We start from the raw sequence: 288,358 nt of genomic DNA on the forward strand, positions 1-288,358 counted from the left end.
TTATTTCTGACTGATTTAAATTGGCAAATTGAAATATGAATATTCAGGGGAACTTAGTTGTACTAGGCAGGAACCTATTCCTGGAGCATTAACTGTTTTTACTAATGGTTCATCTCAGGGTAAAACTACTTATCATGCAATGAATTCAGACCAAGTCATCCAGACCAGTCACACTTCTATACAAAAAAATTGAATTAGAAGCTATCAAGACTGCATTGAAGGATTTATGCTGCTGGCCTGGTAAATAGAATTGCTTTATTAAGACAGGCCACAGCTGAAACCGGTTTGGCTCAGTGGATAGAGCGTCGGCCTGCAGACTGAAGGGTCCCGGGTTCGATTCCAGTCAAGGGCATGTACATTGGTTGCAGGCACATCCCCAGTCGATGTTTCTCTCTCATCAATGTTTCTAGCTCTCTATCCCTCTCCCTTCCTCTCTGTAAAAAATCAATAAAAATATATTTAAAAACAAACAAACAAAACAAAAAAAACAGGCCACAGAATCTCACCAGCTTTTACATCAGCCTGCCAAAATATTGTACAGCAGGCAAAACAAATTATCAAGAAATGTCCCCTTGCATTTTACATCTGGCTCAAGTGTCTCTAAAATCCCAACTTAAAAAACAAAAAAGGGGGAATAGTGGAGAAATCTCCTGTAAGTAAATTACATCAAGTCTTAATTACTTTAAATTTTTTTCACTTGTAATGCTGATAGCAAGACACCCATGGAATTACACTTGTGTTAGAAAAAGCCAAAGGAAAATGGTTTGGTTAAATGAAAAGATCCCGAGTCTGGTTTATGGAAGGGTCCCTTTATTAACCTTTGGTCGAGGATATGCTTATATATTTTTAGAAAACTCCTCCAAGCCCATGTGTCAAACAGGGTGCAACATGAATCCAAGAGAGGACCTTGCACTCTGAGCCTCACCCTGTACCTGTGGCTGCAGATGATTGACTACTCCAACCACAGATAGCAGTAGCCCCAAGCAACACGCTGACGAGACAGAGGAGAAACAATCCAGAGATGGGGGATGGTAAAGATGCCTTGACATGCTAGCAGTCAGGCTGTGCATTGGTGCAGGTTGCCCTGGACAAAGCCAAAGAAGGTTGAACCTGCATTGCCATTACCCACCATTTGTCCACCATCCAGAACTAAAATATCATTGCTGTCATGTCATAAGGGGACAGTGATTGGGAAGGGGACCCATAAAGAACTGATCGCCCAGAAAGAAGCCTACTATGGACTAATTCCTTAAATACCTGACAACAATTTTTAAAAAGGACATGAAAGAACTCAATCCTTTTCATTGAATCTCCATAGATTTGCTTTTTAGCATAGCCACTATTGTCTGTCTCATTCTTGTTCTTACTAGTTAGTATATGTTTAATTCTAGTCTGCAGATGTGGAATGAAAAGTCTTAAAAGGACCTGAGCCCTGCAAGCAGCATACACCTTTCTTTTTTAAAAAAAATATATTTTATTGATTTTTTACAGAGAGGAAGGGAGAGGGATAGAGAGCTAGAAACATCGATGAGAGAGAAACATCGACTAGCTGCCTCCTGCACACCCCCTACCAGGGATGTGCCCGCAACCAATGTACATGCCCCTGACCGGAATCGAACCTGGGACCCTTGAGTCCGCAGGCTGACGCTCTATCCACTGAGCCAAACCGGTTTCAGCACCTTTCAAGATTTATTAAGAAAACCAAAAGGGGGAATTGCTGGAGGCAAAGACCAACAGTAGTTAGCATAATTATTTGAGAAGTCTGCTGGAAAGCTAATGGACTTTGATATTCAGAAGGGCTGAAAATCAGCATAATATTGCCCTGCTATTGGCCAAATGGCTGAAGGCAATCCCCTAACCAAATAATCCTTTTATTGTTTACCAAACTTTACCATTGATATGCCTGTTTGCATTCCTAAAGGGAAAATGTGTATTCAAGTAAATAAAAGCTGATGGGTCCAGGGTTTCAGAGAGCCTCTGCCTGGCTCCCCCATGCCTTCTAAATTTATATTTCTTGTCTAGTGTATTCATTTGTGCATCAGCCCCTTCTCCAGATCCTGAACCCTAGCTGCAAATGGATGTGGCATTCACAAAGTAAGAAGAATTTGTGGTTGAAATACCTTAACTATAGTACTTGCTGACACAAGACTAAAACCTTTTTAGCCATTAGAAAAATTACTCTGGCTACAGTTTCATATATGCTAGGGATTACTGAAATAGATTTTTTTTGGAAAACTGACAATAACTTTAACCATTATAATGAACCACAATGACATCAAAATATTCCCATAAAATAATTGATACAAAATGCTTTTAAAAGTTTCAGCACTGGGATTTGTAGCTGAAGCATGAATGTTATGTGAAGAACCTTTGTCAGACATTACTTGTGTGTTTTTTTAATGAAAAAGTTTTAATGTTGACTTAGATTAATGCTAATAATTTGCACTAAGCTTTCAATTTTTATAAATGCATTTCCAATGCCAAGTATTTTCTTCAAACTATTCTTCAAATATTCGCGATGCTTAAAACTTGGTTTCTGCAGTATTTGAAAGACAATTGATGTGCATGAAATTGGTAAGGTTCAATTTCAATCATTTGCTAGAATTCTATTTAATTTTAGAAGATCTATGATAAAATAACTTGAAACTGAATAGTAAACTGGATAGGGAACTTCTAGGAATAATGGTTTGATTAAGTTTGCACATTAAATTTCAGACAATTATAATGTAAGCTTCATAAAGGTAAGGACTTTGTCAGTATAGGTGTACTACTTTATATTCAACTAGAGGCCCAGCACACAAAATTCGTGCGCGGGTACAGTCCCTAAGCCTTGCCTGTGATCAGGGCCATTTTCCCCGGCTGCCCACAGCTGGACCGCCCCCCACTGCCACCCACCCCTGTTTCCCCATTCGCCATCAGGCTATCAGAGCCTGCTGGCTGGGGGAAGGGACCAAGAAGTTGACCATTCCCACCTGCTCGCCGGCCCCATCCCTGCCGCGGGTTGCCCTCTGTGTGGGGGATGACTGGCGGGTTGGGGGCCTTGGCCTGGCGCACTCCGTGTCCCCTGCCACCCACCCCTGGTTCCCTGTTCACCATTGGGTGATCGGAGCCTGCCGGCCAGGGGGAAGGAACCAAGAGGTGGTCAGTGCACCTCATAGTGACTGGTCGAGCGGTCGTTCTGGTCATTCTGCCGTTAGGGTCAATTTGCATATTACCCTTTTATTATATAAGATGCTTAGCATTTAGTAAATGCTCAAAAAATAGTTGGAAACAGAGATCAGTATTAATCCCAACTAGATCAGTATTAATATTGGTAATTTTAATGGCATTAATGGAATTTTAAGAAAATGATTGTTCATAGTTGTAGAGTCTATGTTAACAGAATGAATCTGTACTTAGGATCCACATAAATACATTGATTGATAATGAATACAACTTAGTCTGCTGCCCAGCTGACTAGTTTCCTCAAGCAGTGCTCAGAGCATACATTCCTTCATGGAACATACATTTATTGAGTACCTACTATGTGACAAGCATTGATCTAGTGCTGGAAATAGGAATAAAACAAAAATCCCTGTGCTCTTGAAGTTTACATTCCAGTGGGAAAAGAAAAATTATAAATAATACACAATTTGCATTATTATGTTACAATTTATACTTTATGAGAGATGAACACCAGTGCCATGGAGAAAAAAATTAAGCAAGAAAGGGGGAATGAAGAGACATTTCAATTTAAAATAGAGTGATTAGAGAATACCTCACTAAGAAGGATATTTGAGCAAAAGTCTGAAGAAAGTGAGGAAGCAAGTCATACAGACATCTGAAAGAAAAACATTTCAGGCAAAGAGAACAGCAAGTGTAAGGGTCCTGTGTACAGAGTGCCTGGCATATTTAAGGACTGTTGTGGGTGGGGTGTTGGGAACGGATTGGTTCAAAGAAGAGGAGAAATTGGAGGATGGTGTGGAATGCAGCAAGAGGTAATGGAAAACATATTTTGTTGGATTTTTAGGCATTGCATATACTTTGGTTTATATTCTGAATGAGGTGGGAACGCATTAGAGGATTTTGAAGAGGAGTGACATATCTGACTTATTTTTGTAAAAGATCAACCTGAGGTTAATGTTAAGATTAAACAGAAAGTAATTGAAGGGAGAAATTACAAATTCAGAATTAACAATTGAGAATGTCAGTACCCCAGACAGAAAGTTAGCAAGAATATAAAACACTTGCCTTCACCCGTGTTGCTCAGCAGTTAGAGCATTGGCCCTCGCACCAAAGGGTCACGGGTTCAATTCCCAATCAAGGGCATGTAACCGGGTTGCAGGTTCATCTCTGGCCCTGGTCAGAGTGCATGCAGAAGGCATCCAATCAATATGTCTCTCTCACACCATTGTTTTTTCCTTTCTCTCTCCCCCCCCCCCCCACAACCCTTCCCTCCCTTCTACTCTTTTTAAAAATCAATGGGAAGTCACTGCAGATTGCCCAGGACCAAACCAGAGAGGGTTGGACCTGCATTACCACCATTTGTCCACCATCCAGAACTGAAATATCATTGCTGTTATGTACACATAAACAACTGTTGGACATAGAAATCGGGACTCAAAAGAACTGTTGGCCCAGAAAGAAACTCACTATAGACTGATTCATTTGCCTCTCTGCATAACCATTATTGCTTGTCTCATTTTCAGTTCCTATAAGTGTATTCCTAGTATCACATGAGCTCACTCATCTAGGGGAAAAGATGAACAACATAGACTGAAGAACAAGAACAGCATTGATCAGACTGTCAGACCTCAGAGGGAAGGTAGGGGAGGCTGGGGACAAGGGAGATAGATCAACCAAAGGACTTGTGTGCTTGCATATGAGCCTAACCAGTGATCACGGACAACAGGGGGATGGGGGCATGCGTGTGTGGGGGGTTTGGGATGGGAATGGGTGGGGGGGGTTGATGACAAATATGTGATACCTTAATCAATAAAGTAATAAAAAAATCAATGGGAAAATATCGTTGGGTGAAGATTAACAACAAACAAAAAAGAATAAAGAATATAGAACACTTGAACAATACTATCAACCAACTAGACCTAATTGACATCTATGGAACATTCAAACAACAATAGCAGAATAGGTATCTTCTCATTTGCATATGGAACAGTCTCCAGGATATACCATATTACCAAGCCACAAAACAAGTCTCAGAAAATATAAAATAATTGAATTTATACAAAGTATGTTCTCAGAACATGATGGAAACATTTTTGGAAATCACAAACATGGAAATTAAATGACACGTAAGTTATCAATGGATCATAGAAGAAATCTTAATATAAATTAGAAAATACTTTGAGATGATTAAAGATGAAATATACTAATATTTGTGGGATGCAGTGAAATCAGTGCTTACAGGGAAATTTATAGCTGTAATTTATTTTTTATTGAGGTATAATTGACATATTATATTAGTTTCAAGTGTACAACATAATGATTTGATATTTACTATATTGCAGAATGATCACCACGATAAGTCACATTAACAACCATCACCATACATACTAAAAAATTGTTTTTCTTGTGATGAAAACTTTTTAAGATATACTCCTTAGCAACTTTCAAATATAATTAACTATAGTCACCATGCTGTACATAATTGGAAGTTGGTACATTTTTCCCTCTTTACCCATTTTGCCCATCCCTACCCCCTGTAAATGTCATATTAGAAAAAACCTCAAGTAATTTAACTTTACACCGTTGAAATGTAGAAAAAGAAGTGCAAACAAAACCCAAAGTAAGCAGAATGAAGGAAAGAATAAAGAAAAGAGAGGAAACAAATGAAATAGAAAGCAGAAAAACAACAGAGGAAATAAATGAAACCAAATGTTGGTTTTTTGAAAAGATCAACATAATTAGCAAACTTAGTTACACTGACCAAGAAATAAAAATGAAAACCCAATTATTAAAATTAGGAATGAAAGAGGGGGTATCACTACTGACTACAAAAGTTACAAGGATTATAAAGGAATGCCAACAAATTAGATCTTACATTAAATGGACAAATTGCTAAGAAGATACAGACTACTGAAATTGACTCACGAAGAAATAGAGTGGATCCAGGATGGTGACAGAGTAGATGGAAGTTACACTCACCTCCTCCAAGGACCAAACTGGAATCACAACTAAAATATAGAGCAATCAGCCTGACTAATTGAAAACTACTGAACAGAAGTCTTATAACCAAGGATTTACAATAGAAGCCACATAAAGACTGTCAGGAAGGATGGAGAAGCTAAAAGGGCTGGCCCCACAACCACATGCTGCTGCTGTGAATCCAGAGGAGTGTGAGCTCTCAACACAGTGCTGTTAAGAGCACCAGAGCAAGGAAGAGGAGCCCACGTAACAGCTGGCTGTGAAAACCAGCAGGGATTTTGTCCACCTGGGAGAGATAGGGGTCTGCTAGAAACTCAGGTGCCCTCTTAAAGGGCCAGTGCACAAAACTTTGTTTGCAGTCACTCACATGGGTTCTGGCAGAGGGAGGGTGGCTTGGAGCTGACTAAAATCATGCAAGGAGATACTGAGTTGTGTGGCTCTAGGGAGAGAGCTGAGTTCCTCTTCCACACTGCCCACAGGATGCCATCTCTTTTAGGTCAAGCACTCCACTCCATATGGTATCAATATGGAATGTAATAGCCTCAACATCTGACTCCCTTTCGCTCTGCCCTGAGGAGCTCACACTCTGCATAATAGTCAAATGCCTGGGCCCATGGTGCAGATGTTCAGACAGACTCAGCGGGTGTCAGAAACTGAGTTGTGTGGCTCTGGGCAGAGGCCATTTTGTCCCCTTCCTGTGAGCCTGACTGGTGATCCCTCGAGCACCCTCAGGAAATCCACTAGCCCCACTCTCCAAACTCTCCAGTAGCCCTATCCTGCCAAGCTTGGGCTCTTGAGGAGATCCAGGCAAGGCTCAAGGGCAAGGACCATTATTCCCTCACATGTCTGAACAATGCAAAGCTCTACCTTCACACAGCCAAATCTTGGTCTATTTGGGCCTGATAAACATTGCTGGCTTCACCCTGATGACTCCCTGAGACCCTGCCCCCACCACAAAGGTCTGTGGGCTTATGGGGAGTGGCAGCTGGCCTTGGTATACCCTGGGACTTTTCCTGAGTGGTCTCAGACCCAGCATTGGCACAAAGTTTGAGTCTGCAGCAATCTGGTGAACACTGCTTGCTCCTACCTGGTGACTCATTGAAGTCCTACCTCATGCAACTTGAGTATCACCAGAGGGTCTTTCTTTTCTTTTTTAAAAAAATACATTTTTATTGATTTCAGAGAAAAAAGGAGAGGGAGAGAGAGAGAGAAATATCAATGATGAAAGAGAATCATTGATCAGCTGCCTCCTGTACACCCCCTTCTGGGGATCGAGCTGGCAACCCAGGCATGTGTCCTTGACCAGAATAGAACCCAGAACCTTTCAGACAGTAGGCCAATGCTCCACTGAGCCAAACAAGCCAGGGCAAAGATCTTTCAGTGACTGAATCTAACAGCCAGCCAACAGGTGGAGACAGGAAGATGAAGATCTCAGTGTGCCTTGGTCCTTTTGTTAACCTGCTCCCCAGGCTAAGTGCTGGTGGAAGCCAGCCTTGGTGCACAGCTTGGTCCTTCCCATGCACACTCAGGCCCAGCAGAGGCAACCACAAACTATGGATCGCTTTGTAGTTCCAAACAGGTTGCCCAGAGCCAGTCACAGGCACTGTCTGACATTGACCTGCACTGATGACCCTCTCAAGAGGCCCCAGAATGAACACACATCAGACAACATCAGAACAGGATCCAATTGGCTCCACAAGCAGTTCATCTAAAGGGAGAGCTTGGCAAGCACCAGATTCTGCTGACGCAAATTGTGCTTTGTGTGGTCACCAATCACACAGCAGTCTGTACACTGGTTGAGGTCTATCCTCACAGTCAGCCAACCTGAAGATTGATTCCCACACACAGTCAACCGAACAGCAATCAAAACTCAACTAGAACAGGAGGGTTTATATAAGCCACACAAGGGACAGTCCAGGAGCATCCAGCTCAGGTGATCAGAGAGCATACCACTGGGTCTCACAGGACACCTACTACATAAGGACACCCTACCAAGACTGAGAGACATAGCAGATCTACTTAACCTTTTGCACTCGGATGTCGAGTGTGACTCGACACGGTTAGCATCGGTAGCAGCTCTTTTTATACTCTTTGAATGTATCAATAATTTGAAATATAAAAAAATCCAAATAAATAAGTTTGTATGAAAAGAAACTCGTTTTTTATTCTACTGCCGCACTTTGTAAAATCTGGGGTATTTAAAAAATTAAATCCCGAGTAGAATAAAGGAATCGAGAAAAAAGCAAGTGAGTGCAAAGGGTTAATACATAGAAACAAACACCGAATTGCACCAAAAATGGGGAGACAAAGAAACATGTCCTAAATGGAAGAACAGGAGAAATCTCCAAAAAAGGAACTAAATGAAGTGAAGGCAAGCAATCTACCAGATATAGAGTTCAAACCAATGGTTAAATGATGATCAATGAACTCAGTGAGAACATCAACAGAATGAAAAAGGGCATAGAAACCATAATAAAAAAGAACCAGTCAAAAATGAAGAATATAGTATCTGAAATGAAAAATACACTAGAAGAATCAATAGTAGGTTACATGAAGCAAAAGACTGAATTAGTAATTTGGGAGACAAGGTAGCAGAAAACACCCAATCAAAGCAGTAAAAAGAAAAAAAAATTAAATAAAAATAGTTTAAGGGACCTCTGAGACAACATGAAGTGTAATAATGTCCACATCATAGGGGTTCCAGAAGGAGAAGAGAGAGAGCAAGGGATCAAGAACTTATTTGAATAAATAATGACTGAAAATATCCCTAACCTGGTGAAGGAAAAAGACATACAAGTTCAGGAAGCACAGAGAGTCCCAAATAAGATGAACCTAAAGAGGCCCACACCAAGATACATCATAATTAAAGTGGCAAAGGTTAAAGACAAAGAGAGAATCTTAGAAGCAGCAAGAGAAAGACAGAACTCTACAAAGGAGCTCCCATAAGACTGTCAGAAGATTTCTCAACAGAAACTTTGCAGACCAGAATAGATTGGCAAGAAATATTCAAAATGATGAAAAGCAAGGAATTTTCTATCAAAACTACTATACGCAGAAAGGCTATCACTTAAAATTGAAGGAGAAATAAAGAGCTTCCCAGACAAGAAAAAACTAAAGGAGTTAATTTCCACAAGACCAGTATTAAAAAAAATATGAAAGGGCCCTAGCTGGTTTGGCTCAGTGGATAGAGTGTCCGCCTGCAGACTGATGGGTTCGATTCCAGTCAAGGGCACATGCCCAGGTTGCAGGCTTGATCCCCAGTGGGGGTGTGTAGGAGGCAGCCAATCGATGATTCTTTTTCATCATTAATGTCTCTCTCTCTCTCTCTCTCTCTCTCTCTCTCTCTCTCCTCCTTTCCTCTCTGAAATCAATAAAAAATATATATTTTTTAAATGTGAAAGGGACTTCTTTACAAAAAATAAGAAAGAGCCCTAGCCAGTTTTGCTCAGTGGATAGAGCATATCAGCCTGTGGACCAAAAAAGGGTCCAGAGTTCAATTCCAGTCAAGGGCACGTAACTTGGTTGCAGGCTCCTCCCCTGCCAGGCCCTGGTTGGGGTGCATTCAGGAGGCAACCAATCAATGTGTCTCTCTAACATTGATATTTCTCTTTGTCTTTCCCCCTCTCTTCCACGGTCTCTAAAAATCAATGAAAAAATATCTTCAGGTGAAGAGTTAAATAAAGAAAAAAGAAGAAGAAACAAGAGAAACATAGCTATTAAGAGTAAAATGTCAATAAATACACACCATAATGGCATGAAACCATAAATCAATTAAAAGTAAAAATCTGAAAACACATAAACATGTTTATTACTAAACAATAAATAGGTTAACAATGAGATCAAGAAAAAAATTAAAGTTGAGGGAGGCTTCCTGTCAAGATAGCAGTGTAGGTAAATGCAGTACTTGCATCCTCCCACATCAAAATTACAACTAAACTACAGAACAACCATCATTCAGAATTGCCTCAAATCTACCTAAACAGAAGTCCTACAACTAAGGATACATAGAAGAAGCCCATTTGAGACTAGTTAAAGGTATGGAGACTCAAAATAGGCTGGTCCCACACCATGTGTGGTAGATAAAAATCAGGAGGGATATCTTAGCTGTGGAGGTCCCCCGCTGAGGAGGAAGGACTCTTAACTCCACACCAGGAACCCAGGCCAGGGTTCTAGTGCCAGGAAGAGAAGTCCCGACAACTTTTGGCTATAAAAACCAGCAGGGATTGTGGTTAAGTGAGACGGAGAGCTGCCAGTGTCCCAGGTGTTCCTCTTAAAGAGTCCATGCATGGACTTACTCAGAACCATTCCCTCTGAGACCCATCATAAGGGCAGCAGCTTGAAGGGCACTAGGGACATACAAAGAGGAATTGAATTGTCTGACATCTAGGCAAGGGCTGGAGGGGTTTTCTCCCATACAGAAGTGCTGGCAGAGGTCATTGTTTCTTTGCAGGGCCCTTTCTCAACAGAGCAAGTGGGTAGGAGCATTGTCTGAGTCTCCATAAAACTGGCTATCACTGTTTTCCCTGCCTTGGTGATTCCCTGAGACCCTGCCCCACCCAATTTGTGGACCCACGCAAGCTTTTTCCATAGGCTTTTCCATAGGAATGGTCTATCTTGGCTTATGCCTCAGACTTTCCTAAAATCTCTCAATAACATCAAAGAGAATTGTTAGAAATAAAGCAAGCCCCCCAAGTCAGGGCTCCTGGTAGAACACAAAACATACTTGGGAGCCAGGCAGCAAGGCAAACATCTTTACTTCTACGTAGAAGGGTGCACACACATAGTCTGGAAGCATGTGCACACCGAGCAGGCAGTCTGCTCAGGATTTATAATCTCTGATGCACGTGACCTGTCCTTTGCTCTTGATGGGAGCTCAGACGCACAGTCTTTCACGATTGGCTAATTCAAAGGGAGCGGTTGGCCTTTGCTGTTTCAAGATGGCGGCCCCCAGGGGGAGCTGCAAGCCATGCAGCCAACATGGCAGCTGCCAAGTCACGCAGTCCAAAATGATGGCTGTCTAAACTGTTCTTTGACAGAAAAGATGATTTGTTTATTCTCACAAGAATAACATACGTTAGAATAAGTGTAGCAAAAGCATAAGACTTCTACACTTAAACTACAAAATATTGCTGAAATTAAAGAAGGCATAAATAAATGGAAGAACATTATATGTGCATAGATCAAAAGACTTAGTATTGTTAGATAGCAAAAACAAAACAAAAAAACACACAACCCATCCCCCCAAAGTCAATGGTCTGCATATTCAATGCAAAACCTATTAAAATCTCTGTTTGTTTTTTGTTTTTTGTTTTTTGTTTTTTTGGCAGATATTAACAAGCTAAATTCTTATGGATAGCCAAGGACCCAGAGTAGTCACAACAATTTTGAAAAAGGAGAATAAAATTTGAGGACCTACACTTCCTGATTTTAAAACTTAATATAAAATTACAGTAATCAGGACATTGTGATACTGGCATAAAGATAGAATATAGATCAAAGGAGAATTAAGAAGCCCACCACCAAGTCCTGGCTGGTGTAGCTCATTTGATTGAGCATTGCTCTATGCACCAAGAGGTTGCTGGTTTAATTCCCACCTGGGTTGCAGGCTCAATCCTCAGTAAAGGGCGTGCAGGAGGCAGCTGATTGGTGTTTCTCGCTCACATGGATGTTTCTCTCTCTCTTACATTCTCTCTTTCTCTCTCTCCCCCACCCCTTCTCCCTTCTTATCTCTCTAAAATCAATTTAAAACATGTTCTTAAAAAAAAGAAAGAAAGAAGCAGCCCACCAATAAACTTTTATATTTGTGGTCAATTGATTTTTGGCAAATGTACCAAGAAAATTCAATGGAGAAGAAATTTTCAAAACTGGTTCTGGGACAGTTGGACATGTATATATGGAAAAGAGAGAGAGAGAGAATTCAGACCCAAACCTCACACCATACCTAAAAAAATTAATTCAAAATGGATCACTGACTTAAATGTAAGAGCTAAAACTGTAAATTTTAGGACAAAACAAGGTCTTCATAATCTTTGGCTAGGCAATGATTGCTTAGAAATAATACAGAAAGCACAGTAGTAAAAGCAAGTATAATAAATTAGACTTTTTGAAATTAAAACTTTTGCTTTCCAAAACACTTTCCAGAAAGAGAAAAAAAACCCCTGCAGAATAGGAGAAATATTTGTAAATGTTGTATTCAATAAGGGACTTACAGTATATCTAGAATATAAAGAACTCAGCTACTCAAACAGACCCAATTTATTTCAAGGGCAATTTTTTTTTTCTTTATTGAAGTACTAGAGGCCTGATGCATGAAGATTTGTGCAAGAATGGGCCTTCCTTCCCCTGGCTGCCAGCACTGCCTTCGCTCTGGCCGGAGCCACCTTTCCGCCTTCCCACACTGCCCAGAGGCCTGGAGCGGCTGGGGCGGTGCAGAACAGTGACGTCGTCGCCATGGCAATGATGCAAGCATCCCACCCCCGGCCACTCGGCACCTATGTATGCAAATTAACCTTCCATCTTTGTTGGGTTAATTTGCATACTCACTCCTGATTGGCTGGTGGGATTAGCTGTGGGATAATTTGTGTATGCAAATTAACCTTCCATCTTTGTTGGGTTAATTTGCATACTCACTCCTGATTGGCTGGTGGGATTAGCTGTGGGATAATTTGTGTATGCAAATTAACCTTCCATCTTTGTTGGGTTAATTTGCATACTCACTCCTGATTGGTTGTTGGGTTAATTTGCATACTCACTCCTGATTGGCTGGTGGGGGTCGCAAAGGTACGGTCAATTTTCATCTTACTCTTTTATTAGTGTAGATAACTTACACTGCACATGTTTAAAGTGTACAATTAACACATTTCAGCATATCTGAATTCATCACCAAAATAAAGATAGTGAGCACATTTATTAGCCTAAAAGTTCCCTTGTACCTCTTTGTAGTACCTTCATCCTGTGCCCAAGCAACCACAAATCTGCTATCACTATAAACTAGTTTGCAATTCTTAGAATGTATGATCCCTAGAATAATACATTATGAATTCTTTTTTCTTTTTTTTTAAATCTGGCTTCTTTTGGGATAATCCTTTTGAAATTCACCCGTGTTGTTGCATATATTGTATCACTAGTCTGTTCCTTTTGATTGCTAAATAGTATTTCATTGTATAGCTACGTCAGAGTTTGTTTATCCATTTCTCTGTTGGTTGACATTTGAGTTACACCCAGTTTCTGGCTGCTAGAAATAAATCTGCTTATGAACCTCTGTGTACAAATCTTTGTATAGATACATGCTTTCATATCTCTTGGGTAGACATCTAAGAATGGAAAGACTAGATCACATGGTGGGCTATATATTTAACTATTTAAAAAACTGAGAATTGTTTTCCAAAGTGGCTGTATCATTTTGAATTTCAACAAACAGTGGATGAAGATTCCAGTTGCTCCAGATTCTTGTCAGCATGTGGTAGGGTCAGTATTTAATTTGTCATTATAATAGACTAGAGACCCAGTGCATGGATTCATGCACCGGTTTGGGTCATTCAACTTGGACTGCACCCTCTCGCAATCCAGGACCTTTTGGGGGATGTCGGACTGCCAGTTTGGCCCAGCATTCCTGCGGGGATTGGGCCAAAACCAGCAGTCCAACATCCCCCAAGGTATGTGGCAGTGCATGAAGCAGCAGGTGGCTGGGGAGGAGCCCGAGCTGGGCTCGGTGCTTGGTGCTCGGCGCTCAGCACTCGGTGCTCCTAACTGCTCAGCACTTGCTCCTAACTGCTCGGTGCTCATTTCTAACCACTCGCCCCTAACTGCCAGCCCCTAACCACTCACTGCTCGCTCCTCACCACTACCCGCTCGTTACTTAGCTAATTTATGCACGGGAGGCGGGTGTCCCTCAGCCGGGCCTGCACCCTTTCTAATCTGGGATCCCTCAGGGGATGTCCGACTGCTGGTAGTCGGACATCCCTCTTACAATCCGGGACTACTGGCTCCTAACCACTCCCCTGCCACCCTGATTGTCCCCAACTGCCCTCCCCTGCAGGCCCAATCACCCCCAACTGCCCTCCCCTGCCGGCCCAATTGCCCACAACTGCCCTCCCCTGTGCCATGACCCGCCACCTCCTCCAGGACCCGCCTCCTCCGCATGAGGTGACAAAGACGCTGGGACTGGCCTCCTATGCACCACACAGAGCCGCGGGACCCCCAGGCCTCACCGTGAGGAGCGGCCACCAGGTCCCGCCTCTGTGTGTGTGCACATGGCCATCTAGTGGCGGCCATATTGTGGCAGCCATCTTGTGACAATGTTGCACGCGAGGGCGCGAGGACCACCTAGGCTTTTATTAGTATAGATATGTAGTACCTCATCTTTTCATGTGCTTATTTGTCATATTGTATCTTCTTCAGTAAAATGTCTATTCAAAAGGCAAATGGTTTGAATACATATTTCTAAAAAGTGATATATGATTAGCATATGAAAAGATGTTTAATATTAGTAGTAACTAAGGAAATGCAAATCAAGACCACAATGGGATATTGCTTTGCATGCACTCTAGTGCTTATAATAAAAAAGACAGATATTGCCCGGCTGGCATGGCTTAGTGGTTGAGTGTTGACCTATGAACCAGGAGATCATGGTTCAATTCCCAGTCAGGGCACATGCCTGGGTTGCGGGCTCAATCCCTAGAATTCATCACCAAAATAAAAGCATCCAAAATAAAAGCAGCTGATCAATTGTTCTTTCTCATCATGGATGTTTCTACCTCTCTCTCCCGCTCCCTTCTCTGAAATCAATAAAAATAAATAAAAAAATATATATTAACAAGGGTTGGCAAGGATATGGAGGTAATGGAACCCTCAATACACTGCTGATGAGAATGTAAAATAGTGCAACCAGTTTGGAAAATAGTTTGGCAGTTTCTCAGAAAGTTCAATCTATATATATAGAAGCCTAAGCAACTGGCCGACTGGCCGGTAGCTATGACGTGCACTGACCACCAGGGAGCAGATGCTCAATGCAGGAGCAGAAACCACAGGCATGAAAACATGGAACAGACTGATGAATCTAAGAGGGAAAGGGGGAGAGGGGAGGGCAGGAAGAAATTAGCCAAATATCTTATATGCATACTAGAGGCCGGGTGCATGGATTCGTGCACCGGTGGGGTCACTTGGCCTGGCCTGCGGGGATCAGGCCGAAACCAGCTCTCCGACATCCCCCAAAGGGTCCCGGATTGCGAGAGGCCTCTAGTATAAAATATTCATATGATCTAGCAATTCTACACCTATGTATCTGCCAAGGAGAAATAAAATCATATGTTTATATAAAGATTTTTATGTTGAATATTCAGAATAGCAATATTCACAGTAGCAAAAAAAATAGAAACCATTCAAATGTCCATCAATTGTTGAATGGATAAACAAAATGTATCCTATATAATAAAGAGGTAATATGCAAATTGACCATCACTCCAGCACACAAGATGGCCACCCCCATGTGGTCAAAGATGTTCGCCCCCATGTGGACACAAGATGGCCACTACAAGATGGCCAGCAGGGGAGGGCAGTTGTGGGCAATTAAGCCAGCAGGGGAGGGCAGTTGGGGGAGATCAGGCCTGCAGGGGAGGGCAGTTAGGGGTGACCAGGCTGGCCAGGGAGGGAAGTTAGGGGTGACCTGGACAGCAGGGGAGGACAGTTAGGGGCAATCAGGATGGCAGGGGAGTGTTTAGGGAGTGATCAGGCTGGCAGGCAGAAGCGGTTAGGGGCAATCAGGCAGGCAGGCAGGCAGGCAGGCAAGTGGTTGGGAGCCAGCAGTCCTGGATCGTGAGAGGGATCCCAGATTGGAGAGGGTGCAGGCTGGGCTGAGGGACACAACTCCTCTCTCCCCCCACCCCCCCCCCGCACAAATTTCGTGCACTGAGCCTCTAGTATCTATATAATAGGATACTATTTGACAGGGGAAAAGAATGAAATATTGATACATGCTACAACATGAATGAACTTCCAAAACATTATGCTCAGGTAAAGAAGCTAGACACAAAAAACACATATTGTATGAATCTATTTAAATGAATTATCCAGAATAGGCAAACCTATAGAGAGATAGGAAGTAGATCTGTGGTTGCTTAAAACTGAAAGGAAAGAAGAATTGAGCACAAGGTTTATGTTGAGGATGATGGAAAGGGTAAAAAATTAGATGGTACTAATGGCTGCACAACTCTGTGAATATAGTAAAAACCACTAAAATGGGTTAATTTTGTAGAATGTAAATCATACCTCAAAAAAGCTATTTAAAACAAATACTGGCTCTTGCCCAGGAAAATCTTTGCCCTGAGTGACTGTGAGATAATACTGAGTTAGAATAGGCCCCTGAGACCATGGAGGCTGACCGAATGTTATGATAGTAGGATAATGGAGATCAGCATTGCCTTCCCCCCCTTAAATAATTTAATTCATTATCATGAAAAGATTAGAAAAGGGATTATAGAATTTTTAGCAGTACCTATCTTATCCACATTCATTTTTTTCTTTTTGGTTTGTTTTCTTTTTTATTTTCTTCTTATCCACATTTCAAAAGGGAAAAAATTCCTGTTAGAATTTTAAGTGGATGGTGTTTTATTTTAGTGATCAAAGAATTGTGTCTTTAGCCTATTTCAAAAAATTAAGGAATTTCACTTACCATCGTGTTTTCAGGGTTTATGTTGCAAAGCAGTAGGAATTTCAATTCTTTTTATGCCTAAAATTCCATTCCATTTTGCTTGTCCATTCATCAGTTGATGGACATTTGGGTTATTTCTATCTTTTGGCTAATGTGAATAATGCTGCAGTGAACACTGTCATACAAGTATCGTTAAAGTTCCTGTTTTCAGTTCTTTTGGGAATTCCATTTAGTAGGGGAATTGCTAGGGCATTTGTTAAACCTTTGTTTAAGTTTTTGAGGAACCACCAAATTGTTTTCCACAGGAGTTGCATCATTTTACATTCTCACCAGCAATCTACAAGTGTTCCAATTTTCTATATCTTTGCCAACAACTTTTTTTCCATTTTGGTTTGCATTTCCCCAAAAACTAATGATGTTGAAGATCTTTTCATGTGTCTACTGGCCATTGGTATATCTTATTTGGAGAAATATCTAATCAAGTCCTTTGCTTATTTTAAATTTGGTTTGTCTTTTGTTACATGGTAAAGATTTTTTATGTACTCTGGATACCAGATCCTCATCACATAAATGATTTACAAATATTTTCTAACATTCTATTGGATTGTCTTTTCACTTTCTTTATAGTGCCCTTAGATGTACAAAAGTATTAATTTGGATAAAGTCCAATTTATCTGTTTTTTCTTTTGTTGCCTATCTCTTTGGTTTCATATGTAAGAAACCATTGCCAAATCCAAAGTCATGAGGATTTATCTCTATGTTTTCTAATAGTTTTATAGTTTTAGCTACATTTAGAACTTTGATATATTTAGGGATAATTTTTGTATATAGTGTGAGGTTAAGGATCCAAATTCATTCCTTTGCATATGAATATCCAATTTTCCCAGCACCATTTATTGAAAAGATGATTCTCTTCTTATTAAATGATCTTAGCATCCCTTTAAGCATTCAGTTGACTATAGATATATGGGTTTATTTTTGTACCATCAATTCTTTTCCAGCGATCTATATGTTTATCCTTACACCAGTATCACACTGTTTTTGATCACTGTGACTTTGTAGTAAGTTGAAATAGGAAGATGGGAGTTCTCCTACTTTGGCCTTGTTTTTTCAAGATTTCTTTCGTTAGAGTCCCTTGAAATTATACATAAATTATAGGACTGGGGGAAATGCAGTTGGAATTTGATAAGGATTGCACTGACTCTGTTTATCACTTGGGAGATTATTGCCATTAGCAGTATTAAGTCTTCCAATCTATGAACGTAAGACATCTTTCTATTTATTTAGGTCTTCTTTTACTTCTTCCACCAATGTTTTGTAATTTTGTGGTGTACAAGTCTTGAACTTCCGTGGTTAAATTTAATCCTAAGTATCTTACTCTTTTTGATGGTTTTATAAATGGAATTATTTCCTTACTTTTTTGATCGTTCATTATTAATGTATAGAAATACATCTAATTTTTTGTATGTTGACATTGTATCTTGTAACCTTTCTGAAGTCATTTATTAGCTCTAAACTTTTCATGTGGATTCTTTAGTAGATACAATATAAAAGATTATATTGTCTACGAGCAGTTCTACTTTCTCTTTTCCTATTTGGATGCCTTTTTTTTTTTTCTTTCCTTATTGCTCTGGCTAGGACCTCCAGAACAATGTTGAGAAGAAAGTAGTGAAAGTGAGCATTATTGTCTTGCTTCTGATCATATGGGGAAAGCTTTCAGACTTTCACCATTAGGTATGTTAGCTATGAGATTTCAAACATGCCGTTTAACACAATGAGGAAGTTGTCTTCTAGTCTTAGTTTTAAGTACTTTTATCATGAAAGGGTGTTGAATTGTGTTAAATGATTTTTCTTTGTCAACCGAGATAATCATTTGGGTTTTTTCCTCTTTTCATTATATTAATGTGCTGTATTTTATTGATTGATCTTCGAATGATGAGCTACTTTTGCAATTCTGGAGAAAATCCAAGGTTCCATTTGGATTTTGTTTGCTAGTATTTTAGGAGGATTTTTGTGTCTACTAGGTATATTCATAAAAGGTATTGGGCTGTAGTTTCATTTCCTTGTGATGTCTTTGTCTGGATTTGGTATTAAGGTAATTCTGGCCTCATAAAAGGTTTTAGAAAGTGTTTCCTTAAACACTATTCTTTTTTGGGGGGGACGGGGGAGGGGGGAGACTTTTAGAAACAATGGTGTCAAGTTTTCTTTAAATATTTCATAAAATTCACCAGTGAAACCTTCTGTTCCTGGCCTTTTCTTGGCAATTTTGGAACACTGTTTGAATCTCTTCACTTGTTACAGATTTATTAAAATTTTCTATTTCTCTTTGAATCAGTTTTGGTACTTTGGGTATTTCAAGGAATTTGTGCACTTCATGTAGGTTCTCTACTTTGTTGGATTTTAATTGTTCATAATATTGTTTTAGAAACTGCTTTTCATTTCTGTAATGTCAGTAGTAATGCTCCACTTTAATTTCTAAGTTTAGTAATTTGAACCTACTATCTTTCTTTCAGTCTTCTAGCTAAAGGTTTATCAATTTTGTTGATTTTTTAAAGAACCAATGTTTGGTTTCCTTGATTTTTTAAAAATTGTTTTTCTGTTCTCAATTTTATTTATCTCCACTCTAGTCATTATTTCCTTCCTTCTTTTAACTTTGGATTTAGTTTGCTCTCATTTCTCTAGTTTATTAAGGTGTATGGTTATTGATTTGAGATTTTTTTTTCTTAATGTAGTCATTTACAACTATAAGTTTTCCTCTGTGCACTGGTCAGCTGCATCCCATAGATTTTGGTATGTTGTGTTTTCATTTTCACTCAATTCAAATGTTTTCTAATTTATCTTGTGATGTCTTCATTGACCCAATTGTTGTTTAAGAATGTGTTGTTTAGCCCTGGCCCGTTGGCTCAGTTGGAGCGTCTTCTTGTGCACTAAAGGTTTGCAGGTTCAATTCTCCATCAGGGTGCATGCCTCAGTTTCAGGTTTGATCCCCAGTCAGGGCACATGGGAGAGTCAACTGATCAGTGTTTCTCTTTCACATAGATGTTTCTCTCTCTCTCTCCCTCCCTTCCTCTCTTCTTCCCTCTCTCCTTCCCTCCACTCCTCCCTTCCTTCTCTAAAATCAATACACATATTCTCGGGTAAAGATTTTTTTAAAAAGAATGTGTTGTTTAGTTTTCATATATTTTTAATTCTCCAGATTTTCTTCTGTTAATTTATTTCTAGTTTCATTCCATTATGACCAGATAAAAAGATACTTTGTTCGATTTCAGTCTTTTTTCAATTGATTAAGATTTGTTTTGTGGTTTAATATATAATTTATTCTGGAGAATGTTCCATGTGCATTTAAGAAGAATGTGAATTCTGTAGTTGTAATCCCTAGGATAATCACTATGTAAATGTCAGTTAGTTCTAGTGGTTAATAGTGTTGTTCAAGTCCTCTATATCTTTGGCAATCTTTTTTCTAGTTTGTCTATTCATCATTGAAAATGGGGATTGAAATCTCCAACTATAATTGCAGCATTGTCTATTTTTCCATTTAATTTTGTCTATTTTTGCTTCATGTATCTTGGAGTTCTTTTATTAGAATTTTTTAATTAGGTACTTCATATGTTTTTGTAATTATTTTATTAGGTTTTATATTTAGAGCTTCTTATATATTTTGAAGTTTTTTTATTTGTTGCTCCTTTATTAGATATAATTATTATAGCTTCCTCATGGTTTGATCTTTTTATCAATAATGTATATACTAGTAGTGTCTTTCTTTGTCTCTTGTAACAATATTTTTCTTAAAGTCTATTTTATCTAATATTAGTATAGCTACCCAGATTTCTTTTGTTTAATATTTACAATAGAATCATTTTCCATCTTTTCACTTTCAACCTATTTGTGTATTTGGCTCTAAAATGAATCTTTTCTAGACAGTATATAGTTGGACCATGTTTTTAAATCTATTATGTAATCTCTATCTCCTCTTTGGAGAGTTTAATGCATTTTCATTTAATGTAATTATTGTTAAGGAAGGATTTACTCTGGCCATTTTTCTATTTCCTTTGTACATGTCTTATATCCCTTTTGTTCCTCAATGCCTCATTCATGGCTTCTTTTGTGTTTAACTTTTTCCCATTGTGCTGTTTTCTCTTCTTATTTCTTTTACCTTACATGTTTTAGTTATTTTCTTAGTGATTATCCTGGGGATTACAATTAATATTGTTATTGGTAACAGTCTAGTTTGAATTTATACCAAGTTAGTCTAAATAGTATACAAACCTTTCCTTCTATATAACTCCATATATGTTTATTATATCCTCCCTTTTATGTTGTTGTCACAAATTAACATATTTCAGAGTCCAGAGTGCTAACCATTACACCATGGAACCAACTGAAACTTTGTAGCCTTGAGTGGAGGCCTGGGCCCGCCAGGGTGTGTGGAAAGCTTGGCTTCCTCCATTGCCAGGGAAACCCAAGCCTCCTGCTCTCTCTGTGGCCGCAGCCATCTTGGTTGGGTTAATTTGCATACTCCCTCCTGATTGGCTGGTGGGCATAGCTTGTGGGTGTAGCAGAGGTATGGTCAAATTGCATATTACTCTTTTATTAGATAGGATGGAAAACTTTAAAAAAAAATGACACCCAATCCTCAGCTCAGTGAAACCTTCAGATGACTTCAGCCCTGGTCTGCACCTTGACTACTGTATCATAAGAGACTCTGAACCAGAATTATCCAATTAAGCCAACAGTGTACCTCACATGTTTCCTATAAGACACATCAGTCCCTCGAGGTTGAGAACTATGTGTTCTTTATTTTTGTAACTCCGGTGCTGTGCACAGGGCCTGGTTGTATCAGTCAAGTTCCTGGCAGGAACCAGAGGGCACCCTCAAACTAGGTACTTAAGGACAGTTTAACAAAGGGACTATTACAAAGGCGTAGGCAGGGTTTAGTGAAAGCAACATGGAATGCTGCATTATTCTAGAGTTAACAACAGGGCTTGGTGAATGGGCAAAGGGAGGGAATGGTTACCAAAACTCAGACAGAGGGCTGTATGGAGCTCATAATGGAGGGACACAATCAATCCATAGGGACTCAGCAAGAAGAGAATCAGGGGAATAATTACCGGAACTTCACTTTTCTCCCACCCTTTGATCTTCTACTGATGTCTCCTATTGGCCAAATAGAACAAGAACCTTGAGGTCAGGAGAGCCTACTGCTGCAGGCCATACAGGTCAGCACCCTCCCACTTCCCCCCTCCCCATCCCCCGCCCCCAGGTCTGCAGAGAGCTGGCTGGGGCAAATGGAAGAGATCTGGTACAGGTGCTCTCTGCATCCACTCTTATCTTTTCCCAGCACAGGGTATCTCATAAGTTCTACTAACTGTTGTATCATTGCACAGTGATTTTAATTCAGTCATAGTCCAACCTGAAGTCTAAATGTTAGCCATTGGTAGTGGCCTTCATATAAAATATTGGGAGAGGGTTAGGAGTAAGTGGGAGAGAGGAAAACAATTAAACTAATCAACATAAAACGTAACTGCTACCAAACCTGTTTCTGTAGTAAGCCACAAAGCCCAAACGGATAAACACAGCTTTCTTCTTCCACCACCCATTCCACATTTGTCTTACCTTCTGCCGGGCTGAGTGGGGCTTTGCTGCTTGGTAGGGCAGAACAATTCTTCATTCATATAGGCTCTGAGACCTTGAGAAACCTATCTTCTTGGGTTGCCATCATTTTGCATTGAGTACTAGCACAAGAGGTACATCAGTGAGATGCAAATGGCTGAGGGTCAGACTGTTTTTAACTTCCACGTAAATGGAACTGTGTGTTCCCTGACAGAAACATTCCTCCTAGGTCTCTAAGCCCCAGCTCAAATAGAAAGCAAGATTTCTTTCAGTGGTATTTGGTGTCATAGTGAGAGGGGCCACTGCTACGTCTATCCCTTGGTTCCCAGACTGATGTAATCTGATTATGAGGGAGATGCTGGCTGCTGGTTTGAGCAATTTACCTTGCTGGGTATTATACCTCCCAGCTATAACGCTATCTGTATCTTCCACATGCCATTCCACAATTCTGTTCAGACATCTCTTTCTAGGGAATGAAGTGTGTGATAAAATCAGTGAATTCTGTAGTCAAGAACCCACTGTTACAATACCATCTCTGAGAAGTATGGCTCCTTTTGGGGAAGTTGTTGAGTTATAACAGCATAGTGACAGGTACAAAATTCTCTAAGTCTGTGAACGTTGGTGCTGGCAGAAGTTCTGGGGATAGGGAACACAAATACACACTTGGAGCAAATACCAATCTGAGACTAATTCTGGCCCCTCCCTGATGAAAAGGACCCACTGTCATCTATCTGCATCCACGTCTCTGGTTGGTCCCCTTGGGGAATGGTGCCATTTCAGGTTCTCATTGTTGATCAACTGCCAGCAGATTGGACATTCAGCTCTGGAAGGAGCCAGATCAACCTTGGTGAGAGAAAAATATGTTATTGAGCCTGTGCATAGTTTCCACCCCTACCTCATGCAAACTGTGTACATAGGCCTTTGGAGGCGCGGGAAAGAGACAGGCAGATTTGCACAGGATGGATTATCTTGGCCAGGAGATTATTGTTATGAGCTGAATTGTGTCCCCCAAAATTCATATGTTGAAATCCTCTACCCCAATGTTTCTGTATTTGGAGATAAGAAGCCATGTAGTAGGGGCCCTAATCCAATAGGTTGTCCTTATTAGAAAAGGAAGATTATGTGGCACTAATATCTTAATAAAGCTGGGAAAATTTTTTAAATAAATAAATAAAAATGAGGAATTATGGGAAAAGACAAAAGAGGAAGAGACATCAGAGAGCTCTCCACATGCATGCACATAGAAAGGGCCACGTGAGGACACAGAGAGAAGGTGGCCTTCTACAGGTCAGGAAGAGAGGTCTAACCAGAAACAAACCCTGAGGCCAACTTGATCTTGAACTTTCAGTCTTCACAACTGTGAGAAAATAAATGTCTATTGTTTAAGCCACCCAGTCTGTGGAATTTTATTATGAGCTGACTAATATGATTATTGAGAGCCTCTTTCACAGTGGATGCCTTGGTGGACATTTACATCAGATATCAATATCTTCACATTCTAAATTCTATCCACATACCTCTCTCCCAGCCCTCCTTGTCACCAAACATACACTTTATTTTTTCCAAGTCTCTGAACAACCTGGTGAACCTGTTAACCACTGCCCATGAATTAGGTGGTCATGCCTCAGACCATCTTCTTTTGATACAAAGTAAACCAGCTGTCATACCTAAAGCTTTACCCACTGACAGGCTTGTCTTTCACTCCTTTCCTACAGGCCATCCCTGAGTGGGTCTCTAGTTGAGCAGCTCATCACTTCCATCTGGTTCAATCATATCATGTAAATCTATTAATAAATCTAGCCCCCACTATTTCCTCCATAAGTGGCTCTAAGGAACTCCCTCTTAGGTCATTGGTGTGTGTTGAGAAAAGGTTATGAAGCAGTAGGAAGAGGTACCATGGGAGCCTATATCATCTGACCCTAAAGTTTGTCCGTAGTTTCCAGGTCTGCAGAGCTTGGTCTCAGACATATCATTTACACTTTCCAATGAGTGCTGCTGAGCGTGCCCACATCATGATGGGCAATTTAACTCACATAGTCATTTGCAATTCAAGGTCAGATGTTCAGTCTCTCAAATAGTCCATGAGCTGTTTTTCAAGTAAAAAAGTTATCAAGAGTTGACTTTACTTGGGCCTCATTGGGTCTTGCCAGGGCGTTCTATGGCATCTGTTTGCCACAGATTCTTCCACTCTATTGGGTCTGCTGGTTAGACTGCCTGTAACGCAGCCTGGATTTGTTTCTGACCTTCTTCATAGCCTGTGCCCATTCACAACTGGTAGTCTTGTAAGTCACCCAGTAATTAGATCTGAACAGTACATCCAAATATGGTTCAAGTTACCTCTAAAATCCAAAGAAACTCACGAAATGTTGCCTTTCCTATATGGTATGTGGGGCAAGGTGTAACAACTGTGTCTCACTTGTGCAAAGAGATATTCCAACATGCCCAGGACTACTGGACCCCAGAACCCTTGCTGACATAGCAGCCCCTGAACATCCAAGGGCCTGTAGAAAGCACCTGGGAAGGCACATGGGCATTTATTTAATTATTGTCAGCTGAATCCAGTGGCTGGCATTGGCAGAGCCACATCCTGGAAACACGCCTTGCCAGAGGCAGGAGTGTTGTCAGCTTAACCTTCAGCCCAGGCGCCAGGGGGTGGGTTTCATTATCTAAATCCAGCAAAGCAGGAATGAATACGACTTGGGCCCATCCAAGAATGCACATAATCTCCTTTGTCTTGACTTTTAGTAAAACTTCCTGGTTTTTGCTGTATAAAATACACTGAGTGGCCAGATCATTATGATCTCTGAATGCATAATGATCTGGCCACTCAGTGTACTTCTCTTGAGTACCTCATTATTTGATATCAAAGATACTATAAATCGTGCACCTGATCAGTTTTCCCCTTTGCACTGGCTGATAGAAAGCTCAGGGCAAATAGGTGGTTGATCTCCAGCAAAAGTCTAGAATACTTTTGGTACCCATTTGAGATACAAATACTCTGAGTGGCCAGATTATTATGCGTTCAGAGATCATAATAATCTGGCCACTCAGTATAAACACGCTGTATTGGCTCTGGGTTCCTATCTCTCCATCAGAGGACAGTGGTCCCACCCACCCCCAGCTTTTTCCTTCCATCTCTGTGTCTGTCTCTTTCATTTTCTCAATCCCCAGCAGCCCCTATTCAGGAACCGGACCGCTCTCTAGCTAAGCTGGATGCAGAAAAGAGAGAAATATTTACAAGGGGTTATCTCCCAATTCCTTGGCATGCATATGTGTGACCGATGTGCTTAAGGTGCCTGCCACCTGTGTTCCCTGGATTCAGTTAGAATAATGCCATCAATGTAATGGTCCAGAGTAATATTCTGTGGACTATCAAGACAAGCAAGGTCCCTGCAGATAGTATGATAGTGGGATTCGATTTAGCCCTGAGGCAGGACAGTTAAAATATAATACTGACCTTCACACATGAAGGCAAACTACTTTTAGTTATTTTTGCTGATGGAGGAGAGGGTAGTGAAAGCATTTTCTAGGTCATTAGCTGCATTCTAGGTGGCAGAAAGTGTTGCCTTTGGAGCAGCCAGCTCCCAGCAATACTGCTGAGAGAAAGCCAGGGTAATAAATATGCCAACCGCACTCCCACACTCTAGTCCCCTCCAGTTAGCCAAACCCAGCTGAAAGCCAACCCTAAATTCAGCCTTTGGGACACAAAGCAGAGTGAAGAACATGAAAACTAGGCCTGAAGATGCAAATGGAAACTATCCACCATGCATGACACAGTGCTTGTCTGACAAACGAATGAATAAATGACTCCTGCTCCCATGTTAAGGGAAACTTCCTTTCTCAGGCACAAAATTTAATTAGGAGCCATGTCACTGGGCAGGAAGCTCTCTGGGCCAAGTTGATTCAAGCTTTTCTGCCACTACATGACGCACTTCCTGACTATTCAATGTAAAATGGAGACAGTGATCGTGTTTGCTAGTGATACCAGTAACAGTAGTGCGTGCAGGATTTGAGATTTTGAAAATTCTAGTGTCCTCTGCTGATTCATCATGGCTCAAGAGTCTCATTAATGTGGAGTTTTATCACAACCAAATTCTTCCCCTTTTCAGCTCAGGCTGGGGCACATTCTTTCTTTTGGAAACTATCAGGAGGTACAGGGTGTTAAAAAGATATTGGCACCAATGGACAAAGCTTGAGGACATGCTAAGCAAAATAAATTGGTCATGATAAGACATACTGCATTATTCTAATGATATGATGTCCCTAGAGTAGTCAATCTCATAGAGACAGAGAGTAGAATGGTGGTTGTCATGTGTTGGGGGTGAGGAAATGGGGAATTGCTGTTTAATAGGTATAGAATTTGCTTTTACAAAATGAAAAGAGTTCTGGAGATGGATGGCAGTTGTAGTTGCACAAGAATATGCATGTACTTAACACCACTGAAGTGTAACGCTTAAAAATGGTTAAGATGATAAATTTTATTATGTGTATTTTACCACACATACTAAAAATAGATATTGGCACCTAATGTAGAAAAGTATGTGGTCTTTAGCGATGCCTCAACTTATTAAAATCCCAGCATTAGCACCTACTGGCTGTGCAGCCTTGGGCAAGTTACTTAACCACTTGGATCCTCAATTTCCTTACTTCTAAAATGGCAATGGCTATCTCACTGGATTACTGAGAAATTAGGGAGAAAATATACATAAACTCTTCCAGCAGAAGCTCTTTATAGATGCTGATTCTCTTCCTCCTTTGAAATAAAAACACAGGACAGAGAATGTCTTAAGTGGGCAGGGCGGGCAGCTTTCAGGGGCAGCTTGTTGGGGCCCTTCCTGTCCTGTGAGGCATAAGCATAAGGACGTTTTCAATCCTTTATGCCGCTAGCCACGTTTACCTGCATGGATTACACATTTCACACGCCGTCCCTTCAGGCTGGAAGGCTTTTCCCTCCCTTCTTTCTAGCGTGGCCACACACTTCCTCTTGCCCTGACATAATCTCTGTTCACTCTTCAGATTTCCGTTTAGACACTTCTTTCCTTTTGCAGCCTTTTCTTACCTATAAATCTCCTTAGAGAGTCCCTCCTGAACACTCATCGTGCTAATGGCAGAATTGTCTGTTAAACTTCAAGTGCTTGTTTACTGGTTTATTTTTGCTTGTTTACTATTGAAGGACATAAACTCCATGGAGAGGGGACTGTGTCTGTCTTCTTCCCACTTGTAAGCCCAGAGAAAGTAGATGGGATCATGAAAATTAATAGAAAGTAGATGGGATCGTGAAAGGACAAAATGGTAGCCACAGGCACCGTGGACAGAGTAGCTGTTTTTCCTGTCAAAGCTCTGGAGAAATTCCAAGACTTTGAGTCAGCACGTTTGGAGAGAAGGAGAGATGAATGGAAGGACCATCTACAGAATGAGCCTGTCACTCAGGCCCTCCCGATGATCCATTACATATTTGGAGCAGCACCATAGGCCCAGTGGCAGCCCTGTGAATCCCTCCTCCAACAAAGTCAAAGCTATGTCTGGGGAGATGCCTCCATGAAGGTATGGGGGCTGCGGATTGAGGTGGAGCAGCACTGAGAGACTCAGGTCTCCCACCAGAAGCCATAGGCAAAGAACTCTATTTTCAGAGGAGATTTATTTATTTTGGCAATTCTGAGACTTCTGCCTGTGGGAGGACACATTCATTTACACAGAGATTTCTCACCTTCTGATGGGGGTGGAGGGTGAGAGTGGGGTGAGGGAGAGGCCTCTGGGTAAATAGGCCTATCCATTTACAAAGGAAGCTCAGGTAATTTTATAAAAATCAATATATCCCATCATTAATAAGCCACATCAATTAAACTCATAAGACATTTAAAAGAAACTAATGCTGAGAAGGACCAATTTGAACTAATAGAACAACTCCTGAACTCTGGGTTCAATGGAAGAAGGGCTAGAATAAAATATGAGAAAAAAGAGGGAGAGTCATCGGTGAGCACAGGCAAAACAGAGAGAAAACAAAGACCACACTACTTTAATATGGAAAACAGTATTCTTCTTATACAAGTCCACCCATCTCAGCACCAATGCAAAACCCAGAACTCCAGAGCAGTTGCTTTCTATTTGCAGAGAAAAAAAAAAAAGACTGGAAGGAAATACAACAAAATGTTAATAGTTATTTTTGTCTGAGTGATGGATTATGGGTGAATCTAATGTCCTTCTTTATGCCTTTGCATGTTTTCAAATTTGTATAATGGTATAGAAGTATTTTAAAGGATTTCTGACTAAAAAATCAGCACTTTAATTCCATATGCCAAGTTCAGAAGCATACAATAATGGAACAAAATAATAAAAAGATGGAAAAGACTTCAAGATATAGCTTCTGAATGTCTAGGCCAATTCCCAATTGCTTTAGAAATGAACTTTCCCCCCATGTGTCCTCAAGGCCCTGCAATCACTTACACTGAGTTGAGAATGTCTCAAATATGTGTTTTCTTAAACAGTTGGTTCAGGTTTGCTAAGCAGTTGGTTTAAGTTTGCTAAAGATAAATGAAAAACTTAATTATTAAATATTTATTAAGAATTATGTTTCAGGAACTGTTCTAGGCTCTGGGCAAAACAGGTGAACATTATATTGATACATTCTGATGAAGTTTACATTTAAGTGGAGGAAACAGACATAAGTGAATTTCTGAACAAATCCAAAGGGGTCAGGGTAAATGGAAAAGGAGTCAGAATGTCCTGGGGGATGATTTTTAAAAAAATAATTGTTCTTAACAGATTGATTGATTGATTCATTCATTCATTCACTGTGTTCTCATTAGATGTTGAAGGTATTACCAAGATGAATTAACTATCTCCACATGGCTTATGTTCACATTCCTTATGTATATACTAGAGGTCCGATGCACGAAGATTCGTGCAAGAATAGGCCTTCCTTCCCCTGGCTGCCGGCACCCGGGACCTGGGCCTTTGCTCTGGCCACCGCCTTCTGCCTTTGCTCCGGCCCGGAGCCGCCTTCCACATTCACGCGCTGCCCAGAGGCCCGGAGCGGCCTGGGCAGGGCAGAATGCCTGCGTCGTTGCCATGGTGATGACACAAGCATCCTGGCCCAGCCACTGCCATCTTTGTCATGTCAATTTGCATATTCCCTCCTTATTGGCTGTGGACGCTGCCATCTTTGTTGTGAAGTAACAGTCAATTTGCATATTCCATCTTTATTAGATAGGATACTCTAAGAGGAGTGCAAATGAAGCAAAACAGTAGTTTTAAGGAGTGAGATAATATTTCTGTCTATAGAGATCAGGGCTGACTACATAGAGGAGATGACATTTGGACTTTACCTCGAAGTCCATAGGATTTCAACAGGTAGAGAGGGGAAGATGCCATTGTCTCCCTGAGGGCAGGAATTATGTTTACTTGTTCACTACTGATTCCCAGCTATTAGCTAGGCTAAAATGAAGGTATCTATGCAGCTGTATTCTTTTTCTGGAGACTCTAGAAAGATTCATTTCCTTTTTTTTTCAGCTTTGAGAAGCCACCCACATTCCTCCGTCATGGCCCTTCCTCCATCTTCAAAGGGTAGTATCTCTCTGATACAGCTTTCATCATTACATTTTGCTTCTTCCCTTCTGACAGTGCTTGTTGGCCAGGGTGGCCCTCATCCCTCAGATAGCCTCATGCCTCAGCAGGAGCTGACCCTCAGCCCCTGCTCCAGGAGAGAGCCTGTTTCATCAAGGTAAATCCCACACCTGTATCCTCACCAGTGATTTGTTCAGAAATGCACTTATGTCTGTTTCCTCCACTTAAATGTGAACTCATCAGAATGTATCAACATGATGTTCACCTATTTTGCTGAGAGCCTAGAACATCATGTTGATACATTCTGATGAGTTCACATTTAAGTGGAGGAAACATTCTGAACAGTTCCTGACACATAATTCTTTTTTAAAAAAATATATTTTTATTGATTTCAGAGAGGAAGGGAGAGAGAGAGAGAAATAGAAACATCAATGATGAGAGAGAATCATTGATTGGCTGTCTCCTGCATGTCCTCTACCGAGGATCGAGCCTGCCACCCAGGCATGTGCCCTTGACTGGAATTGAACCCAGGACCTTTCAGTCCACAGGCGGACATTCTATCCACTGAGCCAAACCACCTAGGGTGTGACACATAATTCAAGAACTTTGCCTCGGCTCAGCCATCTTACATTATTGTACATCAGCAGTCCACTGTAGGTGGAATCAACCTCCAGTAAAAGTGCTGAAAATTCTTGCTTGTGAAGGGGGCGAGCAGCTATTAAATTAACTATTTTTGTAACAACTGACATTAACTCGGTGAATCCTGCCTTGGCACATAAAGCCTCCTGATGGATAATACAATGAAAAGGCACAATCGGATGTCCAATAGCTTCTGTAAACAATTGGACAAATCCGACTTTTTCCCCCACCATATTTGGTGCCCCATCTGTCGTCACTGACACAACTTTAGAGATATCAATGCTTAGGTCACGAAATGTTTGTATAACAACCTTACATATTTCGCTTCCTGATTTACTTGTTGACACTGATACTAATTTTATCAACTCTTCTCTCATTGTGAGACCATCAGAATATCGACCAATAATGGCCAACTGAGCATGTGATGTGACATCAGTTGTTTCATCAAGAGAGATCGAAAAATATTTACACTTCCTTATGTCTCTCTTTAATTGATGTTGTATGGTTGTGTTCAGTCTCATTATTTGGTCTTTTATGATATTTCTACTAAGTGGTAACTCAGATATTCTCTTAATAATTGCATCTTTATTCTGAATATCGTGAAATAGAACTGGTGCACATCTTAGGATAGTTTCTTTAATAAATTCTCCCTCACTGAGTGCTTTTCCATGCTGAGCTATAGAGTGAGCAATGCTCAAACTTGCAGATGTTAAATTTGTAGAGCCTTTCATAAATTTAAGGATGGAATTAGATTGGCTCTTTTAAAGGTGTAGCTGCCTGGAAATGTATTCCTTCCTTTCATCCTCACTTTTTCCCAAGAGCTGGGAATGATTCGTTTCAAAATGTCTATTTATATTCCATGTTCTGCTTACTACCGTTTCAGTACATAGAACGCAAAATGATCTGCCATTTTTCTCTATAAAGCCATACGTCTCGGTCCATGTCTCTTGAAAGGGTTGGCCACTGCTACTACCACTTCCTTTACTTAACCTTAGTTTTTTTTATCTTTTGGGTTCTCCATCAGGGGGGCAGTGACAGAAGATAGAATTATAGATAGCTTGTTAAGCCTGCAGGCAATTAGGGGTTAGCTAGCCTAACCACAAAATGGTGCATATAACTGTCTTTTAGGAAAGGGCAGGGTTAATAAGCAGAAATAGGGGTTAATAAGGATGCACAACAGTAATAGTGGTGAAATGGAATCTGCACTATGGAGCAAGATGGTGTTCCTTATGTGAATTAAAATGGCTGCTGCTATTTCTAATGGCAGGAAACGGCACCCATAGCACGCCACAAACCCTCGCCTCTCCCAGCCTCCCCCTCACTTATTTCAGTAATGATGGATTAGAAATCCATGACACCCTAGAACAGTAGATAATGGTTGCTGTGGTTAACTGTTATTTGGTTACTGGTAATGGCAGGGCCCCCAGAGATGTGTCCCCCGCTGTGTTCTGCTGCTCCCTGCTCTGCGGCGGAAGTGAGGGCAAAGATCCCGGCTTAACCGGAAGTCCCAGAACTAGACGCTCTGTGCCGGACTTCTGTTGTTTTGGCCTACAGACCTCCGGCACAGAGTGTCTAATAGGGGAGGATGAAACATTTGCGACTAGAGTCTTGGAGCTCCAAGACTCTAGTCACAAATGTTTCATCCTCAGGAGCAGCAAATGTTTCATCCTCGGTATGCGGCGCCTCAGCTGCCGCATGTCATCAGAAATGGCTATGTGTGTCAGTGCTGACAAGCGTGTCATAGGTTCGCCATACTGGACTAGAAAATAGCTCTAGCAGCCAGGTGGAGAAAGGACTAGAGGGGCATAGACCACAGGAGAGAGACCAGACAGGAGGCTGGTACAGTGGCTCATTAGGGGCAGATGGGCCCCTAATCTTAAGCAGTATACAAGGGTGGGTTCAGAAGGAAATACATACAACAGGCCCCTCTGATGTGGAATTGACTGGGTTGCAGGGAGGGGCAGGAGATCTGGGGAAAGAGAAATGCATGATGCTAATGTTTCCAGAAAATGGATGATGGTGGCTTCTGCTCTCCTTTCCCACAGGGTGGTGACAAGCAGAGAATGTCCTCAGCTGCTTGGCAGACTCTGAGAGTTAACAGGGAGCATATAGAGGAAGCTGACTCTTGCAGGGGTCAAGTGCGAAGCTGAGTTACTAAATCCAAAGGGGTCAGAGTAGGTGGAAAAGGGGTTGAAAAGTCTTGCGGGACCCAAGGATCCCTATGAAAGAAAAGCAATGAAGCAGATGGAAAAAGCAGGTACCCAAGACCCAGTTGAGCCACAGGCATGCCCCATGCATTTGTATCCTCTGTACCTGCTAGTTGTGATTCAGAATGCAGCAGGTATCCCTGGGCAGAGCCATGAAAGTAAGACATGTGTCCTAAGAGTGAAGTAGACTGGATGGCAGAAGAGGTGTGTCTGTAGGCAAATCAATGTAATAAGCAGTTGGTGCTGTGGGTGCCCAGAGGGGAAAGGAACCCTGTATCAATGAACAAACTGGTGCTGAGAATTAAGGTCAACAGTAATTAATATAAATGCGAGAAATCTGGTCAGAAGGCTGAATTGGGCTCTTTGATATTCACAGGGTGAATATTTGCATTTTATTACCTACTGCTGACTCAATGGCCTAAAGCAAACTCCCCCAACCTGATAATCTTACTGTTTACTAAACATTACCATTGATATGTCTGTTTGCATTCCTAAAAGGCAATTGTGTATTCTAATAAATAAAAGCAGATGGGAATGGAGACTTAGTGGAACTCAGCTACCACAGCTAAGCTTTCTCTGGCTTCCCCATAATTTCCAAATTTATATTTCTTGTCTTGTGTATTGATTTGTGCATCAGTCCTTTCTCCAAGCCTTTGAACCCAAGGCCACGCTGGCTGTGGCTTCACATTTGGCACCTTGAACAGGGACTTGGAGGAAAAGAATTCGCCAGAGCGGAAAAAGAAATCACCAGAACTGGTGGTGGAAGATTGAACTGCGTGCAAAACTCTTGTCAGCTGTGGAAGCCTGTGGATCCATAAGTGCTTGAGTAATTTCTTTTGTTTCATCCAGATCATAATGGGGCAGAATTTGTTGAAAGGGGAGAGACTTTCTTGTAGACTTTTGGCTTGCTTGCTAAAGGATAAGGGAGTTTCAGTGTCAGAAGATCTTCTTTTACAGTTTCTACAGATTATTATAGAATACTAGAGGCCCATTGCATAAAGATTCGCGCAATAGGCCTTCCTTCCCCTGGCTGCTGGCCCCGGTTTTCCTCCAGCACCCAGGACCCAGGCCTTCACTCTGGCCGCTGCCTTTCCTCTTCGCTCTGGGAGCCAGCCGGAGTGCCGCTCCTGTAGCTCCCTCCACCCCCAGCCCTTCCCCTCATAGCAGGCATTCCATCCTGCCTGGCCTCTCCGTGCCCCTGCATATGTGCTGCCCAGAGGCCCAGAGTGGATGGGGGGGCGGGGCCACCTACATCTTTGTTGGGTTAATTTGCATATTTGCTCCCGATTGGCTGGTGGGCGTCACGAAGTGATGGTCAATTTGCATGTTTCTCTTTTATTAGTGTAGATAATCCATAGTTTTCTGATGAGGGTACATTGGATATTGAATGTTGGGAATGGATAGGTCAGAACTTGAAAGAAGCTAAGCAGCAGGGAAAATTTTGCCTCCAAATTGTTTCTCCTTGTGGGAAACGGTATTACATTTGCTAGAGCCTTTCAGAGAAGAAAGACCTCCTCCCTTTGCACCCTCTGCTCCTAAAGAGGAGCAGAAAGATAAATTGGAGGAGTGGCCTTCATGTCCTGATTCTGAAACATTTAAATCGCCACTAATAGAATCGCCTATGCAAAGAGCCATCCGAAAAGGATTAAAGGACAGGACAGTGGAGGACGACAGACTTGCTTTTCCTGTTAGACTGGTAGCTAATCCACAATTCCCAAATCAAATAATAAGACAGCATGAAAGATTTGACTTTAAAATGATAAAGGCCTTGTGTGATAGTGTAATACAGAATGGCGCAAATGCTCCATTTACTGGATAAATTATAACTAACATTTCTGATGCATTCCTAGCTCCTTATGATTGGCATTCTCTGGCCCATGCAACTCTGGATGGAGGAGATTATTTGCTATGGAAGGGAGAATTTTTAGAGAAATGTCAAGCACAAGCTTCTTCGAATCTCAGACAGAATATTCAAAAAACTTTTGAGATGCTTGCAGGACAGGGACAATTTAGTGACGTCCAAAATCAGCTCCTCTACGTCCAACAGGCGTATGAGCAAATTAGACTTTGTGGAAGAAAATCCTGGTGGACTTTACAAGCAAAAGAGAAACCTGAAGGAGCCTTTAGTAAGTGCATGCAGGGGCCCACCAAATCATTCTCTGATTCTGTAGCTCATCTCACTGGAGCAGTGAGACGGCAGATTCAACATGAGACGGCAGGAGACATTTTGACTCAGCAATTAGCTTATGAAAATGCCAATGCTGATTGTAAGAAATGTCTAATGCCTCTAAGAAAAAATAGTACCATTATGGAAATTATTTGAGCATGTCAGAATGTGGGGTCAGGAATTTTTCAGGCAAGTTTATTAGCTGCCTCAATTACAACAAGAAACAAATCATGTTTCAACTGTGGACAGCAAGGACATTTTAAAAAGGATTGTAAGCAACCAAAAAGGACACAAGGTGATGCTCAGGGAGAAGGCGTGAGCATTCCGCCTCCCAAATCAGGTAATGCAGGTCTATGTCCCAGATGTCAGAAGGGGAATCATTGGGCCAGTCAGTGTAGATCTAAATTTCATAGAAGTGGCCAGCCATTAAATCAAGACATAGGAAATGGCCAGCCGCAGGTTAACGACCGGAGGGCCTTCCCCCCGTCCCCTCCCCCCCCCACACACCGTTATGTTTCACCCTTCCAGGACTACAGTAGATTCCCTCCTTCAAGTCACTCCAGAAAGAAATGCTGGATTTGATCTCAATAGCACAATAACAATCACCCTGATCCCTGATATGGCTAGACAAGTTGTTCCTACAGGGATTTGGGGACCTGTGCCACCAGGAATGTCAGGTTTAGTCCTAGGAAAGAGTGAAAATACTCTGAAAGGACTAACTGTTTTTCCTGGAGTCATAGATTCAGACTATAAGGGAGAAATCAAAGTAACTTTAGAATGCAAACATATTATGCAAATTATTCCAGGACAAAGAATTGCTCAGCTCTCTTTTTTTAAAATATATTTTATTGATTTTTTTACAGAGAGGAAGGGAGAGGGATAGAGAATTAGAAACATCAATGAGAGAGAAACATCGATGAGCTGCCTCCTGCACACCCCCTACTGAGGATGTGCCCGCAACCAAGGTACATGCCCTTGACCGGAATCAAACCTGGGACCCTTCAGTCCGCAGGCTGACACTCTATCCACTGTCAGCTCTTCTTTTGCCTTATATTCAGCAAGGTGAAGTTATAAATAGGAAGAGAGGGACACAAGGATTTGGAAGCTCAGATATATATTGGATACAGGAAATTAGCAAGACCCGTCCTATGATTAATCTAAGAATAGAGGGAAACTGTTTAAAGGTTTAATAGACACTGGAGCAGATGTTAGTATTATCAGTCAAGAATTCTAGCCTTCAAGTTGGTCCATGGTAGAAGCTATAGGCTCTATCATGGGTGTTGGAATTCCTGATAACACGCGACGCAGCACTGCAGTGTTAAAGTGGTAAGATAAGGAAGGACAAACAGGATGGTTTCAGCCCTATATAGTGTCTGGAATTGCAGTCAACTTATGGGGCCGAGATGTTTTAGAAGGTTTACAAGCTTATCTTATTACCGGCAAGGGACAACAGTTAGTAACTCAGATGGGATATCAAGCTGGTCAAGGTTTAGGAAAAGATAATCAGGAGATTAAAGAACCCATTCAGGCCAAAGAAAACACAGGAAAACAAGGTTTAGAATATCAGCCTTTTTAGGAGTGGTCACTGCTCAATCTCCTCACCCCCATGCTGAGCATATGCAATGGAAAGATGATAGACCTATATGGGTGGATCAGTGTCCATTAACCAAGGAGAAATTAAGTCATATCCATGAATTAATACAAGAACAAGTAGAGGCTAGTCATATAGAACCTTCCAATAGTCCTTGGAATACTCCTATATTTACAATCCCTAAGAAGGCAATAGGAAAATGGTGATTGCTCCATGATCTTAGAGCCTTTAACGCTACTATGCATACCATGGGAGCTTTACAGCCTGGACTCCCAGCGCCTTCACAAATCCCTCTAGATTGGTCTCTTATAGTAGTAGATCTTAAGGACTGTTTCTTCACCATTCCCTTGGCACCACAAGATAAACAAAGATTTGCCTTTTCAGTGCCATCTATTAATAATACTAGAGGCCCATTGCATGAAGAGATTCGTGCAATAGGCCTTCCTTCCCTTGGCTTCCAGCACCGGTTTTCCTCCGGCACCCAGGACCCAGGCCTTCCCTCCAGCTGGAGTCTGCCATCTTCGTCTTTGCTGCAGACTCCGGAGTCTGCAGTCTTCGTCTTCACTGCGCCGGAGTGCTGCTCCTGTAGATCCCTTCGCCCCCCCCACCCTCCCTCTCATAGCAGGCTTCCTGCCCTGCCTGGCCACTCCGTGCCTGGAGCAGCTGGGCGGCCGCCACCTTTGTCCTTCTAATTTGCATATTCCCTCCTGATTAGATGGTGGGTATAGCGGAGTGATGGTCAATTTGTGTGTTTCTCTTTTATTAGTGTAGATAGAGCCTATGAAAAGATATCAATGGAAAGTTTTGCCTCAAGGAATAGCCAATAGCCCTACTTTATGTCAAATATATGTAGCTCAAGCTATTCAGCCTTTAAGGAACAAATATTCCCAGTGTTATATTATCCATTACATGGATGACTTACTCCTAGCGAGTCCACGAGAAGAACAGACTTTAGCAATGTTTTCTCAATTATAAAAAGAACTTCCTAAATGGGGCTTAAAAACTGCTCCAGAAAAAGTACAGAAAGAAATATCTTTTAAATATCTAGGTACCATAATTGAAAATCAATATGTTAGGCCTCAAAAAGTAGAAATATGAAAAGATTGCCTTAAAATCTTAAATGACTTTCAAAAATTATTAGGGGACATTAATTGGTTAAGACCTTACCTAAAAATCTCTACAGGAGAAATGACAAATTTATTTAATATACTTAGAGGTGACTCTAATCTTTCCTCACCCCAAGTATTGACAGATGAAGCTAGAAAGGAGTTACAAAGAATTGAGCAGGCAATCTCCTTAGCCCAAGTGGCACAAGTACTGCCTGAATTGCCTTTATTGGGACAGATTAATTCTACTGAAAATAGTCCCACTGGAGTCATCTTACAAAATAAAAACTCTCTTGCTATTATTGAATGGGTCCACCTAGGACAGTGATGGGCAACCTTTTGAGCTTGGTGTGTCAAACTTTGCCAAAAAACTGAGCATAACTCGGGTAGTGTGTCACTTTGAGGAAAAAACATTATTTCGCAAATGTTTCATCCTCGGCATGCAGCCGCCTCAGTGGCCGCGTGTCATCAGAAATGGCTACGTGTCAGTGCTGACACGCGTGTCAGTGCTGACACGCATGTCATAGGTTCGCCATCACTGACCTAGGACATCAATCCTCTAAAACTGCAGTTACATATATAGAACTTATGACTCAGTTGATATTTCAATGTAGAAAGCACTGCAGACAGCCTAGAGGAGAAGAACCCCAATGTATTTACCTTCCCCTCACTGGGAAGCAATTAGAAATGTTATTTCAGACTGATTTAAATTGGCAAATTGGACTGAGTGGATATTCAGGGGAAGTTAGTTGTCACCTACTAAATGACAAATTATTACAATTTCTATATCATACTCCTATTATTATACCAAAAAATACTAGGCAGGAACCTATTCCTAGAGCATTAACTGTTTTTACTGATGGATCATCAAATGGCAAAGCTGCTTATCATACAATGAATTTAGACCAAGTCACCCAAACTAGTCATACTTCTGTACAAAGAATTGAGTTGGAAGCTAGTAAGGCTTCATTATAGGATTTTCAAGAGCCTCTTAATATTATCTCTGACTCTTCTTACGTTGCAGGTTTATTAAATAGAATTGAAACTGCTCATTTGAAATGGCTCAGTGACCAAAGTTTATTTTTACTATTTAAACAAGTTCAGCAGATTTACAACAGAGACAATATCCTTTTTTATATCACTCACATCAGGGCCCACAGTTTATTACCTGGCCCATTGGCAAAAGGAAATGCACATGCTGATCAATTATTCTGAACAGGCCTCAGAATCTCATCAGCTTTTTCATCAGCCTGCAAACATGTTATCTAGACAATTCTCAATCTCTTGACAGCAGGCAAAACAGATTATCAGAGAATGTCCCACTTGCATGTTACATCTACCTCAAGGGCCTAACACAGGAGTCAACCCTAGAGGTTTGTTAAGGGAACATATCTGGCAAATGGATGTGACACACATCCTGTTCCTTTGGACACCTTGGGACATTGCGTGTCTCTGTAGACATCTTTTCACAAGTCCTATGGGCTACTGCATCTACAGGGGAAATGGCAAAACAGGTTATTAATCATTGCCTAGCTGCTTTTGTTGTCATGGGAATTCCAAAAATTATTAAAACTGATAATGGGCCTGCTTACACAAGCTGTCATTTCCAGCAATTTTGTAAAAAGTGGAAAATTTAGCACATTACAGGAATACCATATAATTCCCAAGGACAGGCCATTATTGAGCACCAACATCAGCGGCTAAAATCCCAACTTGAAAAACTAAAAGGGGGGATTATGGTGGAGAAATCACCTGTGGGTAGGCTGCACCAAGCCTTAATTACTTTAAATTTTTTCACTTGTAATGCTGATGGCAAGACACCCACGGAGTTACACTGGTGTCAGACTAAAACAAAGGAAAATGGTTTAGTTAAATGGAAAAATCCTGAGTCTGGTTTATGGAAGGGACCCGATCCATTGCTAACATTTGGTTGAGGGCATGCTTGTGTAATTCAAGAAAATTTCTCCAAACCTGTGTGGATTCCTGCAAGAAATATTAAACTGCAACATGGATCCACAGTAGCAGCCCCAGGAAACACACTGAAGATAAGGAGTGGAAGAAGAACACGGCGGATGATGAACAGCCCAGAGATGACTTGGGGAGTGATAAAGAAGACAGTCCAGAAAGCTGAACGAATTTGTGAAGAGACCAAAACCCCAAGAACGCCTGAAAACGTCTTTCTTGCCATGCTGGCAGTTACCAGCTGTGTGGTAATTTCACCAAGGGCTAATGGGGATGTCCTCCCTGGGTAAAATCCCTTATGTGGACTTATTCCCCGGCAAGTATAGTAAATATATGGGCAAAGTATAATTACATGGGTGTCCCCACCTGACTTCCCTTTTTCATATGACTCAAGAATCAAACTACTGCTTCTTTGTGTGTAGAATTAAAGCTGGCTAGCATCACACCAAAGGAGGGGGAAGCAAAAACCTAAATACATTTACTATCAATGCTTGCTTCTGGGAGAGGCAAAGAGAATTTAACATTACTAAGACCTCCCCCCACTAAGCCATTATGTAAAAAGTCTTATGAATGGCACCCACCAGCAGCAAACTTAAGAAGAGTTTTTTCTTTTGTGGATTGAAACCCCTACGGGTCTGTGCATAGTAATAATCAATGGAAATCAGCTGCTGCACTTGCATCAGTAAAATGATATAGTTTAAAATGATAACTTCAATGAAAAATCACCTCCTTGGTGCTTAAAGTAAAAATAACACCACCCTTGATATTTTGAAATTACAGCAGCATATTGTATAATTATCCCAAGCAAACTTACAAACTAATTCCTTAAATGCCTGGCAGTAATTTAAAGAAAGAATTTACTCCTTTTCACTGGATCTCATTACTTTTGCCTTTTAGCATAACCACTATTGCCTGCCTCATTCTTGTTCTTATTTGTTTAATTTTAGTCTGCAGATGCGGAATAAAAATCTTAAAAGAATCAGAGCTCTGCAAGAGGCATATCAACATCTACTAAGAAATTAAAGAGGGGGAAATGCTGAGAAACAAGATCAACAGTAATTAATATAAATTGGAGAAATCCGGCCAGAAGGCTGAATTGGGCTCTTTGATATTCACAGGGTGAATATTTGCATTTTATTACCTACTGCTGACTCAATGGCTTAAAGCAAACTTCCCCCAACCTGATAATCGTACTGTTTACTAAACATTACCATTGGTATGTCTGTTTGCATTCCTAAAAGGCAATTGTGTATTCTAGTAAATCAAAGCAGATGGGAATGAAGACTCAGCTACCACAGCTAAGCTTTCCCTGGCTTTCCCCATAATTTCCAAATTTATAATTCTTGTCTTGTGTATTAATTTGCACGTCAGTCCTTTCTCCAAGCCTTTGAACCCGAGGCCACACTGGCCGTGGCTTCAAACTGGCGTTCTGTTTTGTCTATGATTCCTTGGTAAGTTTTTTTTATTGTGGTAAATATACATAACAATATTTGCCATTTTAACCATTATTAAGTATACAGTTCAATGGCATTAAATACATTCACCTTATTTACTACCATCATCAACATTTATACCCAAAAGTTTATCATCATCCTCAACAGAAACTCTGCCTCCATTAAACATTAACTCTCCCTTTCCCTTCTCCCAGCCCCTAGCAACCACCATCCTGTTTTGTCTCTGTGAATTTCACTGTTCTAAGTACCTCATATAAGTGAAAACATACATTATTTGTCCCTTTGTCACTGATTGACTTCAGTTAGCATAATGTTTTCAAGGTTCAACCATGCTGTGGTATGTATCAGAATTTCTTTCCTTTTTCAGGCTGAATAATATTCCCTTATTTGCATTTACTATATTAAAAATGTTTTTATTTATTTCAGAGAGAGTAATAGAGAGGTAGAGAGAGATAAAAATATCAAATTATGAGAGAGAATCATGGATTGGTTGCCTCTTACACACCCCCTACTGGGGATTGAACCCATAACCCGGGTTGTTTCCACATTGCTATTGTGCATTCATTACTTTTTGAATCATGGGAGCACACACTATTCTGACTGAATTATCTTGTTGAGGAGGGGAGAGGAAAGATTCTAAGTGAACAACCATGCTTTCCTCTTATATTATTCATCTTGGGATCCCCTGAGGTTCTGTGTACTTATGCACAGTATCTCATTTAATTCTTCCAACAACAGTAAGGGTGTTTCTCTTTATATAATGAAGAAACTGAAACTTAGAGGGTTAAGAGCTGTTCAGGATCACCAACTGGACATCCTTGTAAGAAAAGAGGGGAGATTCAATCAAGTCTTTTGACACCCTAATCCTTGAGACCCTATAGTATTTCACAGGCCAACCACTACTGTAGAGCTTTATAAAACTTGACTTTTCCTTATTCATCATTTTTGTTGTCTATTTCCTAATTCCCATGCAATAATTAACAACAGAATCTTTAAACTAAACAAATTCCTTGCTGCTTACAGGCAGAAAAGAGAGGAAGCGGTAGTTCTGAGAACATTGCGTGCCAGGTTGTTAGAAGAAGCAGCCATGGGCTTAAGCTGTGGAAAGATGGGTGTGCATTTCCCTGTTACCTGGAAGCTCTTTTAAAGGAAATTCTGGAATAATCTATCATTTGTATATCCTCAAGGTTTGTGCCAGGAAGCAGATAGACAGTACCTGCTCCTGTGTGTAATTGCTGTTTTTTAAAAAAAGTAAATTTCAGTTTATACCATGCCTGGTAGAATTGACCAGAGGGAATTGGGAAAGGCTAAAGCAAAAAACAAACAAACAAAAACTCCCCCAAACAAAAACACAAACTCTACCCAAAAACCCAGAAAAAAAAAGATGTGAAAATGCCCACGAAGATGAGGGTGCTTCCTATGAGGGGGAAGAGCCAGCTACAGGACTGCTCTGTGAATAGGCATTGGCATCTGATCATGTGATCATATGATCAAGTGATGGACTGTGAACATTGCTTGTTTTTCCATTTGGGCCTTGAGGGTGGAATGCTAAGGAGAATATAGAGGAATTTCTGGGTTCACTTCCCTTCCCATCTCTCACCCCACGACTTTTGACAGAGCAAGAAAACAACCCATAGATAGCTCTCTTGAAGCAGGCAAATAAAAGCTTGCCCTTTAATTCATGTGTAAAGAGACTGTGGCTTTCTTTACTAGGAGAGTCTGAGCCAATGAAGGCAGAAGATAAGAGCTGTAAGAGAGTCTTAGTATTACCGGAAGGGGGACCTGGCCTGTGGTGGGTCCGCCTAGGGCCAGCCTGTAGTGTGTGGGTTCTTGACTTGGTGTAGGAAAAATTACACAGCATGAGTCCAGGGGACTATGAGGGAACATTTATTAAAGCTGGGGACATAAAACAAGAAAGGGCTTAGCATAGAAGGAGCAACAGGAGAGCCGAGGCTGGGCTGCCCTAGCTCTCTGTGAAGTCAGAGTAAAGGGGCTTTGGGATCAGGGTCAGGGTTTAGCCTAGGATGAGCTGCTGCTGCCCATTGCCCCCCTGGTTGCAAGCCTGCTGGGGTCCTTTAGGGTTTAGGAGAGGCATGCCCATGGGGGAAGAGGTGGGAGAAGAAGAGGGGAAAGGGAATGGGGGGGAGGGGGAGCTGCTCCCCAGAGGGAGAGCATGCGCTGGGTACTTTGTCTTGAGACTTCATCTCTTCCTCGCAGGGGAATCTTAGGGGAGGTTTCAGGGGGACGGTTTTGGTCGAATATTCATCCGTTTTCTAGGTGTGCTCCTCCAAGGCCTTGGTATCCACTGATGGGTCAGCGTCATTGCAGCTGGTCCTGGTGTAGCCAACCTGGTTTTGCTGCTTTTCTGGGTCTGGAGCTAGAATACAACTGAGGCCCAGATGTTATTTCTAGGGGGGGGGGGGGGGGTGACCTTCTGCATCTGCTGTAAATTGCTCTGCAGTTCGTTTAGCTATCTGTCTCAGTTTCCCTAGTCCACTTGTCTTGGCTCACTAGGGAAGGAAGTGTCAGAGTTCAAGTTCATATTCTACTCAGATTTAAACTAGGCTCACACTGAGAAGTCACTTATAAAAAGAAAAAACTTGAGAATGTGCTTTGTAGTTAAAAGCTATTGTCACATAAATGTCTTTTATTTAAGCTTTAAAATGTTCAATTTACTTTTTGAAATAGTTAAACATTTAATTCAATTTAATTTTTTAAATAGTTAAATATTTACATGGTTCAAAACTCAAAAAGCATTAAAAAGTATACAGTAAAAATTCTCTCTTTCCTCTTGTCTCCAATTTCCTCATTCCTACATCCTCAATCACGGGAAATTACCACTAACAGACTCTTGTACTAGTATATCTGACAGGAATTGATGTGAAACATATTTTGGAATTTTTGCTTTTGTTTAACACTGCTATGCTTAACTATTTTAATAGAGTGTTTTTTAAAAAGAAGAAGTGGAAGCCATGCCTGTTTCCCTTAACTGACGTTTGAACGGTTCAGGAAAGCCCCAGGTGGTGCACTGCCTCGCACTGGGTGCCCCAGGTCAAGTGGCAAGAAGGCCTGCTGGGTCTTTGCTAATAGGCACACTTGACAGTAAAATCACAAGTGAGAGCCAAACTCTTACAATACAAACTCTGAACCTATGCTTAAACTCTTGAAAGCATATAGAAAAACCACCCTGAAACATTTGAGAAGTAGGTAATAGGTAGAGGGCAGAGTGAAGAAAAGAGCTGTCTGTACAGAAAAAACAAAACAAACAAACACAAAACAGAAACCCTAAAAACACAATGAAGAAAATCAGAGTTCTGATTGGGGAAGTTAGACATGGGTACTGGAGACCCTTTGGAGTCCAGATGAATTTTCCTGAGAGCTGAGCAAATGCTGAAGTGAAAACGGGCAACTCCAACCTGAAGAGGGTCTGAGAAGCTACAGAGTACCTGTCACTATTTCAGGAATCTTCAAATTTATTGTGTTGAATAGTCAAGATGAAACACCTCTATGTATCAGAATTCTTTTTTTAATTTTTATTGTCTAAAGTTTTACATGTCTCTTTTTTTCTCAATTGACCCCCGCCCCCCGCCCTCCCCCCGTACCCCCCCCCCCCCCACCCCGTCCCCTGCCCCAGCCATTCCCACCCGGGCAAGCCCCCACCACCCCAGTGTCTGTGTCCATTGGTTATGCTAGTATGCATGCATACAAGTCCTTTGGTTGCTCTCTACCCGCCGCCCCCCCCACCCCCCACCATTTGTCTCTGGATCTATTCTTGTTCATCAAATTATGTTTATCATTATATCCCACATATGAGTGAGATCATGTGATATTTATCTTTCTCCGGCAGGCTTATTTTGCTTAGCATAATGCTCTCCAGTTCCATCCATGCTGTCGCGAATGGTACGAGTTCTTTCTTTTTTGCAGCAGCGTAGTATTCCATTGTGTAGATGTACCACAGTTTTTTAATCCACTCATCTGCTGATGGGCACTTTAGGCTGTTTCCAAATCTTAGCTATGGTAAATTGTGCTGCTATGAACATAGGGGTGCATATATCCTTTCTGATGGGTGTTTCTGGTTTCTTGAGATATAGTCCTAGAAGTGGGATTACTGAGTCAAATGGGAGTTCCATTTTTAACTTTTTGAGGAAACTCCATACTGTTCTCCACAGTGGCTGCACCAGTCTGCATTCCCACCAGCAGTGCAAGAGGGTTCCTTTTTCTCCATATCCTCGCCAGCACTCGTCATTTGTTGATTTGTTGATGATAGCGTATCAGAATTCTTTTAGTTTTTTATTTGCTCTAGAGTTGGACATACTTACAGTGTAAATGTTTATTGGTTGAGTTCATTCAGTAACAAGTATTTACTGAGCACTGACGATTCTCTCCCAGGCATTGGGGATAGAGCTCTACAAATAGACAAGGTTCTAGTTCTCATAGAGCTTCTGCTGAAAGGAGTGGATCCGGAGTCAGGGCAGGCCTCCTTGTGAAGCGGTAACAGTGTTCCAGGGAGAAGGGACGGCCAGTGCAAATGTTCAAAGGAGGCATGGAACTTGTTGGAAGCAAGTGTAATAGGAACATGGTGATTGAAGCAGGAAGAGTATGAGATGAAGCTAGAAACACAGGAAAGAGGAGGAGGGGGAGGAGACAACAACAACAGATATATCTGTTCTTAAAGATATAATTATGTTACTCTTTCAGATTTTCCCACTTTTCCCTGTGTATCAGGATTTATTTACTATGTGGTATCATTTTAAAAATATATATATATTTCTTTATTGAGTTCAGAGAGGAAGAGAGGGAGATAGAAACATCAATGATGCGAATCATTGATCGGCTGCCTCCTGCACGCCCCCCACTGGGGATCGAGCCCACAACATGGACATGTGCCCTTGGCCGGAATCGAACCTGGGACCCTTCAGTCTGCAGGCTGACGCTCTATCCAATGAGCCAAACTAGACAGGGCACTACGTGGTATCATTTTGATGCCTAAAGAAGAAACAATCCCTGGCTGGGTAGCTCAGTTGGTTACAGCATTGTCCCAATACCCCAAGGTTGTGGGCTCTATCCCTGGTCAGGGCATGTACAAGAATCAACCAATGAATGCATAAATAAGTGTAACAACAAATCAGTGTTTCTCTCTCTCTCTGTCTCTCTCCCTTCCTCCTTCACTAAAATAAATTTTTTTTTTAAAAAAAGAAGAAACAATTTCTCTCTTTTCTTAGCCCTTATAAAAGCATAAATCACACAACTGGCACCTATCTAATTTAAAATTGTTTGAATATACGTTTCTCTCTCAATCAGATGGCAGACTTTTTGAAGGCAGGACTCTTGTTCCTTAAGTGTCTGCCCATAACCTTCATAAGCAGGAGGTACTCAACAGATAGGTTGACTAAAAAAAATGTGATTCAGATATACATGGCCGAATGCTTGTGTGACCAGAATGGATCATGTGTGTACATGAGGTTGTCAGTGTGGGCTACACTTTATCCTCTATCTCTGTCTTCCTCCTTTCACAGAAGAAAGAGGTAGCTAATGAAAGCACTGGAGGAGGTGTCCCCTTCTCAAGTGAAGTTCAGCAAATTATGACTGGAATGATTATGTCATCTTCCCCAGCATCTGAGTCGCCTCTTCTGGCAAGGCCCTGCTTAAAGAGAAGCCAAGGACACAAAGAAAACATTCTGGTTTACTTCTCTGCTCACCACAAGTCAAGGTTTATCTCTCCAGTTATAGACCTGTTAGTTTTATGTCTCCTTGAAATTCTCTGCCATGTGTAGTCTCAACAAATTTCAGGATTAGGAGTCCAAACTGATACTATGAAGAACCAAGAAGGAGGTTTAAGGCAGGCTGATTCTACCGCTTACTGACGGATATGACAGCAGAGGTCCCAGAGCCCATAACCTTTGCTGGTGTCACTATATGGGTTGGATTGTCCACTTACCATCCTATTCATCTCCACAAACTCCCCGCAAAACTCCTCGTGAGGTAGCCTTTACACATCTCATGCTCTTCCAGGGTCCCTGTAGGCAACTTTCCCTCTACCTAGGAGACCACTGCCTTCCACGGCCCGCCGACTGCTCATCCTCTCCTGGATTTGAAGCTGTCCTCAGCTTACCCCTCCTCAGGCAGAGCTAGTCCCTCTCTCCCCCAGCCCCAGCTGACAGCAGTTGGTTCGTTTTCTTAGCTCATTTTCCATACAAACCATCTCTCTACCCCAATAGACCGTGTGTTTGCTGAGGGGAAAGATTTCTCTTCGTCATCTGTAGACGATCAATAATAATGGTTTTAATGAATGAACTCACATTTCAGTTTTAAATAGAGTATACTGGGGCTGTGCCTTTGGCTCTCTTCTTTTAAACCTAGATTTCAATAAAGACAAGTTTTAGGTATATTAATTGTATGCCATCCTGCCCAGCAAAGCAGTCGTGTGTCCACTGTGCAGATGACTGGACTTTGCTCATTTGCATTAGGAGTAAGCCTTGAAAAATGAGTGGCTGACTTGTGATTCGAACCAACAAAAGAACATCACTGTTTTGAGTAACATCTACCTTTGAGCAGCTGGATGATTCATTAAACTGTCAATGGGCAGGGTAGAGGAGGAGCGAGATCATGGGTTTCCAGTCAGTGTCTGGGTGTGTACCTGGCTCTGCCCTGCCTGGACAGCGCCATGCTGACGGTGATAAAATGAGCAGCAAGTGACTGAGCTCCAAAGGCATTGGAAGGGTTCCATTAGAAAATGCATCTGAGAACTAGGCATCTGGCACATAGCAGAGGCTCATTAAATCTGAGGAAGTAAACTGGCATCCTGAGGGCTGTATTTGCCCACCCTGACTTTTTAAAATGTTGACTTTGAATAGCCGTTGTGAGCTCTCCAGCTTGGATTGAGGGCCAGGCTATTCTAAATATCCTCCATGTTCTGTCCTCGGAAGTAGACATAACCATTGCCCTTATTTTCCAGAGGACGAGAGTAAGATAAAGAAATATGTCTTTGATTATATTCTGTAGCTAAAGCCTTCATGTGAATCCCAAAGGAGTTAGTGCCTCTCAGGTTCATCCTACTAGAATCCGAATGAGGCACTTTCACATGAGCTGGCGAAGCAGCGGAGTGGATACAAGCGTGGCTTCTGGAGCCAGGTTCAGATTCTAGCTCCACTGATTACTAGTAGTGCAACCTTGTGCAGGGAAGACAACTTTTCCCTTCTTCCCTTCTAGATTTTTTGGCTGGTTTAATAATTGACATGACAGATAAACAGGAGAAAAACAATTTTAATTTGGTAGGTACAAGAGTTCATAGAAATATGAGACTCAAAGAATTGACCAAAGCAGGCAGCTTTATACATTTTAGACAAAGAAACAACATATTTGTTAAGAACTGACAAAAGCTTTTGGGCTTGGGATAGCTAATGAGTGGAGAAGTATCAGTTTTTTTTATACAGCTTTCTCAGCCCTGAATTCCCTATCTCTAGTGATAAGGATGTTTCTCTACCCTCCTGGTACAGGGAGGGTACCTTTCACATGGATGATTTATCTCCTGTTTTCAGGGGGACGAAGGAAGCTCAGAGTGTCCTTCTTACACTGGCTTTTTCTCAAGTAACTTTAATTAAAAATAATCAATATGCCAAAATAGTATGTTTGGGGATAGCATGTTCTGCACCCTCTCACTTGGGAAAGTTATCTGTGTGTCTCAGTTTTCTAGAAAATGGGAATAATAATAGCACCACTTTCATGGCTTTGTGAGGATTTGATAAAATGCTTGGTGTAGCTCTAGCCAGTTTGGCTCAGTGGATAGAGAGTTGGCCTGAAGACTGAAGGGTCCCGGGTTTGATTCAGGTCAGGGGCACACACGCAGTAGAAGGGTGTGCAGGAGGCAGCCAATCAATGGTTCTCTCTCATCATTGATGTTTTATCTCTCTCTCCCTCTTCCTTCCTCTCTGAAATCAATAAAAATATATTTAAAAAATGTTTTGTGTACAGATAAGTCCTTAATAAATACTACCTGTCATTATGGATGTCTTATATCCCCTGTATTCCCCTCCCCCCCCTTCCCCACCCTGTCACAGGCAGCATGTCACTCATTTATGTTAGCTGGTACAAACCTGAATGCCTTCAGGGAGAAGAGAAGTGGCAGAAATACACTGAGTGGCCAGATTATTATGATCTCTGAACGCATAATAATCTGGCCACTCAGTGTATATCCTATATAATAAAAGGCTAATATGCAAATATACCCTCGACCAGGAGTTTGACCAGCAGGCAGGCCGGCCAACTGTCCATGTCCCCTCCCCCGGCCAGACTGGCCGGACCCCACCCATGCACGAATTCATGCACCGGGCCTCTAATATATATATATATACACACACATTAGAGGCCTAGTGCACGGATTCGTGCACCGGTGGGGTCCCTCAGCCTGGCCTGTGCCCTCTCGCAATCAGGAACCCCTCGGGGGGATGTTGCACTGCCAGTTTCAGCCTGATCCCCGCAGGCCAGGCCGAGGGACCCCACCTGTGCACGAATCCCTGCACCGGGCCTCTAATATGCATATAAGATCTTTGGTTAATCTCTTCCACCCTCCCCCCTTCCCCCTTCCCTTTGAGATTCATCAGTCTGTTCCATGTTTCCATGCCTGTGTGTTGAGCGTCTGCCCCCTGGTGGTCAGTGCAGTCAGTGCAGGTCATAGCTACTGGTCAAACGGTCACTTAGGCTTTTATAAATATAGATATATACCGAGTGGCCAGATTATTATGCGTTCAGAGATCATAATAATCTGGCTACTCAGTGTATATGAGTGACATCTGGTTTGAGGGAGACAAGAAATATGGGTGGCTTGCAAGGAACTGGACAGTATATGATGTGTAAAAGTATTCAAATGAGACAAATTTAAAAAATGTGCTGACCAACGGATTAAGGATGGCTCTAGTTCATTTATTGTACTTGCTTGGTTTTTGAGGTTATCTGGTCTGTTTTGTAGCTTATACTCTCATGAAGGCCCCAAAGAAGTCAGAGGTACCGTATTTTCCGGCGTATAAGACGACTGGGCGTATAAGGTTTTCCTGGGTTAAAAAGTCGTTTTATATGCCGGAAGGTACGGTACTCAAACTCATCTTTCTCTAGGCACAATCAAGCACTTTGTAAAACTGATACAGATAAAAACTGTTCTAAGCTCAGATGCTTCCCTGCGTCCCCCCCCCCCCCCCCCCACATGAGCTCTAGGTGCAAAAGTGTGGCATTTTAGCCAAATATTCTGTTCAACTACATTATATATAGTTACAAAAACACCGGAGGGCAGCACATAGCACATAGAAGAATCTCTCTTTTTGTTGTGCTTCTCTGATTAACCTTAAGCTGGGGAGACAAGGCATGGTGAGATTGTGCAATTAGGTTCTATGATATCACCTGCAAATTTAGATGGCTATAACATCAAATACAACTCCAGATAATTCTATCAGAAATTCATTTTTAAAAGGCCTTGTTCTTCCATAAACTTATCTATAGAGCTGGTGGCCTCTGTTCCTGTGACTTTTAGGAGTCATGGACAAGGCAACATGGTGGTGAGCACTTAGATGGAGGTGGGGCTTAAATGCTGGTACATCAGACCTGTGTGCTGGAAGAGAACAGCAAGTGGGGAGGACAGGATGACGACAGACATTTGTCCAAATGGGCGAGATAGGGTCCAGGAGCACTGTGACAGTGATAGGAGGCCCAGGCAGGCCCTGGAGGTCTAAGTGGAATGGAACACAGCAAATAGAATTCAGGTGGGTGACACTAGGCAGGATAAAGGAGGCAAACACCCATATTCCTGAATCTGAATGGGTGGTGACAAACAGGGTCCTAACCACTGGCTTGCATATCAGGCAAAGAGGGAGGGCCCCAACTAACATGGAGGCAGGTGCCTGGAGAACCAAGCCAGCTACAGTGGGACACGGCTATATCCTATTTGCATTTTTTTTCCTCCAAACAAGCTTATAATGAAAATCATTATAGAAACAGAATTCATGTACCAGAAATCTTTATTTTTCACCTAATTTTTTCTTTGAATGCTTTGTTTTGTGTTTTGAATACTTTGAACCTATGATGTGAAACATATCTGAGTTTAGAAGTTTGTCTTAATTCAGTTCCTCAGCCCCACTGAAATGGGGGAACCCAGCAAAGCACCCCATTAGTACGTTTCACCAATCAAAAATTATCACAAGCTTTCTAATATAAGAATTTATAAAGTTATGTTACACACTTGAACTACTTTCTCAAACAGAAAGAAATAAAGCTGAGTTGCTTGACACGAACAGGGTAAAATGAATTTTATAAACGTAGAAAAGAGGAACTATACCTCTAGCTAATAATGCTTAAATGTTTCTCACGGGACACTTCTCATTGGAGAGACGTCTGGTCTTGGTAACATCATCATCATTATTGGGCTAAGATGTTCTCCATTTTGCAATTCAACTTTCAGGATTTTATAGCCAATAGGCAGGCATAAGGCAGCTTCGCCCCTCTTTCCCGACCCCTTACCATTACTTACCTTTCTTCTTAATTCAAAGAGTTAAACATAGTTTCTTTTTTGCCTCTTTCATTTTTATGCATTTGGCCTTTTGCTAAGTTAGGGAGCTTTGACTCAGGCGATTTCAAAGAAACAAACCACCTTACATTTTGTTTAGTGCTTGGAACGTTGGATTACCTGGGTTATTTTGAATGTACAGAGGCAGCTTTACTGCCATCCACTCAGAATTATCCAGATCACTGCCCCATTTTCTGTTTCAGCAGTGAGAAGTAGCTGTCCTTTCGCTCTCGGTGGAGGTTGCGGGTCAGTCCCTCCCGGGATTTGCACATTCCTTTTTCCCGTACCCCGCCCCGCCCCCAGCAACCCGCACCTCCCGAGCATCCCTAGATCACTAGAGCTCACGCAGACCGGAGCAGGCTCTAGGACCGCGAGGGACGCCAGCAGGAAGCGGCGTCGGGCCGAGCGCCGGGCAGGGCCGGCTCGGGAGTACCCCCCGCCCCGGCGCGCTCCGGGAGGGAGGGGCGTGCGCGGGGGAGTGGGCGGGGCTGCGCGCGCGGAGGTCCCGGCGCGCGGCGGGTGGGCGGGGCGCGCCGCCGGGCCGCGCAGCCGCGAAGCGGGCGGGGCTTTAGGGCCTCGGCGGAGCCCGCTCCCCAGCGCGCTGGGCGGGGTGTGTGCCGGGCAGCTTCGCGGGCAGGCGCGGGCCCCGAGGCAGCGGCTGCGCGCCCTGCGCCGGGGAGGAGCCGGGGGCGGGCGGGCGGCCAGCAGGAGGGGACTGGGGCCCGAGGTGGGAAGTGCCGGAGCGCCGGCGGCGACGACGGCAGCGTAGGCAGAGCAGGCTCGGTGCGTGGGTCCGCGGCGGCTCGGGGTCCGCCCGCGGGCTGCGGTGCGAGAGGGCGGCCCGGCTCCCCTTCTCTCCCGCCCGCCGCCGCCGCTGTGATTGGGTGGAAGATGGCGCTGGGCGGATGGAAATCCTAATGACAGTCTCCAAATTCGCCTCCATCTGTACCATGGTAGGTGCGGGGGGGGGCGGCCCGGGACCTCTGGGGCAGGCTGGCGGCGGGACCCGTCCCCGCCCTCCGGCCGTCCGCGGGGCCCGGGTGGGGGTGGTGGGCAGCGGGGGCAGTTGGACGGCGCGGGCGGGGAGCGCGGGGATGAGCGGCCCCGTGGATGGGGCGGCGCGAGGGTGACGGGGGAGGGGGGCGCCCGTGCAGGTTGTAGCGGGGGGCGGGCCCCGGTCTTCGGCGCCCTGGGGCTCCGCTGCTGAAGCCTTCCCGAGGCGCGGGGGCCGAGCGGCGGGCGCACCCGGGCAGGAGCGCGGCCCCGGCGGGGGTCGGAGGTAGGAGGTCTCCGGCGCGCGCGCTCCGTTGCCGTCCGGCCGTGCGGGGCCGGGAGGTGGCCCTGGGCGGCGGCGGGGGTCCGCGGGCGGGAGGGCGGGGTCTCACGCCTGCCCCGGAGAGGACGGAAGTCCAGTGCGGATTCCCTCCCGGCGCCCCGGCGAGGCCGAGTCCCCCGAGCCGGTGCTTGGGGAAGGGGGTGTGTGTGAAGATGGAAACTTTAAATAAGCGCTGTGGAAATTTTCTCCATTTCTACTCTTTCGGAGAGGGACGAGCTTTCCCTTACCCGGCCTTGTGTCCAGGTGGCGGTCTTGTCTTTGGGAATCGACGTTAATGCTGCAAACAGCTTAAGCTTCCCTGTCATTTGTTTACTCGAATCTACTAGGCACATCTGAGTGTGGCTTGAAGTATTTCTGTGCAGGGACTGACTGCAGAATTATGGTCTGTGTCCTCTTGGGGTTTCTAAATAGACTTTAAGGGCAAAGTGCTAATGCCTGTTGAAGAGTCCCAAGTGAAGCAAAACGTGGGTGCATGTAAATCTGGGTGATTTTGTGCTTAGCCGGGAGGACCACAATTTCCCACCCGATGGGGCAAATTCGTGTCAAGCTCTTTGTGAGCTTACATCTGAGAATTATAATTATGGGCCATCACAGAAAAAAAAGTTATTCTTTCCATCGTGAGCCTGGTAATTATGTTTTAAAAGAATTTTGAAATCTTATGTTTTGTCTTACTAGCCTTTTTATTTTTATGCACCCGACTGCGTATAGGAGATCCCCAAGCAATCTTCGATTTAAGGGTGGTATATTTTCCATACCTTTTTTAAAGGAGTGGTGAATCAGATCCGCAAGATGCTTTAGAAGCAGAGTCTATACTGCATGCTGATGAACAGTATTAAAAAATGGCTGAAATCAGGTGGGATTAAAACCTACAGCAGTGATTTTCAACCTTTTCATCTCATTGCACACATAAACTAATTACTAAAATTCTGTGGCACATCAAAAATTTATCTTTTGTTGATCTGACAAAAAAAATAGATATACTCTTGATTCATTTACACTGATGGCTATTGTGGTGGCTGTTATCATTTTTTTATTTGACAGTCTAAGGGAAAAGAGGTCAATGCCCTGACTAATAATTAGATATTGTGTGTTTTTAAAATTCTTGTGGCACACCGGTTGAAAATCATTGATCTACAGGATATCAGGAATCATATTGAGGAATGAATCATTGGTGAATTCATTTCCTCAAATAGATGTTTGTTTGTTTTTCTCACAATTTGTATTTTAGGAGGTATTGATATTAAAGGAACTATATTAACATGATTTTTGAGGGTCATTTAGATTATTTTTAGATATTCCGGTTATTCTATTTCAGAAGGAATACGATAATTAAGTCTTTGAGAGTGATAATCTTGCCAGATTGCTGAGCTACACAGATTGTTGGGTCATAGTTCATTGTCAAAGTCTCGTTCTTTGGGAGTGATGTGTTACTCTTTACCAACCATTCATTTACTCAGGTATATTAGGTATACATTTGGCACCCACTAAGGCCGTGGTCGGCAAACTGCGGCTCGCGAGCCACATGCGGCTCTTTGGCCCCTTGAGTGTGGCTCTTCCACAAAATACCACGGCCTGGGCGAGTCTATTTTGAAGAAGTGGCTTTAGAAGTTTAAGTTTAAGAAATTTGGCTCTCAAAAGAAATTTCAGTCGTTGTACTGTTGATATTTGGCTCTGTTGACTAATGAGTTTGCCGACCACTGCACTAAGGGCTAGATACTGCTGAATGTTAGGTAAAGAGCAGTGATCAAGACAGCCTCTGCTTTCATGGTGTTTACAGTGTAGTTGAGGGAGACACACAGTATTCAAATGAACATATTAGTAAATGCAAAATATACTGTAATCAGATTAGGAAAATGAGGCACAGAGAGATTTGCCAAGTCAAACATGAGTAAGTGGGATTCTGATCTCAGGAACATAGACTCCGAAGCTCTTCCTAGGGCTTCTACTCTGGGGCATTAATTGCATGTGATGTGTGCGTATTGTTGGCAAATACAAAAACACCAGTGCCTGGCCAAATGAGATTGTTTCAAAAGTAATGTTAACATTGTGTCTATATTTATATTTTGATGTGCTTCCAAAGTAATGCTAAATATCTCAAAGTAATTTGCAATTTTATCCTTTAAAGAAAACTGTAACTTACCTTCTGAGAATTACAAAATTAACAAGCAAGGAAAATGAAGATATTTACCTCTGTGCTTTTATAAATGCTATTTTTCTAGGTTTTGAACACTCCACCTCCCCCCTTGTCTAGTGAATTCATACCTGTCTGTCAAGCAGATAGCCTTACTTGAGTAATCATACCCCTGTCCATCCCCATCCTTCATCCCCCCCTCATGTAACTTAACTGCATTTTTGTTATCTCAATAGCACTTATCATATGTAATGTGTTGTACATTTTCCTCTTATCTGCTTTTTAGATTGTGAAGGTTTAAGGGGAGGGACTGTCATTTATTTCTGCCCTTTGATGGAGCACTTCTGCATATAATAAAACAGTTTCCAGAGTCCTTTATATGAGCGAAGTGAGTTTGGTTAAACATGGATGAGATTGGAGGTGTGTGTGGAGTGGTGGAGAAAAGAGGGGCTGGACCTAAAGGGAATGATAGTTCTCAGAGAATCAGCAGCTGTGGAAACATTTATGATGAATTAAAATTTTATTCTATAAATAATAAAGTTCACAATTTTTTCATTTGTCAACATAAGGTTGCAAATTGGCAGTACCTTAATTGGGTTTAATAACTGTGTTAAAAGCAAATCTTTCAGATATGTCTTTTTTAGATCACTATTGTTCTGCTTACATGTGAAAATTAGTTTGCTTTACTTAAGTTAGCCTGAGTCAAATGAGTGGTTATGTTTAGATTGCCCTGAATAAATTTGCAAAGATATCTCTAGAAATGCCTCTTGTTATTTATTTGTCCGTGAAAAATACATTTTCAGTATTACATGATGTTTATTTGGCCTCTGAAGTAATTTGAGACTTTCAGGGCCTGGCACAGAGTAGCTACCCAATTTTTAATATTGTACTTAATAATGATGAAATAATGGGAAAAGTGGCCAAAACCATAGAGAGGCCTGTGTTTTGAAATTGAGGTGGAAGGTTTTTTTTGTTTTGTTTTGTTTTGTTTTAAATATATATTTTAGTGATTTTTTTACAGAGAGGAAGGGAGAGGGATAGAGAGCTAGAAACATCGATGAGAGAGAAACATCGATCAGCTGCCTCCTGCACACCTCCTACTGGGGATGTGCCCGCAACCAAGGTACATGCCCTTGACCAGAATCGAACCCGGGACCCTTGAGTCCGCAGGCCGACGCTCTATCCACTGAGCCAAACTGGTCAGGGCTGAGGTGGAAGTTTTAGAGCTGTTTTTGGTGGCCTAGGACTAGAGAGTATAGTATGGATCCTGGCTGTTAATAGAGGCAGGGCTCCTTAAATGTTCACTAGCTCCCACTGTGGTAATTATCATCCCTTCCTATGCGGTGGTTGTAGGAGTCCTGGTTGGGAAGGGATTGTTGGGGAGGGGCTGGATAAAGGAGAAGCTGCTGCAGGGGAAGATAGGTAGATCAGGAGGTGGCACTGGCCTGGCTGCTTGCCCGCATCCACGGGGTGAGATAGGTCTGTAGAATGTGATGTCAGTGAGGCCAAGGCCACAAGTAAGCTGATTAATATATAGGATTATTCAAGTGGATCTGACAGGTTTACCTTGAGCAAGCCTGTATATAGTGCAACACCCTGCCCATGTTAACTTTGAACTATTCTTGGAAGAAAAGTCCCAGGTGAAGCTGGCTATTTGTCTTTTCTTCAGTCTCACTGGCATCATTCAGTAAGAGTAAAATGTGTTGTGTGGTCAGAGCACTCCAGAAAGAAAGGAGGGGAAGAAAAACCTCCAGGCTCTTGCTTTGTTGAGGGGGTGGTTTGATAGTCTCCTTTTCATGAAGTCAGAATATTATCCTATACTAGAGGCCCAGTGCACGAAATTCGTGCACAGGGTGGGGGGTGTCCCTCAGCCCAGCCTGCACCCTCTCCAATCTGGGACCCCTCAAAGGATGTCTGACTGCCCATTGAGGCCCAATCCCATGGGGACCGGGCCTCAACAGGCAGTCGGACATCCTTCTCATAATCCAAGACTGCTGGCTCCCAACTGCTCGCATGCCTCTGCCTGATTGCCCCTAACCGCTTCTGCCTGCCAGCCTGATCACCCCCTAACCACTCCCCTGCCATCCTGAGTGATGCTTAACTGCTCCCCTGCCGGCCCGATTGCCCCTAACTGCCCTCCCCTGCAGGCCATCTTGTGTCCACATGGGGGCAGCCATCTTGTGTGTTGAAATGATGGTTAATTTGCATATTATCTCTTTATTATATAGGGTAATAACCCTATATAATAAAAAGGTAATATGCAAATAGACCGAACGGCGGAACAACTGAACAACTGGTCACTATGACGTGCACTGACCACCAGGGGACGTGTGCGGAACATGATGGGCGTTGGCCGCAGTGGGATGGTGGAGCAGGTGAGCAGGGGTGCCAGACCAAGGTGGGGCGCCAGTCGCTGTCATCGGGGCGAGCCTCTGGTGGTTACTGAAAATGCTTTGCTCCCGTGTGCCGTGGTCCCGCCTGGTGCTCACACCCGCTGCTGGCGCTGGAGCCGCCTCTCGCACCCACTGCTAGCACCAGCCCCTCTCACACCTACAGCCGGTGCCGGAGCCACTGCTCGCAATTGCTGCCGTGAAAGGCGCCAGTCTTGATTGCTTGGCACCATCAGCGGGTGCAAGTGGTGGCTGCCGGCCCTGATGGCCCCTGAGGGCTTCTCTACCTCCCCCTGCTCCTGAGGGGTGATTGGGGCAGCAGCCGCCTCTCGAAGTTTAGTTTTATGTATTTTTAAAAACTTTTATTAAAAAATTTAAAAAAATTAATTTTAATGTTGACATTATTGCAGACTCTTCCCAACCTCTGCTTTCCCCACCTCCACCTATCCCCAATTCTCCCTCTCTTGGCTCTCACCACATTATTGTTCCTGTCCATGTGATATGAATATATGTTTTGTAGCTAATCCCTTCAATTTCTTTATCCAATTAAATACCATATTCAGTTATGTGCAATGTGCATATATGCTCTGGTCTTCTTTTATGTCATATGGCTTTGTGTACCTGCTTGCTGGTGGTTTTCTCTTTCCACCTCTGGCTAATCTATCTATATAAAAGCCTAAACGACCGAATGACTGAACGACCGGTTGCTATGATGCAGACTGACCACCAGGGGGCAGACGCTCAATGCAGGAGCTGCCCCCCGGTGGTCAATGCGCACCCACAGCCAACCTCCCATGGCCCCTCCCCCTGGCTGGACAACCTCCCGCGGCCCTGATCGCCAGCCAGGCCAAAGGACCCCACCTGTGCATGAATTCATGCACCAGGCCTCTAGTCTTTTTATAATAGATCTTAAAGTAGGTTAATTATCTAATTTATCATGAACCATGTGGCCAGTTTCACCCAGACTTTATCACAACATATGTTGTTGTCTTATTTAATTTTAGGCTTTTGACCAAGCCCCAGAGATTGAGTCCACTTCCTTTTTAATCTCGAGTTCTTTTTTCCTTTAAAGTCATATCTATTCTTGCTCTCCTTAGAAACTTACTGTTTCAGGAGATTATTGAAGCATTTGTTTACTTAAGAATTAATCCCTCTCCAGAAACCGTTATTTTTCACATTTAAATAATTTAATTTTTTTCTGATTTCCTTTTTAGTAGTTCAATTTCAGAAACTTTATATAGTATTTTATGTATCCTACAGTATGGTATATTAAAAAGAGCAGTTGAACCAGAAGGTAAATTCTACTCCAGATTTTGACATTTAAATCTATATGGGAAAGTCTTTTAAAACTTTGAGTTGATTTTTCTCATTTTGAAAACAAAGGGATTGGACTAGACACTCTTTAATAAATATTTCTTATATGTTTGTTTCCTTCTAGTTTTAAAACTCAGTACTCTATGATCTTTTGAGAGTTTAGAAATGATTATTGATATCTTCATCATCATTTTGGGAGTTCTAATCATGTTTTAAATAATGTGCGGAGCATGGAATTAGACATAGTTAAATATGAATTATGACTAGTTTTCCAGTTTTCTTTTTAATGTTATTGAATTTATGGAATGTTACAATCCAAAGTAAATATATTTTTCGTCCTTTAAAAGCATTTAGTGGAGGTTAGTGATATCACCATTTTATTCATTATCAGGCTAATTCACATAGCTATTACTCATTTTCGACATTTTTTTCTTTTCCAGTGGCATTAGAAATATTTTAAAAAAGAAAAAAGAAAGAAAAACAAAAATGAAATAAGATCAGAATGGGTTCCTTTTTTTTCCAACCCACATTTCCCTAGCTTTGAGTGAGATCTTGAACAAGTTACTTCTCTGTGCCACAGTTTCTTGTCTTTAAATTGGGGTAAAATAATACCTTAGTTCAAAAGGTTGTAGAATGGTCTTGGGCCATGGTAATCACTGTGTGGTGGTTATTATTGTTATTATTATTACTATGATTATTCTAAATGGATTTGCTCCCCTCATGTGGTTAGAGGACTCATTGGCAGTACTAATTAATGTTAACTCAATAAATGCTAGTAACCAAAACTGAAATTTGTTTTATGAAATGCAGTTATTTTAGCACATTTTCATCATAAGAAACATTAGTTTATTAGTAGTATATGCCTCTGAGAAAACACAAATTTACTTTGAAGTTAAGTGGGTTAGATTATGATATAAAATAAGAATATAGATTGTCTTACCTCTGTGTTGAATAGTTTGCAGGAAGAGATTTTATTCCATCAGGGAGTAAAACTGATCTAATTTGTGACATTCTTAAACATGTTTTACAAGTTTAGATAAGTTGGGAATACTACTTTTAAAGTAAAACCTTACCATATTTGTTATACTAAAAAACTCACAACTTTTTGTCGTTAGATTGAGGTATATGTGTGTTAAAAGTCGGCTTCAGGCCTTATTTCCTTTCAGAATTTCCTGTGTTTACTGGGGCCATATTATTGCACTTAATTCCCTTTTGCCTCTGTCCTTTACTTTTGTTGGACTACAGTGCAGGTACCCAACTTACCTTTAGACATCTTGTCTAAAATCTGTTCTCCCTATCTTGTGAGCTGGAAGGGCATTATTTAAGTTTCTGTAAAGTACTTTAAGGTGTTGGAAGAAAAGGGTAAATGCTAGATATTATGAAGAGTTATGGGCTGCTGAATTAAAAACTGAGACCTAGGATTGTTGAAAATACCTGTTTATAAGATTTGATCATTTAAAATCTTATGCACAAAATTTGTATTATAAGGAGATGAAAGAGACAGTTTATATACATAATTTATTTTGGAAGAAAAACTATTAAGTCTTAGACTGTTTTCATAGAAGTACCCAATGAAGAATTGTATGTTAGTGTAAGGTACAGAATCCTTCCTATATAATAAAAGCCTAATATGCTGAGTGTCCGGTTGACTGGTTGGCTTTTCAACCAATCAAAGCATAATATGCTAATGATATGCTAAGGCTGCTCAACTGCTTGCTATGATGCACACTGACCACCAGGGGGCAGACACTCCAACTGGTAGGTTAGCTTGCTGCTGGGGTCCGGCTGATGGGGACTGAGTGAGATGGGCCAGACACGCCCTGGAGCCATCTCACGGCCCCTCCCCAGTTGGCCAACCTCCCTGGCCCCGATTGTGCACCAGTGGGGTCCCTCGCCCTTTCTGGAACCCCTCGGGGATGTGGGAGAGCCGGTTTCGGCCTGATCCTGCAGGCCAGGCCCAGAGACCCCACTGGTGCATGAATTCGTGCATCAGGCCTCTAGTATTTAATAGAGAACATGATTGAGTGAGGTTCTGTAGTTTCTCATAATCCTGTATGTTCACTGGTTGTGTTTTTCTGTTGCTTCTTTGTAAGAAAGACCATTAGCTTTTTCTAAAAATTGTGTTGTGACTACAGAGTGATATATAAACTTGCTTAGCGTCTCTGTTTGTAGTAACCCACATGTCTAAAGTTGCAAACTGATAAAATTTTATTCCCAGCTTAAAATAAGTGATATTTATTTCAGTGATAACTGACAGAAATTCTTACTGAAATGCTTTATATGTCCAGGACCCATCTATATACATTTCCTATTTGTGAATAGTGTTTAAGTAATAGGATTTTTTAGTGGTGTCTGAGTTTTGTTTCCTTTAGTTTTATTTTTGAGCCCTACTGAGCCTTCTGTCTGATAGTGAATAACTGTTTTTCATGGGATGAGGGACAGGATTGTTTTTTAATGCTAATAGTGACGTGTTTTTTTTTTTTTTTTTTTTTTTAAGAATACCTTTTCTTCAGTAAGTACTTACTGGAAGAAAATGGAGCCCTACATTATATTAGGGTATATGTGCGTTCTGAGAATACAGGGATGGCTATGATAAGCTCTGGTTTTATGGAGCTCCCTATTTTGCGTGTCCTGCATGGAGTATAGTTGTGCTGAGAATGTAATGTAATCCTCTCGGCCTCTGAGCAGCCAGGAGCTATCTAGGTTGACCAGAGACTCTTGACCAGTCACATCCAGGTCAGAAGTGTCTTATCTGTATAGTCTTGTGGGCTCTACAGATATTTTCTATGTGTTCCATGATGAGAAAAAGGTTGGAAGGAGGATAGACATATAATACGAATGAATATAATGAAGTGATTTTCTTCCTGTTAGTGTAATAAGTGTATGTGGAAGAGAAAGTGGTTATTTTTTTCTGGGAGAGTTAAGATTTCCAGGGAAAAAATCTTCATAGACTTTAACTTTGTGAAATGAAGTCGTCTATTGTATGGACAGGAGGAGATGGAATTTCAGATGTGAGCAAAGGTATAGAGTCATGGAATAATGTGTTATTTTTAGATTCTAGCTGGATTGGCATGGAAGGGGTTTTGGGAGAAACAGGCTGGAGAGGAGGAATGGGCCAAATGAAGAAGTTCCAAGCAAGTTTACTAACTATTGACTCTCATTAAAATATCAATAAAACATGTATTTAGCTGTAGGAAAGGTAAGTCCAGAGGAAAGTTGTGGGCATAAAGAAATAATGGAATTGCTAAAAATATGTTGGTAACTTTCATTACATTGATTGTTAAAAAGTTACTTGTATCAAAAAAAATAAATAAAAAAGCTAAAATGATGACCATAACAAGATGGGTAAAGTAGGAGGACTATTCAGTGGGTAGTTTAAACCTGTTAAAGGTCTTGTCTCCCAAAAGCCCTAATATTAGAAAGTTTAAAGTTATATATGTTTGTTAAAAATAAAGGATAAATACATACTACACCAGGCATGTCAAACTCAAAGGCTAACACAGCCCGAATAAACAAGGTTTAAGTTTATGTGGGCCACAAAAAAACAAAGGCTTCAATTTTCATAGAAACGTAGGTTTATTTTGATAGAGACATGCTGAATACAAAGGGCTGAAATAAATGAGTAATCATTAACATAAAATAATAGAACATTTTAATAAAAATTAATATTTTTTGAGCATTAACTTAACCAGACACTGAATAACTGCACAAATTAATAACTGTAGCGCAAATAAACCTATTTTTCTTGTTCTCTGAAAGCAAGATATTTCCTGTTGTGCACACCAAACAAGTCAGTCCAAGACTAATGACGGTGGCAATCAGCTGCTAAAATATTTGCTGTTAGTATTAGTGGAGAGAAATGGTGTGTCTCTGTGTAAGGTGTGTAAGGCACGTAAGGGAAATTAATGCAACACAATTATAGTAATCAGTCATTAGCGAATGTTGTAGTTTGTTATTAATAATTATGTATAACAGGACATTTTAAAATTAAGTTACAAAATTTTTATTAAAACTTCTTTACATGCCGTTATATTGGCTGGGCCGCAAAAATGTTCATTGTGGGCTGCGAGTTTGACATGCTTATACTACACGATAAATGGATGTTTTTTGCTTCCAAACCAGCAGAAACTTAAACTTATCATTCAAACTTTGAGGGCAGGAAAATAGGAAAAACAAGTGAAAAAGGAAAGGTTAAAAATAGAAAACCAAAATAAATTGGAAGGAATAAGCTCTATTTCATTAATTATAGAAAGTCAAAATGGATCAAATTTATCTGTACTATATTAATGGAACTATCAGATAAGAATAAAAAGCAAAATATTCCTTAACAAGAAACCTGCCTAAAACAAAAGGGCAATGTATACAACAACACAATACAGTCATCTCACTTAAGAAAATGAAAAATACTGTACATATATAGATTGCTTTTTGAGATATTTCAAAAGCACTTAGTCCCTTTTTTTTGTTAGTCTCATAATCTTTTTCTCATGTCTGTCATCTCCATGATCCATTTAGAGCTAGGAGAGCTCAGGTAATATTAGCTCCACTTTCACAGATTGGGAAAAAAGTTCCATTAACTATAGATTCCTAACACATTAGATTAAAAAGAAGTAATCCTAAATTTAGCTTCATTAATGACCAGAGCATCTTAAGACCAGGATCACTAAAATATTTATTTTCAAACCTTTAAATGACTACACAAGTCACAAAGGTAACTTGTGAGTCCTGTTATAACTTCCACAGTTCATAGTATCTTAATGTACATTCTATTCTTTCCTAATGAATACCAGGAGTTCTACCAATAATCCTACCTAATAAAAGGGTAATATGCAAATTAACCATGACTCCATCACAAAGATGGCAGCACCGATAGCCACAAGATGGCGGCGCCGGAGTCCCCCAGTTTTGGGGGGGGGGGTGGCCGCTGAGAGCGGGCAGCATGAGTGGCCTGGCAGAATGCTTGCTTTGTTGCTGCGGCGACGAGGCAAGCGTTTTACCCCAGCCGCGGATGGCCTTTGGGCTGCGTGCGCAGAGCGGCCAGACCCTGCAGAGAGCAGAGAACCTCGGGGAGGGGGCCTAAGCTGTCACGGCTCTCGGATTGGAGAGGGCTCCCAGATTGGAGAGGGTGCAGGTCAGGCTGAGGGACCCATCCCCCGTGCACGAATTTCGTGCACCGGGCCTCTAGTCTCTCTCTCTCTCTCTCTCTCTCTCTCTATATATATATATATATATATATATATATATATGTGTATGTATATATATGTATATATATATATATATGTATATATATATATATATATATATATGTATATATATATATATATATATATATATATTTATATATATATATAGATATATATAAGGCTAATATGCAAAGTGTCTCCTGGGGAGTTCGATAGCTTGCTATGATGTGTGCTGACCACCAGGGGGTGGCGAAGGAAGGCCCTGGCAGGCAGCCGGAAGGCCCCGATCAGCCCTGGTCGCCGGCCAGGCCTAGGGACCCTGTCTGTGCACAAATTTCGTGCACTGGGTCTCTGGTAATCATATAAGAATGGTTTTAATTTATATGTGCAGTACAAAAGACTTTCACATGTATCCTCTCATTTCATCTAATGTGGAAATTATTATTCCACTTCATAATAGAAATCAGGTACCTGGTCTAGCCAAGTACAAATAATTAGTAAATGAAGTGGGACTCAAAGCCACACAAACACACAGAAAGCTTAGAAGTTAGGAACAAAACAAAATCTCCAATTTTTTGTGTGTGTGTAAAACGGAAGAAAAAACAAAAAAAGCTGCAACACATTGGCTTATAGATGTTTTCAGGAATTTGGGAGTAAAGAAATGCAGACCTCATCTCTAGTAGATGTGCAGTTGCCTTTGCTCAGGTCACTGCTCCTTCCCAGCATTTCGTGGTTTTTGAGTGGTTTTTGCTTCCTTTTGTACTTAAAGCCTTTTTTCTGTTTGTTGCACTTTTCTACCCCAGACATTAGTTGCTTTAATTACTAACCATCTTTTTTCACTCCTGGAACTGAGTTGTAGTTATTATGCCGTTTTAGTGCTAAGAGCCTGGTTTTATTGTGATGTTTTTTGCTATTCTGTGTAATGATGACTTGGGTCATCTTAGCAGACTTTGTACAGTTGAATGTGACTTCTAAAATTTCAGCTTTCTCAAGGAACTTATATAGAGATCTGACATTTATTGAGTGCCTGCTTTATGCATTTGCGAGATACTTCACAAATTGATATCTCAAAAATTAAGTTGTAGAAGGGTTTGGACTTGGGTAAATTTATAGATGATAAATGTAGAGTGGATTATTAAAGAGAGTTCAGATATTTGAGGACATTTTTGGTTGACATCAAAGTTAATAAGACCTTCTGTAAATGTTGCTTGGTACTGAAACAAAGAGAATGCTGAATGAATAAGTGTGGCTCAGTGGAGAAATGAAATTCAATGATGAAACATTTGTAAAATCTCCAGAATTATATGTCTGGCAGACATGATATGGTTGGTAAATGTTATATTCTTTTCCTTCTGTCATTTTGCAAACAATCTATGTTTCCTACTGCCTCTGAAATACAATGACATGGTTGCTATTAGAAGTGGAGTGGTAGATATGCTTTCATAATTCAGCAATTAATGCATTGCTTTGAATTATCAAATTGAGGAGTTGAAATAGCAGTGTTATTTACAATAGCTAAGATTGGAAACAGCCCAAGTGCCCATCAGAAGTTTGGATGGATAAAAAATCTGTGGTACATTTACACCATGGAATACTATGCAGCTGTAAAAGAGAAGGCTTTCTTACCCTTTGAGACAGCATGGAGGGACCTGGAGAGCATTATGTCAAGTGAAATAAGCCAGTCAGAGAAAGACAAGTAGCACATGATCTCATTTATACATGGAATCTAATGAATAAAATAATCTTACAAACAAAATAAATCCAGAGACATGGAAGCATGCAACAGACTGAGGATTCCCAGAGGGAAGGCGGGGGTGGGGCGGAGGGAAGAGATCAACCAAAGAACTTATATGCATATATGCATAACCCCTGGACACAGACAATAGTAGGGTGAAGGCCTGGGAAGGGACAGGAGTGGGGAGGGAGAGGATCAATGGGGGGGAAAAGGGGGCATCTTTAATACATTCAACAATAAAGATAAATTTTAAAAAGTAAATAAAATACTATTTTCCTATAAAAATGAATTAAATCACTCAGGTTTAACTGCATGTATTGTTAAAAAATAATATGACATCTGATTACCTTTTGGAAACAGTTTCTTTGAATTCTACATTTTATTTTAATATTTTATTGATTTTTTTACAGAGAGGAAGAGAGAGGGATAGAGAGCCAGAAACATCGATGAGAGAGAAACATCGATCAGCTGCCTCCTGCACACCCCCTACTGGGGATGTGCCGGCAACCAAGGTACATGCCCTTGACCGGAATCGAACCTGGGACCCTTGAGTCCGCAGGCCGCCGCTCTATCCACTGAGCCAAACCGGTTTCGGCTGAATTCTACATTTTAAAAAAGTTAAAAAGATGAACCACTTATTTTTTAAAAAGTACGAAATTATGGGAAGTAAGAAAAATCCTCCAACTACAAAGACTTAAAGCAGGCGTCCTCAAACTACGGCCCGCGGGCCACATGCGGGTGTTTTTGCCGTTTTGTTTTTTTACTTCAAAATAAGATATGTGCAGTGTGCATAGGAATTTGTTCATAGTTTTTTTTAAACTATAGTCCGGCTCTCCAACGGTCTGAGGGACAGTGAACTGGCCCCCTGTTTAAAAAGTTTGAGGACCCCTGACTTAAAGAATGAATTGCTTGTTAAGAGTTTGTATGTATGTGTTTGTGTGGTTAGACATTTCCTGTGTACAATGCACACTTGATATTATGGGTTTGCTATCCCCCCTACCCCCAAATAAAATCTGCAGATTTATTGGCAACTTACTCTTTCACTTAATGTGTCATGGACATTTTCCTTTGTCCTTATGCTGCTTCATTCTAGGTCAGACTGGGCTCATTTTAATTCTCCATTATCCTTAGTATCTATCATATTAGGAAGGTTTGGTTATGTAATACTGTTTGTACATTTTCATTTTCTTAAACATCAATTGTATTAATTTCCCAGGGCTGCCAAAACAAAGTAGCAAAAACTGTGTAGTTGAAAATGACAGAAGTTTATTGTCTCACAGTTCTGGAGTCCAGAAGTCCAAAATGAAGGAGTTTGCAGAGTTGGTTCCTTTGGAGGGCCTCTAAGGAGAGTCTGTTCTCTGCCTTTCTCCTAGCTTCTGGAGGTTTGCTAGCAATCTTAGGCATTTAGATGTATCACTCTATCTTCTGTCTCTGTGTTGTGTCTCTTTCGATTTACATTGTTTTCTGTCTGTGCATGTCTGTCTCTTATGTCCAAATTTCCTCCTTTTTAAGGACCCCTCTCCTTCCCCCAATCAATACATGGCTTTTATTGCATCTTTTAAATATTGCAAATGAATCTAAGGAATCATTCAACATCTCATTGTTTCTATAGCTGGACAACATATCTTATTCATGAGCCTACTGAACAGTTCCTTTTTCAGAAACATAGGAACTATCCCCAAATTTACTGATATCCTTGTTTCAGCTGTTGTGGCTTGCTGAATCAAAGCAGCTGACTTTGATACAAGTTCAGTGTCATTTCCTTTAAAAATCCACTCAACTTTCTGGGGCTTGATATAATGAACAAGCAACACCTGAGCCCTGCGGATGTATTTTTCGCCCCATTTCTGATTTCAACAAGCAAACAATGGCTTTGATGGGGAAGTGAGCATGCACGGATCTCATCTTATAATGAAAGCTCCATGTAACACCCTTGATTGTGTTCTGAACATGACTGCAGATAGTGCAAATGGTGGCCACTTCTTTTCTGTTTACCACCATTTGTTAACCAGAGCCTCTTTCTTTCCAAGGAGACTGAGTTCTACTTTGATGTGGTTGAAGTCTCTCCCCCTCCCCCCCCGACAGGGTCTCTCTAGGGCCCTTCCCAATAACTGTATGTCCCTTCAGAGTGATATTGATATTGCCTGGAATGTCCACAGTCTGATTGCTGAGAATGGTCTTCATTCTTGCAATAGATGTGGCAAAGAGAGCTGAAGACCCTTTATATAGGACCCAGCATGACCTTTCAACTTGATTATCTTTGTAAAGACTTTCCAAATAATTGAGGTTCTGGGGGTTAGGACTTCAAATATCTTTACAAGTCATCCCATCACACAATGGAGCAGTCCGGTCCGTTTCTACAATCAGTATCAATTAATGTTCAGTAAATAGGGATCTGTACCAGACACTAGAGATGCAAAGGTTTTTCAGTTTTTGTCCTTAAAGGCAGTCAGTTTGGAAAGACCAGGCTTGTACATAACAAGGTGAACGGTGAGTGATGCAGACTTGATAGCTAAGTGTTAATGATGCTTAAATGGAAGACAGGATGACACTTGGAGTGAAGTCTGGGCTCATTGGAGAAGAGGGCTTTTGTGAGTGGTGGGATTTGAAAAGTAATTTATGGAAGATGAAGAAGAGAAAGGGTTTTGGAGAGGAGGTGAGAATGTGAATGAAACAACTAGCAAATATATGAGTTATTAAAATTGCTTATGTAGTTTAATGTTTCAGTAATTTTTGTCCTCAAACTTGTTATATTGATTGGATTTGGATTTGTTTAGGAAAAAAATCTATGAAGGTTGTCTGGTAGTTTAAAAAAGAAGGCATGTATATGTTGTTCATAATCATGTTATGATGTAGCTTGTAGAACTCATTTTTGCTAAAATGAGTTAATCAAAAGAAGTACTCCAGATCCAGTGGGTGAAGGAAAGTGGGAGCAGTCGTAAAAAGTACACTCACTTCTTTACTCCCCATAGTAGTGACAGGAAAAAAAAAAGTCTGTAAAATTTTAGGTCCATTTCAACTATGGCATGCCTAATGTTTTTTTAGCTTATATATAAAACATCACATAAAAAAGGATCAGAGGAAGAGATTTCATAGAAAATTTATTGAAAAAAGTCAACAAAACAGTCACTGTGGGTCAGTAGTAAAAAATAACTTATGCAGTATATATTTTTGTGACAATACCTGCTATAAAGAAACATCAATATCATTTGCACTTCAGGCCATTTTATTATTTTTTTTCTGAATAGCAACTGTAAAATATATGAAATGGGCCAATAGGCAATAGTATTTTGTTTCACAGATTAGGAAACGGTCAAATGGACAAATAGATTATTTCAGACCTTGGTTATGTAGCCAGTGATTTGAAATTAGCATTCTGCCAGAGATCTCTCATATGCCACTTACCACTTGTGCTACGGGACTATATACCGCTACTAGTGAAAGTGTTGAGTGTTCCCTTCCCCTCATACAGTCACCCTCAGTTTCTTAATACCCTCAGTCTGTTGAAAATGTCCAGTTGTCTCAAATGGTTTTATATGGTTGGGTTCATACATTGCTTTTGGTTGTTACATTTCTTAAGTATGAGTCTCCCACCCCTTTTTTAAAATTACAATTTATCTTGTTGAAGTCAGGTTGCTATTCAGCTTTTCCCATTTTCTGCATTTTGCTGATTGCATCCCTTAGTGTTGTTTAGCATATATCTTGTGTATTTTCCATAAGATGGTAGATGTAGAGGCTTGATCCAGATTCCTTGTTTTGCTTTGTTTTATTGGGGTGGAATGGGTGAGTAGGTGGGTGGTGGTGAAAAAAAATATCCTAGGTCTGTGGTCGGCAAACTGCGGCTCGCGAGCCACATGCGGCTCTTTGGCCCCTTGAGTGTGGCTCTTCCACAAAATACCACGGCCTGGGCGAGTCTATTTGAAGAAGTGGCGTTAGAAGAAGTTTAAGTTTAAAAAATTTGTCTCTCAAAAGAAATGTCAGTCGTTGTACTGTTGATACTTGGCTCTGTTGACTAATGAGTTTGCCGACCACTGTGGACCTAGGTGATGTGATTTCCTATTACATCACATTAGGAGGCACCCGTGTCCTCTCTTTTTGTGAGGGGAAGGCTGCTTGGTGGGGTGAAGTGTTATCAGCATAAGTCTTCTATTACGCAGTTCCTCTGCAGCTTTTCACCTAATGATTTTTAGCAACTGTTGATATTCATTGCCTAGATCCAGCATTTCATTAGCGGTTCAGAATAGAGTTTTAACTGCTTTTGTGTTTCTTACTTTAAAGAAATACTCTCAAATAGTGGTCGCCAACCTTTCAGACCTCATGGACCACCATTGGTCCGCGGACAACTGGTTGGTGACCGCTGCTCTAAAAAACATTTAGACAGAATGTAGATCTATTTATATCATATTTAAAGCTATATAGATGTAATATACAGAATATTTTCATAATTGTACTCCCAGAGTAATAATTTTTGTTAGGCTAAGCTTTACATAAAGTTTAACTTTTTCATACCTAAACATAATTTTGTGATATTACAAGTGAGTAAATACCTGGGGTTCTAATGGAAATTCTTACATCTGAATTCTCATTAATAAGACTTGAGTCCAGGCTGTTTTGGCTCAGCAGTTAGAGCGTTGGCCTGCAGACCAAAGGGTCGAGGGTTCAATTCCTGGCCAAGGGCACGTACCTCAGTTGCAGGTTCGTCCCAACTACTGCTGGGGCACGTGTGGGAGGTGGCCAATTGATGTGTCTCTCTCACCTGGATGTTTCTCTCCTTCTCTGCCTCCCTACCCCTTTCTCTAAAGAATCATTAGAGAAAAATACCCTTAGGTGAGGATTAAAAAAAAAAAAAAAAAAAGACTTGACTGATATTACACTAATGCTTGACAAAGTAGGCTTTCTTTTATTCCCATTGTGAACTCAAATACTTACTACTCTTGTTATTAAACCAACTTCAAATTCTTAAGCATATGATTCAGAAAACTAGAACTGACCAGATATAGTCACTTTAAATGTTAAATTTTAGGGCTGCTAGAGTGCACTTATTTCTATTTGTAATGTTTAAAATGAACCAAAAAATTGGTGTGTGTATTAGTTTCCAAACACATTCTCAGGTTCCGAGGATTATGACGTGGGAGTTTTGGGTGTGTGAGTCTCTTAGTTTTCTGCCACAGTGTTGTTACTGGCCCAAAGTTTGTGTGCCCAATGCTTTGAAAGGCCAAAACTAAAAAATGTCAGAGTTTGGAGTAAGGAAAGGTTTATTGATCTAGAAGGCAGCAACCAACAAAATGGAAGATCCAGCAGTACCTCAAGTCTATTTTCCTAAATACAGAGTTCTGGCTTCTTTTATGTCAAGGGAAGGAGAAATAGGAGGGGCAAGAGGTGATTGAGGAGCACAGACATCTGGTCACCAGTAAAGGCGGGGGGGGGGGGGGGGGGCGGGGGTGTCTCAGGAATACCTTGAAACCTCTTTGTTTCTAGCCTGTTGACCCAAGTTGATTGGAGTCTGGTCACAGAGGCTCTTGCAAATCTTTGATAAACAATCATTTTGTATAATTTCCCCCATCTCCTCGGGAGAGGCACCTTCTGGCAAGGGGGTGTTTTTGTAAAAACTCCAGTCATAAGCAGAATTCCTGTAATGATAGCATGTCTTTATACAAGGACACAGCATGTTTGAACAAGATGGAGTCAGAGAGACCAAGCATTTCACTCTGTTACAGTGTGTATACATTTTTAACTTTAAAAAAGCAGCGTGCATTCTGATAAATGTTTAAATTGGTCCCTGATAGCCCCAGCCTGTGTCTCAGTTGATTGGAGCGTCATCCCATACATCAAAAAGGTTGTGGGTTTGATTTCCCGTCAGGGCACATACCAAGGTTTCGTGTTCAGTCCCCAATCGGGGTGCATACAGGAGGCAATCGATTGATGTTTCTCACATTGATTTTTTTTTCTCTCTCTGCCCCTCCCTTCATTCTTTCCTCCCTTTCTTTCTCTCTGAAATCAATAAACATACCCTTCGGTGAGGATTAAAAAGATTGGTTCCTGATATGCTTGTAATGAATTTTGGGTTTTGGTGGAGTATTGGAAAGAAGTTTGAGTGGATTTGTAAACATATATGTCTGTTGTACTAAGTGGATGTTAAGAGGTGGTTATTATCTGTTGTACGTGTAGGAGTAGCAAAATGTGATTTTTATTTTATTTTTATTTTTTACTTCAAGAACTATTAGCACACCACCAATCGCAGCAGGAGAAACATAAAGATGCAACGGGACATTAAGGAAAAATTGGCTACCAATACTTTTACAACTTTGGATAAGTTAGTAAATACAGGCTTTGTAGCATGAGAGGACATGAAAACGAAGAAAACCTGTACTATGTGGCCTTGGTCAACAGAGAATATGTAGAGTGTATTTTAGGAATTTAAGACTAGATCAAAACCTTTTATATCTATAATCAACGATGGTTGGGTTTCATTAAAAGATCATCTTTGAGGTTTAGAGAAAAGACTTTATGATGGACTGTGTGCTTCCTCAGAAAGAAAGGATGGGAAAGGGTTACGTGGGATATTTCTTATGCAAAGTGGAAAGATAGGTAGATTCTTATAGGATGTGAGATTTTTCATGTTTAAAGATAATTATTAGAGAAATTCTAACTTTAGGATTGCCAGCTCTCAAATGATTTTTGATTTGCAGTTATTAAACAACTTTCACCATTAGATTTGATATCTCAATAAATTTAAGAGAAGTAGGTTGAAACAACCTGGACATTTAGGAATTTTATTTTTCACATTTTGCTTATGAGTTTAGAGGAAAATCAAGAGAATAGGGAAGATTAAGAAGAGACATGTTAGCCCTAACCGGTTTGGCTCAGTAGATAGAGCATCGGCCTGCGGACTCAAGGGTCCCAGGTTCGATTCCCGTCAAGGGCATGTACCTTGGTTGCGGGCACATCCCCAGTGGGGGGCGTGCAGGAGGCAGCTGATCAGTGTTTCTCTCTCATCGATGTTTCTGACTCTCTATCCCTCTCTCTTCCTCTCTGTAAAAAAAAAAAAAAAAAAAATCAATAAAATATATTTAAAAAAAAAGAAAAAAGAAGAAGAGACATGTTAAAGAGAAGAACCAGTAAATCTATGCAGTACGGTGCCAGGTGAATGGAGCACAAGAGCAGTTTCTTTCTTTTTTAAAAATACGTTTTTATGGATTTTAGAGAAAGAGGGAGAGGGGCTCGAGAGAGAAGCATCCATTGACTGCTTCCTGCCCCTGTGCCCCAACCAGTGAGTGCCTGGGACCATCCTCAACCGAGCCATACCGGCCAGAGCACAAGAGCACTTTCTTAAAGAAGATTCGGTCTTACAGGGGAGATGAGACTTAAATTCACGGCATTCAAATATCAGAAAAGTGGTTATATGAGCTTTGCAAGGATTGTCTCTAGAAAGGGAAAGGTTGTCTGTTGAATCCTCAAACATAGAATTGTAACTCTAATGTACCGATGAACAGATTGTAGTACAACTTTTTGCTCTTACACAGGTGAGGTATTCACTGTTGCCATTTTCATTTTTGCAGTAGTTTATTGTTACTAGATTTTACAGAACTTATTTTATTTGAAACTACACTATAGTTAGATGCTATCACTTTATACACTGAGTGGCCAGATTATTATGATCTCTGAACGCATAATAACCTGGCCACTCAGTGTGTGTGTGTGTGTGTGTGTGTGTGTGTGTGTGTGTGTGTGTGTGTATTAGAGGCCTGGTGCATGAATTCATGCATGAGTGGGGTCTGGCCAGCCTGGCCAGGGGGAGAGGACATGGGCGGTTGGCCGGCCTGCCTGCTGGTCGAACTCCTGGTTGAGGGGACAATTTGCATATTAGCCTTTTATTATATAGGATATACACTGAGTGGCCTCTAGTACATTTATATTGAAGACTATAAAAGTGAACTTGAGGTTTGAATACTATAAGCTTTCCCTCCCTTTTTGTGGCATTTTTATTCATATTACACCTGCTAATGTTAGAAAACAAGTAATACATTGTTGTAATTAGTAATTTACCATCTCTATTTCCTAAGCCCAATACAGCTTTGTTCTCACTCGTCTCTTTTGTGTTGTTATCGATAAATATATTATATATATATTACATTTATATATATTATAGGCTGAGCAATACCTTATATACACACATATAATATTATACAGTTTCTTTTTAAATTGGTTAAGAGAGGAAAGAAGGAGAAAAAGTATTGATAGTGTTCTTTTTAGGGAAATAATTATCATTACAGTTTCTCTTTTTATTGTTCAGATGGACTTGAATTACTGTCCATCACCTGCTTTCAGCCTGAATAACCTCCTTTAGTATTTCTTAGCAAAAAATTGTCAGGTGTTTTATTTTATTTTATTTATTTCACATTTAGTTTGAAAGCTCTGATGGATTTAGTATTCTTGGTTGACAGTTATTTTTCTGTGAGCACTTTGAATATGTTACCCCACTTCCTTTAACTGCATTGTTTCTGCTGAGAAGTCAGTTGTCTTATTGGTGGTCCCTTATTAAGTGACTTACCTTTTCTTTCTTGTTGCTTTCAAGGTTTTCTATTTATTTTTGATGTTCAGCATTTTTATTATCATGTGTCTGTGTTCTCATCACATATATTAAATTCTAGCTTATGTTAAACCTATACTTTTTAGTTGGAAGTATTGTTTTTATTTTGACATTTGAGTTATAGTATAATATATCAACTTTATAAGTTAGAATGATTACATTAATTTAGATTTGTTATGTCTTAACTGAGAATATATTACTATAGTTAAATATTACAAACATTCTCATAGAAGACATTCATAAGAAAATTGGAAGCAAAATAGAGTACAATTCCTTTCATGAATTGTATATTGTGCCTGCAGATTAGTAGTTGTGCTGTACAGTTCACCTTTGAACAACACTGGTTTGAACTGTGCCGCTTCACTCATGTGCACATTTTTTTCAATAACTACCTAGGCAGCCGCCCTCTCTATTTCTAGGTTTCACATCTGTGATTCTACCAACTGTGGATTAAAACCAGTATTTTAAGTCCATGGTTGGGAATCTGAGGATGTGGAGGCTGACTGTATGCACTGCACTGTGCCATCTGTATATACGTATATAGAAGCCTAAGTGACCAGCCTACCAGTCAACCAACTGACCGACCGACTGGTATCTATGACGCGTACTGACCACCAGGGGCAATGCCGGAGCTTCCCCCGGTGGTCAGTGCGCTCCCACAAGGGGAGCATCGCTCAGCCAGAGGCCAGGCTCAATGCTCACGGTGAGTGTGCCTAAGCTGTCAGTTGGACATCCCCCGAGGGCTCCCAGACTGCTAGAGGGTGCAGGCCGGGTTGAGGGGAACCGCCCCCCCCCCCGCCCCCCAGTGCACGAATCTCGTGCACCAGGCCTCTAGTTTTATATAAGGAACTTGACTATCCATGGATTTGGGTATCCAAGGTGGGTCCTGGAACCAATTTCCTGTGGACACAGAAGGACAACTGTAGTAACGTTTTTGGGGAGTCAAAAGTTGTATGTGGGTTTATTCTACAAACAAAATTATTCACTGCTAGCTCTTTTAAAAGGTAGTCAATATGAGGCTGTTCAGTTGCATGGAGTTCATAGGATGGTGTATTAGTTTCCTAAGGCTTATGAAACAAGTATTACAAACTAGGTGGCTTAGAATAAGGGAAATTTATTGTTATACAGTTCTGGAGGCCAGAAGTACAAATTCAAAGTGTTGGCAGGGCTATGCCCTCTGAACGTACTAAAGAGAGATCTATTCTAGGCTTTCTCTCCCAGCTTCTGATAGTCTTAGGGGTTCCTTGGCTTGGAGATGACCGTTTTTCCCTGTATCTTTTCACATTGTCTCCCCTTTGTGTCTGTGTCTAAATTATCCCTTTTTATAAGGACACCACTCATTAGATTAGGGCTCACCTTAATATCCACATTTTAACTTGATAATTTCTGTGAAGACCCTATCTATAATAATCTATAATAATAAAAGGGTAATATGATAATTAGACCGGACATCTTCTGGACGTCCTTCCTGAAGAAGCTGAGGCTGGAGGGAAGCTGGTACCAGCAGTCGGGGGAAGGAAGGCCTACTCTTGCATGAACTTTCATGCATCAGGCCTCTAGTTTCTAAATAAGGTCACATTCTGAGCTATGAGAATTAAGACTTCAATATATCCTTTTTTTAGAAATACTGCTTTAAGGTTTGTTGATAGGAGTAAATAAGATAGTGCATATCAGGTATCCAGTTCAGTAAATGTTAGTTCCCTTCTTCAATTCTTTAGGTGTCTGCTGGGAACCCTGTATTTATTTTCATGGCTGACTGAACTCATAATCACAATGTATGAATTCCTTATATCAGCAGAGTGAATTTCAGTAACATAGTACCTCTCTTGATTTGCCTACACATTCTCTTCTTACTACAGGTGAAAATCCCCAGTCAAAATTTAGGACAGTTTCAGAGTGAGTGGAAAGGGGAGGGGGAAAAGGCTGGGAAAGGTCTGGCCAGCACAGTGGTAGTGTCACTTGAAGACAAGTATAGTCAGGGACTGGAAACCTCTGACAAAGGCACTTCTCCTCTCTAGGGACTAAGAGCCTTTGTAGTCTTGAATTATACTTATCTCTTCTTTGATTTAGCCTCCTGCACACCCCCTACTGGGGATCAAGCCCGCAACCCACCCTGGGCATGTGCCCTTGATCAGAATTGAACCTGGGACCCTTCAGTCCACAGACTGACGCTCTACTCACTGAACCAAACCGGCTAGGGTACAAATTAAAATCTTTTAAAATGACTTTATTATATTTAGATAATACTTTATTTACACATGAAGAAAGAATAGCATTAATCAACTTTTTAATCTTTTAAGGATTCAAATAGCTAATTTTGTTATTTATCAAATTAGGATAATATCTAAAAGGGTTGTTTTGAAATTAAAATAGATTATGTATGTAAAGTACCTGGTATAGTATTTGTCCCATGATAGGTACTTAATAAATGGTACCTATTATTGTTATTGTGCCTATTTGGCCTATAAAGACATAATAAGCATTAAAATTATTTGATTAATAGTAATAGTCCTTGTTGATGTAGATCTAAGATTTCATATTCATGCACAGGTGGGGTCCCTCCTTTCTGGGTCCGGGTGTGGGTGAACTGGATTCAGGGCTGTCAGGGCCCCAGCAGCAAGCTAACCAACAGCCGATTCCGTGAGGAATCGGGCTCCCTCTTCCCTCCTGTCTGGGCCCGGGGTGCAAATGAAACAGATTCAGGGCTGTCAGGGCTTCAGCAGCAAGGTCTGGGTCAGTGTGCGTCATAGCTACTGGCTGGTCGTCCGGTGTTCGGTCATAACGGTCACTTAGGCTTTTATATATACAGACTAGAGGCTTGGTGCACGAAATTCATGCACGGGTAGGTTCCCTAGGCCTGGCCGGCGATCAGAGCTGATCTGTGGGGCGACCAGTGGGGTGAACGGGCCCCCCGCTCACACCTGCCTTGGCCGGCCTGGCATCGCCCACTCACCAGCTCTGTCCCCCACCTCCACTGCCGGTCACCTCCCTCTGCGGGGCGACCAGCGGGGTGATTGGGGGGGCCCCGCTCGCACCCACCTTGGCTGGCCTTGGGCCTGCGGTTTGGGGGCAACTCCTGCATTGAGTGTCTGTCCCCCTGGTGGTCAGTGCACTTCATAGCGACCGGTCATTCTGCTGTTCGGTCAATTTGCATATTAGGCTTTTATTATGTAGGATACTGATTTGCTTAACATATGAGTGAAAACCTCAATGAATTTTCAGACTAAATACACCTATGCAACCAGCTCCAATATTAAGAAACAATATTATCAGCACTTCTGAAGCCACTATTATGTTCCCTCCAAGTCATTCCCACTATCTTTTATTTTAAAGGACAGTGCATGAATTTTTCTACTTTTTCTCTATTATGCCCCACACAAAACATAAAAGAAATCAATTTTTGAGATTAGAATTGTATTAGGTGAGAAACTTTAAATAGGTTTTTGTAAAAAGCTTTTTATATTGCATATTGTGATTTTTAATGTATGTACACTAGTAATATATTTGCAAGTGGAAAATAATTTGTATTACCTTATTACAGGGTATTCAGCAAGTAGTCTATGAACAACAAAGGCAGAACCTCAATTTCCTTTTCTGTAGGAGTAAGCTGACTTTGTATCCCATATCCTTAGCATAGTACTTAGTACATAGAAGAAAATGCTTTTAAAATACAAGGTGGGGCAAAAGTAGGTTTACGGTTGTGAGTACTCAAAACAGTTTATTCTTGTATTATTATTTATTGTGTTATTTTCCATATGAACAACTGTAGACCTACTTTTTCCCCACCCTGTAAATACTAGTACATGAATCAGTATAGGCAAGTACTCCTATATATGACTTCACCTACATTTTTTTTTAATCCTCACCCGAGGATATGATTTTATTGATTTTAGAGAGAGAGAAACATCAATTGGCTGTCTCCTGTATGCGCCCCCACTAGAGATCAAACCTGCAGCCTAGGTATGTGCCCTGACTGGAAATTGAACCCACAATTGTATGGAAGGATGAACCAACCAATTGAGCCAGGGCATCTTCACCTACATTTATTTTTATCCTACCTATGTAAAATAATTAAGGTGGGATTTGCATATATGAAATTGCTATAAGAGAGAGCTCTCTATTTCTAAATAAATTTCAGGTGTTACCCGTTTATATGAGTGATTATTTTTGAAATAATTTTATACAAGTATATAGCATAAACTGTAGGAAACTTCTCATAGTTGTAGGAATGTAACATTATAGGAACTAAAAACACTCCATTCAGATGTAGGGTAAGGCAAACTCTATTAAGTGTGTTTGCACTGTAAGTATTGTGTTTTGATCTGTATGCTGAACATGTTTGCCATAGAAATCATCAATCTGGGAAAAGTTTAGCAAAATGTTAACTGTAATATTAGAGATATGAATACAGTTGGAGCAAATGAAAAGAATAAGATAATCTTGTCTGGAAAGATAATGATTAATATGTAGAAGATGAATATAGGGCTGAATGATCATTTATTTGTCTAAACTGGGGCACTTTGGGAGTGAAAATGTGTGCTGTTACTTATGTCATAACAACTGGCACACACTCTCTAGGAACACTGGGTCATTTGATCTCCTGTTACATGGATTCTCTGCCCATTCTACAGTTCTAGAGTTCATATTTCTTTAAACTCAAAAGAAGTAATAACAGCACAACTAAAGGGGCAAACACTACACAGAACATGGTAAATGTGGAGCTTTTGAATGGAAAATGTAAGGGACAGTTGTATTAATTTCTGTGCCATGGAACAAATTGTCACAAATTTAGCAACTTAGGCCAACACACATTTATTACATATCTAGAGGCCTGGTGCACGAAATTCGTGCACGGGAGGGTCCCTAGGCCTGGCCGGCGATCAGGGCTGATGGGGGCCTTCCTTCTGGCTGCTGGCTGGGGCCTCCCTTTCCCCGCTGCCAGCTGCCGGCAGGGGCCTTCCTTTGTTCCGCGCCACATCCTGGTGGTCGGCGTACATCATAGCGAGCACTCGAGCTCCCGGTCTCCTGGTTGAAGTCCTGAGGGGACAATTTGCATTTTAGTCTTTTATGATATAGGATAGCTTCTGTGCGTAAGCTGTGCCCACTGCAAGGCTGCAACCCATGTGTTGACCAGAGCTCAGTTCTCATCTGGAGTCTTGACTGGCCATGGATCTGTTTCTAAACTCACTAAAGGTGTTTTGTGTTTTAATTTGTTGTAAGATGGAGTGAGGGTTGGAAGCCACCCTCAGCTCCAAGGAACTAGTCATGTGGCCCTCTCTGTAAGCCCTCACAGCATGGCAGCTAGCTTCTATGAGTAAGTGAGTCAGAGAACAATATGGAGTCTTCTATAATGTAACATAATCACAGAAGTGACGTCCCTTCTTCTTTGTTATAATGTGATTGTTAGAAGCACAGGTCCTGCCCATATTCCAGGGGAACACTTGAATTTCTGTCCACCACAGTGATGCATTCACAGTAGCTTGTCCGGGAAAAGTCCCAGTCTGACTGAGGTTTAACTCTCGCCTTGTGTGGTGTCTTACTTGTTATTACTTTATTTGCAGGGATGTCTCTTTTGGAACTAATGCAGTTACTATCCGGATCATTTATTTTGCGGTTAATCATATATTGTATTTAGTGTTAACCAAGCCTAATCTTTTTTATTATAGAAAAACTTAAACATGTATTAAAATGGAAAAAATAGTATTATGCACTAGCTGCAGCAAAAAACCATCTGTGGACTAACTTGTGTCTTTTTTTGTACCTACCTACTTGAAACATTCCTGGATTATTTTGAGGAAAATCCATGTATTATTTTATTATTTAAATGTTGTGTGATTTGACTTTTTATGTGTTTGGTCTAAGTCCCCCTCTTTTATATTGTATCTTCCCTGAGGATAGGACCTTATATTGTGCATATTTGTCCTAGTAGTGCCTGGTGGGTAGTCATATTTGTGGGTAGTCAGTATGTATGTATACACTTAGAAATCAGAAAGTCTGTGCTCTTTAATTAGTTTGAATTGACTCTGCAAACTAATCTAGGATAAGTTATTTATCTACTTGATTCTGTCTTTTGAAGAAAAATTTTACCTTATTAAACTACTCAAAGGGTTTGTATTAAGGTCTGTTTTGTTCTAGTTATTCATAAGACTTGGACTTAAGGGCCTTGAATTTTTTGGTGCTTCTCAAGCAAGTCATAGTTTTTTTAAATGAAGGCAGTAGAACTTGGAAAACAGTTTGCTTTATTATAGTCACTTAACACTCTCACCCTAAGCAGTAGGGCAGAAAATTAGAGTTCTGCATAAAATATCTTCTTAGAGCAGGAATCATTTCGGATTACTGCAGCAGTGGGAAACTTGACCACTCTTCCTTGTTGCTTTTTCACAATTGACCTGTGTTGGAGAAACAGTCCTTAACAGCAGTAACTCAGGCCTCCAATGGGAAGAGTGGGTGGTAAGAGGGTCTGTTGCTGTCTGAATTCTAAGACAAAATGAGATGGCATATTCTTACCCAGCTTGGGAAGTGAAGAAAAACATGTTTTCCTTTGTCATCTCCTGACCTCTTTTCATACTTGCTTCTGGAAGTAAATGTTTGTATAGTATACTAGAGGCCCAGTGCACGAAATTTGTGCACGAGGGGTGGGGGAGCCTCAGCCAGCCTGCACCCTCCCCAATCCAGGACTGCTGGCTCCTAACCGCTCGCCTGTCTGCATGCCTGATTGCCCCTAACTGCTTCTGCCTGCCAGCCTGATCACCCTCTAACCGCCCCCTGCCGCCTGATTGACACTTAACTGCTCCCCTGCCATCCCGATCACCCCCAACTGCCCTCCCCTGCCGGCCTGATTGCCCCCAACTGCCCTCCCCGGCCGGCCTGATTGCCCCCAACTGCCCTCCCCAGCAGGCCTGGTCGCCCCCAGCTGCCCTCCCCTGCAGGCCTGGTCACCCCCACCTGCCTTCCCCTGCCGTCCTGATCGCACCCAATTGCCCTCCCCTGCAGGCCTGGTTGCCCCCAACTTGCCCTCCCCTGCTGGCCTTGTCTCACCCCCAACTCCCCTCCCCTGCCGACCTAGTCCCCCGCAACTGCCTTCCCCTGCCAGCCTGGTCCTCCCCAACTGCCCTCCCCTGCAGGCCCGGTTGCACCCAACTGCCCTCCCTGCAGGCCTAGTCGCCCCCAACTGCCCTCCTCTGCTGGCCATTTTGTGGCGGCCATCTTGTGGTGATGTTGCGTGCGGGCATCACACCACCTAGGCTTTTATTATATAGGATGGTTATATGCCTATATATAAAATAGCAGATGTCTAATAATATATATGTCATAAACCTTAATATTTAAGAATTGGAATTACAAATTCTTAGGGATTCATATGCTATGGTAAAGGGTTACTTGCTTTTGATATACATAGAGATTTGAGATTAAAAATTATGTTTTCATTACTTTTATGATAATACTAGAGGCCTGGTGCACAGAATTTGTGCACCAGTGGGGTCCCTCGGCCTGGCCTGTGGGATCGGGCCAAAACCGGCTCTCCGACATCCCCCGAGGGGTCCTGGATTGCGAGAGGGCACAGGCCAGGCCGAGGGACCCCCCCTCCCTGGTGTCGATCAGGACTGGGGAGAGACATGGGAGGTTGGCCAGCTGGGGAGGGACTGTGGGAGGGTTCCAGGGCGTGTCCGGCCTGTCTCGCTCAGTCCCAATTGGCTGGACCCCAGAAGCAAGCTAACCAACCAGTCTACTGTCTGCCTCCTGGTGGTCAGTGCACGTAATAGCGAGCGGTTGAGTTGCCTTTGCATATCATTATCATATTATGCTTTGATTGGTTGAACGACTGACCGGTTGACTGGGCACTTAGCATATTAGGCTTTTATTATATAGGATTTTGTTCATATGATTTTTTAATATAATTATGAATATCTTTCACATCAGTGTTTTGTTCATCTCTAGTTATTTTTTTGTGAAATCTAGTATAATTTGCCAGCATATCATCTTTTTTATTTAAGTATGTCCCTACACAGCACTTTTCACATGCATTTTTTTTCTAAAATCCTCACCCAAGGACATGTTTTTTATTGATTTGAGAGAGAGAAACAGACTGATGTGAGAAACATTGATTACTTCCTATTCGTGCCCCAACCAGGGATCGAACCTGCAACCTTAAGTATGTGCCCTGATTGCTGGAGGCAAAGACCAACAGGTAGTTAACATATAAATGCGAGAAGTCTGTCAGAAGGCTGATGGACTTTGATATTCAGCAAGGGCTGAGAATCAGCATTATATTACCCTGCTGCTGGCTGAATGGCGGAAGGCAATCCCCTAACCTGATAATCCTTTATTGTTTATCTAACCTTACCATTGATGTCTGTTTGGTGTGCTAAAGGGCAAATGTATATTCTAGTAAATAAAAAGCTATAGGTCCAGAGATTCAGGGAGCCATTCCACTAGAGAAGGGCCTCCACCTGGTTCCCCCAATGCCTTCCAAATTTATATTTCACATCTAGGATATCCATTTGCTCGTGGCCCCTTCTCCAGATTCTGAATCCTTGCTGTCAAAGGTTGTGGCGCCTGACTGGGAATCAAACCCAACTTTTGGTGTATGGGACAATACTCCAACCCAGCCAGGGCCCATGTGCATTTTTGATGGCATCAGTGTATGCTGTGGCTTGGGAGAGCAGTTCTGTTTATATATTGACAGTTTGTTTTTTTGTTTGCTTGTTTGATGATATTCCCACATAATATATCACCAATTGCTCATCTGTTCTCTCCTTTATAAAAGTGATTTTAAAGGTTTTTATGATCACATACATCATGTACAATAATGAGATCATTTTTCTAGGCATAATTAATCAATGTGTTCAAGTTCTTCTGTAAAGACAACTAGAACTATCATTTATTGAGGTTGTTTCAGGTCCATGATACTTCTTTGGATAGCCCTTTGTTCAAAATGAGGTAATTGTGAGTATTTTTTTGTAACCTGAGGTAGAAAGTAACCTGGATAGAAAGTAGCTCCCTCTTTTTGGAGAGATTTGGATGAAAGTTCACCCTGTTTGTGCATGTAGATATACATGTTCCCACCTTGAACTCTTTATTTCCCCCCTCTCTGACTAAATAAAGGGGGCCTATTCTCCCTCTTTTTCTCGGTCATTTTTCAAAGTATAACAGGTTGAGCCTAGATGTCAAGCCAAATGTGATACATTTTAGGAATTGAATTGCTTTTGATCAAAATACTTCCTGGATGTTGCATCTCTCCAAGTTCTATCCTATGGGTCTTTTGTAACCCTGTGAAGAGAGCTTCTTCAGCTCTTTTCGTTTTTAGTGTTGTGACACTAATTTTAATGTATGACTAGTATAATTATTTTAGTTAAAAAGTATTTTATTGATTTTTTTTTACAGAGAGGAAGGGAGAGGGATATAGTTAGAAACATCGATGAGAGAGAAACATCCATCAGCTGCCTCCTACACACCCCCTACTGGGGATGTACCTGCAACCATGGTACATGCCCTTACCTGGAATGGAACTTGGGACCCTTTAGTCTGCAGGCCGACGCTCTATACACTGAGCCAAACCGGTTAGGGCGTACAATTATTTTTTATAAATTAGAATAAAATTTGAAAAATTCTTGAAATATATAATTGATCTATAAATTTTTTTGGATATTTCTACATGTAATTAAGAGAATATTGCTGAAGATTATTACTTATAACAGTGATCTGAATGAAGGTGGCTTTGGTTTGGGCTGAGTTTCTGATGAGATTGATTTAGCATCAGAGATATTCCTTCCATTATCATAGATATTTATTAGCAAAACTTTTTTATAGAGACAGGAAAGGGAGGAGGGAGTGGGGGTGAAGGTGGGGGGAAACATCAATTGGTTGTCTCCCGCACACACCCTAACCGGGACGAGGAGCAAACCCGCAACCCAGGTATGTACCCGTGACTGGGGATTGAACCCAAGACCCTTTCATTGGCAGCCTGTCGCTCTGGTAACCATAGAGCCAGGCTGGCAGGGTTATTAACAAAACTTCTTATATGATTTAGACAGTACGTATACTCTGGGGAGAGTAGAATCCCTTGAATGTACTAGTTAAAATAAAAACTGTTACTTTGTAAGAAATATGTTACAAAGGAAGCTCAGCACATGCACATCCATTTCTAGAATTTCTATATAAGTAACAGAAAGATGTGTCTGTGTGAAAGTGGTGAGTATTGTGTTCAGTTTATCCTATATAATAAAAGCAAAATATGCAGGGGGCTTGGGACGAGAGCATCACAAACATGGAGAGTTTGTACCGAGTCCCATTCTTAGTGCTGGAATGCCCCAACCTGAAGCTGAAAAAGCTGCCATGGGTGCACATGCCCTCGACCATGACGGTGTACGCTCTGGTGGTGTCTTCCTTCCTCATCACCGGAGGAATAATTTGTGATGTTATCGTTGTACCTCCCAAGTGTTGGCTCCGTGACTGATGAACACGGGCATCAAAGACCAGTAGCTTTCTTGGCATACAGAGTAAATGGACAATATATTATGGAAGGACTTGCATCCAGCTTCCTGTTTACAATGGGAGGTTTAGTTTTCATAATCCTACACCTATCCAATGCTTCCAAACATTCCAAAACTCAATAGATTTCTTCTTCTATTCATTGGATTCATCTGTGTCCTATTGAGTTTTTCCATGGCTAGAGTATTCATGAGAATAAAACTGCCAGGCTATCTGATGGGTTAGCATGCCTTTTGAGAAGAAATCTGTGGATACTGGATTTGTTCCTGTTAATGAGGTTTTAAAGGCGGTACCAAACCTCTGCTGTGAAATATGGAAAAGAATGAAAAGTAGCAGAAAAGAAGCATCTAGTAGGAAACATGGAAACATATTAAAGCTTGAACTAGAACATCTTCTTGGTATCAAAGAGACAAGCTTATACAGTGTTTTTTCCTGCTTACCTACACTGACATGCCAATGTTAAGTGGCATTTTCTTCTCAATTTCTAATTTAACCTTTTGCACTCGGATGTCGAGTGTGACTCGACACGGTTAGCATCGGTAGCAGCTCGTTTTATACTCTTTGAATGTATCAATAATTTGAAATATAAAAAAATTCAAATAAATAAGTTTGTATGAAAAGAAACTCCAGTTTTTTATTCTACTGCCAGGCTTTGTAAAATCTGGGGTATTTAAAAATTAAATCCCGAGTAGAATAAAGGAATCGAGAAAAAAGCAAGCAAGTGCAAAGGGTTAAAGAAAATATATTCCATTTCTATACCTATAATATTGAATAGAGTCATTATTTTTTACAACCATCTTAGCATTATTTTGGAGATGACATTTCTGACTTTCAGAAAGGAATGTAAAATCAGGAAGCTAGATCCCATAAGCTGGGAACACTTGTCAGCTGACCAGTTTCACCTGTGGTGCTTTGCCTTTAAACAGAGTGTGTGATAGCACATGATTTCAGATGTATGTAAGACTGTTTCCTGAACAATAAGGTATATGAAAGCAGAAATAAAGAATTTTTCTAATAAAAAAAAAAAGCAAAATATGCAAATCGACCAAACGGCGGAACAACTGGTTGCTATGACGCACATTGACCACCAGGGGGCAGATGTTCAATGCAGGAGCTGCCCCCTGGTGGTCAGTGCACTTCCACAAGGGGAGCACTGCTCAGCCAGAAGCTGGGCTCATGGCTGGCGAGCACAGTGGCGGTGGCAGGAGCCTCTCCCGCCTTGGTTGGAGGCAGGCAGTAAGGAGCGAGGGGTCCCTGACTGCGAGAGCTCCACACTGTGAGAGGATGTCTGACTGCCAGCTTAGGCCCGATCCTTGGGGTCCTGCGAGAGGGCGCAGGTTGGGCTGAGGGACCTCCCCCCACTCCCCCAGTGCACAAATCTCGTGCACCGGGCCTCTAGTTAAACTATAATAGAACTAGAGGATAAATGGTGCTACCAATGGACCAGATAGTTTTGAGGAATTCTTAAAGGATTGAAAAGTAGTAGGTAGGATTAAAGACACAGCAGCAAGTAGGAAAAGTTACAGCAGTCACCATGGTAACTAGAGAAGTTTGGAATAGTTGGCTCAGTCGAGCCTTCTCTCTTTTCCTGTTCCATCAGAATAGCAGACCTGCCTGCTTTTATCTTTAGGATAAAGCCATACACATGGTCTTTGCAGAAAGTGGGTGAGCTTTTAGGCATTAGGGCTTAAGAGTGGAGAGAGGAGAAAGACTCGTGGTACTTTGGTTATCACAGACTTTGGGACAGGATGCAGTTTCCCCTGAGAGTACTTGCTCCCTTTCTTGACTTGCCTGCCTGTTTCTCACACAGGTCCTTTCTCTGGAACTTGGAACCTGTGTTTTCAGGACAAACACAGGGTACACCCATTGGAATGGTCTTTAATTCACAAATCTGAACAACTAACTGGGGATTTTCAGTCCTGTGAGAAACAGCAGGAATTTGAATGAGACCAGAAACTTGCAAGTTTCTCTTTTGGGTGGTAGTAGTATAATGACCAAGGCCCACATTTCTCTTCCTTCACCCTTTTCTTTCTTTTCCCTTATACTGGAGAGTTTTTTAAAAAAAACCACTGGAGTGATTAAAATTTTTTTTTTTACTATTTATCTGTAAACTTTTTAGCATACATAACTATAATTTTCTTACTTCTGAAGTTATCAACATCTCTGTCCTCCCCTCTCTACTACATGTCAAGCTTTTTCGTATACACTCACTACCATTTGAATAACCTCTTTCCACTTACGTTTTTTTGAATAAAGCATGGCAGATTTAGTTATAATTATAGAAGCAAAAGTAAGTGTTATAATTCTTGGATATATAAAGAATTAATTGGGAGGTGGGGGAAACGAGATGTAGAAGGAAAGGAAAATGTGCTGATTTCCTTTTGTTTCATAGCAGAACATTTTAAAAATACTACATGAAATTGGTAAATCTAGCTGGAGATGTAAATATAGAATGACTAGAAGCCCTAAAATGGTATTATACCCAACAGCATGTAATAGAAATTAGGAAGTAGCCTGGGAAAGGAGAGTTGGGAGGTACCTTGTTGTGTGCCAGTTTTTCATCCTGCATAGCCCAGATTTAAAAGCTGTCAACTGAAGCATATATTATTTAAAGTTGTGATAATAATCCTATATAATAAAAGCCTAATATGCTAACCAGTCGGCCCTTCAACCAATCAAAGTGTAATATGCTAATGATATGTTAAGGCCACTCAATCGCTCGCTATGGCGTGCACTGACCAACAGGGGACAGACAGTCGACTGGTTGACCAGTTGCTATGGCGTGCACTGACCACCAGGGGGCAGACAGTCAACCGGTTGACCAGTTGCTATGACGTACACTGACCACCAGGGGGCAGACGCTCCAACTGGTAGGTTAGCTTGCTACTGTGGTCTGGCTAATCAGGACTGAGCGAGGCGGGCCAGACACGCCCTGGTGCCCTCCTGCAGTCCCTCCCCAGCTAGCCAGCCTCCTGCGTCGCTCCCCGGCCCTGATCGTGTGCTGGTGGGGGTCCCTCGGCCTGGCCTGTGCCCTCTTGCAATCCAGGACTCCTCGGGGGATGTCGGAGAGCTGGTTTCGGCCCAGTCCCACAGGAGGAGCACTGCTTAGCCAGAAACTGGGCTCACGTCTGGCAAGTACATTGGCGGTGGCTAGAGGCTCTCCCACCTCCGCGGCAGCACTAAGGATGTCTAACTGCTGGCTTAGACCTGCTCCCCCTGGTCCTAAGCTGTCAGACGGACATCCCTCGAGGGCTCCCAGACTGCAAGAGGGCACAGGTCAGGCTGAGGGAACCCCTGAGTTCATGAATTTCGTGCACTGGGCCTCTAGTAATCACTATAAAGCTAAATTGTTAACAGTGATTGTCTCTGGGGAAAGGTATCTGTTTTTATTTTATACCCTCTCTATAGTTTGCATTTTTAGATTGTGAGCATGTGGTACTTATTAAAAAAAGTTATATACAGAGACATACAAAAGGGATCCGATGCTTGTTTTAGTATTTACAACTATCCATAGGGAGGTAACCTCAGATTTTTAATAGATTAGAGATTGGTATATGTTCCTTCTTTGTACACAGTAACTTTTAGTACAAAAGCCAGGGCTTGTCTGGTTGTTTTATCCATTATCAAAAGTGGGTATTGCAGTATCTAACTTTTGTAGAACTGTCCCTTTCTCCCTTCAATTTTGTCAGTTTTTGATTTGTATATTTTGAGGTTTTGTTTGTTAGTGCATGTATATACTAGGGGCCCAGTGCATGAATTCATGCACCTTGAAAGGAACTGTGGCCCACGAGGCTGCAGTAGGGACAGGGGCCGGTCTCGGCCCATCCTCTGCGTCCCCACCTGGCCCCTCGCACCGCAGCCCCTGATCCCCTGTCTGCCGGCAGCGCTGCTCCTGCCTTCAGCACTCCCACGTGCGCTGACGATGCCGGCCCCTGATGGCGTGGAGCGATTGGGGCTGGTGCCATCAGCAGGTGTGAGTGGCGGCTACTGCCCTATCGCCCCTCAGGAGCAGGGAGAGGTGGAGAAGCCCTCATGGGTGATCAGGGCCTGCAGCCGCCGCTCACACCCACTTATGGCGCCGAGTGATCGGGACCAGCGCTGGGCACCAGCAGTGGGTGTGAGCGGCAGCTCCGGTGCCAGTTGCAGGTGTGAGTGGGGCCGGCACTGGCAGAGGGTGCGAGTGGCAGCTCTGGTGCTGGCAGCAGGTGTGAGCACTGGGCAGGATCGCGGTGTGCGGGAGCAAAGAATTTTCAGTAACCACCAGAGGCTTGCCCCGATGACAGTGACCAGCACCCCACCTTGGTCTGGCTCCCTCGCTCACTTGTTCCAGCATCCTGCTGCGCCAACGCTCACCATGTTTCACACACGCCCCCTGGTGGTCAGCGCATGTCATAGCGACCGGTTGGTTGTTCTGCCGTTTGATCTATTTGCATATTAGCCTTTTATTACATAGGATTATGTTGTTCTTTGTCTCATATCATCTCCCCCCATGCTTTATTGAGATATTGTTGACATATAACATATGTAAGTTTAAGGTATGTATACAATGTGGTTATTTGATACATGTATATATTACAAATAGATTACCACCATAAGGTTATTTAACACCTCCATTCCCTCACATAAATTACTGTGTGTGTGTGTGTGTGTGTGTGTGTGTGTGTTGATAACATTTCAGATCTATTCTCTTAACTTTTTAAGTATGTAATATAATATTATTATAATTTTTTTACTTAAAATACCTTATCTGATAATAATATAACTCTCTCTTAGTCACTGTTGGTATTTACTTGATTTTTTGTAATGTACCATTTTGATTCCCTTTCTTCCTTTTCCATATATTTTTTAGTTTTCTTGGGGATTACAATTATCTTAAATTGATGACAACCTATTTTTAATAATACCAATAGTACACAAACACTCTGGTTCTATACACATCGGTCTCTCAACATATATTAATTGTGCACCCATTAACACAGTTTTATAATTGTTGTTTAATGTGTATTCCTTTTATGTCATATGAAAAAAGGGGGGGTTAAAATCAAAAGTACAGTTATAAGATCAATGAGTACTGGAGATGTGATGAACAACATGATGACGATAGCTAACACTGCTGTATGATATGTAAGAAAGTTGTTAGAGTAAATCCTAAGAGTTCTCACCACAAGGAAATTTTTTTTCTTTTTATTGTATCTGTATGAGAAGATGGATGGATGTTAATGAACCTACTGTGGTAATCAATTCACAATATATGTAAGTCAAACCATCATGCTGTGTACCTTAAACTTATACAGTGATGTATGTCAATTATTTCTCAATAAAACTAGAATAACTCTCAAAAGTGCAATAATACTGACATTTACATTTATCCGTGTTTTTTATTTTTTACATGACTTTGAGTTATTGCCTAGTGTCTTTTCATTTTAGCTGGAAGGGCTCCCTTCAGTATTCTTGTCGGACAGGCCTACTGTAATGAATACCCTTAGATTTATTTTGGAATATCTTAATTTCTCTTTTACTCCTGAAGAGTAGTTTTGCCATTTTTAGAAATTCGTTGACAGTTTTTCTCTCCTAGCACTTAAAATGTTATCCTCTGCTTTCTGGCATCTGTGGTTTCTGATGAAAACTCTGCTCTTAATCTTGCTGCAGATCCCTTGTCTGTGATGAGTTTCTTTTTTCAAGATTTCGATTCTTTGTCTTCTACAATTTCTCTGTAATGTGTGGATCTTATTGAAGTTTTTCTGTTTCAAATTTGTTGAACTTCTTGAATGTATAAATTCAGGTCTTTCATAAAATTTGGGAAGTTTTGGGCCATTATTTCTTCAGGTTTTTTTATTGTTGCTTGCTTCTTTCTTTCCCTCTGTCTGGGATTCTCATGCATATGTTGGTATATTTGGTGGTATGCCATAGGTCCCTCAGTATCTGTTCATTTTTCTGTATTATTTTTTCATTTTGCTCTTTAGACAATAATTTCAACTGCCTTATTTTCGAGTTCACTGATTTTTTTCTCCTGCCTGCCTAAATCTGCCATTGAACTCCTTTATTGAATTTCTTATTTCAGCTATTGTACTTTAAAAAGAAAGCAAATAAAAAATCTGGAATTATTATAATTACAATCTCTTTATTGACGTTCCCTATTTATTCATACAGCAGTCTCCTGATTGTCTTTAGTTCTTTTGTTTCCTTTTGTTCTTTGAGTAAGACAGTTGATTAAAAAACTTTGACAAGTAATTTCAATGTCTGAAATTCCAGAGGAAGAGGAATGGTGGCTGGGTTGCACACTCCTCTCTCTCTTACCCAGCTTCAGCAGCCTCTCCCTTCACCAGCCACTCCCCTGCTTGTTGTAAGTGTTCTGAGGTAGTTGATTCTGATGGACTTTTTAGCTTAATGGTTTTGGTGGAGGGACTGGCCCCTGGAGCTTCCTACTCTGCCATTGCTGTGATGTCATTCTACCCTTGGTTATGTTTGTACATAACCGCTCACGGTGCTAACTGTAGCCCTTTTCTTTCTATATTTGACAAAACCATTTAAGTTTGATGATAATTTTACCAGAGGCTAGAGTACAGTTAGCCTCTGGAATCTGGAGTATGAGTTCTGTTGTTGTAGTAGTAAGAGAGTAATTAAGTCAGTCAATAATACACACGTTTTTTTATTTCACTTTAATAATACCTGTATCTGTATAGTGATTTTCTTTACAGGAATGAAGTGTGAGACATTGGGACAGATTATCCATTGGTGTTGGAGACAGTGCCTCCTATTCTGTTTGTATCCTCTCATCGAGGCTGGCTTTGCTGTGTGCTGTCCTCTGATGCTCAGACGGTGTTTGCGCTCTCTGAGCCATGCTGTGATGGTGCAGTGTCAGTGTTCAGTCTGCGTCAATCTAAGAATCCTCTATCTGTGGAGCACATTTTAACTCTGAAGGTAGAATTAAAACCAGAGGAGGTCACTACAGAGGGCCTAGACCAAGTCTCTTAGAATGACTGCAAGATTCTTAGACTTTCTCAGTGACTTTGGAATTTCAGTCTCTTGAGGGGTTCATTTGCTGGTAAGAAGGGACAAATTATTTAATGCTTATTGTGCCAGGCATGGTTGTAAACATCTGTGTGGTTTTCAGAAACAAGCCATGATAAAGGTGTTTGTCCTCACAGATTAGGAAACTGGAGCACAAAGGGGTGAAATACTGGTATCTTGTCCTACTACCACACTTTGATTGTGATTCGATATTGCTGCTATGTTAGAATGTAGCATTTGAGGTATGCATTAGATAAATCTGGCATCTCGCTGATGAGGAAAGCAAGGCAGAGAGTGATTTGTGGAAGATGACCCTGTGCTTTAGCAGGTTGTATTAGAACCAGGCCAGTCGTGCAGGCCTCCTGATCTGAGCCTGCAGCTAGAATGTTCGAGTGCCTACTCATGTTCTTCAGGCTCTCGTTTTGCCAACATGAAAAGCTGTAACGAAAACACCTCTGAAGAAAAATTCAAGGCTTGTCTCTCTTAGTTCCATCTGTTTGTGAAGCCTTTCCCAAACCCTCTAGCTCCCAGTGCTATTCCTGTCACGACACCCTATAGTACATGCTGTGTTGTAGTTTGGTGCTTATTCTCTGCTCTATAACTTTAAATTTATTTTAAATAATTTTCTACCTCTTTGCCATTATGAAAAGCTAATTTTTATTCACCGTATACTTCCCAATTAGATTATGATTTTGCAATTTTTTGAAGCGTTTTTAAAAAATCTTTTACAGCACTGTATATCACAACTTGATTGATTTCAACTCAGTGAGAAATAGACTTATTTCTTTACAGTTAGACATAATTATACAGACTTAAATATTGGAACGAAAGTATCATGAACCATTGTGTACTCTTAGTAGAGAGATGTACTGTTATTTATTCTGTTTTACTGAAAAAGAAAATGGTAGTTGGGTGCTACAGTTTGAAAATCACATTCTACAACTTCTCACACAGGGCTAAATATTCAGATACTTAATGAAATTCACCTTTTCTTGAAGGACTACTGTTTTGAGACTTTTTATGATGTCTGAAACTTAGGATATGGAAATGGTTTATTTCATAAAAATTTCTGTTGTCTTTGATACAGTTTCAGGGACACAGTGTCTTCCAGATCTGGTGTGGGCTTTCAGCCTTGAGTTTCTTTCTTTTCTTGTGTAAGATATAGAAAGTTGTTTCTTATGTCTCCTGTGCCCTGGATTCATTCACTTCCTCTTCGTTGTGTCCACATTCTCACATTGGCTCTTTCTGTGCCTCCAGAACTTTTTTTGGTGTACGAAGGCCACTTGCTTCTCTTATCTTTGGGAGCCTTTCCTGCCTGTTTTGGTAGTTTTCTCCTTTAGGTGTTGACCTGATATGATCCTTTCAGTGTTAATCTTGGAATGATATCTATTGGATTCTAAGATAGGATTTGAAACACAAAAGTGGGAAAAATATATTTTCTCATTTGTGTCTTAAATAAAAAGAAGGTTGTCAGGGAACTGTTAGTTTGCCATTATTCATATAAAAAAGAGTATTCTTGATAAATATGTTTTCTAGATAGATGTTCATCCTTTTATATTTTAATCACTTTTATTTCTTGATAAGATATATTAAGTTCTCTAGTTTCTTCAATAGTATATATTGAACTGTGAATTAGCTTTCCACAATGGTATGTATTCATATATACCATTTTTTCCTGCCATATTCTAGCTTTAGATTATGTACATTTCTTAACTTACTTCTTGAAAACATTCCTGGTTATCAGTTAACATCTTCCTTATAATGGCAGAATGAAAGGCAGTCAGATAAGCGTTTTCCATGGTTGACTATGTAAAAATTATGTAATGGGAAGCAGCCATCTCCCAGCTTAATTTTTTTTCTTTACAGGTGGTATCTTAAAAATAATAGATCAAAGGTGTCCTTCTAGTTTCAGCTTATTCTTTTACTTGCATGATTAATTTTTGGGGCATTAAAAAGAAGCATTTCTTAGCTTTGTAAGAATTTATTCTGTTTTCCTGAAATAGAAAATGGTAGTTGGGTGCTACAGTTTGAAAATCACATTCTACAACTTCTCACACAGGGCTAGATATTCAGATACTTCATGAAATTTACCTTTTCTACCAGGTAGATTTAAGGAGTTACTTATTGAACAGCCTGCAAATTTTTATTATCAGATGACTAGTTCTGAGGATTTGGTACTGTGTCCTAATTTTTATTCAGAATTTTGTTAAGTGTTTGACCTTTAATAGACAATCCAATATTTTATCCTTCATATTTAATGAGATTGGAAGAGCTGGTAGAGTCACATGTTGCTAGAAATGTGGGCATGAGAGGTACGATAGATAGTAATATCTTACATATGAGGTAACCGAGGTCCTGTCTCCAGTTACACAAAGAAGTGGTATGGCCAGGTCGAGATTCCAGTCTGTAACTTTGCTAATTCAGGGCTATCTTTAGTATACCATGGTCTCTCTACAGCCATAAATCAACATTTCCTAGTGGCCAAAGATGCAACTTCCATTTATAAAAATAGTAAGTCCTAGGGTTGTACTCTATAGCATGCCACCTGTAGTGAATCATACTATATTGTATGGTTGAAAGTTGCTAAGAGAGTAGGTCTTAAAAGTAATCACCTCAAAGAAAAAGTATTTGTAACTGTGTGGTAATGTTGATTAGATTTATTATGGTGATTATTTTGCAATATACATTAATCAAATCATTATGTTCTATACCTCAATCTAATTATAATATTATATGTGAATTATATCTCAATAAAATTAAAAGTCCACAATATTACCTACTTTTTTTTTTTTTTTTTTGCAGAGAGGAAGAGAGAGGGATAGAGAGAGGGATAGAGAGTTAGAAACATGGATGAGAGAGAAACATCCATCAGCTGCCTCTTGCACCCCCCCCACTGGGGATGTGCCCGCAACCAAGGTACATGCCCTTGACCGGGAATCGAACCCGGGACCCTTCAGTCCGCAGGCTGACGCTCTATCCACTGAGCCACACCGGTCAGGGCTATTACCTACTTTTAATAAAACGTTAGCTTTAGTTGCTAACATTATACTGACAGGAATATTGGCTAAAAATATTACTCAGTATTAACCTTGTTTCTTAAGCACAAACATTTTGTTTATTTTTTCCCCTTGATTTTATTTATTTAATTTTATTATTTTTAAAGTATGTTTTTGTTGATTTCAGAGAGGGAAAGATAGAAACATCAATGATGAGAGATAATCATTGATTATTTGCCTCCTGCACATCCCCTACTGGGGATTGAGCCCACAACCCGGGCGTGTGTCCTGACCAGGTATTCAAATGTGACCTCCTCATTCATAACTTGACCAGCTATACCAGCCGGCCTATTTATTTATTTTATTAAGACCTTTTTTTTAGAGCAGTTTTAGGGTTATAGCAAAGTTGAGGGGGAAGATACAGAGATAATTTCATACATCCCCTGCCTGCACACATGCACAGTTTCCCCCATTATCAACATCCCTCACCAGAGTGGTGGTGCCTTTCTTACAGTTGATGAACTTATATTGACACATTGTAATCACCAAAAATCCATAGTTTACATTATGTTCACTCTTGGTTTGGTGCATTCTATGGGTTTGGACAAATGTATAAAAACACGCACCCATCATTATTATATCATACGGAGAATTTTCACTGACCTGAAAGGCCTCTGTACTCTGTACATTTATACCCCCCCCTCCCTGACCCCTGGCAACCAGTGATTTTTTTTTCACTGTCTCCCTAGTTACCAGTAAGTTTTTACTTTCAGTTATTGTAATTTTTATATTTAGAAGTTTTATTTGTTCTTTAAGAAAATTTGCTTAAACTTAGGGCAGGCGTGGGGAACGTCCAGCCTGCGGGCCGTATACGCCCCTGAAATCATTTGGTCTGGCCCTGCCAAGGCATTAGGAGTGAGTTAATTAAACTTTTGACCAAATACAGCAGGCTGATTTTTAAGTTAATAATTTTGTATGGCCTGCAAATGATGTTATAAATATTTAGTTGGCCCGTGCAGAAGAAAGGTTCCCCATCCCCGCTTTAGGGTCTCATTCTTGTAATTGAGCCTGTGTTATTTTTTGGTACATATTAAGCATTTGTTTTTTATTGTGTCTGAATTAGTTCTGATATTTAATGTCTTTGAGTTTAGTTTGGCTGTCTTCTTGCTGGCTTTTCTTTCTTTTTTTTAATATATATATTTTTATTAAGGTATTATATGTGTACATATCTTACCATTGCCCCCCCACCCCATTCCCATACATGCCCTTACCCCCCAATGTTTTGCATCCGTTGGTTATTCTTATATGCGCTGGCTTTTCTTTTTTAAAAAAATATATATTTTATTGATTTTTTTTACAGAGAGGAAGGGAGAGGGATAGAGAGATAGAAACATCGATGAGAGAAAAACATCGATCAGCTGCGCTGGCTTTTCTTTATGGTACTTTGTTTTCCTGTTTTTATGTATGTATGTATGTGTTTTTAAAAAATATACATTTTTATTGATTTAAGAGAGAGGAAGGGAGAGAGATAGAGAGATAGAAATATCAATAAGAGAGAAACATAGATTGGCTACCTCCTGCATACCCCGTACGGGGGATGGAGCCCGCAACCTGGGCATGTGCCCTGACCGAGAATCGAACTGTGGCCTCCTGGTTCATGGGCCTATGCTCAACCACTGAGCGACACCGGCCAGGCTGTATGTGTGTGTTTTTTGAGTATGAACATAAATCTCTTTGAATTTTATTTATGGGAACTCATTTTTAAAAATATCCTCATCCAAAGATATGTTTTTATTGATTTTAGAGAGAGAAGAAAGGTGGGGGGGGGGGGGGAGAGAAACATCAATTGTTGCCTCCCATACGAACCCCAACTGGGATTGTACCCACAACCTTTTGGTGTACAGGATGATGCTCCAATCAACAAGCAACCTAGCCAGGGCTGTGGGAACTCTGGGGGGTAGATTAAATTTGTCTTCCAGAGTGAATTTATAATTCTGCTAGTTGTGGGGTAGAAGACACTGTCAACTCAGGATCTTTTTGAATTGCATTTTGTGCTTATGGTTTTTTTCTTTTTTTATTATTGTGATGAAAAACATATACAATTTTCCATCTTTTTTTATCAATTATAGTTCACATTCAGTATTATTCTGTATTAGTTTCGGGTGTACAACATAGTGGTTAGGTAATCATATACCCTACAAGAGTGGTCTCCCTGATATTTCAAATACCCCTCTCCCCAGCCCATACATAGCTATTACAATATTATTTTCCCCCCATTAACCTCTCCCCGGCCACTCCCATCCCCCAGCACATGCCCTCACCCCCCCCCCCCCTAGTGTCTGTGTCCATTGGTAATGCTTATATGCACGCATACAAGTCCTTTGGTTGATCTCTTACCCACCCCTAGTCCTTTGGTTGATCGCCCACCTTCCCTCTGAGGTTTGACAGTCAATTTGATGCTTCTCTGCCTCTGGATCTATTTTTGTTCATCAGTTTATGTTGTTCACTATATTCCACATATGAGTGAGATCATGTGGTATTTATCTTCCTCCAACTGGCTTATTTCACTTAGCATAATGCTCTCCAGGTCTATCCATGCTGTTGCAAATGGTAAGAGTTCCTTTTTTTACAGCAGTGTAGTATTCCATGGTGTAGATGTACTACCTTTTTTTAATTCATTCGTCTGCTGATAGGCAACTTAGGCTGTGTCCAAATTTCGCTATTGTAAATTGTGCTGCTGTGAACATAGGGGTGCATATATCCTTTCTGATTGGTGTTTCTGTTTTCCATTTTTAATTTTTTGAGGAAATGCCATGCTGTTTTCCACAGTGGAAATGCACCAGTCTGCATTCCCACCAGCAGTGCATGAGGTGTCCTTTTACTCCACATCCTCACCAACACTTGTCCTTTGTTGATTTGTTGATGATTGTCATGTCGTTTTGATTTGCATCTCTCAGATGATTAGTGACTTTGAGCATGTTTTCATATGTCGCTTGGCCTTCTGTATGTCCTCTTTCGAAAGATGTCTATTTAGGTCCTTTGTCAATTTTTTTTATAGGATTGATGATCTTCCTTTTGTTAAGTTGTATGAGTTTCCTGTAAATTTTGAAGATTAAACCTTTATTGGAGATAATATTGGCATATATGTTATCCCATGCAGTGGATTTTCTTGTTGTTTTGTTTCTTTTGCTGTGCAGAAGCTTTTTATTTTGATGTAGTCCCATTTGTTTAATTTCCATTGCCCTAGAAGCTGTATCGGTAAAGCTATTGCTATGACATATGTCTGATATTTTGCTGCCTGTGGTTCTAAGATTTTTATGGTTTCCCGTCTTACATGTAAGTCCTTTATCCATTTTGAGTTTATTCTTGTGTATGGTGTAAGTTGGTGATCTAGTTTCATTTTTTTGGCATGTATCTGTCCAATTTTCTCCATTTATGTAAGAGACAGTCTTGACTCCATTGTATGCTCTTTTCTCCTTTGTCAAATATTAATTGAGTATACTGGCTTGGGTCAATTTCTGGGTCCTCTGTTTGTTTCATTGGTCTATATATTTGTTCTTGTGCTAGTACCAGACAGTTTTGAGGACAGTGGCTTTGTAATATAGCTTGATATCTGGTATTGAGATCCCGCCTACTTTGTTCTTCTTTCTAAGGATTGCTGCGGCTATTCGGGGTCTTTATTATTCCAGATGCATTTTTGGAAAGTTTGTTCTAGGTCTTTGAAGTATGCCATTGGTATTTTAATGGGGATTGCATTGAATCTATAGAATGCTTTGGGTAGTATGGACATTTTAATGATGTTGATTCTACCAATCCATGAACACGGTATATTCTTCCATTTGTTTTATGTCTTTCTTCCTTATCTCTTTTTTTCAATGTCCAATAGTTTTCTGAATACAGGTCTTTTACCGTCTTAGTTAAGTTTATTCTTAGCTATCTTAATTTTTTTGTTGCAATGGTAAATGGGATTGCTTTTTTAATTTCCCTTTCTGTAAGTTCATTACTGATGTATTAAAAAAGCCATAGGTTTTGGGGTGTTGATTTTGTATCTTGCTACATTGCCGAATTCATTTATTAAGTCTAATAGTTTTATGATGGAGTCTTTAGTTTTCTATGTACAATATCATGTCATCTGCAAATAAGGAAAGTTTTACTTCTTTTACAATTTGGATGCTTTTTATTTCTTCTTCTTGTCTAATTGCGATGGCTGCCACTTCCAGTACTATGTCGAACAGGAGTGGTGAGAGTGGACAGCCTTGTCTTGTTCCTGTTCTTAGGGGAAATGTTTTTAGTTTTTGCCCATTGAGTATGATGTTGGCTGTAGGTTTGTCATATAAGCCTTTTATTATGTTGAGGAATGATCCCTTTATTCCCACTTTTCGGAGGGTTTTTATCATGAAAGGATGTTGGATTTTGTCATATGCTTTTTCTTCATCAGTTGATATAACTGATTTTTATATCTCAGTTTGTTTATGTGATGTATCATGTTTATTGATTTGTGGATATTGTACCATCCTTGCATCCTGGAATAAATCCCACTTGGTCATAGTGTATGATCTTTCTAATGTAATGCTGGATCCGATTTGCTAGGATTTTGTTGAGGATTTTAGCATCTATGTTCATCAGAGATATTGGCCTGTAATTCTCTTTCTTTGTAGTGTCTTTATCTGGTTTTGGGATTTGGATAATGCTGGCTTCATAGAAAGAGCTTGGAAGTGTTCTTTCCTCTTGAATTTTTTGGAATAGTCTGAGAAGGATAGGTTTTAGTTTTTCTTTGAATGTTTGGTAAAACTCCCCTGTGAAGCCATCTGGCCCAGGGCTTTTGTTTGCTGGAAGTTTTTGATGACTGCTTCAATTTCCTCCATAGTTACTGGTTTATTCAGATTTTTAAAGTCTTCCTGTTTGAGTTTTGGAAGGTTGTATTTTTCTAGGAATATGTCCATTTCTTATAGGTTGACCAGTTTCTTGGAATAGAGTTGTTCACTGTATTTTTTTTTTTTTAACAACCCTTTGTATTTCTGTGGGGTAGGTTGTTATTTTGCCTCTTTCATTTCTGAATTTGTTTACTTGGGTCCTCTCTCTTTGCTTCTTGATGATCCTGGCTAGAGGTCCATCAATCTTGTTTATTCTTTCAAAGAAGCAGCTCTTGGCTTCATTGATCTTGTGCTTTTTCTTTTTTTTTTTTGTCTTTGTGTCATTTCTGCTGTGAACTTTATTATTTCTTCCTTCTGCTCAATTTAGGCTTTTCTTGCTGCTCTTTTTCAAATTATTTAAGCTGTAGAGTTAGATAATATATTACAAGTTTTTCTTATTTTTTGAGGTAGGCCTGTAATGCTATGAACTTCCCTCTCAGGACTGCTTTCACTATGTCCCATAGATTTTGGATTGTTGTATCTTCATTGTCATTTATTTCCAGTATGTTTTTAGTTTCTTCTTTCATCTTTTTAGTAACCCAATCATTGTTTAATAGCATGCTATTTAGCCTCCAAGTGTTCGAATTTTTTAAATTGTTTTTATTATTGTTGATTTCTAATATTATGCCATTGTGATCTGAATAGATGCTTGATATGATTTTAATCTTCTTAAATTTGGAGAGATTTTGCCTGTGTCCCAATATGTGGTCTTTCTTTGAAAATGTCCCATGTGCACTTAAGAAGAATATATATTCTGTAGCTTGGGGGTGAAATGTTCTGAAGATGTCAATTAAGTCCATCTGATCTAGTGAGTCATTTAGGATTTCTGTTTCTTTGCTGATTTTTTGTCTAGAGGATTTATCTAGTGATGTCAATGAGGTATTAAAGTTCCCTACTATGATTGTATTGCTGTCAATCTCTCTCTTTATATCTTCCAGAAGTTTTTATATGTATTTGGGTGCTCCTGTGTTGGGAGCATATATGTTTACCACAGTTATATCCTCTTGTTGTATCGATCCCTTTAGTACTATGAAGTGCCCTTTTTATCTCTTGTTATGGCCTTCACTTTGAGGTCTATTTTGTCAGATATAAGTATTGTTACCCCAGCTTTTTTATCATTTACATTTTCCTGAAAAGTATTTTTCCACCCCTTCGCTTTCAGTCCGTGTGAGTCCCTTGTTCTGAGGTGGGTCTCTTGTAGACAGCATATGTGTGGGTCATTCTTATCCATTCAGCCACTCGATGTCTTTTGATTGAAGCATTTAATCCATTTACATTTAAGGTTATTATTGATAGGTACTTGTTTGTAGCCATCTTTATTCTTTGTGCCTGTGTTCCTTCTTGCCTTTCTGTTTCTTCTTTTTACAGCAGTCCCTTTAGCATTTCTTACATTGCTGGTTTGGTAGTGATAAACTCGCTTCGCCTTTTTTTGTCTGTGTAACTCCTGATTTCCCTTTCAATTTTGAATGATAACCAAGCTGGATAGAGTATTCTTGGATTCAGCCCCTTGTTTTGCAACGCTTTGTATACATCATTCTATTCCTTTCTGGCCTGATGTGTTTCTGTTGAAAAATAACTTGATAGTTTAATGGGACTTCCTTTTTAGGTAACTTTCTGTCTCTCTCTTGCATCCCTTAGGATTCTTTCTTTGTTGTTAATGTTTGCTGTTGTAATTAGGACATGTCTTGGTGTGAGTCTTGGGTTCATATTATTTGGGACTCTGTGTGCTTGTGTGACTTTTTTCTTCCCCAAATCAGGGAGGATTTCAGTCAGTATTTCTTCAAATAGGTTTTCTAATCCTTGCTTCTCTTCTTGTCATTCTGGCACCCCTATTATACGTATGTTACTTCATTTCTTGTTGTCCCAAAGCTTCCTTAGGCTCTCCTCCTGCTTTCTAATTTTTTTCTCCAATTGTTGTTCAGATTGGGCATTTCTCTACCCTACCTTCTAACTCACTAATTCGGTCCTCTGCTTCTTCTAGTCTATTGTTGAAGACTTCCATCATGTTTTTTATTTTAGCTCTGTCATTCTTGATTTCTTCTTGATTTTTACGTAAGTTGTTGATTTTCTCGTCCATCCGGTTTATGAATTGTATGACCATTACTCTGAATTCTTTTTCTGACATATTGCATGCCTCTGTTTCATTTCATTCCTTTTCTGGCGATTCCTCTGTTTCTTTTCTTTGTGGGTTGTTTCTTTGTCTCCCCATTCTTTTTTTTTAAAAATATATTTTATTGATTTTTTTACAGAGAGGAAGGGAGAGGGATAGAGAGCTAGAAACATTAATGGGAGAGAAACATGGATCAGCCGCCTCCTGCACACCCCCCACTGGGGATGTGCCTGCAACCAAGGTACATGCCCTTGACTGGAATTGAACCCGGGACCCCTCAGTCCGCAGGCCGACGCTCCATCCACTGAGCCAAACCGGTTTTGGCTGTCTCCCCATTCTTGCTATCACCAGTCCGAGGCTCGCTGGCAAGACGCACAGGGTCTAGGACAATACTGCGGGCTTGCCGGGCGGGGAAGCGCAGTTGGCTCACCTGCAGGATGTGCAGGGCCGGGCAATGCCGCAGGCTTGGTAGGTAGGGGGTGCAGTTTGAGACTCATGGGCAGGATGTGCTGTGCCCGAGAATGACATGGTGGGCTGGCGGGAGGCGGGGAGCACTCCAGGACCCACAAGAGCCCCCGTCTGGGGAGGCTGGAGTCCTGGTGGCCTGGTGTCTGTGGTTCTGCAGCTGAGGTAGCAGATCTTTGGCAGAGTGCCTGTAGGGGCCTGGGTGGCATCTGAGGCCAGTCTCGGTGGTAGTGAGGTTGGCTCCTAATCACAGCAGCTCTCCCCTTCAAGGTGGCATGGTTTCTGTCCTTAAGTTTTTGGTTTTTTTTCTTTAAAGAACTATATAGCTTGTGGGAATTTAATTCACAAACTTTCATGAGGACCAACTTGTGGTTTTGAGTGTTTGGAAGATACTTATTGCCCCACCTCCTCTAGTGCCAAGGACAAGTTTCCTTGCTATCTCCTTTAAGAATTATTTCTTGTTCTCTTTTACATTGAAGACGTAGCCCTTTTGGGATTACAGTGTCATGCTGTATCTTCTGTTGTCATCCCTATCTTGGATGGGCCCTAAGTTTTAGCACTAGTTTTCCTGTTTTCATTTCATTCAGTTGTCAGAAGAGAGACTAAAGGTCACTGGGTTTGGAAAATAACCTCAATATGAAATCTGTCTTTTAAAAATATATATATTTTATTGATTTCTTACAGAGAGGAAGGGAGAGGGGTAGAGAGCTAGAAACATCGATGAGAGAGAAACATCGACCAGCTGCCTCCTGCACACCCCCTACCGGGGATGTGCCCGCAACCAATGTACATGCCCTTGACCGGAATCGAACCTGGGCCCCCTCAGTCCGCAGACCGACGCTCTATCCACTGAGCCAAACCGGTTTCGGCTGAAATCTGTCTTTGACGTTTGCTTATATCCCAGGGGTCCCCCATAACTATGTGTTTTGCTTTCTGTCGATTGTTATTTTTTTTTTACCAGCTCAGTAAATTATTATTTTTTAATTTAAAAATTTATTCACCTTTCGGCTGTTTTAATCAGGAGGGCCAGGAATATCCAATTGCTTCCTCATGATGAATATGCAGTAATAGATACTGAGTCTAAAATTACCTTTTATGTAACTTAGAGTAATGGAGACAGTACAGTCAGAAATGTCTTCTTCCTTCTATGCATGTCATGTACTCAGAAAAGACAAGTGAATCCCAATGCCTATAAAAGCCTTAGAGCAGAAATTTTTAACTAAACATATCTCCATTTTTTTTTTTTCAAATAAAGAATTGCTTGGAAAAAACATTGTTAATTTTAGTAGGATCATATTTCTCAAGTATAGGAATGGAAATACTGACTTGTTCTAGAATCAGTTTAAATCTTGGGGTGCTTGGTTGTCCATTATTTGACATGATAGAGTTTATACCTTCAACAAAATCTTCAAAGGATGTCTGTGTTTGAGAGCTTCAAAGATGATGAAAATTGCACAGCAAGTTTTTGTTTTTGTGGTTGGTTTTCACCAGTTACATCTAACTCTAGTTTTGAAAACACTTTTAAATTAAAAAAGCACTCATTACAAACTGGATTGCTTAGTATACTCTTTGCCTTTGTAGTTAGCATTTGGCTAGAGATTAGGAAGTACTCTGATCATTTCTGCAGAGAAAATCCTGAATCCATCCATACGAATGTGGTCCTGCATTCACAGAATCTACAATAAGCATCATTACCATAGTAAAGTATAGCCTATTACAATGTGCCTTAATTTAAAATTGTCATAAAGTAAATTCCATTCTCTCTTTGTACTTTCCATTTCAATCTGCTACCCTTACTACATCTGTAACCATAATCCTTCACTACTGAATTGGGGAGTTTTGTGCTAATTTTATAATGTTCTTAGAATAAAAGTGATTGGAAATGATGGAATGTTGATTTAGAGGAGACTTTAAAAATTACTTTATCTTTTAATTTTTAAACATATTTAGCTGTGAAAACCTTATTTTGTTTAAAGGTTTACTTGAAAACCGAACAGAAACTTGGAGCTGGGGATTTTGAAAATTACTGAGGAAACTGATGCTTTTTCTTTTTGCAAATGAAATTCTTAAATGCAGAAAGGTTAAATGATGGTGGTCTTTGGCTGTTTCCATTTTCTCACATTTAGCTTCCTCTTCCCAGACTTCTTTGGATTATGGTTCTGCTCTTTGTTAGGCTTTTGGGGAGTACATTGTTGGAACCTCCAGGAGCTGCTTTTTGGACTTGGAGGAGAAGATCTACTTTTTATTTTTAACTAGAGGCCCGGTGCACAAAAATTTGTGCACGGGGGATGGGGGGTCCCCTCAGCCCGGCCTGCCCCCCCTCACAGTCCGGGAGCCCTCACAGGATGTCCTACTGACGGCTTAGGCCCACTCCCCGGCCAAAGCTGCAGTCTGGCCTCCCTCTGCAGGTGGCAACCAGCCAATCAGGTATATAGATACTTTCTGGAGGCAGCACAGACTCCTTCCTTATTTCTTTCCTCTGTAGTTGGAGAACAGGAGACTAAAAGGTGGAGACAGAACTGTGGCCGGGCCTGGGGCTTTTGTAGGCAGCGGAAAGAGGGAGAGGGCTGGGGAAAGTCTAGACACATTTCCTTCAATTGTCCTCCCTTCCTCCGGACCCCTCCCTCCATTTTTTCCTTCTCATGGTGGACGTTCGGGCCTCGAATCGACCAGAGCCCAGTGACAGTGGGGTTCAGCCCCCTCACTTCTCAGCTGAATGTTCAGCTGCCTCACATTCCAAGCGGGGCTGTTTTCAAGTGACTAAAGCGCAGGGAATCCACAGCTCCCGGCCTCTCCCCTCGGTTTCCTCTTTGGGTCGGTTGCAAAGTTCACCGAGACACCGAAGCAGCTCTGCCCTGGTAGTTCTGCACTGGCCCCCACCCAGGCCCCACTGGGCACACTTCCTCGAGTCTCCGGGCTCACAGTCTGCTCTCGGGGAGGTCACCCAGAGCCCATTCCCCCAGACAGGTGGGGGAGGAGGGTTGGCTTGGAGAGCTGGAGGAAGATGGCAGAGTAACAGTTGGTATGAACCGGCGCCTGCTCAGCCAGACTTCCTAAGCTCCCCACCGGGCCCAGGCCGGGCCCCTTCCCTGTGCTGGGAGGACCCCAGCTGAGGTCTGCTCCCTGCACCCAGCGCCCTCCTCCCCATTCCACCGCCAGGGGCGGGAGCAGCTTGCCCGCAATGCTCTGGTCCCTGCCAGCCAGGCAGCAGCCAGGTGTGGCCTAGGGCGCCGGCAGCCGTGAGCCTCCTCCCTTTGTCTGAAGCGTGGGGCAGGCAGGGTCCGCTGCTGGCCGCGGAGTAGGTGTGGGGCCGGGGCGGGAAGGGCGCTCGGCAGTCTGTGCATGCCCACTCCAGCTCCAGGCCACCGGGCTCCCGCTGAGCAGTAGCGGCGGTGCAGCAGCCTGCAGCGAGGCCCTGTGCCCCTTGCAGCCACCCCTGGGCGCCGTGCATGGAGACGCCGCCTGCTGCTGAGCCACCGCCAGGCCCGCGACCGGCGGGGGCTGGGGTGGCCTCAGGCTCCTGCTGGCCCTGCCAAAGCTGGACTCAGGCTTGGATGGCTGCCCCCATTTCTGCCCACCAGTAGGGAGCAGCCTCTGCCTCCAAGGCAGCGTGGAGGCCTGTGCACACCTGCGCTGGGGGCAGAAGTCCCCGCCCCCGTCCCCGCCCACCAGCTCCTGCCAGGTCATGACTCGGACAAGTTAGCATATTACTTCTTTATATGTATAGACCAGTGATGGGCAACCTTTTGAGCTTGGTGTGTCAAACTTAGCCAAAAAACTGAGCATAACTCGGGTAGTGTGTCATTTTGAGGAAAAAACGTTATTTCGCAAATGTTTCATCCTCAGGAGCAGCAAATGTTTCATCCTCGGCATGCGCCGCCTCAGCGGCTGCGTGTCATCAGAAATGGCTACGCGTGTCAGTGCTGACACGCATGTCATAGGTTTGCCATCACTGGTATAGATGATAGCTGAGCTTTCTCTTTTGTTCCCTTCTGTTATTTCTTAGCTTTTTTTTTTTTAAATATATTTTATTGATTTTTTACAGAGAGGAAGAGAGAGGGATAGAGAGTTAGGAACATCGATCAGCTGCCTCTTGCACACCCCCTACTGGGGATGTGCCCGCAACCAAGGTACATGCCCTTGACCGGAATCGAACCCGGGACCCTTGAGTCTGCAGGCCGACGCTCTATCCACTGAGCCAAACCGGTTTCGGCATTTCTTAGCTTTTTGAAAAAAGAATTTAATAAGCATTTTATTGAGAACCCGCCATGTGCTGGACATAGGATGAACGAGAAACATCCCAGTTCCCATGGAACTCAAGGTCCTGGCCATGCAGGTCAGGACAGAGGGCTCAGGTGTCAACTAGTTTCCTTTCCTTTTCTTGGCTCCAGGTCAGGAAGGAGAAGGGTGGGGACAACTTGGTTCCTTTCTGCAGTCTTCCTTACCTCCTTTTTCTGTTCCTAACCTCCAGTTTCCTCTTCTACTTAGCTGCTCATGAAAGACTATAGCCAAAAATCTGGGGGTTGAATAAAAAGTAGACTAGTATCCAGCATAAAGGGCAGGGCCCCTGAGGATGAATGAGGCCATACATAATACTTGTTGAAACATTTGAGAGTTTGTCCTCTGTGGTCAGGAGCATAATAACTGAACTCGGTAGGTAGTGTCATATAGTTATTTCTTGGTTGCATGGAACAGATGATAATTATTAATATTACTAACTCATGAGAATAGCTTTTTCCCCCCTTGGGATTAGGAGAAGGTGACAAGAGAACCAACATTTATGGGGCATTTACTTATGTACTAGGCACTGCCAGATGCCTTTTCAAACATTTAAATTTTGTTTATTTGTAACTGTTAGTGGTGATTGATGGACCTCGATTCTTGAGTCTGGCAAAGAATTCAGAGCCAAGAACTCCAGCATAAGAGGAAATTTATTTAGCATGCAAAATGAAAGTACACTCAAAGAAAAGATTCGATCGGGCTGCTCAGAGAGCTTCCTTGGCCTTTTAGAGAGAAAGTCACAGAGGAAGAAGAAGTGAGCTAACTGGGCTGCTTGGACTCAGGAAACAAGTAACAGAGGCAGCAGAAGGGCCTTTAGAACTTAGAAGAAAGCAAAGATGCATACCTGCACCTGAAAAAGGAAGGTGTAGAGAGGTGCTGGGCTCTTTGCCTTATGGGTTTTTATCTGTTTTCTAAAGGTAGGAATTTAGGGGAAATCTCAGGGAAAGATTTCAATAGACTATTCATCACTGTTCTAAGTGTGTCCTTTAATATACTGATTCATCAGAATGAGCTAGAACAAGCATGCCAAACTCACAGTCCACACGAATATTTTTGTGGCCCAGCCAATATAACAGTATGTAAGAAACGTCTTAATAAAAATTTCATCACTTAATTTTTACAATATTCTGTTATACGTAACTAGCGTTCCCGTTGCAGGAAAAATCCTGCAATAGGGTTTCCTGCTGCACTCTACCCCGCCCTGCCTGCTCTCCTCCCTTCTCCCCCGCCCCGCCTTCTCCGCCAGCCCGCCCGCTCTCCTTCCTTCGCCCCCGGCCCCGCCTCCGCTCCTCCCTTCTCCCCCACCCCGCCTTCTCCGCCAGCCTGCCTGCTTTTCTCCCTTCTCCCCCGCCCCGCCTTCTCCGCCAGCCCACCTGGTTTTCTCCCTTCTCCTCCGGCCCCGCCTCCGCTCCTCCCTTCTCCCCCCGGCTTGCTTGCTTCTCCGCAGCTTTGCTCCCTTCTGCAGCTCTTGGCTTCTTTCTACGCTGTCTTGATATACAGATTAGCCGCCACCTTTGTTGGGGTAATTTGCATACTCGTCCTGATTGGTTGGTGGGCGTGGCTTGGTTGGTGGGCGTGGCTTGGTGTAGCGAAGGTGCGGTCAATTTGCATATTTGTCTATTATTAAGTAGGATTATTAATAAGGAACTACAATGTTCACTAATGACTTATTACTATAATCGTGTTGCATTCATTCCCCTTACGTGCCTTACGGGAGCAGGCACACCATTTCTCTCCACTAATGCTAGCAGCGAATATTTTAGCAGCTGATTGCCATGTTATTGGTCTTGGACTGCCTTGTTTGGTGTGCTCAAACAAGGAAATATTTCACTTTCGGAGAACAAGAAAAATAGGTTTATTTCTGTTACGCTTATTAATTTGTGCAGTTATTCAGTATCTGGTAAGTTAATGTTCAAGAAAAAATATTAGTTTTTATTAAAATGTTCTATAATTTTGTTAACAATTACTCATTTATTTCAGCCCTTTGTATTCAGCATGTCTCTATCAAAATAAACCTACGTTTCTATGAAAATTGAAGATTTGTTGTTTTGCAGCCCACATAAACTTAAACCTTGTTTATTTGACCCATGTAAGCCTTTGAGTTTGATATGCTTGAGCTAGAAGGTCAGAGTCATAGTCTCTACTGATTGGTCAGCGCTAGGATAGAGGGTCATTGGTCATTGCATCTGGTCCTGATGTCAGCCAGGACCTCGCTTCCTCTGGTTTTGCTGCTTTTCTGGGCCTGGAGCTGAAGCACAACTGAGGCCTAGATGTTATCTCTAGTTTGACCAAAGCTCTGTTTCATCTCTGTGGTCAACAGACCCATGGCTTTGTTCCTGAGATTATTTGATGCTGATCAGTACCTCATTGTCCTAAGGACTTAATGCTTAAGGAATGGTCGTGCAAGGGAGAAGGAGGCAGGTTAGGGTTAGGGTATTTTGGATAATAGCATCTTTTATGAGGGAGGGAGGGGGGGAGAGAGAGAGAGAGAGAGGGAGAGAGAGAGAGAGAGAGAGAGAGAGAGAGAGAGAGGGACTTTATACTCATTTGAGGGGAAACATTTTCAGTTTGAATTCTTACAGTAGGTGGTAAACGTCTGGGCTTACTGATAGTTTTGAAGTTTTGTGACAAGATGTGAGCTGGCAGGGATGGAGAGTAGGGCTTGCAACATTCCCATGAGGACTGCTTTGATCAGTGGGCCTTGAAGTTGCTATAGAAATTGAATTTGATATTGTTATAAAACAGTTATTGGTAGCCTAATTTAGAAATGAATTGTGTTTGTAAACTAATGGTTGTGTCAGGATTCTATATAATAAAAGAGTAATATGCAAATTAACCGTCACTCTGCGACAAAATGGCGGCCACAAGATGGTGGCACCCAGTCCCCTCAGCCCCACCCCTGGAGTGTTTGGGCCTGTCGGCTCAGCCAGGGGTCCTGGAGACCAAGCAGAGAGGTGGAATCCACCCACTCTGGTAGCGGTTCAAGCCTCGCCACTCAGCCGCTGCTGCTGGAGTGTTTGGGCCAGAGGTCCCGTGGGATCCGCCCACTCCGGTAGCGGATCTTGCCTCGCTGCTCTGCCTCCTCTGGAGTGTCTGGGGCTGAGCAGGGAGGCTGGATTGTTTGGGCCTATGGCCCTGCCAGGGGTCACAGGGACCAAGGGGAGAGGCAGGATCTGCCCACTCCAGCGGTGGATCCAGCCTCACCGCTCCCCAGCCTCTGGAAGTGTCTGGGCCTGTCAGCCCCTCCATGAGGGTGGATACTGTGTCCAGGGGGCACACGCAAGTGGGTGGAGAGTTGACTCTGAGAGTTGACTCTGGGTCTTTTGGTGCAGGGGGACTTGTTGCTGTGTCCCAGTTTGTGCTGGCCCAGACTGTGACAGCAGGGAGAAGGAAGTCCCACCCCCACCGAATCAGCCAGAATCAGCCATTGGTCAGACAGCTCTCAGTGGCCTGACAGCCATCTGACAGCAGGGAGGAGGAAGTCCCACCCCTAGAGGATCAGCGATTGGTCAGACAACTCTCTGCCACCTGACAACCAGGACTCTCATTCACCTGACAGGGAGGCGGGACTATGTCTAAACATCTACTATTGATACAAGGTAGCTCTGCAGCCAAAAGAAGCCGGCGTTATCTACAGAAAATGTCTGAAGACCAACGTGCATCTGATCTTGAAGGCAGGTAGGCGAGCAGTTGGGAGCCAGCAGTCCTGGATTGTGAGAGGGATGTCCGACTGCCCGTTTAGGCCCGATCCCGTGTCCGGGCCTAAATGGGCAGTTGGACATCCCTCGAGGGGTCCCAGATTGGAGAGGGTGCAGGCTGAGCTGAGGGACAACCCCCCCCCACCCCACCCCGTGCATGAATTTCGTGCACCGGGTCTCTAGTTTTATATAAAAATAAAACACAGTGCTGGATGGCTGCAAGTTATCAGAGGAAATACCTTGTTTTGGTAGAACTTGACCACCAACTCATGAGTTCCCTTTAATGTATGTACTAATTTTTAGGCTTGCCCCATCCAGAAGTTGAGGATGTGTTGTCTAACAAAGGTCTGGGCTTCCCAGGTTCAGGAATGTACCTCTGTCAGGAGACTGCAGGGGTGGGCTTCTGCACACTAAAAGCGGTGTTAATCACACGCCAGTGTCCTTGAGGAGGCAAAATGTGTGTGCTGTTATATATATGACTAGTCGAAATTGCATGAGACCTAGACACGCGGGAAATCGTGCAAGACTCGGGACCCCAGACCCCGCCACGCCACAGGACTTTCTCAAGTCCTGCTGCACTGTGAGACCCAGAGTCAAGTCCCGCTGTGCTGCGGGACCCAGAGTCAAGTCCCCACCCACCGCATGGGCCTCGCTGCTCACGCAGCCTCCTGGTGACTGGTCTTTGGTTGTTATGGCGTTAGGGCCACTGGGTTTTTATAATATAGATAGAGTTTTGTGCTAATCAGTTTTTTAACATTGTTTTTGAGAAGTAACCATGTTTTTGTATGTAAATCCAGTTTATTTATTCTGACTACTATATAATAGGTGTACCGGTTAATGCAGATTTTTTTCAATAGATGGCGTTACACATATATTGATATATATGCGATTTGATATTATGCTCTTTTGTTGTATTGCCAACAAGCTTTAAAACTTCATATGTCAAATTTGCTGAAGGTGTTAACATCATAGATATTTTTACACTTAAAAATGTCGAATTTCATGCCAAAAACATTTGCGGGAAGTTATAATTCATTACTTTATTTTGAAGAAAAGTGCTGCTGAATACTTCGGGAAGTTTAATGGTGAACATGCTCCATCTCAAGATACTTGTGAACGCTGGTTTAAGTGCTTTAAAAATGATGATTTCGATGTGAAAGACAAAGAACGTCCAGGTCAATCGAAAAATTTTAAGACCAACAATTACAAGCATTATTTGATGAAGATGCCTGTGAAACTCACAAACAACTTGCAGAAAGATTCAACGTTGCTCAGCAAACAATTTCCGATCGTTTACAAGCAATGGGAAAGATTGTAAAGGAAGGAAAATGGGTGCCACATCAATTGAACAAAAGACAAATGGAAAACCGAAAAGTCATCAGTAAAATGTTGCTTCAGTGGCACGAAAGAAAGTCTTTTTTTGCATCGAATTGTGACTGGCGATGAAAAGTGGATTTATTTTGAGAATCCCAAATGCACAAAATCATGCTTTGATCAAGGTCAACCATCAACATCTACTGCAAGGCCAAATCACTTCGGAAAGAAGACAATGCTCTGTGTTTGGTGGGATCAGGAAGGTGTGTATTATGACCTTCTAAAACCAGGTGAAACTATTAATACTGATCCCTACTGACAACAAATAATCAATTTGAACCACGCTTTGATTGTGAACGACCAGAATGGGCCAGAAGACATGGCAAAGTAATTTTGCTTCATGACGACGCACCATCACACACTTCAAAACCAGTTAAAGACACGTTAAAAGATCTTGCCTGGGAAGTATTAACCCACCCGCTGTATTCACCAGACCTTGCTCCTTCAGATTACCACTTGTTCGGATCAGTGGCACACGCACTTTCTGAGCAGCACTTCAAAACGTACGAAGAAGTGGAAAATTGGGTCTCTGAATGGTTTGCCTCAAAACAAGAAAAGTTCTATTGGGACGGTATCCACAAATTACCTGAAAGATGGGGAAATGTGTAGCTAGTGATGGACATTACTTTGAATAAAAGCACTTTTGATGTTTCTCTTGAAATTATCGTGTTTTTATTACAGAATCTGTCATTATTAACTGATACACCTAGTAATATGCTATTATATTTTTATAAATCTGTTCATTTAAAAATATATATTCTTATTGATTTTTTTTTAAGAGAGAGAGGAAGGGAGACAGAGAAACATCAATTGGCTGCCCCCTGTACTCCCCCCTATTGGGGTTGAGCCTGCAACCTGGGCATGCTCTCTGTCTGGGAATCGAACCGGCGACCTCCTGGTTCCTGGGTCAACTCAACTGCTGAGCCACACTGGCTGGGCTATGCTATAATATTTTATAGACCCTGTAGATTGCTGTCAGCTATGCAATCATCAATGATACTTCAGTAAACATTCTTTTCCCCTTTAGTTCTATGTGAGAATTTCTTAGTTATATACACCTCTGAAGAATTGTTAGGCCACTGAATATATGCATTTTAATTTCATAAAATTTCAGCTCTGTGAGATGGCTGCTATCAGATTACAAACTCCCTTTAGAATGCACGATACAGCAAGGGCTTTAATTCATTACTTAGATAAAAGGAACAAGTTAGGAATATAATTCCTTGATCTAGGCTTTGGTTATATGACAAAATTTCTTCAAACTAGTTTTTAGTAATAATATTAAAAGCCTTTATTATTCATTATCCTTTTTTTTCCCCCAGTAATATTAGGTAGTTATAAGGAGCATAGTTATTTAAAGGATGTCTTCATAATGCCTACATTAATTGTGATTTTTTATTTTTGTTTTTCGTTTTGTAGGGCGCCAATGCCTCGGCATTAGAGAAAGAGATTGGTCCAGAACAGTTTCCAGTCAATGAGCACTATTTTGGATTAGTCAATGTAAGTATTCATTGATGTTTAGCCTTCAGAATTATGTTTGGAAGTAGTTTTTAAAAATGATGAATGCATTTCATAATTTATTAAAGAAAACATGTTCATTTATATCAGTAGACTTAATGCCAAGAAACTTGATTTGGAATTTACCTTTAATGTAAGGGAACAAAGTTATCTGATGACTTAAGTGTCTTAGAGATAGAATAGTTTCTACTTATAAGCCTGATGTTTCCTATTTTGTGTCAAAATTTTCTCATAACCAAAATTTCATATGGTTTAGACCAAATGATCTCTTGATTCTTTCAGATCTATTTAAATGTCTACATATAAGTGGTCCAAATAGTTTAGTCAGTTCCTCCATGTGTTGAGATAGGGTCTTTGTCATTTTACCTCTGACATTGTTCTACTAGTATAAATATAAAAGTACAAAGTATAGGGGAAAAATACACCCTCAATCCTTGTGGAGGTAATTCTAGTAATTATATATTATTGAAATTTTGCAAGAACCTGCTTTAGAATTTTTAACTCTTCTGCAACATCAGAAAACACCACAAATCTGTATTATATAATTGCTGTGGTAATCAATATACTATTATACTATACTGTTAGGTGGATCCATGTTGAGTATTTAAAAATATGCTACATATGATGTTATAGGTAATTAAGTTAAATTGAACAAAATTGGTGTGTCGCTAAATACTAGTATGTAATTATGATGTATGAGATAGATTTCTTGTGTGATTTGGGAAAAGCAGTTGGAGTGACATGTATACCCTCCCCTGCTCTGGGAATCACGTCTACAAGTGTAAAGCTTGTCACAAAGAATAGGCAGTCTCCACCCTCTAGCCCCTCTGCAGCGAAGACTGCTTATTACTCCTCAGACTATTTTTTTTCTGGAATTTATCCTTAGATTATTAAAGTGCTTATACTTCTACTTTTAAAATTATGCTATTTAAAAAAAAACTAATCTATTGACTTCCTGTTAGGACAGATAAGAAATTTAGTTCTTCTACTACCATCCCCTGCTATTCTCCCAACATGGAATTAATCATTGCTTTATTTTTCTATTTCCTTAATTTCCATTTACTCTTCCAGTTAATCTTCATCAGAATTTTTAAAAAAAAAGGTTTTCTCAATATCAATTTTCACTGAACATGTCCATTAGGCAAATTCTCCCTTCCCTGGAGCCTTCTGTCCTTTTGTGCAGCCATTGCCTGCCCTTCCTTTTCCACCACTTGGACATTCCCTTCACGTTTTGTCTTTTCTAGATCCTGTTTTCTTTTCCAGTTTTCTCCCTGGCTTTGTGGAACACATTTTACAGTAGCTTCTTTAGGAAGTGTACATGGGAGATAAACTTTGAGATCTTGTGTATGTAAATTTTTAAAAAATATATATTTTTATTGATTTCAGAGAGGAAGGGCGAGGGAAAGAGAGAAAATTCAATGATGAGAAAGAATCATTAATCGGCTGCCTCCTTCATGCTCTACACTGGGATCGAGCCTGCAACCCGGGCATGTACCCTGACAGGGAATCGAACCTTGACCTCCTGTTTCATAGGTCAGCATTCAACCACTGAGCCATGCCAGCTGGGCTAAAAACATTTTTGTTATTTTAACAGCTACATGTAGATTTAGGTTATAACCTTCCTGAGGAATTTTTAAAGGCCTTATTCTATTATTTTCTGACTTCTGTTGAGAGGGCTGATGCCATTCTGGTTCTTGATCTCTTCTGTATGTGGCTATCTCCCCATTTAAAAAATTGGGTCTGTGGCATTTAGGATGCTCTGTATCTACCGTTCACAATGTTCTGAGTTTTCATGTGTCTTGATCTCCTCCCTCCCATTATTTCATTGGGCATTTATGTGCCTGTTCAGACTGATGATTTCTTTTCCTTAGTTCTGGAACATTTCTGATACTATTATTTGAATAATTTCTTTTCAATTAATATAATTTCTCTGTTCTGTCTTTTTTTATAATACTGTTAGATGCATATTGAAACACTTAGACTGATTCTCTATATTTCCTTCCCTACCCCCCCCCATTTTTTTTAAATTTCTTTATTGATTAAGGTGTCACATATTTGTCCTCATCCCCCCATTCCCATCCCACACCCCTCCCCACGGATGCCCCCACCCCCCTGTTGTCCTTAACCATTGGTTAGGCTCGTATGCATGCACACAAGTCCTTTGGTTGATCTCTCCCCCCTACCCCCACCTTCCCCTACCCTCCCTCTGAGGCCCGACAGTCCGATTGATGCCTCCTTGTTTCTGAGTCTGTTCTTGTTCATCAGTCTATGTTGTTCATCATTTCCCCTAGATGAGTGAGATCATGTGTTACTAGAAATACACTTATAAGAACCGAATGTGAGACGAGCAATAATAGTTATGCTGACAGGCAAATGAATCAGTCTGTAGTGAGTTTCTTTCTGGACCAACAGTTCTTTTGAGACCCAATTTCAATGTCCACCAGTTCCTTATGTGTACATGTCGGCACTGACTTTTCAGCTCTGGATGGTGGACAAATGGTGGTAATGCAGGTCCGACTCCCTCTGGTTTGGTCTCGCCCGGACCCAGGGGCATGGCTTCACCTGGACTCAGGGGCACGTGGCCTCACCCGGACCCAGGGGCGCACGGCCTCGCCCGGACTCGGGACCCAGCCTAACCTGGACCCAGGGGCGTGCGGCCTCACCCGGATCCAGGGGTGCGCGGCTTCACCCGGACCTGGAATTCAGCCTCACCCTGACCCGGGTCCCAGCCTCACCCGGACCTGGGACCCAGTGGGGCTTCGTCTTCTTGATCCCAATTCCTGTCGGTCAATTCCCTCTCAGCAATTCCTTCGGCCATTTTCTCAAAGCTCCAGGGCGGCTGCCGCGGAATTCGTTGGGCGGCGGGCTCAGCGAAGCTCCGGTGTGACCGGTGCGTGGTGGCGGGCTGTTCCGGGGTCACTGCGTCGGCACTCAGGTCTGCAGCGGTGGCCGGTCGCTGGGCGTGCGCACCTGGCCGCTTCCGGGGCGCTGAGATTCTCGAAGGACTCGGGGGTCAGCAAGCGCGGGGTCTCCCACCCCATGTCTCCCAGGGGCTCGTCTGTCCGTGCTCGGCAGCGAGTGGAGCCGTCCCCTCGGCCGGAGACCGCCGGGGGAACTGCGCCGAGCACGTTCCAGGCCGCCATTGTGTCGCCAGAGCCGTAGTTCTTAAAGTGTGGTCTTTGGCTCACCAGCATCAGCATCATCCCGCATACCCCTTTCTTTTATTCTAGTTGTAGAGCATCTGCTCAGCCAGCCCTCCGGTGGTTCTGGATGGTGTCTGCTCTGTTTTCCCGTCGTAGTTTCAAAATTGTTGTGGTAGGCAACGATCAGGCGTCTGCCCTATGCCTCCATCTTGGTCCTCCTTTGTGTAGTTAAGTCTTGATTGTTGTTGGTGTCACTGGGAGGAATTGTCCTCCAGGCCAATTGGCTGTGAGGACCCTCTTTGTCTATAAAGGAAGAGTTGCTGTGCAGGAGACATGTTTATGGGCCAGGACTTGTTGCAGCAAGGCTTTGGCGCTCACTGAATCTGCCTCTTGAATGTATCCCTTATGCGAGTGGTTGAAATCTGGCGTCGTCTCACACCGACCACTAGATGCCCTCGTTTCTGGGTCTCCAATGGGGTGCAGGTCAGCTACTGTCTGAGGCCACTTAGCAGGAGTTACAGCAAAAACTGCAGTTTTCTCCTCCTGCTTGAGTGGTTTTGGAGCAGTCTGACTGGAACTACAGTTTATTTGGTTAAGCTGCCACAGGGCAGGCCATTTATATGCAAAAGCTGCTGTTTGGAGCCTGGGCGGGTTTGTAGAATGTGCGGGGCAGGTCTCAGGGTGGGGCGGGGTCTCAGGGCGTCACTAGGCTAGGGCGTGGCAAACCGCAATGGCTGCAAGTCTGCTTTTTCTGCCCTTCTGCGCTTCCAAGTCCCTGCGTCCCGCGCTCCAGCGCAGTAAACACTGATTGCTGGGCGCACCTCTGCAAGAAAGTCACTCTCGCCTTCTGACACGATGGCCGAGAGTCCAGCTTCTCCCCACAGGTGTCTGGGTCCCCCGTGCCTCCCCAGAAACTGGATTTCAGAGTGATTGGGAGCTTGTCTCCCTTCGGGTTGGAAAAAAAGCTGCGCGTCCCTTCCCCCGCCATCAGCCCGATTCACGTGCCTCCGCACCTCAGCCCCTCCGCGTTTGCTCTTTCCTCTTCCCTCTTAGTTGTAAATCTGCCATTCAGCCAGCTCTTCTGTGGTTCTGGGTGGCAGATGCTCTGTCCTCTAGTTGTATTTTTGAAGTTGCTGTGAGCAGTGCAGTTCATTTGTTTAACTTTGCCGCCATCTTGGTTCTCTCCCCCTACCCCCCATTTTTGATCATGTGCCTTTTTAATTCTGCATTTTAGACGATTTCTTTGACTTTTTTTTCTCAACTCATTACACTTTTTATTTCTTAGAATGTTACTTTTGTTTTTGTTTTTATCTTATTTCACAAAGGCAGTATTTTCTGTTATTTTTCTCAGGTTAGTATTTATAGTTTTTATTGTTGCTGAAGTTTTCTTATACTTACTGGATTGTTTCTGAGTTGTCTAGTGATCAAAAGCCTCATTTCAATTCTGGGGATGGCAGAACCCCAATTTCTTTGGTGACTCACCTTTATTTGGTTCAGACTCCAATATTAATATGTGTATTGAATTGTAGTAAAGTTGTGCCCATTGATAGTCTCCCAAAAGACCCATTTTTTGAAGAACAATCATCTCTATAATAAAGAGCCAGGGTGTAACGACCAATCGTGACCAAAGGCTGACCATCCTGAAGTCAGCGCTGGGTTGCCATGGCGACCCAGCACTAACTACTGCAGCTGCAGGCCCGGTGACCCAGCAGTGATGCTGAGGGGGCTTTGAATCAGGTCCGGAAAGAGACCTGAAGAGAGAAGCTGGGGCAGATCTGTAGCATCTGTGGCAGCTTTTGACCAGCACTTGCCTCTCTCTTTCCCTCTGAGCCTGGCCAGCAGCCCTGCCTCCATTTCTCTTCAAGCCTCCACCAGGGCTGCTGATCAGCCCTGCCTTTCTGAACAGGCCCTGTTGATAGGCCCAGAGACACTGACTGGCATAGAAACTGACCAATCAGAACCAAATCTGGGTCAACTGTAAGGAGCCAATAGCTGCCTAAGAGGTGGAGCTTTTGACACTGACTGGCATAGAAACTGACCAATTAGAACCAAATTGGCCAGCAGAGGAGGGCAGTTGGGGGCGAGATCAGGCTGGCAGGGGAGGGCAGTTGGGGGCAATCAGGCTGGCAAGGGGAGGGTAGTTAGGGAGGAGATCAGGCTGGCAGGGGAGGGCAGTTGGGGGCAACCAGGCCGGCAAGGGGAGGGCAGTTGGGGGCGAGATCAGACCAGCAGGGGAGGGCCGTTGGGGACAAAATCAGGTTGGCAGGGGAGGGCCGTTGGGGGCAAGATCAGGCTGGCAGGGGAGGGTCTTTGGGGGTGAGATCAGGCCGGCAGGGGAGGGCAGTTGGGGGCAACCAGGCTGGCAAGGGAGGGCAGTTAGGGGTGATTAGGCAGGCAGAGGCAGTTAGGGGCAATCAGGCAGGCAGGCAGGTGAGCGGTTAGGAGCCAGAGGTCCCAGATTGCAAGAGGGATGTCCGACTGCCGGTTTAGGCCCGATCGGCAGTCGGACATCCCCCAAGGGGTCCCCTATTGGAGAGGGTGCAGGCTGGGCTGAGGGAACCGCCCCCTCCGTGCACGAATTTTGTGACCGGGCCACTAGTCATAATAACAAAAGGCCAAGAGGTGTCACGACCAAACGACCAGTTGCCATGAGGTGGCATTGACCACTTCTCGGTCCCTCCCTTCCCCGCCTCCCGGCCCACGAGCGGGAGTGGGGACTGGTGAGCAGGCTGAACTCCTGACCTCTTTGTCCCTCCACTTAGTCCACAGGCTCCTATGGATCAGTGATGGCGAACGGGGGAATCGGGTTGGGTGGCGGGAGGACCAGGTGGCTGTCAGGCGGTTGGGATCATCAGCTCATCCCTGGCTGCTCGGGGGCTCAGGCCTGCGGGAAAGCGGGCACCGGCAACTTCACCTCCATGTGCGTGCGCCGGGCCAGCCACTGATGGAATGCGCTGCCAGCTCGGGGCTGCTCACGCCGGGTCGGGTAGGTTGTGGGCACGCCCCACAGCCTCCATCAGCACCTCAAGCCCCAGCAGCAGCAGCAGTGGTGGCGGCAGCGGCATCCACATGAGTGGCCCCAAGCAGGCAGCGTGTTCCATCAGCAGCCGGCCCAGCGCACGGGCATGGAGGTGAAGTCTCCAGCACCTGCTTTCCCACAGGCCTGAGCCCCTGAGCAGCCGGGGGTGAGCTGGTGATCCCAGAGGCCTGACAGCCTGGCAGTGGAGGTGGCGTTCGGCCTGGGGACTGGCGAACAGGCAGAAGATAGCCCTGATCACAGGAGGCTAGGCCTAGGGACCCTACCTGCACGATTTAATTGTGCGCTGGGCCTCTAGTAGTAGTATATATTGAAAGTTGTTTTGCCTTTAACCTTTGCCAGTATAAATACAGGCTGGGCCCAGCCAGTGTGGCTCAGTGGTTGAGCGTTGTTGGTTCGATTCCTGGTCAGGGGACAGTCAATTGATGTTGACATTTCTCTCTCATTGATCTTTCTCCCTTTCTTTCTAAAATCAATAATAATAAAAATACAAAAAAAAAAAAAAACCACAACAGTTAAATATTGGCTGGGGCAAAAGTAAGTTTATAGTTGTTTGTATGGAAAAAAATACAATAAATAATAATACAGAATACACTCTGTGTTTTGTATACTGATAACTGTAAACCTACTTTTACCCCATCATGTATTTCAACTTTGTGTCTATTTTTAAAAAATTATTTTAAGTGGATTTCAGAGAGGGAGAGAAAGAAACATCAATGACAAGAGAGAATCATTGATCAGTTGCCTTTGCCTCCTGCACACCTCCTACTGAAGATTGAGCCCACAACCTGGGCATGTACCCTCACCAGGAATCGAACTGTGATCTCCTGGTTCATAGGTCGATGCTCAACCACTGAGCTACAATGGCCAGGCAACTTTTTATCTACTATTACCACCAACTTTGTGTCTAACTTTTTTTACAGATAGCCTCAAAACAAGTAACACAACATCCTAGATAAAATGAGTATTAAAATTCTATAATGTTTTTTCTGTTTTTTTTTAAAATTGTTTGTTTTGTGTGTGGGGTTTTTTGTTGTTGTTAATCCTCACCTGAGGATATTTTTTCCATTGCTTTTCAGAGAGAGTGAAAGAGAGGGAGGTAGAGAAAGAGAGAGCTAGAGAGAGAGAGAAACATTGATATGAGAGAGACACATCAACTGCTTGCCTCCAGCACAAGCCCTGTTTGGGATTATGAACAAACCGCAACCCAGGTACATGCCCTGACCAGGAATCGAATCATGACCCTTCAGTGCGTGGACTGATGATCTATCCACTGACCCACACTGGCCAAGGCTCTGCTGTTGTTTTTAATTTAATTCGATAACAGTATCAAAATTTCACTGTCGACCGTGTACAAAATGGGTTTCTAAGAAGGTACCACTTTTTTATTTTTTTTACATGGTACAGCCACTTTATTTTTATTTATTTACTTTAAATCCTCACCTGAAGATATTTTTCCATTGAATTTTAGAAAGAGTGGCAGAGACAGAGAAAGACAGAGAGAAATATCAATGCGAGAGAAACTTGGTTGCCTCCTGCACGCATCCCGACCAGGGCCCAAGCTGGGGAGGAGCCTGCAACCAAGGTACGTACCCTTGACCGGAATCGAACCTGGGACCCTTCAGTCTGCAGGCCAACGCTCTCTCCACTGAGCCAAACCGGCTAGGGCAGAAGGTTCCATTTTTATTACTCCCTGTGGATCAATCTGAATGCAAAAGATAGTGTTTGTGTTTTTCCCTAAGCTGAGTAATTGAAATTCAATGAAATCAAGAGAAGAAGAATGGCCTGGCCGGTGTTGCTCAGTGGTTGAGCATCAACCTATGAACTAGGGGGTCAGGGCACATGCCTAGGTTGCGGGCTCGATCCCCAGTAAGGGGCGTTCAGGAGGCAGCCAATGGATGATTCTCATCATTGATGTTTCTGTCTCGTTCTCCCTCTTCCTTTCTCTCTGAAATCAATAAAAATATATTTTAAAAATGAGAGAGAAACAGAAGGGAGTGAAGTTAGTAAGAGACCATCAGAGGAAGCTTTGTCTTTATCCCCTCCACAGATTCATTTAATGAGTAGAAGTATAGTTTCTGATCTTTATTCCTAGTTATGATAAAGAATTGAGATACCACAGGTAGCCAGCGCTCTGGCTATGAAAGATTGATGAACACCTTGAATTATACTCAGAAATAAATTGGTGGTAAGAGTAGATGCATCAGAACCGGTATAATGATTAACTTTTCTGTGATTTGTACTTCAGGCTACTTGGCAATTGTGTTTTCTACTTTTAACCTTTTTCTGTAAGCCCTTAAATTACTACTTCTGTTTCTTTCTTGCTCCCCTCTCCGTTTTTTATTTGTAGAGTTATACTATAGGAGTTTCTTAAAAATTAAGGTTAGAATTTTGGGTCAGGGGAGGGTGTCTTAGTTAATTCACAGATTGACATTTCAGTTTTTTTTAAATTTCCTGTCCCTGGAAACTTTCTTTTGCTGAAAAATATCTTACTTGCATGCCAGCTATTTATACAGTAAGCTAATTCTTTGAAAATAAGTTGTTTTATTCTGATAAACCAGATTGCCTTCTTCCCTGTTTCTTGTAGCTGATGAGTACTTAGAGTTGATAGTAGAGTGCATTTGCTACTTTTTGTACAGTTGATACATTTTTAATAGCCTATTTGCATTATTTTATTGTATAGTTCTATATTAATTTTCTAATACAATAATCCCTAAACATAAGAGGTTGAGCTCAATAAATCTATTTGTGAGGCTACCATGGGATGTGTTTCCCTCTCATATCTTTGTTATAAAATTACTAGAGGCCTGGTGCACGACATTTGTGCACTGGAGGTGGGGTCCCTCAGCCCGGTCTATGCCTTCTCGCAGTCCAGGACCCCTTGGGGGTCCTTAGTGCTGCCGCAGAGGCGGGAGAGGCTCCTGCCACTGCCACTGTGCTTGCCAGCCGTGAGCCTGGCTTCTGGTTGAGTGGCGCTCCCCCTGTGGGAGCTCACTGACCACCAGGGGGCAGCTCCTATGTTGAGCGTCTGCCCCCTGATGGTCAGTGCGTGTCATAGCAACTGGTCGTTCCACCGTTCGGTAGATTTGCATATTAACCTTTTATTATATAGAATAATTGTGTTCCTAGACTATCTTATAAAAGGCTAATTAGCCTGAATTGCTAGTAGTCATTAGTTGGAATTCTGGATCCAGAGAACAGGGGCCATTATGGATGAGAGAGAGAAATAAATGAAACTTTCTATTTGTGGGTTATGAAGTTGATAAGGCAAATGTCTCTTAGTTCTGTTTTCTTTTGCATCAATTTGATGGCCATTGGCTAATTGAGTTTTACATTATCCGAAATCACCGAGAACATCCACATCAGACCTGACAACTCTGGTCCAGATTCTCTGGCTAGATTGGATCAAGTGCCCCACACTGTCAAGTGATTGATAGACAGCCCTACAGAATTTTCCTAGAGAAGTCAGTTCGTAAAAGGAAGCTTGGGGCAGTAGAGAAGTGTGTGGTGTAGGTGACAGATGACCACTAGCATGTGGAAGGATTAGGTCCACTTGGCTGCAGTGAGGGCTTGGGTCAGGCAATGTGAAGTATAGTGGTACAGACAGGGCCACCTAAACAGAAACTGTGGTCCCAGGGAAGAGGGCCTTTCCTAGAGGGGGATGTTCACAGGACAGACACCAACACCAACCTCCAGCATGGGGCATAGTGGAGCATTTAAACATTTGTAAATGGTTGACATAATGTTAAAACCAGTAGTCTCTAAAAGTAATGTAAGATGATCTTAGGGAAATGGGAAGAAAATATTAGAATTTCTAAGCTTTATTTTTATTTAAAAATGAAACCTAGATTAAGCTTTACTAATTGTTAATAAATGGATGGTACTGGCATCCATGCCCTATCCCCATGTGAAATGGTGTGCTATTACCTCAAGTCCAGTAGTGCCAAAGAGATGATAGTATCACACTCTCTTATTCATGTACATGTACTAGAGGCTTGGTGCATGAAATTCGTGCACGGGGTGGGAGGTGTCCCTCAGCCCAGCCTGCACCCTCTCCAATCTGGGACCCCTTGAGGGATGTCCAACTGCCCTCTCACAATCCAGGACTGCTGGCTCCCAACTGCTCGCCTGCCTGCCTGCCTGCCTGATTGCCCCTAACTGCTTCTGCCTGCCAGCCTGATCATCCCCTAACCATTCCCCTGCCAGCCTGATTGCTCCTAACTGCCCTCCCCTGCTGGCCTGGTCCCCCGCAACTGCCCTCTCCTGCAGGCCTTGTCTCCCCCAACTGCCCTCCCCTGCAGGCCTTGTCCCTCCCAACAGCCTTCCCCTGCAGGCCTGGTCACCCTAACTGCCCTTCCCTGCCGGCCTGGTCGCCCCTAACTGTCTTCCCCTGCCGACCTGGTCATCCCTAACTGTCTTCCCCTGCCGGCCCGGTCGCCCCCAACTGCCCTCCCTTTCAGGCCTGGTCCCTTCCAACTGCCTCCCCTGAAGGCCTGGTCACCCCTAACTGCCCTCCCCTGCAGGCCTGGTTGCCCCCAACTGCCCTCCCCTGCTGGCCTGATCACTCACAACTGCCCTCCCCTGCAGGCCTGATTGCCCCTAACTGCCCTCCCCTGCTGGCCTGGTCCCCCGCAACTGCCCTCTCCTGCAGGCCTTTTCTCCCCCAACTGCCCTCCCCTGCAGGCCTGCTCCCTCCCAACAGCTCTCTCCTGCAGGCCTTGTCCCTCCCAACAGCCTTCCCCTGCAGGCCTGGTAACCCTAACTGCCCTTCCCTGCCGGCCTGGTCGCCCCTAACTGTCTTCCCCTGCCGACCTGGTCATCCCTAACTGTCTTCCCCTGCCGGCCCGGTTGCCCCTAACTGCCCTCCCCTATAGGCCTGGTCGCCCCCAACTGCCCTCCCCTGCAGGCCTGGTCGCTCCCAACTGCCTTCCCCTGCCGACCTGGTCGCCCCCAACTGCCCTCCCTTTCAGGCCTGGTCACCCCTAACTGCCCTCCCCTGCAGGCCTGGTTGCCCCCAACTGCCCTCCCCTGCTGGCCTGATCACCCACAACTGCCCTCCCCTGCAGGCCATCTTGTGGTGGCCATCTTGTGTCCACATGGGGGCATCCATCTTTGACCACATGGGGGCGGCCATCTTGTGTGTTGGAGTGATGGTCAATTTGCATATTCCCTCTTTATTAGATAGGATGCCATTGCAATGTATTATAACTTAAATATAGACTTAGAGATTATATGATTTAATTTCAGTTATTCTAATTCTTCAAAATGGCCAAATGGCTTTAAAAGGTTATTTCAAAAGTACCTGAATGATAAGGTGCTAGGAACTATCCTAAGTGCTTTGTGCAGATTATTTATTTAATTCTTTACAAGATTCTAAGAGGTGGGTGCTGTCATATACCCCATTGTTCAGGTGGAAAGCTGAGGAACAGAGCCGCTTAATTATTTTCCAAGGTCAAGTAGCAGAACCAGACTCAAACTTAGTTTGGCTTCATGCTTCAGGTATGCTTAGTTGCTTTACTGTGTTGCTCATGAGGCAGATAGTTATTGAATGAATTCAAACAAATTTGGCAGATAAGGATTTAAAATTTAACACTAATTTAGAGAGTAAGTGCCATCAAGGAAACTCTTTTCCATTTAGATCTGCATATGTATCTTTGTGAAGATACTTTTTTCAACTTTGATAGCCATTCAAACCACATATCCAAATAACTCACACTATCAAATCACTGTATTAAAATCTATAACTCACAATTTATAAAACAACCCCAAACAAACTCCAGTTTCATTGCTCTCACTTAAATATCAATAATTTTTAGTGGAAATAAAAAAAATTAGTATAAGTAAGACAAAAATTTCAAATGTTGACTTCATTTAAATCACATTTGTTATATTTTTAGTGTACGCAATGTGGTACATATAGAATTTATAAACTATGTATATATTAGGGATATATGCTTAAATGATCTTATTGATGTGGATATAATAAATATTTGTGGGGGGGCATTTTTTTAAGCTGTAGAGGAAAAGTCATTAGAGAAAGCAAGAATAGGTCATTGTGTTCAACATGAAGTTGAAAAAAAAAATCAGTGATCAGGTCCTGAGGAGAGTGGCAACTTTAAAAATTTGTTTCCCCTGATTTTAATTCTAGTCATATCTTTGATTGTCAGAACCAGCTGAAAAAACCACAGGGTAGATTTCAGCCCTAAAGATTGTCTTTTTTCAGAAATTGAGCGTTCAGAAACAAGAAGAATGGAGGAAGTCATCCCAAGCACTTTTTTGTATGAGGATTTACTTTAAGGGTATAACTTGAGGTTTTAGGAACTTGAATGAAAGTTACTATTAAAAATCAAACAATTGAAGAAGTTTCAAAGTTGTGAATAAGATGAAAAGTTAGCATATTCTGGAGAAATACTTCAGCCTTTAATATTCCTTTGGTGGGATTGATGAAGGTAAGTAAATGAAGACCACACTAGAAACCTCAAATAAGTGATTATAATGTTACCATTTGCTTTATATTCAGAAGATGAGCAAGGGGCTGACTTTCAACCCTCTGTACAAAATATAGATTTCCTCTAGTCCCTCAGCTTATCCCATTTACTTAGGATTTTTTATAAGTAGATCAAGCTTCATTATAAGATTTTCTAATATACTGTGAGATGCTATCTTTTGTTTTTATCTACTTCCTCTGTGGAAGTTGTCAGAGACCTTATTGCTTATTCTTAAATAAAAATATCCAAATTATGGAGATTATATCTTCAATTGACAGAGCCATAGTTTGTTGGTCATTAGAGTCTGGTCATCGTATTTTTTCATATTAGTACTAAGTAATTGGTAAATTAATCTTTACAATTATAGGTTCTACTGCAGGTGTCCCTAGCCCCTGAATAAGCTTCATTGAAGTATATCCCTAGTTATATTTGTAAACAGTAATATTAATGCAGCATCATCACACACTTAGCATTTCTCTAGAAAGCCTTTAAAGCATCTGCCCAGTAAATAAAAAAGTTGTGGTACATTTACACCAAGGAATACTATGCAGCAATAAAAAAGAAGGATCTCTTACCCTTTGAGACAGCATGGAGGGACCTGGAGAGTATTATGCTAAGCAAAATAAGCCAGTCAGAGAAAGACAAGTATCACATGATGTCACTCATATGTAGAATCTAATGAACAAAATAAACTAATGAACAAAATAGATCCAGAGACATAGAAGCATAGAATAGACTGACGAATCTCAGAGGGAAGGTGAGGGTGGGGGTGGGTGGGTGGTAACCCAAGAACTTATGAGTGTATGCATAACCTATGGACACAGACAATAGTGTGATGAAGGCCTGGGGAGTGGGAAAGGGTGAGGAAGAGGGGGTCAATGGGGTGGGAGGAAGAAAGGGGACATCTGTAATACTTTAAAGATAAATTTTTTAAAAAAGCATCTGCCTTTATGAAATCAGCTCTTGGCTCTGATTAGCATTATGAATAAGAAGTCATATATCCTCTAGGACTCTCATGTCCCTATTCCTGTTTTTGTGGTATTGTTTAACTTGTTCTCTGTTCCTGAATGTCTTCTAAATTGGTAATTCCATCTAGACACTTGACAAAAGTTTAGTGGTTCTGTTTTGTAAGACAAGAATACTTTATAGGAAATGCTCTATATTACTTCATGAGAATAAAAGTTTATTGTTCATTTTTAATGATGCTGGAATGCATTGGGGGTTCAGGTCTGAGCCCTCCATTTTAAAGTTTCATAATAATCTTTAATTATTATTTTTGGGAATTTAACTAATGTTTTTAGTATCTATTGATAATTTTTGCCTAATTCATTATTTACAACCATTTCTTCTGAATTTATTAGCTGAAATTATCTATGAACAAGAATTTACTTTTTCAAATATTTAGTGCCCCCTGAAATAAGATTATTACATAAAGGCAAGATAAAACTTGCTTTCTTATTATATGTTAGTTTATAACCTCCACTGGAGACTAATGACAGAGTTTTTAAAATGTTATTATTAATTCATAGATTTTTATGTAGTTGATGTGCTCTTTATTCGTTGTGGTAATTCTTCTTGATGCAAGTTGGCTTTTATATCCACATTAAAATATTCTCTAGGCTAATCTTATACATTGTTCATTTCCTGTCCCAGACCTTGCATAACCCTATCTGCAAGGTGTTTTAGTTCCTTTCTGTGGGAAAAGGCTTTTTAGAGGCCACAGTGTGGGTACAGGGAAAGCTTATTGCTGCTAGGCCTTTTCGGTGGACAGACCTTGAACAAACACACATTCTCTCTCTCAGATTTACAAAAAGGCACCATTTTATACTGATATTTCTAATTCCAATGTAAGTTTATAGGGCTTTTACTCTGTGACTTGTATTGTTATCTTTTTTCTCTTTACATTAAAAATTTTGGTTCCTAAGGATATTAACATAATCCCTTGCTTGCTTTGTCCTACAGTATATCTGTACTAGTTTTAAAATAATATCAGTGGATTAGTTCTAACAGTATGACTGAATGCTGTTTTATATTTGTTCTTTATTCTTAGACTGTATTTCCATGGTATATATATAGTAAAAATTCTGTTTTAAAGTTATTTGAAGTAATTTTTTTTTTAATCTTCACCTGAGGATTTATTTTATTTATTTATTTTTTTAGAGAGAGAGTGGAAGGGAAGGGGAGAGACAGAGAGATAAACATTGATGTGAGAGAGACACATCGATTGATTGCCCTCCTGCATGTGCCCCAACCAGGTATTGAGCCTACAACGGAGTTACGTGCCCTTGACTAGAATAGAACCGGGACCCTTTAGTATGCAAGCTGACCCTCTATCCCCTCAACTAAATCGGCTAGGGCTTTACCTAGCCTTTTAAAATTAATATATATGTGATCTCACCCCATGGCAGTACTGTAAAAATTGTCATCATTCCTTTTTAACAGTATCAAAGTACTCCCCAAACCCTCATTCATTGATTTTTGGGTTTTTTTATCAGCTTACTTTAGGAGCCGGTATCTATTAGTGGGAAGGGAAAAAGAAGGCAATAGATGTTTATTAAGCTCTGTGTCATTTTCTCTGTAGGTAGTATAGTTTTTCCTAAAGAGGAGGAAATTGAAATTCAGTAAGGTGTAGTGACATACTCCAGATTACATGGCCAATAAGAGACAGAGCCATACATAGTTCAGGATATAACTCAGGTTAAACTTCATTTCTTTCTCATAGAGCAAGAATAAGTCATCTAGCATTTCAGTGGTTGTAAGGCTCATATTGAGGATTTTTAATGTAATATTTCAAAGGGTCTTGTTTTTTCTAGCTTGTTTTTTTGTTTGTTTGTTTGTTTTTGGGTGGCCCTTAAGAATCTGATTAAAAAATACACACCTCACTTTTTTGTTTTTTAAATAATTTTTGAAAGTTATATTTTTAAATGTACAATATATAAAATGCTTAGTATACAACCAATACTATTAATAAAAAAGGGAATTTTAAAATTATCCAGAATCCAAAACCCTTACTAATCTTTCTATTTAAACTATATAGTTCTTTAAACCAGTTTTCACAAAGGCCAGATTTATTGCATATATTTTCCTTCAATTTTAATCTGAGACGGATGCCTAGATCATCTGTTTATTGTTAATATGGCTGGTTTGCAGTAAGAATAACTATTTCTATTTTTAGATACCTTTTAATATGTGAGGATCAAAAATTCCCTATCTCTTTCTCTTCTCTCAACTATACAAATTCTTTCTCTTAAAAATGTGTTTTCCTAAATTTAACCAAAAAATTTTTTTTCTATTCTAGTTTGGGAATACCTGCTACTGCAATTCAGTTCTTCAAGCACTTTATTTTTGTCGTCCATTTCGGGAAAAAGTTCTAGCATACAAGAGTCAACCTAGGAAGAAGGAGAATCTTCTTACGTGCTTAGCGGATCTGTTCCATAGCATAGCCACCCAGAAGAAAAAGGTTGGAGTAATACCTCCCAAGAAGTTCATAACAAGATTACGAAAAGAAAATGGTAATCCTTTTACTTGAGAAGCTCTCATGTTTCTCCTGATTAGGGCACTAATCTCAGCTATCAAGACCTAAATGGCCTCCCAAAAGCCCTATTTCCAAATAGTATCACACTGGGGTTTAGGGTTTCAACATATAAATTTAATGGGGACACAATGTATGAAGTCCATAATATGATCTGTAAGTGTACAATGATTTTTAAAAATTTAGATTGACTCAGAGTTCAAATTACTGTGTTGTGGAAGTTCTGTGTGGTTAAATACCCATAGCTTTATATGTTTGCTTCTCAAAGCTGGTATAAAAAACAGTGTTTATTATGTTTTAATTGTTAAATATTTTCTGATTTTTTTGTGTTTAGGCAGAGTGAATTGATGCACAATAGACTTCTTAAATACCTCGTTGAATGAGACTAATTCTAGATTAAATATTTCAGACCCATCTCATAAGTTTTGTTTTCATGTTTCTGTACTTTAGAAACTATTTAATAGAAAAGCATTTTTATTATTTTGATGCTGGTGGTATTTTTAAGTATGTTTTGAAATATATTTTTAGCTTTTGATTTTTTCCTGGATAAATATGTAGAGAAGAGCATACAAATCGAAGAGGATTTCATAGGTTATCCATTGCATAACTTCCTTCTGAGATTTTATTTGCTGGTTTGTTTTAAATCTCTGCAAAAATATGTTGCCCATTTCAGTATTTCCACTAATTTTCACTATTTCTCTGTTCTTCTTAAATGTTTCCTTCCATGTATGTTATAAACTTAAGTTTTATATTCTCAGTAGATACTAGCTTCATATTTTTAAACTACTGTCGCCTTATATAACTAATCATTTTTATATCCTTTGGAAAGATTCTGTTTTAATTTTAGTAATGAATTTTTTTTTAATTTTGTGTCACCCAGTCAAAACATAAGAGGACTGTGGCACAGTGCTCCTAAGTGCAGTATGATCAGTCTTGCTCCACACCTCTTATCTTTGATGATGTGAAACTGGCTGAATATTTGAATTATTATATATTTAGTTCCTACTGTGTACCAGGCACTATGCAGAACTAGGGACATAGAAATAAGACAAAGCCTCTTGCCTTGAGGGAGCTGACATTCTAGTGGGGAAGTCAAACAATAAACAGTTTTGTAGTACTAGTAGCCCATTTGCAGGAAGAATCCTGCAAGCGGCCGCTGCCGAGGCGTGCGCGTCTGCCGTTGCTTCTGCCGCGCCTGTACCCACGTGCCGCTGCCGCCTAGCCCACTCCGCCCCCGCTCCGCCCCGCCCCTCCCAGGCTTTCCCTCTGGCAGCCACCTTGCTTTCCGCTTTTCCTCCCTCTTCCTTCTAAATTGTCTTCAGTCTTCACTCCTCCCTCCCTCAGCGTATGCAAATTAACCGCCATCTTTGTTGGGTAATTTGCATTCTCATTCTGATTGGCTGGTGGGCGTGGCTTGGGCGTAGCGAAGGTGCAGTCAATTTGCATATTACTATTTTATTAGGTAGGATAATGTGTCATAGCTGTGCTGAAAAATAAACCAGGGAAAGGGGATGGAGAATGAGGGAGTTGATAAGTGGCATTAGATTAGAGCTTTGAAGTGAGAAACAAGCCATTAGAAGGTCTGAGGCAAAATTGTCTTAAGCAGATAGAACAGAAACTGCAATTGCCCTAAGTGCTGAAAGGACATCAAGAGAATTAGTGTAGCTAGAGTGGAGTAAGATGAAGATAAAGTTAGAGAACGGCAAGCCCTAGACCTTGGGTTTAATTTTGAAAGCCATGGGAAGCCATTGAGGGTTGTGGGCAGATGAGTAGGTGATATGTTCTGGTCTGTGTTAGGGAAAGAGCCCCTGGCTGCTAGGTGGCCACACTGTGGGAATGGGTAGGCTGGGCAACATGAGAAAAAGCAGGGAGACCAGCCAGGGGACTGTTGCAGTGATCTAGGTAAGAAATGAAACCATCTGTTTAAAAGTAGTAACTTCCTCCAGGCTTTCTATTATTTTGGAAGAATTAAAACACAGGTTGGTGATCTAATTATGTTAGCTAGAGTTGACTCAACTGGAGAGTGTGGAATCATTTACGGTGACCCTGAGCATCAGATCAGATGGCATCTACAGCTGTGCTCTGACACTGAATCTTGACATTGTACATAGTTCATATTGTTATTTTGGACCATATTTAGTCTTCTCAGGTCATTTTTAGCTGTTTCAATCCCTGTTCCTTGTTAGTTTGTTCATTCATTCAAAAACTGTCAAGTCCATCTGCTATGTGGCAGGCACTGTTCTAAGTGCTGGGGATACGGCTGTAAATGAGATAGAAAGGGTCTTGGTCTCAAGGATCCTGTATATATGTAATAATGTCAGGTGCTGTGGAGAGAACAAATATAAATTAATATATATTTATTTATTTTTAGGTGTTGGTCTTCCTCAAATGAGGAAATATTAGTTGTTTACAAATAACACTTATTAAACATATTTGAGTAAATAATTTCCCATATTCGTTTCAGTCTTTTTTCTTCAAAAGAGCATGAAAGACATTTTGTGTCATGAAAGCTATTGCTATTTCTGAATTATAAAGAAAACATAACTTACTTATAAGCAGTGACTTTGTTTTCTTTTTTTTGGGCATTAATGTTGCAGCTATATCAGGACTATAAATGCTTATACATTTTATATACATTTATTTAATAATGAAATTGTCTGTCTCTCCCACTAGACTGTCAGTTCCATGATGGAGAGAACCCATTTGTTTTTGCTCACCATTGTATTCCCAGCACATAATCCAGTTCCTGGCACATAGTAGGTGCTTACTAAATATTTGTTGAATGAGTGGATGAATGAATGAATGAATGAGTGAATGAATGAATGAATGAATGAATGTGTTTGTTTAATTTTCCAAAGAAAGTTTGAAATTCACCTTTCCCATTATGCTACTTAGCACAGGAGAAAGAAAACCATGATTTAAAAAATGAAATATAATGTAGTTTACAGGGATTGTCCTGAGGCCATTTAGTTGATGTTTGGTATTATGAAGTGCTGGTTGAGGCTTTTAAAATTGTAGTGGCTGTTCTCAGATAGTGCAAGATTCTGGCATATTCAGTATACTATATTTATAGAAAATACACTATATAGTATTTTAAATATTTCAACAAAACACTTAAAGAGTATTTTCTGGTTTATTTTGCATCTCATTCCTGGCTCTTTAAGTTAGTCAGGGTATTTCTGTGAATATGAAGTCATTGTTCTATGTTAAAAGAACATTCAATAAAAGATGTTTCACTTTTTAAAAAGCAAAAACATTTGCACAGTTTTGCTTTTAAAAAGAACTAATTGCTGAAATTGGTTTGGCTCAGTGGATAGAGCGTCGGCCTGCGGACTGAAGGGTCCCGGGTTCAATTCCGGTCAAGGGCATGTACCTTGGTTGTGGGCACATCCCCAGTGGGGGTTGTGCAAGAGGCAGCTGATCGATGTTTCTCTATCATTGATGTTTCTAACTCTCTATCCCTCTCTCTTCCTCTCTGTAAAAAATCAATAAAATATATTTAAAAAAAAAAAGAACTAGTTATTTTGAAAAACATGCGTATATGTTAAAGTATATTTTTTATCGACCGTAGTGAATTATTCGGCTCTCACCTTAACTAGGCAGTGTTTATAAAATCTTCTTACTGGTCCTCTCCCATAACCCTCCTTTTTTAGATCTCTCTATGACTGACTTTTCCAATTTGTTTCCACTTTTCTTAATTCCCCTAGTCAACTCTAGCATACTTTCCTTCCGGACCTTATATCATTTTTCTTAATTTTCTTAATCCTGAGGGTATGTTTTTATTGATTGTTGTTTTTTTAGAGAGAGGGAGGAAGGGGGGGGGGGAGAGAGAGAGAGAGAGGAGAGAGGAGAGAGAGGTTAGAAACATTGATGGTTACCTCCACTGCAACCTTTTGGTGTAAGGGACAACTGTTCCAACCAACTAAGCTACCAGGCCAGGGCCTTTCAGTCCTTATCTTTTTTGTTTGTTTTGTTAATCCTCACCTGAGGATTTTTCCATTGATTTTTAGAGAGAGTAGAAGGAAGGGAAGAGGAGAGAGGGAGGAAAAGAGAGAGAGAGAAACACACAGAGAGAAAAAAGCATCAACGTGAGAGAGACACATCAGTTGGTTGCCTCCTCCATGCGTCTTGACCTGGGCCAGGGATCAAACCTATAACTCAGGTATGTGGTTTTGACCGGGAATCAAACCCGAGATTCTTCGGTGTGCAGGCCACTGCTCTAACCACTGAGCACACCAACCAGGGCTCAGTACTTTTCCTAATGGGCCTTCTGAGGTGGATTGTTATGTATCTGTCACCTGGGGTAGAGAGTAAGAGAAAGAAAAGCTTTTGATTTTTAAGGGGTTCACGTGCAAGTAAGGAAGCTGCGTAAACACTGAAAGCAGCAAGGTTGGTGCAGGAGTCAGGCTGGACAGAGAAATCATGAGTCAGGCCATCTGTAGGTGAGTAAGGGGAGGTTGGCAGATGACTGCAGAGATAAGAGGGAGAAGGTGGTATGGCCAGATCTTTAGAACTTTTTTTGATTGAGAATGAGTTTTTACATGCAAGTGAGAGTGTGGTTGTTTAAAAGTGGCAGCAGGAAGCTAGAAAATGCAAAAGGTTGAAGAGGTAGGGAGTTTTGAACAGAAAGTGGTTTTTAGAAGGAACAGCATAAAGGATTAGGAAAGAAGAAAGTCCCTAGGCTAAGGAAGGAAATAAGGACAGAGGGAATGAGAGGAGTAGGGAACAGGAGACTGGGGTTGGGGTGAAGTTGTATTTCAGGGATGGAAAATTATTCTAGTAAGAGGCAAGGTTAAAGGCAATTCACTTCTGTTGTTTTAACTTTGGCTTAGACTGATCCAATGGCAGAACCACCTGAGGGTTGCAAGCAGGGCTTGGCTTGGTCTCAGAGAGTTGGGTGGCCAGGAGGTTTTGCAGAGGTGCAGGGTGTCTCAGTGTCAGGGGTAGTGCAGTGACTTCTGTGAGCAGGGGTGGGGAATAGTGTCATAGTGCTTTGGATTTACTGTCCTTTGTGAGCAAAAACCAGTGGACACATGGCATACCAAATTAAAGATCCGTTAGATGTGTAGTCCGTGTAGGCTAAAACAGTAACTTGTAAAACTGTTAAAAATAACTTAGGGAGTTTAAGGCTGATCAAACCCCTCAGGACAAATTTATAGCAGAGAAATGAAGTGTGGCTTCAATTTCGTTCTTAATATTACTGTATTTGATTTGCAATCCAACAGAAAGGTAAGGTTAAATAAATTGCCTATGACATGTGATGATTAGAGGTGGACCCATAATATGAATCCAGTCTTGCATATTAAACATGATATTTGGTCTTTTTGACACCAAAATTAAACTCTTGCTTTATTTTCTTTTCATATAACTCCCCGAGAAATATTTTCACTTGTGCCCATTTTATTTTTACAGTAGCCTTTCAAAGGAAGATGGTATTTCATTTTACAGATAGGAAAATCATGTTTCTTAACCTTTAGAATTTTGTTTCTATAAGTTGATGTGAAGTCCTTTGCCCATTTTGCATTTTCTTTTGTATAAGCTCTTTATATTTAGAGAATATTAAAAATTTTCAGGTTTCACTGTTTATTTTTAACTTTTAAATGATTCCTAATGCATAAACTTAATTTTATGCAGTCATATTTGTAGCTCTTCTAAAATGTGATTTTTGGTATTCGTTTCATCTTAGACTTTCCCTGAATTTTCTTCTAAATTTGTATATTCTTTCATTTAAAAATGTAGTCTTTCTGGAATTTATTAAATGTGCATTGAAGATCTGAAGGTGAAATTTCCTAACTAGGTAATTTCTCAATGCATAGTGTTGACTAAGCTGCAGGTGCTCTGAGTGCAAGGCTCACGCTGTAAGCTTTGTGTGCAGCTTGGTGGAGTTCAACTGCCTGGTCTGAATATTGGCTCTGCCGTTTCCTGGCAGTGTTGAGTTTATCCTCTCTGATCCCATTTCCCTATTTGTAAAATAATGTCAGTAACAATATCATAGGATTCTTAAGATCAAACGAGATTCCACCTCTAAAGTTCTTATTCTTCAATTTTAGGATTGTATAATGTCAAGGACAGGATAGAACACTTACTGTTAGCAACTATCAGTATCCTCTCTAATAAAAGAGTAATATGCAAATTGACCATACCTCCGCTATACCCATAAGCCATGCCTGCAAGCCACGCCCACTAGCCAATCAGGAGTGAATATGCAAATAAACCCAACCAAGATGGCTACAGCCACAGAGAGCAGGAGGGAGGCTTGGGTTTCCCAGGCAACAGAGGAAACCAAGCTTTCTGCCTGCCTTTGCCAGCCTAAGCCTCCACTGAAGGCTACATAGTTTCAATTATAGAAGGTAAACAAATACAAACAGAAATGGCGGCAGCCACGGAGCTGGAAAGAGAGAGAGGTTAGGGTTGCTGCCAGCAATGGAAGAAGCAAAGCTTTCTGCACACCCTGGCTGGCCCAGGCCTCCGTTAAGGCTACAAAGTTTCAATTATAGAAGGATAATAACTCCAACAGAAATGGCTGCCGGCCACGGAGTGAGTAGGAGGCTTGGCTCCGCTCCAGGCTACAAAGTTTCAATTGTAGAAGGTAAATAAATTCCAGATACCAGGGCCTCCACTTGGGTCTCCAGGGAGCGTGGCTGGCCTTCAAACCACCACAGGCCCCTCGCTCAGGCCACCCCACGTCCCAAGGGAACCCCCACCCTGATCCGGGACACCCTTCAGGGCAAACCAGCTGGCCCCCACCCGTGCACCAGGCCTCTATCCTATCTAATAAAAGAGTAATATGCAGATTGATCATCACTCCAACACACAATATGGCTGCCCCAATGTGGTCAAAGATCCTGGCCCCATGTGGACACAAGATGGCCACCACAAGATGGCCAGCAGGGGAGGGCAGTTGGGAGGCACCAGGCCTGCAAGGGAGGGCAGTTGAGAAGGACCAGGCCTGCAGGGGAGGGCAGTTGGAGGCGATCAACCCTTCAGGGGAGGGCAGTTAGGGGTGACCAGGCCGGCAGAGGAGGGAAGTTGGGGGCAAACAGGCTGGCAGGGAAGCAGTTAAGCATCAATCAGGCTGGCATTGGAGTGGTTAGGGGGTGATCAGGCTGGCAGGCAGAAGCGGTTAGGGGCAATCAGGAAGGCAGACAGGCGAGCAGTTGGGAGCCAGCAGTCCTGGATTGTGAGAGGGATGTCCGACTGCCCGTTTAGGCCTGATCCTAAACGGGCAGTCAGACATCCCTCGAGGGATCCCAGATTGAAGCGGGTGCAGGCTGGGCTGAGGGACACACCCCCCCCCCTGTGCACGAATTTCATGCACCAGGCCTCTAGTTTCCATTATAATTATTCATTTGTATAACTGCAGGGAATATTTCCTGGAGTTATAACATCTCACATTTGGAAGAGTCTTTGGAGATTATCTAGATTAAATAGATAATTCTTTATATCATTATTTCTTAAACATCAGTAAACATCAGAGTCACCTGGAAGAGCGTTGGGAAGTCAAGGTTGCAGGCCTCATCTCTGACTGACTTACTAAATCAAAATCTCTGGGATGTATGGCCCAGTCATTTATAATTTTGACATACTTTCCGTGTGATTTTTATGCATTTGGCTTGACAGCGGCAAGAGGTTGTCCACTTTCTTAAAACGTGCCATGTTGTAATATTTGTGGGCTAATAAATTAGATGAGCTAATAGAAAGTTATTGTTTCTTGTCTTCCTAGTACATTAAGTTAAATGTATGAGGATAGGTTTTGCCCTTTCCTCATGGATCAGTTAGTATTTATTTTTAAAGATTCTCATTCATCTTAACTTTATTTCTCCAAATTCAGTCATAATTTTTAGATGTGAAAGATATTTATTTCTTGTAAATTACTAACACTACCAAACATTTTTACTTAGTTCTGATGGAATACTATTCTTTTTTAAAGTTAGCTTTTTAATGAAATTATTAATTCTGAAATAATTTTCTAATATATTTCTATTTTTAGAGCTTTTTGACAACTACATGCAGCAAGATGCCCATGAGTTTTTAAATTACCTACTAAATACAATTGCTGATATATTACAAGAAGAGAGAAAGCAGGAAAAACAAAATGGCCGTCTCCCGAATGGTAACATTGACAGTGAGAACAACAACAGCACACCAGACCCAACATGGGTTCATGAGATTTTTCAGGGAACATTAACTAATGAAACCAGATGTCTTACTTGTGAAACTGTAAGTATATTGTAACAGTTTGTATAGAAAAACATTTAATTCATTATCGTAAAAGTTCTTTGAGGATAAGTATGAGAGATAAACTTGGAAGCTGTAATTCTTAGGTGTAGGATAAATGTTAAAGATGGACTTGTTAGGTGAAAAGAATCCCTCGACATGGAAGCATGGAACGAAGTGCAGAATCTTGGAGGGAAGGTAGAGGAGGGTGGGTGGGTGGGAGGTAATCATGCATACGTATATGCATGGCCCATGGACACAGACAATGGGGGGTGATGAAGGCCTGGGGGCGGGGCAGGGGCGGGGGCGGGCAGGCTGGAGGGAGTCAAGGCGGGGAAAGGGGGACATATGTAATACTTTCAACAATAAATAATTATTTTTAAAACAGAAAAAAAAAAGAATCTCTATACATTTTCATAATACTGCTTTTGTGAACACCTGCAGTGACAGAAAAATACTGCAGAGCTGTTTGATTTTGTTTCATTTCAGAAGGCCATAGACCCTTGTCTGGAAATCATGTATTAGTTCAGCTCATAAGAAACTTAGAGGTCAGGGAGGTATATTATTTTTTTCCTCTTTTACAGTTACATTTATTGTTTAAGGTTGGAGTAAAGACTAAACATACTGTCTTGAAGAGGGAAAATACCCTCTTGCCAAGGCCCCAGTGGCTGGTGAGGAGCATCTTTTCATGTGCTTATTTGCCATCTGTACATCTTCTGTGGTGAGGTGTCTGCACACCTGTTTTTCCTATTTTTAAAATAGGGTTGTTTTCATGTTGTTGAGTTTTAAGAGTTCTTTGTGTACTTTGGATACCACTTCTTTACTAGATATGTCTTTTGCAAATATTTTCTCCCAGTCTGCGGTCTATCTTCTCATTCTTTTAACAATGTCTTTGGCAGATCAGAAGTTTTTAATATTTCAGTTTTAAGATTTTTATATTAGTAGAGTCCAGTTTTTTCCTTCATGGGAATACTGTTGGCGTTCTTGACATGCTTTTGGTGTTGTATCTAACAAGTTTTTACCAAACTCAAGGTCATCTAGATTTTCTCCTATGTTAATCTTTTAGGAGTTTCATAGTTTACATTTTATAATTTGTGAAAGGTGTAAGATCGACGTCTAGATATTTTTCCTTTGCATGTAGATGTCAAGTTGTTCTAACACCATTTGTTTGGAAAAAAAAAATCATAACACACAACAATGAGTGATCTATTGAGTGTTTATGTATTAATTTTTTAAACTATAAATTTGGCATTTGCAGAATGATCATTGTCAATACTGTGACTTTAATTAATGAAGAACATAATAGTAATAAATAAGTAAAATTTCCTTTTCTAAATAAATTTGTATTGGTGAGCCGCTTTCAAGTTAAAGAGGTATGACTAAATGCTTAAATACTGGTACATTAACAGCCTGTGAAGATGTTTTTGAGTTAGAGTAAGGGTATCTTTGGTGGTGTGCTCTGTTCTTTGCTGCAACCATCAGTTAATTGCAGTAATGGCTTTGAGTGGTCAATGTTTGATGTTGGGGATTCAATTCAGTACTCATTTTTATTCAATTTAATCAAATTCAGTTTTTTTCTGAATTAATTGGAGTGACATTGGTTAATAAAATTATATAGTTTCAGTTGTACGATTCTATAATACATCATCTGTACGTTGTATTGTGTATTTACCACCCTAATTCAAGTCTCCTTCCATCATAATTTATACCCTCTTTATCCTCTTCTGCCTGCCCCCTCCCCCTTTCCGTCTCAACTTCAATTATTTTAACATGAGTTTTTTGATGTATCTTATAAAGAAATTTTTTTTTATTGTAACTGAATTCTAAGCTTCAGGAAACATTGACAAATTATTTGAGCAGTATTTCATTTGGAATAGTAGTTGTAAATTAGAGAATTTGGCAGTTGCTTGATGTTTAGTATAATAGAAATTGGTCTGTGTTAGAAGATATATATAACTCAACCTTCTTCATTGAGATAGAAAAGAATTGAATTTGTTTAGTATGTTGAGCAATGAAGTGATAGGTGAGACTGGCAAGGTAGATTTGAGAATCTATGTGGAGGACTTTGGGATGCTCTGCTAAGGACTTTGAAGTTTATTTTGTAGACTGGGGATATTGGGAGATGGGGAGAAAGTTATATCAGCCATCCTTATTAGTGCTCAAATATTTATTAATTTGATTTGTAATGTGTAGATAGTGATCTGTTTACCCATTCTTCACTAGGACCTCCCTGTGGTCTATAATATATATTTGTTGATAGTCTTCCATGAATGAAGGGAATTGAGAATATTTGCTCATAATCTGAGGTGTAATTTTGCAGATTCAGGAGATGTTCATTAGTACCAAACTTCATTTAGTTTTGCACAAATATTTAAATACTAACTATGCCAGGTAAAAGATGGGTAGAGGTTGGGGGAAGATGAATAAGACATGATTTCTGGTCTCAGGATGCTCATAGGGTATTGATGTCCACTCAACAACTAGTCAGGCAGTTCCAGTACAGTGTAAGAGGCCATGGAGCCAGAGAACAGTAGACCTAATCCAGGTAGGAGTGGGAAGCATTTGGGCAAGTTTGGATGGGCTTCCTGGAGAAGGCAGTGCTTGTATGGCAGATTTTAGTGATGCAGTTGTTACTCTCCTAGTTGGTCGGAGGCTGGTTTCTTTCTGTAACAACACCCTCTTCTGGTGTTCTTCTCTGTTTTGTGATGCTTCTTTCTTGCTCTCATTACTTGTCTTTCTTTCTTTCATTTATCCTTTTCAGGTAAGTATCCTCCAGAGTTTCATTTTGGACTGCCTCTCACTCTGTATTGGGAAGGTTATGTTCCATTTCATTACCACCTGTGCTAACGATTTCCCAGTTAGACTTGTTCACTTAGTTTTAGACCTGTATCTCCCACATGCCAGGTCTGACCTCACATTGGGACATAGTAGCCCAACAATAACCAGACATGTTTACAAACACTTAAAAGTTAAGTACTGCCCCACTTAGCAATCACCTGGCACCAACACAATTAATTGTGAACACAAACATAAGTAACTCAGATATATCCAGATGATCCAGAGCATCCTTATGTCAAATTTTTTATGTTACCATAAAAATGAAAATTTAAGATGAAGACTCCTGAGGCAGTGTCTAAGAACCACAAACCTCATTTTGAGAAACATCATACTCCTTCATCTTTATTTCTCTTTGGGCCTGTCTGATCTGATACAAAGCTGATCTTATATACAGCCCTGCCTGATCTGGCTTTAGCCTGCCTCTCCCATACTATCTCTTATCACACTACCCACTTTCCTACAACACCAGGCTAATTATTTTTTAAAATACATCATATTCTCTTTCCTCTGTTACTTGTCTTTCTCCCCCTTCTTCCCCCACTTCTTTCACTGAATCTTTCAAGACCCAGATGAGTTAGCTTACACTGCATACACATACTCCTGTTTACTCATATTTGCACAAGTATCTAATCCTACCTTATAATAGAGAAACATGCAAATTGATCACACCTCCGCTACGCCCACAGCCAATCAGAGCGAACAAGATGGCGATTAATTTGCATATGTGGGCGCTAGTGGCCTGGGTCCAGGAAACATCCTCCGGACCCAGGCCGCTCCTAGCCTGTAGGCCCGTGCTTAGGTCCTGAGCGGCAGGGGTCCCAGAACGCCCCCTGGCCACTCGAAGCCTATGGGTGTAGGCGCCAAGCAACCTGGTGGGCGGGAACATCCCCGCGTCGCTATGTTCCGCCCCGCCCCCAGCAGCTTGCAAAGGCTCCTGCACAAAGCGGTGGTTTGGGACTATGCCCCCAGCCAGGCGCCCAGGACCGGGGGCTGCCGCTGGTCTCTGGGGTATGCCAAGACCCTGGCAGCCACTGCTGTGTGCTGCCCGGGGTCCCTGCAAGCCCCGAGCCTGAGCGCCTGGCTGGGGGCATGGCCCCAAACCGCCGCTTTGTGCAGGAGCCTTTGCAAGCGGTTTGGGGCCACGCCCCCAGCCAGGCGCCCAGGACCGGGGGCTGCCGCTGGCCTCCCGCTGGCCTCCGAGGTGTGCCGAGACCCTGGCGGCCACTGCTGTGTGCTGCCCGGGGTCCCTGCAAGCCCCGAGCCTGAGGCCCATTGTCAGGCTGGCTGCTGGCCTCCCCAAGCCGCTTGCAAAGGCTCCTGCACAAAGCGGCGGTTTGGGGCCACGCCCCCAGCCAGGTACCCAGGACCAGGGGCTGCTGCTGGCCTCCTGGGTTTGCCGAGACCCTGGCGGCCACCGCTGCGTGCTGCCCAGGGTCCCTGCAAGCCTCAAGCCTGGGGCCCATGGTGGGGCTGGCTGCTGGCTTTGGGGCGTTTGGGGACGGGGATGTTCCTGCCCCGCCCCAGAGGCTTTCCAAGCTCCAGCACCAAGTGGCAGATTGTGTCCATGCCCCCAGCCTAGCGCCCTCCACAGGGGGATGGCTGCTGGCCTCTGGGGTGTGCGGAGACCCCGGCAGCCACCACCGGGTGGCAGGGACACGCCCCTAGCCCAGTGGACACAACCCAGGGGCTGCATGAGCTGTAGAGGATACACCTTTTTTAAAAAAATTTTTATTGATTTTTTTTTTTTTACAGAGAAGAGGGGAGAGGGATAGACAGTCAGAAATATCAATGAGAGAGAAACATCCATTAGCTGCCTCCTGCACACTCCCCACGGGAGATGTGCCTCCAACCAAGGTACATGCCGTTAACAGGAATCAAACCTGGGACCCTTCAGTCTGCAGGCCCATGGTCTATCCACTGAGCCAAACCATTTTGAGAGTAAATACCTTTTCTGACAACTCATTGGCTAAGCTCCCTGTAGGCCACCAATTGCAGTGTTCTTGGTAATTTGGGTTATAAGAATCCAAGAAGGTAATCTAGGGTTTTTCCACCACACTCTTGAAGGAAAAAATGAAGGTCCCTTGAGGGGTCCCAGATTGGAGAGACTGCAGGCTGGGCTGAGGAACAACACCCCCCGCTACCCCCCCTCCCTGCCGTGCACGAATTTCGTGCACCGGGCCTCATATATATATATATATATATATATATATATATATATATATATTTATATAATATCACAAGCTAATTACTCTGAGCTTATAACGATGCAGTTGAAACAGAAAAGCATTTATTGGATTGGGTGTATAGTCATTGTGGGTGAGAGACACGGGAACTGAGTCAGGCTTTTCTCCTATTGTATGGTCACCTTGGACATGAAGTCACTGAAGGAGGAAATAGCAAGGAAAATTGATGTCTAAAGTTCGGGTCTAATCCAATTCAAATGAATAAGTAATCATTTTTATAAGGTGATTTGCCCATAATTCAAACAGAATTTTATATTAGATTTTTTTTTTTTTTAGAAATAAAAGGTCATAGATGAAGACTGGGATTTGGCATTTTGGGCTAAATTATTTTCTTAAATGATAAAACAATACAGGTATCATGTCCTTTGCCAAGCATTCTCATTCATTCTTGGCCTGTTTATGTTTTTTAAGAAGTGGTGCATATGGTACAGTTTGTTTCATGCTTTACAAAGACTTTGGAAAATAATGGCATTTCATACAATACTAGCCTTTGCCAGTAAGAGAATCAGTCACAGGTAATGAGAGTTATTTATTCAGTGTTCTTTTAAATAATCCAAATCAAGTCCTTTTCTTTTGAACTTGGGGAAAAAGGATTCTTTATATACATACTACTAATATTAGAATGCATTTAATTATATCATTTTGGAACAGTGGTTTACAAAAAAAAAAAATCAAAGATAATTTCCTGTTTTTTATAGATAAGCAGCAAAGATGAAGATTTTTTAGACCTTTCTGTTGATGTGGAACAAAATACATCAATTACTCACTGTTTAAGGTAAGAGTAGTTATTCATCATGAATTTTAATGAATATCTTTAGAGTATTTCTAAATGAATACATGATTTTCTGGTATAGACAAAATAAATTTATTTTGAATTTTACACAGGGGTTTTAGCAACACAGAAACTCTATGCAGTGAATATAAATACTACTGTGAAGAATGTCGCAGCAAACAGGAAGCACACAAACGGTAATTTTGTGTTTTTGGAATTTTTCAGTGATTCTTTGGCAGTAGATGTTGTCGATGGGCTTTTCTAGCTGAAAGTGATCTATGAAAATTTACACTGAATAAAAATTCTTAATTTTATCACCAACAGTTAAGACTTATTAATTTACTAGATAAATGATAATCAACTGTAACCTCAGTGATTTTTCTGCACTTAATGATCTACACTAATAAAAGAGAAATATGCAAATTAATCATCACTCCACTATACCCACAAGCCACGCCCACAAGCCAATCAGGAGTGAGTATGCAAATTAACCCAACCAAGATGGCAGCTGGCCACAGAGCGAGCAGGAGGCTTGGGTTTCCCCAGCGATGGCGGAAGCCAAGCTTTCCTCCCGCTCTGGCCGGCCCTGGCCTCCGCTCAAGGCTACAAAGTTTCAATTATAGAAGATAAATAAATCCCAACAAAAATGGCTGCTGCCACGGAGCAAGCAGGAGGCTTGGGTTTCCCTGGCAATGGAGGAAGCCAAGCTTCCTGGCCTGCCCTGGCCTCTGCTCAAGGCTACAAAGTTTCAATTATAGAAGATAAATAAATTCCAGATCCCAGGGCCTCTGCTTGGGTTGCTGGGGGGCGTGGCTGGCCCGCAAACCACCACAGGCCCCTCGTCCAGGCTGCCCCACGCCCTACGGGAACCCCTACCCTGATCTGGGACACCCTTCAGGGCAAACCAGCCGGCACCCACCCATGCACCAGGCCTCTATCCTATCTAATAAAAGGGTAATATGCAAATTGACCATCACTCCAACACACAAGATGGCTGCCCCCATGTGGTCAAAGATGGCTGCCCCCATGTGGACACAAGATGGCCACCACAAGATGGCCAGCAGGGGAAGGCAGTTGGGAGGGACCAGGCCTGCAAGGGAGGGCAGTTGGGGGTGATCAAGCCTGCAGGGGAGGACAGTTAGGGGTGACCAGGCTGGCAGAGGAGGGAAGTTGGGGGCGACCGGGCCTGCAGGGAAGGGCAGTTGCGGGGGACCCAGGCCTGCAGGGGAGAGCAGTTGGGGGTGACCAGGCCAGCAGGGGAGGGCAGTTGGGGGGGACCAGGCCTGCAGGGGAGGGCAGTTAGGGGTGACCAGGCCTGCAGGGGAGGGCAGTTAGGGGGCAATCAGGCTGGCAGGGGAGCAGTTAGGCATCAATCAGGCTGGCCGCGGAGTGGTTAGGGGGTGATCAGACTGGCAGGTAGAAGCAGTTAGGGGCAATCAGGAAGGCAGGCAGGTGAGCGGTTGGGAGCCAGCAGTCCTGGATTGTGAGAGGGATATCCAACAGCCCAGTTGGACATCCCTCAAGGGGTCCCAGATTGGAGAGGGTGCACGCTGGGCTGAGGGACCCTCTCCCCCTCCTTCCCCCCCCTGCCGTGCACTGGGCCTCTAGTTGTTTTATAATCATGAACCAGTACAGTTAAAGTATTTGGCTTGGAAGCTTTCTTGATTATGTAAACTTTTTTCTTGGTGAGGTCTAGTTTCTGCAATTCCTACACAGGATTTTGTACCTTCTCATAGTACATCATTCTAAAGATGGTCATCATCCTTGTTATTTTACTCTGTATTTTTAGACAATCTCAGACTCAGAGAAAAGTTCCAAGAAGAGTAGCAAGGATGCTTTTCTATCCTAAACCAGTGATGGCGAACCTCTGACACGCGTGTCAGCACTAAATATTTAGTTTTTGGTTTATTAAATACAATTATATATAACAATTATACATTTATGTTATTTAAACTATCAATATCGTGAAATAATGTTTTTTCCTGAAAGTGACACACTACCCGAGTTATGCTTAGTTTTTGGCGAAGTTTGACACACCAAGCTCAAAAGGTTGCCCATCACTGTCCTAAACCATTTGAAACTAAGGTCCTGGTGTGATGTCATGATCCTGGACATTTTAGTAGCTGTTTCCTACCAGTAGGGAAATTTGCCAATGTACCTTATCCATCCAAGTCAGGAAAAGTAACGCTGACATGTAACTGTTATTGTAGATCTGACTTTAGTATCAGCAGATGTCCCAATAATGCCCTTTTGAGAAAAGAGGATCCAGTCTAGAATCACACATTGCCTTTAGTATTCACGTCCCTTTAGTCTTTCACATTCGGAACCGTTCCTTAGTCTTTTCTTGACTTTAGTAATCTTGGCACTTTTCAAAATTGCGGATTAATAATTACATAGAAAGTCCCTCTTTGGGTTCATCTCATGTTTTCTAAAATTTGGTTTAGGTTATGTATTTGGGGTGGGGAATCTTACAGAAGTGATGCTGTGTTCTTACTGTATCCTGTTGAGTAGCACACGGTTTTGATTTGTCTTCTGTTGGGTTTCCCCAAGACCATTCCTGGATTTGGTAGTTGCTAGAAAGACTCAGCATAACTCTCATGTGCACAGCTAAGATTTATTACAGGGGAAGGTGACAAAGCACATTCAGCAAGGAAAGCTAGGCAAGCTCCCAAGCGTTTTGTCCTTTCTAAAGGAGTCACACTGAAGACACACTTAACCCCTCCAGTGTTCTGCATAAACCATATTGTTTGTCTGAGCAGTTTCACATGGAGACACCTTCTCATTTAGGGAATGGTGGGACTGCTCTCTACATCAGGCATGTCAAACGCACAGCCCACGGGCTGCCTGTGGCCCACAGTGAATATTTTTGCGGCCCACCCGGTATAATGGCATGTAAGAAACATTTTAATAAAAATGTCGTCACTTAATTTTTATAATATCCTGTTATACATAATTATTAATAAGAACCACAACGTTCGCTAATGACTGATTACTATAATCGCGTTGCATTCAATTCTCTTATGCGCCTTACTGGCACAGGAATACCATTTCTCTCCACTAATCCTAGCAGCGAATATTTTAGCAGCCGATTACCACGTCATTAGTCTTGTACTGACTTGTTTGGTGTGCACAACAGGAAATAGTTTGCTTTCGGAGAACAAGAAAAATAGGTTTATTTGCACTATGCTTATTAATTTGTGCAGTTATTCAGTATCTGGTAAGTTAATGTTCAAGAAAAAATATTAATTTTTATTAAAATGTTCTATTATTTTATGTTAACGATTACTCATTTATTTCAGCCCTTTGTATTCAGCATGTCCCTATCAAAATAAACCTACGTTTCTATGAAAATTGAAGCTTTTGTTTTTTTGCGGCCCACATAAACTTAAACCTTGTTTATTTGGCCCGTATTAGCCTTTGAGTTTGACATGCTTGCTCTAAATCCAAGTTCCCAGTAGTTAACATGGACCATTTTTGTATGCAGATCTTTCTTCCGAGGATTGTGTGAGGGCTGATGTATTAACTGTTTTCTTCACACTCCACTACTGATGCTGTTGTCTTTGAACACTTGATTATGGTGATGTCTCCCAGAATTCTCCACTCTAATCTATGCTTCTTCCCATTTGTAATTCATATTTTGTATGAAGGTATTTTGAAATTTTAAATATTCCCATTTCTCATTAAACTTAATTTTTTTGTTTTTCTTTTTTGAAATCTCAGCATGAACTCAAAAGATTTCTATTTTTTTCAGTGGGTTATGATCCATTACCATTTTTATTTCTTTTCATGTTCAGATTATCCCTGATTTGGCTAGTAAGAGCTCCTACCAGCTGACTCCTGTGTCTTTTTTGTTGTTGTTGTAATTTTGTCCCCCTCACATATATATACATGCACAATCCTCTCTCATATAGATGTGTTGCTTACTCTGTGGGCGCTTCTCTACGCCCCACCTGCACAGATGTCTATCTTTTACGGGCCTACTAATGGTTAAACTGAAATGTCCATTAAGGGAAGGGAAAGAACTTAGATTTTTAAATGATTATATTTTTGGACACAGTTTTTTTGGACACAGACTTAATTTATTGATAAGGGAAGTGCTTTGGTAATGGACACTGGTAATCAAAACAGACTACTCAGTATTCCCTTCAAATGTTTGGAGTACCTCAAATAAGTTTGACTAGAGGCATGGGTGCTGATGTTTTAGATTAATCTTGAAAATGTTGTAGAAAGTGCCTAAGACTTTTGGTTAAGGAAGGTAGAGTCAGCTAAAAGGAATGTAACTCAAACTTTATTGATTAAATGGAGGAAAGCCCATCTGTGAGCATAAGCTGGTCTTCATATAGCATGACAAGTAACCATACATGAGTGAGTAATTAGGAATTATCTACAGGGTCAAGCTGTTTGTTTTGAAGATGTGTACATGAGATTTTCTACATTATTTAATGTTAATCTTTTATTAAATTACCTGGGGAATATATTGTCTTTGTACAGAAATTAGAAATGTAGCTAAGTATAAATCACACAAGAATTATTCATGATAACACTTTGCATTTTTGTATAAATCCTAGATATTTTAAGTGCATATGTATGTATGTACACACATAATTTTTGAAATGGAATCAAACTTTATATACAGTTTTGTTACTTTTTTCACTTACTGAATTACAACCATGTCAATGAAAACATCAGTCTTAAGAGGTGCTGTATAGTATTTTTTGTATGGTCATACCTGTCTACCAATCGGCTAAATCTAACAATTTAGATTGTTTCCATTTTTTTCACTGCTTTGATGCACATATTTTGTATGTATACTCACCTTCTCACTCATATATTTTTAGACATATTTTAAAGTATTTCTTGTAGGATAAATTATGTGTAAGTACGTGGAAAGGCACCAATACAAAAATTACGTATTTTCCACTAGGATGGAGTATCAACTCTTCCTTGCCGTGTGATATTGGAGAAGTCTTTTTGGGTCTGAATTGGATTAGTTGATTTCTAAGATCCCTATCATCTCTAAAACTCTGTAGTTTCTGGTCTCAGGATAAGATTGTATTGAATATACAGATCATAGCTCTTATTAAAGAAACAAAAATCAATTTGACTTAAAAATGTTTCCATTTGGATGAAGGACAAAAACCGTATCATTAGTGGAGCCAGAAAAAGCATTTGACAAAATTCAACACCCTTTCATGAGAAAAACACTTAAGAAATTAGGAATAGAATGAACATACCTCAACATAATGAAAGCCATATATGAAAAGCCTACAACCAACATCATACTCAACAGTCAAAAACTAAAAGTTTTTCCTCCAAGATCAGGAACAAGACAAAGATGCCTGCTCTCGTCACTTTTATACAGCACAGTATTGGAAGTCCTAGCTAGAGCAGTTAGGCAAGGAAAAAAGGCTTCCAAATCTGAAAAGTAAAAATAAAATTAACTCTTCACAGATGGCATGAGCTTACATATATATAAATCACTAAATATTTTATATGTTTTTAAAAAAATTGATTTTAGAGAGAGAGGAAAGGGAGAGATAGAAACATCAATGATGAGAAGGAATAATCAATCGGCTGCTTCCTGCACGCCCTCTACTGGGGTGGAGCCTGCAACCCCTGGCTTGTGCCTTGACTGGGAATTGAACTGTGACAGCCTGGTTCATGGGTCCCACTGAGCCACACCAGCCAGGCTGGGATTATTTTCTTGATTTCCTTTTCAGATTTTTCTTTTAAAAAATATTTTTTTTTTCATTGATTTTTTTTTTTTTTTTTTTTTAAAGAAAGAGAGAGAGAGGAAGGGAGAGAGAAACAGCAACAATGAGAAAGAATATCAATTGGCTGCCTCCTGCCTGACCCCTACTGGGGATCAAGCCTGCAACCCGGGCATGTGCCCTGACCAGGAATCAAACCTGTAACCTTTTGGTGCATGGGTCAACACTCAGCCACTGAGCCACACCGGCCAGGTCATCAGTTTTTTTGTTGTTAATGTATAAAAACTGTATTTTGTGCATTGATTTTGTATCCTGTATCTTTGCTGAATTTGTTTTACTAGTTCTAACAAGGTTTTGTTAGATGTTTGATGTTTCTGTCTTTCCCACTCCCTTCTTCTCTGAAATCAATAAATAAAACTTTTTTTAAAAATCCCATTTACAAATCATCAAAAAATACTTAGGGATAAATTTAAACAAAGAAGTGAAAGACCTGTGAAAACTGTGAAATATTGCTGAAAGAAATTAAAGGAGATACATATAAATAAGTGAAACAGTATCCTCTGTTCATGAATTAGAAGACAATATTATTAAAATGGCCATACTGCCCAAAGCAATCTATAGATTCAATGCAATACCTATCAAAATCTCATTGGCGTTTTTTTAAAAAATAGAAAAAAAACATTCAAAATTCATATGGGGAATTTTAAAGGATTCGGAATAACCAAACAATCTTGAGAAAGAAAAACAAAGCTGGAGGCCTCATACCTCCTGATTTTTTAAATACATGTTACAAAGCTACAGTAATCAAAACAGGATGGTACTGACCTGCTCGGTGTGGGTCAGTGGTTGAGGCATCGGCCTGAGCACTGAAGGGTCTCGTGTTCAATTCCCAGTCAAGGGCACGTATCAGTTTCAGGTTCGGTCCCCAGGCCCTGGTTAGGGAGCGTGTGGGAGGCAACTAATCGATGCATCTTTCACATCGATGTCTGTCCCCCCCCCATCCCTCTCTCTTACCCTTTTCCTCTTCCCCTCCTTCCTTTTTTCACTCCCTCCCTCCCCTCTTCTCCCTTCCACTCTCAGAAAAAAAAAAAAAGGGAAAAATATCCTTGGGTGAGGATTAACAACAACAAAACATTGTGGTACTAGCATAAAGATATGTAGACCAATGGAACAGAATAAAGAGCCCAGAAATAAACCCTCACTTTACTGTCAAATGATCTTCAACAAGCGTGCCAAGGCTATACAATAGGGAAAGGATAGTCTCTTCAACAAATGGTGCTGGGAAAACTGGATATCTGCATGCAAAAAAATGAAGTTGGATCCTTACACTATGGCATATACAAAAATTAAGTCTAAATGGATTTAACACCTAAATGTAAGACCTAAAACTATAAAACTGATAGAAACAAAAATAGGGGGAAAGCTTCATGACATAGAATGTGACAATTTCTTGAATATGACGCCAATAGCACAAGCAACAAAGCAAAAATAGACAAATGGGACTACATCAAACTGAAAAACTTGTGCACAGCAAAGGAAGCAATTAGAGTGAAAAGTGATGAAGGGGAGAAAATATTTGCAGAGTATTCACAGAATGGGAGGAAACATTTAAGAACCAGATATCTGATAAGAGGTTAATATCCAAAATACATAAAGAAGTCCTATAGTTTAACAACAAAAAACCAAATCACTCAATTACAAAATGGGCAAAGACTTGAATAGACATTTCTCCAAAGAAGATGCACAAATAGCCAACAAGTACATGAAAAGATGCTCAACATCACTAATTATCAGGGAAATGCAAATTAAACCACAGTAAGATATCACTTCTCACATTAGGATGACCACAATAAGAGGGAGAGAGAGAGAGAGAGAGAGAAAATAAGAATTGGGAAGGATGTGGAGAAATTGGAACCCTTGTGCACTGCTGGTGGGAATGTACTAGAAAAATGGTGCCGCAGTTATGGAAAACAGTGTGGAGGGTCCAAAAGATTAAATAAAATTACCATATGATTCAGCAGTTCTACATCTGGGTATAGATCCAGAAGAATAGAAAACAGGATTTCAAAGAAATATTTGTACTCCCAGGTTTTTTGCTACACTATTCACACTAACCAAGTGGTGAAAACAACTTAAAATGTCCCTTGACAAATGAGTAGATAAAGAAAATGTGGTATACACATACAATGGGATTATTATTCAGCTTTATAAAGGAAGGAAATCCCGTCACATGCTACAACATGGATGAACCTTGAGTGCATTATGCTAAGTGAAATAAGCCAGTCACAAAAAGACATATTCTGTATGATTCCATTTTATGAAGAATTTAAAGTAGTCAGATTCTTAGAAACAGGAAGTAAAGTGGTGGTTCCCAGGGTCTGTGGAAGAGGAATGTGGGTTGTAGAGGAGGCCTAGTGTCAGTTTGCAAGATGCAAAAGTTCTTGAGATCTATTCCATAATAATACATGTATCTAACATTACTGTGCTGCACACTTAAAAAAGGTTAAGATGGGCCCTGGCTGGGTGACTAGGTTGGTGTGTCATTCTATACACCAAAAGGTTGTGGGTTCGATTCCTGTTCAGGGCATATACCTAGGTTGAGGGCTCCATCCCCAGTCTGGGCACGTATGGGACACAGCTGACCCATGTATCTCTCTCACATTGATGTTTCTTTCTTCTCCCTTCCTTCCTCTCTTAAAACATAAATAAATAAATAACATTCTCAGGTAAGGATAATAAAAAAAGGATTAAGACTGTAAAGTTTATGTTATGTCTTTTAACAACAATAAATAACTGCATGTAAAGTTTGACTTTCATTCATGACATATGTTTGAATTTATATAAAAACAGTGTCTTTAAAAAGATTCAATTTGGAAACACTGAAGAACAATTTCTGGAAATGTTAATATGCCCGAAAATAAGTTTTCTGTGATTAAATGAATTTGCTGTATAATAAAATTTACTGATAGTTATTTATGATTCATATTGTAGACTCTGAGAAGACCCACATAACAGAAAAAAATATTTCTTTTATCCAGCTTTTTCCAGAATTTATTTGCACATAGACTCCTTTTATACATCATACCTTCTGAACTGTGTATAGCACAGTCCAGGAAAAATACCAGTTTGGTAAATGGTATTTTACCAAAATAGACCTTTGTCTAGCAGGAGGACAGAGCACTGGGAGAAAGTGGAGGGCTGTCCCTGGGGAGCCGGAATGAGAAAAGATTTGATGGCTTTGTTTCAGTTAGTGCTACCATGTCCTCTGGGCCTTGTGGTGGGAATGATGCCGAGATTTTAAAGAGCAATATTTCTGTTGCTCCTCTCTCACTCTGATGATGAACAACCGTGGACTGGGAGCTAAGCCAGCCTGACTGACTCCTTGCCTACACATGCTTCCTTTCTCTTTATTTGTGCTCTCCCTTGATTCCATATTTAGCTTAGCCCACTTCTAGGACCAAACCTGTCCTTATGAGGCATCGAAGAAGGCTCCTGCACTGCCCAGGTGACTCAGCATCAAGTTGTAATGTCCACATATCCATCTCTATCTGTCCTAGATTTCGTAATTGAGATTCTTTCTATTTCTGCAGTCATGTCCTTCCCTTTTGCTCCGTTTTTGTAACTGGATCCATATCTTGTTCCTCTGTGTCCAGGTCCCATTAAGCATCAAGTCAGGATCTCTTCAGAAATGGGAATTTGCCTTACTTTAGTCTACATCCCAAACTACCCTTGCACACACTTCATCTTAGTCCATTCCAGGCTGCTGTAACAAAATACCATGGACTGGGTGGATTATAAACAACAGAAATTTCTTTCTCACAGTCCTAGAGGCTGGGAAGTCCAAGGTCAAGATGCCAGCATGGTCTTGTTCTGGGGAGGACCCTCTTCCTGGTTCGTAGCTGGTGTTCTCTCACTGTGTCCTCACTTGGTAGGAGGGCGCCAGCAAGCCGTCTGGTGCCTCATCTCATACACACGAGTCCGATTCATGAGGACTACACCCTCATAACTAAGCACCTCCCAAAGGCCTCACTTACTAAAAGCATCACATTGGGCTTTTGGATTTCAACATGAATTTTGGGGGTGGGGCACAAACATTCAGACCATAGCCCTCTAACCCCACCCCATTAGAATTCTCCTAAGTCTGACCTGTGTTTGTGGTTTTCTGGGTCTTTCTGTTTTGACAGGTTGATGTTGCATACCTGGTAGGTAGCAACTCTAGATAGTGCTCAGTATTCTGTTCCACCTGTGGTTGGGGCACTCCATGGACCCCATCCATCCACTGACCTGTCCTTCACTTATAACACAGGCTGGAGGTCAGGTTCTGTCTTGTCTGACTCCTCTCAGTGTCCTCCTCACATCAGGTCATAGCATCTTATTCCTTTCTCATTCCTCAGCCCAATTTGCCCCAGTTAGTCCTTGTTGACATTACAGTTTTTTGTTAATTTTTTTTTAATTGATTTTTCACAGAGAGGAAGAGAGAGGGATAGAGAGTTAGAAACATCGATGATAGAGAAACATCGATCAGCTGCCTCTTGCACAACCCTTACTGGGGATGTGCCCGTAACCAAGGTACATGCCCTTGACCGCAATCGAACCTGGGACCTTTCAGTCCGCAGGCCGACGCTCTATCCACTGAGCCAAACCGGTTTCGGCTGTGCAGAAGCTTTTTATTTTGATATAGTTGCATTTGTTTATTTTCTTGTTAGTTTCCTTTGCCCTAGGAGATGTATTGGTAAACATAGTGTTACTAGAAATATCTGAGATTTTGCTGCTTATGGTATCTTCTAGGATTTTTATGGTTTCATGACTTACATTTAAGTCTTTTATCCATTTTTAGTTTATTCTTGTGTATGCTGTAAGTTGGTGGTCTAGTTTCATTTTTTGCATGTATCTGTCCAATTTTTCCAGCACCATTTATTGAAGACACTGTCTTGACTCCATTGTATGTTCTTGCCTTCTTTGTCAAATATTAATTGAGCGTAATGGCTTGGGTCAATTTCTGGGGTCTGTGTCCTGTTCCATTGATCTATATGCTTGTTCTTGTACCAGTACCAGGCTGTTTTGATTATGATGGCTTTATAGTATAATGTAGTATCTGGTATTGTGATCCTTCCAATTTTGTTGTTCTTATTCAAGATAGCTGGAGCTATTTGGGGTCTTTTTTGGCAGCATATAAATTTTTGGAGTGTTTATTCTAGATCTGTGAAATATGATGTTAATATTTTAATAGGGTTTGCATTGAATCTGTAGATTGCTTTGGGTAGTATGGACATTTTAATTATGTTAATTCTACCAATCCATGAACACAGTATATTCTTCTACTTGTTTATATCTTCCTCTATGTCTTTTTTCAGTGTTCTGCCATTTTCCAAGTACAAATCTTTTACCTCCTTGGTTAAGTTTATTCCTGAGTATCTTATTTTTTTGTTGTTGTTGCAATATTAAATGGGATCGCTTAGTTTCTCTCTCTGAGAATTCATTATTGATCTATAAAAATGCCATCGATTTTGGGGTATTAATTATGTATCCTGCTACGTTACTAAATTTATTTATTAAATCTAGTTGTTTTTTGGTGAAGTCTTTAGGGTTTCTATGTACAATATCATGTCATCTACGAATAATAATTTTTTTACTTCCTCCTTTCCAATTTGATGCCTTTTATGTTTTCTTCTTGTCTTATTGCTGTGACTAGGACTTGCAGGACTATCCTATATAATATCCTATATAATAAAAGGATAATATGCAAGTTGACCAAACCGCAGAAAGACCAGTTGCTATGACACACACTGACCACCAGGGGGCAGATGCTCAACGCAGGAGCTGTCCCCTGGTGGTCAGTGTGAATCCACAGGGGGAGTGCTGCTCAGCCAGAAGCCAGGCTCATGACTGGCGAGTGCAGAGGTGATGGCGGGAGCTCTCCTGCCTCCACAGCAGCATTAAGGACTCCTTAGCAGACATCCCCTGAGGGGTCCCAGACTGCGAGAAGGTGTAGGCCGGGCTGAGGGATCCCCCGCCCCCAGTGCACAAATGTCGTGCACTGGGCCTCTAGTGTTGAATAAGACTGGTGAAAGTGGCCCTAGACAGGTTTGGCTTAGTGGCAACTTATTGCCATTTTAATGCTTTATGCCTATATTTCTCTCTCTGTTTCTTCTTATCATTATAGCAGTCCCTTTAGCATTTCCTGCAGTGCTGTTTTGGTGGTGATAAACTCCATCCATTAGCCTTTTTTTGGTCTGGGAAGCTCTTTATTTGACCATCTATTTTGAATGATAGCCTTGCTGGATATAATAATCTTTGTTTCAGATCCCTGCTTTTCATTACCTTGAATACTTCATGCCATTCCCTTCTGGCCTGTAGAGTTTCTGATGAGAAATCAGGAGCTCCTTTGTAGGTAATAAATTGCTTTTCAGTTGCTGCCTTTTAAGATTTTGACTTTGTCTTTAATTTTTGACATTTTAATTATGTTGTGTCTGGGCATGGGCCAGTTTGGATTTTTCTTGCTTAGGACTCTCTGTGCTGCCTGTACTTTTGTGATTTTTTTTCCCCAATAGGTTCAGGAAGTTTTCTGCCACTATTTCTTCAAACAAGTTCTCTATCTCTTGCTCACTTTCTTCTCCTGGTTCACCTATTATGCGAATATTGTTACATTTCATGTTTTCCCACAATTCCTTTATGCGGTCCTTCTCTTTTTTAATTGTTTTTGCTTCTCTGATTGAGTGATTTTTTTCTACCCTGTCTTCCAGTTCACATATCAGATCATCAGCTTTCCCTAATCTGCTGTGTATTCCTTCAGCTATGTTCTTTATTAGTGCTATGTCATTCTTCATAGGTACTATATCTTTTCTCATGCTGTTGAGCATCTTTGCCATCATTATTCTGTACTCTATTTCTTATCTCCATTTCATTTAGCTCTTCTGGAGAATTCTCTTGTTCTTTTGTTTGGGGTTGTTGGTGTTTTTTTGGTTTCTCCATTTTGGCTGCCTGTTTGGGTTTGTTACTATGTATTAGGTAGATCTGCTATGCCTCACAATCTCTAGTGCAGTGTCAAATGCTGTTTCTGACTTATTAGATCAGGAAAAGACTCAAAGCCTCCAGAGACTGCCTTTGCTTGCACACTGATTGGATTGTCTTGAGTAGCCTAAGGCAGTGGTCGGCAAACTGCGGCTCGCGAGCCACATGCGGCTCTTTGGCCCCTGGAGTGTGGCTCTTCCACAAAATACCACGGCCTGGGCGAATCTATTTTGAAGAAGTGGCATTAGAAGAAGTTTGAGTTTAAAAAATTTGGCTCTCAAAAGAAATTTCAATCGTTGTACTGTTGATATTTGGCTCTGTTGACTAATGAGTTTGCCAACCACTGGCCTAAGGCAATTGTACATAGGTGGGGTGAGAGGTTTTCTAACAGGGTGGAACAATTGCTTCTGCCTGGAAGCTAGCTGTTATTCTCAGGCTCTTAATGGGCCTCAAGAACTCCACAGGGTCTGGGAAGGGGTTTTCCATTAGGGTGGGGCAACTGCCTTTCCCCCAGGCAAAAACCACCTGGACAGCAAAGGTCTGCCTGAGAAAGATATCCTCTACAGTGTAAGTGAATGATTCAGCATAGGGAACTGGAATGTCTGCCTTCTGAGCTCTAACACGAGAGCCCCCAACTTTGGCTTCTGCTCACACAGCTTCAGTACACTCTGCCCTCCCTCCTCTGGAGCCCAAGTTGACTGGCTGCACACAAAATTCTGTGTACTGGCCCTTTCAGAGGATACCTGCATTTCCAGCCACCTCTTCCTGGCAAACAGCAGCCCTGATGCTTTTCACAGCCCGATATTATGTGGGCACCTCTCTCAGGTCTGGTGCTCTTTGTTGGGGGGCCTAGCTTGGGGTTTAGAGTTGTCAATGGCAACTCCCCACAGCTGAGATACTGGAACTTCAGCTGCTGTCTGTGGGATCTTGGCCAGCCCTTTGGTCCCTCCATCCTTCCTTCAGTTTCTACCAGGTATATTGGTTAATAATGTGGATTTTTTTCAATAGATAGAGTTATCCATATATTGATATATGGGATTTGATATGTATGCTATTTTGTTGTATTGACAGCAAGCTTCAAAACTTCATATGTCAAATTTTATGAAGGTGTTAATATCATAGATATTTTTATGCTTAAAAATGTCAAATTTTGTGCCAAAATAAGAGCACTTGCGGGATGTTATAATTCATTACTTTATTTTGAAGAAAAGTGCTGCTTCGGGAAGCTTATGGTGAACATGCTCCATCTCAAGATACCTGTGAACGCTGGTTTAAATGCTTTAAAAGTGATGATTTCGATGTGAAAGACAAAGAACATCCAGGTCAACCGAAAAAGTTTGAAGACAAACAATTACAAGCATTATTGATGAAGATGCATGTCAAACTCAAAAAAAACTTGCAGAAAGATTAAACGTTTCTCAGCAAACAATTTCTGGTCATTTACAAGCAATGGGAAAGATTTTAAAGAAAGGAAAATGGGTGCCACATCAACTGAATGAAAGACAAATGGAAAACCGAAAAGTCATCAGTAAAATGTTGCTTCAATGGCACGAAAGAAAGTATTTTTCTGCATCAAATTGTGACTGGCGATGAAAAGTGGATTTATTTTGAGAATCCCAAATGCACAAAATCATGCTTTGATCAAGGTCAACCATCAACATCGTCTGTAAGGCCAAATCGCTTTGGAAAGAAGACAATGCTCTGTGTTTGGTGGGATCAGGAAGGTGTGTATTATGAGCTTCTAAAACCAGGTGAAACCGTTAATACTGATAGCTACTGACAACAAATAATCAATTTGAACCACGCTTTGATCGTGAAACGACCAGAATGGACCAGAAGACATGGCAAAGTAATTTTGTTTCATGATGACGCACCATCACACACTTCAAAACCAGTTAAAGACACATTAAAAGATCTTGCCTGGGAAGTATTAACCCACCCACTGTATTCACCAGACCTTGCTCCTTCAGATTACCACTTGTTCTGATCGATGGCACACGCACTTTCTGAGCAGCACTTCAAATCGTACGAAGAAGTGGAAAATTGAGTCTCTGAATGGTTTGCCTCAAAACAAGAAAAGTTCTATTGGGGTGGTATCCACAAATTACCTAAAAGATGGGGAAATGTGTAGCTAGTGATGGACATTACTTTGAATAAAGCACTTTTGATGTTTCTCTTGACATTATTGTGTTTTCTTTGATTACAAAATCCACATTATTAACCGGTACACCTAGTATGTGGTCTCCATTTTCTGTCCTTGGTTATCAGGGTTCTCTCCAGCAAGTCTTCAGTTGATTATTCAGGATGGACTTTTTGTATTTTACCTGTAATTCCAGTTTGGTCCTGGGAGTGTGTCAGTGTAGCATCCACTTACTCTGCTGCTTTTTTAATCTCATCCCCTATTTTTCATGATGTCTCTAGAAGTGAATTTTTCTCAGAAGTCCTCTATTTGTGATATATTTCATTCTTAACAATAGGATTATTAAGCCAGGTGCCATAAAGGCTTTTAATTTGTAGTGGTAGATTACTTTTGAGGAATGATTAACTATTTAATTTGTTTTTTTTCTAATGTTTTTCAAAGGCCAGATTAGTAGAATAGTAAATAGTTTCAGAATAATAAGCTGCCCACATTTAAGATCTGTAGAATGCAGATTTAGTATAATTTTGTAAAGTGATTTTTTTTTCATTTCATTAGAAATCATGGCTTAGTAAATTTCATTTTTAATCATTAAAAGTGAGGCAAGATGTTGGGACGAGATGTTTTGCTTTATTGCACTTATATAGAATTCAGTTCTGCAACGTTTGTCAAGTATCTATCATGTGCCAGACATATTGCTAAATAGAGGAGAAATAAAATGTAAGGAGTCGTTTCAACCTGCCAACAGTTCAGACACTAGAAGAAGGGAAAGACCCATAATCATCTAAATACTTTATAGTGTAATAAACTATATATATAAAAACCTAAGTGACTGTTACTATCGTTGACCCAACGACCGGTCGCTATGACATGCACTGACCACTAGGGGGCAGACGCTCAACGCAGGAGCTGCCCCCTAGTGGTCAGTGCGCTCCCACAGCCAACCTCCCATGGCCAGCCAGCCAACCTCCCGCGGTCCCTCCTGTCGGCTGGCCCACTTGGCCGCTATCACTGACCAGGCCAAAAGACCCCACCCATATACAAATTCGTGCACCGGCCTCTAGTACATATATAAAGTAAATCTGTAAAATGTTGGTTGAAGATTGAAGAAAGCACTTATTTGTGCCAGTGGGTGTAACTTTTGAGATGAGCATTTGAAAGGGTGGACTGTTGTTAGGCGAAGTAGCATTTCAAACGTAATCCAGGGCATGATAAAAAGATTATTTAGAATGTGAAGGATAACCTATGTTTCACAATTAAAAACATTTTCTAAAATTTCCTGATTATTCTCTTTCTTGGATACATATAGTCTTATTCTTAATATGGAGTGATTTCTTCTCTCTCCCAAACACCTTTAATAGAATGGTCTTTAACCCTTTGCACTTGCTTGCTTTTTTCTCAATTCCTTTATTCTACTTGGGATTTAATTTTTTAAATACCCCAGATTTTACAAAGCGTGGCAGTAGAATAAAAAACTGGAGTTTCTTTTCATACAAACTTATTTTGGATATTTTTATATTTCAAATACATACGAGCTGCTACCGATGCTAACCTTGTCGAGTCACACTCGACATCCGAGTGCAAAAGGTTAATGCTCTTCTCATTGTCTCCTGTTCAATATCTATTACTATTTTTGAAATCATTTTTTATTTTTCAATTACAGTTGACATACAATATCATATTAGTTTCAGTTGTACAACCAAGTGATTAGACATGTAACTTAATAAATGATCATCCCAATAAATCTTGTACCCATCTGGTACCATACATAGTTATTAGAATATTATTGACTATATTACCTATGCTGTACATTACATCTCCTATTTACATGACTATTTGGTAACTACCAATTTATAGTTCTTAATCCCTTCACCTTTTTCACCCATCCCCTCAGTCCCCTCCTATCTGGCCATGGTCAAATGGTTCTTTGTATCTATGAGTCTGTTTGTTCATTTATTTTGTTTTTTAGATTCAATTGTTGATAGATATGTGTTTATTGCCATTTTATTATTCATATTTTTATCTTTTCCTTCTTTTTAAAGAAGACCCTATAACATGTCATGTAATACTGGTTTGGTGGTAATGATCTCCTTTAGCTTTTTCTTGTTTGGGAAGCTCTTTATATATCCTTTGATTCTAAATGATAGCTTTGCTAGGAAAACTAATTTTGGTTATAATTCCTTGCTTTTTGTAACTTTAAATATTTCTTACCAACTCGATCTGGCCTACAAAGTTTCTGTTGAGAAATCAACTGATGGTCTTATGGGAGCTCCCTTGTAGGTAACTAACTGTTTTTCTCTTGCTGCTTTTAAGATTCTCTCTTTGTCTTTAACCCTTGGCATTTTAATTATGATGTGTCCTGGTGTGGGTCTCTTGGGTTCATCTGGGACTGTCTTATCCTTATGTTTTCAAAAAAGTTTTCAATTCCTTGCTCTGTCATTCCCCCTCATGGAACCTCCATGATGCAAAATGGGGTTTCCATGAGGGGGAACCCCCATTGATGCTCCTTACACTGTCTTCATTTTTTTGGGATTATTTTTGCTGTTCTGATTGGGTGTTTTTTGCTTTCTTATTTTCCAAATTACTGATTTGATTCTCGGCTTCATCAACTCTACTGTTGGTTCCCTCTAAATTATTCTTCATTTCTGTTAGTGTATCCTTCATTCTAACTGGCTGTTTTTTATGGTTTCCATGTTCTTTTTTATGCTGTTGAAGTTCTCACTAACTTTATTGAGCATTTTTATAACCTGTGCTTTGAATTCTGCATCTACTAGATTGCTTGCCTCTATTTTGTTTAGTTCTTTTTCTGGGGTTTTGTTCTGTTCTTTCATTTGGGACATATTTCTTTATCTCTTCATTTTGGCAGCCTCCCTGTGTTTGTTTTTATGTATTAGATTATGTATTAGATAGAGCTGCTGTCTCCTGTGCTTGGTAAAGTGGCTAATGTAGTAGGTATCCTTTAGGGTCCAGTGGCACAGCCTCTCAGTTTACTTGAGCTGGGTACTCCAGGTGTGCCCCATCACCACCACCACTATGTGGGCTCTGTGTACAGCTTCCTATTGTAGTTGAGCCTTAATTGCTTTTGGCACTTCAATGGGAGGGATTTACCCCCCAGGCTGATCAGCTACAAGGACTGCCTATGACCACTGTGTAGGGACCACTTCATGGAGCAAGACTTACTACAGCAGGGCTCTAGTGCCCACTGAGTTCTCATCTTGAGATTGTTGGGTTTTGCTTTGATGTGATCTGAAGTTGTCCACTGGGTGCATTAACTCTGGGGCTTCCTGGAGCTGCAGACCAAGGTCAACTACCACTTTTGTTCTGCCTGGGGCCACCCGACATGAGCTACAAAGCAGTTTGCAGATGGCTGCTACTTGTGCTGGGCTTGGAGGTGCTCAGGAGAGGCCAAATTGGGAACCAAGGCTGGTTGCCGCTAGTGTCAGACCTGGGGCATTTAGCGAGAGGTATAGGTACCTGACGGCCAGGTGCTGCTTATTTGAGAGGTTTTAGGAAAGTCAGAGCATGAGCCAAGAAAGGCCATTCATATGGAAAGTAGAATGGAAGTCTTGGGTGGGTCTGCAAGTTGGGTGGGGTCTCAGGGAATCACCAGGGCAAGGCGAATAGTATGAGCCAGGTTGATAGAGTCTCAGATGTGGAGCCCATCTGTCAGCACAGAAAAGGAACAATGGCCTTTGCCAGCATTTCTGTCTGGGAGAAAGCTGCCTCTACCCCCCAGCTCTTGTTTTGATGTGAAACAATTCAGTTCTTCCCCATGTATCCTGGTGCCTTTCGAGCTGCTGCCCCAGTGCTGGAGCTCAGATTGTGTAAGTCTGTGAGCAGTCCCTTTAAGAGGAACTGTCTGGGATTCCTCTGTCTCACTCAGCCACATCCCTGCTGGTTTTTACAGCCAAAATTATGGGGACTTCGCTTCCTGGCACTGGAAGGCCAGCCTAGGAGGCCTGTTGGGGAGCCGGGGACCTCTCACTCTTCAGAGGGGACCTCTGTAGCCGAGATAATCCCAATTTTATTCACCATACATAGTGTGTAGGACCAGCCCGTTTTGTGTCTCCACCCCTTTTACCAGTCTTGATGTGGCTTCTTTATATCCTTAGTTATAGGACTTCTGTTCAACCAACAAGTTTCAGGTGGTTCTGAATAATAGTTGTTCTGTAGTTTAGTTGTAACTTTGACATGGTTGTGGGAGGATGTGATTACTGCATTTACCTACTCCGCCATCTTGACCGGAAACTCTCAACCTGTTATTAATTATATAGATTTGATTAAACCAATGATTTCAGTCTCCACTCACATCCAGAAGAGTTGATGGTTTTAAAAAATTGGTTTTCCTTCCACTAGTCGTAGACACCATGTCTACATTAGCCTTATCATATTTCAGAAATAGATTTCTTAACAAAGACCATAGTCATTCCATGTGCTTTGAAGCCATGTTGAGTGCTCAGTCAATTTATGTGGTTTGGTGATGATGGGTAGGGTGGGGTGGAGTTGTTTTAAGATGTTCAGAATATTGCTTTCTCAATATAAAAATAACTGCTAGAAATATGCAAAGTGGGTAGTGTTGGCTATTAAAACTGACAGTTAATTGTTTGTTAATGGAATCATAAAATTTGCTCATTCTTTTAAGGATATAGTGTACATCTTTTATGAAATTTTGTTTTCTTGTTTATTTTAATAGGATGAAAGTTAAAAAGCTGCCCATGATTCTAGCTCTACACCTGAAGAGATTTAAATATATGGATCAACTTCATCGATACACCAAACTTTCTTACCGGGTAGTTTTTCCTTTAGAACTTCGTCTCTTTAATACTTCAGGTGATGCAACCAATCCTGACAGAATGTATGACCTTGTTGCTGTTGTGGTTCACTGTGGAAGGTAATTGCAGTTGTGGGGCCTGGCAGTGGGAGGATGGGTCTGTGAACAGTGAGCATTCAGGGTATTCTTGAGGGATTCCAGGGTAGACCTTTCAGAGATTCTCATCCAGATAGATTTTATCATTTCCTCCTTAAAACGTTTATAAATGAGAATATTTATAAATATTCTACAGTACGTCATCTGTGTGCTTTGTTGTGTGCTCACCACCCAGAGTCGTGTCTCCTTCTGGCTCCATAAACTTGATTCCCTTTACCCTCTTTATTCCCCCCACTCTCTTCCCTCTCTGGATTTGAATTTTTTCTTATTATTTAAATATTACTCTAAGAACATTAAGGCCTATTTTCCATTTATTTATTTTTAAATGATGGTGCCTAAATAGATTTGCAAAATAAATTATTTCTTTGATTCATTGGATATGTTCATTGTGTTAATGGTCATGGAAACCCATTTAAAATGGCTTTGGAAATAATCTGCAAATATAAGTTTTCTGCTTTTTACCTCAGTGTGTTTACTTCCCATTAGCCAATTTAGTGTGATTTCTCACTTTGTATCTTAATTTATAAAATAGATAAAAAAATTCTTAAACTATGAGCATCATGTAATTAGAATTTATACTTGAAACATACAGTCTTCATTGACTGTTGAGAATTTCCTGTAATAATCCTACCTAATAAAATGGTAATATGTAAATTACCATCACTCTGCTACGCCCATGATTGGGCCAGCGGGAGGCGCAGGGGGCGGGACTTGGGGTGGCCGGGGTAGCTGATTGGGCCAGTGGGACGCTGAGCTCGTGTCACCACTGGCGGCACGAGCTCAGCGTCTGCGCCATGGCTGTGCTACGGAACAGAAGGGGCCTCTGGGGCAGCGAGCTCACGTCCCGCCACAGACCATCAAAAGCTGAGGAGCTGGGTGCCTGTCTGCTCCGGCACCAGGCCTTTCAGAAGCCTCCGCCGCACCGGAGGCTTCCAAAAGGCCTTGGTGCACCAGCAGACAGGCGCCCAGCTCCCCCGTGATCGAAAGCGAAAGCGTGTAGAGGACCCTACACATGCATGATTCAATCATGCACTGGGCCTCTAGTTATAAAATAAGACACTCATCTCTTTCTCCCAGGTTTGGGGAAAGTTATACTAATAGTATGTTTTATCCAACTAAGAAAGCCCCTGCCTCCCCAGGTTTAGCTGTCCCCTCCCCGCTCTCTGCTCAGAATATGTAATGACAACTGGAAGTCAACTGTCGTAACAGTCTTGAACTTCCATTGCCTTCATTAGCCTGTCTCCCTGTATTATATACTTTGCTATTATCTTTCCATTTTTGGAGCATTCCATTTCTAAACTAAGAGTGATGACATCTGAATGGAGGAAAGCAATAAGAAATAAAGAATCTGTAATTATTCAGTCCAGAGGCTTTAGAGGCAAAGAAACCTTGGTTTCAGTTTTCCTTTTGCCATTTCTGGTCATTGTGACCATAAAGAACTAGCTGAATGTCCGTTTTCTCTTCTATAAAAGGTAAGTAATATCGACTGTCTTACTGCATTATCAGGATTAAAAGGGAAATGTAAATCACTTAGCTGCTACTACTGTTTTAATAACAACAACAGTAATAATATTAGCTTTTCACACCATAACTGTTCCATTTGATAGTCTTTTCATATTCAGTGACAGTTTTACCCCATTTAAATTCTGCTCCATCTTTTGGAATTGCTCTACTGGCAAGATCTTGAACTCTGAGATTCCTTATCACAGCCCTGAGCTCCCTTCCCTCACTGTCATCTTTTAAAATTTAATCCATCCTTTTTCCCTTACAGCCTCTTGTCTCTTGATCTTTCTTTTTAACCCTTTCCTTGGCCACATCTGCTTCTCCTCCCAGCCTTACCACCAGTCAGTTATCCTATATAATAAAGTGTAGTATGCCAATTGTCCCCTCAACCGGGAATTCGTCTGGTTGTTCAACCAGGGGGCAGGGCCGGCCGGAGGAAGGGAGGAAGTACCCGGAAGTACCCGGCCAGCAGCTGCTAGGGACCCTACCAGTGCACGAATTTCATGCACTGGGCCTCTAGTTAAAACATTGTTGTAAACACTGTGACATTCTCCTGCTCCTGTTCATGTCTCCAAACTTAGCTGTCAGAATGCTGCAGAAAGTTGAGGGATGCTCATTGACTCCTCATGGGCCAGCTGACGGCGGTGGAGCTCATTCCTGCCTGAGTTCTTCACAGAAGCTATTTCACATCCCTCCCCACACTAGTCTCTTATTCTTCCTTTTCTTTCACTGTGGTCCCCTCATGCCTTCTTCCTGTCCCCTGCTCTGCCTATTAAACCTCTGTGTATCTTCCTCAGTGGTCTTCTCTACAGCCTCAGTCTCCATTTGGTGCTGTGCCTCTGTGTTCTGTAACTACTAGGTGTGCGTTGCTGGTCATGACTTACTACTTTGTAGTATATTGTATTTATCCACTTATACATCTGTTTTTCCTTATGAGAATGGGCACTATCTATCTATCTATCTATCTATCTATCATCTATCTATTTATGTAATGCTCACTAGAGGATATTTTTTCCATTGATTTTTTTTCTTAAGAGAGAGTGGCGGGGGGGGGGGGGGAGAGAAACATCAATATGAGAGAGACACATCGATTGGTTGCCTCCCACACATGCCCCAACCCAGTCCGAATGGAGCTTGCAAATGAGGCACATGCCCTTGACCAGGAATTGAATGCAAGACCCTACAGTCTGCGGGCCAACACTCTAACCACTGAGCAACTGGCTAGGGCAAGAATATGCACTTTTAAAAATGGGAAATCATTCATTAAACAAAACATTAAACATATTTTAAGTGTTTTCATTTTTATTTTTTATTTATGATACTTACCTGTAGATACATTTCATATCAGTATAAAGGGTTTGCCTTTGTCTGAAGCCTTTGACTATTGGGGGATCTCATTTTCAGCATGTCTGTGCCAGTCCAGTTTGCTCGCTCTCTATCCCCAATGCCTGGCATATCAGAGGTTTCCAACAAATATTTGCTGATACTTTAAGCCCATCTCAAACCCCAACTCCTCTGTGTAACTAACCTTTCTTGATTCCTCAGCTCTTTCCCTTCCTCTCTCACTGGATGAGGTCTTATTTCATTGTCCCATGGCTCTGCTTTTATATCCTCTTCTGTATATGCCTCTGGAGTAGTTTCTTCAGGGCAGGACGTTGTTGCTGTCTCTAATCCCCACAGAAATAGCATAGTCATTTGTACATATCAGGCATCTTTGCATATTGAACTGAACATGTTTTATGTTCTTAATGTAATTCTCTGATTAACCACTTCCTTAGGTATCAATTTCTTACCCTCAGTCCTTCATCTTATTAGTTTCTGTAATTAACTTTTGCCTACTGTTCTTCAAACTAGTTCTTAGCCAAAGGATAAAGGTGTCTAACCATTTCAGTCTGATACCTACCTGTCCTCAGCCCACCTGCTCTTTCCCTCTCAGGCTCTGTTGCTCAACCTTTCTGTGATTGTTTTTTTTTTTAATTTTCACGCCCTTGAAATGTTTTTACCCCCCATTTCTTACTTCTCACTCTAAAATGACTGTTTAGATGAATCCTATAGAAATGGAGAAATTAGACTTATTTTAGCATTAAAAGCATTTTTAAAAAACCCATTTTGAGGTGTTTTCCTTTGCAGTGAAAAAGTCCTCTTGTTTGTGCCATTTTGTCACCTAAGATAATCATTTCATCTATAGGATTAAGGATCCAACACGTGGGAAATGTAGTAGGTCACTTATTCTAATGTCTGAGCTTGCTTTTTTAAAATAGTATTCATCATAAAGAATAATTTGTGTTGAAAATTATTTCAAACTCTAATATCAATGATAGATTTATAATTTAATAAAAAATTATACATTTTTATAATGAGTTATATTTAAACTGAGAGATTGAAATCTTCAACATATCCTTTTTAAAGCAAAGAAATTTCTTTTAAAAGAAATAATCTCCTTTATTTTTACATATATCTAGATGTCTATACTCCAGGTTTATTTAAGTTGAGACACAAAGGCAGTTATCCTAATATACAGTATAAAAGCCAAGGGCCATCACGACCGAAACAACCGGACGGATGACTAAACAGCATGCTGCGTGGGGTGACGAGGCCGGCAGGGGGGTTAGTGAGGGACAACCAAATGACTGAACAGCAGGCTGTGTGGGGCTACCAGGCCGGCAGGGGGGAGCAATTGAGGGTGACCAGGCCAGTGTGGGGGGGGGCAGTTAGGGGTGACCAGGCAGTTGGGGGGGCAGTAAAGGGCGACCAGGCCGGCGGGGTAGTAAGGGACGACAGGGAGGGGGCAGTTAGGGGCAACCAGGCTGGTGGTGGGGAGCCATTGGGGGCAATCAGGCCGGCAGGGAAAGCAGTTAGGGGAGATCAGGTCGGCAGGCAGAGGCGGTTAGGGGTGATCAGGCAGGCAGGCAGGTGTGTAGTTAGGAGCCAGCAGTCCCGGATTGTGAGAGGGATGCCCGACTGCTGGTTTAGGCCCAATCTCTGGGGTCCCCCACATCCCCTCCCACTAAAAATGCTAGAAAATTTTATTTAAATCTTTCATAGAAGCAAATTTGAAAAATATTTTTAGAAATAATTACAACTCTTACAAAGACATAAAGAATTTTAATAACATAGCTTTATATAAATAGAATACTGGTTATACCTCTCAAAGTAGAGTACTAATAATTTGATTTTCTTTCTCTTTGTTTCAGTGGTCCTAATAGAGGCCATTACATCGCAATAGTTAAGAGTCATGACTTTTGGTTGTTGTTTGATGACGATATTGTAGAAGTAAGTAATTTCTTAATTTTTTTTTTTTTCTTCAAGGTGTATGTGTGTTTTACTCTTCACTTTTTTCTCCCAGCTTCTCATTCATATATGACAGGTTGAGTATTAGACAAATATCTAGATCTTCAGATTGTAATCTATTTTTTACTTTGTACTCCCTAACATCCAGTCCCAATGCTTGAATTGTCAGCTAACCTTTATGGTGTTTAGAATATGACAAGGGATAGCTTTCAATGACAGAACTCGTTTTAAAAAAACTTTTATTTAAAGAAGAAATGTATCTTGCTGGCTGGTGTTGATCAGTGGTTGAGCATCGACCCATGAACAAGGAGGTCATGGTTTGATTCCTGGTTAGGGTACATGCCTGGGTTTCAGAGAGCATGCAGGAGGCAGTCAGTTGCTCATTCTCATCATTGATGTTTCTATCTATCTCCATCTCTCTAAAATCAATAAAACCAGATTTTTAAAAAATGAACTGTATTAAGCTATAATATACCTATAGCAAAGTGCACAAATCTTAAGCAACAACTATTAGTGGTTTCATATAGTTTAGGCCCATATCTACAAATAGAATTGATGGATTAAAGGGTAATTGAATGTTCAGCTTTAGATGATGCTAAACATTTTTCCAGTGTATCTGTATAAATTTATATTTCCCCCAGCTGTGTATGAGAGTTGTAGTTGCTCCATATTTTCACCAACACTTGATATTATTTAAATTTAAGCTATTCTGGTTGTGCAGAGCTATTTTACAAATGAGAAAATGAAAGGTATGTTTCAAAAAATGTTGAAGGTTTTACTGAATTAAAGCAGTCCAAGGAGCTTGTTTAAGTATTAATGTTTACATTTTGCCTCACAGAAAATAGATGCACAAGCTATTGAAGAATTCTACGGGTTGACATCAGATATCTCAAAGAACTCTGAGTCTGGTTACATCCTTTTCTATCAGTCTCGAGACTGAGGGGAACCGCGATGAAGAGACTTCTGCCTCATTTCTTCTCTGGTTATTATGGAAAGGATCAAGCACTAATTTTTCAAGAAAAGAGAAATGCAGGAAGCTCAGGGGGCAGTGGCACACTTTGCACACAATAAAGCAAAGACTATGGATTAACAAGCTCTTCCTATTATGGTAGTTGATTTATTTGCTCAGGTATCATGCTGTCTGTGCAGTTCCATTCAACAAGGAAATGACATCAGAGAGAGCAGCTCCTCCTGTAAAGCAGCCTTCCGGTGATCGATACACACACGTTCTCTTTATTAATTGCATCAATAATGATTCTAACTCCTTCGGGGTGCAGTAGAAAGAATAGGAATCTATGCCAGGTTATGTTGATCATTTAAGGAGATGATAGAGAACACAGTGTATAAATTTGCCTGTGTTGAATGAGTACAGAAAGGATATTTGAGGGTCTTTTCAATCATAAACCAGAAATACTTTTGGGCCCAACACTTGCAGTTGCCTTCCTGATATAAAAAACTAACAGGTTTTAGAATCCAGTATCAGGAAGACAAATATGTTTTGCTTCTCTAAAGAAGCTTTTAATAATATACAGTATATGTATATGTAGGGAACAATTGGTCAAAGGTGGCTTTTTGTTTCCCCAAGGGGAAAGACTGGCTTTGTAATTATAATTTTTCCTTATTTATTTTACTTAAAACTGCTAGAGTCTAAGTATTGTATGAAGTGCCCATGATTCTGTCAGTAAATTTGAGCATATTTTTAAGTTTTATTAGCTTTTGTCAGTTAACTAGTCATTTTGCTTGTTTCTATTTTTAAGGTGAATTTTAAACTCTATTTAAATCAGTAAGATACCGTAAGAAAAATTGCAATGAGATGAGGTAAATATTCTTTTTCAGGAGGAACTGATATCTCTGGCTAAATATTTGTCTTTTGTTTTAGCTTCTAAGTCAGTTATTTTATTCAGCTTTAATTTCAGCAAAATAAGAAACTATAAAAAAATTCCCTATAGTTGTTAGGATGATAAAAGACATTCTGGTGCAGTGGTGGTATACTCGTCTTTAGAATTCTTAAATACTCTAATGTTTCCAATTGAGGTCATTTCTGGAAGATTCATGTCATAGCAGTTATATTATTTTCCAGAGTCATTCTTTACCTTGGAAAGAAGGAATCATTTACCATAACCCCAGTAGCTAGCGGAAAAAAACTTTGAAAATTAACTTTTAATAAAGTAGACCAGGAATACACAAACATGTCCTTTTCTCCATCCACCTTTACAAATCTTACTGGGAGACTGTTTGGAAATTAACTTTGTTAAGACTCCCTTCTGTTAGGAGTTTTAAGAAGTAATGTATGTAATTAAAATGTGTAAATTTTTGCAATTGACACTTTTTCATGCATCAGTAAGTTCTCTGACAGTGACCAATGTCACTTGTGGAAAGTATTTGAATAATATATTCAAAATAATAGCAATCAAGCCTTGGATATTATTTATCAGAGTCTTTTCAGGCAGTAATTTTTTAATTGCTGTAATTTTCTAAACTTATTTTATTAATACTGTTGAATACGAAAAACAAAAAAGAATCCTTTTGTCTGCTGCTATTATTAACATTTATTATCTGTATCTTTTAGCTCAGGAAATGACTTCACCTATTCATTCCATGAACATATCTTTAACAGGGTCACTTAGTTAATTGGGTTGTTTAACAGATGTGCTGGGAGAAAATTATGAGGTATTTTGATAAACTACTTTTTAAGGTATAGTTTCTGAAGCCTTATCTTGGCTGGAATTGTTCTGTACAAATAACATAGCCTGGCTAATTTACCAGCATTGCACAGAGAATCACAACCGAGAATGTGGGAAGGCCATAGCAGTGGAACTGGATACATTTTTTATTTTGAGGGCTTAAACCAAATTGTCTTGGATTTTAAAGTGGTGTTTCTGTGGTTTTCAGCACAGAGAAGGTGAGTAAAGTGAAGCTGAGTCAGTTTTTATGTGAGTCAGGCCATGGCATGTGTAAGAAAGATAGATGAAGTCATTTGCATAAAGGTACAGCGTTGAAATACTTTGTTTGTTTTCACATTGTGCATTTTAAAAAACAGTAAAAGCTAAGGTTAAATTTCATATTAAAGCAAATGATAGCATTCTTGTTGAGTTCCATGGTAGTCATACACTGTTCATATCTATACTGCATTTAATAGTACTGGTATGATTTGTCAGGGGAGGGACTGTGGGGTGATGGTTCTCAATTTACTTTTTACTCTTAGTGCAGCTGCATCTAAGTAGAATGTTTGCAAGCTTATCAGAAACTCAACATACTTTAAAAACCTATAGGGTTAGGGTTATGGGGGAAATGCAGATATAGTAAGAAAAGTGACCTATATAGACAGCATTGTGAGGTTGTCTGTTGGTTGACTGTGGTTGAAATGAAGGGCAGGCTTCAGTTGTAAATGGTGGCTGATTGCTGTCTATGTCCATGATTGTTGGGAATGGCTGTTCCATATTTTGTATATTGGAATAAAATTTCTATAAATTATCATAACTAAAAGTAAATATTCTAAATTAAATCTCACTTCGAAGTCATATGGCTTCTGTCTTTGCAACTTTACCTTTAGAAGATTACTTAAGACAGGAGCCATGCGACTTCCAGAAGGAAAAGGAAATGTGTAATATATGGATCTTGTTGTCTCTAACCATCAGTATAGGGTTTTTTCTTTCCTTGATGGCAGTAGAAAGATCTCATTTTCATAACATACTACTCTTGATACTTTCTTTAAAGATACTTTTCATTAGAGATTCTCTCATGAGGTATTTAGCTGGGAGCTAGGAGGCTAAGGCGCTCAGGTCCTGGCTCTTCAGTGAATTTAACTGTGTGACCTTGGGCAAGTCACTTAACCTCTCTGTGCTTCAGTCTCCCTATCTTGTAAAGTGGGAGTAATACCTACCTCACAGGGTTGTTGTGGGGATTAATTAGATAAAATGTCTGTAAAGCATCTAAGGTTCTTGAAGAAGGCACTATATAAATACAAAATAATATCTATTAAAGTTGTTTTATTTGTGCTTGTGGGTTTTAAGTGTGTTGTTTTTTTTTTTCCTTTTTGCCTAAAGTGTATTTGCAAATTAGAAGTACACACTTTGGAAATTGTCTTATTGTTTTTGCTCAAAAGTTACTACTTTAGTTATCCAAAGAGAATTTCATTCCATATTGCATTTTTCTTTATGGAGTAGCATTGTCTTTCCAAAAAGCCCAAGTTTAAACATTTAAATTTAGAATTATAGAATCTTAGAGCAAAGTACCTTCAAAGTCACTGTTCCTAGCACTCTGCTTCCTTTCCAGTGTAGAATTGCTCCTGTAAAATCAGTGCTTTAGTACTTGAAGCCTGTTCCATTGTTGAGTAACTTGAATAGTTGTTTATGTCTCCATTATATGTAATCCATCCTTCATTATTCTTGGAAACCCTCCTCCAGAAGCACTTTTCTTATCCATATGTCTGAAAAAGTGTTCTTAGAATAAACACAATAATAGGTGTACTGGACTGTCACTGGGGACCTAAGATCTCAGCATTTATATCACACCCTTCGACTTTGAGTAAATCTAGTTCTCTGTATTCACGTTTTTCTGAGCTGTTGAAAAGCCAAAGCTGCCCCTCCCTTTTTAAAGTTCTCGTTACCTGGTACCTGTGCGTGTATTTTAAAGCTTTTCCACTTATTTTCACTTACTTTTTTTATGATAATCTACTACCTTTTTTTTTAACTCTCCAGAGCTGTTAAAGTAACGAACCATCCCATCGTTGTTAAGTTGATAGGGCGATAGGCCCTGTGCTTGGCATTTTACTTGTTTTAATGTTAATCTTGACAACAACCTCTATGAGGTAGTGATATCCTCATTTTACAAAAGGATAAAGCTCTTCAGAAGTTAAGTCTTTTTCTTAAACTCACTCAGCTGGAAAGTAGCAGATCCAGGTTTCAGATAAGTATGACCTCACTGCCAAGTTCTTAACCACGGCTGGCATTATTTATTGTGGGAAATACATATACATGAAATTTACCATTCTAACCATTTTAAGTGTACCACTAAGTGACACTAAGCACATTCACAACGTGCAACCATCACCACTATTTCCAGAATTTTTTTATCTTTCCAAACAGAAGCTGTGTACCCATTAAACATTAATGCCCCCTCTCCCCATCCTCTATTTGACCCTTTTCTACTTTCTGTCTTTATGAATTTAACTGCTCTAGGTACCTCATATAAATAGAATCATACAATATTTGTTCTTTTGTGTTCAGCTTATTTCACTTAGCATATTTTCAAGGCATATTCATGTCAGAACTTCCTTTTTAAGACAGAATAATATTCCATTATACGTATACACCACACTTTGTTTATCCATTCATCTCTTCATGGACATTTGGGTTGTATCTATCTTTGGCTATTGTGAGTAATGCTGTTATGAACATTGTTGTACAAGTATCTGAGTCCCCAGTTTCAGTTCTTTTGGGTATGTACTAGGAATTGCTGGATGATACGTAACCCTGTTTAATTGTTTTTTCAGTAACTGCCATACTGTTTTTTACAAAAGCTACACCATTTTACATTCCCATCAATAATGCAGCAGGGTTCCAGTTCCTGCATATCCCTGCCAACATTTATTGTTTCCTGCTTTTGCTGCTGAAACAACATTTATTGTTTTCTGCTTTTGTTTTGAGGATGGGGGGTGGGTTGGTAGTGGCCATCCCAAATGGTGTGAGGCCATGTCTCATGGTTTTAATTTGCATTTTCTTGATGATTGGTGATGTCAAGCATCTTTTCACATGTTTATTGGCCATTTGTATGTCTTCTTTGGAAAAATGTCTCTTAAGTCCTTTGTCCATTTCTTTAAATTGAGCTGTTTATTTGTTGTTGAGATGTAGGTGTTCTTTGTACATCCTTAATATTAATCCCGTTTCAGCCATAGCCGGTTTGGCTCGGTGGATAGAACATTGACCTGTGGACTGAAGGGTCCTAGGTTCAATTCCAGTCAAGGGCACATGCCCGGGTTGCAGGCTCGATCCCCAATGGGGGGCATGCAGGAGGCAGCTGATCAATGATTCTGTCTCATCATTGATGTTTCTATCTCTCTCTCCCTCTTCCTTCCTTTATATTTATAAAATAAAATTTAAATTTAAAAAAAGGAATCCCGTTTCAGATGCTTCACCACTTGTAAATCTGTTCTTACTACGTTGAATATTCTTGGCATTCTTATCAAAAATCAATTGGCCATATATGTGAGGGTTTATTTTGGGGCTCTATTCTATTCCACTGGTCAATATGTCTGTCCTTATACCAGCATCACACTGTGGTTTTGTGTGTGTGTTTTTGTGTGTGTGTGTGTGTGTGTGTGTGTGTTTTAATCCTCACCTGAGGACCTGCTTAGAGCGGGGGAGAGAGGGACATCATTGTGAGAGAGAAACTTCGATTGGTTGCCTTCTGCAGGGGATTGGACCTGCAACCTTTCAATGCACAGGACTAGACTAAACCAACTGAGCCACCACTCTGGCCGGCCCACACTATTTATTACTGTGCCTTTGTAGTAAGTTTTGAAATCAGAAAATATGAGGTCTCTAGCTTTGCTGTTCTATTTCAATATTATTTTGGCTATTCCCAGTCCTTTGAGATTTTATATAAATTTTAGGACAGGTTTTTTAGTTTATGCAAAAATTGCTGTTGGAATTTTGATAGGGATTGTGTGGAATCTGTAGGTCACTTTGGGTAGTATTGTTATTTTAACAATATTAATTCTTCCAGTCCATAAACATGGGATATCTGTTCATTTATTTCTGTCATGTTTAATTTTTTTCAGCAGCATTAGTTTTTGGTATATAAGTGTTTCACCATCTTGGTGAAGTTTATTCCAAAGTGTTTTATTCTTTGTGATACAGTACGATTGTTTTTTAATTTTCTTTTTTGGATTATTCGTTGTTAGTGTATAGAGGCGTAACTGATTTTTGTGCATTGATTTTATATTCTACAACTTTGGGGAATTTTTTTATTCTAAGTTTTTGGTGGACTCTAGGGTTTTCTACATACAAGGTCATGCCATTTGCAAATAGATAATTTTACTTTATCTTTTCCAAATTTGGATGACTTTTTATTATTTTTCTTGCCTCATTGCCGTGGCTAGAACTTCTAATCTATAATAATAAAAGCATAATATGCAAATCGACCGAATGGCCAAATAGTGGAACGACCGCCTGGATGACCACGCTATGACACTCACTTGTGCCAAGCCAGCAGAGGCAGGTGTAATGCGATTAGTCAGGGGCCAGTCTTTGCCCCATGATTGCCCCGCAGAAGGAGGCCTAGGCTATCCAGCGGGGGCGCTGCAGCGGGTGGGTGGGGCCTCCCTCTGCAGGGGTGATATATCCCAGAGCCCTGACTAGGTGGGGTGATTGATTGGGGGGCTCCCGGACTGTGAGAAGGCGCAGGCTGAGCTGAGGGCCCCGCCCCCCGAGTGCACAAATTTCGTTCACCGGGCCTCTAATATTAATAATATAAGTGGTGAAATCAGGTATCCATGCCTGGTTTCTGATCTGAGAGGAAAGCTTTCAATTTTCCACCATTAAGTTGTGAGTTTTTTATGTTGGAGTTTTTCTCTATTTTAATATGAGTGTGTTTTAACAAGAAAGGGTGTTGCATTTTTGTCAGGTGCTTTCTGTTATCATTGATTGTGGGTGGTTTTTTGCTTCATTTTATTAGTGTGGTATATTACAGTTACTGCTTTTCATATGTTGAACCATCCTTGCATTCTGGGAATAAATCCTGTTTGGTATAATCCTTTTACTATGCTGCTAAGTTTGACTTGTTAGTAATTTGTTGATTTTTCCATGAATATAGGGGATCCTGGTTTGTAGTTTTCTTGTAGTGTCTTTGGCTTTGGTATAAGGGCTATGTTGGCCTCAGAGAATGAGATAGGAAGTGTTCCTTCTTTTTCAACATTTTGGAAGAGTTTGAGAATATAAAAAGATTTTTACAAAGAACCAAAACTTATATGCTCCCTTTAAGTCATTATTAAGAAAGTAGAAGGCATAGTTTTTGCCCTGGAGGGATTTTTCACCTAAGAGGAGTTAAAGGCAACAGCTGTACACTCAAACAGAATACTGAACAGGGGGAGAAATGTGGGGTGGAAAGGTGTCATTGACAATCCACATGGATACAGATTGCTAGACCCAAATAGAGAAGCTGGAAATCAAAAACAGTCAAAGGGACTAGAAACACTAAGTATAATAGAATATTAACTCATGATATTATTTGGTAATACAATTTCTAACATTGCTTGAAAATGCTTGTCCCACCCTCTCCACCCTTGTTTCCCTAAGGAAAGACTCTATATTATTCTCAGGAAGTCTCACTCAAGCAGTTATTATGAACCCCTGATTCCTGAGGAAATGAGTTCTCTTCTGCATCAGATAGCACTTACCATAATTCACCTTAATAATTGGTTCCTTTTCCTCACTGTTGTCAATGATTTGCCCTATAATTAAACTGAGTAACAAAACTTTATACTGCCTGATTATTTCCAAAGAAACAAAACTTTTTAAAGATCAAGACAAATAGTCCCATTATACTAATTTGCTGAATTATTCCCAAATCTGAATGATTGGCAGAATCATGGGGGGATTTTACAAATGTTCAGATTCCTGAGATCCATCCCCCAAGATTTTGATTAACTAGAGACAAGAAATCTGGCTTCAGAAGCTCCAGGGAACTCTAATCATCCAGACTGGGGACTCCCTGGATTAGAACTTAATCAAAGTTCTATAGTGTCTTTTTTTCTATAAGGTCACTGCTAATCTGGAGTTGACCTGATGGAAGCATTGTCCCCAAACCAAGTTATTTAAGAAGTGGTCAGGGAAAACTTAAGGGGGTGGGGGTTGGACACTTGTCTTTACGTGTGGCATTGGAAGGTTGCCCTCCAGAGGACGTTTTGTTTTTAGGATTGAATTGGGATGGAGGTGAGGAAAGGGCAGAGAGGCTATAATAAGTCCAAGGAAAAGCTCCTGGTTGTTCAGCAGTGAGAGATGCTGACACGCTGATGTGACATGCTGATGACATCTGACCATTGGTAGTGGGTTCTTAGACTGGGTAGGAGGTGTGCTAGATAACCTTTAGCTTCTTCCCAGATTTGGCAGCAAAGATAGGGTAAATAAATGGCAGAGCTGGTATCTATCTGGCCCTATTTTCTATTCCAGAATCCATAGTTCTACATCACACTACTTTATCATCTAAAACAGTGGGACATAGAGTGCTATCATTTACTATGGGAAGAATCTAAATTGTCATTAGGTCATCATCAGCCCCTGACTAGGGAGCTGGGTTGAACAAAACACCAGTCTCAAGATGCTATAAATGGCAGGAGTTGAGGTTATGTTGCTTTCAGTTTGCTTAGGCACGATGGCCTTGGATGAGTCCACTGTAAAGCACCTTGCACCGTTGCTAAGAAACACTTTCCTTTGAAGAAAATCAGGTTCCTTACATTTAGGAACCTCTGAATTGTGGCAAACTTAATAAAAAACATACTAAAAAGTAACTGAATGGTGACCTGTTCACCTTGCATGTTTGTGCTATTTATAGTACTGTACCAGTAAGTCATGGGAAGTGTGAAGAATGAAATGGAATTTTGCTTTTACTGTGTGAGTGCAAAGTCTGTCCATTCACTGCAAAGCCCAGAGCAGGACAGTGATATGCGGTCTGTGCACACTTTGGGATAATAAATACAATGATTGGTTTTGTTGTTTTCAACCTACTTACTAAAACTTGTTTGCCAGTAGCTTTTCCCTTTAGGTGGAAACCATTTATTTTAGGCTGCAAAAATGAGTGTTTTCTTGGCTGGACTTTCATTGACTAGTTTTTTAACCTGCCAGGGTATTATACTTAGTTTAAGGAAGAAAAGGGGTTATAGAATGATTAGGAAGGTAGACTTACAAAATTGCATATCAGTGGATTAGATTATGAAATGTAATAATGGAAGCTTCAGAAAACATGACTACAGGTAAGCATCTTACCTGTTTTTCTAGTGTTACACATATTTATCATTCCAGAAGTCAGTGGTCAATGTAGTCAGGGCTCCTGTACATTATATGGACTCTACTTTTTGCTGTATATTAAACTGTTTATTAGAACTGGTTTGAATTTACATTAATTTATCTAACTGAATGTAAAGTTTACAAACTGAGATAGGTTTGTGGTTCTATGCCAAAGTAGGTAGGGTAGGAAATTTATACTTTGAGAAGATAGTCCTGGGCTGTGGTTTGGAGGGGGCCAGAGTGGGTGTGATGAGACCTCAGAATGATGGGACTTGGCAATGGGCTGGGAGGTGGGTAACGGAGTGGGGGTGTTAAGAAGGATTCTTACGTTTCTCTGGCTTACACAGGGAGAGAGAAAAAAGCATTTTGCTGAGAACCCAGAAAGAAATCTAGGCTTGGGGTTAGATCATAGTGTTCTATGGTATGAATATACCAAAGGTGGTTTGCAAGCATTTGCTTTTCTTAAAAATAACGTTTTTATTGATTTTAGAGAAAGAGAAAGGGAGAAGGATAGAGAGATTGAAACATCGATGAGAGGGAGACATCTATTGGCTGCCTCCTGCACACCTCCTACTGGGATCAAGCCTCAACCCTGGGCATGTGCCCTTACCAAGAACAGAACCAGGGACTTCTTAGTTCATGGGTTGATGCTAAATCACTGAGCCACACTGGCCTGGCACAATCATTTGTTTTTAATAAACTGACAATGCCTGGCAATTTGGGAGGTGTAGCCATGATGGCTGTGAATAATCAGAATTCATATGCTCAGGATATACTCTCTTATGTGCCACAGTGCAAAGCTTTGACACTACAACTTACGACTGGACAGAAGTTGCAATGGCAGTTGTGCTTCTAAGATAATCACTCTGATGAACTCAATGCCTGCAGTAACTGAGGCATTTAATAACCGAGGCCAGATCAATAAAATTAGCAGCCTCATGTTGAAGAATGTTGGGTGCTTTTTGAAAGTTTTACTGGAAACTAGTTGTATTTACATCATTTGTCCTGGCATACAATTTTTTTTCATCTATGGAAAGATGATGAATTTTAAGGACCCTGGAGAGACTTTAGGATTAAAAAAAATTGCAGTTGATGGGCAACTTGAATATTTTTGGAGAGAAATTTTGTGAAGTGAATTTACTGCTAGATACGTAGATTAAAGCCCAGGCTAATGAAATCGGATGAAACTGTCCCAGAATCTGGATGTCGGATGCAGCAGTTGCAGTCACATAAGATGGAGGATGACTTCAGTGCAGCCTTTCAGTCCCACTTGGTGGGTGATGGCTTGTTGGTCTCATTTGCCAGCAGCCTCTCCAAGGGTTTTCTTGTCAGAAATGACTTTGGCAGCATGTCACGTTTCTCTGACACAGGCCTCTTGGCATCTTTCCCAGTACCAATCCAGATCTGAACTGGATCACTTGGTGATCATAATGTTTATTGCCTTCTCCTTCGTATGTCGAGCTAATCATACACTTTAAGTAGACAGCAAGCCTCCACTTCTCCTTGGGACCTGGTGCAAGCTGCATGGCCCACCTGAGCCCACATTCCTCATTTATAAAAGGGCAGAGTACTGCTCTCTTGTAGGAATGTTGTGAAGCTAAATGGAGGTACATGTAAGATATGCCTAGTACAGTTCATGGCAACAGTTCCTCAAATAGTGTCTAGAAACAAGCTGAAACCCAACACTAATTTCTTAGATATTTATTGAGTAGTTATTATTTGATACCTATTGAATATCATCTTTTCGTAATGAAAAGCATAACAGTTGTTGCAAGGGTATAAAGATGGCTAATATGGCTGTTTTGATGAAGCTCACAATGTAGAAAAGTTAATTTTTAAAGAACAAGACAAATATATACCAAATGTTGAGTTCAGAAGGAGTTACTAGAGGCAGCTCACTATGGTAGAGAGCACAGGTTGTACAGGCAGACCGCCTTCATATCCCAGGCCCAATAAATGTTAGCCGTTAGGTATCGATTCTGTTCATATTGATTGAGTGCCTCCTGTGTACCAATTACCAAGAACACAAAGTTGAATAAGATTTTATATATGCAGAGTGTTGAAAGCCATGATGGGAACATAAGATAATGTGGGAACACAGAGGAAGAGCATCTAAATCTTTGCCGGGCAGGGAAGGCCTCCCAGGGGGAATACTGCTTGAGCCGAGCTTTCAAGGAGAAGTAAAATTTAAATACATTTTTACTGATTTCAGAGAGGAAGGGAGAGGGAGCAAGAGATAGAAACATCAATGATTAGAGAGAATCGGTTGCCTCCTGCACACCCCCTACTGGGGATGAGCCTGCAACTTGGGCATGTGCCCTTGCCCAGAATCGAACCTGGGACCCTTCAGTCCTTAGACTGATGCTCTATCCACTGAGCAAAACCAGCTAGGGCAAGTAAGGGTTATTTAGGTCCAGGAAAAGGTGGGGGATTCGTAGAAAAGCAATGTGTGAGAAGGCACAGTGACATCTGGGAAATACATGGGTTTATGGCTAGAGCAAAGTACAGTTAGCAACATGAGGCAAGGAAGGTAGGTAGTGTTCTAATTACAAGAGGCCTAATTTCTCAAGCTAAGCAGTTTCGATTTTCCTAAGATGGGCATAGGGAATTTTAAAGGGTTTTAAGTAGATGACTGGTTTCTCAGAATGAAGTTTGGGAGGATAATGGTAGCAGTGGAAGTAGATTCCCCCTGCCTACAAGAGAAGACCAATGAGAAGACTGTAGTGATCCATATGAGAAGCTTGAGAGCCCGGACAAGGTGATGGCACTGGGAATGCAGGTGGGGGATTGGGACACAAGACACTGAGGTTCCATCTATAGGCCTTAAGTATATTGATTGAAAACTTCGCCAAGGAAGTCAGCAGAGGAAGGATTCCTTGTTGGTGTTCTTCAGGATGCTCTAGGCATTTGTTCTCTGTCCACTCTGGGACAGCCTTCACTCCATGGCTTCCGTTACCCTCTGATGCCAGTGGCTACCAAATCTTTGCCTCTAGCCTTGAGTTCCAGTCCCATATGTTTGGTTGTGTCTCCTGGGCAGCACCATCCAGATGTCACTGACACCTCAAACCCAGTTGCTCCAATACCTACCCATCCTTCCCACAGTGTTCCTTGTCTCCATCATGGTACCATTATTAACCCATGTGCACAAGTCAGAAACTGGAAATAGTGTTCCATTCCTTTATCTTCGTCCTGCACATACATTCAGACAACAAGTCCTGTCAGGACTACCTTCTAAAACTCCTGGTCCATGCTCCTGTGCCTCGTACCAGCATTTCTACCTCCAGCCTTAGCCTATGTAAGTTCACCCTCCACCGTGAAATTTGAGGCCTCTTTGAGGGCCTGTGTTTATTGAATAAATGCTGAAAGAACTCACCTGCTTAAAACATTTTAATAAGTTCATGTTCCTTGGGGTAAAATCTAACTTCTTAACAAAATCCCTGATAATTTGGCTCCTGATCACCCCTTTTACTTATTCTTACCATCCCCCACCCCCCTGACCAGGAATCAAACCCAAGACTCTCCAGTGCACAGTCTGACACTCTAACCACAGAGCAACACCGGCCAGGGCTCTTTTTTTAATCCTCACCGGGGGATATGTTTTTATTGATTTTTAGGGAGAGAGAAACATCGATATGAGAAAAAGACATCTATTGGTTGCCTCCCATACACTCCCTGCCAGGGGCTCAAACCTACAACCTAGGTATGTGTCGGGACTGGGAATCGAACCCCCAACCTTTTGGTGCCCAGGATGACACTCCCAATTCAGCCACCCTGCCAGGGCGGAAAATTTCTTTACCTCAAGATACACAAGAGAGAGAGCAAGCACGGGTGAGTTGACATTTAAAAATGAAACAAGATTACAAACAGGTTTGTTAGTGATGGTTCTATTATGATTAAAAGAAGAAAAAAAGTAACCTTGAAAAAGAGGGTCATTCAGGTCAGATATTTAAACTGAAGAGTCATTTATTCATCAACTCATTCAAGAACTATTTATTGGGCAGCTAATTTGTGCTTGGCACTAAAGAGTGAGTGAGATTGACTGCCTTCATGGAACTTACGTTTGAATGGTGCAAACACAACAAAATTGTTAGACACTGTGATATGTATGAAGAGAAGGAACAGGGCTATGTGCTGAGGAACCAAAATGGGGGAGGCCCGCTATAGAGAGAGTGGATGGGGAAGTCCTCTCTGAGGAGGTGACATCTGAGCTAGACTTGGAAGATGAGAAAGGGTCAGCCATGCAAAGAGTTAGGTGGAGAGCATCCAGATCCTGGGGTGGATGGCGAGTGCATGTTCCCTGACGTCGGAATGAGGTAGGGGTGCAGAGCAAGGTGGAGTGGCTGGTTCATTGGGATTCCTAAATACCTCTCTATTTTCTTGGGGCAGAGAGGTTCAGGGACTACTAGTATGTTATAAAGAGGGTCTAATATGTTCCAAGCAAGAGCTGGGGATGGAAAGATACTTCTACCCACATCCTCTGCTCTAGTCAAATTGGACTTCTTGCTGGACCCCAAGTAATAAAAACAGCAACTAATATTTGTGGAGCACTTCTGCATGCAGGAGTCAGGCTTAGCCCTGAGCGTGCGCGGTCCCGTTCTGCACTCACACCACTGGGTGGTTCTGCTGCGGGAGCTCCAGCTTGTTCCTAAGTGGCGTGGAAGGAAGTGTAGGAACCTTGAAGTTAGATTGCATCTCACTTCACAGGTGAGCAAATGGAGGTGTGAGGGGTCAGCTAACTCACTGCTGGCAGAGTGGCGAGGCTAGGATTTGGATCCAGGGGAACCAGGCTCAGAGTTCTTGGCGGCACAGCAGACCACACCCTGGGTCCCGAGACTTTCTGCCTTGCCTTTGCCCTCATTTCTCATGCCTCCTTCGAGGCCTACCTGAGACACCAGCGATGGCAGGAAGCCTTACCCATTCCTCAGCTGGAGTAACTGTTGCTTTCATGTCCTCTGACCTGCCGTGCTTGGCAGTGGTGCACCAGAGCTAGCCTGGCTACCATCCCTCTACCTCCCGCAGGGCGGGGGCTACGGCTGGCGCCTCCCCGGCAGCACAGGGATTGTGCCCTGCAAACAGAAGGGATATTTATTGATGTGTTGAGCTGACTGTCTAGATCTTAGGTGGGGAGATCAGTTGGGCAAAGGTTGGAGCCCCTGTTTGGGACAGACAAGAGGTCCTCTCTTGGACTACTCTTAGTAAGTGGTACAAAGAACAGAGTATGAGGCTCAAAGGAGACAGAACTGGTTTGAAAATTGGTTCCACCACTGATTAGCTACGTGTTCTCTGCGCTCAGTGTTCTCCCTTGGGAACTGTTGTGAGATTCACATAATGCAATAATGCAATAAGTGTATAAAAAGTCCTGACCAAAGTCCTGGGAACTTGCCATGCAGGTCCTCACCTTCCTCATTTACTCAACAAATAGTTAGGAACCGCCCGTGAAACCTGAGGCACTGTGCTGAATATCGAATGTATCAGTTGTTTCTATGGCACAGTATTTCAGGGTTCAGGCTGGGAGTACCCCAAAAGCACCAAAATGGAGAGGTCATCACAAACTTGTAGAGCTGAGTGAGACATCTGTGCCCTCTGTGGATGACATCCCCCGACTCTGGGTCCAGCACTGACCGTCATTCTCCAGTTTGTACAAGGACGCCATTATTCACAAGCAGCATGTGCCCTCGTCGGAGTGCCATGTGAGGCGGTGTCTAGATAACTCAGCCCAGCTCTTCAGCTCCCCAGCAAGTATGGAACCAGGAGCTGGTGCGGCTGATCCTCTGATGACTCAGTCAGAGGGCCGTCGGTCTGGGGAGTGGAGGGAAGCAAGGCCTCTCCCCACACACACATTTAGGGTAATGCCAGGGAGTCTTTGTATCTCAGGATTTCTACAATCGGAAGAACTGTCCGTTTTGATACTTTATGCACCTAATTGCAGCACGCCACGGGCGAGTCTTGTTAGATTTCAGGCACTGCAGTAAATCTCCAAATCAGGGGTGGAGTGGGTATAGTGGGGAAGTGATTGTTTTCTCAAGGATTAAAATAAATAGGACAGATATTACATAATCAATAATGTTGGCTTCTTGATTAAAAACACAGATGTAATTTAGCTCAAAATTATCCTCTGGTTTGCTGTTCTCCACAATTAGATGACAATAACAAATGGCCTGCTGAACACAGCCAGCTACCTTCACATCAACCGGCTCTGGAGGAACAGTCCTCCCAGCCCCCATTCCTAGGGATGGCATTTTGGAGAAAAGCATTACTAATGCGAGTATTCACATTGTCAATCCTATAACCATTCAAGGCTAAGAGACAACATGGCATCGGGAAAGCTGGACTTTGGAATCAGATCTGGAGTGAGGAATGGCTTCTTTGCTAACCAGCTGTGTGAGTTTTGGTCAAGTTACTGAACCTTTCTGAGTCTGTTTTCTTAGCTATAAAAGAAAATGAAACATTAAAAATGGGGATAATATCTATCTTACAGGGTTGTTTTAAGTTTTCAGATACTGTATATAAAGGTACATAACATGGTGCTTGCACTATTAGGCCCTCAGTACTAATACTATTACAAATGCTGAGTAGAACAGAGAACAGAAGACTTCAGATTGGTTCCAGAATCGAGGGCTCTGCATCTTAGAAAGAGACACACACAAAGCCAGTGATTGTCAACTCCAGCAGCTCGTTAGAGTCTCTTGGAGAACCTTAAGAATAGCCACTGTCCTAGCCTCACCTCCAAAGATTCTGCTTTTCACTGACCTGCCTGAAGCTGGTGTCCATGCTGTTTTAGACATGGACGTGACTAGGGCTGGGAAGGGCTGCCGTGCATCCTTGCTGGGCTGGCTGACAGACATCAGGAAGCCCGTGGAGTGTGTGCTCTGGGGTCTGGTTTTAGCTTCAAAGTTTGGAAACTATCTTGTCAGAATCCTCAAGGTGATTGGTCTCAGAGAGACAGACACATACTGAGAGTGGAATGAAAAGGTCTGAGTGTCATCTCATTAATCTATATATATAAAAGGCTAATATGCTAAGTGTCCGACCATCCGATCAGTCACTATGATGCGCACTGACCACGAGGGGGCAGACGCTCAGTGCAGGAGCTGCCGTGATGCGCACAGAGAAACGGCACTGCGTACCTGGCACTCACAAAGCAACACTTGGCTTCCCCCAAGTGGTACATAGGCCCTGCCATGACCCTGGAGCGACAGCCCATGCAGCTGACACTGTTGAGACCCCATGGCACAAAATGCATCCCACAGCCCAGCCCAGCCCAGAAATGGTGGCTGTGGGCATCGGGTAATGACGTAGCAATGCCTGGTTTCCTCTCCCTAGCGACAGGCCATCTATATATGTAAAAGGTTAATATGCTAAGTGTCTGTCCAGGTAATGACATCATGTACCAACGCCCAGCTTCCTCTCTCTAGCGATGACTAGCCTCCTTGCAGTTTCTTCAGCCCAGAACACAACTTGCTTTATAGCCAGGTGCAAACATTTCACACTTGAACCAAATGTCTGTGAAGCATTTTCCCGTGCCTCATCTCATTTGATCCTCACAGAAGTCCTGAAGTAGGTAGATAGAAGACTCGGTGGAGTCCTATTTTCTTTTCATTAGCCGGAAAATGGAGATTTAGAAAGTTTAGAAACTAGACCCGACTGAAAAGAAGTAAGAAATGGTGGACCTTGAAATGACTTCAGGTTTTCTCACTGCACAGAATTTAGTCAAACACTGCTGCAGTTAAATATTTTACCCTTTGTTCTCCCTGCATGATGTACAATAATAATCTGCTTCATGTTGATATTTACTGCTGTGTTGCTGACAATTACCTGAAAGAGAAGTTGGGGTGCTTCACTGGACTGGGAAAAGTTTAGCTAAATCAGAAAGCAGGTCTAATTAAGCAAGTTTATTCTATGTCTATAAAAGGCTAAGTTGACTCATGCATGTGCGATACATATAAAGCTCTCACTGGTGCCAATCACACGCGTGTGTTTCAATCTGTCATTGTCGATTTTGAATTTGGTTGACACTTCTATTATAGAGAAAGGGTGAATAGCAATATTAAAATATTTCTTCTAATTAATTTCCTTTCAATGTGCATGAGTCTGTGCACTGGGCCACTAGTTTATAATAAAAAATATATTTGCGAATAGACCAAGTGTGCACACTGGCTTAAATGGCATGTTCTTCCATTAAGCAAACTCCACAGGAAGACACATGATGAGCAATGACTCAGAACAGAGGAGTGGTTTCATGGTCTGAATGTCTCCTGGTATCTGGTCTGAGAGCCAATGAAGGGCATGTGCCCTCAGGAAGCACCTGTCTGTCCTCCTACCTGAGTCCCTTCTCACTCATGAATGGAGTCACTCCCATGGCATGTCCCTTCCTGTGTGTTTCAGAGACTCCTTTGCTTGTCACCATGATTAGGTCATTCAGAAACGGACTCCATGAATAACTAGTTCACATCTGCATTTAACAAAATGACTTTCCAAGGCACCAGGAAGAGGGAGGACTTAGCTATGGTTTGAGGAAAGCAAGTGTCATAACCATACGGGGAAATGCCCAAAAGGAAAGGGTCTTGGCCTTGACCTCCATCCTTCTCATTCCAAAGAAGGATTTGAAAGTGATAATTGGAGCCCATTATAGATTCCTCAGTTGCCTAGCCTGTCCGGGCTGAGGGCAACATGGTGGACCAGAGTTCAGTAGAGAAAAGTTGCTAGGCTTCTGAAGCCCATGCACCTGAGAAGAAGGGAGGATGAATGATAACATCCCATGGCCAACATCCATGACTGTTACCCCCCTGGGTCAGCCTCCTCAGTGGGGCCAAAGGAAGAGGATCTCAGTGAGAGACAGGATGGGGAGCCTTGTTGGGACAAGATCCATAGCTGAGGCCATGGTTGTCCAGCATGACATAGGTGACAGATGAACAGAAGAACAGGGTGATGAGACATCAGGTTGTATAAAATGTTACCAGGTGAGGAGAGCAAGAGTTAGAAGTTAGGTTCATGCTGAGTTCAGATGTCTGTCTTTAAAAATACCCAAAGGGATTAATTTACTTAGGATTTAAAGTACCACAAAAAAATTGAGAATGACTCTTCATTCTCACTAGAGAATGAGAACTAAGTTCAGTTTACTAACCAATGGTGTAGGATAATTCTATTTATTGAAATCCAACATTCATTATGGCTCTATATTAACTTTAGTTCCTTTTCATGAGAATATTTTCTTGGCCAGAAGAAGGAAATTCATTGCCTAGGTTCTGTTGGTCCTCGTTGCACTTAGCCGATATAATTTTGCTTTTTCTATTCTCCTCCGTGGCATCCACACGGTTTGCATCAGAATGGCCACCTGTCAGGGATTTGTATATTACAGTAGTCCCTGCTTGTCTGTGGTTTTGCTTTCCATGGTTTTAGTTACCCATGGTCAATGCAGTCCAAAAATAGTAAATGAAAAATTCCAGAAATAAACAATTCATAAGTTTTAAATTGCTTTTTTGAGTAGCGTGGTGAAATCTCTCACTTGGATGTGAACCATCTCTTTGTCCAGCATCTCTGCACTGCATGCACTCCCTGCTCATCAGTCTCTTAGTAGTCATCTCAGTTATCAGATTCACTGTCAAGGGGGAAGTGCTTGTGTCAAAGTGACCCTTATTTAACTTACTAATGACCCCAAAGCACAAGCATAGTGATGTTGACAATTAGGATGTACCAATATAACCAAAAAGGTATGTCTGTATCAGGAAAATCATCCTATCTAATAAAATAGTAATATGCAAATTGACCGTACCTCTGCTACACCCACAAGCCACGCCCACCAGCCAATCAGGAGTGAGTATGCAAATTAACCCAACCAAGATGGCTGCAGCCATGGAGAGAGCAGGAGGCTTGGGTTTCCCTGGCAATGGAGGAAGCCAAGCTTTCCGCCTATCCTGGTGGGCCCAGGCCTCCACTCAAGGCTACAAAGTTTCAATTATAGAAGATAAATAAATCCCAACAAAAATGGCTGTGGCCATGGAGCAAGCAGGAGGCTTGGCTCCGCTCAAGGCTACAAAGTTTCAATTATAGAAGATAAATAAATCCCAGATACCAGGGCCTCTGCTTGGGTCGCTGGGGGCGTGGCCGGCCCGCAAACCACCACAGGCCCCTTGCCCAGGCCGCCCCACACCCCAAGAGAACCCCCACTCTGATCCAGGACACCCTTCAGGGCAAACCAGCCAGCCCCCACCCATTTACCAGGCCTCTATCCTATCTAATCCTATCTAATCAAAAAATAATATGCAAATTGCCATCACTCCAACACACAAGATGGCTGCCCCCGTGTGGACACAAGATGGCCACCACAAGATGGCCAGCAGGGGAGGGCAGTTGGGAGGAACCAGGTCTGCAAGGGAGGGCAGTTGGGGGTGATCAAGCCTTCAGGGAAGGGCAGTTAGGGACGACCAGGCTGGCAGAGGAGGGAAGTTGGGGGCAATCAAGCCTGCAGGGGAGGGCAGTTAGGGGTGACCAGGCAGGCAGAGGAGGGAAGTTGGGGGTGACCGGGCCTGCAGGGAAGGGCAGTTGGCGGGGGGACCCAGGCCTGCAGGGGAGAGCAGTTGGGGGTAACCAGTCCTGCAGGGGAGGGCAGTTAGGGGTGACCAGGCCTGCAGGGGAGGGCAGTTAGGGGCAAACAGGCTGGCAGGGGAGCAGTTAGGCATCAATCAGGCTGACAGGGGAGTGGTTAGGGGGTGATCAGGCTGGCAGGCAGAAGCGGTTAGGGGCAATCAGGAGCCAGCAGTCCTGGATTGTGAGAGGGATGTCCAACTGCCCGTTTAGGATCGGGCCTAAATGGGCAGTCGGACATCCCTCTAGGGGTCCCAGATTGGTGAGGGTGCAGGCTGGGCTGAGGGACACACACCCCCATGCACGAATTTCGTGCACCGGGCCTCTAGTGGTTTATAATAGGATTCAGCAATATTTGCAGTTTTGGGCATCTACGGGGGGGTCCTTAGGATAAGGGGGTTACTGTACAGAAGAATTTCTATTTTCTCATCTCTAAGCCAACTCACCCTAACAAACCCACTGGCAGGTGGTAGTGAACACAGGTGTTCTCCAGTTCACCTGCACACCTTTGAGTTGAGTGGTGTTTGTTCCTAAACCAGCTTATGCCCATAATACATGCTATTAAATGAGTAATTTAATTACATATATGTTAACTGATTAAATCTTATGTAAACTATAATGAGTGTAAAAAGGAAGAGCTACTTTTTTGAAAACTGAGTTGAATGATTTGGAAAGACTCGATAAGGCAGGTTGACTTAAAGATTTGCTTTAAATTAAGTGTAGTGGAGATTGGGGGAAATAATAAAAATATGGAAAGAGTCTATACTGAAATTGCTTTTCAGGAGTTTTTAAGATCTCATATTGCTTAAAAGAAATTGAAATTTGAAATTATGGACACATTGTAGGTGTGACATGTAAAAAAGGAGACAGCAAGGATCCCAATGAGGACACCATATTAATAAAGAAAAGGTTTTGGCCCTTTTTAAAATATTGGCAAATAAATGACCATATATTTGTTTTAATTTAAGATAGAATGTTTAAAGAATTTAAATATTTTTTTTTTATCATTGGTTCATCCATTGACAATATTTATTGGGTGCCTAGTATGTTAGCATGCTAGGTTCTGGGAATGCAGAAATAATAAGACCAACAAAGTTTATGCCATCAGAATGTCCATTCTGCCAAAGGAGACTGCAGTAAGCAAGCGTGTAACATATATCATGCTCATATGTGAATTATACGGGTGAACAGATGCAGAAGCAGAGGTAGAAATGGCCTCTCTAATGAGGAGACATTAAAGCAGAACTGGAAATCACACGGGGAGTGGGGAGCCACATGAAGACCTAAGGGAGGAGGGCCTGGGGCAGACGGACCACAAGGCAAAGACCCCAGGCCGGGCCTGAGCTGTATGTACTTCAGGACAGCAAGAAGGCTGGTCTGCCTGGAGGAGCAGGTTGAAAGGCAAGAGGTAAGGGGGTAGGGGAGGCAGGCAGGGCGGGTCATTAAGGGCATGGGAACTCTTGGATTTGGATCTTGTTCTCTAAATGAGGGGAGGCCACTGGGGGGGGGGGGAGGTGAGAAGGAGACTGGCCAGGCCTGATTTCTGTTTCTATAAGGCCACCCTGCCTGCTGTATGGAGAACCAACTATAAATGGGGTGGGGGGGAAGAGTAGAAGCAAAAAGTCACAATTGGCCAGAAAAGGAACAGGCAGAGATGTCCACGTAGGACCAGTGGGAGGGGCTCCTGGAAGGCAAGCAGGAGGAGGACCCAGTGCCATGGAGGCCTGGCCAGGCCCGTGGGGAGACCTCAGAGGCCCAGGGTGGGAGAGGCAGGAGCAGGGGACAGAGACAGGGTCTGGCCTCCTTCGAGTCGCTGCAATGGCAGGAACAGGAGGGACAAGGTGGGCCCCTCAGAGCCTCGTGGCCTGCTCTGTCTTCCTCAGGACCAGGGAGGAGCCTGTGGGTTAGAGCAGGGATGGCTTTGTTTATGAGAGAACAAGGGAGAGCTTGAGTTCCTTCATTCGGAGTGGTTTTCCCAACTTGGGAGCTATTTCCGCATTGTCTTTTCCAGTTCCGCTTTTCTCTCTTTCCAGTAAGGAGGGCAGAGCTGGGAGATGAAAAAGCCTGCTTTTTGTTTGTCTTGACAATGGACCTGCCTGGGGGTCCCAGGGCCCATGGTGGGACCAGCTGAGTGTTGGGGAAGATGGCCAGGTGCCCGCGGGGCAGTTCCTGCCTGTCTGCGGGGCAGTCGCTGTTGAGGAATGCTGTTGGCAGAGTTCCCACATTGGGGAAAACTGAGCTCCAGGCTTAAATTTCTCAGTCTTCGGGTCAACTCTTGGTGTTTTAAAAGCTTTTGAAAAATATCTGTTTATGGGAATCTATTTTATATACAGGTGTCAGCAATCTAACCGGAGAAAAGGTGGTTCCTGGAAGTCTAGAGACCTGGCTGGGACTCCAGCGCGGACTGGAAATGTATCCAGGTCACTTTGGGGACCAGGTGTTTCTGGCTGAGGAACGGAAGGAGCATGGTTCAGAGATTTTACCCTAGAGACCTGCCTTTAACTTTCCACCATTTCTGCCTCCACCCCTTGGTACTGAGTTTTGGAAACAGACGATGCAAAGGGTTGAATACCCTAAATCTTTGAATTCTGTCCCAACACAGCGCTCCGTCCCCTTGATGTGCCCAAGACAGGGAGGTGAAGGCAAATGCATGCTTTTCACAACAACGAAGCCCCACGTGGATGCTACAAACTTGTACGGGTCCTATGGTGAATGCGTCCTTACTGCAGTGGCGGCAGGTCCGGGCCCAAGGCCAGAGCAGGCGGAATGGGCATTTCCTCCGGGACCACACCTGGCTCTTCCTGGGGGAGGAAATAGGCATTCCTGTCTAGAAAGGGCCTCTCATGGCCTGGGGGTGGAGGAGGCCGGCGCCAGGAGCCTTCCCTTCAGTAGTAGCACTGGCCACCCTGGCAGCGAGGGGGTGAGGGGGCACTGCAGTGTGGGGCGGAGGGGGGAGGGAGGAGACAGGTGAGAACAGGTGGAGTTTCTCTGGGCAGGGCAGCCTCCAAGACCCAGCCTTTATTAAGTTTTTGCAAATATTGTTTTTATTGGTAAATCCGAGCAGCATTCATAAACTTGCATAACAGTATCGGTACAGTTTTCAGTACAGCATTAGGCACGGAAAGCTGGGTCATCGCTGCTTAGTCAGGAAGTAGATCAGATCCTTCCCCCGGACCACCAGCCTCACTTTCGTGAGAGCCATCTCCTTCCTTTCCTTTGTAGTATGATCACTTACGTATGTATCTTAAACAGCAAACTTTGGCTTTGATTGTTTTAAACTTTATAGGAATGGAATCATTCCGTATTTTTAAAATCTTGCTTTTTTCCCTTTGAGAGTCATCATGCTGTTATGTTCAGCGTTAGTCTCTGATTTCCATTGTGGTGCAGGATTCTCTCGTATGAATATGTCACAGTTATTGTTCATTTGACTGTAGATGGGAAATTGGCCGCTGTTTGCTCTCGTTGGCAGTGGACAGCGCTGTCACACGTGTTTTTGCATCTGAGTCACGGTGCACAGCATGCAAGTGTCTCCGCTGCCTGTACCTGGAATGGGAAGTGCTGGGTTTGCATAGCCATGATTTTAAAGATAACGCCAAGCTGTTTCCAAAGAGATGAATTGGGCTGTCCAAATCTATGTCCTTGCTGATTTTTATCTGTTTTTCAATTGTAGAGAGAAGTATGACAAAATCTCCTTCTATGTGTGTGGATTTGTCTATTTATCATTTTAGTTCTCTCTTTTGTTTGCTTTATATCTTTGAAGCTATGTTATTAAATACATGAAATTGTTACATCTTCTTGGCGAATTGATTATATTCAAAACAATTTTGAACTACATTCAAAAACGTTTGTAATAGTAATATGGATGGCCAACAGTACCAAGCAACAACCCAATGAGAAACTCAGTGTTATCATTTTATCACTATGAAGTGACCCTTCATTATTTCTGCTAATGCTTTTTGCTTTAAAGTCTATGTTGACTTCTATCCTTATTGCCTCCAGGACCCTGAGAGAAAAAGAGCCTGAGAGAGAGAGAGTGAAGCTGCTAAGAGTGAGGCAAAGAGGGCAGGAGAGAGAGAAGCCGGGCCCTCTGCACTCAGGGAGCTGAGGATCCTCAGTTTGCTCCCTCTTGGGGACTGGGGTGAGGCAGGAGAGGTGGAGCAGAGTTCTGAGGACAGCCACCTCTGGTGAGAACACCTACTGGACCTGGGCTCAGGCCACAGGAAACAGCTGTGTGCGTATGTGGCTCCTCACACCACCCCACAGTGCCTCCCAGTCCCGGATTGTTGCCTGGAGGGGTGATTTTCCTTGAGCTCCGGGTGGGAGAGAGGCAGGAGTTACGTTCTCAGGTGCTGTATGAGGGTGCTGCATTCCCTCCCAGCTCAGAAGAGAGCTCTAGATATTGGTTCTTTGCCATAGTCTTCTTCAGGTATGTATTTAGTCAGCAAATGCTGAGCTCAGTCAGCAAATACTTAGTACCTACCATGTGCAGGCACTGGGCCATTCAGGCTCTTCTCTTTGAACTCCCTAGGCATTGTCTTACGGGCATTAGACAAAGGTCTGTCCTTGAAAGGCCCGCACTACTCCCTGTGGTGGCCAGGAAGGCTTTGGCCAGTTAGCAGGGGAGAGCAAGAGTCAAGGGCTTCCCACCCTTCGACTCCTCTCCTTGCAAGTCAGTCACCTGTGATAGGGATGCTTCCTGCTCTGGGGAAGTTCTCTGCTCTGAGAACCATGAAGGCTGGTGACAGGGAGATGCCCTGTGAAACCACCTGGGGATCTATCTCCAGGGTGAGGGTGACAGGCAGTGAGGAGTGTGCTGCCAAATGCCCCCTAACCCTCCCCAAACTGGCAAAGTCTTCATTAGGCTTTCCCCTAGCAGACAATTCAAGTATAAACAGCTGTCAATTACCAGGAAGGCTCTAGAAGCCTAAAGGTGTAGCTGCCATCATGTAGACTGAGGATAAGGTGGACACTTTTCAGAGTGAAACCGGTGCTCTTAATATGCACAAGGAACAACAGCCACAAACCACGACTGTCGGGCAAACTGAGGCGTGTGGCCACCCTCCACGGAACGGAGTTTTTCAGAAATAACCTGCAGTGGACATGTTCCTCCCCTCTGCCTTCTAGGAGTGTGACCCAGAACCCGTCAGCATGACGGGTGACCCAGTGTGACCCAGAACCCGTCAGCATGACGGGTGACCCAGTGTGACCCAGAACCCGTCAGCATGACGGGTGACCCAGTGTGACCCAGAACCCGTGCTGACCAACAGGGATCTTCCCAGACTAGGGGCCCTATCGTTCCAGAACAGTTACTAGGAGAACATATTGGGACCCTGCTGGGCCAGGGCCATTTTATAAAGCCCCCTGGACCTCGGGACCGGGAAGGACATGGAAAAGATGCGTGTGAAACGCCCATGAGGAAATAGCACCAAGACTGGAATCAGAGCACAGGCTGCCACTCCGCACGGACATTTTCCTCGAAGGTCAAGAATCTATTTGGGCTCCATAGATGTTTTGCTGAAATATGACTTAGGGGGAGTTCCATGCTCTGAGATTCGGTTTCTCAGGTCACTGCCTTGTTTCCCTGCCGGATGTGGTTATTGACAGTGTATTTAGAAGAGGATATTTGAAAAAGAGGAGGCATTTATGACAGTGGAGTGACTCAGCCGCTGCGGGCTGTGTCTCCGCTCTGGATGACTCTGGGACGTGTGGGACCTGGAGGAGCATGAGCCATTACTAACAAGTGATCAGGAACCTAGGGCCCTTTAGGCAAGGCTCCTAGCTGGTCCAGAGGGGCAGGAATAGACTGGAATCTGGACTCGATTGCAGGGCTGGAATGGAGCTGGCGCCGCGTCATCACTTCCATCTGTGTGCCAGTGTCACAGGGAGCACCATAGCCAAAGCAGCACCCCCTGCCAATGTCTGCCCGTGTTGCCTGAGAGCCACACGGTAGAGACCACGTGGACAGCCTTCCAGATCTGCTGGGCTTTGCACCTAACCGAGAAACCTGTTCGAAGCAGTCCCTGGGAAACCCAGCATTTTCCTCCAAGGGCAGAGAGCTGCCTGTGGCTGTGGAGAATGGGTGCACCTGACCCTCTGAGCCAAGGGTAGGGCAACAGGAAAGGTTTTATGAGCCTTTTTTGTTTCTAAAAACTAGAAATGATGACCAAAAGAATAGACTTTGTAATTGATTTTTACCAATAAAGATAGATATACTAATACTAGTGTTGATGGTGATAGTTATTAGACAAAATAGCAAACATTCACTGAACATGCTTGAATGTAGTACTTCAGTGAATCCTCGCAATAACCCTCTGAGGTCGGGGTCATTAGCCCACATTGCTGATGGGGAGACAGGCATAGGGAGGCTGAGTCACCTGCTGGAAGTGGCACCAGGTAGACCACAGCTTCCTCGACTCACGGGACAGAAGGACAGTGATAAGTCAGACAGAAATGTCCTCCAGCTCCCACCAGGAAAGATCCTCTGTTTCTTCCAATTCCTCCCCCTTAAGGACCAAGGACGCTCAGCTCCGACTACTCAGGGCATGTGCCCTCAGGCACCATTCTCCTGGTCTGCAGCTTATCTTCCCTCCCTATTGGGCCTTCTCCTCAGAAGCAATGTGCTCTAGTCTCCTGTGAAAAAGAAACAGAAACAAAACCCACCCCCCTCCACCTTATCATTGTTTCCTCCTCCCACCACTCAACTTCTAGAAAGAAACTGTCCTGGTTCCCTGTCCCCTTCCATTCCTTTCACTCCACAGACTACTACTGCATTCCGCCCATCCCTGCCCCACGCTTAAGGTAACCTATGACCAGCCCAGTGTCCATCTCTGTTCTTCCTCATTGAAATGCTCCCCGCCTGTGGCTTCCCCATTCTACCTTCTCTCTCTTTTTTTAACTTTTTTTTATTTATTATTATTATTTTTTAATTTTTATTAAGGTATTACAAATGTGTCTCTATCCCCCCATTGTCCCCTCATCCCCCCAGTCCTGCCCTCACCCTCACCCCCTGGTGTCTGTGTCCACTGGTTAGGCTTATATGCATGCATACAAGTCCTTTGGTTGATCTCTCCCCCTCACCCCCACCTTCCCCTACCTTCCCTCTGAGGTTTGAGCATCTGATCGATGCTTCTCTCTCTCTGGATCTGTTTTTGTTCATCAGTTTGTGTTGTTTATTATAATCCACAAATGAGTGAGATCATGTGATATTTATCTTTCTCTGACTGGCTTATTTCACTTAGCATAATGCTCTCCAGCTCCATCCATGCTGTTACAAATGGTAGGGGTTCCTTCCTTTTTACCATGGCATAGTATTCCATTGCGTAGATGTGCCAAAGTTTTTTAATCCACTCATCTGCTGAATCAACAAATGACAAGTGCTGGTGAGGATGAGGAGAAAAAGGAACCCTAGTCCACTGCTGGTGGGAATGCAGACTGGTGCAGCCACTGTGGAGAACAGTATGGAGTTTCCTCAAAAAACTAAATATGAAACTTCCATTTGACCCAGTGATCCCACTTCTAGAAATATATCCCAAGAAACCAGAAACACCAATCAGAAAGGATATATGCACCCCTATGTTCATGGCAGCACAATTGACAATAGCATTCTACCTTCTCTTGATTTCCTTCTACTCCTCTAGCCACTCCTCCTCAGTTTGCTGTAGGGCTCTTCTCTTCTGTCCATCTGTGATAGTTAATTTTATGTGTCAACTTGACTGGGCCATGGGTGCCCATATATTTGGTCTGACGTTTTCTTGGGTGTGTCTACGAGGGGGTTTCTGGATGAGATTAACATTTGAATCAGTAGCCCCAGTAGAGCAGATTGCCCTCCCTGGTGTGGGTGGGCCTCACCCAATCCACTGAAGGCCTAAATAGACAAAGAAGCTGAGTGAGGGAGAATTTTCTCTCTCTGTCCAACTGTCTTCAAGCTGGGACATCGGTTTTCTCCTGCCTTCAGACTTGAACTCGGACTGGAGTTTACACCATCAGCTCTCCTGTGTCATCAGCTTGCTGACTGCAGATCTTGGTACTTCTCAACCTCCATAATCATGTAAGCCAATTCCTTATAAAAAATACAACTACATCTATCTATCTGTCTATCTATCTATCATCTACCTACCTACCTACCTACCTATCTACCTACCTACCTACCTACCTACCTACCTATATCTCCTATTGATCCTGTTTCTCTGGAGCACCCTTACCAAAGGTGTCCCTGAGCCATCTTTACTTCTTGCTTCCATGACATTATGTCTGTAACAATAGAATCTGTTTCACATTGTCATAGCATAATGAGCTTTTTAAGGACAGATTACTTCTTACTCATCTACCTAGCACATAATAAGTGCTCAGAAAATGTCTGTTGAATGAATGAACTATGAACTTGGACACGTACAGAACTAAGTACAACATGTATAACCACAGTTGACGCTCATCAGCTGTCCAGGTGCTGCTCATGTTAGCAATGGGGCTGCCATTGAGGCCCAGGAGGCTAACGATCCTACTTCTGGTCCTCGGCAGCACCCTGAGCCTTGCCCACATCCTAATGACACTAAAATTAAGGCTTTTTGTCTTAACTGCTGAGACTACTTTTTATAAAAATTAATCTTTTGTTCTTTTTTGTCTCTGCATTATACTGAATGTAGGATCTTTACCACTATATTGGTACCTTCACCCTCCCCCTTATTATTCTTGTCTTATATATTACATCTGCACATACATTAAAAAACCCATCAGACACTGTTACAATTTTGGCTTTCACTGTCATACTGTCAAAAAATTTAGATAACTCAATAGGAAAAGAATAGTCTATTCTGTGTAGCCAGACATTTACCACGTTTGTTGCTCTTCATTCTTGACATTCCAGATCTCCTCCTGGTCTTATTTCCCTCCTGTTGGATGAACTCCTATTAGCAATTATTTTAGAACATGTCTGCTGGCAATGAGTTCTCTTACCTTTCCTTTATCTGAGAGTGTCTGTGTTTAATCATCTCACCAAAGGACATTTTCACTGAATATAAATTCAAGGTTAACAATTCTTTTCTTTAAGCACTTTGAAGGTGTGCGCTTCCCTTCCTGCTCCCTTGTTTGTTTATGAGAATGCCATAGCCATTTGAATTGTTGGTCCCCCCCAGGTAAGTTTGCCTAGTTTCGGATCAGCCAACACTGTCTTGCTCTTACTGGGAATTGCGAGTGTTTTTAATCTGTCTGTATCTGAAATCTAGTATGGAGCTTAAAACCCCCAAATGGACTACTTCCATCAGGTCCTCTATGCTGGGGTCTCAATGGCCAGGCATTCTTGACTGGATTTTGGTAACTGAAAAGAAAGGAGTAAATACAGTTATCTTCCTTAGCTTATAGACAATGTCCAAACCACATCTCCACCAGGGGACCTAGATGCCTTTCACTGTGCACTCTGCGTCTCTCTCTTCCCCCCTCCTCCCTCCCTCCCTCCTTCTTTCTCTCCCTCCTCACCACTCCCCTTCCTGTCACTGAGTGACATATGGAATTGTTAGAGAAGAGAATAAGTCTGCATGCCTTTTTTTCTATGGTTAGCCCTAGGCCTTATTCTCTGTCTTGAATTTGTAGGTGAAGTACCTAAACTCCTCTAGGCTGACATAAAACAACAACCACCCATTTTAGCTTTTTTGGGTGAGCTGAGACCAGTCTGCAGGGACCTGTACAAATAGAGCAGTATAAATGTTAGAAGGCATGTCCAGGCCTGAGGGCTGCTGGTGATGACAGCAGGAGAAAGTTTTGACAGATGCTTATAAAACACAAAAGAGCAGAAAAACAGGTTGAGAGAGTTCTTAGGCCAATTAAGTAGAGTGTTTTTCCCAGGGTTGTAGAACCAGTTTTTCTTCCGCGTGCTTTACCTGGGGTCACCCCCTGGGCATAACCTTGGGAGAGGCTTCCATAGTCCCTTCTTTTTATTTATTTATTTTATTTTATTATACATTTTTAAATCCTCACGCAAGGATATGTTTTTATTGATTTTAAAGAGAGAGGAAGGGACGGGATCGGGTTGGGGGGGGGGGTAAAGAGGAGGATAAGGACACATATGTAATACCTTAATAAAGAAAATAAAAAAGAGAGAGGGAGAAAGAGAGAGAGAGAAACATCCAAGTGAGAAACATCAATCGGTTGCCTATCATATGTGCCCTGACCACAGATTGTACCCGCAACTTTCTGGTGTACGGGCTGACACTCCCACTAATTGAGCCACCCGACCAGGGCAGTTCCTTCATTTTAAAAGGTGTAGAGGCACTGGCTCCAACATCCATCTACTTGCGAGGTATAGTCAGTGAAGGATAGCTTCCTTCCCCCCAAAACATGACTAAACATTATTATGTGCAAGGTACTGACCACAGCTAAGTTTTCATATTTAAAGTGGCTGGTACGTATTGTTGATCAGAGTGACAGGACCATGGAGCTGGTATAAAGCTGAAATTCTTCCTCACTTTTGGAGAGACCTCCAGGAATAATGCCCACAGGCCAATGGGACAAAAGGACACCACCATTACAGCTGGCATGTCTCCTGTGTTCTTGTGGACGTGGCTGAGCTTGTTCAGCTCATCTTTGTTGGGGGTAACTCCAAGGTGGCAGTTACTTTTAAGTTGAAAGTGGATGAGTTCTGGAAGTGTTCGTCACCCACACTCAGCAGGGCCGGAGCAGAACCTGAGGGTCTTCATGGCTAGTATAACAGTGACAGCCACCTCTCAACGACTGTGTCTTCGGGTCAGGCCCTTTGCACATTAGGGTTATTCCTAATCAAGCCAGATCCTTTCACGGCTAAAGGCATCCGATCCTGAAGAATTCTGCCACAGCCTCCAGCCGGTTACCAGCGGAGCTGAGAGGTAAACCCCGGGTTTCTGGCCCTAAGGCTCATGAGCTCCCATTCTCCCACCCAGCATGTTTTCCATGACTGCTTCTGTCTTTTCATTCTCCTGCTCTTTTTTCTGCTCACCAGAGAAGCTATGGAGGGGACACCCTTGCTTACTTAGAGGGACACTTCTGGCCATCCTGGAAAGCCAAACACCTGCCAACTGCCCTCACACTTTAAGGTCCCGTGGGTGCCTCTGACCTCTCTCCTTTTCGTGCATAAGCGTCTACCCCAGGCTGTGGACTGGTAGGCAGAGTCTGCTGTATTCATCTTGGCATTCCAGGGCTGAGCCATTCCAGGGCAGAGTCAGTGTGCACAGAGCCTCCCTCCTTACCTCTCACTAGTCCCATTAGCCCTTCTCCCTCGTCCCAGTGTCCTGACTGCCCCCATTGCCACCCCCCTGGCCTTCTCCCACATGCCCGCTCCTCGGCTGCCAGGTCTTTGAAGGTACCTCTCCCCCCTGAGGGGAAGACGTGAAGTATAGGGACAGGGAGTGGTTGTTGGAACAAAGTTGCCGTATGTGTTTTTTGTGGCTGCTGTGATAAACCTCCACACACTGACCGCCTGACCACAACAGAAGTGGATTTTTACCTAGTTCTGGAGGCCAGAAGTCTGAAGCCAAGGTGTTGGCGGCCTGCTCCCTCTGATGGCTCTGGAGGGGAATCTGTTCTTTGCTTCTTCCAGCCCCTGGGAACTCTGGGGCTCAGGTGACAACATTTAGGGTCTGCCTGATAAGCCAACGTAATCTCATCTCAAGCTCATTAACTTAATCACATCTGCAAAGACCTTTCTAAATAATGTAATATTTACAGGTTCCGGGGATGAGGACTTGCTACTTTGGGGCCATTATTCAGCCGACCGCTGTCCTTGAAGAATGGGAAGCGAAGGAGGGATCCAAAGTGCAGGTGGAAACATTGAGCTGGGAGCAGCAGGGATGCTTCTCCGCTGTTGGAGGAAGAAGAGGAAAGGATGTGTGAGGATGCAGACAAGTTCATAAAAGGAGTTAGGGGTGGGCGTGGGGGGAAGAGGTAGAAAAGGGCTCACAAGCAGATTTAAGACAGTGTGAAATAACTTCTGAGAGAGTTAGAGGGTGGACTGGAGACACAGAGAAGAACTGCCAGGCAGCATGAGGCCACCTGTGGCTGGAGGCCACAGATTTATACAGATTCATAGTGTTACTACCTTCATGCTGGGAACACAGTCTCTGATAGTTCAAGCAGCTTGTGTGTGCGTGTGTGTGTGTGTGTGAGTGTGTGTGTGTGTGTGTGAACATAAAGCAGAGAGCTGATTTCACCCAGAGCTGGGGTTTTGTAGGGTAGGTTTGCAAGGAGAACACGGGGCTTGGGAGTGGAGAGGGCTGGTGAAGTCCAGCTGCCCAGAAAGGAAGGACTGCGGAAAGAGCACAGACGGATGAAGAACTGGTAATCCAAGCAAAGTGTGGCTACCACCAGAATGAGAGTGTTTGAAGTGTCAGAACTGCCAAGTAACCAGACAGAGTTTAAAGTGGGGGATGACAATGCAGGGGCCCAGGTATACTCAGATGCCAACAGCAGCGCTGCAGAGGAGCTCAGGAGCCATGAGTGAGACCAGCCTGTCGAAAGGGCCACCCCAGCAGTGGATTAGACCTGCCAGGATCACAGCGCAACGTATGGGAGGAGGAAGAATGGGCTCAGGGGCCATGACCTTCCATGAACTTGGGGGAGAGGGAAGGGTGGGCAGACGTGAGCCTCATGGTGGCAAGATTTCATTTTTCTAAGGAACGGGCATTTAGAAAGCAAAGTTGTAGAAGGGAATTGGAAGCCAGGATAACATACAAGAAAAGACCAGGAAATCAATAAAGCCTTCTTCGATTAAGACTTACCGTGGATGGAGAGTGTCAGAGGCACATGGGCAGGCCTGAGAGGTGGGGGAGCCCTGGAGTTTGGGTCAGTGAATAGAAGCCAAGGCAGCACAAGGAAGGCATCAGGGAGATGCAAGAGGCGCGGAGGAACTGATCCATCTCAAGGTTCCAGACGTAACTCTGGTTCCGCAATGTAGACATGTGTTCAGGCCCCAGGCGGTGTGGGAAGTTAGCATTCATGTTAGCTTCTGGTAGATATCATTGACAGTTTGTTCTGTGTTTGAAAGAGGTAGCTAAAGTTTAGCAGGAGCCAGTGAGAGGCAGTTTCAGAACAAAGGAAGAAGAAATGGCCTATTCGTCAGTTAGGGCCTGATGAAGGCTTTTGTTGCACAGGGTAGCCATTTATTGGCATAAGCAAAGGCCTTCGCCCAGGAAGCCTGCACAGTTTCGTCTGGGTAGCTGATATGGGCCCCTGCAATCAAGGTGAGAAGAAACCTGTGCTGAGGGGCTGGCCAAGGACAGTGGGGCACTGCCCCCAGGGGACTGAGCCTCAAGGACCATCCTCACAACTGGATGGCTGCGGCTGTTCTCCTGCCACAAACACCCCAGGAGGAGAAATGAGGCCCCAGGCTCCTTCGGGAGAGTCGGGAGCTGCAGAGGACCCTGCAGTGGGGGCTGGAGGGGCACATTTTAGACAAGGGGTGGCTTTAAACTGGAAGAATTCAAGGTCTATTTTGCCAAAGAAATAAATACAAAGCAGCAGGACAACTTCTGAAGCCCTTTGTTTATTTTTGCCTTAGAGCTGCTTTAAGTTTTCTCAGCCTGGCTCTAGTCTTTGGCAGAGCCCTCTCCCCAGCAACCACAGGCGGGTGTCAGGACGCAGTCTTGCAGCGTCTTTTGTGACAGTTAAGATTCTCCAAAGTTAATGGGTTTCAGGCAAATCTTTCACCATGTGCGTGTAATGCCCAGTGTTCAGAATCCCCAAAAACCCCCCAGGAAGGAGCCAAGACCCGCTGTAACTGCAAGAGAACCTTTATTCGTGCTAGCACGAGCTCTCATCTCCAGCGCTCACCGGGGAAAAAGAGACCTTCTCTCGCCACAACAAAGGCTTTAAAGGGGGTCTCAAGCAGTGGGCAGGGAGAGTGTTTATGATTGGTCAGGGGTAGGGTGAGGGGTCCAGTTACACAAAGGCACACTGGGCAGCTTGCCTAAAGTGGACTGAGTCCACCTCTCTACATTCCTATTGGCAGGTTCATGCAATTGTTACATTCTCGCGGTTTTCTAAGAAAAAGGAGTCATATACATAGTTACACAGGGTGGAGGGTACAGTACATTTTGTGCTGTCCTGCTCTGCCCTTTCATTCCCCCCTTGTCTTGGGACACCCGGCTCAATCATGAGACGGTTTGTATTTTTACTTTGTCTTTTACTTCTGGTTAAGGCCTTTAGTACTACAGTCCCCAACAGTACTGTCCACAGTGAATTCCAGTTCTTCTCCTGCAGGTGTCGAGTTTCCTCCTGGCCTGCGTGGAGCCCAGGCTAGGGATCTCACGGGTGAGGCCGCTGTTGCCAGGATCTAGGCCGTTTCCTGGTGCAGGAGCTGGGAGTGGTGTAGCCAGGTCTGGACGCCGTCTACTTCAACAGCCGTGGGCGTGCTCAGGATAACAGTGTAGCATCCCTTCCAGGTTGGGGTGAGTCCTTGGGCAGTGAACTTCTTTACCTATACCGAGTCCTTGGGCTGGAAGGGTTGTACAGGAACAAGCTTATGGATGGCTTTCTGGGTATACTGCACAGCCTGTAAGGACTTGAGTAAGGGAATGGTTATGAATTCCAGCTTTTAGTTTCTTCCTGACCCTGGAAAGGAAGCGGCAGGGGGAGGTCTATTATATATGATCTCTAAAAGGGGGAAACCCCTACCGGTAGGGGGTACACCTGGCCTATAAGAGGGTGAAGGGTAGGAGGTTGGTCCAGTTTTCACCGGTTTCTAGGGTAAATTTAGTTAAATTCTTTTTTGAGTCTCGCGCATGGCTGTCCTAAGGCTTGAGCTATATTTTGAGATATCTTGGCTATAAAGGTGGGGCTGTTATCTGATCCTATGACTACTGGCAGCCTGAATCTAGGTATAATCTCCTAGCAACTATAGAGGTAGTTTCTGCCCTAGTGGGGTATGCTTCGACTTAACCCGAGAAGGTGTCTATGAGAACTAGCAGGTACTTGTACTCTGATGCTGGTGGCCTAATTTCTGTGAAATTTACCTCCTAATGCTCTCCTGGGGAATTTCCCTGGGGCCTGAATTTCTAGGGGGACCTTCTTACCTTGCTTAGTATTTATCTGTGCACAAACTGTACTTCTAGTGACTATGCTTTTAATTATTTTATCTAAGAGTACCTGCCTTGCAGAACTTCAGAAGTCTTGGTGACGCCAAGTGGGTAGCCTGGTATAACTGGGTAACTAACGTCCAACCTATAGCCTCTGGGACCAACAGTCTGTCATCTGGTAGGGTACACCAACCATCCGGTTCTTTAATGGCTTGCTTCTGTTCTGCCAATTCCTCCTCTTGTTTGGTGTAGGAGGGGGTCTGCATAGGTCCAGGTACGGCAGGGTTACTAAAACTTGTAAAGGCCCCACTGGTTTTTGGGCGGCTTCCTTGGCAGTTTGGTCTGCGGCTCTATTTCCTCTGGCTTCAATTGTCTTCCCTTTCTGATGTCCTTTGCAGTGCACTATTGCAACTGCCCTTGGGAGCCAGATGACCTTTAATGTGGCTAAAATGTTCTCCTTATTTTTAATTTCCTTTTTTACTGCAGTTGGTAACCCTCTTTTCTGGTGGATGGCACTGTGTTCCTATTGGAGGGCCTGGATTAAGGCCAAAAGCTCGACCCTTTGTGCTATGGTTCCCCTATTTAGGGACTGCGCCCAAATGGTGCGGTTCAGGGTGACTACTGCTGCCCCTGCACATCGGATGCCATCCTGAACATAACTGCTCCCAACCGTGAACAGTACCTTGTCTGGTGATGATGATGGGGCATCTTTCAGGTCTGGACGAGCCGTTTGTACTGCGTCTGTTACCTCTGTGCAGTCATGAATGGGTTCCTCTGGCTCATCATCTGGAAGCTCTGGAAGCAGGCTGGCAGGGTTGATGGCCAGTGTCTTATGGAACCGGATGCAGGGCTGGTCCAGGAGAAGAGCTTGGCACTGGGTGATCCTGGTGTTTGACATCTATCTCTCCAGGGCACCGCGAAGGAGGGCCTCCACACCATGGGGTATTATTAGGGCTAGTTCCTGGCCCAGAGTTTGCTTATCTGCCTTCTTTACCAGCGATGCTGTGGTGGCTACTGCCCAGAGGCACGCTGGCCACCCTGCTGCCACGGGGTCTAGTCTCTTAGACAGACAGGCTATAGGTCTCTTCCAGGGACCTAGAGTCTGAGTGAGAACCCCTTTGGCAATGCCTCTTACCTCACTTACGTGGAGGTGGAAGGGCTTCGTGACATCTGGCAAGGCTAGGGCAGGTGCTGAGATGAGAGCTTTCTTTAGCTCCTCAAAGGCCCATTGTTCTACTTCGGTCTAGTTCAGTGGCTGCGTTCCCCCAGTACTTGAGTCTAGAGGTTTAGCAATCTCTATGAGCCCCGGTATCCATAGGTTGTAGTATCCAACTGCCCCTAATAATTCCCGCTTTATCCCCCTCAAAGGATATGATGGCAGTCCAAATAGTTTCTGTAGGAGGTCACATCTACATAGGGGGTACGGGCATTCTGGCATGACCAGAAATGAATGAGTTACCGTGTTCTTTCCGAGGTCCATAGTCCTTTTTGATGTCTAAGGAAAACAGGCAGTTTGTCCGGTGGCTTCCTGGACTGCTGTCTTCTTAGAGGTTATGGGTCCCATCGGCCCTGTCAAGACTGAATAGGCTGTTTCAGTGTCCACCAGGAAACTAACAGGTTTGCCCCCCACTTGTAAGGTTACCCTGGAGGCTTAATAGAAAGGAACCCCAGTCCTGTCAGTCCTTTTCCTCTAAGTTAAAGACCCTTGGAGTCTGAGTCTCCCCTTTCTGCTTCTCTAGCTAACCTGCCAGGACATTTTCTCTTCCTGTGCCTCTGCTTCTTACAATAGGTATACTAATTCCTTCCTATTTGCTGCTGGCTTTTTCTTCTTTCTAATATTTCTCTGTTCTTCTTCTTACTATATATAAACTTTTATAAATTTTATAATTTTAAATTAGTCTTTAAACTTTCTTCTATGTCTTTCAAAAATGTATAACCATGCCTCAAATCTTTTATTACTTTAAAATATTTAGAAAAGGCAGAGGGAGAAGGGAGCAGGCTCAGCCGCTTGAATTTCAAACTGTCATATTTTTCCTATAGATAAGAATCTCAGATTCTGATAAGCCTGGAATGGGGAATTTCTAGCTGCCGCCTTTAAGCCCCCTAACAGAACACGGTGAAAAGTGTCCAAGGAGTTTCCGAGGGTTCTTGGGTCTCATTGGGGCGGAGGGGGTCACAAGGGAATTTCCCTCCTTGTTGCTGCCTCTAGCCACTTAAAACAATCCCTGGAGGGGAGGGACACCGGGTGGGCGGAGGCAGGGAGCGCGGCGCGGGTCCCACCGAGGCGTTTTCATCTGGCAGTCCACTCTCTGTTCCCACTGGGAAAAGTGCTTGCCTCCTGCTAACGAAGGTGGTGTGGGGGAACCGGTGACCCCTACACTGTAATCAGACTCCCTGACCTTTCTGAAAAGCCACTCTGCTTGAGTGTGTTTCTATTAAAAATTACTGATTTCAAAATTATAACTTAAGAGTTGCTACACACACACAAGGACCAAGTGGCCTATAAAATATTTTCCTTTTCTTTGAAAGGTTTTACAATGTACAATAATCATATCAAACTTAATGGCCAATTGAGACAAATACTTCTGAGACCGTTCCTCCACCACTGATTAAGACTGGGTGGTGGCGGGTGTCAGAAATAAGATTCATTTAGGTTTTGAGCTTGATGGGCAGACTTGGTGACTTTGCCAGCTCCAGCTTTCTTCTTATAGTTAATTTTAGAATGTGGTCCCTGCTTTAAATCTCTTTGGATTACAATTGTTATAACTTTATATCTTTAAATTAATAAATATAGACAGAAATGTTGTTAGGCAGGCCGATTCCCCCTCTGACAGAGAGAAAACACCCCTGGGAAAAAAGAATCCCAGTGGCCACTCAGGGGGATTGCTACCTGTCAGAGCACTCAGCCTTAAACAAATTAAATGTGTTGTTGTTTTTTCTTCTATATATGAACAAATAATTATAACCAGGCAGACAACAAAATATCAAACAAACATCTGTCCTTATATCATTTCAGTAAATAAGTATTCTTATATTCTTGGGATCTAAGCAGATAACAGGAACACTGCCTCTAAGTCCCCTGATGGGGGCCTCCCTTTCTTATCGTCGCTTTTTCTGGCTTCTGCCATAGGCCAGTGGGCGGGACCAGTGTGTTGAAGGAAAAATCATCCTGCAGTCCGGCTCGGGGAGGGACAGGTTACACATGGAGCGTTGTTTCAGGAGAGGCAAAACCTTGATAAAAGCTCCGTAATTCAATCACACAGTCCAAGGTTAAACTGGAAGGGAAGAACCACTCAATGTCCTCTAAGAGGATTTTAACAAACTGATAACAAACTGACAAAACCTTGACAAATCAAAACTCAATAAATAATATATACATATAGGGCCCAATTATGACAGAAAATATAAGACAAAAAGACAAAACAAACAGTCCTGATACCAACATGACAAAACACAAAACAAACACCTGTTGAGAGGGAGAGCCTCCAGCCCCTTCTGGGGGGTCCCTCTCTCCTCTCGCAGGAGAAGATTTCTTGTGAGCTGAAAGCCTGGATGGCCTCCTGAAAGAAAAGATTTTTAATCCAGTTACAGATGCTATTAGAATCAGGATGAGAGAGGAAGGGAAAGTCCAGGTTATGTCCTCTCTGAGGATCCTAATAACTGAAAACAGTAAGTTAAACAAATGGTTAACGGGGTCTATAAAGAGTTAATAGTAACTTCAGCCTTAGTTTCACGTTGGACTATGATGTCACAGGCAGGGACAGGGCCTGTATATCTCTCCGCCCTGTGAAGCTGTTAGGGGAGTCTCCCAGCACCAAAAGAGATAAGGAAGCTGTAAATAAAAGTTCTTTTGTTCTTTGAAATGTTATAAATGGATACTTTTAAATCAACCTTAGAACTTTAAAATTCAATTTAATACAGTAAATTCACAAATCAGAGCAAACTGAAACCTTCATTTATACAAACAGAGGAATTTTTATCATCTAAGTGGGCGGATTCCCTCTCTGACGGAGAACAAAGGACTCTGAGAAAAAGGTGTCTCAGCAGCTGCTAAAGACCTTTGTATTCCGCCACAGCAGGTCCGCCCTATCTTTAAATAAATTAAACAGCAGAAAGAGATAACAAATATTTTCACATTTATATTTATATACCAAACAGTCCGAGTTTTTGACTCCTACTAGATATTTACCAGAGTTTAAACAGACACCTGATTAATTTGCCTGAGGAAGCTCTATGGCCTTCGGGGGGGGGGGGGGGGAGAGATTAAGCTCCCCTTTCCACTCACTTGGAGTGGACTGAGTCTGTCCCATAATGTCCGTCAAGAGAGTCCACAAAACAAAACAAAAACAAATCAACACACACAAACAGAGGATCCTTAAGAAAAGCCTTCCAACGCGAGTCCGTTGGAGCAGAACCAGAAGCGTGGACGACGGCCTCACGCCGACCGGCGGGAGCGACCCACCTCGTCCCAGAAACTGGAGGGGGATACACATCCCTCCTGAGGGGAATACATGTCCCTCCTGAAAGAGGATCGAGACGTCTCCTGATGCCTCTAGCCCGTGATCCTCCAGCGCGTCCGCCTAGACCTCTTCGGGCACTGCCAGAAATTCAGATTTGAGCTCACACAAGAGACAAAAGACAAAACAGACACCTACCGTGGCCAGTCAGGTTCTCCGGGTTTGGGGGTCCCTTGGAGGGCTTGGGGATCCCGGACGAGCCCCCAAATGTAATGCCCAGTGTTCAGAATCCCCCAAAACCCCCCAGGAAGGAGCCAAGACCCGCTGTAACTGCAAGAGAACCTTTATTCGTGCTAGCACGAGCTCTCATCTCCAGCGCTCACCGGGGAAAAAGAGACCCTCTCTCGCCACAACAAAGGCTTTAAAGGGGGTCTCAAGCAGTGGGCAGGGAGAGTGTTTATGATTGGTCAGGGGTAGGGTGAGGGGTCCAGTTACACAAAGGCACACTGGGCAGCTTGCCTAAAGTGGACTGAGTCCACCTCTCTACATTCCTATTGGCAGGTTCATGCAATTGTTACATTCTCGCGGTTTTCTAAGAAAAAGGAGTCATATACATAGTTACACAGGGTGGAGGGTACAGTACATTTTGTGCTGTCCTGCTCTGCCCTTTCATGCGCATAGTGAATACTTGGATGACGTTTTTATCGGCACCAAAAATACTTTAAATGATAATGTTAGCAAATGATAAAATAATAGCACACCAGTCATCAAAATCATTCATAGGATTCCCAATGTTCAATAACAGCTTGGCTCAGGGTGTACTGAATCCAGAGTTTGCTGCTAACATGGTGCCACCATTGTGATACTTTATATAATAAAAATATGTGTTTGGTCTTTGTCCCAAGTCTCTGGCACAGACCTCCTAGGACCCTCGGAATTTCCTGAGTGATAGAGGTGAATGGAACAACTCTTGTTTTTCATAGCAAGCCCCTATCACCCACACCTGAGTCTGTGTGAAAGCGGTGACTCTTGGAGGATGGGGGCTGGTCGGCAGGGGAACCAGCCTGTGATTAAAGGGTTGAAACTTTCAGTCCCACCCTGGACCTCTGGGGAGGCTAGAGGGGCCAAGTTCAAGAGTTCAGTCGCCCATAGCCAGTGATTTAATCAAACAGGCCTACACACTGAGGCCTCCACAACACCCAGCCTCCGGGGTATGGAGAGCATCTAGTGAACGGTGGGGTGCTGGGAGGGTGGCACACCTGGAAGGGGGCCATGGAGGCTCTGCCCCTTCCCACACACCTTGCCTGTGCATCTCTTCACTTGGCTGCTCCAGAACTGAACCCTTTATAATAAACTGGTAATAGCAGGTTTTCCTGGGTTCTGTGAGCTATTCTAGCAAATCATTGAACCTGAGGAGGGGTTTGTGGGAACCTCCAATTTGTAGCCAAGTTGGATAGAAGTTGTGGATAACCTGGGACCTAATACATACAATTGGTGTCTGAGGTTGGGGGGCAGCCTGTGGGACTGAGCCTTTAATCTGTGGGATCAGGGCTAACACTGGGCAGTTAAGAGTCAGAGTTGAGTGAGGTTGTAGGACACCCAGTCAGTGTACCCCAAGAGCTAGATAATTTCTTGGTGTGGAAAAGCCTACACATCTGGTGTCTAAAGTGTTAGGAGTACAGAAACAGAGACTTTCCTTTAACCATGGTTAACAGCATGAGCATAGCCTATAATTTCCCTGTCCCACTGGCTTTGAAATTGTGTGAATCTTGATGAATTCTTACAATTTGGAAACATTTGAATCACTTCAAATTTTGCAAACCAAGTGAGGTGTCATTAATATTTTACATGGCACCATTTCAACTTTGTATAACTTGAATTAGCATTAAATATATTCATTCAGCAAATCTTTTTGGAGTATCTTCTGGGGACCAGACTCTTTTAGTTGCTGGAGATTCAGCACGGTGAACAAAACAAAGTCCTCACCTGTCGGAAACCGATCATTGTCCCACTAGCAGAAAGGTGTGGACAAGGAACCCGGAAAGCTGGTCAACCTTGGAAGCTCTGAAAGGTCAGAGCTAATCACTCACTGTTTAGTTGAGACATTGGTAGCTGAAGCAGCCTCCACCTGTTAGTCTTATGTAAATTCTTGCTGATTGGCTATTATTAGAATTGCCTGCCTAAAGGCTATGGGTGTATCCCATAACCTTAATAAAAGGGATAGCAAGGCCAGAGTGGGGTGTAGTCCTCCCCCTAGAGGTGGGCTCCCACCTGGCCCCCAATATCGCCAAATTAATATATTTTCTAGTCTCTTTCATTTGTGTTCGGCCTCCTCCAGAACCCGAACCCTGAACCTGAACCCTGAACCACGTGGGACATGAAAGGGGTTCCCACACTCACCCCTGAGGACTTTATAGTCTAACTATTGGCCCGGTGCACAAAATTTGTACACGGGGGAGAGGGAGGTTCCCTCAGCCCAGCCTGCACCCTCTCCAATCAGGGACCCCTTGGGGGATGTCTGACTGCCGGTTTAGGCCCAATCCCACAATCGGCGGTCGGACATCCCTCTCACAATCTGTGACCGCTGGCTCCTAACCGCTCACCAGCCTGCCTGCCTGATCACCCCTGCCTCTGCCTGCCTGCCTGATTGCCCCCAACTACCTCTGCCTGCCTGATCACCCCTAACTGCCCTCCCCTGCTGGCCTGATCTCATCCCCAACTGCCCTCCCCTGCCGGCCTGGTTGCCCCCAACTGTCCTCCCCTGCCGGCCTGATTGCACCTAACTGCCTCTGCCTACCTGATTGCCCCCAACTGCCCTCCCCTACCAGCCTGATCGCCCCTAATGGCCTCTGCCTCGGCCCCCATCACCATGGCTTTGTCTGGAAGGAAGTCAGACGTCTGGAAGATGGCCGGTTGACCCGGTCTAATTAGCATATTACCCTTTTATTAATATAGATAGATTATATAGGATAGGATTGCTTAAATGGGGGTGGGGGGAAGCCTTTTTCATCAGGAGGAGATGCTCTTGGCAGACAAAAATACATAATCCCTATATCTGGACTGATAGCTAGCCATATGCACTATACTGCCAAACCAGTCATTAAAAAATTGAACCGCTTTCTTACACCTTACACCAAATAGCTATTGCCCTTAAAACTTCTCCTCAGCCCCCACCTTAGGTTCTGCCTTTGAAGTTCACCCAGATTAGGTTCTGATTGGTCAGTTTCTATGCCAGTCAGCATCTCTGGGCCTATCAACGGGCCTGATCAGAGAGTCAGGGCTGATCAGCAGCCCCAGTGGAGGCCAGAGAGAGAGAGGTGTGGCTGCTGGCCAGGCTTGGAGCAAAAGAGAGAGGCAAGTGCTGATCAACAGCTGCCATGGAGGCTACAGATCAGACCCTGCTTCTCTCTCCCCAGGCCTCTCTCTGGGTCTGATCTGCAGCCCCCTCGGCAGTTAGTGTTGGGTCCGGACTCCCGAAGCTGACTTTCGGTTGGTCAAGCCTCCGGTCATTGTGGATGTTATGGACTCTAGGTTTTTACCGTACTTTCCAGCGTATTAGACGACTGAGCGTGTAAGATTTTCCTGGGTTAAAAAGTCGTTTTATACACCAGAAAATACGGTATATTGGACTATATTGATGGGATTAGATATAATGGATTAGATATATTGGACTACCGTATTTTCTGGCGTATAAGACAACTTTTTAACCCAGGAAAATCTTACACATCCGGTCGTCTTATATGCCAGAAAATATGGTATATATTAGGATGGGGAGACTGATAATAAACAAATAACAGATGTATATGATGTCAGGTAAGGGTAAGTTTTATGAACAAAAATAAAGCAGAGGAAGGGATAGGAAAGATGGGGGGAGAGGTGGCGTCTCAGGTGGTACCAGAGTGAGCTATGTAGATATGGGTGGGGGGCATTCTAGCCAGAGGGAGCAGCAAGCAATAGAATCCTTGTAACTATTTAGCTTATAATGGACTTGGTCTGGCTTTGACCTAGAAGGTGGATTAAACCCACTAGTTATGGATGGGTTTAAAACCCAACAGACCTGAGTTCAAAACCCAGCTCTCCTACCTATTAACTGTGTGTCTTTGGACAAGTGACTTGATTAATGTTTCTGAGTCTATGTTTGCTCATCTGTGGAATTTGGATAATAGTATACTTGGTTCATAGCATTGTGGTAAGTATAAAATGTGATAATGTACATAAAACCTTTATCTCTGACCCTAACATAGGATGTGCTCAAACCAAGATGGCTGCCACTATTATTATTATTATTATTATTATTATTATTATCATCATCATCACCAGGAATAGTGAAATAACTTGTTTGAAAGCAACATGTATGTGGTTGGGACGCAGTGTATGGGACGTGGCAGAGCACAGAGGCTGTCTCTGCCCGGAAATGTCTGAAATGTAAACGTGTCCGTGGCTACGCAAACACACTAACTCCTGCTAACAAGAGCTGGTGAGGGTGGGGGCAAGATCGCTCAGTCCAGAACAACATGAGAGAGTGGAGAAGGAGAGTGTAAACAAGCCAGTTTTAGAGGACATGCTTGTTGTTTTGCGCCTGTCAGCTCTCACCAGCTGGGTCTCTAGCTGCCAGAGTGAATCCTTCGGAAGGCAGAGAACCTGGAGTCCTGGGCAGAGCCCTGATCCACGCTCTGTGGAGACGTTGCCTGACTCACCACTGCAGAGGCTGTTTGCAGGGCCTTCCTCTCAGCTCCTAGATGCCCGTGTTCCAGGACCTTTGGCCTGGCCTGAGGGGACCAGAGTCAGATGTCAGTACTGGGCAGAGCACCTATAAGTGCAAAGTAGAGAACTGAATTGGCAAAAGGAAGTGCTTATGTTTTTATAAATCTCAAGTTTAAGGCCTCATCCTTCTCCTATTCCTGTCAGTGTCGTACCAGTTGTATTATAGTTGCCTGTTATCTTCCCTATCTCCCCATGAGAATAAGCTCCTTGAGGGCAGAAACTTTTCTTGTGTCTCCAGTACCTAGTACATATTAGATGCTCAATAATGAATGAATGAATGAATGATTCAAATGTCAAAGAAAGAAAATAATTCACAGTAATAATTAGCCTTAATATAACCATGTATTTAGCTTGCATCCTACCTAATAATAGACAAATATGCAAATTGACCATACCTCTGCTACATCCAAGCCACGCCCACCAGCCCAAGCCATGCCCACCAACCAATCAGGGCGTGCATGCAAATAAACCAAACCAAGATGGCTACAGCCACCGAGAGCAAGGTTTCCCAGGCAACAGAGGGAAACAAGCTTTCCACCTGCCCTTGACAGGCCTAAGCCTCCACTCAAGCTACAAAGTTTCAATTATAGAAGGTAAACAAATTCAAACAGAAATGGCGGCAGCCACGGAGCTGGAGAGACCAGGCCAGGGTTGCCCGCGGTAACGGAGAAAGCAAAGCTTTCCACACACCCTGGCAGGGCTCAGGCCTCTGCTTAAGGCTACAAAGTTTCAATTATAGAAGGTGAATTAACTCAAACAGAAATGGCTGCCGGTGGAGCATGCAGGAGGCTTGGCTCCACTCCAGGCTACAAAGTTTCAATTATAGAAGGTAAATAAATTCCAGATACCAGTGCCTCCGCTTGGGTCGCCAGGGGGCGTGGCTGGCCTTCAAACCACCACAGGCCCCTTGCTCAGGCTGCCCCATGCCCCAAGGGAACCCCCACCCTTATCTGGGACACCCTTCAGGGCAAATCAGTTGGCCCCCACTCCTGTACCAGGCCTCTATCCTATCTAATAAAAGAGTAATATGCAGATTGACCACCACTCCAACACACAATATGTCTGGCCCCATGTGGTCAAAGATCCTGCCCCCATGTGGACACAAGATGGCCACCACAAGATGGCCAGCAGGGGAGGGCAGTTGGGAGGCACCCAGCCTGCAAGGGAGGGAAGTTGGAGGTGATCAACCCTGCAGGGGAGGGCAGTTAGGGGTGACCGAGCCGGCAGAGGAGGGAAGTTGGGGGCAAACAGGCTGGCAGGGGAGCAATTAGGCAGCAATCAGGCTGGCAGGCAGAAGCAGTTAGGGGCAATCAGGAAGGCAGGCAGGCAAGCAGTCCTGGATTGTGAGAGGGATAACCAACTGCCCATTTAGGCCCGATCCGCTGGGATCGGGCCTAAATGGGCAGTCGGACATCCCTCAAGGGGTCCAAGATTGGAGAGGGTACAGGCTGGGTTGAGGGACACCCCTCCCCTCCGTGCACGAATTTCATGCACCGGGCCTCTAGTTGTATATAACACTTGACCTTCACCCCAGACCTCTGAGGTAGGTGTTTTTGCTCTTCTTGCCAATGAAGAAAGTGTCTTAGAGGTCATAGGAAGTTTAGTTAGTTAGATAGTAAGTGGTAGATGGCTAGGTCCTTTCCACTAAGGACATGACCTTCTGATAATGAGCAAAGAACAGCTTTACAAAGATATAAGCTTCATTCACCCACCACCCATCCCTTCATTCATTTATTCACCAGCATTTACTAAGCACTTTTAAAAAACATAACTTAGTAGCAGCACAAATGAATGGAATGAGCTCACGTTCTGGAATCACAGCAGACCTGGATTCTAATCCAGGCCCCATTAATTCTTAGCTGGAGGATTGTGGAAATGTAAGTCACCCTCTGTGGGCCTCAGCTTCTGCGAGGGGCAAGGACCTGTCGCCATCTGACCTGGCGAAGCCATGAGAAGGATGTGGTCTCCTTAGTGTCTCAGATGAAGCCTGTTCTGCCAGCACTCTATGGCAGGGTTGGCATTTTTTTCTCTAAAGGACAAGGAAGGAAACATTTTAGGCCATACAGTCTGCTGCTGTAGGTGGACGAAGCCAGAGCTGATACCTACATGAACGGGTGTGGCTGTGCTTAGAAAGACAAGCCAAAGGTGGATTTGACCAAGGAGTTGGCAACTCTTGCCCTCTGGGATGGTGGCTGTACGGGATCATCTGTCACTGTGAATGCTACACACTCCTTGAACCTGCCATGTGGCGTCTGTTGTACCAGAAGTAGTGGTGATAACAGTAATACCCAATAGCTGCCATTCACTGACTGTTCACTTTGGAACAGGTTCTGGGAGAAGAGCATTGAATCTTCTCCATAACCTGAGGTGAGAATTATTGTTGTGATTTTACACATTACAAAACAGATATCAGAGGCTGAGTCACTTGCCCAAGGCCAGCCATGCAGCTTGTGGCAGAGTGGAGCGCCTGGTGGGCCCAGACTGGACTTCCAGCCCCTCACCCCAGTGTGAAAACGTCAGCCACTTCTCAGCCTGTGAAGCTGGACAAGTGATTCCACACAGCATTACCACTTTCTGCGCCATTTCCACCAATAATGCAGCCCTTCCCAGCCCCCTCCACAAGCAAGCTCCACCTCATTTTCAAGGTACATTGCCATATTCATTGTGATATATATTTAAATCTATTAACCATTTAACATGTTAAAACTGTGCTACTGTTGTGTTGTTGTTTTTTTAAATTAGGGTTCTATCTTTTTTCTGAATGTGTCACTGATGATATTTAGAGTTGTTCATCAACCCCACTTACTCCCACAAGCCCTGTGCTGTTTATTGAGTGATTTTGTGTAGTGTGGTGCCTTTTAGGAGCACATATGTCAACATAAAGCACAATGAACTGTATATTTGGAAATGGTTTATCAGCTGCATTACTTAATTAGGCTTAGTAATCTTGCCACATGGCCCTGAGTGGCACATGAGGTTTAGGGGAGGGCTGGAATGGGAGCCATTGAGCCTATGTTAATACTCTGAGGAACCTCATACTTATTTATTTACTTTTTCCAAACATACACAAATGTTCCTTCTTTTTTAAATATTGAAAAATGTCTACCTGGAGCTTCTCATGCAAGACAGCCCTGGAACTGGCATAAAAAAATACCAGCTAGGAGGGTGAGAACTTCAACCAAAAACAATTCAAGGAACACCCAGAATGGTTTGGAGAGACTCTCTTCAGCTAAGGGCAGCAGGTCAGAGATGTGAGCTAGAAGTGTGAGCTGTCGCCATCAGAGAGGATACCCTGGGGTAAGGAGCGGGGGTGGGGTGGGGGGGGGCATGGGAGAATCTGGGGGGAAGTGAGAGGCCTGCGGGTGAGAAGGAGGTAGCTAAACATCACATTTGCACAAGACCGTAACGTACTTGGCCTCCTGAGTCCATTGTTTGCTCTGTCCACGAGGCCCACATTGCTCGCACAACTGGACTCTGTCAGCCAATGAGCGGTGTGGGGCCGCGCAGCTGCTCTCGGTCTGCGCAGCCAGAGTGAAGGCATCAACGTGTGTGAGAAAGGCCTCAGTAAAGCCACCAAGCCCATAACTGGAGGGAGCAGAGAGTGGAACTCACTTCATAGCGGCCTCCTTAGATAACTCCAGCCTCATTTCTTCCCTAGGGAGGCAGCTTTAAAATTCAGAGAGAGGCTGAGCGAGGCCTGAAGGACAGAGTCGGGGAGAAGGGATGGCATCTCAGTAACCTGACCCGCCCCCCCCACCCGCCCCCTATTTATCCCAGAGGAAACTGAGCGCTCTGGTCTTGAGGCTGGAGGCCCCTCACTTCTTTGGAAGTGGAGGGGGAAGCACCACCTCACCTCCTCCCTGAGAGTGAGGGCAACTTCACGGCCCTTGACAACTCCTTCCCTTCTCCTCCCACCGCCCCCATTGTCTCAGGTGGGCAGTGTGCCTGCAGGCACCTCTGAGCAATACTGACAGAGACGGTCTAACACCTCTAGAATATGTGGGTACTTGCCATCTGTTATTCTCAGCTGAGGGGCCTCGCTGGAACACCAAGACAATAAAAAAGGTTGTGGTTACAATCCTACTCACATGGCTCTTTTGTGAATTACTGCTTTTATTCCTTTGGTCCCTTCGTGTGTCCTATGCCACAGTTAACATGTTCTAGTACTGAGAGCTTGTTGAGAGTCTGATTCTCTGGAAATGTGTCATATCTGCAACTGTGCGATGTATATTAAAGTTAAAAAAAACAACAGAGAAATCTTAAATTTCATTCATTGTATTGTCTGCAATCATGTTGCTATAGTAATTTGGAAACTAATGTACATTGTAGGATAAAATAAATAGGTAAATTTGTTGATGCAATGAGTCAAGATTTTCAAGGTGAGAGAAAAGAAATATAAAATTAAAAAGTCTGCCTTAGCCCTACCTGGTTTGGCTCAGTGCATAGAGCATCTGCCTGCGGACTGAAGGGTCCCAGGTTCGATTCCTGGTCAGGGCACATGCCTGGGTTGCAGGCTAAATCACCAGTGTGGGGTGTGCAGGAGGCAGCCAATCAATGATTCTGTCTCATCATTGATGTTTCTAGCTCTCTCCCTTTCTCTTTTATTCTAAAATCAATTAAAATAAATAAATAAATACATACATACATACATAAATACATAAATAAATATTATTTTCTCAGGTGAGGATTAACAAAACAAACAAAAAAGTCTGCATTAATTTTAAATTGATAATACTGATGTGAATTCACATTAAAACAATAAAAGCACTTCCTAGCTTTATCCACTGAAAGGCCTAGAAACAATGACACTGCAGTAGCAATGAGCACATTTAGGGTCCAGACCGTGGTTTCTTGGTATTAGGTTGAAACCTGTGAAATTGCTGTTTTTGTATAATTACATCTAATACTGATCCTCCTTAAAGGAATCAGGACTTTTAAAATTCAACATAATTGAATTCAACAACATTTTGGAGAAATGGCTGATTCCAGATTTGGGCAGAGAAAGAATAAGGTCAGCCTGGTGTATCATGTGTCCAAAAGTAAGGAAGCTGCCAAGATTAATGGGGTTGTACCAAAAACAGACAGAAACCAACCCGAAGGGGTTTCCTAATGGCCAAATTTGGGATAATTTGAGCATTGGAAAAACAAATGAATTTTTTATTAAAAACCAAATAAATAAAAATCCATGGCTTTATAGTTTTATGGAGAAAGAGGAAATCATTGTACTACCATGGGTTATGATAGTTACACTAATTTCTTTTTCTAAAAATTTGCAATTAAAGGGAAAGAATTAAGCATTTATCCTGCCTTTTGAGGAGAAAGTGCATTTCATTCCTAATTGATGAGAAGCAGTTCTCTACAGAAGTACATCAGCTAATATACGTGGAAGAAAATAACTAAATTAGAAAAATTAACATTTTGCAAACCTCAATGAAATAATCGACTTGGGCAATAATGGAGTCTATAAACCAGAGGTGAGCAAACTACCATCCACCAGTAAAGTCTAGCCTGCTCCCTGATTTGTGTATCCCACCAGCTAAGAACATTTTAATATATTTAGACTAGAGGCCTGGTGCACAGATTTGTGCACTGGTGGGGGGGGGCGTGGCCTGCGGGGATTGGCCCGCTGTGGGAGCGCCGCTCATCCCGGTCAGCTGAGTGGCACTCCCACTGTGGGAGCACACTGGCCACCAGGGGGCAGCTCCTGCATTGAGCATCTGCTCCCTGGTGGTCAGTGCACATCATAGCGACTGGTCGACCAGTTGTTCTGGTCGTTCCACCATTCAGTCGCTGGGCTTTTATATATAGAGATAGTTGAAAAAATCCAAAGGAGAATAATATTTCTTGATACATTAAATTTGTATAAAGTCAAATTTCAGTGTCCATAAATAAGGTTTTATTGGAACAAGCCACATTCATTCATTTGCATACTGCCTAGGACTGTGTTTGTGCTATATGGGCCGATTTGAGTAATTGAGATGGAGACAATATGGCCCACAAAGCCTAAATTATTTAGTGTCTGGAACTTTACAAAAATGCTTCTGACTCCTGCTATAATTTGATGAAAGGGAGTTGAAGACGAGGATTATTTGCATGGTGCCATTGTATCACTCTATAAATCAGGGGTCCTCAAACTACGGCCCGCGGGCCACATGCAGCCCGCCGAGGACATTTATCCGGCCTGCCAGGTGTTTTTGCCGCTGCTGCCTGTCCTGCTTAGCAGCCGACTTAGCAGTGTGCATAGGAATTTGTTCATAGTTTTTTTTTAAACTATAGCCTGGCCCTCCAACGGTCTGAGGGACAGTGAACTGGCCCCCTGTTTAAAAAGTTTGAGGACTCCTGCTATAAATGATTCTCTAATTGCAAAAAAAAAATTCACTTTATAATGGAGAAATCTGTCAGTCACCACCTTACTAAGTTATCAAAACTTAGCATCACTAATACAGAGTCACCCTGAGATTAGGAATCTGCTGACATGAGGCAGTATGAAGTCCACGCATCACCTCAGAAGTTTGCCATACATGTTTAACTTGAGAAATTTTTATTTTTACTTTATTTATTTATTTATTTAGGTTAAAAAAACCCACTTTATTGTTGAGAGTATTACAGATGTCTCCCTTTCCCCCCCAATTGCCCTCTTCCACCCAGTTCCTGCCCCGCCCCATATTGTCTGTGTCAATAGGTAATGCATACATGCATATAAGATCTTTGGTTAATCTTTTCCTACCCCTCTGCCCCCTTCCCTCTGAGATTCGTCAGTCTGTTCCATGTTTCCTTGCCTATTCTATTTTATTCATCAGTTTATTTTGTTCATTAGATTTCTTGTTCATTTATTTTGACTTTTAGATTCAATTACTGATAGATATGTATTTATTGCCATTTTATTGTTCATATTGTTTTCCTTCTTCTTCTATTTCCTCTTCTTAAAGAATACCCTTCAACATTCCATGTAATACTGGTTTGGTGGTGATGAACTCCTTTAGCTTTTTCTTGTTTGTGAAGCTCTTTATATGACCCTCAATTCTAAATGATAGCTTTGCTGGGTAGAGTAATCTTGGTTGTAAGTTCTTGCTATTCATCACTTTGAATATTTCTTGCCACTCCCATCTGGCCTGCAGAGTTTCTGTTGAGAAATCAGCTGACAGTCATTTGGGCACTCCCTTGTAGGTAACTAACCTCTTTTCTCTTGCTGCTTTTAAGATTTTCTCTTTGTCCTTAACCCTTGGCATTTTAATTATGATGTGTCTTAATGTGGTCCTCTTTGGGTTCCACTTGTTTGGGACTCTGTGCTTCCTGGACTTGTAAGTCTATTTCTTCTACCAGGTAGGGGAAGTTTTCTGTCATTATTTCTTCAAATAGGTTTTCAGTATCTTGGTCTCTCTCTTCTCCTACTGGCATCTCCATAATGCGAATATTGGCACCTGTGAAGTTGTCCCAGAGGCTCCTTACACTAACCTCATATTTTTGGATATTTTTTTCCTTTTTGCTTTTCTGATTGGGTGTTTTTTGCTTCCTCATATTCCAAATCATTGATTTGATTCTCAGAATCCTCTACTCTACTGTTGAATCCCTGTAAATTATTATTATTATTATTCTTTATTGTTGAAAGTATTACATATGTCCCCTCTTTTTCCCCATTGACTCTCTCCATCCCACCACCATACCCCATCCTAGTGCTGTGTCCATGGGTTATGCATGTATGCATACAAGGTCTTTGGTTGATTACCTCCCACCCACCCACCCTCCTCTGCCTTTCCTCCAAGATTTCGCACTCTGTTCCATGCTTTCATGTCTCTGGATCCACTCTGTTCATCTGTTTATTTTGTTAATTAGATTCCACATATGAGTGATATCATGTGATATTTATCATTCTCTGACTGACTTATTTCACTTAGCATGATATTCTCCAGGTCCCTCCATGCTGTCTCAAAGGGTAAGAGATTCTTCTTTTTTACTGCTATATAGTATTCCATGGTATAAATGTACCACAGATTTTTTATCCACTCATCTACTGATGGGCTCTTGGGCTGTTCCCAGATCTTAGCTATTTTAAATTGTGCTGCTATGAACATAGGTGTGCATACATTCTTTCTGATTAGTGTTTTGGGTTTCTTAGGATATATTCCTAAAAGTGGGATCATTGGGTCAAATGGCAGTTCCATATTTAATTTTTTGAGGAAACTCCATACTGTTTTCCATAATGGCTGCACCAGTCTGTATTCCCACCAGCAGTGTACTAGGGTTCCTTTTTCTCCACATCGTCGCCAGCACTTGTCATTTGTTGATTTGTTGATGGTAGCCATTCTGACAGGTGTGAGGTAATATCTCATTGTCATTTTAATTTGCATCTCTCTGATGATCAGTGACTTTTTTTTTCCATATGTCTCTTGGCCATCTGTATGTCCACTTTGGAGAAGTGTCTATTTAGGTCCTTTGCCCATTTTTAAATTAGATCATTTGTCTTCCTTTTGTTAAGTTTTATGAGTCCCTTATATATTTTGGATATTAACCCTTTATCAGATGTATCCTTGCTAAGTATTTTTTCCTATACAGTGGGCTCCCTTTTCTTTTTGTTGATGGTTTCTTTTGCTGTGCAGAAGCTTTTTATTTTGATGTAGTCCCACTTGTTTATTTTCTCCTTAGTGTTCTTTGCCCTGGGAGATGTATCCATAAACATATTGCTATGAGAGATGTCTGAGATTTTACTGCCTATGGTTTCTCCTAGGATTTTTATGGTTTTCCAAGTTATGTTTAAGTCTTTTATCCATTTTTAGTTTATTCTTGTGTATGGTGTAAGTTGGTGGTCTAGTTTCATTTTTTTTTTTTGCATGTATCTGTTCAATTTTCCCAAAATCCATTTATCAAAGAGACTGTCTTGACTCCATTGTATGTCCTTTGTCAAATATTAATTGAGCATAATGGCTTGGGTCGATTTCTGGAGTCTCTGTTCTGTTCTATTGATCTATATGCTTGTTCTTGTGCCAGTACCAGGCTATTTTGATTATGGTGGCTTTGTAGTATAACTTGATATCTGGTATTGTGATTCCTCCAACTTTGTTTTTCTTAAGATTGCTGCAGCTATTCACGGTCTTTTTTGATTCCATCTAAATTTTTGGAGTATTTTTTCTAGATCTGTGAAATATGTAGTTGGTATTTTAATAGGGATTGCATTGAATCTGTAGATTGCCTTGTGTAGTATGGACATTTTAATGATGTTGATTCTACCAGTCTATGGAACATGCTATAGTCTTGCACTTATTTATATCTTCTTCTATCTCTCTCTCTCTTTTTTTTTTAATGTCCTGTAGTTTTCTGAGTTTTCTTTTGCTTCCTTGGTTAAGTTTATTCCTAAGTATCTTAATTTTTTTGTTGCAATGGTAAATGGGATTGTTTGTTTAGTTTCTCTTTCTGAGAATTCATTATTGGTGTGTAAATTATTCTTTATTTCAGTTTAGTGTATGCTTAATTTCTGACTGGTCCTTTTTTATGTCCATGACATTCTCACTAAGATCCTTGAAAGTCTCAGAAGTCCCTTGAAGCTCTCATTAAGTTCCTTGAGTAACCTTATAACCTTTGTTTTGAACTCTGTATTCAGCAGAAGGTTGCTTGCTTCTATTACTTTCATTTGTGAGAGGTTTCTTTGTCTCTGCATTTTGGCTGCTTCCCTGTGTTTGTTTCTGTGTATTAGGTAGAGCTGCTATGTCTCCTGGAATTGGTAGAGTGGCCTTGTGTAGTAGGTGTCCTGTAGGGCCCAGTGGCTCAGCCTCCCCAGTCAGCTGAGCTGGGCACTCCAGGTGCACTACTGTGTGGGCTATGAGCACAGTCTTTTTGTAGTTGAGCCTTGATTGCTATTGGCATCACTGGGAGGAAGTGACTTCCAAGCCAATGGGCTGTGAGGACCAGCTACAACTACAGTGGAAGACTTGCTTTAGTGGGCTTTGGTGCTCACTGAGTCTGCCCCTTGAGTGTGTTGCTGTGGATGTGTAGAGTTGTAATCTGGTGTGGCCTTAAGCTTTCCACCGGGTGTACTGGCTCTGGGGCCTCCTGGGAGGTGCAAAGTCAGCCACTGACTGGGGCCACTCGGCAGGAACTACAGAGAGATATTCAGGTGGTTGCTACTTGTATCGGGTTTATAAGTGCCCAGGTGAGGCCCAGCTGTGAAGCAAAGCAGGCTACTGCTGGTGCTGGGTCTTGGGTGTCTTATTGATAGGTTTGGGGCATGCTGATACCAGCTGCTGCTTGTTTGGGAGATTTTAGGAAAGTCTGAAGCCTGAACCAGGATGGCCCATTCATATGGAAAAGCTGCTGCAAACAGCTTGGGTGGGGCTGCAAATTGGATGGGGTGTGGTCTCAGGGAATCACCAAGGCAGAATGAACAGTGTGGGCCAGGATGATGGAAACTCAGATACGGCTGCCAATCAGCTCTGTGATGGGAGAGGTCTCAGCATAGGAACAATGATCCCTGCAAGCACCTCTATCTGGGAGAGAGCTGCCCCTGAGTTCCTGTCCTTATGCCATACAATCCAGTTCCTCCCCGTATGTCCCTGGATCCCCCAAAGCCGCTGCCCACCACTAGAACTCAGAGGAAGCGGGACCATCTAAGTCCATGCACCAGCCCTTTAAGAGGAACTGCGTGGATGTACAGCAGCCCCTGTGTCACTCAGCCACAAACTGCTGGTTTCCACAGCCTGGAGTTATAGGGGACTTCTCTTTCCAGCTCTGGAACCCTGGGCTGGGGGGTCTGGTGTGGGGCAGGGCCCCTTTCTTCTCGCGGGAGACCTCAGCAGCCGAGATATCCCTCCCGATGAAAAAAACACCACACGTGGTTGTCAGACCAGTCTGATCTATGCCTCCGCCCCTCCTACCAGTCTCAGTGAGCTTTCTTCTTTACTTCTCTAGTTGGACTTCCATTCAGCCAGATTTCAGGTGGTTCTGAATGATGGTTGTTCTGTATTTTAGTTGTAATTTTGATGTAGTTGTGGGAGACAGCAAGTACTATGTCACCATCTTGGAGATCATCTCCAGTATCTAACTTGAGAAAATTTTTAATGATTTTATTGAGGTCAAGTTGACAATACAGTGCACATACAGAGTGGGGCAAAAGTAGGTTTACAGTGGTTGATATAGAAACTAATACAATAATTAATAAATAAAAATACAAGAATAAACTGTTTTGCATACGCGCAACCGTAAACCTACACATGCCCCATTCTATATTTAAAGCATTTTTTTCATATATTTACATCTGTGGAACCATCACTGCAATCAAGAGAATGAATGTGTCTAAACCATCTAAAGTTCCACTGTGTCCCTTCTTAGTCTCTCCTGCTACTCTCCATCTCTCTCTGTCCCCTTGGTCTGCTTTGTGTGACTATAAGATAGTGTCCATTTTATAGAATTTTAAATAAATGGGATCATACAGTATTTACACTTTTGTATCTGGCTTCTTTCATTCAGCATAATTATTTTGCAGCTCATCCATGTTGTTTCATGAATAAAAAGTTTATTCCCTTTAAGTCCATGAAAAAGTATGGAAATATTAAAATTTATTTTTCCATTCACATGTTGATGGGCATTTGGGTTGTTTCCAGTTTGGAGCTATTACAAATAGAGCTACTACAGATATTCATATACAGGTCTTTGTGTGGCCATCTACTTACATATATTTTGGGTAAAGACCTAAAAACAAAATTGTTGAATCATATTATAGGCTTATGTTTAACTTTTTAAGAGACTTCCAAACTGTTTTCCAAATGAGAACTCCAGTTGCTCCATATCTTTGCCACACTTGGGATGGTCAGGCTTTTCACTGTTAGCCATTCTAACGGATGTGGGGTGGTAATGGTGGTTTTAAACTGCTTTTCCCATAATGACAAATGCTGTTGAGCATTTTTCCTGGGTTTATTGGCCATCCCATCTGTATAACTTTTGCCTATTTAAAAATAAATTTGTGCCCTGGCTGGTTTTGCTCAGTGGATAGAGCGTCAGCCTGCAAACTGAAGGGTCCCAGGTTTGATTCCGGTCGGGGGCACATGCCTGGGTTGTGGGCTCGATCCCCAGTGGGGGACTTGTGGGAGGCAGCCGATCCATGATTCTCTCTCATTGTGGATGTTTCCGTCTCTCTCTCCCTCTTCCTTCCTCTCTGAAATCAATAAAAATGTATTTTTAAAAAATAAGTAAATAAATTTGTTTCGCCTTAGTTGGTTTGGCTCAGTGGATAGAGCATCAGCCTGCAGACTGAAAGGTCCTGGGTTCAATTCTGGCACATGCCCGGGTTGCAGGCTGGATCCCCAGTAGGGGGCGTGCAGGAGGCTGCCAATCAATGAGGCTTTCTCATCATTGATGTTTCTATCTCTCTCTCTCCCTCTCCTTTTCTCTCTGAAATCAATAAAAATATATTAAAAAATAAGTTTGTTTTCTTATTCTTTAATTTTGAGAGGTTTTGAAAAATATGTGGTATTTGCAACATCATAGATGGACTTTGAGGGTATTATACTTTAAGTGAAATAAGTAAATACTGTATGACCTCACCTATATGTGGAATCCTAAACAAAACAAAATGAAACAATAATCAGGAAAAGAGATCATATGTGTGGTTACCAGAGTTAGGAGTGGGGGTTGGGGAAGTTGGATGAAGGTGGACAAAAGGTACAAATGTCCAGTTTTAAAAATAATCAAAAGTATATGTTTTCTTACATTCAATGTCATTTTGTATTAGTTTCAGGTGTACAGCATAGTGGTTAGACAATCATATACTTTACAAAGTGTTCCCCCAATATTGGCACCATGCATAATTTTTACAATATTATTGACTATATTCCAGTGCTGAATTTTACATCCCCATGACTGTTCTATAACTATCAATTTGTACTTTTCAATCTCTTCAACTTTTTCACACAGTCCCCGATTCCCACCCCTCTAACAAGCATCAGTCTTTTCTATGAATCTATGAGCCTGTATCTCTTTTGTTTGTTTGTTTATTTTATTCTTTAGATCCCACATATAAGTGAGACATATGATGTTTGCCTTTGACTGATTCACTAGTATTTCAATGAGCATAGTACCCACTAGATCATCCATGCTGTCCTAAATTATAGATTTCATTCTTTTTTTATGGCCAAGTAATATTCCATTGTATATATGTACCACCACTTTTTAAAAAATGTTTTTATTGATTTCAGAGTGAGGAAGGGAGAGGGAGAGAGAGAAACATCAATGATGAGAGAGAATCATTGATTGGCTGCTTCCTATACTCCCCTAACTGGGGACTGAGCCCACAACCGGGCATGTGCCCTGACCAGGAATGGAACCATGGACCTCCTGGTTCATAGGTTGATGTTCAACCACAGAGCCATGCCGGCCAGGCCAATTTTATTTCTTAATGTAGCTCCCACTCCACTTTTTACCACACTAAAAATTACTTAATTTGAACAAGATCCTTGGGTGATTTGTACACACACTGAAGTTTGGGAAGCCCTGGCTTGAGTGACTTTAGCTGGATGTTCTTTTTCTTGTATCTGAGCACATACTGATACAACTGACGTGACCTCACTTAGATCTACAGACTGAGGTTTATGAATATTTTATGAATATTTGGCTTATGTGGTTTTTTGACCACGCAATGCCCCTTCTCTCTTGCTTGTTCCTTCGGAAAGTCTGGTCTCCCTCCCCTCCTCTCACATTTTCACATGGCTAACATATCTACATCTAGACTCAGCTAAGGCATTGCTCTCACATGAAAGACCACCTGACTCCCTCCAGATTGAATCGGGGTACGTCTGATATCTGTTACTGGGTCATGTTTTATTTGCATCTTTACTAAGTTGACTCTTCAGCTAGAACCCGAGCGCCTTGAGGGAAACCTATTTTTATGCTTTGTGCCCTCCACTGCTATCCACTGTCTGGCACGTTCTAACAGCTGAATGCATGCGGCTAAGACCGAATGAATGGTGTTCTGCCAACCTGTATCAAGGGCTCTGGGCAGCTGAGGCTCTGGTGGGGCAGGACGCCAGGGGTGGGATTAGAGAATTCTGAGGCCTGTTGGCGCAGCAGCTGTCTCTCCCTCCCATCCACCCCCTCGCCCTCCAGAGAGCACACATATCAGAAGCAGCTGCGTGTGTTGGGGGAGCTTCCTCTCCCTCCTCTTCTCGCCTCTCTCTTCCCCAGGAACAAATGTCACAAAGCAACAGACAGCTTAGGCAAAGAGAAGGCCTCACAATAAGAGCTCCTGCTGCTGAGAGTCCCCCTGCCTTCGCCCTGCACTGGAGCGGGTCTGTGAACCGCACCCAGCAGCTCAGCCAGGCTCTGGTGGTCATTTTAGAAGCTGAGTAGAGTGGGAATAAAACTTAACAGGGATGGGGCCATGATGGAACACTACTAGTTAGACTATGAGAACCTAAGTGTGTTTATGGCACTTTCTAATTAAGAAATGATTAAGCCCGGCTGCTGTGGGTCAGTGGTTGAGTGACGACTTATGAACCAGGAGGTCACAGTTCCATTCCTGGTCAGGGCACATGCCTGGATTGTGGGCTTGACCCCCATCAGGAGTCATGCAAGAGGCAGACCATTAGTGATTCTCTCTCATCATTGACGTTTCTCTCTTCCTCTCCCTTCCTCTCTGAAATCAATAAAAACATATTAAAAAATTATTAAAAATGTGATATTTCCCCCTCACTAGAATGCAATGCCATCTGTTTCTGTGCACTGAGGTTTCCTGCAAAAGCAGCCTGGCTTTATTCTGGGATACGTGTGGGGCTCCCAGGGATGGACCTGGGAGCCAGCTGTCCAGGCTGGAGCCCAGGGACTCTCTTGGGAAGGCAGAGGAGAGGAGATCGTGCTGCTGATTTCCCCGCGGGCTGAGGCACAGTGTCTTCCCTCATTAGCGGGGCTCTCCAGCTGTCCCCGGCGGGCTCACATGTTAAGGTGTGCTTGGGAAATCAGTGCCGGAGCTGAGCTGCTCCCTCCAGCTGGTGCACGATGTGCAGATGTGCTAAGGGCTTGGTCTGGCTTCAAGCAGAGGGAAGTACAGAGGACTCAGGATGAGGAAGCACAAGTGTCTGCTCCCAGAGGGGCCCGCAAGGACCACTCCTTTGGGGGGCAGTGGAAATGGCAAAGCCACAGTGAGTTCATTTACTTTGCAAATGTTTACCGAGCAAGCCCCTGTGACCAGGAGCCAAGGTCAGTGGTGGGCTCTTGGGATTCAGATCTGGAGGGCCTGTGCCTGCCCTCAAAGAGCTCCCCGTCTGGGGGGAAGACAGACACATCCAATCAGGCGTGGCAGTGCTGAGAGGCAGCCACGGTCTGCGGGAACAAATCACCCCGACTAAGGGGTTGAAGAAGCCCTGGAGAAGGAACGCCTGAGCTGTTTCTTGGAAGGACAAGCCTGGAGAGGAGGAAGCTGACACATTCCTTCAGTGCTGATGGCGTACCCGCAGCGCTGGCCACATCACCCACATTTTGCCCCGTGACCTCTCCACAGATGGGGAACCAAGGCTCAGAGAGGCTCCCTGGCTGACCCCGGTCACATGGGAACCTCCAGAGCCTTAGGCTGCGAATGCTGCCCATCAGTTGTGCTGGGGATGAAGGGAGGGGCTTTTCAGGGATTGTAGTTTCTTTACTTAATGTTTTGACATCTGGAGCCTTACTGATCAGGCAGGGACCACCCCTCCCAGGTTAGCGGATTCCTAGGGAAAGCAAAAGGAACTGTCTTTCATATGCAGAACAACCAGTCCGGAGCCTTCACCCCACCTCCTCCGTGGAGCTCTCACACCCAGGGCCCCTATCCACCCAGGGCAGGTACCAGACAACTGGAAACAGTTCCTATGCCCAGGAGCCTGCTGAAAAGACTCAAACCAGCCAATTCTAAGCCTGTTTGCCCTGCCTCACCTGCTCCTTCCCACAGAAACCGCATTAAAGGCTCTGGCCCACATTTTCCTTTCACCCAGTGCGCTTCCTGAATGACCTGCATGTGGCCCTGCATGGCATGGCCTGTCCCTCCTCTTGGGAACTGTGAGTAGCAAAGTATCTTATCAATGGCAGTTGTCTCCTGATCTGTTTATGATTTATCTGAATAATAATAAAACCTATATTTAAAACAGGCAGAGAGAGTCGCAGGTGCAATTGGACCAACAGGAACAAATCATGTACATTCCGTTTTGCCCAGTGACCTCTCCACAGATGGGGAACCAAGGCTCAGAGAGGCTCCCTGGCTGACCCCGGTCACATGGGAACCTCCAGAGCCTTAGGCTGCGAATGCTGCCCATCAGTTGAGCTGGGGATGAAGGGAGGGGCTTTTCAGGGGTTGTAGTTTCTTTACTTAATGTTTTGGAGCCTAGAGGTATGGGGGCCCGGGAGGTGGCCGGGCTGATAAGCCATTCTTGCACCCAAAGGTGCTGAGGTTGCTGTTGAGAATGGGGACAGACTTGTGCTACATCACAATCCCTCCCTCAGAAGCCAGGAGAATGGTCAGAAGAAAGAGAGAAATGGGGATGTTTGGTAGCAATCCTGGCGTGACAAGAGGGAGACATAGCTGAGGCCGTATTGGTGGGATGGAGTGAAGGATAGACCTGAGAGCCATGGAGGAGACACATGATCCACGTTTGGTGACTGGTTTGATGAGGAGCTGGAGAGAACGGGAGCACCTGGGTTTTGGCGGGTAAATGCATTGGTGGTGGCTCCTTACCAAGCTAGGAAGTGCTGACTTCCTATCCTAACCACCTCAGGGCATCCTTGGATTCAGCCCAGGGAAGGAGATTAAAGTTACTAGTATAGCTGAGGCTTGTTTTTTAAATAAAAATGTTAAATTTATTTATCTTCTGTAATTGTTTTGTGTTCAACATTTCTCACTAAACTTTGACAGGAAACCTAACTGAAGGAGTCTGATGTGTCTCCGCACACGGCTCCCATGACTGCAAATAGCCACGCTCCCTTCATATGTTCTACCGAGGACCTCTAAGATGCTTTGTTCACCATCCCTTAAAAATGACCACCAGCATGTTAAAGGACCTGGGGGGCTCCTGTTTAGTAGTGGGGCGACTACAATGAAGCAGAGAGTTCCTATTTGAAATCCGAGATCCTTTGGGCAGGCATCCAATATTCTGGAATTGCAAACATCCCAAGGTCAGACAGGCCAAAAATGACTGAGGAAGAAGAGACAACATCTGTGTGCTGGTTAAGGGCGAGGGATCCACGGTGGCCTTAGCCCCCTCATCTTCATTTCGCACATGGTTCTCTCCTCTTCTCTTCTCCTGATGAGTCCTCCTCATCTGTCAGATCATAACTTAATGTCACTTCTTCAGAAAAGCCACCTTCTGTGGCTCCTGTAACAAAGTACCACAGACTGGGGGGCTGAAGCAACAGAAATGTATTCCCTCAAGTTCTGGAGGCCAGAAGCCTGAGCTCAAGGTGCCGGCAGGATTGGCGCCTTCTGAGAGCAGAGAGGGAGAATCCGGGATGGTTCTCTCTCCTGGGATTGGAGATGACCATGTTCCTATTCACATAGCTTCTCCCCAGGTGTGTCTCCGTGTCCAAACTTCCCTCTCTTTTAAGCACACCAGTCATGTAGGATTAGGGCCCCACCCTAATGACCTCATCTTAACATTAGTGACCCTATTTCCAAATTTCAGTTCCATTCTGAGGCACTGAGGTTAGGGCTTCAACATATTTTTTGGGGGAGGGAGGGGGGGCCGCGGGGGAGGGGAACATGACACAGTTCAGCCCATAGAATTCAGGTTCCCAGTTGTAACCTGTCATCAAACTCTACTCTTCGTCCAAGCGGTCAGTATAGTGTGAGACAATGCAGGCACTTGGCTGGTTGATATTTGTCTTGCACTAGACCACAAGCTCCATCACTGGGGAGATGTCTGCTTACTGATTGCTGCATCCCCAGTGCTTATCACAGTGCCTGGTGCACAGCCAGTACGCATAAAGTATTTGTTGAACTGGTAAATGAGTGAACTGATGAATAAATAATGATTATATCTAAAAGCTAATGTAAGACCTAAAAGACCAGTAGTTCAATCAACCAAGACACAGTTGCTTATTCCACATCTGTTATTGTTTACTGCACAGCTAGTAAAGCCTGTTTCTGAAAATTTTCTAACAATGTGTAGAAATGCTTATGAGTTGTCATTGAATGACATAGGAGGATAGAACTATGTAGGCAATACTATTTGAAAAATGAGATCGAGCCCAGCATTGAACCTCACAATAAGTGAAAATCCTGGTATAAACTTTGATTAAATTTGTAATTTTAGGCATTGAATTTATTTAACTCTTCTGATTAATTCACTTAGTTCCTTCATATCAAGGCTAAGCAATTATAAGCACCTTTAAAAATTAGGATCCTATTAACTATCATATATTCTTTGAGCCATAAAAAATGGGGATATGAGGAAATAAATAGGGCTTGTCTGTATTTCTTTGGGGAGACATAATCTTATTTTTAGTTACTCATTCTGCCATTAATAAAACAATGTCTGGTCACATGTAAAAATGATGGCTTTAAATTTAATGGGGGAATAAGAGGGACCTATGTAATACTTTCAACAATAAAGATTAAAGAAAATAATTATATTTTGAAGTATTGGATGAAAAATTGAGGTTACTGTAGAATCTATAAATAGCTTTCCTCCCTCAAATTTAGAATAATAATGAAGTCATTTTAAAAAATTATTTCATTGTTTAGTATTATAGAATATTATATAAGACTAGTGGCCTGATGCACGAAATTTGTGCGGGGGGGGGGGGTTGTCCCTCAGCCCGGCCTGCACCCTCTCCAATCTGGGACCCCTCGGGGGATGTCTGCAATCTGGGACCACTGGCTCCTAACTGCTCACCTGCCTGCCTGCCTGATCTCCCCTAACCACTCTGCCTGCCGGCCTGATCAACCCCAACTTCCCCCCCTCTTATGGCCTGCTCACCCCCAACTGCCCTCCCCCACCGGCCTGATTGCCCCTAACCTCCTCTGCCTCAGCCCCGCCACCATGGCTTTGTCTGGAAGGATGTCTGGAAGGCCTCCTGGTCTAATTAGCATATTACTCTTTTATTAGTATAGACTAGAGGCCCAGTGCACAAAATATGGGCATGGGGGGGGGGGTCCCTCAGCCGGACTGTAATGACACCTGTGTCCCGCGCCCCAGACGGCCTCTGGCCAGAGGCCTTCCCATCCACCCTCTCTCCCTCCATGGGCCGGAGCACGCAGGACGCTGGGGCTCGTTGCCGGGGTGACGCTGCCAGTGTCCAGCGCCCTGGCCACTATGGGTGCCACCATCTTTGTGACGAAGTGATGGTTAATTTGCATATTACTCTTTTATTAGATAGGATAGAGGCCTGGTGCACAGGTGGGGGCTGACTGGTCTGTCCTGAAGGGGGTCCCAGATAAGGGTGGGGGGGTCCCCTTGAAGGGCAGGGCCAGCCTGGGCGAGGGGCTGGGGCGGTTTGCAGGCCAGGCACACCCCCATCGGGGTGACGGTCCCCATGGTGGGAGTGTGGCCAGCCTGGGCGAGAGGCTGAGTGCCATTTGCAGGCTGCCACGCCCCCATTGGGGTGAGGGTCCCCACTGGGGGTGTGGCCAGCCTGGGTGAGGGGCTGAGGGCCGTTTGGGGGCAGTTTGCAGGCCGGCCAAGCCCCAGGCTTTGTCCTGAAGGACATCTGGAAGGTCTCCGTAAGGTCTCTTGGTCTAATTAGCATATTACTCTTATTAATATAGATAATCTATTCGTTAGCTCATAGGTAGGACAATTTGTTCATTAATTTAACAGAGCAACTCTATTCACCTTCTTTCAAGGTATAGTACGGTATTTAACAGCCCACAGTGACAAGAAAGGGACTCTGGGGAGTTATTCCTGCTCATGTCAATACATCACCCATGTTTATTGACTTTACCTTTGAAATGAAGCAAGGTGCCAAACACGTCCTTTTATGTCAGAATCAGGAGATATGTTTCCAAAACAACGATCACACTTTATTTCACAGAGATGAAGACTTCAGTAGAGCAAGTGACGAGGAAACACAAAGAAGGACCTTGAGCTTGACCCTGGCCTCTGAACTTCATTGGCACGTATGGTGGTGTTCTCCTTATCTCCTGGCTGGGCAGCAGAGAGGAGGAAACTACCGGGGCGTTTCCTGGGATCACTCCACAGTCAAGCTTATGCCCAGCCCTGGTGAGAGTACCGAGTACTTTCCCAAACAATCTGCCACTTGAGCCGGGGTCCTGAACCCAAGAGGAGCAGGCCTGACAAACATAGCTCTGTCACTTGGACCTAATTCACTTATAATTTTTGAAAATACATTTTTATTGATTTCAGAGAGGAAGGGAGAGGGGGAGAGAGATAGAAACATCAGTGATGAGAGAGAAGCATTGGTCGGCTGCCTGCTGCATGTCCCACCTTGGGGATCAACCCCACAACCTGGGCAGGTGCCCTGACTGGGAATTGAACCGTGACCTCCTGGTTTATAGGTCAACGCTCAAACACTGAGCCATGCCAGCCGGGCTATAATTTTTATGCTGTTTTTAGTGTTCTTTCTGAAGGAAGTTCAAGAAAAGAAAACAAATTGAGGTTGCTGCTAAACCCAGCTCCATCTACACTGCATGCATTGCTCTATGTATTTTTGTGTTAATTTTTTTCCCCCATGAGTAGGGATTCCTGGTGGGCACAAGCCTGGGTGGGAGACCTTCAGTAAATGTTCCCTGAGGAACAAATACCAAAATACATGAATGAACCCCTAGGTTGAGATGTGCCTGCCTGTGTGGTACTGAGGTGTTCCATGGCTGGCGGAGCCACTGGGCGTGGTGACCCTTAGACTGACGGCCAGTCCCTCAAGCCCTTATGGACTCAGTGCTTTCTCAAGGGTTGGACCTTGCATTGTTAGCCCCTATTTGGGCCAAACAAATGTTTCTTATTTCTTTAAAGAGAGAATTCTCTTGTGTCTTTCTCATAGAAAAAAGAGAAAAGCAAGGAAACAAGCTGTCTAGAGCAGAACAAAAATGGGGAAAGAGAAGTGGGGAGGGAGAAATACAGAATTTATTCAGTGCTTACTATGTGCAATATATGGTACTAGGGTTTTCACACACATTATTTAAATTTATCCTCTCTCCCCAGGAGACTCAGAGGGAGGTATTATGCTCATTCCAAATATAAAAAAAACCAAAAGCTGGAGAGAGTGGGTGTTTCCACCTAGGTCACACAGCTGTTACGTGGAAGAGCTGCGTTTTGAACGCCAGCTTGACTGCTCCAGTCTAGGTTGTTTAGTTGAGACAGGGCCAGTAAACACTGGGAAACTGGCGGAGGCTTCCTGAAGGTGTGGACTAAGCATGAAAGACATATTACAGTTGTTAATTTGGAAAAGGCAATAACTCATTAAAGAATTTTTATAGCATTTTGTATTAATAGAAAAATTTGATATATGACTTACTATATTCCCTGAAAGTGCTAAGTGCTTTACACATCTTACCTCTTCTAACCCACACGATCCAGTGAGGCAGATGCAGCTACAACCCTCGTTTTACAAGTGGTGAAACTAAGGCTTAAGATACGATACAGGCAAAATAATCTTGAAAAAGAACAAAGTTGGAGGACTCACACTTCCTGATTCTAAACTTATTAAAAAGCTACAACACCACCATTTGTCCACCATCCAGAACTGAAATGTCAGTGCTGACATGTACACATAAGGAACTGGCGGACATTGAAATTGGGTCTCAAAAGAACTGTTGGCCCAGAAAGAAACTCACTACACACTGATTCATTTGCCTGTCAGCATAACTATTATTGCTTGTCTCATTTTCGGTTCTTATAAGTGTATTTCTAATAGCACATGATCTCACTCATCTAGGGGAAATGATGAACAACATAGACTGATGAACAAGAACAGACCCAGAAACAAGGAGGCATGGATCAGACTGTCAGGCCTCGGGGGGAGAGCAACCAAAGGACTTGTGTGCAGGCATATGAGCCTAACCAGCGGTTAAGGACAACAGGGGGGTGGGGGCATGGGTGGGGAGGGGGGTGGGATGGGAATGGGGGACGAGGACAAATATGTGATACCTTAATCAATAAAGAAATTAAAAAAAAATTAAAAAGCTACAACAATCAAAACAATGTGATACTGGCATAAAGATAGACATATTAGACCAATGAAATGGAAGAAAGAGCCCAGAAATAAACTCTTGCATCTATGGTTAAATGATTTTCATCAAGGGTGCCGGGAGACATCCAATGGGGGAAAGACAGCCTTTTCAACAAAAGGTGGGGACAAACTGGACCCTTACCTACACCTTACACAGAAGTGGACCAAGGACCTAAACATAAGAGCTAAAACTATAAAACTTTTAAAGGAAAATATAGGACAAAAGTTTCACGACATTAGACTTGGCAATGATTTCTTGGATGTGATATCAAAGAAAGGCACAGGCAACAATGTAAAAAATACTCAAATTGAACTTTACTTAAATTAAAAACTGTTGTGCATCAAAAGACACTATCAATGAGTAGTAGGCAACCCACAGAATGGGAGAAAACATTTACAGGCCAGATAGCTGATTAGGGATTAATATCCAGAATATATAGAGAACTAAAACCCAACAACAAAAAACAAACAAGCAATGCAGTTCATAAGTGGGCAAAGGACTTGAGAAGATGTCTTCTTCAAAGAAGACACACAGATGGCTGTGAAGCACATGAAAAGATGTTCAGCATCACGAATTATTAGGGGAATCAGAATAAAAACTACAATGAGGCATCATCTCACCCCTGTTAGGATGGCTATTATCAAAACAAACCAAAAACACAAACAACCGCCTTCCAGAAAATGACAAGTATGGGTGAACATGTGGAGAAATTGAACCCCTGTGCACTGTTGGTGGGACTGTATTACAGCCACCGCAGAAAACAATTTGGTAATTCCTCAAAAATGTAAATATAGAATTACCATAGATCCTAAAGGACAGATTCTGTGTGATGTCACTTAGATGAGGTACCCAAAGTAGTCACATCATAGAGACAGGAAGCAGCATGGTGGTTGCCAGAGGGTGGGGTGGAGGGTAGACATGGGAGTTCATGTTAATGACGCTATGGTTAATTTCAAGTGTCAAGCTGACTGGGCCTCAGGGTGCTGGGGTGTCTAGTCAGAGCTCTAGGTACTTTTGAGGTTATCCAAGGAGTGCTGAAGAGCTGCGCCATCTCCATACCCTTGACCGTGTGTTCAAACAAAGAACACCCAAGGGTATTGAGAATCCTTTTGCTCTCCTAGGTTATTTTTATGAGCTGAACTTGAGTCTATTGGGACAGTACAGTGGGTGGAGACAGGGACCCCTGAGGACATGATGGAAGTAACGTCTTGGGATGAACGATGAAGGCCAGGTGAGCCTCCAGCCAGGCAGCTGGGGCTGCCCAGAGAGGCGTGGCGTCACACACATGCCGTCACACACAGGTCTTCCTCCCGTGTCCCAGGCTCCTCTCAGGGCCGATCCTGGCTCTGTTTCCGGCGGACCCACAGGAAGAGGCTCTGAGCACAGGGCCTTCGCCTGCGGGCTGGGAGTCTCGGGTGGCTGGGCGCGTGCCTGTACGGAGAGGACAGGACGGGCCACAGGCCTGCTGGCACCTGCGCATGTTTGTCCCAGTTCCTCAGCTCTGAATTCCTCCCTTCACTCCCAGGGGACGCAGTGTCCCGCAGGGCGAGGGCGGCACTCGGGCACAAAGCACGAGATGGCCACTTAAAGCTGTCTGAAGTTTCTCTGCTTCTAGACTCCAGCAGTCCTGTGCGACCCCGAATCTTCCCGAGGGTCCCCGAGAGTCCAGCAGGTGGCTCAGTCTCCCCAGGACTCAGCTTCAACACCCCACCAAAACACCTCTTGTAGAATTAATAAGGGGGGATTCCCCCCAGGGGTTCCTGGCCATCTTGTGTGGCCAGAAGGAGGAGCCCCCAGTTCAGAAATGTTAATTTCCTCCCACCCCCATCCCTGTGGGCAGTTTAAGAGCGAACAGGCGAGGCAGGGTGGAGTAAAGCCAGGCTGTGGGGTGTGGCTGGGGCTCGGGCGGGGTTCCAACTGCTGGTGCCACAGGCCTGTGTGGCGGCCTGGGGGCATCCATGGGCCCGTTCTGGACCAAAGCGTTTGTGTGCATAACATTAAATGCACAGGGTTACCAAGGGAACTAATTGTATTCAAATGCAGTCATACACATATTGAAAAAATAAATTTACGAAATAGCGATGCATGTACTTCTTTGTTAATGCATTAAATACCACACTTGAACTATGGGCCTAAGAGCAACCACAGTGTGAAGAAATGCTGAGTGTGAATGATGTTTTGAGCTGTCTGCAACAATCATAATGCGACATGAAAATTCCTGGTTTCTATCGGTGTCAGCAACCCAGCCACTGTTGTTACGACTGTGGTTCGTGTCTGTCGCTAGTTCCATTAATAAGTTATGGGAAATAAGGTGCAGTTCAAGGTGAGTGAAAATGAAAATGTTATTTTTTTCCTTCATTCAAGTTCACGAACATCCTATGTCCACAGCCCTTGGGGCTCCACGGACCCTGGGTGATGAGTCCTTGACTGTGGGAGTGGCCCTCAGCAGCTGGATGGAGCCGGGGCAGGAGAGGGGGCAAGAGAGGAGGCAGGAGAGGGGGCAGGAGAGGGGGCAGGAGAGGGGGACAGGAGAGGGGGCAGGAGAGGGGGCAGGAGAGGGGGCAGGAGAGGGAGACAGGAGAGGGGACAGGAGAGGGAGCGGGAGAGGGGGACAGGAGAGGGGGCAGGAGAGGGGACAGGAGAGGGGGCAGGAGAGGGGGCAGGAGAGGGAGCAGGCGAGGGGGCAGGAGAGGGAGCAGGAGAGGGGGCAGGAGAGGGAGCAGGAGAGGGGACAGGAGAGGGGGCAGGAGAGGGGGCAGGAGAGGGGACAGGAGAGGGGACAGGAGAGGGAGACAGGAGAGGGGGCAGGAGAGGGAGCAGGAGAGGGGGCAGGAGAGGAGACAGGAGAGGGGGCAGGAGAGGGAGCAGGAGAGGGGACGGGAGAGGGGGGTGGGAGAGGGGGCAGGAGAGGGGACAGGAGAGGAGAGGGAGCAGGAGAGGGGGCAGGAGAGGGGGCAGGAGAGGGGGCAGGAGAGGAGACAGGAGAGGGGGCAGGAGAGGGGACAGGAGAGGGGGCAGGAGAGGAGACAGGAGAGGGGGCAGGAGAGGGGACAGGAGAGGGGGCGGGAGAGGAGACAGGAGAGGGGGTGGGAGAGGGGACAGGAGAGGGGGCAGGAGAGGGGGCAGGAGAGGGAGCAGGAGAGGGGGCAGGAGAGGGGGCAGGAGAGGGGGCAGGAGAGGGAGCAGGAGAGGGGACAGGAGAGGGGGCAGGAGAGGGGGCAGGAGAGGGGGCAGGAGAGGGGACAGGAGAGGGAGACAGGAGAGGGGACAGGAGAGGGGGCGGGAGAGGGGACAGGAGAGGGGGCGGGAGAGGGGACAGGAGAGGGGGCAGGAGAGGGGGCAGGAGAGCGGGCAGGAGAGTGGGCAGGAGAGGGCCTGGGATGGACCCGCTCACAGGGGCCACAAGGAGGAGGCCTGGCTTCAGGTCAGGCTATGTAACCCTGGATTCCTGCCGGGCGGGGCCTTCTGCAGCACTGACCCTGCTTTCTTTCCTCTCACATTAGCTTCCTCATCTTTCACAAAGAGGAACGACTTTGGAGGAAGGTGGAAACTAGACTGGAATTAAGGTTCGAGGTCAGGGGGAGTAACTGGTAATTATTTATAGGAACCCCACCATGTGGAAGAACCTGGGTAGGGAGGAGGCTGCCTGGACTGGGGCGATGCCAGGTCAGGGCCCTTTTAAATGTTATTCTATGTATTTTTTTCACCTTATCCACTCTGGCCCTGCCTGTATCACAAGGAAAGGAGTGGCCTCCTCTTGTTGTTGACCCCACAGATTATGAACTTGAGGGTGGGGCGACATTTCCCTAGAAATGCGGGTACACAGTGGTGGGATGGGGTGCCGGGAGGCACTGGGAGGTGACAAGCCAGGCACCCGGGTTCCCACCCAGGCTGTGCTCAGTGATGGAACCGTCGATGGGCACCTGCCTGCCTCAGGTTTCTCGTCTGTAAATGGTGCTAAGACCACCTGCCCCACCATCTCACTTGAAGGTTGTGAAGATCAGACCCATAAGGAATGTACACGTGTTCTCTGATGTGTTTTTTATGGTCCCCAAAGTGACCGCCAGGAATCTACACAACAGGACAAAAGAGTAAATAAGAAAACTGGAGTGATGGGAGAGCATATGGGCAGGGAAATTGATAAAATATGTGGTTGGCCTAGATCCTGGAGGTGAAACATGCGGCTCAGGGGGCGAGAGGTGCTGGGTGAAGTGTAAAGAGCTCAGGGTGGTCCGACAGGATTCAATGCTGACCCCCCCCGCCCCCCCCCCCCCCGGGGAAGGCAGGGGCCAAGGGAGCCAGGAGGACATGGGGTTCCGGCTTGGGCAGCAGGGAAGAGTGGGAGGGAATCCCCAGGCTCGAGGGCGAGCCCATGAGTCCATTCGGGGACATGCGCAGTTTGAGGTGACCCTAATATTCCTTCGGAGACTCCTGCATGATTTAGGAACTTCACAGATAGGTCTGGGCTAGAGGGGAACATTTTAGAGCTAATGATAGCCGAAGTGATCTGGGGATGTGTGAGATCAGACAAGAGCCTAAAGCACATTAATGAGTATAGTGCCCCTAGCAGAACTGCGCACCCACACTTAACTGCCTTTCCATCGTTTACTAAAATGTTTTCACCCCTTTTATGCCATTCTGCATTATGATTGCTTTTCAGCTCTGTCTCCTGCCCTCTGTACTGTCATAGTTTTGTTTTGTTGGTTTGTTTTTGTGTTTACATATGTGGTGGCATCTGCTTGCGCCTGGACCTGGGGAGTTCAACAGGCGGGCCACGTGGCTGCCTCCGCAAGGCTCCATGGATGTCACTAACGTCGTTTATGAGAAAGCCAGGAACACATAAAGGCATTTCCATTCAAAAGAACTTGAGAGGGGGAGGTCACAAAAAACGTCCCTGGGCATCTCTCCCAGGAGAGTACAGGCAGTGTAATGGTTTGTTTGCATGTCTGTGGCTCTAGCAATATTTGTGCGCTTCCTGATGGCAGATAGTGTATCTAAAGCAACTATTTGTTCAACTTTTAACAACAAGAACCTTAGCAAGCCTTTATTGAGCACTTACTATATAGCAGACTCTGTTCTAAGAGCACTTGAATTTAGAGATATGTATTATTATGAGATAGATATTTAGGCATCATCATGCTCCCCATTTTATACACGAGGAGACTGGGCCACAGAGAGGTTGTGAACCATCCAAGGTCATTCAGCTAGTAGGTGGCTAAGCAGGGATCAAACCTAGCACCTGGAACATGGTAGGCAGTCATGAAAGACAGGGTATGCCTCTCATGTTTACTGAATAAATAAATACCTCCCACCTCCCGAGCTCCCAGGCCAGGGCCTCCTTTATTGAAATCTCACCATGTAAGGCGTGGATCAAAGGTCACCTTCTCTGTGTGGCCACCTGCTGTTCCGTCCCCTGTGTGGCTGCCTGCGGCACTTTGGGTCTCAGCCAGGTCGCTTGCTCCATTTTACGTGGTAACGCAATGAGCCCTGCACACATCTCGCTTGAGAGGAAGGGTGGGGAGGAACATCTTTGCATTCCTCTTAGTGCTTTGGGCTAGTAGGTGCTTAATAAATGTTCATTGGCTTGGACTGGACTGAGGTTGTAATAGAAGGCAAACTGTTTACTGGGAGACACTAAGAGCAGCTCGAACACAAAGATCATCGGAAATGGGGCCAAAGAGACAAGTGCCCTTGATATCTGAGCAGCAGCAGAGATCAGAGAAGCAACAGGTCTCAAGAGAATGGAGGCTGAACCTCTCATCAGAGGTAAAGGGCAGAAGGCCTCCTCTGACTTAGTGACGTGTGTTCAGCTCAATATTCAATCTGTGCTCTGAAATTTGTACTCTGCTTAACAGCTACTCTGCAGGGAGCTGTGGTTCATGAGTTCAAAGCAGAATCTGAGAGGTTTGCATTGTGTTATTTTAATAAGGTTTGAATTGGGTTCTTTTACTAAGGTTTGATATTGGTTGAAAATTCATGAGTGGAATGTGTCAGACTGTTCTAAGTTCTTTTACAAATAGTAGCTCATTCTTTAGTCCTCTTGCAACTCTACAAGGAGGGTGCCCTCATTATCAGCATCATCACTATCATCCCCATTTTACTGAGGTAAACAGAGAGACTGGCTTGTTCACGGCCAACCACAGAATCAGGAAAGGAGCCCAGACATCCTGGCTCCTAAGTCCCTGCTCTTAGTTACAATACTTTGCAACATCAATTGACCCCACAGGAAGACAGCCTGTCTCTCAAATCTATGATTTCCTTGTTACAGTGACTGAAGATGTCAACTCGAGCCTGGCTGGTGAGGCTCAGTGGTTGAGCATCGACCTATGAACCAGGAGGTCATGATTTGATTCCTGGTCAGAACACATGCCTGGGTTGTGGGCTCGATACCCAGTGTGGGCCCTGCAGGAGGCAGCCGATCAATGATTCTCTTTCATCATGGATGTTTCTGTCTCTCCCTCTCCCTTCCTCTCTGAAATAAGTTAAAAAATATTTTTTTACAATATCAACTCGATGCCTTAAAGATCTCTACAGCCCCACAGAGAGCTGGTTCTTTAACGGCAGGCTCATTGTGAAGACTAAATGGGACGCACAGGGAGACGGAAAGGCAGTGGGCCCAACACAGTCCTCTTGGACTTTCAGATCCTGCAGAGCCTGGGTTCGAATGAGCTGCTGTGCAAACCCGCTGGCCCCTGAGGCTGATTTCATTGCCTGGGGCATCAGGCACCATGAGTGCTTACAAAGCAGAGGATGGGTTTAGTATCGCTGTTGCTGCCAGGGACTTCCAAGGGTTTGCTGAGTACATTTCCTTTGAATACATAAAACAAGAGAAGAGATTGGGAGAAGGAAGAGGGCTGAGCACAGATATGGGAGATTTGAGGAGGAAAACATGAGGAAATGTCCATATTTCAAAGGATCTCCTTTATAAATATTTCAGTCTTGAGCTGAGATGTCTGGTGACATACCAAAGATCTGATTATTTAGTTTTATCAGGGTTTTGGTTAAACGGTATCCTTTCTCTTAACCATCTCTAGGAATCCTTGAGGTTGAACAATCCGTTCAGGAATGGAGCCCAGCCAGCGTGGCTCAGTGGATACTTCTGCTTCTCGTAGCCATGGCAACAGTGAGCATCCGGGAGGGTCTATTGCCCAGGAGTCCATGCATCGGGCTTATGGGCAAGAGTTACACATCTCAGGCATGCCACTACATGATGTGGTCCATTCCTTGTAGATGGCCGCACTCGCTGAACCGAACAGGCATCTTCATCTGAAACAGGGAGTGGCTCAGGCATTGGCCACACGGACTCCGAGGCCATGTGCAGCAGTAGACACATCCTGTGGCCATTTCCTTATTTAAAAGACAAGCTCAATAGTCTGTAACTGGGGGAAAATTGAACCTTTTCAAACCTCAGTTTTTCAATCTGAATAGTGGGAAAAAAGGACAACTGCTTCATTGAATTGTGAAAATGAAGAGCGAGAGAATGTACGCTGTACTTCTCACAGGGCCAGGCAGAAGGACTGCTCAGGAAGTGGGACAAAAATCACGAGATCCTGGTTCTAGCTGTACAAGGAACCTGGGAACAGGGAGACAGAAAATGTAATATGCTTTGGTGCCTGAACTGCACAAATTTAGTGGTTAATTATGTAATGTTGGATTTGGAGCAAAATCCTCTACTTGTTCGCTGGTTCTTATATACAAGAGGACAGAAGCAATGCCTATTTATTAAAATCCTTCCACGAGCTAAGTGATCCTCAGGGCAGGAGACCCAATAGTGAATGTCCTTGCTCTAGGTCCTCTAGGAACTATGGAGTGAGGAATTCACAGCTGGAAGGCAGAGGCCGTGCCTCCGGGGGCCTCTACTCTCCCCAGGGGAGCCAGTCCACAGAAGAACCTCAGTAGGTGTTGTCTGAGGACAAAGTGGAGGTAATGTTTGGAGGTCTTGTGCTGCAAAGACAGTACCCCACAATTTAGTTTTCTTAGCTTAAAATAAAATAAAATAAAATAAAATAAATATATAAATAAAAAAAAAATCCCCAAAGCACTACATCTCAAACTATACCGTTTTTCTAATTTAGCATATCTTTCCTGACTTCCAATATCTAGTTAAACGTAGTTAGAGTCAAACGCTGAGAAAGGAGTTATATTTCCTCCAGGGCCTTTTGCTTATTAGAGGTAATGATGTAGATTGCCTCATTTGACAAGTGGGTCACACACCTCTGAGTTGCTCTACAGGTTTCTGTTCAGAGGAATTAATCCCTTGGTGGGTTTGCTTCAGAAAATAGCTTGTCTTTGCCTGACATCTAGTGGGCAACCTTATAGTTACATTTTGTGTAAGTATGTGTTTCTGTACATATATACAGTACCCACGGTTGTTTTTAATTAAAAAGTCGGTTTCTCGCCCTCGCTGGTTTGGCTCAGTGGATAGAGCATAAGCCCATGGAATGAAGGGTCCCAGGTTTGATTCTGGTCAAGGGCACCCAGGTTGTGGGCTTGATCCCAGTAGGGGATGTGTAGGAGGCAGTCAATCAATGATTCTCTCTCATTATTGATGTTTCTCTCTCTCTCTCCCTCTCCCTTTCTCTCTGAAATCAATAAAAAATATTTAAAAATAAACAAAAAATAAATAAAAAGTCTATTTCTCCCTATTACCACCCCACTTTCATGCCTAGTCATTTCCTCCTCCTCTACCCTAAAAACTAGTAAGACTTTTCATCTCTTCCTTTCTCTTCTAATTTATCATTGACCTCTCTTTGCAGTTGGCCCCAGGGAGCATCTTTTCACATTTTCTTTCTTTGTTTCCCTCCCTCCCTCCCTCCCTCCCTCCCTCCCTCCCTCCCTCCTCCCATCTTTCCCTCCTTCTCTCTCTCTCTCTCTCTCTCTTCTCTCTCTCTCTCTCTCTCTCTCTTTCTTTCTGCACTTCGTTACCTCTTGTTCACTTTCCACCCTGTTTCACAGCCAACATCAAGCCATGGTACTGTTGTCTGCTGGCTGCTGCCCCAACCCCTGCCCCAGAAGGGAGCCAGCATTTCAATGACCTAAGACCTAAATATAACTCTTCCTCCAGACTCCATGACCAACTTGGATCCTCTCCAATTGTTAGACTCCTTCAGGGAAGGCATTTCCAAAGAGACTTCCAGGAACGCATTGCAATGCCTCACATTCCTAGAGCTGAGGCTAAGCCCTTATATGAGCCACACTAAAGCCTTTGAGGACGGAGGTACATGTCTGTGTGGGTGGAAGTGCACGCACGCGGATTTTCTCTATATGAGAATGGATTCCTGTGACCCATATTTCCATCCTTACCAAATCACTAGGTGAGGACAAGTTCACATGCTGATGTGAACAGAGAAGGAGAAGGGGGATCAGGAAAAGCAGAGAAGTGAGGGCCATATAAGGACCAACCCTAATTCATTAAAAAACAAAAACCAGTCATCCTTGAAAAGAATTCATCACACTACACACACCAATATGGGTGATTATGACAGACATAAGGTGGAGGAAAAAGCCAGGCACATAGAGTACATGGTGTGTGATTCCATTTATACCAAGTTCACAGCCAGACAACCCAAATCTGTTGGTGACAGACATCCGAGCAGTGTGTCCTTCGGTCTGGGTGCACAGAGGGCGGGGTGACTGGGGAGGGGGTGCATGGCAGCCTCTGGGGGACTGGAAATGCTCTTCATCCAGCAGTGGGTTGCACAGATGTGTACAGATGTAAAGTGCTCTTAAGAAGTATGCACTTTATTATCTGTAAACTAGAGGCCCAGTGCACAAAATTCATGCTCGGGGGGGGGGGGGGGTCCCTCAGCCCGGCCTGCACCTTCTCCAATCAGGGAACCCTTGGGGGATGTCTGACAGCCAGTTTAGGCCCCATCCCTGTGGGCCTAAACCGGCCGTCGGACATCCCTCTCACAATCCAGGACCGCTGGCTCCTAACCGCTTCTGCCTGCCTGCCTGATTACCCCTGTAACCACTCCCCTGCCAGCCTGATTGACGCCTAACTGCTCCCCTGCTGGCCTGGTTGCCCCCAACTGCCCTCCCCTGTCAGCCATTTTGTGGCAGCCATCTTGTGATGACGTTGCACGAGGGCGACCACACCTTGGCTTTTATTATATAGGATTATACCAAGAGAAATAAAGAAGAAGAAAAAAATGGTCATGATTATCACTGGGAAGCCTCCTTACTGACCATTTGCTGATGTGGGAGAATGTGTAGCCTTGGGGTTGGCGTGAGTCTCCAGAAGCCTGCACTCTGCTGGGATGGCCTTGGGTGCAGCCCCACATGCCGAGGGTGAAGGCCCAGTCTGGGTGTGTGAGCACCAAGAGGTGAGGAGGTAGGAGGGGAGAGAGGAGTGCTCAAGAGAGCTCATTCTAGTCCCTCGATTTTAAAATGAATTGAAAATATTTCCCCCAAACGTTGCTTTATTAAAATGGCAACAGTCTCTTGTCAGTCAGTATGACCAGGCTGTGGCGGCCTTCCCAGTGCCGGGGCTTCTGCCCTGACTGCGCTCACAAACCTCTGCAAGCCTCTCCCTTCCCTGGAACAACCTCGGCCCTCATTTCCAACAGGAGTGAGTCCTCTCAGACCCTGGGATCCTCCGAGGCACCTACAGCTTAGCTTCTGATTTACTGTTCATGGAGCTCAGCTTTGCGCAAACCCGCTCCAGGAATTTCAGTTCACCGAATTCCATTTTCCAGGAATTGAAAGGCCTGGCAGCGCGTGTGGAATGCTCTTGAGCTGGACTGGCCTGAGGGCCAAACAGCCCATATTAGGTGGGGAGAATGCTGATTAAATAGTCATTTGTAACCTGAAGACGTGTAATGTAAACTTTCCTTCATCAGCACGCTGGCCACATAACGATGCCAGCCCAGAAGTTTATGAGCTTTTTATTGGTGCTTCAGGGTGACATTCTGAACGGCCATAGTACTTACTCATTTCTGGTTATCAGCGCGCTGTAATGCTTCCAACTGCCAGTGGATGGTCAGAGATAACTGTGGGCTAGCCGCAGACTGAGCGGCGCCTGGGATGTTTCATGTGTCCTGAATTTCCTTTCTTTCTTTTTCTTTTTTTTACATTGTAGGATGATGTATTATTTTTTTGACCTGGAAATATTTATGCAAAGGACAGAAAGAAAAAAATCTCCTAAATGTTGAGGCATGATCTCTTCCTGTCCTTTTCCTTCTCTGTATTTGACTGCAGAAGTAGCAGAAAACATCAGATAGACATCCCAGGTTTTGGGGAAATGTGCATCTCAGGAAAAGAGAATAAGCAGGGCTTCACACTCATCAGCGTCCCAAGTACCCTCTGGAGGCATCTACACCCAGGTTAGATTCATGAAGATGATGCTTGACCAAAATTACCTTTGAAGTTCCCTTGAACCGCATAAAGCACAGTGAAATGATTTTGGTGAAACTATTCTGCAGATGAATTCTTATATTCACATTAGAGGCCCGGTGCACGTAATTCATGCGGGGGGGGGGGGGGGGTGTTGTCCCTCAGCCCGGCCTGCACCCTCTCCAATCTGGGGCCCCTTGGGGGATGTCCGACTGGATGTCCCTGTGGGATCAGGCCTAAACCAGCAGTCAGAGATCCCTCTCACAATCTGAGACCACTGGCTCCTAACTGCTCGCCTGTCTGCCTGCCTGATTGCCCCTAACCGCTTCTGCCTGATCACCCCCTAACCACTCCCCTGCTGGCCTGATTGATGCCTAACTGCTCCCCTGCCAGCCTGATCGCCCCCAACTGCCCTCCCCTACTGGCCCGATCACCCACAACTGCCCTCCTCAGCCGCAACCTGCTTCCTCTGTGTGAGGCGGCGGAGACGCCGGGATTGGTCTCCTCTGTGCCGCGTGGAGCTGCAGGACCCCCAGGCCTCAATGTGCAGAGTGGCTGCTGGGCCCTGCCTCCGCTGTGTGCGCAGCCATCTTGTGGTGGCCATCTTTGTAGTGGCCATCTTGTGGCAGCCATCTTGTGGTGGCCATCTTGTGACGACGTTGTGCAAGGGCGCAAGGACCACCTAGGTTTTTATTAGTATAGATAAGTGTGAGACCTACTGAATGTGACTGGAAGGCACTGTGTGTTGGACGGACGGGGGCTCCTAGCTGTGTGGAGCAGAGGTGAGGAGGACGCATTGCCCTGCAGGGTCCCTCTGCTTTATGCAATAGTCAGCCTCTCAGACTTCAGCCCTGGTGATAGGTTTGCTGTTGTGAGGAGTGAGTGAGACTGAGGAGGTACAGGGGACAGCCTCGGTTCCAGTAGGACTTTGAATGCAGACTACTGATAATATATTGGGGCCCTTGCATTTTTTATGCCACTAACAAGACTGACTACAACTCCGCAGGCAGTTGGCACCCCTTTCTCTTTGGCCCGCCAAAAGGATTCACCTAAAAACTCTGCTCCCCTCCTCACCAAACACCCGGTACAGTATCTGGGCGCACGCATCTCAGACAGCCTCCAGCCAGCAGGCCTGTCCTGTGTGGAGGGCAAAACCCACTACTCACTTCCTTTATACCACTGGCACTGGGCCATCTCCTGGTGGCATTTGTGGTGCTTTGGGGACCCCCTTAAAACCTACTTAAAAACCAAATTTCACAACAATCTTTCAAGCATTGCAGAAGGTCTGAGTGTTTGGACACTTTTGGGTTTCACCATTTTATTCAAGAGGGTGATGGGAACGACTTTTGAGCCCAAGGTGTAGCTTGGCATTGCTTACTGAGGTCTCAGATTCCATCAGAATTGTTCTACTCCTTCGAAAATGGCTACGGGACAAATAGACTCATTTGAAATGCCTGTTAGATGAAAAGACTGGATGAAATGTGTTTTGGGAAAACCAACAGATATAAAATGGAAACAATGCACTGAGAGCTGCTGGAACAAGGCTGAGCAGCGTCCCCAGCCAGAGGCGGGAGCTGCCTGTGATGTGGCCACCTCTTGTCATTTCCTGAAGGGCTGCAACTGCCAGGAGCAGGTAATGCAGCCACGTGCCATCCAGGTTGATGTGGGGACAGTTGCCCAGCTGCTGTTTAGCTCTGCAGCTTTAGCTAAATTGTGGAGGCTGTGATATACAGGGGACGTCTCGGGAAGTACACACAGGGGGCGCCATAAAACTCAGGCCCTGAGTGCTGTTTATGCAGCGTCTGTAAGGAGAGGCACAGAGCAGAGCCAACCCCTTTCCTCTAGATTTTTATCCTGCTGATGTTATTACTCTCTTTGGGCCCAGAACACATAGCTCCTTTTCTAAGTGAAGACGGTTTAAATTTTAAGTTGGCGGGGGAAGAGATCTCTGTGGAAGCAATGACCATTATAAATCGACTAGAGGCCCAGTGCACGAAATTCGTGCATGGGGGTCCCTCAGCCCAACCTGCACCCTCTACAATCCAGGAGCTCTCAGGGGATGTCCTACTGATGGCTTAGGCCCACTCCCCGTGGTTCTCTGCTCTCTGCGGGCCTGGAGGTTTCACTGCAGCCATGGAGATGAAGCCCCCATGCCCTGCTCTCCGCTTTCTGCTGGCCTCCCCATGCGCCATGCAAAGGAAGCCCCAATGCCCTGCAGTGTGCTCTGTCTGCCAGGCCTGGGGGCTTTGAGGACACCGACACACTAAGGAAGCCCCCATGCCCTGCTGTCCAGGCTCTGTTTGCAGGGCCTGGGGCTTCCCAACTGCCAGAGCTCCGCAGGGGGGAGGGCCTTGGAGCCCACACTGCCCTCGGCGCCTGCGTGACTGGGCTGACCCTGCTTCCCCCACCTGAGCAAATGCCCGCTGAGGCGGTGGATGAGCTTCGCCCACGTTTTTGTGGCGCTCAGTGGCTTCACGCTGAGCAGGCACTGTCACTGGTTCTGAAAGGATTCTCTGACTAGTGTGGCTGGGGAGCTGTGTGTCCCCTCTGTGCCAGGTCAGCGGACGAGTGGTGGGCGAGACCTGCTCTTCAGAGCAGAGCCAGCCTCATTCGAGTTCTCGGCATCAGTCAACCGCGCTTTATTACAGCTCCAGCCTCCCGTGTGGACGCTGGCCCCGCGTATGCAGCAGCCTTGGGGGGCAGCCGTGTCATGGCCTCGCCACCCGTCACACTGGTTCTTGAGCAAGACCGTTGGCTTCCTGCTCCAGGGCTGGGGGCTCTGCAGGCAGCGTGGGCGTAAAGCTGGGGAAAGGCCTCACAATGTCACTTCACCTATTTCCCTGCCTCAAAGTATGGCAGATAGAGGTATGGGGGTTTCTTAAAGCTCAGTGAATTAGGAACATGAATGCCCTCTCGGGAAACTGAGCCCCTCACTGCTCCCAAACTCCTCAGGATCAAAACCCAGTCCTTCCTTGGCACTGGGCACCCACCAACACTTCTTTTTTTCAAATATGAAAAATGTGTTCAAATCAGGCTCTGTGCCTGCAAAACCTGGCTGCACACAGACCAGGCTAGGGTTCCGTGGGGCCCTGTGAGCCCCAAAGTGCTCAGCGTATTGCGTGGCTGCCCTCCTGGCTGTCACATCCTGTTCCCGCTCCTTCCAGGTGACACCCTGCTTCCCTTCATCCGTTGCAAGGTAGAGGTTATAACAATTCAGGTTCTTTTGAGTTATTCGTGTGCTACACAATATTCTAGAAGAAACATAATAACAGGAAAATGAAGGCCACCTGTCAGTCACCCTCCAGAGATAACCCCTCTGCATATTTGGCCGTCTGCTCTCATCTCCTTCCAGGGCGCACTTCTATGTGTGACAGGCAGTGAACAGCCAGAGAAAAATGGCATTGCAGGCAGTTCGGAAAGGCAGTTTAAACTGCCATGGCTCACAAACGTTAGTCAGAATCACCTGAAGAGCTTGTGAAACACAGCTTCCCAGGCCGGGACCCAAGAATTCTGCGTTGCACGGGCACTGAGAGAGCCGGCCTCCAAAGGCACAGGGCCTTCCCTGCTCAGGGCCTTGGCTTCCTGCAGGGCCATGACCTGATGAGACCTCCTGTGGGCCTTCAGTGAGGAGGAGGGAGGGGTGCTGAGGTCACTGCAGGGGCAGAGCCAGGGGAGGCGGAGGGTGTGGGTCTCACACTGCCTCTTCCTGCCCTGCGACCTTGGGCCCGTCCCTTCCGGGAGCCCTGCTCCTCCCTGTGACGTGGGACGGTCACTGCGCCTTCCCCACGGGGTGGTGGCTGAATGTGGAGATAGGGTGTCACTGATCACCTGTCGAGGCTCGGCCCACAGAGGGCCCTTAGGGAGTGACTGTGAAGTCCGAGGCTCAGCCCACAGTGGCACCTCGTATGGTCTTGTCACTTCCTTATGAGTTCCCCATCGACAAACTGTGGGATGGTGGGTGCCTGCCTTGTGGGTCCGAGGTGCTAATTACATGAAATAAGGCACATGTCACAAAATAATGCCAAGTATCAGCCTAGCCTGAGTCATGTGTCCAACAAACATGAATCATTATTCTAACTGCTTAATAGCTTTGTGCTGTGCTCCATAATCCTGGAGATACCAAATAGTCTTCTTATTTTAAAACTAGAGGCCTGGTGCAAGATGTTCGTGCACTGGGGGGCGGGCGGGGGGGGCGGGGCCTCAGCCTGGCCTGCACCCTTTCACCGCTGCGCTCGCTGCTCCTTAGTGCTGCCTTGGAGGTGAGAGAGGCTCCCGCCGCCATCACTGCGCTCGCCAGCTGTGAGCCCAGATTACGGCTGAGCAGTGCTCCCCTGTGGGAGCGCACGGACCACCAGGGGGAAGCTCCTGCTTTAAGCATCTGCCCCCTGGTGGTCAGTGTGTGTCATAGCGACTGGTCGTTCCACAGTTCGGTCTATTTGCATATTAGGGTTTTATGATATAGGATTTTGTTACAAAACTCAAGCATGCACAAATATAGAGACTAGTCTAAGGAACCCCCTCGTACCTATCACCCAGATTCAATCATTAGCAAGGCTCTGCCTCCCAACCATCTCTTCCTGGGCTAAGGTCTGGTCTGGGGGTTCAGAAACAGGGGCAGAGGTGTGAGCCTCTGGGGTGGGGTGGATTAGTTCCCTGGGAAGCTGGGGGGTGGGGGGGGTGAAAATTAGGAGCCAGCAGGAAGTGAGGACAGTGTGAGCTGCCTGAATTCAAAACCCAGAAATGTGCTCTGACAACCATCAATGGCGGCAATGATCCCAAACCGCTTGGTGCTGTCCTGTCTAAGTTTTCCTTATCAATGTGGGTGCTGGCTCTCACCAACCGATGGCGGCCCTCAGCCCTGCTGCGCCCCTTGCTGCCGGTAGTCCCCCAGGCAGAGGGTGGGCGATTCCCATCTCCAAGTACAGGATCTCTGCAAGATGCGTGCCCGGCCGCTGGCCTTTCCCGCTTCCCTGGGGACAGGGTGCGTTCTTGGCACAAGTGACGACAAGGTGCTCCAGCGAAGGAAATGCTGTCAGCCCTCTGGGACCCGAGGGTGGGTGAGGCGCCCCGAGGACTCAGGCTGATTTATCAAGGTGCAGCAGGGGCAGTGGTGGCCCCGAGCCCACGTTTTGGGGTCTCATCCAGGTCCTCACCGTGTGACTGCGGGCAGATTCTGAAACCTCTCCATCCGTACCGGGGAGAGAACCCTCCTGCCTGGCGGGGGAGATGAGCGGGACCCACACTTTACCAAAGGAACAGAGGAGCAGAGCCGGCCCATTGTAGGAGCTGTGTGCCCTGCCCCGCCCCACCCCCACCAGCACAAGGGAAATTTCCAGTAACCAATGAACTTCTACACTCCCTCCTGAGTGTGTTATACCAAGACACTTAGTGAAAATGAGTTGAACATTCAGTAGCTTTTAGGACTTTATGGAAGGTAGGAGGAAAAAAAAAATATTATTAACTGAAACACACTTTCTTAGAGAAAAGAGTGCTGGCGAGTGTGGCTGTGGCGGGGCCCTCCCGGGACGCAGCAGGACTGGTTTCCATGCTGCCTGCCTTCCGGGGCCTCCCAGCCGAAGGATGAGTTTGATTTTTTGTGCCACGTATCACACAGTATCAGTAACTCACTGCCCGCCTCAGGCCTTTGGCAGCAAGAAGAGCTTAGGAAATAACTTAAAATTAACTTAAGTGTCATCTGTTACTTACGGTGTCTTAGGGCTTTCTATAAACTCATTTAATCCTCAGGGCAACCCTATGACATAGCAACTACTGTTCCCATTTCACAGATGAGGGAGCTGAGGCCCAGGAGGCTCCTGGACAGCCTGGGTCACACAGCTAGTGATCGTCTTGCTGCACGTCCATGTCTTCTTTCTCCTCCCCTCCTTGGCTGCTGCCTTGGGTTCTCCGGGCCTGGGAACTATTGTGACATTTCTCATTCTCTCTGCCTGCGGTGATGATAGTGATTCCAGTGAATGGGCCAGCCCCGTCCTTTCTGTCCCTTTTTGTCTGCCTAAGGCAGTGGTCAGCAAACTCATTAGTCAACAGAGCCAAATATCAACAGTACAACGATTGAAATTTCTTTTGAGAGCCGAAAACCGACTTCTGTGCATGGGCCACGAAGTTTCAATCGCACTGTACGTGTGTGCCCGCACGTGGTATTTTGTGGAAGAGCCACACTCAAGGGGCCAAAGAGCTGCATGTGGCTCGCGAGCCGCAGTTTGCCGACCACTGGCCTAGGCGTTCTGCATCCTGGTCCCTGTCTGCATACCCGAGACCTGCCCGGCAACAGGCCTGGAGGCCTCCAGGAGGAAGTGTGTGCCACACCCACCCTCGGCCACCCAGGAGGGCTCGGAGGCCACGTCTCATAAAAACCCAGGGAGTGGGAATCTGGGATTGCAGACAAGGGCCGAGAGGGGCAGCCTTGCCATCTGAACTTCAGAAAGGATTTCTTGAGGGACGATAAGCCCTGGGGGGAGAGTGAGGAGGAACTGGGCATCGGAAGGGGCGGGACCAGGAAAGGTTTGAACAGCTGGCAGCCCCAAGAGCAAAGAGCGTTTCTGATTACCCAGGTGACAACCGTCCTCACAGGTTTGAAACTGGGAGGCCTCTCTGGAGGGCTTGACAGGTTTGGTTCTGGGAACACGTGGTGGAAGGCTGTGCCCACGTATAGACGCGGACGCCTAGCCCAGCCCTGGTGCAGTGTAGCTGGGACAGGCAGGCTTGTCTGGTGGGCTGGGAGGGAGAGGGTCCCCAGCATGCCGGTATTCTGGCCCGTGGGCGGGTTCCTGAGGACAGTTACTATGCACGTCCTGGGGGCTTAGAGCCTGTGGTCCTTACAACCAAGCGAGGCCAGCCTCTGAAGTGAATAGGTGCACTGATTTTTACAGCTAACACATTTAGCAAACATTTATGGGGCATCCACTGTTGCAAAGCACAGGGCTGGCCTGTGAGGGTGGGAGGCAGCCCTGTCCTCCAGGAACTACACAGGGAGGAGGAGGCTGGGCGGGAGGCGGGACTGGGAAGTCCTGCGGGTTCTGGACCTTGACAGCCACTGCGGTGGTGGTTGGGGGGGCGGGGGGCGCAGCTGGCTGCCATCCGGGGCCGTGGGCTGTGGCCATGGGATCCTTCAGGGCACTGCCTTCCATCTCTGCCCCCTCTGTTCCACCACTGGCTCCTTGGCACCTCCACGTCCCCGGCTCTCACGGCTGGGGAGCCCTGCGAGTGGCACAGAGGCTCCAGGAGGGCTAGGCAGGAGAACTGGGGACTGAAGGTTATTATGGAGAGGATGTTGTACAATGTTCTTCCGGCGGCCCCTCTTCCCACACAGTGCACTGCCCCAACAGGGCCATGGGCGCGCCACACCTTTGTGGAGAAGGGCACGGCATTTGCCTGTCCCTGCTCCTGAGAGTCTTACCGCAGGTAGCTACCCTGCTATTTGGGAAAATGTTAATGAGCAGGGGCGGGAAGGTCCGAACCGCGGGCCATATGAGGCCTGAGAAATCAGTTGGTCCGGCCCTGCCAAGGCATTAGGGGTGAGTTAATTAAATGTTTGCCCAAATATAGAAGGCTAATTTTTAAGTTGACAATTTTGTATGGCCCTCGAATGATGTTATCAATATCTAAATGGCCCTTGGCAGGAGAAAGGTTCCCCACCCCTGGTAAGAAAGAGAATTTTGTTTGTTTTTTTGTTTGTTTTTAGAAATAGGAAGACCATCTTTGCTAACAAATCTGGGGTTTGGTAGGCTGGTGATGATCGCTGAACAAGCACTGATGTGTGAAAACAGGCCTCCTGTGTGCCCAGGCTGAGGGCTGCAGGTGCACCCCCACGGTAGCTACATCCCCACAGTAGGCGCACCCCCACAGAAGATGCACCCCTACAGAGACCCCCACAATAGACACACCTTCACAGTAGACACCCCCACAGTAGGCACATCCCCGCAGGAGGCGCACCCCCACAGTAGATTCATCCAACAGAGACTCCTACCATAGACACTCCCCCACAATAGACACTCCCCATAATACACACACCCCACAGTAGGTGCACCCCACAGTAGATTCACCCCAACAGAGATCCCCTACAATAGACACACCACTACAGTAGACACCCCTACAATAGACACCCCCCCACAGAAGGCACACCCCCGAGCTTCTACCCTGCAGACATTTTCACATCAGTCCCCAGTTCCCTGGCAGCGAGTCCTGGTGGGGTGGCCCTCCGGCCGGAGTGCCCGCAGTGTTAGAGCTGCCCAGCTCCTGCCTGACGTCCCACCGCACTGGGCATCACAGGAAAGCTGAGCTGGGGGACATGGTGGGGGGGCGTGGAATCCCCTACACTTTCACTTGCTTAGGGAACAGGGCACGTACAAATTCGAGAGTGCTCTCTATCCTGAGGAATTGAGATGAGGATTTGGGGGATCTAAATTTTAAGAAAAAGAATAAAAAAATTGACTAGTTATTTTCATTTTTAGAATGAGAAGAGAAAAATTCCACAAATTCCACATTTTAAAAAGCTGCCAAATACCACAAACAGCAAATGAACACGTGTATGAATCAGTGCCTGGCACACCCCATGGAACTTCTCTTACACTTCTTACTTGCGTGCACCTTGATTTTGCCATGTAATTTGCTATAGAGAGACTAGAAAGATATTGAGGGCAGCGTCCTGGGCTGCGGGGCTGGGGTGGCCTCTCTTCCCACCTCCCCCTCAGGAAGCGCCATCCAGCAGTGGGGACCAGCCCTGTACGCCGGCTCCTGGAGACCTTGGGTCCAGAAGGAGCCAGGGCACCATGCGGGGATCTCTCTGAAATGGTAGAAAAAAAGGCGGCATTTCCCCGCTAGTCTCGGGTTTCACTGCGTCTGCATTTGATATCTTTCCTTTTCCTAGCTATGCTTTCTCTGACATGTTTTTCATGGAGTCCTGCTCAAAGCCCATGCCTCACAACTGTGTGCATGTGTGTGTGTGTGTGTGTGTGTACTTTTTCTCCTAGAGAAGGAAGTCTTGTTGCATTGTAGAACATGTTTTGTCTTTTTTGCTATCAGAAATGGTTCATAGAGAGGCTCTGTGGGGCCTTTTCTCTTTCTAGCTGTAAAGAGAACCAAGTCTTTCTCCCCAGTGCATCCTCTCTATAATAATCTTCTTAAAGAACCATCCTGATCAAAACACCCTCTCCTCAGAGTCTCCTATGCTCCCATTGCCTTCCACAGAGGCTCCAGCACACTGGCACATCCCTGGCCTCACAGCCTCGCCCCGACCTACCTTCCAGGCTTATATCTTAGTTTTTTCCCCCTGTCACCGAAAAGGATTTATTCAGGAAAAAGAAAGAATTGCAATCTAGTACATGCAGACATGATACACACATTGAACCAAACAAAAATGGAGGAAGTACTATTTATTTATTAATTAAAGAGATTTTCAACCTTAGTGTTTTTATTTCTTTTTCAATTACAGTTGACATTCAATATTCTATTAGTTTCTGGTGTACAGCATAGTGGTTAGACATTTATGTAACTTACAATACTACTTCTTTCTTATGCCCTGGGCTCTGCTCCCTCTGCCCCCTTGCCCTCCTCTTCCCATCGGCCTGCTGAAATCCTGCCTGGCAGGGGCCTGCCCAAATGGCAGCTTCTCCAGAGAGCTTTCCCTGATATTCAGAGACCAGTGATCCTATTTAGCTCAGAACCCCTAATGGCCATCCTACCTTGTGTAATAAATTCCTTGTGATCATTTCTTGTTCCTAGAGTGCAGGAGTGGTTGTCTACCTCATCTTGACATCCACCACACATGTTTGTTGAATTAATGATTCTCATTTTTTGATAAAGGAAACCATTGGTTCTCAGGAGTTTAAGTGATTTGCCCCAAATCACTCAGACCTGAGATGCAGGCTGACATCACCCTCTGTCCCCAATGCTCAGTGTTTCCTAGAGCCATGCAGTGACTCTGATTCAGAGTGTGATGGGCCAGTCCAGGGAGATGAGGTGCAAGAGTGAATGAGGTGGACATTTTGGTTCATTCTACAGATTTTCATCCTCACTCTCTCCCATTATAATGGGTGAGGGAGAGGTGTCTGATTGAATCTTATTTTGAATTTGTGTATGTGTGTATGCAAAATATGTGCAGATATTTTTAACTCTTTACTATAAAATTTTTACATTCACAGAAGCAAAGCAAATTATACAACCCCCTCCCCCCATGTTTCCCCCACCCACCCTCACCGTCCCTATGCCCGTGCCCATCACCCAGCTATGACAGGGATCAACTGATGTACAGTTTCCCAGATTCTGAATTCTGCTAACTGCAACCCTGACAACCCTGAGTGTCATTTAAATTCGCTCCCACCAGTCTGTATTTCTTGTGTGCTAGTAATTATATTGGAAAATTTGATTTTTTTTTTGGTCAATAATACTGAACAGGATGGTCTTTTCATGATGAGCGCATGTTGTTGATGTTTTATTTTATTTATTTATTTTTTATCCTCACCCCAAAATATGTTTTTATTGATTTGAGAGAGAGAGAGAGAGAGAGAGAGAGAGAAATATCGATTGATCACCTCCAGTACGCAGACTCCTCCCTCCTCTCCCCCCCCCCCGGGGATTGAACCTGCAACCTTTGGTGTACTGGACAATGCTCCAACCAACTCAACCATCCAGCCAGGGATGCTGTGGATGTTTTAAAATATAACATACTTAAAAGTAGATCACTGGAGATGTAAGCCTGGTACAGTTTTTGCAAATCAATAAAATGTGATACAGCACATAAACAGATTGCAAGGCAAAAATCACATGATCATATCAATTGATGCAGAAAAAGCACAAAATCCAACACCCTTTTTTTTGGATAAAAACTCTGAGCAAAAGGGGAATAGAGGGATCATACCTCAACATAATAAAAGCCTTATATGACAAACCTACAGCCAACATCATACTCAATGGGAAAAACTAAAACCATTTCCCTAAGAACAGGAGCAAGATAGGGATGCCTACTTTCACCACTCCTGTTTGACATTGTACTGGAAGTGCTAGCCATAGCAATCAGACAAGATGAAAAAATAAAAGGCACCCTAATTGGAAAGGAGGAAGAAAAACTGCCATTAATTGCAGATGACATAATATTATTCATAGAAAACCCTAAAGACTCCATTAAAAAACTATTAGATTTAATAAATGAATTCAGCAATGTAGCAGAATACAAATTAACACCCAGAAATTGATGGCATTTTTATACATCAATAATGAACTCTCAGAAAGAGAATCTAAAGAAACAATTCCATTTGCCACTGCAACAAAACAACAAAAAAAAGATACTTAGGAATAAACTTTACCAAGGCAATAAAAGACTTGTGCTGGAAGCCAGTTTCAGCATGTTATAATTGCAAGAGTTTCATCAAAAGATTGATGGAACTTGGGGACTCAACAAAGGCTGAGTCACATATGTTATCACCTGTTGGGAATGGCTGAAGGCATTTCCCCAAACCTGAAAAGGATGCATTAAATTGATTGTTTGCTGCCAGACAGCTCAGGGCATCTTAATCTACATGTTATTGCCTCCTACTGGCCAAACACCTAAACAGCCGTAGGCTATTCCCCAATCTGACAATGCTTCTGTACGAAACCCTACCCTTTGAAGTGTATCTCCACCTTGCCTTAGGACAAATTGTGTTAATAAAAAGCAAGGGGTCCTGAGACAAGGAGAACTTAGCTCCTTTAGCTAGGCTCCTCTGACCCCCAATGCCTTTCAAAATTATCTTTCATCTCTGGACTCTTAAGTTACACACAGCCTTTCTCCATATTGCTAAACCCTTCTTAATGCTGGAACAAGAACCCCGGCAACTTGTACTCAGAAAACTATAAGACATTGTAAAAAGAGATAGAAAAAGATATAAACAAGTGGAAAAATATACTGTGTTCATGGATTGTTAGAATCAACATAATTAAAAGATCCCTACTACCCAAAGCAATCTACAGATTCAATGCAATCCCTATTAAAATACCGATGACATACTTCACAGATCTAGAACAAACACTCCAAAAATTTATATGGAACCCAAAAGGACCCTGAATAGCCTCAGAAATCTAGGGAAAAAACAAAGTTAAAGGGATCACAATACCAGATATCAAGTTATACTACAAAGCACTATACTCAAAACAGCCTGGTACTGGCACAAGAACAAGCATATAGAACAATGGAACAGAACAGAGAACCCAGAAATCGATGCAAGCCATTATGCTCAATTAATATATGACAAAGGAAGTAAGAACATACAATGGAGTAAAGACAGTCTCTTCAATAAATGGTGTTGGGAACATTGGACAGGTACATGCAAAAAAAAACAAAAAGAAACTAGACCACCAACTTATACCATTCATAAGAATATAAAAGACTTAAACGTAAGTCAGGAAACCATAAAAAGCTTAGAAGAAACCATAGGCAGCAAATCTCAGACATCTCACATAGCAGAATTGTTGCCGATACATCTCCTAGGACAAAGGAAACTAAGGAGAAAATAAACAAATGCAACTACATCAAAATAAAAAGCTTCTGCACAGCAAAAGAAACCATCAATAAAATTAAAAGAGAGCTCACTGCATGGGAGAATATATTTGTCAATGATACCGCCAATAAGGGGTTATCCAAAATATATAAGGAACACATACAGCTGAACAAAAGGAAGACAAACAATACAGTTTAAAAATGGGCAAAAGACCTAAATAGACACTTCTCCAAAGTGGACATACAGATGGCCAAGAGACATATGAAAAAATGCTCAAAGTCACTAATCACCAGAGAAATGCAAATTAAAATGACAATGAGGTATCACCTCACACCTGTCAGAATGACTATCATCAAGAAATCAACAAACAAGTGGTGGCAAGGATGTGGAGAAAAAGGAACCCTCCTGCACTGCTGGTGGGAATGCAGACTGGTGCAGCCACTGTGGAAAACAGTAAGGAGTTTCTTCAAAAAATTAAAAATGCAACTTCCATTTGACCCAGTGATCCCAATTCTATGAATATATCCTAAGAAATCAGATACACAATCATAAAGAATATATGCACACCTATGCTTATAGCAGTGCAATTTACAATAGCTAAGATTTGGAAACAGCCCAAGTGCCCATCAGCAGATGAGTGGATAAAAAAATCTGTGGTACAATTACTCAATGGAATACTACGCAGCTGTAAAAAGAAAGAACTCTTACCATTTGCAACAGCATGGATGGACTTGGGAGAATATTATGCTAAGCAAAATAAGACAGTCAGAGAAATATAAGTATCACATGACCTCACTTATATGTGGAGTCTCATGAACAAAATAAACTGATGAACAAAATAGAGCCAGAGACACAAAAGCATGGAGTAGACTGTTGAACCTCAGAGGGAGGCAGGGGAGGGTGGAGGGGTGGGAGGGAAGAGATCAACTAAAAAACTTGTATGCATGTATGCATAACCCATGGACACAGACAATAGGATTGTGAAGGCCTGGGGCAGGGGGCGGGGGCTACTAGAAGAAGTCAACAGGGGGGAAAAGTGGGTATTTGTTCACCTTTCCACAATAAAGATTTTTTAAAAAGTAGATCAGGTTTATCATGCACATCTGAAAAGTGTAAAAACCGACTTATGTTACTAGATACTGACTGGAAATGGAATGGTTTACTCTGGGTGGTGTCTTAATAGAAGTTTCTTGATGAATTAGATAACAAATAAAAGAATATAGGACGAGTGCTCAGTGATTGGCCTCCTGAAGTAGGAAGATTCCAGAAATGGGTACTTGTCTTCCTTCAGCATGGCTGCCTGCTCACCCAGGGCAGGATGTCAATATTTGGTGCCGTCCTGGGACAGCTGTGTGCCGCGGGGTGGGGCGTCTCCGGAGGAATCAGTACCGGGTTTTTCCAGGACCCAGCGTGGCTCCTTCTCTACAGGAAGAACTCTAGGAAGAGCCTCCCGCTTCAGTGTGAGGCAGAAATGACGCTTCTGACTGTCGCCTTGCATTTGCAGAGAGCGGTGGCGCTGAGGATAAAGGAGCGGCAGTGTGAGTGTGTCTTTGAGTTGAGACCCTGTTGGTGGGCGGGTTCACCACTAAGGTGTGCAGTTCAGTAGAAGGTCCAAGAGCCAGCGCTGGGTTAGCGGCTAATGGCACCATCTTCATCGCTGACAACCTCAACCCCTCGAGTGAGTTGCTTCTTTGTGCCTTCACTTCTCTCTGCAAATTGGAAGACACTATTGGTCCCCAACTGACACAGAGATTTCCTAGAACACTGAGGGGGTTCACTGACCCTTCTTTATCTTACAGTCCCTTTATACCTTTCCTCGGTGTTAGCCTGCCTTCCCAATGAGAATTCTCTGGAGTTCTGTGCTGAGCCCACAGTGGACCCAGCAGGGGCTCAGCAGTCTCATTAGTTTGAATGGAGGCATGAGTTCTGCATCTGAAGCTGTCTAGAAATTTCAGAAGAAAATTGTTGAAGAATTCCACTGCAAGATTCAAAAGTACTAAAAAAACCACAGAGATTAGAAAGTCCCGTTGAAAATCCGTTTCCAGTTTCACTCAGCAGGGAGGGCCTCAGTGCCTTAGGATGTGCCAGGCAGTAAAGATAAGCACTAACCTTCCATTTTCTGGGAAGGGCATATCGATACATATCGGTCGCATGTTTGGGGGAAAGCCGCCTCCTGGGAAGACGCCCCTATCCGTGTCCTCACCGTGTACTTTACCAGGGCCCTCGTCGCTGGGGTTGTGATGTCAGCTCCCATGTTCCCAGAGGGAGACTCAGTGTTTGGTCCTTGAAGCGAGCACACCCTGGAGGGGGCAGGAATCGTTTGCCCAGGATCAGGCCCCAGCCAGGGCCCCTCCCAGGCCCTCTGCACTTGAGATAGCTCGGGGAAACTTTCTCACTATCACTATGACCTCCGGGGCCCCCGCGTTGCCAGTTAATCATTACCTGGGCAAGGCTGTATTCCTCTGCCTTTCGGGCCTGTTTTTGCAGCTGGCTGGGTTTATTACGGGCCAAGGGCCTTGGCTGGTGTTTGGATTGCATACTGATACGCGGCCAATTGGCCCCAGGCTCAGCCCTCACTGCATGCACCCTCTTCCCCAAGTTGCTGAGAGGCCCAGACACTGAGCACCCACATTTCCTTCTGGAGAAATTCCTCAGATAAAGTTGGGATCCAGGAAGCCCAGAGCCAGAGCAGGACACCTCAGAGTGGGAGGTAAAGAGGCGAGGATGAGTCACGGTCGTGCTCCTCAGGGACTCTGCTCAGGGTCCAAACGGCGGGGCCTGATCACGCATCCTGTTCTGAGATCCACTCTTCCTCCTCATGGCCCCTTCATCCTCCCCTATTAGTCCACCTGGGTGCTGAGACAAGCCAGAGCTGTTTGGCGCGTATATTGCAAAAGCAAGCTGACTTTCTCCAGAAGCATCTCCTAGCTTTTTCAATAACCATCAGAAAATTCTTAGTAATTAAATAAAGTTGGGGAGGGTTCCAGGGGCATCTGCCCAAATGACCCCCTGTGAGCTAATCGGGTTTCACAGAAGAGCCACTGCGCGCCACAGGTGACTGCTCATCTCTGTCCCAGTTGTGTGCTTTCTCATCTCCTCTCCTAACTGGCCACTTCCCAGCCCCTGCCCTTCCAGCCTGTCTCCTTATCTGGGCTGTCCTTATTCTAGCCCTAAAGCATTCTTCCCCTCTTCAAAGCTCTGTTGAGTGGTGTCTGTCCTTGCCTGCCCTCACCACGCACCCCTGTGCTCAGAACGGGGTGCACACTGCACGTCTGCATCATCTTTGATCTGAGTTGCTTCTGTGTTGTCTCTGAAGTTAGTTCTCCTGGGCTGAGGCTGGGCTCCCCTTTCCAGGAGATAGCTCAGGGCTTTTTCAAATATGGAGCTAAGGGTCCCTCAGTGCCACATCTGGGTCGCTGGGACATCAGGTTATGATTGGGGTCAGTAATTGACAGCACAGGCGGACAAGAGTGACTCAAAAGCTGTTTCCTCCCCCGCCTGTGTGTGCTTTCCGGGCCACTCCCACCACATGCAGTGACAGGGACATGGAGGCATCGACCCGCCCCACAGCCTCACAACTTTCAGTGAAAGTCCTTAGACAAGTGATGGCGAACCTATGACACGCATGTCAGCACTGACACGCGTAGCCATTTCTGATGACACGTGGCCCCTGAGGCGGCCGCATGCTGAGGATGAAACATTTGCTGCTCCTGAGGATGAAACATTTGCGAAATAATGTTTTTTCCTCAAAGTGACACACTACCCAAGTTATGCTCAGTTTTTTGGCGAAGTTTGACACACCAAGCTCAAAAGGTTGCCCATCACTGCCTTAGACAAAACCTCAGCTCGTGTGCTCCCTGTATGGCAGGCCTGGGTCAGGCATGAGCTTCCTCCTCTTCCCTCCCTCTCATCCCACTACCTTCTCAGAACCCACGGTGTAGACCTGATGGGGAAAGGGGCGAAAGGAGCCATTAGGAGACACTGAGGGAGGACCTGCCCAGGAAGCTTCAGGAAGTCCTAGGGGACAGGGCAGGGTGCTGGGGCATTGCTTCCCAGGAGGCTTTGCAGACCTGGGTGCAGTGGGCACCTGCTGGCTTCTGTGAGGGGCCAGGAGGAAGGCTGGGGCGTCAAGTGCAGAGGAGCAGCTGTGGGACTCCAGGCCCTGGGATGTGGAACCGGCGCTCCCAGGGTCTGGGCCGTGGCCACTGTAGACGGCAGAGAGGGTGGGAAGAGTGGTGGAAGCATCTTCCTCGGTGGTTTACTAGTATTCACAGACGGGACCAGAGACCCGTCCCCTCTGCCCCCCAGCGCATTGGAGGGGGCTCTGCAGTCGATGCCATGGAGAGGTGGTTACCTGGAACCAGGTGCAGTCTGTCCTTCCAGATGTGCCTCGTAGTCCCTCCCTCCAGGCCTGACTTCGAGCTTTGTGAGACCAGGAGAATTTGTCATTACAAACAAAGCCTGCTTCCTCTCTTTTATGGCATAGTTGACAGCATTAGTTTCCTCTGTGATTTCTTTTATTACCCTCAATTTTTATTAATCCCGTGGCTGCCAGGGATAACAGTCTCATAAAATAATAACTGAGTGAGCTATTGCCAGGAGGCCCATGCTGATGAGTTAGAGAACATCTCTTCGCTCCCTGGAGTAGGGGGTGCTGGGCACAAGTGCGGGGTCTCATCAAGGCGTCAGCATGGCCTCAGAGATTTGGGATGATGATTCGGGTCCTGCGGCAGGCAGGCCCGGCGCTTTGCAGCAGCCAGAGTCCAGAGCAGGCCCCTCTGTGACCCACAAACCCCCCAGGCGGAGGGCTGCCATGCAGACACAGCTGAGGGGAGGATGCAGCCCCTGAGATGTCACAATCCCCCACCCCAGAGCGGATCTGGACACATCCAATGAGAAGAGAGTGTAGTGCCTCACTGTGAGGTTAGATGTTCTACCTGGGAAGCCCCATTTTCCTCAGAACCCAGCCGCACCTGTCACTTCCCTTGCCTGGGTACAGAATGGTCTTTTCTTTAGCATCCTGCCTCCCCTCACTGGCCCCACTGCCGCCCGCCCGTCAGCCATCCCGTGAGGCCTTAGCGGAGAGAGCAAGGAGCACAGACAGTTCTTCCAGCAGCCAGAGCCAAAGAAGAGTCTTTCTTGGTCGAGCGGTAGGTGCTGGGAGCAGAGAGCCCCTGGCCCCTGGCTGGGGTCCCCAAAGTGGCTTTGGCTTTCTCAGGTTTTGTCCACTGCCTGCTCAGCTGATGGGTTTGAATTGGGGACGGGACTCATGCATCAGAAACATATTACAGTGGCCTTACCTGTCCTGACTTTACCAGTGGGCAGCTGTCACTGGCCAGCAGAAGGAAACCCCCATGGCATGCCCTACGACCTGGGCGCTTTTCAGAATGCCGAGTCTTAACCTGGCCAGCCGGGCTCCATCTGTGCGGCGCTGTCCGTGTTTCCCGTTTCTTTCTTGCACCACTCCCTTCCTCCAACCCTCAGCTCACTCCAGATGTCCAGGGGACGTTTGTAAAAGGAGTCACCTTTCCTACTAGGAACTTGCTCCTTTGTCATTACAAGGAGTGAGCAGGTCCTCTGCGCAACTTTGCATAGGCTGATTTCACATTCATGGGGTGCTCAGAGCTTGTACCGGGCAGCCCGTCGCAGTGTGATGGAAATTGCTCTGAAGTGGCCTGGGAGGGTGAGGTGAGGGAGGTTACAGAGAGAGAGGCAGAGGATCAGAGGAATGCCCGCAGCCTCCAATACCCAGGAGTGCCCAGCCCAGTAACACCAAGGCCTCCATCCTTCTCTAGGCAGTCCTGCCAGGCACGGAAACCCTCCCACAGCACTGCATCCCAGGTGCCGGCCCTCACACTGTTGCTGCCAGCCAGCCACACTGATGGCCTACTTGGCAGGGGTGGTGAGAGGTTTAAGAGCCACTGGCCTGCATTTTAGTAGCATGCTATGTACTAGCTTTCATACTCAATTTCATTAAAAGTCAATACTATACAAACATTGCCTTTTCATACCATGGCTTGGCCCCGCCCCTGAGTCGAGACCATTCCCCATCGCCGTGAATACCCAACAGAGATAAAGACAAATGTCCACGAAGAGCACATGACATGGCCCTAGCCAGTGTGCTCAGTGGTTAGAGCATCAGCCTGTGCACTGAAGGGGTGCAGGTGGGAGGCAACCAATCAATGTGTCTCTCACATCGATGTTTCTCTCTATCTCCTCCCTCTCCTTCTCTCTAGAAACCAATGGAAAAAATATCCCCGGGTGAGGATTAACAACACAAAAAGAGTACATGCACGTGTACTGTATGCATAATGGCTTCAACCATAAACAGCCTTCATGTCCCTTCACAGTAGAATGGGTAAATAGATGGTGGTACAATCACCCACTGAAATACAATTCTGCAATGAGAATGAGTGAACAACAACTCTCTGCCGCCACGTGGGGAGCTGCACATGCATCATGTTGAACCAGAGAAGGTGGACACAAAAAAAGAGTTCGCGGTACCTAAGGTTCAAAAACAGGCAAAACTCCTTCGCGGCATTGGAAGTCAGGACGGTGGTTCCCGGGCCCAGGAGGGGCTGGTCTGTTTTTAGTCTGAGTGCAGGCTGCCCGAGCAGCTTCGCCTGGTGGCTTACCTAGCTGTACACTCGTGGAATTAATATTTCAAGAAAAGGTTTTCTGGAAAACACCAAGTTCACTCTGGATTTAGTGCCGTTTCAACCAGACCAGTCATCCAAATGCCCCTTTTCTTCAACTGTCCCCAGGGACTCTTCTCTGACGGCGCACAGCTGCTGGTGGCGTCCATCTGTGTCATTATTTTAAATAGCTTTTGCCGTCTGATTCTACTCCGAAGCACTTGGCAGCAACATTGGTCTCCTTAACAGGGAGGGCATTGCTTTTCTCTCCTTCCTTTGTTTGGAGCCGAGGGACGGGCAGCAGACAAGAGGCTCACCCTAATGGGGCAGGAGTGCCGGCCAGCCTCCAGCCTGACTGCCGTTCTGAGGTGAACAAGCTGAGGCCTGGGAGGGTCAAGGCTCTGCCCAAGGCACTCGGAAAGGCTCTCGGGGACCCCGCGCCACTGCCTGTCACACCACAGTTGCAAGGTGGGGCTTGTCCAGGGAGACAGGAGTTTTCCAAGATGTTATGCCTGACCCCTCGGTTTTCAGGGGTCTGGCTTTGGCAGCACAACCTCAAAGGAAGACCAGAGATAAAGGGACGAGAAAGCGGACGAAAGAGATGGGGAAAGTGGGCGTCGATAGGAGGAAGTCCATGGAGAAAGGGCAGACAGGTGCCATCCAAGGAAGTCTAGAGCATCCCCCTCCCCTAGCCTTCCACCGCCCTGGGCTCTCTGCTGCCCCCTGCTGGTATCACTCTTCAAGCGGTGGAGGCGGGGGTCGGGGGAGGGGGGTGCTCCAGGAGGAGCCCTTAGCCCCGGCCGCCCTGCCCTGGCGGGGTCCAGGAGCCCTCTCCCCTTTCCTGAGGCTCGCACTGCCGCCACCCCCTCCAGGCCATGCCAGACAAGGCTTCCAGACGTCTGCGTGGCTTCACTTTCTTTGGCTCCTCACTCTTCGCATATTTCTTCTGAAAAAATCAGACTCAAAATGGTTGATTTCCTCTAAAAACATGAATCTTTCATCACTCCCAGCCTGGTGTCCAGTTTGCACTGGCTTTTCCTCTTTCCCCGGGAGGTGTGTTTGGGGTTGTATGTGGGGTGCTGACAAGTTGGCAAAGCTCACCGCTCTCAGCCATTGCCCCCTTCACGTCAAGCTGCGCTTTCTTTTCTGCAACAAGGAGCCACCACACCTGACCCTGACACCCTGCCCTCCAGGGTCAGAGGTCATGTATGGAGCCACACCACGTGTTCGGTGATCACTCCTGCCCATGGTTGGAGACCAAGGCTGGGAGAAGCAGGCCCTTTAGGGTCAGGTGGAGGCTACAGTGGCTGAACTGAGAGCCGGGCTCCTGGACATCCCTCTTCAGCGGGCTTGTGTCCCAGCAAAGAAAGGCAGCCGCAGCGAAGGAGTGGGAAGGAGAGACCCAGGTGGAGGCACTCTCTGCACCTGCCCCACGAGGGGCTCTCACTGGTTACCCATTAACAGGGACCGGGCCGCGTGGTGGCCTGGGCTGCAATCGAAAACCGAAAGGGCATGTTTATAGCCAGCAGCCTCCCAATAAATTACCTTTCCTGCCAAAAATGCGCCCCTTCCCCCTTTTCTTGTCAGCCTTGTCACAAAGCTGAAATGACAGGTGAGCAAACAGCGGGCGAAGAGCTAGGAAAAGCCCGCAGCTCTGCAAGCCCACAAAGCTCCCCTCCATCTGACCCGGGCCATTATCTCCTGGGAACAGTCTCTGCAGATATGGAAGCGCGGGGGTGGGTGGGGTGCGGGGGCCGGGGGGGGGGGGGGGGGCGGGGTTGGGCGGGATCTGTGAGCCCGAGGCCCAGAATGGGAGAGAGAAAGGGACACAGGGCTGGGGGCAGAGGGAAGGAGAAATACACTTTCCCTCCACAGGATGGGGCTTTTGAGTTCATTGCTCTGGGTGTTGAGAAACAACATGGGAGCAGCATCTCTAAGGGCCCAGCAGGAGTGAGGTTGACAAGAGGGGTTGGAAGTCTGACCCTCCGCAGCCACTTAGCATTTGCCAAGAACACTGACCACAGCAGGCAGCTGAGCCCCAAGCTGCTCACAGCAGAGAAGAGCGAGGATCAGAAATGCCCAGGGCAGGGGAGGACCTGGAATACCTCCCAGCCCACTGCAACTTTCAAAATTCTGGGAAGGACACATTCAGTCCTAAGATGAAACCCCAGGAATCCATGGAAAATGCAGAGAGCGCAGAAGAACTCCCCTGGTTCTCAGGCCACATATACGTGCACAAACCACAGATTGAGACATGTCATGTTTGTCTCCAGAAAAATCTTTATGCTATCCACTCTGCCTGTCCCTCCATTCCTCTCTCTACCCGCTTCCTGCCTGCCTCCTACCTACAAGTCTTTGTTAAGCACTAACTGTGTGCACCACTTGGAAATATGGAGAAAGCAAGTATGCTCCCTGCTCTGGGCAGCTCCCAGGCCAGTTGGGAAGGACACGGACGTGCAGGGCTGCCCTGACCCCGCAGGGGCACAGGGGCTTTGGGGAAGGCACCCCTCTGGGCAGACACAGCCCATAGGCACAGGGCTGGGGGACCAATGGCGCCTTTGTACACACCAGGAAAGGCATCCCCCTCCTGGGCAGAAGCAGCCCTGACCAGCACACGGGTTGGTGAGCGGGCTGCGCACAGGTGGCTGCGAGGGAGGCCAGGGCATCCCCTCTGCATGTGGAGAGAGCATACTGAGCTGCTTCCCCAGACGATGAACCCTGGCAGCCTATGAGTCTGAAGGTATGAGGACCCAACATCCGAACATTTTTCTAAATTGTGACAAAATACACATAACATAAAAGTTACCATCTTAACCATTCTTAAGGGTACAGTTGAGTAGCATTTACATTATTGTGCAATCAGTCTCCAGAGCTCTTTTCATCTTGCAAAACTGAAAGGCTATCCACATTAACCAGTAACTCCAGTTATCTGCACTCCCCCAGCCCCTGGCAGCCGCCAGTCTACTTTCTGTCTCTGTGAATTTGACTCCTCTAGGTACTTCACATAAACGGAATCATACAGGATTCGTCTCTTTGTGACTGGCTTATTTCACTTAACACAATGTCTTCAAGGTTCATCCACACTGTAGCACATGTCAGAATTTCCTTCCTTTATAAGGCTGAATAATAATATTTGATTGTATGTATATACCACATTTTGTTTATCCATTTATCCATCAATGAACATTTGGGTTGCTTCTACCTTTTAGCTATTGTGAATAATGCTACCATGAACATGAATATACAGATACCCAACCTCCAAACTCTTAAACCATCTGGAAGTCCACAACGTCTGCTGGAGCGATGGACACCCACATGGCGTGGAAGGAAGGTGTGTGTGTGTGTGTGTGTGTGTGTGTGTGTGTGTGTGTGTAAAGATCCTTTGGTGCCACACTGGGGCTGGAGGATGGGTCCCAGACAGGAATGTCTGCTGGAAGATGGGAGACAACACAGAGGCAAATGGTGGCCAGCCCTAGCCTCTCCCCAGCCCATGCCATAACCTCATGGCAGTTTTGCTTACTTCGGCCTTCACCTGGATCTGAGGCTGGGGTCTTTCTTGTCTTTAACTAGGGTGCCCTTATGTTCCAGAAATGCCAACCTTCAAGACAGAAACCAGACTTAACATGAATATTTTGTAGACATGAAAATTACAAGCTATTTCTTCTGAGCACTAAGAAGCAGAATGCTGGCTACGTCCCAAAATAATACAGATGACGGCTGACACAGGTTGAGTGTTTCCAAATGCCGTGCCTGCATCCTCTCATCTACTCACAGCAACCCACTGAGAACCGTGGCTTTATCACCTTAATTTTACAGATGAGGAAACGGAGGCACAGTGTTCTGCTCAAATCACAGGAGTAGTAAGTAAGTGTAAGAACTGGGCATGGAGCCTGGGCCATTGGCAGAGAGCTTGTGCTCTTGACTAGCAGAAAATTCTGGGGCAGCCTCCCGTCTAGGGGAACTGTGCACCTGTTCTGCAGGATGGTCACTGTCTCCTGCACGGTCCTCCCTGAGAGGCTAGCGTCCTCCTCTCCGCAAGGCTGTGGCTAATGGCACTGGAGAGAGCAGTGGGTGGGGATAATGCGTCTGATGGAGTTTCCCGGAAGAGCACTAAGGCTGAATTCTCCATGAAGACCCAGCACCGGTCCCTTGGTCTAAAAACATTTGGAGACACTCCACATGTGAACCGAAATAACATGGCCTATTCACTAAAGGGGTCCTATGTCTTAGAGGATGATCAGTTCAATCTGCCTATCTTATAGGGTTTTGGCCAAACACTATTGACCACTGTGGATGACTTTGGGGCATCTTAGATGCTGCCAGGTGCACAGGCTTGGCATCAGTTACAGCTTAGCCCCATCTCATCTAGGCATCCTCATCTCCAGTGACTGGAACACTGACGCCCACCAGAGCCCAAATGCCCATGGAGCCCACCTGCTGGGTGTTGCTCCGGGCGACATTGAACAGGCACCACAGACATGCAGAAGCTGAGCACAGGGGTGAGAGGGACTCCAGCTGACCACCCTTTGGCACCAGTCCCTGGGCCACCATGATTATGACCTCCAGGTGCCCAGCACTGGGGCAGGTGCTTGCAAGGTTAGTCAAGGTGGCCCCCACCCTCCTGAACACAGAAACCTTGAGTGGAAAACACACGTGAACACACTGAGCACCCCCAAAGCCCACGGGCCCACGTGTAAGGTGTGTAAAGATTTACTGTATGTTAAGCAATGAGATAAGTGTGGAAAATGAAGAGAGATGAGCTGAGCTTTCCAGGAGTTGCACCCCCCTCCCTCTGCCCCCATACAAGGAAAAATCTCTCCCAGCTTGGGAATTTGGAGAGAGAAACTTCCGGGCGGGGGAGTTGCCAGCCAGGGGTGTGTTGGTCAGCAGGCCCCCCTGAGGGTCCTCCTCCTCTTTAATTGGTCTCTTTAAATTGGGGCAGAAGAGATGAAAGACCTGGACAATTTTCCCCAATTAATTAGATTATCCGTTGGCTTAGTTGCCTTTTATCACCTAGAATGGGAGGCATTAGGTAGACTTTCCTGTGATATGTAATTTGCTCCTGTCTCTCTCACTCAGCTCCAGGGTGCTGTTTATCTTTCCTCCAGGGCCTGTTGCATCCCTCACTCTTCCTTTCATTCACCTATTCATCATCCAGCATTTCTTCCTCTGTAGTACTGACCAAACAACATCTCTGCCCTGAGGTGTATTAGTACTCCCCGAAGACTCACTGGAGGCGGGCTTTATTTCTGGATTCTTTGGAGATCTCTGGCTTAAGTAACTCGACTCCTCTGACACTTGCTCAAGAAAGTCAACTAAGGATATTCCCAGAGAGAGGGCGATGGTTAGGACTCTGTCTACTGCTGCTAAACTCAGCGGGTTCCATCAGCTTCCCCAGAAAATTAAACAGAAGTTAAAATAAACATTTCCAAAGTTATAGTTTATGATGTGCTACTAAATTGCTACCCCTTCTTCTCCTTTCTCAACTCAATTATAGAGTATTAGTTTACTTTGTGGCATCAAATGACTCTTTATTTCTCCTGGACTGAATTTTTATTGTCGCTCTGGTCCCTGCCCTTTGTCTTGCTGGCCCCCCTGTGCCCATATCTGTGAAGAATTTCGGGAAGGGAAGAAGGGGAGGTGGTTTCTGAATGTGGGCAACACTCCAAACAAGTTCTGCTAATCTCAGGGTTAGTGAAACTCTTTGCTCAGAAACTTTATGGCCAGGGGAATGGGTGCTTCGTGTTTGCTCTTCAAATAAAGGAACCTTGGAGGCAGAGAAGGGCATTTTCTGTGGAGCTGCTGACTTTTGAAATCGTGAGCCTTCTTCCTTATCAGGCCGGTTTATGGCAGGTTTCATCGATGTTTTATGAGGGAATGGAGGCCCTGCTGACGAGGGTGGTGGCAGCTGTCTCCAACCTTCCACATTGTTGACAAGATCAAAGGACAGATTTACCACCTGATAAGATTGGGTGGATAAGATAGGGCGGAATCTCTCTGACTTCTTGCCTCCACACACAGGGGCAAACAACAGGCTTGATCTTGTGCCTTTTCTCCTTTGCCTGGCCTCTTCTGTTTCTTGTATATTTGTGGAACCAACTGGACCTCCCAGGCAATTCCTGCCCCTCAAAATTAATTACTATTATTCCTTAACAATTTTAGAATTTAAAAAGTATACATTTTAATGATTTAAATTATCTGAGCACTTCAATACCCACTGTTCATACAAGTGACACTCCTTGTAAAATTTGTACAATGGAAAATAGAAAAAATGTGTGCATGAAAATAATTTATAGTCAAGTAATTGTCTCTAGAACACTGGTATTTTCAGGAAGAGAGATTCTATGGACTGTATTCTGAGCCACTGTTGACATTTTACTACAGTTGCCTCGACAATCTTTGAGACTTTTAAAAATTTGTCTCATTATTATTGAGAATTGGAAACTTCCTTCTATCACTAGAAAACTTCTCTTTCTTTCTCCCTCCCTTCCTTCCTCTCCTTTCCTTCCTTCCTTCCTTCCTTCCTTCCTTCCATCCTTCCTTCCTTCCTTCCAGGACAGAGGAAAGAATTATTTCCTGTGTCAAAAGAAGCTTCTCTGATATTTTCCAGAAATATCCCTGCTTCTCACCTTCTCTGTAACTCACCTGGCTTTCTGATCTGGCTGCCCTGTTGATGTTGGGCCAGACAGATAGTCCCTTCTCTGTTTTGGTTCTGAGGATAGCAGGCATGTTCTGGCAGCAGCAAGCACAAATCCAGGTAACTCGCCACAGCTGGAGTCTGTCCTCGGCAGATGTTAAGGGGCTGCTTTATAATCTGTGTTGTTCTAGAAGGGTTGTAGAGCACGTCCTGAGAAACTTTGTGACGACAGCTCTGCTTACCTTGATTTTGTGTTTCCACTACTCTGAACTCCCTTCTCCCCATCCTGAGCTTTCCCCTGAGCTCCCTGATTCTTCTCTGCTGAGGGCCCTTCCTCCCCCTGCCTTCTGGAGCCAGGCAGGCTCACGTCTTCTGTATTTCTCTTTCAAATGCACCTGCTGAGTGTCCTGAGGCCTCTTGGAGAGCAAGTTGGTGAACTAATCCCCATTAAGGCAGAATGCCAGATAGCTCTCACTCACTATATCTACTCCCCGCCCTCAAATCTGCACATTTTCAGAGCATTGCACGGCAGCGGTGGTATTTCCATCATTCTTTGGGGATCACTCTGTGTGCCCTAGGCCTGCATATAATCCATACCATTGTCCCATGAAACGCAGTTGTCTTCCTAGCCGGTTGTCTTCCCAGCCGCCTCCTTGGCCTCACGTTCTCGCTCCTGGACCCAGGCACGTAAACAGTGATGGCCTAGGCTGACAAAGACACCCTTCCTCAGCTCTGAGAGGGGCCAGGGCCAGGGCGCCATCCTCTAAGATGCATTGGGAAGGATAAAGCACACCATGTTCTTCTGAGGGTGGTGTGGGATTGGCACTGGGACTGAAAGACTAGCCTTGGGTTGGACCAGGCCTGGAAAGAGAGAGGAAAACACCTTGAAAATGATTTTGGAAAAATAAAAAAGGAGAGGTGGTTTTGTGTGAAAGTTCAGAAGCAGCAATGTGTGCCCGGGAGGTAGATTTAATTCGCTATCATAGGGCAGCCTCTTCTCCATTTCCCCATTTAAAATTAACCCCCCCCCCCCCAACTATGGAGCCCAGCCCTGCTGTCCCCAGTCCTTGTAGCAAAGACAGGCCTCCTGGGACAGTGCTGGGTGCACCTCATCTCTTTGGAAACAAGGGCGTGGGGCAGCGTGTCAAAGTCCTACCTATTGTTTAAAGTACAGACCCCCCGGGGGCGCGGTTTGCAGCAAGCTAAGGTGACCTTGTATTCTACATCTGAGCACAGTCCCCAGATGCTTCTGATGCAGGATACCTGTGCATGCACCCTGCAAAGGCTGATCTGATGCAATGAACAAACCCCAAGTCGAAGGTGGGGGAGCCATCTTCTAGTTTCCCATCAACCTCTCATCTGCAACGTGACCTTGGACAAGTCATCTGGCCTTGGTGGCTTATAAGATCCTCAAGCCCCCATGGCCTCATACCCCCAACACCAGTTCCAAAATTCAGGGAGTCTGGGTCACTACTTGCTGGCTCAGTTCATATCTGGAGACCGCCAAGCTCTGAAAAGTAGTGAATCTTTCTGCTTTGGTTGGGAAGGCCATGCTGGCAAAGGCAGGCTCTGACTGTCCCCAGTGGCTTCATATGCCGGCTTGATCCTGGCTTCCTGCAGCCCACAGGCCAATTGGCCTCACTGACTGAATTTCTGTTTTCCAAGCTCACACACCTTCGTGAGCAACACTGTGTGGTTAAGGGCACAGCCATCTCAGGATTTACTAGCCATGTGACCTTGAGCCATCCCTTAGCTTCTCCTAGTCTCAGTTTCTAACTATGTCATTACAATGGGGATAATAGTAATAGTACCTCCCTAATAGGGCTTGGGGGGGTATACTTATAGGAATTAATATACACTGAGTGGCCAGATTATTATGATCTCTGAATGCATAATAATCTGGCCACTCAGTGTATATCCTATATAATAAAAGGCTAATATGCAAATTGTCCCCTCGACCAGGAGTTCGACCAGCAGGCAGGCCAGCCAACCACCCATGTCCCCTCCCCCTGGCCAGGCTGGCCAGACCCCACCCATGCATGAATTCATGCACCGGGCCTCTAATATATATATATATATATATACTGAGTGGCCAGATTATTATGCGTTCAAAGATCATAATAATCTGGCCACTCAGTGTATATGAAATATTTAGCTTAATGCCTGGCACACAATGAGTAATTGTTAGGTGTACTGATAATTATTGTCATTGTTATAGAACTTGACAGTTTCAAAAAGTTTCAGATATATTACATGTTCATATGATTTTCATAAAGACTCTTGGAAGGGGCAAGTAATTCCATTGTGCAAATCAAAAAATTGTGACTCAGAGAAGTAGTGAGAGTCACAGTGCTAATTTCTTTGGGCTCCAACCCCAGGGCTGTCTCTGATTCATAAGATAACATCTTAGTTGTGTTGGTAGAGTCTCCTGTTTTGCAAGGGTTAGGTTCGTGGTTGTAAAAGTGTTTTGCACCCACAGCAGCTCTCAGGAGCATCTGTGGGACAGTGGGTGTGTGTGCCAGTGGGCGCTGGTGTCCTCAGAGGCTGGCCGGCGGGATTGCTGTGTGCTGTGAGGGAAGGGGGTGTGGGGACATCTCCTTCTCTCCCCTTTCACTCTGGCCCTATGTCCTAGGCCACCTTTCCCTATTGGGATCATGATGTTGGCAGAAAAGCAGAACCAGGAAGCAAGGGGCCAGGGAAAGTGGGGAGTCTGGAATACAAACTCCAAACCAGACATTCTACACGGAGAACTCAATGTCTGGAGTCTGGAGCCAGCACTTTCTTCCCTGGGGCTGAGCTCCAGCCCAGGCAGATGATCCAAGTGTGCACGGGGTACTGGGCCAAAGTTGCCTATAGACGTGCCTTCTTCTAAAGAGACGGAGCAATGTTTGAGGCAGCGAAAGCTGAGTCGATCCCTGGGAGCCTTTGAGCGACGTGGGGACCTGGGGGGGTCCTAGGGGCTGAGAGATGAGCGCAAGCCATCTCCCCTTTCCATCCAAGGGAGTCAGGTCCATGGAGGAGGCTGGGCCTGGGGGTGCAGCTGGGGCCCGGGAGGGGGGGAGGAGGGCTGAGGAAGGTGAAGAGGCAAATTTTATCATCTGTGATATTATTTCCAAAACATTATCAACTGTATTATTGGCCATAAATTTTCACCTGAAATTTAGAGAGTAATAGGCTTTTATAGTGCAGTAAAAAGCGTATTAGCTGGTTCTGGGGTTGTCTTGCCTGCCATTTACTCCACTGTTTTATCAATATTGCCATAATTTGACACTTGTGAAGAGAGGAAGATTGTAAAGTGTTCACAGATCCTGTAAACTATACTAAGTAGAGATTAGTATTACTACTACGTTTAAACCCCAGTAAAAGATAATTACACTGATGGACATGGCTGTAAATCTCCCTTTTATCAAGGGCTCACTCTCGTGCCGGCGGTCTCACCTTATTATTTTACAGCATCATTAATGCTCTGGCAGAATTGGACCTAGTGGATGCTGCTGCCTGCTGAGTGAGGAGACAATAAGATATGTAAGATATGCAGAAACCCCGTGTGGGCTCTCCCCCTCCCCTTCTCCGTCACAGCGTCCAGCTATGACTTGAGTCTCCACGCCAGGACTGCCTCCAAGTAAACCAGGGGCGCCCTCCAGCCCTGCCCTTCCTGGCCCCCAGCTCTGCAGGGGTAGGGCCTGGTCTTTAAGGAATGCCGCTCCTGGGGCTTCTGAAAGCAGCACTTTTATGGAAGCTCCTTTGGGGCCTCTGCTCCCTGTAGAGACAGAGTCACATGTGGCCGAATAATGCCCCTTCTGGGAAAGTGAAACTGTCAGCTCTCCGTGGGGGCAGCTGAAACACGAACATCCTTTTATCGGCACCACACTAGGCGGGGAGACCCCTGGAGGGAGCCTGTGTCGAAGTGGCTCTGTCCTAGCAAGGGGGTTCCCTTCACTGCTTTTGACAGTGTGTGTGTGTATCGGGGCGGGGGGGGGGGGTAGGGTTAGGGTTAGGGTTAGGGTTAGGGTTGGGGGGGAGGGGGAGGGAGGCACAAGGGCAGAGCAGAGTAGTCGGCATGGGACAGCGGAGCACAAAGGCCACCATCCAGATGCGCCTCTGGAGCTGCCATGCTAAGGAATAACTGGTGAGTGTCCTCATTCCCACCTCTCCCTTCCCACACATCCACCAGCTGATCTGAGCCTTGGCCAACAGCAAAACCAAAGCACCGAGGCCTGGCTCACGCTTGTGGGCCTGGGGTCCTCTCTGGTCAGGGGCACAGCTCCCCAACATCAAGTGTGTGTGTCTGCCCAAAGCTGCTTCATCCGCCATCTGGTCTCTACTCTCCAGGGCCACGGGGATGAAGTGACATCTGCTACCTGCCACCAATCCAGTGCCCTCCGGGGCTGTGCTGCCAACCAGAAGCAGGGGCCATTGTCAGGTGGAGCAGGTAGCAGTAGGGCTGGGCCTTGTGTCTCTGGCCTGAGTCAGGTCTGGCTGCCACTTTGGGCCTCCAGGTGTCACCCAGAGTGTTAGTCCCCCTGGACCTCCCAGAGGCCACATCTGACCTAAACAAGGAATTTATTTAGATATTTCCAATGTCCTTTGAATCCCAGTTGACCAGCACCCCATTATTTATGAAACAGAGAGCCTGAGGCCAATGTTCTTCTCATTACCTGCTCCTGACCTTGGCAGTGACCCTGAATCACTGCTTGTGGGTAACTGGGATCAGGGCCTTTTGACTGGCCTGTTTGACAAGTCCAAGTTCTCAAGCCACCGGGCGAGCCTTGCTCTTTGGCTGGCCTTGACTGTCGAAACTGGAACCTGGAGAACAAGGAAATAGTCCCACTGAAGAGTCATCTGGGAGAGACTGGATTTGGCCACATCAGATAAACACATTTCCCCCCTCTTTTTATTGCCTAAAGCTAAGTGATATGTACCCTGGTTGGAATTAGCAGGCTGAAAGTCCAAGAGATAAGCAGCTTCTCCTAGAATGAGAGATCAGCAGGCCCAGCAGAGGGCTTGTTCAGGAGGCCTCTTCACCTTTTGAACTTGGGGCCTGACTCCCCTTTGCTGTTTCACAGTCCCCAGCAGCGGGGAGCGTGGGCAGAGGGAGTGGAGCGGAGACTGGGCTTGGGCTGAGACAAGACCCGTCACCTGGGCTCTACCTCCGCCTGCACTCGCGGGTGCTGTGATTTTTCTTCCTGATTCCAAGATGGACTGGGGCCCGCGAGAGGATGGCAGCAATATTTAAGGTCCTGTCGTGTGCCAGACCTCAAGGCTCCTGAGCTGGCCGAGGGCCCAAGGTCTGCTCAGAGGGAGCTCAGACCCCATGGAGCTTACAGCCAACTCATCCGTCCTGCCTCTGTTTGGCGCTGCCAGAGAAAAGTGGCCTCAGTTAGAACAAAGTCGTTTTCATAGTGCACTTGTTAAAAACGCTGCTTCCCGGGGCCCCTCCCTAGGGCTCCCGAGCAGGGATGCTTATACACTCAAGTTCTAGGTCTTGATACCCGACCCTGCAGTGTGAAGATGGAGAGCCCTGGTCTCGGCGGTGAAAAATCACACTTATCATCATTTACTGAAAGGCTGATGAAGGCTAAAGAGCTTTATTTCTGCAAACATGCAAGTGATTGTAGTTCCAAAGGTATGGCCAGGGTCTACCGAGTAAACTACCCCGCTGTTCTGCTTGGACATTTGGGCATTGGCTCTGCTGTAGGCACGCCGCAGTGAAGACAGTCATGTAGAAATAGACACACAAGTGTGAGTGCGCACGCTTCACGGAGGTCCTCGATGAGGGAGATGAGCTGGGACTCCTGGGGTGGGCACCCCGCTGAGGCCCAAAGGTGAAAGAATCAGGTGCCGTTAGCACAAAAAGTCTGTTCCCAAAATGTTATAATAAAAATTATTTCTCTAGTTCTGAGTCTATTTACTTACCATTTCCTTCCATAAGTGCTTATTAAATGCCTCTGTGCCCAGCACTCTCCTGGGCCCCCAGGGCGTATCGACCCAGTCGTTGGTCTCCCGGAGCTCCAGGACAATGGAGGAGACAGACAGGTGGACAGGGCGGGCTCAATGTGGTGACACAGAGAGCACAGGGCCCAATCCTGCGGTGGGGTGAGTTTCCGTGTGTATGATTGTGTGTGTGTTTATATGTGTTTATGTGTGTGTGTGTGTGTGTGTGTACTCATGAACAGCATGGACACACAGACTTACTTTCCAACCTGGTCAGGCCTCTGAACTCCCAGCCTCCTGACCTGAAAGTTCTCACTTAGGGAAATTATGACCTTTAAGAATGTAGCATCTGACAAACTGTTTTTTTCTCTTGCAGGATATTTTTCAGTTAAATGAATATATGCTACACTTGAGATTGTTGTTCCTTAAAAGACTCACCTTAGATCCAAGGGGAGGAGGAAGGGAGAAAAGAAGAACAAAGAAAAAAAACCCTGACAATAACAAATGAAACCTCAGGTGCTGTATCCAGGTAAACCTCGAAGAAGATGCTGGCTGAGGCTGACTGGTGCTTAAGCTAATAAACCCGATTATCTTGAAGAGTAAACACTGTATTGTTTTGCCAACTATTAGATTTTTACTACTCTCCAATAAAGCAAGCGGGTTCTTCATTTTAAATAATATTCCATCCACTGTTTCCTAAAGATTAGCAATTGAAAGAGATGTCAACAATTTTCACTCTTCAAATTAAGTATAATAGGCTTTTATAGCACAGTATAAAGATATGGAAGGCAAGGGCTGCCATCACCACAGCTCCGTTTCTTTATCTATCAGCACAGCCCCAATTTGACACTTGTCAGCTCGTAAAGAGCCGTAAAGAGCCGCAGACCCCATAAAGCCGGCAGTGCTTGCATTCGTTGTGCAGCTCACTCCAGGCACAGTGAGGTGATCATTTAATTAATGAATGTGCTGTGAGCATGAAGGGTTATCTCGTGAGTCCTCTTCTCCTTTGCTGCTGGTGACCTCAGTGCTGGGTGTTTGCATATTAGCAGCAGCCTGGGCCTGGGCTCCTGGAGACTGGCTTCGGGTGGGGATTTGTGGAAATGTGACATCACTGTTCCCAGGGAAAATGCCAACAGTTTATCATAGCTGGTTTCCGAATAGCTTCACAGAGGCTATCACCAATCTCTCCTCAGGTGTTTAATATATGCTTACGTATGTACATGTGAGTGTGTGTATGCACGTGTGTGCATGTGTGCATGACAGTGGGTCCAGGAGGGACTTCTAACTGCAGATCAGCTTCACTTCTGACCCGGCTCATGTGGCAAAAGACAGGCCAGGAGCCAGGGCAGAGACCACGGGGGTGGAGGGATGGGTTGGGGCCCCTCTCCCAGCTCCCAGGATAGTGCTTTCATAACCCCCACCATCTTTGAATTATTGGACATTTCTTTGGTTCTGTCCACTCATTTCAGGGTCCTGTAGGCTGTACCTGCAGTTCTGGGGCCAAACCCCCTCCTATCAGAGGGAAAGCGCAGGGAAGGGGGCAGACTCCTCACTCAGCTCTGCATTCCTCCGGGCCTTGCTTTGGGGTAACTGCAATCACAGTTAAGCACACGGAAGTGTCACCCTAACCCCAAGGCTAACCTCCCTTCCTCAGGGCCCCAGGAGGCCACTGAGCCTGGAGGGCTCAGCTTATGGTTCCAGGCTTTAGAGACCACGGGAGCGGGCCCACTGTGAGGGCCTCCTGTTCACCCGCCACACAGCCAGCTCGAACAGTCTGCTGGGAGGGGCAGGTTCTCAGGGGACATGCATGCCCTCTAGCTGGGAGTCACTAAAGACAACTGCAGGGAAGATATGGGCCCAACAAATGGGCTCATTTCCAGACTCCAGCCCCAGTGGAGCCTTTCACAACATTGTGGTCCAAAGCCACTATCCAAACTTGCGTTTTGGAGACCTCAGCCCTCACGCAGCAGCTCTGGGCCTCCTGAATCCCAGCTGCTGAGCATCAGGAGACAGGAGGGCTTGGAGCAGGGGTGGGTCACGGGGAGGTCTGAGCCAGAGCCCCCAGTCCCTCCACTGCTTTCCCGCTCTGCTTCAGTCTGGCAGTGGCCACCCACTTGAGGGCTTTTCACCGCCCACTCTACCTCAGATCCCTACGGGGCTGTACAAGATACTGACGCCGGGCTCTACCCCAGAAGTTTGGATTGCTGTTCTGGTAATTTCTTTTTCTTTGAAGTGTTTTTGAAAATTTGTAAAAGTAAGCTTTTAAAAATTGTGGTAAAATATACATAACATAGAATTTACGTTTTAACAATTTCTAAGTGTATTGTTTAATGAAGTTAAGTACATTCGTAAAGTTGTGCAACCGTCACCACCACCAACTCTTGAATTCTTCTCATCCAGCAAAGCTGAAAGTCTGTCCCCGTTAAACAGTAACCCTCCTCCCCCCGCCCCCTCCCCAAGCCCCTGGCCGCCTCCCTCTCCTCTCTGTGTTTGTGAACTTGACTACTCTAGGGGCCTCATATAAGTGAAATCAAACATCTGTCCTTCAGTGTACGGCTAGGACTTCACATAGCATGATATCTTCAAGGTTCATCCATGTTGTGCATATGTCAGAGTTTCCTTCCCTTTTAAGGCTGAGTAATATTCCACTTCAAATTAAGTATAATAGGCTTTTATAGCTCAGTATAGATATGTACCACAGTTGTTTACATAGATATGTATGTAAGTATAATAGGCTTTTATGAATATGTATCACATTTGCTTATTTATCTGTTGATAGAATTTAAGTTGTTTCCACTTTTCGGCTATTGTGAATGATGCTGCTATAAAGATGGGTGTGTAAATATCTCTGAGTTCCTGCTTTTGATTCTTGTGTGTATCTATCTAAGAAGTGGAATTGCTGGATCATATGGTAATTCTGATTAATTTAGAAAGAATTGCCATAATATTTTTCATAATCACTGTACCATTTTACATTTCCACCAGAAATATAAGGATTCAAATTTTTCCACATTTCTTGCCCGCACTTTTTAATTTTGTTTGTTTGTTTGATAGTAACTGTCCTAGTGGGTGTGAGGTTTTTATTTACATCGGGGATGGGTCATTTAAAAGATTCCTCAGGAGGTGCCAGTGAACACCAAAGTTGATAACCACGGAGTTAATGCCTATCATTTATTGAGCATGAATTATTCCCCAGGGCAGTGATGGCGAACCTATGACACGCGTGTCAGCACTGACACGTGTAGCCATTTCTGATGACACGCGGCCACATGCCAAGGATGAAACATTTGCAACTAGAGTCTTGGAGTTAGTTTTTTCCTCAAAGTGACACACTACCCGAGTTATGCACAGTTTTTTGGCGAAGTTTGACACACCAAGCTCAAAAGGTTGCCCATCACTGCCCTAGGGAGTCCTAAGTACTCATTTACCCTCTGCCACCCCCCAAATAACTCAGTGAGGTAGAAATCATTCTGGTTCCTACAGGTGAGAAAATTAAGCACATGGAAGTGAAGGTCACACAGCTAGTAGATGGTGGGACCAGGATTCAAGTCCAGAACCCTGGGCACTTTGCTGTTTAGCCCTCGGATGAATGTGCTCTCTTAGGGACCCTTTCACTGCAGGAGGAGAAAGTGTGAGGGGACACTACATTGCTCTAATTTGCAAGGGGTCAATACAATATCAAAATTAAGTTGTTAGTTTCATTCTTGAAAGAAATATATTTTTTACACCACATTTTTAGTAAGGAGGTTTAATAAAGAAGAGCTGTTTAATTCTGAATAATCATAATTCTGTCTTTTAAAATAATAGTTTAATAGTTATTTTATACTCATTAATTCAAATAAAACTTGAGCCTATGTATTTTGAAAGAGGCAGAAAACTAGAATGCATTTCATTTACACCTGTACCTACTGAGTGCCTCTAACAGGGCCATGTTTTAGAATGTGAGTATGACAATACTGCCATCTTGTGGGGAATTAAAACATGGCCATTTACAACTATCCTATATAATAAAGAGGTAATATGCAAATTGACCCTCACACTGTCACAAGATGGCTGCGCCCACAGCGGAGGCAGGGTTCCCGTAACACAAGATGGCTGCATCCACAGCAGAGGCGGGGTTCCCGTAATGAGCGATCAGCAGGGACCTGAGGCTGTGTGGTGCTGGGCCGGGGCAGGGGACCTGAGGCTGCGCCCCCCCCCGCCCAGCGGGGCTTGACTGGGGACCTTAGGCCATGCCCCCTGGCACCAGGCCAGGGGTCCTGAGGCCATGAGCCCCCCTCCCAGGGGGCTTGATGGGGGACCTCAGGCCACGCCCCCACCCTGGTGCCAGGCCGAGGGACCTCAGGTCGTGCCCTTCACCCCAGGCAGGGGGACCTGAGGCAGTGCCCCCACCTTGGCACCCAGCCGGGGGACCTCAGGCCATGCCCCCTGTCCTGGTGCTGGGCCAGGGGACCTAAGGCCGAGCCCTTCGTCCTTGGCTGGGGGACCTGAGGCCGCGCCTCCTGCCCCGGCACTGGGCTGGGGGACCTGAGGGTGCACCAGGGGACCTGAGGCTGCACCCCCTGCCCAGCCGGGCTTGATAGGGTACCTCAGGCTGTGCCCCCTGCCCGGCAGGGCTTGACGGGGACCTCAAGGCACATCCCCCGCCCTGGTGCCGAGGCGGGGGACCTCAGGCCACACCCTTCACCCCAGGCTGGGGGACCTCAGGCTGCACCCCCCCACCCAGCAGGGCTTGACAGGGAACCTGAGGCTGCGCCCCCTGCCCAGCGCCAGGCCAGGGGACCTGAGGCTGCACCCCCCACCCAGCGGGACTTGACGGGGGTGGTGCCGGCCGGGTCTGGATCTCGCGCGATTTTAAGGTGCATGTGGGTGGGCGGGGACTTGACTCTGGGTCCCGCGGCGTGCCCCAGACTCTGACAGGAGCAAGATTTTCATATACATTTTACTAATTTTCTTTCATCTCTGACACTTCTATTATAGAGAAAAGGCAAATAGCAATATTAAAATATTTCCTCTAATTCCCTTTTAATGTGTATGAATTTCGTGCACCGGGCCACTAGTAGCAACATAATCCTAAAGCTAGGATTCTACACATTCTGTACACAGGACTATTTAGATCCACTTTTGGTCAAGGAAGGAAATAAGTCATGTTCTTTTAAAGTAATTCATACTATTGGAGAGCAAAGAATCCTGCCCCCAGGTGACAGAGGCAATGGCAGACACAGTTCTCTGCTACTCCCAGACTACTATCAGAGGGGAAGCTGAGGCTGGAGCCACAGACACTGGCAGAAGAGCTAGTTACCCCAGCAACCATGCTTCCACCCTAACCACAAAGACAAGGAGGAAACATCTGAGCCTTGGATGCATACCCTAATTGTCTTCAGTTCTAGATAGGCAGGAATCTTTCTTCCTCCCTGCCTCCCCTCTTCCTCCTCCTCCTTCTTCATAACTACTTTATTGAGATACAATCCATATATTTAAAGTGGACAATTCAGTGTTTTTTAGTATATTCACAGAGTTGTGCAAACTTTGCCACAATTTTACAGCACAAACTCCATTACTCCATTATACAATCCTTTCATTTTTCCAAGGCTGTGCCAAGCACTAATCTACTTTCTTTCTGTATGAATTTATTTGTTCTGGACATATCATGTAAACAGAATTATATGATTATGAGGTCTTTTGAGAATAACTTTTTAAATTTATGTTTTCAAGGTTTATCCATATTTTAACATATTAATACTCCATTCCTTTTTTAATTGATTAATAATATTTCATGGTATGCATATACCACATTTTATTTATCCATCCAATAGTTGAGAGCCACTTGAGGTTTTTCCTTCACTTTTTGGCTATTTTGAATAATGCTGCTATGAACACTGGTATAAAAGTTTTTGTGTGAAGATATGTTTTTGTTTCTTTCACTTAGGAGTGAAATCATTGGGTCAAATAGTAATTCTGGCCGAAACCGGTTTGGCTCAGTGGATAGAGCGTCGGCATGCGAACTCAAGGGTCCCAGGCTTGCCCTAACTGGTTTGGCTCAGTGGATAGAGCGTCGGCCTGCAGACTGAAAGGTCCCAGGTTCGATTCCAGTCAAGGGCATGTACCTTGGTTGCGGGCACATCCCCAGTAGGAGATGTGCAGGAGGCAGCTGATGGATGTTTCTCTCCCACCGATGTTTCTGACTCTCTATTCCTCTCTCTTCCTCTCTGTGAAAAATCAATAAAAATATATTAAAAAAAAAAAAAAAAGGGTCCCAGGTTCGATTCCGGTCAAGGGCATGTACCTTGGTTGCGGGCACATCCCCAATAGGGGGTGTGCAAGAGGCAGCTGATCGATGTTTCTCTCTCATCGATGTTTCTAACTCTCTATCCCTCTCTCTTCCTCTCTGTAAAAAATCAATAAAATATATTTAAAAAAATAGTAATTCTGTTTACCATTTTGAAGAGCTGTCAGACTATTTTTCAAATGAGCTGCATCATTTTACATTCCCACCAACAGTATAAGAGGGTTTCAATTTTTCTACAACATCACAAACATTTGTTAATGTCTTTTATAATAATAACTAGAGGCCCGGTGCATGAAATTCATGCACGGGGGCGGTGGGGGGGGGTTCCCTTAGCCCAGCCTGCAGCCTCTCCAATCAGGGACATCCCTCTTGCAATCTGGGACCGCTGGCTCCTAACCGCTCACCTGCCTGCCTGCCTGATCACCCCTAACCACTCTGCTTGCCTGCCTGATCACCCCTAACTGCTCCCCTGCTAGCCTGATTGCCCCCAACTGCTCTCCCCTGCTGGCCTGATTGCCCCTAACTGCTCTCCCTTGCCGGCCTGATCACCCCTAACTGCCCTCTCCTGCCTGCCTGATCGCCCCTAATTGCCCTCCCCTGCTGGCCTGATTTCCCCTAACTGCCTCTGCCTCAGCCCCCACCACCATGGCTTTGTCTAGAAGGAAGTCGGATGTCCGGAAGATGGCCGGTCGACCTGGTCTAATAAGCATATTACCCTTTTATTAGTATAGATAGATTATATAGGATAGGATTGCTTAAATGGGTGGGGGGGGGGGGAAGCCTTTTTCAGCAGGAGGAGATGCTCTTTGCAGACAAAAATACATAATCCCTATATCTGGACTGCTAGCCAGCCATATGCACTATACTGCCAAACCGGTTATTAAAAAATTGAACTGCTTTCTTACACCTTACACCAAACAGCTGTTGCCCTTAAAACCCTCCTCAGCCCCCACCTTAGGTTCTGCCTTCGAAGTTCACCCAGATTAGGTTCTGAATGGTCAGTTTCTATGCCAGTCAGCATCAAAAGCTCCACCTCCTAGGTAGCCATTGGCTCCTCGCAGTTCACTCAGATTTGGTTCTGATTGGTCGGTTTCTATGCCAGTCAGTGTCAAAAGCTCCACCTCCTAGGCAGCCATTGGCTCTTCTGGGAAATTCAGAATGGCCCCGCTGAGAGTTGCCTTTCTCTCCAGGCCTATCTCCAGGCCTGATCTGCAGTCTCCATAGCAGCTGCTAATCAGGCCCTGCCTCTCTCTCTCTCCGGGCCTTGCCAGCAGCTGTGGCAGCTGCTGATCAGGCCCCACCTCTCTCTCTCTCTGGGCCTCACCAGCAGTTGCAGAGGCTGCGGATCAGGCCCTGCCTCTCTCTCCGGGCCTCTCTCTGGGCCTGACCTGCCTGCTGCCAGCCTTGCTGTGATAGGAGCCTGTGGGCCGTGGGGGAGGGACCGAGAGGTGCTCCATGCACTTCCTGGTGACCAGTCGTCTGTCTGGTCATTTAGGTCATGACAGCCCTAGGCTATTATTAGTATAGATAATTATTATTATTAGTTCAGCCATCCCAGTAGGTATAAAGTGGTATCTCATTGTATTTTTTAAAATTTGTAAATTTTTTATTTTATTTATTTATTTGTTATTTAATTTTTTTATTTTTGACACTACTGCAGATGTCCTTCATGATGGTGTTGATCCCCATCTCCTTAATGGCTAAGGGTGTTGAGCATCTTTTCATGTGCTTACTGGCCATTTGTGTATCTTTGGAGAAATGTAAAGTTCTTTGCCCATTTTAAAATTGGGTTATGTATTTGTCTTCTTATTATTGAATTGTAAGAGTTTCAGAAATATGATTTGCAAACTTTTACCCCCATTCAGTGAGCTGTCACTTCACTTTCTTGATGGTGTCCTTTGAAGTGCAAAAGTGTTTAATTTTGATGAAGTTCAACTTATCTGTTTTTTCTTTTGTTGTTTGTACTTTAGGTCTCATATCTAAGAAAACTTTGCCAAATCCAAAGTCATAGAGATTTACTCCTATATTTTTCTGAGTTTACAGCTTTATCTCTTTTTAAAAAATGATGTTTATATATTGCAATATGATTATTATTGTAGCATTATCTAACACAGGGGTAGGGAATGTCTGACTGAGGGCTGTGTAAGGCCCAAGAAATCATTTGGTCTGGCCCTACCAAAATATTAGGGGTGAGTTAATTAAAGTTTGACCAAATTAGCCAATTTTTAAGTTGTCAATTTTATATGGCCCAAGAATGATGTTATAAATATCAAAATGAATCTTGGCAGAAAAAAGGTTCCCCACCTCTGATTATTCTAACACCTCCATCATATCAGATAATTATCTTTATTTTTGGGTAGTGAGTATATTTAAAATCTAGTCTCTTAGCAACTTTGAAATATATAACAAGGTATTATTGACTGTAGTCACAATGCTATGCATTAGATCTCCAGAATTTATTCATCTTCTAACTGCAAGTATGTATCCTTTGACCAACGTTATCCTAATTCCTTCACCCCAGCCCCTGGTAATGACCATTCTACACTGGTTCTATGAGTACAACTTTTTTAGATCGCACATATAAGTAATATTATGCAGCATTTGTCTTTTTCTCTGACTTATCTCACTTAGCATAATGCCCTCAATGTCCAACCATGGCAGAATTTTCTTCTTTCTTATGGCTGAATAATATTTAATTACTAGAAGCCCGGTACAGGAAATTTGAGGGGGTGTGTGTCCCTCAGCTCAGCCTGCACCCTCTCCAATTTGGGACCCCTTGAGTGATGTCCGACTGCCTCTCACAATCCAGGACTGCTGGCTCCCAACCGTTCACCTGCCTGCCTGCCTGATTGTCCCTAACTGCCCTCCCCTGCAGGCTTGGTTGCCCCCAACTGTCCTCCCCTGCTGGCTTGGTCACTCCTAACTGCCCTCCCCTGCAGGCCTGGTCACCCCCAACTGCCCTCCCCTGCTGGCCTGGTTTCCCCCCCCCCCCCAACTGCCCTCCCCTGCCAGTCTGGTCACCCTTAACTGCCCTCCTCTGCTGGCCTGGTCTCCCCTATCTGCCCTCCCTTGCTAGCCTGGTCCCCCCCAACTGCCCTCCCCTGTAGGCCTGGTCCCCCCCAACTGCCCTCTCCTGCAGGCCTTGTTGCCCCCAACTGCCCTCCCCTTTAGGCCTCGTTGCCCCCAACTGCCCTCCCCTGCTGGCCTGGTCACCCCTAGCTGCCCTTCCCTGCTGGCCTGGTCGCCCCCAACTGCCCTCCCCTGCCAGCCTGATCACCCCCAACTGCCCTCCTTTGCAGGCCTGGTCCCTCCCAACTGCCCTCCCCTGATGGCCTGATGGCCCTTTACTGCCGTCTTCTGCAGGCCATCTTGTGGCAGCCATATTGTGTCCACATGGGGGCAATCATCTTTGACCACATGGGGGCAGCCATCTTGTGTATTGGAGTGATGGTCAATTTGCATATTACTCTTTTATTAGATAGGATATATATACCACACCTTTTTTTATCCATTCATCTGTTGATGTACACTCGGTTGTTTCCATATCTTGGCTATCTATACCAATAATAGCCTAGGTGGTCATCACTCCCTCATGCATCATGCCCTAATGTTGTCACAAGATGGACTCACAAGATGGCCGTTACAAGATGGCCACACACACAGCAGAGGTGGGGCCTGACAGAGGAGGCGGGTCACGGCAGGGGAGGGCAGTTGAGGGCGATCAGGCTGGCAGGGGAGGGCAGTTGGGGGCCATCAGGCCAGCAGGGGAGGGCAGTTGTGGGCGATCAGGCTGGCAGGGGAGGGCAGTTGGGGGCCATCAGGCCGGCAGGGGAGGGCAGTTGTGGGCGATCAGGCCAGCAGGGAAGGGCAGTTGGGGGCCATCAGGCTGGCAGGGGAGAAGTTAGGCGTCAATCAAGCCAGCAGGGGAGCAGTTAGGGGGCGATCAGGCTGGCAGGCAGGCAAGCAGGCAGGCAGGCTAGCAGTTAGGAGCCAGCAGTTCCGGATTGTGAGAGGGATGTCTGACTGCCGGTTTGCAGTTTTA

General features: G+C 43.8%; 1 protein-coding gene and 1 pseudogene across 4 annotated transcripts; both read left to right on the forward strand.

Moving 5' to 3' along the window:
• The first annotated feature begins 52,271 nt into the window (after positions 1 to 52,271).
• Positions 52,272 to 172,024, forward strand: USP12 (ubiquitin specific peptidase 12). Of its 4 annotated transcripts, XM_054718743.1 has the most exons (9): positions 52,274 to 52,593; positions 113,078 to 113,158; positions 129,143 to 129,356; positions 137,367 to 137,596; positions 143,373 to 143,449; positions 143,560 to 143,643; positions 162,999 to 163,196; positions 167,930 to 168,008; positions 168,865 to 172,024. In XM_054718743.1, the coding sequence occupies exons 1-9, from the start codon at positions 52,546 to 52,548 to the stop codon at positions 168,964 to 168,966; spliced, it is 1,113 nt and encodes a 370-aa protein (XP_054574718.1). In that variant the 5' UTR covers positions 52,274 to 52,545; the 3' UTR covers positions 168,967 to 172,024. The 4 variants fall into 4 exon arrangements, with proteins under 4 accessions (XP_054574719.1, XP_054574718.1, XP_054574722.1 ...); XM_054718744.1 differs by lacking the exon at positions 143,560 to 143,643 and having other exon boundaries at positions 52,272 to 52,593; XM_054718746.1 differs by lacking the exons at positions 52,274 to 52,593; positions 113,078 to 113,158 and adding an exon at positions 132,050 to 132,132 and having other exon boundaries at positions 129,267 to 129,356.
• LOC103296740 (oligosaccharyltransferase complex subunit OSTC-like) lies at positions 84,587 to 85,035 on the forward strand (annotated as a pseudogene).
• Positions 172,025 to 288,358: the final 116,334 nt, after the last annotated feature.

This window comes from Eptesicus fuscus, chromosome 7, assembly GCF_027574615.1.
Source record: "Eptesicus fuscus isolate TK198812 chromosome 7, DD_ASM_mEF_20220401, whole genome shotgun sequence".
In the NCBI taxonomy this organism is placed as follows: Eukaryota; Metazoa; Chordata; class Mammalia; order Chiroptera; family Vespertilionidae; genus Eptesicus; species Eptesicus fuscus.

Excerpts from the sequence above, each read along its gene's own strand:
- USP12 (XM_054718743.1), top strand. The coding sequence starts at position 52,546 with ATGGAAATCCTAATGACAGTCTCCAAATTCGCCTCCATCTGTACCATG. Across the intron at positions 52,594-113,077 it reads TCGCCTCCATCTGTACCATG|GGCGCCAATGCCTCGGCATT; the intron begins GTAGGTGCGGGG and ends TTCGTTTTGTAG. Across the intron at positions 143,450-143,559 it reads TCAATTACTCACTGTTTAAG|GGGTTTTAGCAACACAGAAA; the intron begins GTAAGAGTAGTT and ends AATTTTACACAG.